At 37.8% G+C, this 288358-nt stretch overlaps 13 protein-coding genes and 1 long non-coding RNA gene across 22 annotated transcripts; 9 read left to right on the top strand and 5 right to left on the bottom strand.

The window, feature by feature from the left end:
* Positions 1–67851: 67851 nt before the first annotated feature.
* On the bottom strand, positions 67852–71099 carry eef1akmt2 (EEF1A lysine methyltransferase 2). Its single transcript, XM_027172086.2, has 6 exons — positions 70946–71099; positions 70362–70427; positions 70005–70119; positions 69808–69915; positions 68619–68835; positions 67852–68053 (listed from the first exon to the last, which is right to left on the bottom strand). The coding sequence occupies exons 1-6, from the start codon at positions 71059–71061 to the stop codon at positions 67956–67958; spliced, it is 720 nt and encodes a 239-aa protein (XP_027027887.1). The 5' UTR covers positions 71062–71099; the 3' UTR covers positions 67852–67955.
* A 3368-nt stretch (positions 71100–74467) lies between these two features.
* abraxas2 (abraxas 2, BRISC complex subunit) lies at positions 74468–93031 on the top strand. 2 transcript variants are annotated; one of them, XM_027172781.2, is made up of 10 exons: positions 74468–74619; positions 77383–77473; positions 79767–79803; positions 80547–80613; positions 80872–81062; positions 81174–81296; positions 82073–82157; positions 82761–82878; positions 83016–83377; positions 92586–93031. In XM_027172781.2, the coding sequence occupies exons 1-10, from the start codon at positions 74548–74550 to the stop codon at positions 92592–92594; spliced, it is 1155 nt and encodes a 384-aa protein (XP_027028582.1). In that variant the 5' UTR covers positions 74468–74547; the 3' UTR covers positions 92595–93031. The 2 variants fall into 2 exon arrangements, with proteins under 2 accessions (XP_027028582.1, XP_027028581.1); XM_027172780.2 differs by lacking the exon at positions 92586–93031 and having other exon boundaries at positions 83016–84309.
* On the bottom strand, positions 90844–124365 carry arhgap5 (Rho GTPase activating protein 5). The gene is made up of 7 exons (XM_027172778.2): positions 124072–124365; positions 117135–121014; positions 116565–116715; positions 100295–100372; positions 98554–98685; positions 96185–96290; positions 90844–92930 (listed from the first exon to the last, which is right to left on the bottom strand). The coding sequence occupies exons 2-7, from the start codon at positions 120834–120836 to the stop codon at positions 92591–92593; spliced, it is 4509 nt and encodes a 1502-aa protein (XP_027028579.1). The 5' UTR covers positions 120837–121014; positions 124072–124365; the 3' UTR covers positions 90844–92590.
* A 9327-nt stretch (positions 124366–133692) lies between these two features.
* nubpl (nucleotide binding protein-like) lies at positions 133693–145208 on the bottom strand. The gene is made up of 11 exons (XM_027172867.2): positions 145069–145208; positions 142582–142726; positions 141247–141281; positions 141054–141144; positions 139818–139857; positions 139643–139733; positions 138865–138958; positions 137951–138036; positions 136621–136741; positions 135269–135351; positions 133693–133831 (listed from the first exon to the last, which is right to left on the bottom strand). The coding sequence occupies exons 1-11, from the start codon at positions 145162–145164 to the stop codon at positions 133769–133771; spliced, it is 945 nt and encodes a 314-aa protein (XP_027028668.1). The 5' UTR covers positions 145165–145208; the 3' UTR covers positions 133693–133768.
* Positions 145209–145396: 188 nt separating this feature from the next.
* On the top strand, positions 145397–147047 carry LOC113659818 (D-aminoacyl-tRNA deacylase 2-like). Its single transcript, XM_027172868.2, has 3 exons — positions 145397–145595; positions 146430–146499; positions 146646–147047. Exons 1-3 carry the CDS (start codon positions 145413–145415, stop codon positions 146969–146971), a joined length of 579 nt encoding a protein of 192 aa, XP_027028669.2. The 5' UTR covers positions 145397–145412; the 3' UTR covers positions 146972–147047.
* A 557-nt stretch (positions 147048–147604) lies between these two features.
* Positions 147605–160809, top strand: dtd2 (D-aminoacyl-tRNA deacylase 2). Of its 2 annotated transcripts, XM_027172860.2 has the most exons (14): positions 147605–147763; positions 147917–147996; positions 149374–149492; positions 149589–149889; positions 149987–150179; positions 150655–150958; positions 151978–152281; positions 152820–153006; positions 153810–154008; positions 155551–155854; positions 156276–156452; positions 157241–157409; positions 157518–157587; positions 160331–160809. In XM_027172860.2, exons 3-14 carry the CDS (start codon positions 149375–149377, stop codon positions 160654–160656), a joined length of 2652 nt encoding a protein of 883 aa, XP_027028661.2. In that variant the 5' UTR covers positions 147605–147763; positions 147917–147996; position 149374; the 3' UTR covers positions 160657–160809. The 2 variants fall into 2 exon arrangements, with proteins under 2 accessions (XP_027028661.2, XP_047677786.1); XM_047821830.1 differs by lacking the exons at positions 147605–147763; positions 147917–147996; positions 149374–149492; ... (3 more) ...; positions 151978–152281; positions 152820–153006 and having other exon boundaries at positions 153951–154086.
* Positions 160810–161840: 1031 nt separating this feature from the next.
* pomt2 (protein-O-mannosyltransferase 2) lies at positions 161841–175709 on the top strand. 2 transcript variants are annotated; one of them, XM_047821399.1, is made up of 21 exons: positions 161841–162426; positions 162516–162600; positions 163521–163625; positions 163783–163891; positions 164001–164109; positions 165193–165352; positions 165436–165542; positions 165650–165732; positions 167447–167556; positions 168265–168328; positions 168430–168490; positions 169350–169428; positions 169649–169800; positions 170168–170259; positions 170359–170435; positions 170839–170910; positions 171023–171082; positions 172252–172357; positions 172811–172951; positions 174026–174137; positions 175084–175709. In XM_047821399.1, exons 1-21 carry the CDS (start codon positions 162143–162145, stop codon positions 175187–175189), a joined length of 2274 nt encoding a protein of 757 aa, XP_047677355.1. In that variant the 5' UTR covers positions 161841–162142; the 3' UTR covers positions 175190–175709. The 2 variants fall into 2 exon arrangements, with proteins under 2 accessions (XP_047677355.1, XP_027028125.1); XM_027172324.2 differs by having other exon boundaries at positions 168265–168331.
* Positions 175710–176669: 960 nt separating this feature from the next.
* On the top strand, positions 176670–189400 carry lin52 (lin-52 DREAM MuvB core complex component). The gene is made up of 6 exons (XM_027172328.2): positions 176670–176750; positions 178008–178082; positions 178220–178257; positions 178352–178418; positions 178561–178644; positions 188541–189400. Exons 1-6 carry the CDS (start codon positions 176732–176734, stop codon positions 188594–188596), a joined length of 339 nt encoding a protein of 112 aa, XP_027028129.1. The 5' UTR covers positions 176670–176731; the 3' UTR covers positions 188597–189400.
* A 1585-nt stretch (positions 189401–190985) lies between these two features.
* On the top strand, positions 190986–202682 carry vsx2 (visual system homeobox 2). Of its 2 annotated transcripts, XM_027172326.2 has the most exons (6): positions 190986–191413; positions 195272–195804; positions 196206–196290; positions 197352–197475; positions 199922–200102; positions 201786–202682. In XM_027172326.2, exons 2-6 carry the CDS (start codon positions 195408–195410, stop codon positions 202130–202132), a joined length of 1134 nt encoding a protein of 377 aa, XP_027028127.1. In that variant the 5' UTR covers positions 190986–191413; positions 195272–195407; the 3' UTR covers positions 202133–202682. The 2 variants fall into 2 exon arrangements, with proteins under 2 accessions (XP_027028127.1, XP_027028128.1); XM_027172327.2 differs by having other exon boundaries at positions 191000–195804; positions 201825–202682.
* A 4100-nt stretch (positions 202683–206782) lies between these two features.
* Positions 206783–216004, top strand: znf839 (zinc finger protein 839). Its single transcript, XM_027172618.2, has 7 exons — positions 206783–207972; positions 209185–210102; positions 210255–210443; positions 210686–210778; positions 212325–212471; positions 213279–213395; positions 214608–216004. The coding sequence occupies exons 1-7, from the start codon at positions 207094–207096 to the stop codon at positions 215286–215288; spliced, it is 3024 nt and encodes a 1007-aa protein (XP_027028419.1). The 5' UTR covers positions 206783–207093; the 3' UTR covers positions 215289–216004.
* A 4819-nt stretch (positions 216005–220823) lies between these two features.
* On the top strand, positions 220824–231023 carry dhx32b (DEAH (Asp-Glu-Ala-His) box polypeptide 32b). The gene is made up of 11 exons (XM_027172097.2): positions 220824–221267; positions 221566–221759; positions 222499–222877; positions 223358–223591; positions 223665–223758; positions 223835–223984; positions 224933–225124; positions 226876–227016; positions 227655–227845; positions 228375–228565; positions 230374–231023. Exons 1-11 carry the CDS (start codon positions 221043–221045, stop codon positions 230552–230554), a joined length of 2172 nt encoding a protein of 723 aa, XP_027027898.1. The 5' UTR covers positions 220824–221042; the 3' UTR covers positions 230555–231023.
* A 7931-nt stretch (positions 231024–238954) lies between these two features.
* Positions 238955–242243, bottom strand: klf11b (Kruppel-like factor 11b). The gene is made up of 4 exons (XM_027172726.2): positions 242065–242243; positions 240959–241216; positions 239738–240581; positions 238955–239626 (listed from the first exon to the last, which is right to left on the bottom strand). Exons 1-4 carry the CDS (start codon positions 242104–242106, stop codon positions 239349–239351), a joined length of 1422 nt encoding a protein of 473 aa, XP_027028527.2. The 5' UTR covers positions 242107–242243; the 3' UTR covers positions 238955–239348.
* An 8060-nt stretch (positions 242244–250303) lies between these two features.
* grhl1 (grainyhead-like transcription factor 1) lies at positions 250304–287934 on the bottom strand. 5 transcript variants are annotated; one of them, XM_027172465.2, is made up of 17 exons: positions 287275–287934; positions 284788–284847; positions 267582–267696; positions 265059–265245; positions 264478–264551; positions 264024–264393; positions 263444–263526; positions 263032–263188; positions 262830–262941; positions 261623–261717; positions 256476–256713; positions 256161–256288; positions 254633–254661; positions 254140–254231; positions 253171–253256; positions 252094–252158; positions 250304–251978 (listed from the first exon to the last, which is right to left on the bottom strand). In XM_027172465.2, exons 3-17 carry the CDS (start codon positions 267599–267601, stop codon positions 251864–251866), a joined length of 1851 nt encoding a protein of 616 aa, XP_027028266.1. In that variant the 5' UTR covers positions 267602–267696; positions 284788–284847; positions 287275–287934; the 3' UTR covers positions 250304–251863. The 5 variants fall into 5 exon arrangements, with proteins under 5 accessions (XP_027028266.1, XP_027028269.1, XP_027028265.1 ...); XM_027172468.2 differs by having other exon boundaries at positions 264024–264390; positions 287275–287933; XM_027172464.2 differs by lacking the exons at positions 267582–267696; positions 287275–287934 and having other exon boundaries at positions 264024–264390; positions 284788–284849.
* LOC113659580 lies at positions 256669–263045 on the top strand. The gene is made up of 4 exons (XR_003444651.2): positions 256669–256809; positions 257169–257217; positions 261336–261390; positions 262765–263045. It is a non-coding gene; the product is annotated as an uncharacterized LOC113659580 (long non-coding RNA).
* Positions 287935–288358: the final 424 nt, after the last annotated feature.

Below are 288358 nucleotides of genomic sequence, written 5' to 3'. Positions count from 1 at the left end.
CCTTTGCAGGTTCAGCAGAACCCTTGGTTTGAACAGTAACAATGAAAAGGAGATGCTAGAAATATTTGTACATTTAAAGCTACTGAAGCTTTACTGTCCACATATTCATGAAATTCCTCACCAATTTACACAATGGCATGTACACAAATACCCAGACAAAATGATCTCTGCAATAACAAGGGTTTAGGGATCATTAGACACAGATAGTGGCTGCACAAATGGCAATACTTTAATTGTTTTCTGTGCTACTTATGGCAACATTGACCCCAATTTTTCCCAAGAGAAGCAATGACATTTGAGTGTGGTGTCCAGACAGAGCAAATCAACCATCTACTTGTAACAAATTGTAACAAACTTTTGGTGGTATTCAACGAGGCAAACAGGATGCAATATTACATGATGTATTTTAGTGTAAAATTATCTGTTTAGAAAATGATGCTTTTGAATATAAAAATAGAATCTTAAAAAATTCGTACAATATATCGGCTGATAGATTTTGGTTTTGTTAAATTAACCCACATGCCACAAGCAGGTAATACAAAGTACTGCTATGATGCATGGTTGCAGTTTAAAGTTCATTTAATATGACTGGATTGATATAGTTGGATATATTTATATAGTTTTTTTGTTGTTGCTACCTTTAGTCAGAGGTGGGAGTAAGTCACACATGTGCAAGTCACAAGAAAATCTCAAGTCATGAATATCAAGTCAAAGTCAAGTCGAGACTTTTTTTAATATTTGTCAAGCGAGTCTCAAGTCTCAAATTTGCGACTTAAGTTTGTCTCGAGTCAAATAAAGTCTTTCGTCTCTGAATCGTTTAACTCAAGTCCGAGTCAAATCCCAAGTCATGAATGTCAAGTCAAAGTCGAGTCTTTTTTTAATATTTGTCAAGCAAGTCTCAAGTCTCAAATTTGCGACTCGAGTCTGACTCGAGTCAAGTCATATGACTCGAGTCCCCCATCTCTGCCTTTAGTATCCCCTAAAACAATCCTCAGAAATGGGAACAATCAGAACTATGGAATTGATGTGTTACATCTGTACATTCTCTATCATAAATGTACAGAATTATGATTTCCCTTCACTACCATTAAGCGGCCTAACCCAAATCTGTTCCGAAACAATAATGCTCCTGTGCTCAATGCAAGACCTTGTAGACATGATTTGCCATGTTGGTGTAGAAGAGCTCAACTGGTCTGCACAAAGCCCTGACCTCAACCCCAATGACCAGCATTGGGATGAATTAGAACACCAGGAGCCTAGATTTGTGAAATGAGCACGTATGCCCACAGCCACACTCCAAGAATAAACTGAAGAAACTTGCTTACTGTAACGACTACTTTTGTATGTTAAGAAACTTTCCACTTTTTATCATTTTAAATAAACCTTTGATTCCCTTTTTCATCAAGCATTTAACCATGTGAACAGAATAAACCCCAAATTCTGTGAAACTGTTGTTGACTCGCAAAGCTTTGCATAGCATATGGTTGTCATATGGGAAATATAATAAATTAAAAAACACTCTATATGAAGCGACAGGTATCAAATTAGGGTTGTTGTTTTTTCTTCACCAAAAACATGACAGAGATGAAACCACAAAAAAGGGTCTTTGGAAGTTGTAAGTAAGCTTGTATTTTGTCTTTTTGTGAGAGACTTCCCCTGCAGTTTGCGTTTCATCCAAACCACTCTACGGACGATGCCATTGCCACAACCCTTCATTTAGCCCTTACCCACCTGGACAATAAAGACACTTACATATGATTGCTGTTCATAGAATTCAGTTCAGCATTGAACACAATCATCCCTCAGCACCTGATTGAGAAGCTGAGCCTGCTGGGACTGAACACCTTCCTCTGCAGCTGAGGGGCTCCATGCTCAGCCCACTGCTGTTCACTTTGCTGACTCACGACTGTGTTTAGCAATGCAAGTTCACTTATCTCACGACTGTGGTGGGTCTCATCAGCAAGAACGACGAGTCAGTATACAAAGAGGAGGTGCAACATCTGACTGCCTGGTGTGGAGACAACAACCTGTCTCTGAATGTTAATAGAACTAAAGAGATGGCTGTTGACTTCAGGAGAGCACAGAGTGACTATTTTCCATTGAACATCGACAGATCCTCTGTAGAGATCGTCAAGAGAATCAAAAATCGTCAGGAGCTCCTTGGTGTTTATCTGGTGGAGAACCTCAACACCAGCCCCATCAACATGGTTTGCACAGCAGGTCTACTTCTTATAAAGGCTCAGGAAAACACATCTCACTCCACCTATCCTGTCTATGTTTTACCATTGCATCATTGTCTGTTTTGGGAATTGCACCATCTCAGATCCCAAGACCCTGTAGCGAATAGTGAGGAGAAGATCATTAGGGTCTCTCTGCCCTATTTCACGGACATTTACACCACATGATGCATCCGCAAAGCCAACAGAATTGAGGAAGACCAAACACACCCCTCACACACCCCTCCTGCTGTCTGGAAAATGGTACCGAAGCATTCGAGTCCTCACAACCAGACTGTGTAACAGTTCCACAAGCCATCAAACTCCTCAATAACCAAACTAAACTATACCAAGCACAACACACACAACACACTGCACTGATCTGCACCAAATACACGTTCTTCCAATATACATCTATGTATATATGCCTATTGCATGAGTGGTGAGATCCATGTAGTTTTTTATCCATTTATAGTTACATTTAATGTTGTCTAATATCTGTGAGGTGCGTTTGTTCAAGTTACTGTATGTTGTAGTTTTCTCTCACTGGCCTCTATTTTCTCTCTCTCTCTTAAAGTTAATGTTATATGGTGGTATGATAAAGTGCAAAGACCACTCTCCAATTCTAAAAAAGAAAAAAAAAGCTCACTATAAAGCACTGTCATTCAAGACTCCTTCCATAAATGTCAAATAAATGTCTCCTTACAGAAAAGTTCACCATATCAACGAAGAGAGGTTTTTCTTTGTTATAAACAACATGCTTTTAAAAGGGTCTATTGTCAGATATAGATGTATGTAGAGCTACTGTCAAAGAAAGTTGATCAGCATTATAACTAATCAGATTTGATGCTGTGGTATACAATAAAAATATTCTGGTAGGAAGAAATGTAAATGGGAGACATTTCTGCCGGTGTCTGCTGTGAAAGTAGGGAAAAACTTTAGTATTTAGGCAGAACATATTAGAAACAAACTCTCACAGTTTCCACTGCTGGAGCAAGTGGCTATAATATTTCCAGTTCAGTTCCACACATCCTCTATCCTGTGGCGTGTCCTACACTAAGCTTGAGTATGTTAAACATGGGGTGTCTCTGTGCCTCTCTGCTTGGCACAAACTGTTGTACTGAGGTTTGTTGAGAAGACAGATCCTTTTATCAGAGGATACACTGGGCTTGATTTTCCCGACAGAGAGCTGCATGCAGCTGTCAAAGGTACTCTTGTTACACCGGGGAGCAAGCAACAGAAAATTATTCAATCTTATTTTGTTTGTAATGCAGTTCTATGCTGCTAGAGCAATTACAGATTGGATACCTGTATCCTCAGAGGTGGTTGAATATGTTCTATTAGGGTTTTTTTTTTTACTGTCCATATATATGTTGCAAAGAGAACATTCTCAGAGGAAATGCTGTAAAAAAAATAAATAAAAAAAAACAGATGAAATTATAGCCTGATGAACACCAGCAGATCCATCTCAAACCACCTCATTAATCATTTACTGTTAGATGTCAATACTGGCGCAAGCAACCTGTCAATTAAAATTGTGAGTATTTAGGTAAATGTACTAATCACAGCCATCCCATGCTGCTTTTGAGTGTCTGATACAGACTGATACCACCAAAAGCAAACTTATTGTTATGTAATATAAGCTTGTTATCCTGCTGACAGGTGTGAACAAATGTAATTATATGCATTTCAATTAGATTTGAAGTGTCAGGTTATGGTTATGGTTTCATTGAATGAGTCTAGTCGACCAGTAGCGGCCTGGCCCAGCCACTGTGTACAGAGGGTAGTGATTAATGATGTGATGATGAATGCTATTTTAATGACGCCAAGATCCTTCTGCTTATGTGTCATTAGTAATTTGCTCATCACGGGTGTGAATCCTCCTTGCTTTTTTCAGCCGACAGGAATGAAAGGAGAATACATGATTTTTTAATGATCCTTGTGACTGTAGTTGATTGGGACGTAGATGGAGTGGAGTTCTCTCTAACATTATGATGCAAATGGAGCTGCTTTCTGAAGCTTTCTCTGGATGGTTTATTCATGTATTTAGTTTCCAAATGGCTTTTTCCACACTGATTAGTGCCACAAATGATAGAATCAAAAAATATATTATGAGGCTTTTTTACTGACCTATTAAGTGACTTTTGAGACTAGATAACCTTTATTTTATTATAGTATAAATTATGTTTTCCTATTATATTCTACATCAGTTTCATGCTCATGAAAATTGCTGGGTGGAAAATAGCCCAATTTGGATGAACCAACACTGCATGGCTTGTTTTATAACCCAGATGTTAGGATGTTGACCCAGCATACTGCGTCGATTTCTAACCCAACATGTAGGTAGAAATGACTTCACTGTCAGACTCTAGACTCCTAGGATTTATGGTTGCATTGTGTATGTGAACACCATTTTTCCAGCACAAGAGAAGCTTGAGACAGCTCTTTTTCTCTTCAGCAAAAAAAAGCAGAAAGTGTATAAGCAGCCTCACTCAACTAAAGCATGTTAATATCACAACCATGTACATTTTGAAAGCATGAACAATACATGCAAGATTCAAATTAACTTTACTCATGAGCTAGCCAATATTCCAGGATAATGTTACAGAGAAAAAGGGTATGTTAATTCCAAACTAGGTACAGTAAAACTAACACTGATTGTTATGTTGTAAGCCAAAATGAGGAAACTAAACTGTAAATATAATAAGGTTAAGTAAAATATTAAAAAAGTAGTTTATTGTATTTATTACAAGAATCATATTTCCACTGTATTTTTCGTTAAAAAAAAAGTTCAAATAAAATGTAATAGGCAGAAAGTAAGCAGAATTGAAAGAATAGTTTTTAATTAACATCTATTTTATTTCTCTAATTAATCAAATGCGTTCTTATGGTTTTATGACTTCACTATTAATTAGTCTTACATTTCACCTGCAGTGACTAAACAAATTATTCTTTTAAAATAGCTAGGGATGTATCGATCCGATATTTTGGATCGGTATCGGCGCCGATCCAAGCATTTTGAGTGGATCGGGTATCGGTATTGCGTGACCGATCCAAATCCGATATCCGTGGTCATGGGTATCGTACTTTTCAGATCGCCGCCAGTCGAATCCATTCCGCTTAAGGAATGCCCTAATAAATTAAACTCCATTCCACGTTTTACCTACAGCATTGACTACGCTCCTGCTTCCTGAGATCCATGGGCGTCGGGACCATTATATGTGTGTGGGACAGGACACGCCCACTTTTTATTTACTTCCGACGCCCATACCCGTGGTGGTTGAATAATGTCAATTAACTAACTATTGCTTGAACTTATAAGAAAAATACACTTATATATTAAATTGTAAATAAATATAATAAATGTAAATAAATATAATAAATTTTATAGGAAATATGTTGCACAACCGCCTGTGAGAGATAGGAGTCAAGTTTAGCAGGCGTCCTTTCCATTTACCTCAGCGCGTAAAACATGTCGCTCAATTGGGTGCAAAGTTTACTGTTTAATACATTTTGCATTGTGTTTCAAGAGTCCTAATTTAAGATTCACTTTAAAATATTGTCTTTTCTTCAGAAAATAATTTAATTTAATAATTGCAGTATATTTGGTTTAGATTGTTATACCAGTTAAAAGTATTGTTTGATTCTGCATTAATACTTTTTTAAGGTTTCTTGTGTTTTCATTTTTCATACAGTAAATCTTAATAACTAAACGAGTTGTATACATTCTTTAGTTTTAAAGGTAGAAAAGAACACAGGTATCGGATCGGTATCGGCCGATACTGGCAAACTCTGGTATCGGATCGGAAGAGAAAAAGTGGTATCGGTACATCCCTAAAAATAACTACTGGTTAATTATTGATGATAGCAGCATTTTTCAAACACAGCAAAATGTTCCTTATCTTTCTAACATTGGCTAAAAAAGTTATGGTTGCATAGTGTATGCATAAATATAATGTCATCAACTAACTTCAGGCTAAAAACACAATTCTGATTTATTTTACTTAGACTAGTTGTGCTTGCTACTATAGTAGAAAATTCCAGAAAATCATGTCTGTTGCCCCATGCCTGTTCCTTTTCAGCTTCACATCCCCAGCCCAGCATGCTAGGTTGCCCATTATCAACCCAATTTGTGTCACACTAACCAAACTTCCTGACCCACTAAGCTAAATCCAGCAACTGTGTTGTAAAATATTACAGGTTAACAATATGGTGTGTGTCTCAAAGTTGTATTTTATGAGAACATCATTGTGACTATCAATCGAATATAATGCAATATCTATGTACAATAATATCTATGTGTGATGACGGAGCCTGCACTGATGCTTTACAGGTGCATTTTTTCACGCTACTACCGCTGGTGTGCTAAAAGGGCGGTGCCATTCCATCACCACTGTTGCTTTGGACAGCAGGGAAGAATGTGGCTGTGATGAGTGGAGGCAAAAGCCAATCAGCGTCCACAGCATCTGCACCCTCCAAGGGAAGCAGAGAATGCAGCATGGGGCTCAGCGTAACAGCAGGAGTAAGGGGAGAGTAATGCTCAGACTAATGTGCATTTTTCCTCCTACAAAGAAAGACCTCTGGACACAGAGGATGTGATGCCTTGAGCCCAGATACCTGTGGCCATCGAGGAGCTGCCCATGACAGCACCACACCAGGACTCTCACTGAACTGAGTCACTTCTTTGAAGATTTCTGCTTTATATAGTAGAGCCCTGTAAATAAATCTGCACCACAAATTGAACTGTCCTGACTCCTTGTGTGTCGTGTACACCAGTTCTAGTAAAAGCATTTACTATGTTACTATGTTGCACACATTCTACAGTCTCATCTGTAAATCTGCTGATCTGCTCACAAATCTATTTTCTACAGTAATCTACTTCAAAGCCACTACTGGACCTCTGGGTCCTTAATCTTAGCCTTTATGGATTTTGCCACTTAGCTTGTGTTCTTCCTCCCTTTAAGTTGTAAAGTAAATTAATTTCACAATAATAGTTTAGTTGACAACCTTGAAGAACTGTTATGTGCCGCATACAGTAACTGGATGGCTGGATGTGACTGGATGCGACATAACTGGATGTGGTTGCAAAATGCTCTCGTAATACACATTGATATTCAAATCATTTCTGAGGCTGTGGCTCATCAAGCCAACTGTGGCTTTTTGCACAATGTATAGGTTTTAAAAGACACTATAAAGCAGTGGAAATGGTGAACCAAAGATTTATCAAAAAGCTTGAGGCAAAACAGGAAAAGCAAGTTCAGTAATGGAGCGAGAAATGTCTTTATAAAAAAAGTCCCTGCTGAAAAATATATTGCACACCAGCCTGGATTCTGAACTGGTTAAGCTAAACTATAGCAGCCTGCTTTAACTGGACTGAGCTGTTTGAACTGGTATTCCTGGATCGTAAGATTGGTTAAGAATGGGTAAGATGTATGAAGCCGGACAAATCATATACAAATCATTTACAAACATATACAATATATACAAATCGTAGAATAATCATAAACTGATAGACAGAGAGATATATAGTAAGTGTTAAAATTTCTTGGATTACCCTGTATTGATATCTGTCATTGCTTGTGTTAAGCCTATACTGGGAGTAAATGTTATAGTCAAACTTCAAGAGCTAACCTTCTGCATGGCCTACTGTATATCCATCACAGTCTGGGCCTATATATTGTCACTTGCTATGTTACTGCTTGGTAGGGTTGGGATTCTATTGGGCATGTTTTCCTCACCGCTTGTCAAGTAGATAATGTAATTCCAGACTCAGAGCCATTCTTAGTGCACAGTGCATTCAAATTAAAACTGCTAATCCCTCTGATCTGATTAACAAATTACATTACATTGGAAATGTAGAAATGAAAGGTAGGAGGCAGAGCAGCATCTTCAGTAGAGAAGAGGAAACTTCCAAAGCTGATTGGTGTAGAAGGTGTATAAATCCGGAGTCCCCTCCTAAAAACTCCCTGAATCCACATTTGAGTTGGTGTAGTCCATCACAGAACAATTACATTATAATCTATCGGATATATCTGAAGCTTTTAGTAGAATATGGCAATTCATAGTGAGTCAATAAGTAAATAAAGGAAGACATTTCTGCTCTTATATTGAAGCATTCTCTACTTATCTACAATCTACATGTCTTATTTTCAGTGATCACCTTTATTCTGTGATATCCACGGGACTCACTGAATGCTTGGATGAATATGAAAATCATGTAATTGATATGCTATTCCTTTCCCAGTCAACAGATCTTAGTCCGACTATTATAGGCAATTTTGGACAATTTTTTAGACCACTTTTTCCAACACCATCATTAAAACAACAGCTAGGGTTGCCTTAACAGCCATATCTGTCGGAAGGATGGTGTTCATCATCCCTGTAAAGTTCCAGAGACATGTAGGATCTGTGATTCATTGAAAGGTAGCCCAACACTTTACCTCTCAACAAGCATGACAATTACAGCTCAATAGGTGAATCAACAGCTCTCTGTATGAGTACTTTATCACTCAAATTATGGACTGTTGCTTCGATAAAATCATATGAGAGTATACTTGTCCTATATTTTCAGTGTTCCATTTAGTATATACAGCTGCAGTTATGCTGATAGAGTCATAAGACATTTTTATGTCTTTGGGTATATATGACATAAATGTGACTTCACATTCCGAGGCAAATTTTAACATGAAAATGTAACACATCATTAATGTCTGTAACTGAGAATTTATAGAACTTAAAGCAATTTTTGGAATTTTAAATCCAATAATCATCTGTCAACTGCATTGAAATAGCATATTTAATTATGGCATGAGCATGAGAAATTATTTGAAAAATTTATCTCAGAAACAATGGGAAACGTGTTGAGTACGATAGCATAGAATAGCTATAGGATAAGCCTTCGGTCACTTGTCCTATTTTTATTTATCTAAGCTTATTGTTTATCCAGGCTTATGTAAGTGTGATTAAATACACCTCTCCTCTGATATGATGCAGTTTATGTTGTGTGTCACTAGATATACAAAATTGGTGCTTAAATTATTTTCCCTGGTGGCAATGGTACTGTTATTTGAACTGTAATAGAATATTCATGCACACTTTGAGTGAAATTAAAATTAACGCATACTGACCTCCATTTTACAGGACAGTTATGTTATCAATGCTGACTTTATGTTGACAGACAGCCCAATAACCTGGTTTAGAGACACTTTAAAACCACTGCACAGTTTGATACTTGAACACAGCATGGCCTAAAAGATCCAGAAGATCCACACATCATAAAAGACCCACTGTAATGAGTATAAACTGTGTTTCAGTAATAATATTAAGATATTAAAAAAAAAAAAAAAATGGCCTGACTATAATCTCAGTACTGGTGACCCTACCTCCCCTCCACTGCCCACACACTGGTCTGTAATCGTGATGTTTGTTGCAGCTCAGTCAGTGTTTTTAAAAAGTTTGGAAGCCGATTTAATGGTGCACTAGCGGAACCTTTTAGCTTTCAGCTAAAGAGATGTTTTTAGCAATAAAGTTTTAATCTGTTCTTTAAATAAGTATTATATAAAAATTTAGTGAAATATGAGTAAAAAGTTTAAATAGTTTCTTCTCAGTGCAACATGGGCCATGTGGCCATTGATTGACATTTTTGGCACACACAGTATCTTGTATTGGGTTTTTTTTTTTTTCATTTGTTTCTCTCGCAGGCATGTTCGGTAGAATTGATTAAATGCATACTCCTTAATGCAAAAAAGAAATAAGGAATAGTTCTGTCTTGATTTGCTTTATTTTGAACAGAAATGACAGCTCGGTGGTTTTCCTTGGTTTACATTTTCAATAAATATGTTTAAAACAAACATCTGACAGAAGTTACTATACATTTATATAAAAAAAAATGAAGCTTTTTTTTTTTGACTGTTCTCCAGAATTTGGATTTGCAGCTGTCTCTCTTTATCTAAATCTATCTGTCACTTTATTCTTAACTATAAGCCTTTCCTATTAGTCTCACAATCTATTTCTCTTTCTCTGTCTCTTTTTCTCTATCTGTTTTCCTGTCTGTCATTTTTAAGTCTGTGGGCCCTTGAAACCAGATTGTTGGCCCAGTGGACAAAATTGCATTGGCATAAAAACATTTTGCTATTTTGACTATTGGCAGAAAGTTGTCAGAAATGGATTTAACAGTGGCTTACGATTTGATAATAATCAAATAGTTGGCCCAATGTTGTCTCTATGAGCAGGTTTCAAATTCAGCCCAAAAGATATACCCACATTTGCCATCCTGAAACTGGTGTTAGACTGCAATTCTGTTTATATTTAGCAAACGCAACACGATTTCAATTAAATATAGAAGCATGATGCTGGATGCTTTTCTTCAAAAGATTCACTCACCTCGTTTCCGGTAAAAGATGATTCTTGGCTAATGCTCTGTCTCACACACACACCTCATTACCACTTCATCCTACATGCATAGAGAGATTCCAGCAGAAACCTCCTAGCACAGCAATTCTAATGAGTTATACCATATGGACATGTACTTGATTTAACTAATGATGGTCTACAAATAGGTACAGTATCAAGATTTTGAAAAGGGAATGAGCCAAGATGCACATACATAAACTCCAAGTCACAATGGAATGATTTAGAAAGGGAATAAAGTGTGGAAAGTGCGTGATTCAATATATAACAAGGGATTTTCAAAGCTAACTCACCACTACAGCAGAGCAATACTAACTTTTTGTTTACTGGGGTGCAGCACATGTATTCTAGAGAAACATTTTATACAGTAATAAAGATGATACCAAAATACTACTCAATAAACAAACTCAAAAAAAAAAACAGGTTCAAATCAGGCTAATGACAAACAGGGCAAATTTGGTTAGCCAAAATCACAGAATTGATAGACAAAAACAGGATTAAAAAACAGATAAGCAAACATGATAACAAGGTGACTGTGTATAGTCAGAATACTAAGCTGAGTTTGTGTAATTGAACATACAGTAGGCATGTTAAAAGTCTAGTAACTGAACAACAATGTGTGAGTATGTTATGGGAAGTAGAGTCTTGTTTGTGAGCAACAGTTCAGGATTGGATTTGGAGTTTGAGGGTTTGGTTATCCTGACAAGATAGCCTTTAATTAGGCACAAATTGACTGAGTAAAAAAATGAGTCATCTTTTTCAGTTTTCCCTGAAATGAGAAAAGAATATTAAAAATAATTTGAAATCTTAATTAAAATAATGTTGCACTGCAGCGTTTCCGGAGCAGGTGCTAATTTACATATCCACAACCACCGGTGGAAGCCTTGTTAGGATGGTGGTGTTAAAGTTAAATTTTGTGTTTTGTGTTAGCACAAAAACATATTATGTGTTTAATCTAAAATAGCAATTTTGAGTTCATGGGCATTTAAAAAATACCCATTAGCAACCACTTCATTTGCAGTTACAAATCGTAATTAGCAACTGCTGCATCTTTGTAAATTCATATCACTCTTTTGTAATTTCTTTTAAGGTAAACTTCATACAGCCATTTCAACAACTTCATATTAAGAGTTATGCTAAAACCTACAGCAGGTATTGTCAGTTTTGGTATAGAAGATCAGGACTGGAATGAGGCTTTGTGCACAGGCCGGGTGGAGGATAAGCAAAAGTGAATGTACAAGGAACGCTGGACCTTACTTGACAGAGCTACTTAAAATGGCACTGCTAGATTTAATATTTTTGTCATACATAGAGAGTTGGCTTTAGTGGTATTTACTTTAGCACCTACCAAATAACAAGAAGATGGAAAACATATCATAAAACAGTAAGAACAAACATAACACAACCATAAAAGCAGAGACTAAAACATGAACAATAAAACACCAAGTGGGAGTATTAAATGCTTTTAAATGCAATAAGGCACTCTGGAAAAAGAAGGGGGGGATAAAAACCATACAGCGTCAGAATAAAGTGCAACCAAATCTCAAATATCACTAAACAACTTTATAAAAGTTTTCCTTTCTGACAGAGACCGTGTATTGATTTTAAAAAAGGCTTTATAAAACTCATCTTCTTGCCTGGACACATCATAATTGTAAGTATTTCCAGTTAAAGACTTTAATACAATAATAACATTAATAGTCAGAGGAGGATGGATGCTGTTGATTTTACAAATGTGGCTCACTGGCGGCTTGGTTTTAGACACCGTCAATGCCAGCTTGTTAATGTTACACCAGCTAAGACTCTCATTTCTTTCTGATGAATCATTATTGCATAAAATAAAACCTACAATGATTGTGTAATCAGCATTCCAGCATACTTTTAACCAAATCACTGGGCCAAAAAATTAAAATACAAGAAGTAGAACATGAATGTTTCCGATCAGACCATGGTTGTTGTTTCAACAGCCTTATTAATTGTGGACAAAACAGGACAAAGAGCAAAACTATGTTCGGGAAACAACAAAGGGTCAAGCGATGAGCGAAACGTAAACATAGGTAGACAAGATAATAAATGTGAGCTAACCAGATCAAACCATGTAAGCAAGCAATCAATCAAAACTGACTTAATCAGGAAGTATTAATATAGTGATTCTTGTTTTTTTTGTTATGTTTGATGTGATGTGTTTAGTGATATTAGCACCATAGAACAATAGATAGTATTTCCCTGTCAGACCCAGGGTCCTGGCTGGTGTCCACCTGGTTGTCTGTTTTCCTCCCATCTCAAAAAAAGTGTCAGCAGCTTGACTGGCCAAATTGCAGGTGGTAAGGTGAGGTATTTTATTGCCATTGTAAATATAAAATACAACAAAATTTACTGTGGAAGCTCCCAGAGGGCAACTAGGTCTACCATGACACTCTAAAAGGAACTTAAATTAAGCAGTTACAAGAAGATAAATAAATAAATAAATAGATAGATAGATAGATAGATAGATAGATAGATAGATAGATAGATAGATAGATAGATAGATAGATAGATAGATAGATAGATAGATAGATAGATAGATAGACGGACGGACGGACGGATAGATAGATAAATAAAGCACACTGTAAAATATATACAATTTGCACATATTAAAGTGTATATATTGCACATAGTATAAAACCATTAGAGACATATTGCACAATGTATAAAGTGACAAAGTGAACTGTAGTGTATAGAAAGTGTAATGTAATGCATATAGCAGCAAAGAGCTAGGCGTTAAATGGTCCTTAGTCCAAAGGATTGGGGAATTATTGGGGGGAATATGGGGTACAGCTACAGGTTTGGGAAAGAATCTGTATATTGGTCTTAGGTGTGAAGAAGTGTGCAAGTCTGTGAGATGGCATCCTGTGTGATGGCCTGCTCTCCTAGGGTACATTCTTGCCTCATGCCCAGTTACTGAAAATGAGTTTAAGTGTTGTGAAAATGTGAACAAAGCAGGAACCTTGTAAGTGGTACCAGGGTGAAGTGGTAGGATTAGTGGGAACTGATTGGAAAGTTGACCAGGTCCATTTCTGGTGCCACTCCTGGGCCTCTGAGCTACAGTATAACTGAGATAAATGTAAGTCACTCTGTTTAAGGGTGTCTGCCAAATGCTTTAATGTAAATGCAAATGTAAACCTGAAAACTTGCTCACCATGGGTATAAAGATTAAAAATTCTGCTCACTGTTCACAAATTCACATATACATACCTGTACAATTCCCTGCCCTCTGTTACTATAGAAACTGTTCAAAAAAGTTGAAGTGTAAGAATAAGCAATTTAACAATTATGATTTCATTCTAGCATTTCATCTGAAGTGGTTTTCTCTTTGAATCATCAGGTCTAGATTAGGTCTAGAACATTTTTACATACCGTTTAATGTACTAGAATATTATAATAGATTTTGTATATATGCCCTAAATATTTATTGAGACTACACAAGAAGAGGTGATATAGTATTGAATATACTAGCATACATATTTTTTCAAAGTTTCCTATAAACTGTGCACGAACTCTGTGTGTGTGTGTGTGTGTGTGTGTGTGTGTGTGTGTGTGTGTGTGTGTGTGTGTGTGTGTGTGTGTGTGTGTGTGTGTGTGTGTGTGTGTGTGTGTGTGTGTGTGTGTGTGTGTGTGTGTGTTTTGAAAGCAGAGAGTGGGCCGCCTCTCTGTTTGCCTCTCGCCTCTCCTGTAATCTGCAACCGAGAGTTAATTAGCACCAGAGCACCTCCTCGTTATTAGTGCTCTGCAATTACAATCAGCGCATTGTCACACCGATCACAGAAGAGAACAGACAGCACATTAACCTCTGTGCTAGCCTGCACTCATCCACTTGATATTTTTTACACAAAGTGCAGGCCTACTGTATGTTCAATACAGCAATGCGATGACGATGCCCAAATGCTCTCTAAGACTCATTTCACTTAGGCATACAGTAAGTGGCATCTTGCTAAACGTGTTTGAATTTGAGGGTGAAAGAAACCACTGCTTTAAATTCAATTCAATTAAATTTTATTGAAAAGTGCTTTTAACAATAGACATTGATAGCTTCATCTGATAAAAATCAAGCAAAAAAATGATAAAGTTTAAAATTGAAATTTATATTAATCCCTAATGAGCAAGCCAGAGACAATGTTGGCAAGCGTGAGACAATATGAGAAAGAAACTTCGAGAGGAAGCAGAGTGAAACGGGATAGTGTGAATAAACACATTTTCCCCATATACACTTTTATATAATCAAGTTGAATTGTGTGACCAAGAACTATTGACAAACTAATAAATCTGAGCATCAGCGTAATTTCTGAATTATTTCCAAATTAAAATGATGAATTTCTTTTTGAAAAAAGTAAATAACTGCCAGGTATGAGATCTGTGGCTTCGCTAGCCAGTTCAGTTATTTTGTTCAGTCTGTCTTCATTTTTAAAATTGTTCTACTGCAAAGCACCGCAAGCAGGTCTACCCAAAACCGCAATTCATCCTCTACAAAGGATCCAAAATGACGCTCCCTTCACTGGATTCTGGTAGCCGCACGCATCAGATTCAAAACACTGATGCTTGCCTACAAAGCCAAAAATGCACCAGCTTCCTCTTACCTCGAAGCTCTTATCAATCCTTGCACTGCATCTCGCACTCTCAGAGCTACCAGCACTGCTCTACTGCTCCCACCATCTCTCAGGGGAAGAGGTGCAGTAGGTACTTTATACGGCAAGACTTTTTTCTGTTCTGGAAACGAGGTGGTGGAATGAACTTCTCCTCGATGTCTGAACAGCTGAGTCACTGGCTATCTTCATACAAGGTGAAGGCCTACCTCTTCCTGAAACACTTAAACTAGCACTTTTGTTGTACTGTATATGCATATTTAAAAACAAAAAAATCATTGAACAAAGTTTTAGGTTAAAGGTATCAGTCTGTAACCTATTGAACCAGTGTAAATGTATTAACTTAAAGACTTAAATCATATTATCATATTCTCTAACATTTCCTTATTTCTTTTTATTTCTATACATCCTTTTTTTAAGCTTTCTTTTAGATTTTTTTATTAATATGCAGTCTCGCGAGATTGGCCGAGTTTTCATTTCACTACAAGTTGTATACTGTATATAACTGTTTACTTGACAAATACAAATACTGAATCTGTCTCTCAAGCGCTCCAGTCCAAATGGAAATGTAGTCTTGTACCATATTTACATCATTTTATAGAGATACGATGCTTGTAATTTCTGTATTCATAATTGTTCTCATGAATGTGAGTGAGCCTGAGCTTGGGTTAGCTCTGTGTGGGATTCCTCTGGGTTCTAAGATTTCCATGACAACAAGTATTTGGATTTAGCAACCAGAAATTGCCCCTATGTGTGAAGGAGTGTGTATTCCCACCTCTTGCTCAGTTGTCCTGGAATAGAATCCAGATCCACTGTGACCACATGTCATGACTCAGCCCGGACTTTGGCCACGTGCAGTTTGTTTATGTTCCTCGTCACGTGTCTGCCCCGCCTTCGTCTGCTCCTCCCTGTCTACACACCTGTTTCCTATTGTGATCACTGTGTCTATTTAACTGTGCCGCGTTGCCTTGTGCATCGCGGAATCTACTGTTTTCCTGTCCTGTCTTCAGTCCCTGTCCTGTTTCGTGTTCCCTTTGTTATTAAACCCTGTTTGTTTTGCTATCCTGCGTTTGGGTCCGCTTCCTTACCCCGCGTCGTGACACCATGGATGTTAGTGACAAATGAATATTCTAAGCTTTGTGTGGAAGCTCTTTCTTTGAACCCTACCAATCATTTAAATACTTACTTAGGAAGCAGTTCGTTTGGAATGACTGACAGGGAAAAGAAAATAAAGAGAGATTTTTTTTATCACATAACCAAAACCGTTCCACACTGCTCAGTCATACTGTAATATTCACACACAACTAAACAATTCAACAGTGAAACTATCCAAGCTGCTGATACCAAGTTCTGAGAAGATTTCATTTCAATCACAGGCAATGTGAATTGTTATTTCTGTCACATGACCACCTAGACACTTTGATGCTGACAGTTACACAGAGCGACTTCACAATGTCCTTAACATTTAGAAACGTTCATTAATCAAGGACCATCAAGTATGAAGATCTGTGGACATGTACAGTAATTATAATTTACATTTATGGCATTTGGCAGACAGCCTTATCCAGAGAAACTTAGATACTTTTTCATTTAATTATAGCAATTGAAGGTTAAGTGCCCAGCAGTGACAGCTAGGATTTACAGTAAGCTCACAACCTTCTGATTGTTAGTCCAACACCGTAACCATTAAGCTACCACATCCCTTCAAGTGTAATTACACTTTCCTTTCTTGCTATTTCCAGTTTTTATAGCTAAATGAGGCGGTCCAACCAGTTCCAGCTTTTTTCAACTGCTAACATGCATTGTTTAAAATTGAAGTCACATCTGCATAACTCCTCACAGTCAGCGAAACAGATGTCAATGCAGACCAAACTGTGAATCATTTTTTCATTGCTTTCACACAAAATGCATTCAATCTTCCAAAATGCATGAACTCTCTTGTCATTCACGCTCTACCACCTGCAAAAAATGTAGGTTTGCGGCACAGGCTAACACGCTGCTTTCAGAATTGTTAAAAAAACACAGAATGATGGCAAAATCCAAACAGAATGATGGCAATTTTTATGCAGTTTGTCAGTAACCATACTGACATGTATAGAAAATGTTTGCATAATATTTACAATAAAACGAATGAATAATCATTTCGAACACAGCGAACTGTAATTTCGGCTGAAAGCTTACTCGGCTGTCTTGTTTATAGTCTCGTTACCACCTTTTAATAAAAAGGGCTGGCTTTGGAATGATTTTGTTAGAAAACATAGGTAAAGGAAGACAGGATGATGTAGAATGAAGAGGAATGGAGAGAGGGATAATGATGTATTTTTAGAAATATATAGGGAAAATAATGGGACATGGATACAATGCAGCATTTCTGCTCCGTTCTTGTCACAACAAATATACTTTAGTACAGTTAATAAAGTGAAAAGTTATTGTTATTCTATAATATAATACTGATTTATGGAATAAATTATTTCAAATTCAAAGAAAAGCTTTTCTTTTCTGTAATGTTTTGTGTTGTGTTTCCTGCGTAAGAATTGTTCCCAGTATTGTTTTATGCTCAAATATAGTAAAGCTTATATTGAGACATGGATGAAGTGTTTTAGTGGTTTGAGTGAGTTTTACAGATGAAATGACCCGTTTGGCCAAGATTCATTTTGATAATTCAGACTGTATATAAAAGTGGCATTAGAATGGAGCAATGCTTGTTAGAATTTTTTATTTTTTTTTTTCAAATGTAATTACAGTAAACCAGTTAAAAAATGAGAGCTAGGTAATGATTGCCTTTAGAAGAGTCACTTAAGAAAAAAACTGGTTTGTCTTGTTACTGTGAAACAACATAAGTGATCTGCTTGGAAGACTTCCACATGGTGAAAAACCTGAAGCAACAGCTTTACCTATGTTACAGGTGCCAACACTGGAGTTTTCTTCCATAAATGCTAAATGAATCCTCTTCTTACAGAAAGTATTACTAAAGCAGCATCCTTCCAACCATCCATCTTCTGTACTGTTTATCATACACAGAATCACACTGAACCTTGAAGTCTATCCCATGAGACTCTGGGCACAAAGCAGGGGACACATTGGAAGGTCACTAATCACAGGGCCCAATCATACACACACACACACACACACACACACACACACACTCACACACACACTCACACACTTATTCACACACTACAGATGATTTAGAGATGCCAGACAGCTTACAACACATGTCTTTAGACAGGGGAGGAAGCCAGAGTACCCAATGGAAACCAGGGAAGGTTTCCACACACAGACAGGAATCAACCTCACAACCCAGTTTTTCTAAAAATTTCTTAAGTATTTAGTATGTCACTCTTTTTCTTTAATGACAATGAGCTGCTATAGACCTGATAATCCTGATGATGTTAGATGAAATCATTCAGACATAGTCTTTTTCAGTAAAGACAAGGTTGAAGGAATATATATATATATATATATATATATATATATATATATATATATATATATATATATATATATATATATATATATATATATATATATGTTTATACATCTTTAATTATACATACAAACATGTATTATTACTTCTTTTCCTTTCATTGTTTAAAAATTTTCAGATATTTTTTTACATTTTAAATGAAACTAAATTCCCACACATTCACTGTGGTCTTAAACTTTGCCCGCACTGTATATGCTTTTTCCTGGTCAGCTTATCCCATCAACCTTGCGCACACACACATATTCACACACTCATTCCCACCTTGGAGCAGATTAAAGTAGCAAATCCACCTAGCAGCATGATTTTGGTAGGTAGGGGAAAAACAAGATAACCTCAAAGCTCAAGCAGACACAGAGAGACAGTGAAAATATAGAAAATGAATCCACACCTTCTGAACAATTGATAAAGGGACAGCACTTTGGTATAAGATGAAGGGGAAAACAACATAAATCACTTGGCTTGCTTCTTTTGTTGTAACTGACCTGAGGACTGTAAATACGGTGATTCTTCTGTGTCAAGCAGAGTTCATCGGGCTGCAAGATACTCTGCTATATCATGAGTAATTATCACAGATTAAAGTCAGGATGTGTGTGTGTGTAAATCTTCTGTTTGGTGTGTAAGAGAGAGAAAGATGAGATTTTGCTCCTTAGAGACTAATGTATGGTGGGCTGAAATAGGCTGTAGACCTGAATATCTCAATTTGGCTGGTCAAATGTGTCAGTATGAGCAAGAATCACACCCTGGAAAAGTGATATTCGGTGTTACTACAACGTTAATGCAGTGAGTTAAGAGGCATGAGATGTCCTGCTCGACTAAACTTGCTTGGTTCGGGTGTAGCTTTTAATTCACATTCTGTAAGACAGCTAGGCAAGCTTTCGATCTTCACCCTCAGTCATCGGCAAAATGTGTAAAATTTCATCCTTCGTTGTGAGTTAAAATATATTTCCTTAAGAATTTACTGTTGCACTTGCATTTCTGATATGTTTAGATTTTTTTTGTTTGATATCAACTAAAATTAATTATGATTTTAACAGAGGTTACCAAGTCTATGAGAAAAAGCCACTCAACACTGTTCTCAGTGTTTGATTGGAAAAAAAAAGACATTTCAACCATCCTAAATCTATTTAACAGACCATAAAATGCTTATTAATCAGCTGAGCATAGTTTAAAGGGTTCATAATTTGAACATATTTTATCTTGATGCTTTCATTTAAATGATGTATAAAACTGAATATATGGCTTAGGTGATTCATAATAATTATAATCCAGGGCAATAATGCGGCCCACGGCCACTTTTATGACCTAAAATCTATAGTAATGATTTTGCTTAAAGGGAAATGTCTTGGGACTGCTTTCCAACACTCCATGCAGTATCAGTTTGTTTTTAAATGTATTCTGTATCCTGACCTGTTTATTGTCTATTTTGATGCTGTGACTTTGCTTCAGGATCTCTGGTTTGCGCCAACTTCCAACAAAATGCTGGTAGATGGATTGGTTACACTAAATTACAACTAGAGGGTGTGAACATGTGACCAGGACCAGTTTTTCTGATACAGTATAGGCTTTGAATTCAATGTGACCCTGAGTAAGATAAACTGGTAACGCAGCCTTTTTGAATTCATTTATATTCATTATTTTAATAGTAAGATCCAATAACAATGTATGTCTCAGTTGTGGGTAAAAAAAACAACAATATTTAATCGATAAGACAGATTAATAACTAATAATATTATAAATATGTAATGTGTTGTAAGAATGTGTAATTGTATTACACATTAATTAATTATATTTATTATTATTATTATTATTATTATTATTATTATTATTATTATTATTATTATTTAATCATTATTATCAATATCATAATCAGAATGGAATTAAACATTTGACTTTTGCTCATACATGAAGTTCATTCATTCATTTTCTACCGCTTATCCAAACTATCTCAGGCATCATCGGGCATCAAGGCAGGATACACCCTGGACGGAGTGCCAACCCATCACAGGGAACACACACACTCTCATTCACTCACACACTCACACAATTTTCCAGAGATGCCAATCAACCTACCATGCATGTCTTTGGACCGGGGGAGGAAACCGGAGGAAACCCCCGAGGCACGGGGAGAACATGCAAACTCCACACACACAAGGCAGAGGCGGGAATCAAACCCCCAACCCCCAAAAGTAGTAGTAGTAGTAGTAGTAGTAGTAGTAGTAGTAGTAGTAGTAGTAGTAGTGGACATTGCAGCAAAACATCATTTCCTTCCTCCAAATGAGGGAAAACATTTCAAGTTCAAATCTAAGTGGGAATTTTAAAAAAGGAATTTTAGGAAGCTTTGTCACATTTGTGGATTTCTGTCCAAATATGGAAAAAAATATGCAGTACATTTGATAAAATACCTTGAAACCCTTAGTGTAAGTTATTTATTTTTTTTACATTTCAAAGAATTACAAGTGATAAATTCGAACAGATTCTTCAGTTCTGTTAAAGATTAGAGAGAGCTACGATTAGATAAACGCCACAGCTGCTATTTTTGTCTAGTAAAAATGTTTTCTTGTGCTCAGCGTAGAAGCGGTGTCATACAGTAAACAACCAACATCTGCTTGCTGAGTCAACACATCATCAGTGATTTATGAAAAAAATATATATTTTGGGAGAAATTCCAGCACTTGCTCTCAGTAGATGTGACCTACAGTGCTGATTTACTAAAACAAAGCTATGGACTGTACAGTGACGTGAGCCAAATCACATGCTCATTACTGTAAACAGTGTGAAGTGTGTATTAGAGGTCTCTTGGTGATGGCAGGATGCTATCGGGCCATCTGCAGGCTGACTGTGATCTCCTTCTGGGCCTGTTTAGATGGATTGGCTTTGACTCGGGCGGAGAACGCAGCTTCTCTCTTTTATAATGCTGTGCCATAATCAGTAACAAACTATGTGTACTCTCATTACAGTACTCGAGTACATGGTTCACTGCAATAGCACTTCTTTTAAGTGTAATTTAACCAGAGTACATTTTCTTGTAGTTGTTATTTTTAATGCTATATTGCATTTAATCCCTGAAGACTGTAAAGGACAATATATATGTGCACCTTTGACACTTTTACACCTTATACAGTATGTGCCAATCAAAATAAAGCAGTCTCCTGCCAAAGGTCTACTTTCAGGTGCCAAATTCCTATTCAACAGTAGCAATGCATAAAATCATTTAGACAGTAGGCCTAATTGCCATTATCATTTGGCAGAATTTATTTTGTATCTCCAGTTTTTAAATGAAACCATATAATAATGATCTAATGCATTTTGATGTCCTACAATACAAAAGCTGTGTATTAAAATGATGTTATTTTATTCCGCTCGTCTGCAGGAGAGCACATGGCCGTAGGGTGAAACAAGGGAATAATGCACGGTTGATGGAAAGAATAAAAGGGCACCGCAACCAAAGGGGAAAAAGAGCAGCTTCTGTCTACATGATTATGTTGACATGTTATGTTCTTTATTTTTCAGGAAGCTACAACAGTGACACTCTTCCTCCACTGTGAGCCTCACACCGAAGAGTCCTGGGCCTCACATAACAGCTGCACCTTTCTGCCAGGCCTAAGCGCTATGGCCAGTCCAGGTCGACCATCATGCTTCACTCTGACACATCCCTCACAGCTCTCATCTGAATGCAGTGTCTAATGCACCTACTGCTCTCTCTCCCTCCTTCCCCTCAAGTAAGAAAATCAAAGCTTCCTTAACCATCATCCCTTCTCCAGTCTGTGTTCTTCCTATCGCTGGTGAAGTTGCTACACTAACCACATCTTTTGCTGTATTTTAAGCTCCGTATTAAAATCATAACGTCGTAATATCATAAAATGAAATCCTACCATCGAATAGCCGTTCGCTAAGCTACCCAAAGAGCTGTTACCATTTGCTCAAGTTTGCTCAGGAACTTTTAATCAAGTCAGTTTGTACTGGACTCCTTTCACCACTAGCCGTAATCCGTAATTTGCCCTTTTGCTACATATACAGTCAGTGACAGAATTATATAGGAATTTTCAAGGACAAGAGGATTGTCTCTGTTAGCGACAGAATGGGCAGCAGTAGCTAAAGTATTCTTGTTCATATTTGAGCCTTATTTGTTGAATGTGACATTACATAAAGGCATTAAAGGTCGGATATGCCAAGACTACTGTATCTATCAGAATGAATAATAGCATGCACTGCAGTGTACAATGAGTCAGTGTACCCATCAAGTTCTTTTCCCAATATGTAACTATGTTCTTGGTCAGTTTTATTGTAACTGTAGACAACTGAATTAACAAAGGGAAGCTGAACCCATGCATATACTGTCAAAGATACCGGTCGATATTCTGTTGCTAATGAGGATATTTTTCTTCAGCCTCTGTGCAGATTTGCAATTAAGTTGCATAACTTGAGCCATTGTGCCGGTGTTTTTGGTCATTTTATTGATGTATATTGACCATGAGTGCTGTGAGTGGTACTCTAAATCTAGTTTAGTTTCTTTTTGAGGTTTTATGCAGTGTCTCAGCATGCTCTATAATATACGTTATGTATTGTATTAAATTGCACCTTTTAGGCTAATACATTGGTCAGATATATTAAATAAAACAAAGTCAACCCACTGAAAATGAACAAATAATAAAACGACCAAAAAAAAGCAAGCAACTTAAAATGAAAGCTGCCAATGAAAAATAAAAAGTGAGTGATTTCTCTCTGCTTTAAATTATAAAAGGTTAAAGTAGCTAATGGTCTATGAGAGTGAGAGAGAGAAAAAGCAATGTCACGTTGCTGAGATTATACATTTTCATTGTGATATATACATGTATATATAGCTTGTACCTTTGTATTATGATTTTTAGAGTATACAGAGTCACATCAGTTCTTGCTGGTCCATGTTGCACTTGTTTGTTTTCCAGGCTAAGAGACTCAATCCAGACATCTTGCATATGGGTTTGGACTGAGTGTTTTGCTTCAGACTATTATAATCCTATGGGACCTGGCTGGCTAATTGGCTGGAGGCGGAGGTGGAGTGTTTGTGTAATTGAGTTTATAGTATCAAGAGGAATCCAGAATACATCTACTGTCCATAAAGCTTGTTAGTGAATGATATGTCTAAGTGGTTTACAGAAACGGGGAATTTTCACCCCAAACCAGCAATTAGCTTACAAGGCTCTAGTGCTAATCCAGCAAAAATTTTGGTGGTTAAGGGATTATCATACTGAAGCAGAATCATTTAATGGCATCTGTAATGACACGTTAAATATATTGACATGTTAATGACACATTAATTATAAATGACATGTTAAGCTTGGAAAGATGAAGTTACACCACAGAAATCATACCCAAATTTCTCTTTATTCAAATATATGCAGTATTTTAATACTAGAATTTTCATAATGCAACTTTATTTGTTGTACTTAGTTAAAATATTAAAAGGCAGCCTTTTAATATTACAAAATTATTGATGTCTTTATCTATAATAAGAATCAACTAAATTGCAGGATAGAGGAGCATGTAAGCTTCATGTAAAGGATTTCAAGGAAATACCTGAGTATTTTTTACCAATAGCAAGATTTAGTTTGAAAATACATTCTAGTATTCTAAATGGCTTGTAGGTGTGCCCAAGTGTATGAACGTATGTATACATGGTGCCCTGAGATGTGATGTGTTAGGCTGATGATACACAGTAGCACAATGGATAGTGTTGCCACCTCAGCTTCAGGGTCCATCTGGGATTCTCCAGTTTGTCTAGTTTCCTCCCACCTCTGAAAAACATGTCAGTATCTACAGTAGACTGACTAAATTAAGTGTGGCCGAATGTGTGAGTGTATGTTTACATGGTGCCCTTAGAAGGGTTGTTTCCCATCCAGGGTGTTCCCAGCTTAGCCTCCAGGTTCACCATAACTCAGGATAAAAGGATAAAGTGGTTTCCGAGGTTGACTGAATAAATTTGATTAATTTAAACTTAATGCACTAATACAATTTCAAGCATATTTAAAAGCATTCTTATAAATCTATCTTTTACCACCATTCTTCTTCTTTTTCTTCTTCTTTTTCTTCTTCTTCTTCTTCTTCTTCTTCTTCTTCTTCTTCTTCTTCTTCTTCTTCTTCTATTTTCTACACTGCAAAAATAGCTCTTCATCGTTTGCCAAGCTTCCACCTCACCTCCTCCCACACTATCTTCAGGCCCATCTTCTTCCTCCATGTCACCTTTCTCCAGTTTCTCCTGAGATGCAGCCGTCTTTATAGAGGTTGCTTGATTCCTTTAATTTCTTTTTCGAGGCAAACGTCTGCTTGTTGACGACTCCACCAAACCTGTCTCGGTGCTCCTTGTACAGAATGTCCCAAAATAAATGCAATAAAAGCAGCACTATTTCAACAAGGGCCATGTTCAATTTCTGCCACACTTCAAACTGGATTGTATTTGGCCCCTTTATTTAGTTTTTCTGGTGTTGTTCTCTCAGCTCGTTGACTCAGCTCCACACTTCAGGGTACATTTCCCTAGTGCTTACTCTATTAGAGTAAACCTGCTGGGCTCACTGCCTGCCTTCAGTAATGTCGATTGCCTCAATTCTACCGTTATCTGATTTTGGGTCTTGTTTTATCCACTTCAGCCATGCAAAGCTCGGTGTTAGCTTTTCTTGCCACATTTTGTTCTTCCTCTGATGTAGATCATCTTCTCAAATCTCTGCAAGCTGTCTGGTTATTAGCATATTTAACAAATATACTGTTTAGTTACAGGATTACTGAACAACTCGCAAAATCTTCTTTGTATTTATTTCTTCAGTGATATCCTGTAAGACATAAAAGAAAACAATCAGATGGATGTGTATATAAAAAAAAAATACTGTACATCACTGCTGATGAATACATTATGCCGTATTTATCTTGCATACCGCTGTACTTCTCTCTCTCCAACAGTCTTACGGATAAACGGGGGTCCATGGTATGAAAATAACTAGGAACCACAGGCATTATTTACATCAGAGCTAGATTTTTGTCACGGCATCAGGGGCAGTGTCACTGGCCCTAGTGAAAATTTAATCAGTCCATTAAATGCCCATTTCCTGTTGCGCATCACCTTTAAAGATCACACAGGAAGATTTAAGTAGATGCTTCTCAGTATCTATTAAAAATCTGAAGTTGCCATCGTCATCTGCTGGTGCATCTGCTAGTCTTCTTGCCTTCTTGCCAGCTCCTGATAACTGAAGAATTCATTATTTAAAAGCTTGTTTAGGTTTGTAATTCCAGACATATTAAATTTAACAAAAAGCTGCATCATTTAACTGTTGTCAGTATAAGATCTTGAATCATAAGAATAATAGACTAATAATAATAGAAAAAATCAATTAAGAAAAATTTTATCTCACTCCTTTTATGCATGTTTGTTTAACAGTAAAAACGCAGGAAATATTCATCAGATATGAAAAACAGAACATTTTATACTTTATTTTTTACTGTATTTAGGACATATTTTACTATTTTACTTCAGGGCCCAAATTTACATTGGATATCAAGTCACAGCAGAACACCACACTAAAGTTGTTCTTCATATAGGACAAAGAAATCCATATTAATTTTGCATTTTAAAGTTATTGACTATTGATCCTAATAAAAATGATCAAGTTCATAAGCCTAATATGGAAGGATAGTCATTTAATTCATCTAGCTGGAGAACTCAATATTCATTTACTTTAATGTGTGTTACCATCTGCTGCTTTATGTCCTTTTTGACATTCTCTGTATTCTCTGTAAATCTGTTGTGATTAGAGATTTCCACTGATTTGTAATAGATTGGCCACGGAGTTCTCTGGTCATGTCATTTGCAGTGAATAAAACAAAATCCTCTGCGACTGCTTTTTGTTTTTTTTACAATGAGCCAATTTGTACAATGCACAAAGTTCTTGCTCCTGAACGTTGCACATACTGTATGTGATGTTTCCAGATTTCACTGCTTTGTTAGGAAAAACTAAACAGACATTTCCTGGTGGTTTGGATGTCTCTAAACACATTTCGAATTTTAATATGCTTTTCATTCTTTCCCGAAGCCAATAAATCACTACAATAAACCATGAAGTCTAAACAAAACATGCTTGTTTTCTGTGCAGGTGAAGTCATGATTAATGTAACAGTATTATTTACCCTGCCTAGTTGTTTCCATTCTTTACAAGGAAGATTCAGTCTATCTATCAACGTTAGTACCAACTGTTTACAGATGAATTTGTAGAATTTGACTGGATACACAATGTCACGTCGACAGACCTCACAAATTTCACAGACTGTCATCATTCTTCTGATTCTTTTAGCCTGTGTTTGATTAGTGTGTTCTGTTCAGCACTGTTCAAAAGCACCTTGGTTTCAGGTCAATTTTTGCAAAAGTATACGTTCACGTTCACTAGTGTCCCCGATTTTAACAAGCCTGTCTTTCTGTTTTAGGTTTTCCGTTTTTTGACTGGCGTATTTTTTGCTCCTGGGGAAGGTTTTTTTTTTTTTTTTTTTTTTTTTGCCTAGACCAAGGGTCGGCAACCTTAAACACTCCAAGAGCCATTTGGAACCGTTTCCCACAGAAAAGAAAAACACAGGGAGCCACAAAACCCTTTTGACATCTAAAATGAAGATAACACTGTGTATATATATATATTTTACCTTTATGGAAAGTATAGAAAAAAACTGTAGTGTGTTGCATTTATGAAATCAATGTACTGCTACAGAGTAAACAAAATTTTATTTCTGCAAGCAAACAAAAATATTTTGAACAGTTTGAACTAACCTTAAGAAAAAAGACGCTGGGTTGAAGGTTACTTTCAAATAAAATGTTCAACGTCTAATTGAGTCTTGTTTTTTTGTGTGAAATGTTTCAAATAAAAATGACCTGCATTTGCATCTGCACAACCAGTTAAAAAAAACACTGCTCTAAAGTATAGGGCTATATAAGAATTATGAATAAATATTCATCACATCTCATAGGTGATGTGAACCTTTCTCTTTAGCAGGATAATGGGATAATGTTAGATCATTTCTCTTCACACATATCAGATATGAGGTGGTGCAGATTGCACTTTCTTGGTATGTGTTATCAAAGTTTTGTATGACCTCACAATAATCACGATGGCCTGGGAAATGAAATGTTAAACGTAATAAGGCTCCTGCTACACACTTCAGAGACTATATGCTATAATGTTACCGTCTGTTATATATTATATACATTATATACGTGGTGCAGTGGGTGTGAATTATTTATTTTTTTTTGGTGTTCCAGGAAAGTGTGTTTCACTTGAGACCATCATATACACTGGATTTTTTATGATATCACTTAAAATGTCTTTGTGATAAACTTACAAAAACCTATTCTGTAGTGAAAACCCATTTATTCTTATCAAAAGCCAGCTGTTCATATTGTTGGTGTGTCCAAATTCCCTTATTATAGCTTTATTGGTCTACTGAAGCTCATTCCTGACAGTCCTTCCCTTGTGTGTCATCGGATCCCAGCAACCGATTCACACTGCAGCTTGTTTTCTACTCTGCAACATCACCCCTCGCCAAAGACACAAAAAACACACCCATCCCCTACCTACCTGAAGGCACTTATCAAACTCATGCTCAGCACCATGTTCCTTTCAAGCCTCCAGCATGGCTCACCATTTCTGCAGATATAAGGACATGCATCAACACTCTTCTCTGTTTTAAAAGCCTTTTTTTAGTGGAATAGACTTCCTCAGGCTAAACATGCTGAGTTACCGGCTGTCTTCAAAAAAAGACAGAAGACCCACCTCTTCACTCAATACACTTAAATGAGCAGTAATTTAAAAACAGAACTGCTGTAACCAAATGATGTTAATGTAAATGTCTGTGTCCCATCCCATAATCCCATAATCCCATCTAACAGAATACAATTTGTCAGTCGAGCTCAATTACATTTTTGGCACTTAGCACATGCTCTTATCCAAAGTGACTTACATTTTTATCTCAGTTTATACAACTGAGGGTTAAGGGCCTTGCTCAGAGACCCAGCAGGGGCAGCTTCGTGGACCTGGGATTCAAATTCACAACCTTCCGAGCATTAGTCCAACACTTTACAGACTAGTCTACACATCCCCACTTAAGGTCAGCTCAACTTACAAGTGACAAAATTAAAAAAATTTTTTTACTGCCATACATTATTCTCATCCTACAATACAGTTACTTGGAAATATGCAACACTGTAGAAAAAAAAAGTTTAAAAATGTATTTAGGTAATCTATAAGTGTGTCTACTTCTGTCTATAACTCTACTGATATGTGATTAACAATGTTTGTATAAGTTCATCGAATAAGGTGAATAATTGTGCAATATGGAAAATATGCTCTGTATTGAGAAAGTCATGCAGGAATTTTGTATGTATGTTTTAGAGATATAACCAAATACAATATTAGTAATGAATAGATGAGTTGTAAGACAAATACAAACTGTATCTGTATTTGAAACCATTTCTAAACTCGAGTTACAGTATATAGCCTACGTTGAGGAAATGCCAGGGTCAAAATTCACAGACCATTTCGACATTGATGACAAAAGCCCAGTCCAGTTTAAGCCTTTGGGTTTATATCCAAAAACAAATAAACATATTTGGAGTATAAAGAAGACACAGGCACGGATAATGTATATGTGTTACACTAGCCTCTGTATATACTTGCATATGTGAGTGCTTTTTCTCATCTCCAGCCTCAACAGCAAGGACAGCATCAACCTATAAGCTCACTAGGGCTGGAGATTGGGTTTCTCCTACAGTATACGCCTACACAACATGGACTCATGTATATACCATTCAGCTGTACAGTGAAATAGTGTATATGGATATAATATATGTCTCTGCTGTCAAGGAGTAGCACAGTAAGGCAACTTGGTTAGATGGCAGGATCGATAACAATGGTGACTGAAGAAGGGTCAATCAAAGTTCACCTTCCTTTGCATTTTACATCAGGTGGAAATATATAGGCTTGTGTCCCATCGACGTTCTGGCAGTGCTGATCCACTCATCTGACAACAGCACCGTAATTAGACTAAAGTTCAACTAAATGTACACAATGCACCAAAAACATGATTAAACCCAATTGCTCATTTATAAATACTAATAAGGGCTTCTTTTTTTTTACACTCAGAATAGTTCTCTCATTTCATGGTTTACACTCATCATACTTTACCTGTATGAGCATCACTGCATCAGTGAGGAAAAAGAAAAGGACAGGTCTTCTATTACAGCTAAATAATCTTTTTCATCCTTAGGTTTGTCCTGTAGTTGATTGGTCATTTATTGATTTCGCACAGATCCTTAAATGCCTTTATTATTTCTTACTGCTCACCAATTTGTTCTGAACAGACTTTTCTGACCAAAGCTGTAAAAATAATACTCTTTCCGCTTGATGCCAGATAATGGGTTTTCCATTTCCATTACCAACTAATGTTTACACAACATGCAAAAAAGGCATAAAAGCAGTGCTAACTCTGCTTCTGAGCAGGCATTCATAACCCCTGGTAAAGATTAGTGCTAACCCCGATTCTAAATTACGAGTGTGAAATGTTCCTCTAAAAAAAAAGCAGGAGAGCGATGATAACCCAGGGTTAAGAGCGGCATGAAAAGCCCTATAGAGAAAAGCTGTTCATGAGTTCAACTGGTTTTTAAGAGGGAAATTCCTAAAGTGGCTAAAAAAAAAAGGTCTGACAGCCAAAAAACCCACTCCAATCCAATTAAAAACTCTCCCAGATCCAGATTTATTTGCAGAGGCTGAAATTAAGAATAGTTATGGTGTGCAATTGAAAAAAAAATCAACGCTGACGATAACAAAATGCTCCCTGATATTTGAAGGTGCTTTAGTCAAAATTGGCCCAGATTAGATGTCTAGTCAGTGAAATTGAACAACACTTGAAGGATATTTCAAAACTCAAAACTTTGCCTCCAGAATCAGTATTTGCCAGCAAATCAGATTTAGACTTAACTTTAGCAAGAACTGTCATGACATCAAGTTCAAGCAATGAGGAAGGATAATAAACTGACTCTTGTGTCTCCTGGCTGGTTGAAGGAGTAAACCTGATTTTGCCCACTCAATATTAATTGTACAAAATTCTACCACTGTACACATGTGCAATTCAACTCAGCTCATGTTTAAGTGTGTCTTCACTGTTCGGATTTATTCTTAGCTGCACAGAAGCTTGATGCAGGTATAGTATGCAGTACTTCCTACTGTAAATTTCTAGGAAGACGCTTCATCCAAAGGTTTGTCTTAATTAGTTCTCTATCTGATTCATAATGTTGTAATGAGTCTTTCTATGTTTTCCTTTGTTTCTGTCTGCTGTCATTCCCTGTTGTTAATTGTTGGCCCCGCCCACTTGTTTGTTACCATGGACATTAATTGCACTCAATCTCTTCCCCAGGTGTTTTGTCTTAGTCTTTGATTGTCTCTGCCTTGTGATTGGTTCTTGTTCACTATATCTACTCTGTTTGTTCACTTCCCTGGTGTTAGTCGTTGTTGGTGTAGTGTGTTGTCTGCCTCTGCCTCTGCCTCTGCCTCTGTCCTGCTCTGTTTTTTTTTGCCTGCTTATCTGTTGCTTGTTTTTTGTCATTAAATCTCAGACTGCATTTGGATCCTCATTCGCCTCTTTGCCTCACCGTGTCTAATCATGACAAATGTAAAGACGGTCTTTTTTTTAATTCAGAACATTTCAAAGCAGTACACAGATTGTGTTTACATTGTCCATATCTGTCCTGAGGGAATGGCACTAATTATAAATCAAGCCTTATTCCCTTATACTTGTAATACTTTTCTCCATTTGAATAAACGGGGGAAAAAAAGTTTTTTTTTGTTTTTTTTTAACTGGGGAATTATTTTTCTTTTCAAACAGACCGAATTTACTGTTAAGGGTGCGTCTATAAAAAGATGATCAGGAGAACCATATTAACACCAACAAGCAGACAGCTACAGACAGTTAGGGAGAAAACCAGAGTACTGTAGAGAAAACCTCCAAAACATGATGAGAAGACGCAAACTCTATACACTCAGGGCAGAGATGTCAGCCAGAAATATTAACCTCTTTTAACACATTCTACATCATTTCCAGGTTATTTGTACTAGCAATTTTTACACTTATAAAATATCTGTAACACAAATAAGCAGGGCAAATAAAGTATACAGTACAGATATATTTAACTTTATCTTTTAATTAACCTGTCATAACCTTTTGATTGTTTATGGAAGAGATCTATTTTCTTCAAAGGTTAGAGTATCCTGTCTCTGATTTGTTTGTCCTTGGCTATATGATCATTTTTGAATTTTTCTTGCAAAGGGAATCCTGGCAGATGAAAAATTACTAGACAAACAATAAATCAAGTCAGGAGGAATGTGCACAAGCCAAAAGCATGGGTACTTTAACAGCAACAGAAACATGATTAAGTGTAGCAGTCAATACTTGGAAACACTTTCTTTGTGCTGTTCAGGCTTCAACACTGAGGACCATCTGTCGGGTTTCAGCATGCAAGTACACCCACAAACAGACTTACATCCAAGGATAGTTTTATAAGTTCCACTGATGTAAAAGCTTGTTATCTCCTTAACACACATACAAAATGCAAAATGACTGTCTGATGGTGTGTGCGTGCAAGTGTGTTAGAAATGAGACAGAGAACAAACAGGATACTGTATGTGTCAGTTCTGTTTTTATGGCAGACAGGAGGCAGATCAATGGGGATTTTTTTTGTTCCGATCTATTGTGCATCATCCGCAGGTTACACAAAGATATTGCCAAGCATCATGTTGTAGATTTCATACCTCTAATGATGTAGAGGCGAGGGTGGCAAGGACAAACTTCCTGAAACGAGGAAGAATGAGGAAGAAAACTTGAGAGGAACAGCCTCCAATGGAAACCCATCACTGGAGAGTAAGATTATATTTCATTAGAATTTATACTTGTAGGAATTAAAAGCAAACACAACAGTCGTGATTGCACTCTTTAAACAGAAACCCTCTCCATTTGACTATGTTTGAATCATGCCACTAACTGTGTTTACAGTGAAACCGCAAGTATCTTATCTTTCATAAATCTGGCACAAAAGGCCATATGTCACATTTTCTGTCAGAATAACAACACCTTTCCTTTCCAGAAATACAGTAGACTTTTAATAGCTCCTTATTTCAGTATTCTCATAAATCAGCCAAGTTAATCTCACTCAAGCTGAAGAAGAGAGTGATGAGAGAAGAAAGAAGCTGAAGAAGAGCAAGAGATGAGAGAAGAGAGAGATGAGAGAAACTGGAGAAGAGAGAAAGAGATGAGAGAAGAGAGCAAGAAAAGAGAAGTTATAGGATAGAGAGAGATTAGAGAAGAAATAGGTGAGAAAAGGGAGAAAGTGGAGGAGAGAGAGATGAGAGAAGAGAGAGGGGGATGAGAGAAGAGGGAAGCTGAAGAAGAGAGAGATGAGGGAAGAAAGAAGCTGGAAAAGAGAGAAAGATAAAAGAGCCTGGAGACGAGATAAAGATGAGAGTAGAGAGCAAGAAGAGGGAAGCTGAAGAATAGAAAGGGAAGAGAGAAACTGGAGAAGAGAGTGAGAAAAGAAAAGAGAAAATCTGGAAAGGAAAGAGCAAAGCTGAAGATAAGAGACGAGAGAGAAAAGAGAGAAGCATGAGAAGATGGATGAGAAAATTGGAGAAGAAAGATGTGACACAGTGTGATTTTTTAAAGTAACATACCCTAATTGCCTTCCTTTATACTAAATGAACCATGAACAGACGCTTGTACTATAAAACGTCTAAAGCTTTACACGATGATCATGATCAAATTTGAGAGAAGCATTTGTTTTTAGACGAATGCGGTGACATTTCCTTTCAAATAACCATAGCAACAAACCCACTTACTTGTCTAATAGTTATATACGAAGAGCATAAGCACTGTTTAAACAAGTGCTTATTCCATTTAACTTTTAATATTAATGTTTTTCTAGTGTTTAAAAGAATGACAGACTGATTGAAATGCACCACTGAAATAAAATGTTTGCTTTTATTTCAGATTTTAGCCTGCAATTATACGTTCAACAGCTGCAATAAAACCCAGCATGTATAGATGTCATCGAATGAGTGATTCATTTTATATATATATATGTATATATATATATATATATGTGTATATATATATATCAGACAAAAATATCAGTATTATATCCATTTTTTGTGAAAATCTCTGAGTTTGTTGACAAAAATTATTCTTTTATTGCATGTCGATGGAATCCTTGACCAATGTTCTGCTTCCTGATGCACTTAAGATTTAAACTAAATGCTAAATGTGCACAATAATGTATCATAATATATATTCAGGACTGTGGTATTTGAAAGACTGTTGCTGTCCTACTGGAACAATAAAACTGATGCCAGAGTAAAGTTTTTGGTTGATAGAATCATGCTGTTAACAATAAATTACAGTATTTTAGAAACTACAATCTGGATTACACAAAACATGCCAAGAACAATTTTTTCCTGTATCACATTAACAGACAGACAAATAACCTGAAGCGCAGAGTATTTAGATTTTTGGTTTCACTTTTGTTTGTAGGTGACTGTGTATGAAATAAATCAGTGTTAGATAAGTGTCTTTGGTTTTACTTTTTTTTTCTTTCTTTTTTTTAGCACCATCATTGTCCAGCCCCGGACTTTATCGGTGTCCCAAAAATTGTCTATTATTGAAGAAACTAAATATGCACAAAGTATTATTGTCAGACTATTATTATTATTGCACCGACCCAGTTGGTTCTCCTTTCCCTCGCTGTTAGCTTGGTAAACTACCCTTTGCTGACCATGAGTCATCCGAGGTCGTAACATAGACACTGAGCATTTTATTATGACTGCACCTACATTAAATCAATTACCTGATCAGGCAATTGGCAGATGTGTAGTGCAAGTCATGCAGACATAAGGCAGCAGCTTCGGGTAATTTCACATCAACCATTAGAATGGGAAAAAAATGATCTTAGTCACTGTGATCGTGGCAGGGTTGTTGGTGACCAAAGGGCATTTTTACATAGGGATTTTCACATAGAATAGTCTATAAAAAATTCTGTGAGCAGAAGGTGTGCAAGCTGAAATGTCTTGATCATAATAAAAGAGACCAGATGAAAATGGCCAGACTGATCTGAGCTGAGGAATATACTGTAGTTTATACAGTAGTAACTCAAATACGCACTCTTTACAACAGGGCTGAGCAGAAATGCATGCCAGTATGCACAAAACTAAACATCACACCTTGAGGTTGGTAAGCTACGACAACAGATGATCAAATCAGGGTCCAGTTCTTAGCCAAGAACAAGAATCTGAGCTTCACCCAATCTGTGCCCATGATAGCATCAGATTCCTGTTCTTGGCTGAAATGAGTGGAACCCTGCTGTTGTAGCTCATCCACCTCAACGTTTGATGTTTTGTGTACTGTATGCTGAAAAGCTTTTCTGCTCGAGAGTTGTAAAGAGTGCGTATTTTACTTACTGTATCCTTCCTTGCAGGTCAAACAAATCTGCCCACTCACCTTCTTACTAAAAAGACCTTTCCACCCATAGAACTGTCTTTTTTGTTTGTTTCATTGTTTGTTTTTTGCATCATCTTTGTAAACTCTAGAGACTGTTATGTGTGAAAATCTTAGAAATTCAGCAGTTTCTCATCCCAGCCCATCTGGCACCAACATCCATACCACGATTATTCACAGAGATCACAATGTTCCCCATGCTGATGTTTGATGTGAAAGTTAACTAAAGCTGCTAGCCCATATCTGCGTGAATTTTTGTATCGTGCGGCTGTCCCGTGATTGATTGATTATATAATTGCATGAATGAGCAGATGTGCAGGTGTTCCTAATAGTAAGAGTGTTTGGTGAATGTAACTATCCAGTAAGTTTTCTGTTTTTTTTTTTTTGTTTGTTTGTTTTCTTTGCTCTAGGTTTTGCACATATTCACTGTGAAATGAGAACCATGCATCAGCTCTTGGCTGACTGAGCTGCTTCTTTGAGGCCTCAATGTCCATAAACACCACAGTGATCAATACAGTGATGTAGCACTTACGAGCCTAACCATACTTTACTATTAATGCACTGTCAATCTGCCACAGGCATGAGTTATAGAAGAAGCTGTAGATCAGTTAGGAAGGCAGAAATAAGAGCTTTAATTCTCTAACTGTGGACCACCTGTCCCATCCTTTACTACTGTTTTAATCTTGATGGATAAATACAATTGAAACCATCATCCTGCCACACCTAGAGAGGAATTAGACACATAAATAAGTACGTATAAGGCAGGAATTTGTGTGTAGTCAAATACATCTAAAATTTCTAGTTATTAGATTATTCTAAAACAAATATAAGATTATTAAGCCTTTTTTTTTTTTTTTTACAAATGCTATGTTTACAATTGCCATAAAATCAGACCACTTCAGCTTCCATGTAGTAAGAATACCCACTTATGGGCTTAATATTCTATAATCTAATAATAAAAAAAATATATAAAAAAAAATTTTCTATGAAAGATATGCTTACATTTTTCGTCTCTGTCTTGTCTGTTTAAGAGGAACTACAAATGACACATCGAATATGGTTCCTGTGCCACAAGCATCTTTTGTCAAGTCAAGTCAAGTCAAGTCAAGTCAAGTCAAGAAGCTTTTATTGTCATTTCAACCATATATAGCTGTTGCAGTACATACTGTAGCGAAATGAGACAACGTTTCTCCAGGATCATGGTGCTACATAAAACAAAGACAGGGCTAAGCACTTGTAAGTAGTCTTAGCCACATAAAGTGCAACTGTGCAACCTGGTGCAAACAGTGCAGGACAAGACAGACAAGACAGACAAGACAGTGCATCAAATTTTATTTTATTTTGCATCAAATAACTAGAAACAAAAAAGAAGTTGATGGTTGAACCTAATGCTGATTATACTATAATGCCGAATGATAAAGCTGATTTAAATACAGCAGTTAGATTTCAAGTTACATCTTAGAAACTAGAGATAAATCAAGTCATGAAGATATTATTGTCTTTTTAACCCTATACAGCTGATGCAGTACACAGTGATATGAAACAACATACATGGTGCTACATAAAACACAGAGCTACATAAAACAACACAGAATTAAGAACATTAGAACATGCTCCATAAGTCACTTGTGTGCTAAGCTGAGCATTCTAAATAAGGTATTAAAACGGATCAGACACAAGACACATAAAATTAGTTAGTGTAAATTGCATTTAAACATATGACCCAGAATTACAAGAATGACAAGAATGGCAATACATAATACACAAAGACATTTTTTAATCATTTTTATTTAACTTTCATGTTCTTTCTTTTAGCAGAAACATTGTTCTTCCTAAAAATGAGCAAAATAATAAAAGTATCAATAACTAGGTTTTAGCAATTTTAAAGTTGGTTGGTTAAAAAATTGTAATAGGAAATACTACATAAACCTGACTATATTCTTTTTTTTTTCTTGCTAAGATTTATATTTTTGGAGTGCAGTGCTATTTTACAGCTATATAAATAATATTTTTGTGAAAATAATTGTAACGTAATATTACTTGAGAATTTTTAATCTATAGCCACGTTTGTCTTTTTCTATTTCTAAAGAAAACTCGACCCCTAATCAGAACGATCACCGTGTGATATGACTGATCTGACCTTGATCGCTTCAAACCTTTTAAGTCACACAGTTGATTTCCATATTGCACATTGCTGCTTAAAGTGCAGAATCTCTATGGAGACGGTTGCCTGGGCGATTCTGGAGCATTTTCTACCTCTTTGAGAAATATCCTTTAATAGCAACAAAGGATTAGAAACCAAATATCTCAGATAAAGAAGATCTTGAGAGATTTAACCGACTCTCTCAGTCGTCTTCATTTCTGAACATTGTGTTGCCGTTACCTGTGTTGCCTTTTTTGGGGGAGGTGAGAGAAAACTAGAGAGCATGGAAGAAACCCACACAGACTTGGAAAGAAAAAAGAAATACTGTAAGAAACCGCACACAAACTGCAAGCTGAGCTCAGGATCGAACCAGGAGTTAGTCTGTGGAGTCTGTGGAGTTACCTGCTGTACCACAGTTCCTCCCTGACCCAGTTATTCTGAAAAGGAAATTTTTCAAATCTACAACCTATTAACATATTTTCTCTTTTTTTTTTCCTATCTCATTACTTGGTATAATAGCATAAATAGCTCCAATCACCATTACACAATATCTGTCTTTTATGTGCTTAACTTGCACTGATGATTGATGATGCAGTTTCAGTCTAATCAGGGGCCTCATTAGAACATGTCACTTATTATTCAACCGCAGCTCCTACACAGCAAGAGACGCAAATGTTATTATACTCGAGCTAGACTTTCATAGAGAGTGCAAATGACACTGTAGGACGTACCTTCTAACTTGACAAATAAATAACTTTAAAGTGCATCTGAAGGGCTTGGAATCATTAGGTTTATACCTTTTCCTACGGCAAAATTATAACAAGCTGTGTTGGAACTGCTATCGTAAAGCAGCAGTCACTCATTGCCTAATGGGTTGCACAACTACTGCGATATCACAAGCAGATGCCTGTCTGCAGAGCGATGCATTAACATTACCAATTAATATCCTATTATTTATCCTTCATTTTAGAGAAACTAACATAATTTGAAATGCCTCAAGAGATGCACTGTAGAGTTTTCCTGTCCATCTCTGTGGAATGATAAGATCCTTGTTTGTGTCAACATTTTTTAGGCACCACTGAAGCACATCTTCTCATTCTTTTCAAAATGGTCTCCGGAGATGCTGTCTCATGGAATTTAATCATATATCTTAGTTCCCATGCCAATATTTTCGGTTGTCCTTCAGTCTTTCCTTGAGAAAAGACTGAACAGTAACATGCAGCTTGTATGTACTAAGTTGATAAGAAGACCACTATACATTCAAATTAAGTTTTTAAAGGCCACAGAGAATTCTTGCTGATCTTGCCTATGTGATTGAGACCCACTGGGTCATTTATCATTCTCTTGTACAGTGATAGATGCACAACAGAAATCTGTAATTCTTATTTCTTGAAAGGGAACAGGGACTGGATCATCCTCTGAGACCAACTCACAGCAGCCTGACCCAAAAAGAAGCTGTTTCATGTGCTATCTTCAAACAGCAGGGGTCATGGGTTTGTGTGTGTGTGTGTGTGTGTGTGTGTGTGTGTGTGTGTGTGTGTGTGTGTGTGTGTGTGTGTGTGTGTGTGTGTGTGTAGAGTACTGTAAATCAGCTCCTACTTCTGGGCAGAGGGAAATGAAGAGTATTGATCCAGGAGACACTTCCCAATCTGGTAACCAGCCAGCACGCATACACACGAACACATACACGCACACATGCACACACACACACACACACACACACACACACACACACACACACACACACACACACACACACACGCGCGCACACACACACACACACACACACACACACACACACACACACACGTACACACACGTACACACACATACACACATAATTATTAATTTTGAAGGATATTCTCTGAATCTGTATCTTTCTGTTCATTGTTAAAAATCCAATCTGTTCACTGTGAAAGAGAAGTAAAGTTATTTTTATTATTTTTTATGGTGCTTAGTACATCTCTCTAGCAGTCTATCTCCAAATTCATTTAACTTCCTTTTCATTTATGTTTCCTTTTCATTTTGTATGCAGCAATAAGTTCTCGGTAACTGAATTTTGAATGCATTGTTTTATTTATTTCTGGAATGTCAGTGGATGGCTAAGATTGGAATGAAGCTAAAAAAAGATTGTAAATAAAGTGTTGGACTGTATTAATGCATATAGAATATTATGTAATAATCATGTAGGACTGTACATTTATTGCTCTTTTACATTATTATATGCTCTTGGGTATATAATAAGGGTAAAACAAATTATACCCTCGGTGTGCAGGATAGCCTTGGACTTGCCAGGGGCAAATTCTAAGCAGGTCGGGGGTGAACAATAGGGCCTGCAAATCTTTTTTGAGAGAGGTCAAGGTTAAGAGCAGAGCTATCTTCAGGGTCAGAAACTTCTCAGAAGCTGACACCATGGGCTCAAAGGGAGCTTCCAGCATCCTCTTCAGGACCACAGACAGGTGCCAGGAAGGAAGGTGCAGCTGAAAGGGGAAGCATTCCTGAAAAGGACTCTCCTAGGAACCCCAGCCTTCGGGCATCAGGATTCTGTCTTAGCCCGCCTTCCCTGACCCTCTTGCCTGACGGGTCTGGGCCTGGGCACGCTGACCGGCCTCCCTAGTGTTAGACGGTGGCACGGGCCACCACACTTGCTCTTCTCACTGCTCTGACTGAGCTAGGAGGGAGTTGGGTGCAACTGGAAGATAGCCAAGGCTGCTTGCCACGGCAAGGGATAAACTTCCTGAACTCCAGGTGCCTGTCGACAACAGTACTCACTGCATCGCCGAACAAGCCCTGAGGTGAAATTGGGGTGTCCAGGAGAAAGGACTTATACTTGTCTTTAATTTCCATTAAGTTGAGCCACAAGTGCCTCCCCGTGACAAACAGTGCAGCCATTGAACGGCCTATGCCTGAGTGTCCAACCCCTCACCATCGTCGAGCTCTTTCAGCAGGTCAGCCAGGTAGGCCTGCAAAACTGCCATGGTGTGCAGAGCTGCTTGAGACCCGCTTGGCCTGCTGCCATATAGGCCTTACCCACAAAGGCTGAAGTAGCACTACAAGGCTTGGATGGAAGCGCAGGCTTCCTCCATGCAGGCGATGTAAGAGAGATAGATCTCTTAGCATCTCTTCAATCCCAGGCATCGCCGCATACTCATGATTTTCAAGCCCTATAATATCTTAAAAATTCATACATGGCCAGGAAAAAAAGACGTGCTAAAAAGGGATTTCCCAAGACCTCTGCATGGAGGTCTGGGGAAAATGGCAGCCGCCTGCATGGAGGTCGCCTGCGGCCTAAAGTCAGAAAGCGCTCGCCTTGCTTAGAACGTCCTCTAACTTCCTCTTCAGGCCAATTTAATTTCAATTTAGACAGTGACAGTGTGTGTCACCACCTTGAGGAATCCCTCGCAATGCACTCAGCCGGCTCCCTCGAAAGTCGATTAGGCATGCTCCTCCCCCAAACAAACAACGCAAAGAGTGTGTGTCGTCCCCCGTGATTTTTTGTTGTTGTTTTTTTGTTGTTTTTGCATTTTTCACAGAATGCTTCCTGAAGACAAAGAAGCTGAAATAATGTGACGTAGATGCCCTTATATGGATTTAATGGCGCGTAATTACTTTGTCACATGTCCTTCCCGAGCTATTAAATTGGCGTGTGTGCACACAGAGCTTCAGACACTTCCTCACAGAAGTATTCCCATAGCATCAGCACTGATGCAGCATCAAGTTACCTCAAAAGGGAACTAGGAACCTGGAAACTGGCACGGCAGAGATAAACACTGAACAGATGAGAAAAATGAGGACTCCGTGAACCGAAACACATCGTGGAGGAAATAAATAGGCATGTTAATAAGTCAATTATAAGCAGGTGAGTAGCGACGAGAACACACGTGACACACAACACACTGCCGGAATGCTCCTAATGTTTCAGCAGAGAATGTCCAAGCAAAGTAAAATCACAATAAATGTACCAAGTAGTTGAACAGAGCATGTCGACCAGATTTTTCCAGAGTAAATAAAATAAAGCAAAATAAAATTAAACATTTAGAAACACAAAAAAACATTTATTAAAGCATGAATTACTATCCATTGGCTTTAAAAAAAATTTGCTTTAGTTAAAATACTAAGCTTAACAACACCGCTTATCCAAACTTTTATCCGTGCTTTTTTTTTTCCAACATGTTGCAGTATGTTTGGCCTGTAGTCAAGAGACTCTGTACAGAACTACCAAAGATATAGCATATAAGATACCTATAATTGAAATCTATATGCTATGTTTTTAAGTTTAATAATGTCTTACTCTGTCCACAAAATTATGAATTTAGCCTTTCTACTGTTGCCATGGTAATTCACTTCAAACTGAATTTGTGTCATCAAGCTAATTCTAATGAACTGAATTAAAATATTAGAACAAAAGTAAATGGAACCTAAATGATAAGCTATCTGAGTTAAAAAGAAAAAAAAGAAAAAGGAAATTCTTCTTAATAGATATACTAACTTTTGTGGCATGCTGTGTTCAGTACAAAAAGTGAATGCCGACTGATGCCATATAACTCAGGTAGCGAAAGTATTTTGCGCATTCTAGATTAAATTTTTTTGCCTGAACAAACTTCAGATAAATTTTTCTGTTCGATATATAAATAAAAACAAAAAAAATCTTATTTAAGGTAAAGAATGGTTGAAGTGAAATGAGTGGAAGCCAAAGAAGCAGGACAGATGAACAAGTTTGATAAACTTTGCTGTTCCAAACAAACAAATTTGTTCTGCAAAGTGAATCCATCTATTACAACAGGATATCAAACTCAAGTGCTTAATGGATGTTGAACATTGTGTGTGACTGATCTTTCCTGCAGAATGTATGAGCAGGTAGTGAGTGTGAGATAAAAACATAGTGCACAGTGGATGATGGGGCTTTCAGGACAGTTTAAGACCACTTTAGATGAGCTGCTAGGATGGTGAGAGCCACGACTGCTCATGCCCAACAGCTATGGATTATGAATAGGGTTGATTTAATCATTAGAGTTCCAGCTTCCTTGGCTTCCTTTTGAAATTAATAATTATACATAATTACTTATAATAAAGTGCTTCCTCTTTCAGTATGCCAAATAATCCTTCACTTTCATCCTTTAGTTATGTAAATGTCTAAAAATAAGATAATTAAAAATTGTTGCTTATTGTTACTGGAGCACCACTCCTGATGATTACTTTATGAACAACTGTATAGTCTTATTTACAGTAGCTGAATAATTTTATATAGTAATAACATTTATTGAGTCTTAAAATATAGATTATATACGCCTATATACAGCAAGATAAAAAAAAAAACTAGTCATTTTGAGACAAAGGTGGTCAGAGAGACCGGAACATCCTTGAGGTAGAGAACCATTTTCTCTAATGCTATGTTCACATACTGTATACAGCTATTTTCTTCCCATCAAAGTCACTAGTAGTTAGTCATAATACTGGTTGCCATAGTAATAACCTCTAACAGTAAGTGGTGCAACTAACATCTAAAAATTTCTTGATACTAAAATGAACCAATTACATGTTCTTGTGTCAGGACCCTGGCAGAGGTGGCTTGGAGACAGACCCATACGCAGGCTAGCTTCAAATGAAAGGGGTTTAATACAATAGGAAGACAAACATAAACCACAACACACAGGGAATACACAATATATCAATGAAGCCGTGCTGCCTAATGCAACGCGGCTCACATATATAGTGACACGGACAATCACACACAAAGGGAAACAGGTGTGATGACCGGGGAGGAGCAGACGTGGACGGGGCAATCACGTGACACAAACAAACAACAAACGCACATGGCACCAAGTCTGCGCTGATCCGTAACGGATCCGCGCTAATCCCTAACAGAACCCCCCCCTTAAGGCGCGGCTCCCGAAGCGCCAAACCCCGGCAAGGGGAGCCAAGGCACACGGCGAGGCACGTGGGGGGAGCAGGGCACACGACGGTGCAGCCGGAAAGGGCTGAGCGACGTCCGCAGCCGAGCAGGAGGGCCGAGGCGACGTTCGCTTCCGAGCTGAAGGGCCGAGCGACGTCCACAGGAGAGCTGAAGGGCCGAGCGACGTCCACCGCCGAGCTGAAGGGCCGAGCGACGTCCACCGCCGAGCTGAAGGGCCGAGCATCTTCCCCCGACGCACCGCAGCCAAACCCGCACCTCGGCGAGCTGAGGAAAGGGGCGGGAGGGCGGGAAGGCGCCCCCGCCTCGGGCCTGCAGCACCCCCCGCTGAAGTGGTGAAGCGACGTCCTCCTCGGAACGGAACCGGAAGTGGACGGGCGTCCTTCACCCGCGAGGTGCGATGTCCCCGGAAGGACTGGCGGAACAGTCCAGGGGGAAAAGAAAAAAAAAGGCCGGTCCGAGCTGGAAGCTATCCTGCTGGGTCTGCATGGTCGAGGCGGCTTCATTCTGTCAACGACCCTGGCAGAGGTGGCTTGGAGACAGACCCGTACACAGGATAGCTTCAAATGAAAGGGGTTTAATACAATAGGAAGACAAACATAAACCACAACACAGGGGAGGAGCAGACGTGGACGGGGCAATCACGTGACACAAACAAACAACAACGCACATGGCACCAAGTCTGCGCTGATCCGTAACGGATCCGCTCTAATCCCTAACATCTTGCAGATAAAATGAAGCATTCTTAAGTAGAAAGTGCTCTTTGATTCATTCTGTCTTCATTCCCATTGGTCATTATTGCTCCAAGTTGCTCCATATTCTTTAAACCTTTCGTACATTTGCCACATTGCTGGACATGCCCTCATCTAGCCACCAACGGTTGCTGTTGCTTATGTCCACGCAAGTCACCAGCTCTGATTAAGAATCTTCATTTGCTTTGTCACTGTAAGTTGCCGCATGTGTGAACGCCCTATAAGTCTATATAAGTCTAAGTATAAACTACTATTGTAGTATTTTATCATTTGTAATTAGCAGAAGATGTGAATGTTAATCATGCATTAAGCTCTAATGTAGTTAAGCTACCTGCATTTTTTATAATGACCTTAACCCATATTTCATTTGATTATGCCTATTCGGGAATTTCTTTTATTTAGAGAACCAAGTAAATTATTTGGTGATTACTATAAATTATTCGGTAAGTATTATATATTATTCAGTAACTACAGTGAAACTAATAAAAGAGGTTGCAAACGTGTCAATGAGACGTAAGTGAGTTATAGGGTAAACTATAAAAACCTTACATTTATTATTAAAAGACAATGAGTGGAGATTTATTTTGATCCAGAGCATCTTATATGGTTAAGTGTCAGGTGACAGTTGCAGGTTAATTCTCTTTATTAAGCCAAAATGCAAACCAATCCAAAAAATAAGGTAGACTTATTGTTAGTAAGGAGGCAGAAGTCAGGTGTTGTACGAACAATGATACTTGGGCAAGAGACAAAGAGGTTAACCAGAAACTAGAAACATACTGTAGTTGGGTAGTTAACATAGTATACCTGTATTAAGGCATGGTATCTACATGTATAGGACACTGAGCATACAGTGTTTACTGAGTTAGTTTTTGTCTGAGACTGAGTTCAGGTGTATGTGATAAGGTGTTATTGTGATAAAATAATACAAATTAGAATTTATTAATCACAAAGAAAATTTTAGATATTGCTTCTGATTAAGAGAAATAGATATAAATGAAATATTCTATTATACAAAATATTAACAAAAGTACAAAGAAGGACAAATTGGTGCTAGAGAACATATTGCATATACAATGATATCACACATGGTATTATGTTAACATGTATATTGTAATTATTGTGAGATTGGAATAGTGCATATAATGGTACAGTGATACTGTCAGTGTTCATTGTGTCAGCTCTGTTCCCTACTGAAGGGGAAGGACTTATACAGTTTGATGGGCACCGGTAGGAAAGGACGCCAGTGGCGTTCTGTGGTTTTCTTCGGTGGTCTCAGTTTATGGTGGAGCTCTAGTTTGAGAGTTGTAGTCAGTGACCATGTTTTAAGGCTGCTCTGTAGTTTGAGAGTATAAAATGAAACGTGTATATTTCACACGTTTCATTTTAAATGGTCTGTTGACGCAATCATCTGTAAATAAAGGTTATACACCACCCCACATACCCCCACCTCATCCTCATCTTTTTCTTAAACCAGTGTAGCATAATCATCCATTTAAGCATCTTTGTATCTTTTAGAACAACGTTTGGTGTTCTGTAGTAAGCTGCTTGTAGGAGGAGGAGTGAAGTCTTCATGGAGCCAGAACACTCTCTGACTAATAAAACCGATTTAACACATGCAGGTATTTTGACACGATATAGATTGCAGTCTAAAATTGTTTTAGACATTATTCTCCTCTATTCAGTTAAACAGCATTTCAGAAGCACGTCCATGTACAAAAACTCATGTCTTAGTAATTTTACAGACTTACCACAAGAGAAATGCACCCTCCAGCAGTAATTAAGGAATTTTAGTGTTATGAAATGTTCTGTCATCCTGCCTTTTTTTTTGTTCATGAAAGAGCTGCCCACTGTGTGTAGTTCAGTTCTACCTGATCAAACAGAGGGCTCAAAACAATTAAAAGCTGTGTAGATTACAATGAGGCAAAACTATGGGAGATTTTTTTTCTTTTTTACACTTGTACTCCTACCATTTTATTACCTCTTTTCAGTTAAGGTTTTATCCCTTGAGATCAAACATCACACTTAGCAATATTTCTGCATTTGTTCTCTCTGGAACCAAGGAGTTAGTATGATCTCGGCCAGGCATTGCCCAAAATATGAAGTCCAATTATCTCCATGGTCATGAACCTCCTTCATATTAGTAATTACTGGCACTGTTGAGGACACTCCTATGTGTAACCACAAATTTGCTGTATACAAACAATTCTTCGAAGAACGGAAAAAATGTAAACGTAGGGTCTGCTGCTATTATACATCAGCTCACTGAGATATCTTATGTTTACTTACATAAACAATCGATATGACAGATACAAACACAGCAAATACAAGCTTGCCGATGATGAAGTTATATTTAAATTATAATAAATTTAAACCTCTCATCATGAATGACTTGAGTGTACATACAGTTCTAATAAGATTACAAATGTCTGCCACTAAAACATGCATTTTAAATGAATAAGCCTTTCATATAGAGCTGAATAAGATTGAAAACCTGAAATAATCTCTGTGCAATAGAGAAGCAAAATTGATGTTAATTGAGAATATCTTTAAATACACTTCCGTTATTTCTCACTGTATTGTTATATAATTGCTGGCAAATGTAAGAACCAAAAGAAATTATTCAGCTTATCGAGTTAATAGGTCCGCTTGTTCTCAAGGTGATCCTAGATGAGTCACTCACCATTATATAAGGCATGGAAACTGATGGAGCTTGCTGTTATATGAAAAAAGAATAATGTGTGGTGTGATGAATTATTAGTATTCTTTATAATTAAATACAAATTTTAAAAAATAAGGGTTTTAATAAAAAAAATAATAAAAAATAATAATAATAATAATAATAATAATAATAATAATAATAATAATAATAATAATAATAATAATAATAATAAAAACATTCCAAAGAATGACAAAACTTTTTTTTTTAACAAAAAAATACAATTTATAAATAAAATTTTCTCTCACTGAGGGCATCTCACAAAAGGTAGCAAATGATCTTCTCAGATCATCATTAGAAGTACCGGTGCCAAATCAGACTGTGATGGCATACCATCAGCATAATTGATGATATAAGAGGATTTCAAACCAAGAAAAGCACCTGATTCCCACTGCAAAACATGGAGGTGAATCTAGTGCAATGACTCTGGTGGAAACTGGTGACTTCATGGATACAGCTACAGCAAATATTCAGCCTTAACCCTGCTTCCCTCAGCCAGTAGGTTTAGACTTGTCAGTGAAAGATTTTTCAACAAGACAATGAGCCAAACATGCTTCCAAATCAACACGGAAATGCTTAAATGCTGCTGAAGATGGCCACACATGAACATCCAAAAGACACACAAGATTACTGTGAATTGTACCACTTATAAACCACGATGGAAAATTTGGACTGCAGGAACACTTTTGCTACGACACAGGACTACAATTCCTATGAAAGTTTTAGTACTGCTATTACAACAAAGAGTTTTGCACTCAAGGCTGTGAACTCTCAGTGAACAACTGATAACTACTAAAAAATACTTCATTTTAAAACCATATAATACAGAGTAAATGATTTCTGTCACTCGGTCTTGTGCTACCCAGATGAGGATAGTTTTCCTTTTAAGTCTGTTTCTTCTTAAGGTTCCTTCCTTTTCTTGCTACCATTGCCTCTGGCTAGCTCATTAGGGATAAATTTGTTCATTTAAAATGCATGTCCTGAATATATCTGTCTGTAAAGCTGCTTTGTGACACTGTCCATTGTTCAAAGAGCTATACGAATAAACTAGAATCAAACTGAATTCTGAACTTAACTCGACTAAAGAAGTCCATATACATTTACCGAACAATGTAAAGGAGCTTAAAATCTCCTAAAAACTCCTACCATGTAAGATATTACAGGAAGAGACTTTTTACTGTTATTCACTCCAAGGCAAGCATCACAAATAAGCATTTGCTTGTTTTATTTCTTTAACCACACAAAGGTTTTATAGTTTACACTCGTTACCCTCATTGAGTAATGCCATCAATCCGAATTTAACTACTATTAGCATTACGCTATTATTTAATGAAACATTATAAAAGCACGTTAAGACTATTATTGATTATCTTATTCGATTTATTTGTTGACATCAAACACATTAAACCTTTTTGTCCTTCTTGTTTCTGTTATCCCTTTGCAGTGAATTCAATGAAAAGAGCCTGGATATTTACCCATTACAAAGTTATCAAATCAGCAGTTAAACAAATCAGCAATTGAACCATTTATGTAGTCAGGTCTGAAGAAGAGGAGAGAGGTGTACAAAGGATTCTCCATAACAGTTGAAATTATCCCCTCTACTGCAATGCTTAAGCCAGCCATGTCAGCTAATCAATAGGATTTGGGCTTATAATTCCCCTCTACTGAAGTAGTCTCCATGGGAAAGGTAAAGCAGACTCTAACTACTGATAATACACATTTTGCTTGAATGTGTATAGGTAAAAAAAATACCATTATGCTTTCTTATCTACCCTGTTGTGAATTCGATATAGTTCACCCACATAAGTAGACCAATCAGCCATAACATTAAAACCACCTGCCTAATAGTGTGTAGGTCCTCCTTGATTTGTCAAGGCATGAATGCACTAAAACCTCTGAAGATGTACTGTGGTATCTGACATCACGACATTAGAAGAAAGTCCTGTATGTTAGAAGGTGATATCATGGATCAGACTTGTTTATCCAGCACATCCACAATGTTTAGGTGGTACATATCAAAGGAACATCCACATAAATGCCATGACCCATGGTTCCTCAGTGGAACATTGCCCAGCGCATCACACTTAACCAGCCTTAACCAGCTTGCCTTCTTCACATTCTGTTGCCATCTGTTCCGCAGATACACACATACACACATGCATATACTGTATACCTGGCCATCTCCATGATTCATCAGGCCAGGCCACCTTCTTCTGACAGGTCTGCAGCTATGCAACCCTCATACACAACCTGCCGTGATGCACTGTGTGTTCTGACACCATTCTGTCATAGCAAGCAAAAACTTTTTTTAGCAATTTGTGCTACAGTAAAAAAAAAATGCTAACCTTCACTCCCCACACACATCATTGGGCTCTGCCCAACTATGACCCTGTACATATGTATCCTTCCTTGAACCTCTTTTAGTAGGTAATAACTACTGCATATGGGAACACCCCCCAAGACCTATTGTTTTGAAGATGTTCTGACCCAGTCATCTAGCTGGCCCTTGACAAAGTCGCTTCCGCACATCAACTTTGAGACCTAAATGATCACTTAATTTAGGTAGGGATGTGGTAGCCTACTGTTTAAGGTGGTTCATGAGTTCGATTAACAGGTCCACCAAGCTGCCACTGCAGGGCCCCTGAGCAAGGCCCTTAACCCTCAATTGCTCAGTTGTATAAATTGTAAGTCACTCTGGATAAGTGTGTCTGCTAAATGCTGTAAATGTAATCTATTCTGCTCCTTAATAGGTACAACTTTAACAAGATAATCAATGTTATTCACTTTACCTGTCAGCGATGACTGATTGCTGTAGATATACAGATGTACGCTTTAAAATGTATTATTCAGTGCTTCAGTCATATATATTATGTCAGAATCGGAAGGCAAACCATTTATTTAAGTATTTAAATGTGTACAGTTTTTCTACTGCATCTTTTTGAACTGCTGAATATGTCAGCTCAATATGCCATCACTAAGAACCACTTTTATGACACATTTATGTCTATATAAAGAAATAAAAGGCTTCAACTTCCAAACATCATTTAGTACTGAGATGAAATAGGCAACCCTTCTATTTTAGAAAAAGCACAGCCTAATATGTTCTGATAGACTGAGCCCATGATGGCAGAGGTGCTGCTAAGTAACAGCAATCAAATCTAAAAGCACTTTTTCACATCTTACCATGAATCCTGTTTTTTTTCTCATTCATACAATCCATCAATGCTTTAACATTTGACCCTTATGATAGCGTGTCTAAACCTACCAATTCAGTCAGGTACACAAGAAAATCTATAAGGCTTTCTCTGCTGATAAAAGAGGCAATGATTCAATTCAGATCAGCTTCACAGAAACATGGATAGCGTGGTAGTAGGAGAGGTAGTAACTGAGAACTGTTTTTAATGCTGTTTACTTAATACAGCGCAAACAATAATACATCAGAGTCATGGAAGATCTGGAGGATGTGATGCCCGCATCCAGGCACAGGAAGGAAGCAAACAAAGAAAGAAAGAAAGAAAGAAAGAAAGAAAGAAAGAAAGAAAGAAAGAAAGAAAGAAAGAAAGAAAGAAAGAAAGAAAGAAAGAAAAAGAAAAAAAAAGATGGCATATCCCAACCTGCAACATGTCCGCCAAAACAATAGAGGGAGCCCTCACAAGAGATTTGATCTGTCTCCAGGTCAAGGCCACATAAAAACCACGAGCATAGCAGCAGTCAGTGTGAAGTATTGTTAGTTTACTACATACTGAGCCGTTCTCATTGTGTTTCCTCGTTTCTGATTTTCACTTTGATTTTGGATTCGTTTTGCCAGTTTGACTGCCTGTTTGGTTTTTGACTTGTTTTTGGCTGGTTTCTTGTGTACAGTTTGGATTAGGATTTGGATTTGTTTGCTGTGCTTCTCTAAAATCCTGCTCATGGATTGTATATCCTCTCCCTCAGGAAAGGAGGGAAAGAGGGAGGAAGAATGGAAGCATACATTTTTTTTTTCTTTCTTCTGCTTCCTGTTCGGGGTCGCAACAGCGAATCAAATGGTCCGCATATTAGATTTGGCACGGGTTTATTTTATTTAAGCTGGATGCCCTTCCTGACAGAGACCTCCCTTTTTATCTGGGCTTGGCACTGACACTGAGAGTTAACTCTTCAGTGGCCGGGTTAGCTCCCTGCCCTGCAAAATCCCTATTAAATCCCTAATCATCAAAACTCTATTTTATTACAGACACTTTCACAAAAAAAAAAAAACACTATTGATTAACATTCTCCCTCTGCTGGGAAAAAGAAAGCTTGTTCTAAGTCACTCATGGCCATGCAATTCATGATTGAAGTTTTAAAGATCATCCTGTGCTCCTGGCTATACAAATAATTTTTCATCAGCTGCTCAAGCCACTGTAAATAAAATATCTCCTCTTGTTATTGATTAGTCTGGTGCATTACCTTTGGGAAACTTTGCCTCACTCGGACAGAATCCCCAACCTTAGGGAAAAACTAAAGCTCTGGTAACCTTTCTACCATAGAACAGGGCAAGACAGGTTGAGATTAGGTTTAATGGTGGCGCTTCACATGAAACTTTGTCTAAATGCCTAAACATTGCACATTAGCTACCTATTTATAAATGTTAACAGTGAACGGGGGCACAGCATGTCTCAAGAAAAGGCTCAAGTCCAATCCAAATATCCAATCCAAATTGGTAAATGCCATATAGTATACACAGACCATATAGAATAGAAGCTGAGAGTGACGGATTTTCCTAACAGGAGAAAAAAGAGAGACAATGCAGCCTTCAAACTCATTTCAGACCTCAGGAACATTTCACAGGCAAAATTATTGTGTAAACTAATATTGCTTATAATACTAAAACAGCAACCAAATGACCTGTTTAAGACCTGTGTCTCAATACCTTACCAGAATGCCATTAATTCATCTGGATACAGCGCCAGTGCAGGATTGATATTAAGGGTGAAACCATTATATAGCATAGGACCATCATGTAATCTAAGGCATGCATTGTGCAGCTTTAACGCAGTATTACAGATGGTTTAAGATGTCTTTTAACCCATTTTATGCATGGTGTCCACTTTTACAATTTGGGTAAAATATATTTTAGGAAAGTTTCAGCTAAATTTAAATAATTTATTCAAAACTTCTGTAACTCTCTTGACAATTTGTCATCTCAATGTAACTTACTTTTATTTTATGTTAGTAAAAATAAATGTGGTTGTAAAATGGACAATTATAAAATGTAAAAATGTGTCAGTCTCACCTTAGATTTAAAAACTCTTGTTTTATTTATTTTTTTTTTTATAAAATGTTTTTTTTTTATGGATGTCGGGTGGGAGGATTTATTAAATCTCTTTTCGTAACATAACTGTGTAAAATTTCTTCACGTTTCATATTTCCAAAATTGGGGAAATTGTAGTTAAAGAAGTTACAAGAAAGAGAGAATATCTAAAGAAACTGGGTATGTGTATGAATACTTTCTCAGCATACTATTTACCTTGTGCCACAGAAATGTCCTTCTTGACCAGTGCCATGCAGAAGAACACATTCAGTGCTATGAGCTGCAAATCAGTAATCGGTTCAATCCAAGGGTTAGCTATCATGGCCTGTCACATGCCTGCCAGTGGGGCATGCAATCTGGTAGAGGCTAATTCAGATTAATTTTGGGATGCAGCCGAAGCCAGAACTGAACAGCTTGGTTCAATTGTTGGTTCACTGTCAGAATGAGAAATGGCTGCAAATGGCTCCAAGACGTGGCTGCAAACATAAATCAAGTGATCCTTGAACAAGAATCTGAAAGGGAATTCATTTATGGGTTATGAGAACTTAACCTATGGACTATGAGAACAAGATTCTGGTTGCAGTTGCATGATCCATTATTTTCACTGACACAAGCCTGTCTGCTTGCCTAGACATTGACCCTTTTTTTTGCACAAACTGTCTTTATTGGAAACCAGATAACTTTGTTGCTAACCAGTGAGAGTGTGCATTATGATGGAAAAAGACACAACTGCACTAGCAGTATGAAATCACAGGTCCACCAGTGGGAAATTAGAGAATGTTGAAAGTTGACATGGAAAAATGGTTTACGAAGGAAAAACTGGCCCAGAGGCAAGAAAGATGGGTTAGCAGAGAAACACGGCTTCAACCAATCTGTCTAATGTAGTATGCTAGCCACAGGTTAGGTGTGGGAAAATAAGCACAGATATCAAGAGAGAGCATAAGTCCAGCTAGCATAACAAGCTCAACATTGGACAGAAATGGAATAATATATTTAAGAAGACTTCTCAACTATGTTAGGAAAGCTTTGACACAGGCCTGCTAGTCAAAAATGCATCAAAGCTTAATTCAACAAGGACTAAATAGAGGCGATAATATTGGGCTCTAAAGATGAAAGGCATAAAATGAATGCCTTGCTCAAATATATATAAGGCTTTCAATGCCATAAAGCTAGTGGCTAAGATTATAGTCTAAAACATGAATTTTAGAAGTATTAGACGTTATGCTTGTATCACTGCAAAAACTTAATTTCATTTCAATTCATTCATTTGTCCACATAAAGGCATTTAAATAATTTAACTAGCTCATTGGCAGCATGGAGTCACTTTGGGTAGTTAGGGTTAAGGTTAGGGTTAGGGTTGAGGTTTCAAAGCTCCAGAGATCAGGTTACTGTCTATGTGGAATTCCTCATGTTCTCTTTATTTTTTGATAGATTTTTACTAGGTTCTCTGAGTTTCCTTACACTGTCTGCAACCATGCAGGTATGTGGATTTGCTATTAAATTTCCCCTACAGTAGGTGTTTAGGAGTAGGTGAACGTGTTTAAGTTTTCATGGTGCCTTATAATGGGCCGGTGTCTCCTCTGAGGTCAATTCTTACCCCTTTTGCCCAGTGTTCCTAAGACTGGCTCAAGATCCATCACAACTCTGACCAGGATAAAGTGACTAACGAAGATGAATGAAGACTACTGCTAAAATATTAACCATTATCTCTAATATTCAGATTGGTATACAATTGTTACTTCTTTTTTAGAAATCACTAGACATGTTTGATGGAAAATTTAAAGTTTGGTAGGCATCTCAGATAATTTGAGTATTAACATTTATGATTTTTAACTGCAGACTTAAGTTTGTGTTCATGTTCATGTTCATGTTCACCACTGCCTTTCTTGCCGGTAACCACCACCCAGGACAAGCTTCAGAAGTCGAACTGCACAGCAAGTGGAGCAGTCCATAGCATTACGGCATGCTTCCTCGTTGTTCTGTGTTTTCATGTGTTTTGTTTTGAGTCATATTCTGTTTCCACCCATGTCATATGACTTTATGAGTCTCACCTGTTTTCAGTTTGACCTTTTATTACTTTGCCTATTTAAACACTCTCTGTACTGTACCACCTGCTACCAGACCTTTGTTTCTTGTATGCTATCTTGGTTGTGACCTTACTCCATCTATTTTCTCAGTCTTGTCTGTCCCTGTTGGGACAGTTCATAAATCCCCTGACCTGTGTCTGTTTTTCAATTAAGTCAAGTTTTAAATATAGACAATGAGTTCCTGCACTTGTGTCCACACCTGTAGCCTAACACTTTTAAAATCCCTAAGCAATTAGTGATCATTTTATTATTATTCTTTTTTCTTTAGCTTTAAGCCCTCTTATTTGGTGCAGTGGGTGGATTTACTGCCTTGTTGCTCCAGGGTTCCCAGTTTGATTTTGAGCTCATGTTACCATCTGTGGAGTTTTGCATGTTCTTCCCATGTTCATGTGGGTTTCCTCTGGGTTCTTCAAAAGAAGAACATGCAAAAAAACAAAACAAAACAAAAGAACAAAAAAAGCATGCAACTGGCTATGTTTAACATGCCTATAGTTCTGTTCCATGCATAAGTATGGTGAATTGTTTCAATTTTGTAAAACATTTCTGCTTTCCTTATTAAACCAGTCTATTACCAGTTTCTAATTACATAAGTGGTTTCTTTCATTTCCAGTGTGATGCACAGTATTGATTTTGCCCAAAGGCTTGTAATATTGATTTGACTGAACACAAAACACCATAATTGTTTGTTTTTTCTTTCATACACATTTAATGACTTCCTGTGTTTGTTTATATTACTCCAGAGGCATATTCCGAAGTTACATTTGTGTTTCTGTGCAGATTGTGCAGAGTGTTTTGGTACTTTGGCTTAGAAATCCAGAAAAAGAAAATAATTTCAAGTACTGAAGGAAATTAGAATTGAAAAATGAAGTCACTCTCCTATCAGCTATTGATAATCTGTTGAGATCAGGAATATGCTGGTTAAAAAGATTTAAGTTTAGTGCAGTACACTGATTATCAGTTGTGAAGACAAGAAAAAGCATGGACTGCTGCTTAAGTAAAGGCTTGTATGGCTCAGACTGGGTGTCTCTCAACATTAGATGCAAACCACATGCACCGTTTTGGCCTAATGTTTGGTTCAATGCTTTGCAAATACACATTAAGCTCAGCCTTTATGTTTGCAAGACAATTATGTGGTAATAACAGTTTTTAGAAAATGATAACATCATTGGGTTCTATCTCATGGCAAGTGTTTGGAATATAAAATAAAATAATGTACTGATGAGCTTTTCAGGTATCCTGTATGTGATATCACCCCTTTTCTACTTTCTCAGGCATATTTCTTCCTCCTTTCCTCTTAATTTTACAATTGCAATGACCTAGTGATAATATACCAATCGCAAACAAACAGCACAGTGCCCATCTCCCGCATAGCAATAACTTACTAGGGATTCATTGCCCTTGTCACTCATAGTGAATACATGCATAATAAATCAATGGTGTGATGAGGCTTGTCTCCTTCAGATCTGCTCATTTGGCAGACTCTTTTATCCCAAGCAACTTCCATGTGAGGCAAACTCTAATCCGCTCGGATACAGCTGGGCTGTTGAGGGTTACAGGCTCAAGGGCCTAAAAGTACATTTCTGCCAGTCTCTGGATGTTAAAAAACTTTGTGTTCACTAGTGCACAACTTAACTGATGAACTACTGCTTCCTCATTAAAGGAAAACTACATTAAATCTTCAATCAGAGTAATACTCTATGTGGTCTTACAGCGTTTCTAATAACTTTTATCTTAGACAACATGAATATAACTTAATGTGTATGCCCAATTAGGCAGAAGCCATGAACAAAATAAATGATTATAAGAGGGCTAGATCACTGCATCCTTTTGTATTCCGTTGTGTGTCTTTACTTAATTAAGACTTACAGCTTCACTGAACTTGAACACTGAAATTTAAGTCTGCTAGTAACTGAATTTCTATATACACTATATTCAGGGAAAAGGGGACTACTGAGTACACAGTAACCTGGTTAATGCTCTATCTCTCTATGAGTAGCCAGTGCAAGGGGTCATACCACAAATCAATGATGTGTAGTTTATGTGGGATTTAAAAAGTGATAGAAGGTTAAAACTGTATTCAACACATGTTTCATGTGATATTTCAAATCTAAATATGAACGTAAGCGGTGAACTTCTCTGTGTTTATAAGTACATTGTACATCTAAGTACAATGCTGTATCTTTTGTATATTGCCAAACATATCGTATGTCATGCTGTCGATCCTAAACACAAAGCATATTTATCAAATAGGGTGTGTTACTGATGAGTATGATCATGAAAAATAATATTTAACTGTATTCTTTTTAAAAAGGGTATTTTATTAAAAACTATAAAGCTCTACACTGTTATTTAAATTTTAAGTATAAGGGACCAAGCCCTTAAAGGTTATAGGTAATATATTGTTATTCTCCAATTGGCACACTAAAAGGGTATAAGCAAAATTTTGACCAAACTGTACCAAGTTCTGCCAATGCTGTAGTGCCAGCACCTTGTTGTTAATTAAATTTGCATATTTGCTACTCCTCCTCCAAATAATTGACAGCTGTCTAAACGATAAAGCAACAGACAACAGCACAGGTCACATAACGTACTCTTACCTAAAGTTATGGCTTTTCTTTCCTGTGATTGCGTAGACAAAAATTGTAGGGCATCTGTAAAAGAGTGGCTCACTGAGTATGGATGATTGCCTGGCCCTCAAAAATTCTGCTTACAGCTTTAATTATTATTATTATTATTATTATTATTATTATTATTATTATTATTATTATTATTTTTATTATTATTATTATTATTATTATTATTATTATTATTATTATTATTATTATTTTTATTATTATTATTATTATTATTAATGGTGCTTGCAAAGCAACATTCTTGTTATTATGCCAGACAAAACTTCGGAGCGTAACTTGTTCCGCAGCTTTTGTCCTAGACCCATGAATGAGGTGTCAAATTGACCGGCTTATTGAGGAGAGGTGTGCTATGACTTTTATAAGTGATCGAAATTCCGAAATTCACGGTACGGAAGCTCAAAGTGGCTTTTTTTCCCCATAAACTTCCATTATAAATTTTGGAGGTTTATAACTCGACAAGTTTTCAAGCGATTTACACCAAACTCAACCAGCTCCTTTAGGTCCTTACCCCATCGGGTATTCACGTGACGTCAAGTGTAGCCCCGCCCCCAAAATAAGCAAAATCAAAAAGTTAACACAACATGGTCATGTCATATATCAAAACACTCAGCATGATGAGAGGAACTTACCGCATATTATTATTATTATTATTATTATTATTATTATTATTATTATTATTATTATAAGCAGTAGTTGTAGTAATAATATGCAGCAGCAGGATTATGAAAAGGCAATATGTACTGTACCTTTTGCAAAATATATAGAAATATATATTTTGTGTGCTTAAATTTATATACTCCAACAGTTTTGTACAAGTAAGTCTTTACATTTCAGGATGTTAGTTTGAAACATAAAGAACTAACATAACTGTTAACAGCTTTTTATTTGACAAAATCATGCAAATCAATTTGACTGATGCTCAAGCAGAGACATGTAGACTGTAGCTGTGTGTATTGCAGCTCTGTAAAGTCGAAAATGTAATTTCAACCTAAATTGATTTTTCCTTATTTTGAGACATGACCCAGATACACACCCCTCCTGGCGGGGTGGGGTGGGGTGGGGTTGATGGGTTTCTTGCAGATACTTTCGAATGTATACACTCTTCGCATGTTCTACACATTAATGTTTATCCTGCTTAGGTGTTCCAACAGGCTGACATCAACATAAATCTAATACTTTCCAAAAGTAGCAAAGATTATTCTAGGATCAGAATGTCAAAAACTGTACCACATAGGAAGTTTTACCCAAGTTTCTGAAGAGCATCACATTATATCTATTCCGCCTTGTGCAGTTTTCTCAAGCTCTTTGTGCCCATGATATTGTATTTCAGGCTGCGATCAGAAGATAAGACTCTTTACTCAGAGAGCGTATAACAAAAAAGGCTAGATCTTTTTGGGCCAATAGTATTAAAAATTTTAAATTGTGCTTTATGGTCAGTAAAGGTTTTATGAGAATTCACTAAAGGCCATGCAATTAACAGTGTGAATATACATGCAAATAAGATTTCAGTGAGATGGCTCAATTTGAGCTCTCCTTATTGAAACTGGGATAACTGAATAACTACAGAATCAGAATAATCTTTGCAGAAGATTTGCATTATCCAAATTGCACAGTGGAGTTCTCAGTTTACACACTAAGGTCCAGGTGAACACTATTACCAAAGAAAGTAGTGGTATATTGAAAAATTGAGGAAATATTGCAGGATACGTTCTTTTTGTAATGTAGTTATCCAACTAAATATGAGTTCTTTAGTCAAAATAAGCAAATAGCATGTTATAAATAGATACAAAGAACGATATATATATATATATATATATATATATATATATATATATATATATATATATATATTTTTTTTTTTTTTTTTTTTTTTTTTTATTTTTTTTCACAAATGGTTTATCTAGAGCACCTTGCACCTATTATTAGTAGTAGCAGCTGTAGCAGTATTGATGCTGGTGTCTTCAGGATACAATGTGTTACTCAACTCTAATAGTTTCATTGACAAGCTATTGATAGGTGGCAGGTTTCAGTCCTCCCATCGAATATCTCCACTGTCACAGCTGTTCACAGGGCACTTGGGAAAAACAAAGATCACTTTCATAGATCTGCAATGCAATAGAAGCACCCTCCACCACCACCACCACCACCACCACCACCAGCACCCTCCACCATTTAGAACACACCGTTTAGGACACACCCACATTTACTTCAAATACAAATACAAATACAAAAGTGACGTGACATACGGCTAAGTACGGTGATCCATACTCAGAATTCGTTCTCTGCATTTGACCCATCCAAAGTGCACACACACAGCAGTGAACGCACACACACACAGCAGTGAACACACACACCGTGAACACACACCCAGAGCAGTAGGCAGCCATTTATGCTGCAGCGCCCAGTGCTTTTACTGCACACACCTATTTCCTATAAAGCCAAATTATAGAAAGTGTTCCACTTAAGAGAGAGATATTATATTGATCTAAATATTGGCCCTGATCTAAACTGTCTATTATAGGAACATTAAGGAATTTGCTTATTGCAATAATAACATTTTTAGGCTGACTTTACAGCTAATTAGAAATTACAGTTGATAGATAGATAGATAGATAGATAGATAGATAGATAGATAGATAGATAGATAGATAGATAGATAGATAGATAGATAGATAGATAGATAGATAGAGAGAAAGATAGATAGATAGATAGACAGATAGATAGATAGATAGATAGATAGATAGATAGATAGATAGATAGATAGATAGATAGATAGATAGATAGATAGATAGATAGATAGATAGATAGATAGATAGATAGATAGATAGATAGATAGATAAGAATACAGATGTGAACATATCCTTATTTTATGTCAGATTTGAGAGTTTTGGATGTCTTTGAATCAGTTAAATTTTAAGTTCAGGAGGCTGATTTCTGTAATTAAGACTAAGCTCCCTCTAAGCTGCTAAACTGCCATGTACCTTGGTGTTGCTGTTAGTAATGAGATTACTTTACATGCTTAGAGAGATAGGCAAGAGGAACACTGGCATGATTTACATGCTTGCAGGATCAATTAGAGGACTCCCTTTAGCAGCCAATTACTCATCAGAGACATAACCTCCACAGCAGAAGTGAATCTGAGGCACTGAATCACCAGCAAAGATAAGGAAAGACCTCAGGAATGGATTTGATGAACCAAAGGGCAGCAGTGCTACAGGAGGAAGTATGATGACCATGCTCACTCTGGAAACTTTTTTGCAAAAGTAGAGTTGTGCCAAGTATACAATGTTTTTCAATTAATTTAGTTAACATTCCTATGCAATGCAAGCTAAGGAAGAATATAGATATTGGGCTTTTCACACAAAATTTCCAACACTGGCAGTTCTCAATTAGATTTCAGTTAAAGACTTTCCAGTCACCAGAGCCTGAATACTCTCACCCATTAATTACTAATAGTTTTACTTTCTTATATATTGAAACTTTGTCAATACTAGCATAAAATGCATAAAACACAAATATGCCAAGGTCAGCGAAAAAATCAAATAGTCAGCACTTGGATGTATGGCTACTAAACATATAATGAAACACTTAATCACTGTATGTGTAATCTCCCGTAGATGATATTACACACACATTTTCTTCACAGACACAATGTCACAGTTTAATAAGCTTTACATTTATATTTACATTTGAAAAGCAAGTTTTCAAAAAAGCAATAAGATATAAAATATTGTTCATTTATCCATAATGATTTATTCTTATTTACTGTATTTGTTTGTTTGATTAATTGGTTGGTTGGATGGTCGGTTGGTTGGTTGGTTGGTTGTTTTTTGGTTCAATGTTCAATGTAACCTTGTTCAGAGTTCAGACCTAATCAATCACCAAGCAATTTGTGCTTTTACAACCCCCATTTCAAAGTTTAATCCTCTTTAATTGCAAAACCAATCCAATTATTTGACTCACTTCCATCTCTTTCCCCTTCACATTTCAATTCTCTTACCAGATACTTTGTCTAGTGAAAAACAGATCATATGGTTGGTGAATGAGATAGTTAGGTTTTGCGCCCTTCAGTGTTATAATGCATGATTGTATATATGCTGTGAGGAGCAGACAGAATATGAAATGTGTGTCTTTGTTTTTCATTTCATTTTCCTGCTGGCAGGGGACAGTGTAATAACATAAGTCACGTAGAGGAATTCCTCCAACTTTAAGGCGGTGCTGCGTTATGGCCCAAAGCCACCCTATTATTGCTTTTTTCCCTGTTGCTGTGTGTTGGTGTGGTAGCAATCCCCTCGATGCTCGATCACTGTCTTATCAGGTGCTGCTGTCTAACTGCATCTTAAAAAATGACCTAGGGATTGAGAGAAACGAGAGAGGTGATAGTAATCCTCCTCCATTTAAGTTGTCAGTGGTGAAACAATCCATTACCTTTGAGACATTTCTACAACAATGTAAACCTTTAAAAAGTCAAGCATATATCATCACTTGTAGCATGTTTTTTTTTAACTCACCCATTAAAAAAAGCATTAGGGTCAATGCATTCAGTCTAGTCCGGTGTGGCAGAATTCTATATCAGCTATTTGATGAGTATGATCGATTTAAGTGTCTTATCATTGTCATAAATACAGTATATGTATGTATATGAAGACCTGACCATGGTACCCATGAATGACTCATCCTTAAACATGTGAAGCACACAATTGTCTAGAATATCTTTATATGCTGAATTAACTGTGTGCCAGGCATTCTTACACTACAGCAAGTGCTCTTGTGGCTTAACGAGCACAGAGCTAAACAGTCATATCCCAAAATTTAGTGGAAAGCTGTCCCAGAAGAGTGGAGGCTGTTACTGCAGCAAAGAGATGATCAACTCCATGTTAATACCCACAGTGATGGAATGGGATGTTCAACAAGCATATATGAGTGTGTTATTATACAGTGTCATAAATACAGTGTCGTAATATATTCTGAACACATAAATAATGAAGATATACTGAACAAACATTGAGAAGGTAAGAAATATTTGATATGTGCAGTATAGGTTATATTTCAAATACTGGTGTTATGCCCGGTTATATGATATTGTCTGTGTCAAAAATTGTTGGGAAAACCAAGGTTAACACATTCCATGATCAGTGTTGTGAGATTGTTTGATATGATTAGACACAGTGCTTGAGGCTGCCATCATTGCAGTAGGACTTTGGGAGCCATACTGATCACACAATGATTAAACAAGGGAGTTTAAAATGATGCAACTGCTTCAATTTTATACTGTGCAAGCTGCTTGGATTGTAAAAAAAATATATTTTTATGTTTTTTTGATCTTTATCTCTCTCTCTCTCTCTATCTTTCTCTTTCTCTCTCTCTCTCTCTCTCTCTCTCTCTCTCTCTCTCTCTCTCTCACTCAATTAACTAGAGCATCTAAGCCTTTGACACTGTAATAGTTAGCCTCTCTGGAATCAATGTCATTTACTTAATAAGCTTTTTTATGTAAGATAGTTTATTATAATTCAGCTATACACTGATAAGCCATAACATTAAAATCACAGACAGCTGACGTGAATAACATTGACATTAACATCTCATTACAATGCCACTGTGGGATATAGGGTCAAACAGATAACATCAAGGGTGGGATATATTAGGCAACAAGTAAACAGTCAGTTTTTTAAAGTTGATGTGTTGAAAGCAGAAAGAATTAACATCATCTTCAAAACAAACAGGGTTGTTCCTGGTATTAAGTGGTTCGTACCTACCAAAGTTGTCCTAGGAAGGACAAACGGTGAAGCAGCAAGAAGGCTCATTAATTCAAATGGGGAGCAAAGTCTAGCCTGCCTGGTATCATCCCACAGACCAGCTGCTGTAGAACAAATTGCTGAAAAAGGTCATTCTGGCTATGACAGAAAGCTGTCAGATCACACAGTGTATCACAGCTTGCTGCATATGCAGCTACATAACTGTAGAACAGCCATAGAGTCCAATCTTACTCCTGTGCACTGCTAAAAGTGCCTACAATAAGCATCAAAACTGGACCATGGTGCAATGGAGGAAGGTGGCCTATCCAACATCAATGAGGTGTTGACTTGTCCAAGTTCCCCAAATCTCAAACCAATTTATAATCTATGGGATATGCTGGAAAAAAAAAACAAGTCCAATCCATGAATGTCACCTTAGAACCTACAGGACTACTGCCAGATACCACAGCACACCTTCTGCGGTCTTGTGGAGTCCATGCCTTTGCAGGCCAGAGGTGTTTTGGTGGCACTATTGGGATCTACACGATATTGGGCAGGTTGTTTTCATGTTTTCTGAGGGGTGTATATTTCTAAATAAGAAAGGGTGAGTGAGAAATGTAACAGTGAGAAATTCTAGAGTATCCATATTGATAAATGTTCAATCAAATGAAGCCACATTCAACACATAAATTGCAATATTTCTGCTAAGGAAATAACAGCATAAGCAAAAATAATGAGATAACTTTTCATTCCTTTAACACAAGCCTTTTGCACAACACTTTAGCTTCACGGCAATGCTCCAAAGCTCCAAAGACTTGAAAATAAAAATAATAATCTTCTACTAAATGTGTCTTATGAACTCTTGATCAAGATCATAAACAGTCTAGTGACTAGATGAAAACATTGCAAAACATTGACACATTTTAACACTTAGAGCTGACTTATTTCACACATACAGTATCTCTATCTGCTTACAATTTCAGCATCTAGCTGAGAAGTTTGCTTTCTAAAGAGTGAAACAGTGGTCCATTGTTTCCTCCTCCCCAAAAATATGCCAGTAGGTACATTTGCCATGCAAATTGCCCCCTAGGTGTGAATGAGTGTGTGCATGTTGTCCTGCCATGGACTGGTGTCCCCAAAAAGGGTGTATTATTATTTTGTCCTCAGTGATCCTGGGATAGGCTCCAAATCTAACACAACATGACATGACCAGGATAAAGAGATAACTGAAGATAAATAAAGAAGAAAATGAATGAAGAAAAATGAAGAAGTGTAATACTCTATACACCAAGACATATAGACTTACAGTATGTATATAACTAATTAAACAGCTATATTTCAAATCAATGGTTTTTTGCTCCAACACTAAGAAAGGTAAATTTGTATGAATGTAACTATGTTTTATCAAATGATGCCAGATGTCAGAAACATATATCAGCAAAGAAATGCACTAAAGTTTCATTTATTTCATTTATAGAATGAAGCAAGGCTGACTAAATCTCCTAAAGTAGTGGTGTTCCACAAGGTACTGTTTTAGGCCCACTGTTTTGTTTTTTTCTTTACATATGCTATATCTGGGTAAAATAGCTTCCTCAGATTTCTAAAGGGGTTTATGCCCTCCGAAACGGTTTCGAGACGGATATAAATCCGATCGCTCAAACCACTTCAGGAGGTGGTCTGGGACGCATTTCAGATGAAACTGGACAGGTGTAAATGCATGTGGTTGTTCAAGCCACATACGTCAGCGCTATACTCCTCCCAAACGGAAGTACATCACTCGCAGATGACTCACGAGTCGTGCATCGCGCCAGAAGCAAATATGTTTTCCCACCAGTGCTGGCTCCGATCTTTCACCCAGGTGTCTCATTGGGTCTTAAAATGCACTGCTGCTGCCAGCAAAAATGCAGAAAACAGTAAACGCATACACCAAAGCGAAGCGTGTTCCATTTCAATTACCCCGGAAATGAGGTGAAATATATTTGCATATTGGGTGGGAGTAGAAAGATCAGATTGATATCCGATTCGCCAAGACGCATTTATTTGGCCTAATGTAAATGTAACAGTTCTAACAAATCAGATAGCTATCGGATCAGAGACAACACATGAAGTGACCAGGTGTAAAAAGGCCCTAAGAGGGGCCAGATTAATAAAGTTGAGGAATTATCTAACCACATTACAGTAGCTAAAAGTAAACTTTCTAATTACATAGTAATTCTGGTAACTCTGGTAATGATTATATCACTTCTGTTTTATCTTGTACAGAAGTAAAATACCTTATTGTGATTATTGATGCTTTCTTTCATCTCAGAAATATTGCTAAGATAAAATAAGATTACCAGAAAATGCAGATTGCCATGATGCAGAAAAATAAGTCCATGCTTTTGTTACTTCTAGGTTGGATTATTGTTATGACTGAATGTTCCTCTTTGAATGTCCAGAATGCAGCTTTTAGAGTCCTTACTAGAACCAAAAGAAATGGCCACGTCAGCCCCATTTTATTCCAAATCAAATTTTGCAGTGATGACAAATTAACACTATCGACCAATAAAGCAAACTTTTGGTCTGCCACGCCAACTCTGATCAAAAAGCACAGGCTATTTGTTGGTACCTCAAGTAGTAAAGACAGGAGGTAGAGCAGGAGGTAGAGTTTTTACTTACAAAGCCTTGCAGTTATGGAACAGCCTTCCAATAAGTGCTCGGGGCTCAGACACAGTCCCTGTGTTTAATTTTAAGCTGAAGACATATTTTCTTCATCAAGTACCTACTGGCCTTTTTTGGGTAGTTTTTCTTAGGTAAAGGAAGAGACCTGGAGGGATCACAGGCAGTGTATTGGTGAACTGGACGTTTGAATTTGCCCTCCATCACTTATCACAAACGCTTATCATCACTTATCATGACACTTATCCAAACTTCTTGGGTCACAGGGAGCCTGTGCCTATATCAGGCATCATCGGGCATCAATGCAGGATACACCCTGGACGGAGTGCCAACCCATCGCAGGGCACACACACACTCTCATTCACTCACGCAATCACACACTACGGACAATTTTCCAGAGATGCCAATTAACCTACCATGCATGTCTTTGGCCCGGGGAAGGAAACCGGAGTACCCGGAGGAAACCCCCGAGGCACGGGGAGAACATGCAAACTCCACACACACAAGGCAGAGGCAGGAATCGAACCCCGACCCTGGAGGTGTGAGGCAAACATGCTAACCACTAAGCCACCGTGCCCCCTTGGCCTCCATCAAAAAAATAGATAAAAAAATAAAATAGATCTCATGTTAAACCTAGAATGAATAAACTGGTTAAACAATTGCATTTTTTGACCATATAAAGTACACAGTTATAGAAGGGAATTATTTTGATTTATTTTTATATATATATATATATATATAATCATAGTAGCCAGTATTAGGATTCCCTGGTGGACCAGCGGCAAGATCCTGCACTCTCGACATGGGCCACAGTGCTGTCCCAAGTCTGAATAAAATGGGAGGACTGTGTCAGAAAGGGCATCTGATGTAAAACCTGTGCCCATTCAAAAGATGTGGAATGGATGATTCACTGCGGCAGCCCTGAACAGGGAGCAGCTGTAAGAACATTAGCTGATGTCACCCAGACGAGGATGGGCTTCTTGTTGAGTCAGGCTTCTCTCAAGGCTTTGTCTTCTGTCATCTCAAGGAGTTTTTTTATGCCAGTCACCTCTGGCTTACTTATTATTGCTAAATTTATGAATTTTTAAAATGTATATCCTGAATTTATGTGCTTCTCTATAACGTCTTTGTATCAATGTCCATTGTTAAAAGCACTATATAAAAAATTAATTGAACTGAACCTAGAGCAATGTTATGTTGTGATTATTCTGAATCCGAAATGAAATAAGGTTTGTATATTTTGCAATCATTTCAAGAAAATTTCATGCTGCTGATAATACTGTAATGACACCAAAATAAGAAATGAAAAACCTTATAGCTAATAGATAAGAGACATATGACAGAATAGGAAATATTACAGAAAAAAGATGTCAGCTTCATTAAGACTTCACTAGGACTACGGTGAAATATTAAAATGATAATGAAAAGTGAAATGTCCCAGAACAGTGACTGCAGTGATATTAGAGTCTCTTCCTGAGCTTCTATGCATTATTAAAGAAAGAAAAGCCTTTCTGATGATCCACTGATCCAGGCTGGAGTGACAGTCTGATCTAAGTACGAGCTTTTACTGGGCTTCTGCAGGTTACATGAAGAGACAGGACCTTATACGCTATGCTATATACATATAAATTAACCTCATGTCCAATTGAATGACAGACCGTTCTCAGTGACAATGACATGACGGTAGTGTCGTAGTGTGATTCGTAGCATTATGAGGGTTTTGAAAACATCAATATTCAGCTAACATCAGTTCTAATGGAATGGCAGGGTGATTGCCAGTAAGTGGATATTTTATATAAAACATAGCATTACACACACTAGATCAGTGTCAATGCAGTGACAAAAATACTATCAAATTATATCATGTATATACACACAAATTGCCTAGGGTCCTGCAGTTATATAAAAAAATAAACAAGAAATGTGTCACCGAGCCACATTACCAAACTGAAGATCATGTGGTTATTTCACTTACAACCACACCATACAACCATGTTAAAAAGAACAATCTGTAATGAACATCCAGAAAACAAATTTCTTTTATCACATAATAAACAGCATGGTCATCCCTCACCAGTTTCTCTTATTTATCTCCCTTAGTAAGTTAATAAGACCAAAAAAAAATGGTGAAATGAATGAATAATGAAATCCTAAGCCTTCCTTCCAAAAGCGTTCCTGTGTTGGTTTCACTGTATCAGAAAGGAGATCATAGTAGAATGAGCATATTCATATAAACCAGTGCTTTAAAATAAATCTACTTTTAGAGCCATTTTGCTATGGAAAAGAATCAGCACCAGCAAACAATATCAATAATTCGAGAAAGCTGCTTTATTAAAACACATTCATTGCACAAACTATGGCTGAGACTTTAAAATGTCTGATTTTGTCTCACTTTATTGATGAATTAAGTAAATTCATTAGTTATAATCAAACCATTACACCAAGTTACTTTCATAACAGGAATTTACAACCAAAGTTTATGGCAGTAAGTTAATGAATGGCGCCCTCTGGTGGTACTGCTTATGTATTACTACTCTATGTAGCTGCTCAAAACCAGGGTATAGAGTAGTCATAATATCTCATAATTTAATTCATATTTAGAATAACACATGTAAATATTATTAGAAGGATTGATTTGTTGAGTGGCTATAAAACAAAACGGACTCGTTTAAAATACTTTTTGGTTTTTATGTATATGTAGAAGACAGAAGGAAAGTCAGTAAAGCATTTACAAATTTACAAACGGCTACCGAAGCCACATTAAAACAAAGTCTGACATCAGCTGAGTCTTTTGAGGACCAAAGCTGTGACGCTGTTCCCAGTCACACCACCAAACTGGAAACGTGGTGTAGGCAGCTCTTGTAGTAGCTCGAAATCTGCAAGATACACACTGATGATGAATATTGTGAGATACATTTTTTTTGCCACATTTCAGACATTTTTACATGAATATAATTACTCCTAGAATATAAAATACGAGGCTTATAATAGTTCCTTAAGATCAAGAACACACGGTTCTCAACGCACAATTAGGGGATTTAAATTGCATGTGTGTTCATTAAATACGAGTAGATTCGTGATAATACTGGATCTGAAACAGCTATAGTTAGAATGTTATGCTATACCATTATGTACAATAATATCACAGAAAAAGTAAAAAGTGCAATCTGTACGTATGCAGGGTCGAAACCGATGTTTACACCCTCGTGATCAGTTTAATATAACCGATAGCAATTTGGCCAAATAATTTAATATCTGCACTCCCACTGCAGTGTTATATTACATATCATTCCCTAAAAAGGTGAAGTTGCAAGAAGATACCCCAATATACGGTAATCAGCTTTTAGACTGTTTCGATTTTTTTACTTTAGTGGATAATGCCTTTCTTTTTTTGGCAAACATCTAATTACTCTACTTTTAAGTTCACTTTAGTTTCTGTACCTGGGCTGAAGATCTGCAGGAGCTGCTCTTTGGTCCAGTTACAAGAAGTGATGATAAAATGTCCCTGTGGCTTTAGAGCTGCTTTCAGTGAGGACATGTACTGGAGTTTTGCAATTTCTCGGCCTTCTGGGTTTAAGCTAATGGCATCAAAAGTTCCCTTGTCTATACACAAGTCAAATCCTTTCAGCTCAGGGCTGGGGTTCAGAAAATCCTGCTCCTATAATAATATAAAAGAGCATACTCAGAGCATATTTATGGTCATTTAAAAAAAAAAAAAAAACAAGTGCAGAAATGTTTGTATTGAAGTCTAGTTAACCCCTGGTTAATGATGTAAAAAAAAAATACTATTAGGTATTGATTTAATCTGCATTGAATTTAATGTATAATAAAAATTTTTTAAAAAGTCACAAGGAAAACTATCTTTGCAGTCATTTTGGTGAAATATATTTATGCTGCTTTTTTTAAGTAGATATGTGAATGTATTTTAATAAAGTCTAAAAGTATTTTGATACAAAATAATAACTATGATTCAGTCAAAGTGATACTTAATGAGGTTTACGCAAGACGTCACGCTTACACTGTGCATTGAATCCCCACTGCACTCTGCACTTTTTGTTATTACTCTGTACCCTTTCTTGTATCCCTACTGTATTTTACATGTACAGAGCAGCTACACCTCATTCCAGATTTGGTCCCATTTTGTTGTTCCACTATTCTAGGAATCCTTTCTACTAGATGTTAGTGTGTGGCTGTGGGGATTTGTGCTCATTCAGCTACAAGAGTACTAGTGAGCTCAGGCCCTGCTGACAGGTAAATGGGGAATCTGTGCAGGTTACTTGAGTTCTTCCACACCAACCCTGGCAAACCATGTGTTCCTGGACCCAGTTTCATACACAGGGACATTGTCATGCTGGAACTTATTTTTGCCTCTTCCTTCCAGTGAAGGGAAATTGTAATTCTGCATCTTACAAAAACATTTAATACAACTGTGTGCTTCCAACATTGAGGCAATAGTTTGAAGAAGAACCACAAATAGGCGTAATGGTGATTTGTCCACAAACCTTTGGCAGACTAAACCTAAATATACAGAATAGAATGTAGAAAATGTGTCTAAAAATTACTGTCACTTTTTGTTGTCACTAAAATAAATACTGAAAGTGTTTGAAAGAAAACAATGAAGACCTCTTACCTGAACGTTAATGTTTGTTAAACCCTCTTCTGCGAGGATATTTGTTGTGAGTTCTACTGAGGCACTGGAATAATCTAATCCAGTAAGGTTCAGAAATCCATGCTTGGCCTTAACAGAAAGCATTAAAATGAAATAATAGTAAATAAAAAAAATTTGATTTTATTCATAATTCATTGTACTGGTATATTGCAACATACCAGTTCTACAAGGAAGACACCGTTTCCAGTGCCGATGTCCAGTATGGAAGCAGTTTCAGGTATATTCTGTTTCTCCATCCACTGGATTACACGGTTCATACTTTCCTCTCCAAACCTGAGGACAGAAAAAAATCAAAGCATTGGACTATTGTATTGGATTATTAAGAAAGTGTGAATGTTACAAACGATTGCACTTCTAGTCTATTCTAAACCCCACAGCTGGCACAAAATGGACTCACAGTACATTTGAACAGAAATAACTACCAGACACACCAGCCATGATTATTATCTACAAGATTTAAAAACTCAACCCAAGTCCAATCCATGAAGGAATATCACATATAATAAAGACTTTACCATATTTCTCCAACATCTCCAATGTCTCTGTAGGTCTGGAGTTCCCTGCTGTAAGCATTATCCCAGCTAGACAGAGAAAAACAAATGCTCAGTACTTTATAGCTATATTCTATAGTAGTAGGAAGAAGAGGACGAGGAGGAAGAAGAAAACTCACCTTGTTGATTCTGACTTACACAAGTGAATCAAAACTTTCAATACTTATACATAAATTTCACAGACTGACATTGAGAAACATTCTGCAGGTTACAGTTTCAACCTCACAGTGCAAACCTCAATTAGATTTAAGAGTCGTTTTCTAAGAATCGATTCAATTAAAACCGTTTAGATTCAGCTGTAAAATGAATCAATAATCGGTTATTAATAAAGAAAGGTCTGTTTAAACTATCTACATCACCAAGACTTCACTGACAAGGACGTTACAAAAGCACCAAAGCTAATGTATAAATAAGACACATATGAGATCACATAACTTATTATAAGTATTCACATAGTGTTTATGAGCAACCACAAAGTTACACAACAGAAGTGTTAAAGTTCACATTTTAGAGAGTCCGAGAGACGAGAATACTCAGAAAATGCTCACTATTCTTTTGTTCCGAGTATCGATGGAGCAAAATCCTCTCCAGAATCAGTGCGTGATCCTAAAGAGGTCTCCTGAACATGTGAGGTCTCTGAAGCCATTGCTGAAACTTTAAACATGGCGCCTGGAATGAACCATTTTCATAATAAAAGTAGCGCGTGCACATCATATACTGTAAAAGTCCTTCTATTTACACACTGATCTTCACCAAAGAGTCAACAGTAAACATCAGTAAGAGAATTTATTTTGAATTAAGCTACTTTGTGCACGTATGAACAATCTTATTTTAAAATGAAAATATACATGAACAGTTATGTTTTTCCCAATTAAACAATTAAAATAACTATTTAAATAAATTAGAAAATAACTTTAACTATTTTAATTTAGATTCATTAATCTATTAGTTTTTACTTTCACCAACATCTTTAACTCTCTCTCTCTCTCTCTCTCTCTCTCTCTCTCTCTCTCTCTCTCTCTCTCTCTCTCTCTCTCTGTATATATACATTAATATATATTGTATATACATTACTTTTTGCCCCAAGATCACATCAATATGAATATCAGAAAGAGGAGCTCATATCATGACAAACTCATATCGCTTCCCAGGAGTAATGAGCATCCCAAGAGCATCTGGTTCCCTTTGGTTAGTTCAGGAACCATTTCCTAACATTCTGGGAACGTTTGTTTTTGATCATCTTTGATCTTTGTTCCTGAAACACAGAGGACTTTTAATCACAATGTTCTTTTATGGTGATGTGACAACCGACAAGTATTTCAGCAAATACGTGGCTTTTATTCAATGTTAGGTTTTTTTTGTTTGTTTTCTTTTGTAACTTTGTAACGTAAGTACTTCTTTTTTTTAATTAATGCCATAAACCAACAATACAATGAGATATATTTTTTAAAGTACAAATACACAGCAACTAAAATAAAAGAAATAACAACAACTATGGCAGAGGACAAGAACTATTATTATAACAAACAAAAGGAAAAGGCTGCTACCCTATACATCATATCTGCTTACAATATTATAAGCTCGAATTGTCTTTTTGCTTCGACAATTACACAAAACAGAACAATAAAGCTTGAAATCATTTTTAAAGCAAAGAAAATTTGGTTTGGAGTCAGACCATTTCATTTTATGAATGTGAAATTTTCCCACTAATATTAACAATTGTATGAAATATGCCTTCTCTATTTCAATCCCATGATCATTGAAGTGTATCATTATATCGAGTCCACTCTCGATATTCAATGTTCCACTGTAATTCAATGTTACATTTTTTCTTAATTAAATTCTCCACCTCAATCCAAAATATTTTTTATGCAATGGAAAAAAATAAGAAAAATAGATTCCTTTTCACCTTTGCAGAAATTACAGGAGTAATCGATATCTAATTAAAACATTCCAGCACATGTTTTACTGGGTATATTCTATGCATTATTTTTAAAAGAATTCTTTTACTTTAGAATTTATCCACTGTTCGCCAAAAGCTTTACGCCAATTCACCTCCCCAAACACAGAAGACCAGAAAACATGAGCTGGAGGATAAACAATATTATTAAGTATATTTCTAATATAGTTATTTGAGACTCTATTTTGTAAAATATTTGTATCACCAATAAATATTTTACCCTTGATATCTGTAAAATTAAAATCTTCCTCCTGTAATGCATTCCTCAGAAGAATCAATACTTTTTTGGGGAATTGCATCCATTACAACAGCAAATTCTTTAGGTCTAACTGGTATTTAAAATTTATTCAAAAATTCTCTATGTCAATAAATTTCCATCATTATTTAAAAGCTGACTAACTAATATAATATTGTTTTCAACCCAGTATTAAAAAAAGGGAGAGATTTATTTTTGTATAGGATGTCTTTGTTGTTCCAAATATAATATCTCCTAGGTGAAAAGTTATGCTTATAGGTCAGTGTCCATGCCATGAGAGCTTGTTTATGAAATTTTGCTAGCTTAACCGGTATTTTTTTGATTGAATAATTACACTTTAATAAAAATGAGAGGTCACCCAATTGCTTGAATACATAGTTGGGAAAGGAGTTCCAAATACTGTCTTTATCTTTTAAATATTGAACAAGCCAATTTATTTTAAATACATTGTTTAAAGCATCATAACACTTCTAAACCACCATGATCTTTGGAATTGCATAAAATTTCTTTTCTCGGATAATGAGGCTTGTTTTTCCAAATCAAATCAAAAAGCATTTTATCTAATTGTTTGGTAACTTTAGGGGGATTGTCTAATGATAATGACACATATACTGACCTGGAGATCCCTTCGGCTTTTGACAAAATCACCCGCCCCTGAATTGACAAATCCCTTTGTAACCACATATTAAACTTATTCGTTTTGTTAATAATTGGATTAAAGTTTGAACTATTATGCAGATATTCATCTTTACATATAACAACTCCCAGATATGTTATTTGATTTGCAATTAGAATATTACAAAGATTAGGTAAATGACGAGGAAACAGAACTGACTTATTCACATTCACGTTATTCACATTCATTCTTAGCCCTGATACATCTGAAAAATATTTTATGCATTTCACTGTTTTAATGATTTCATTCCTATCTTTCACAAACAAGGCAGTGTCATCTGCAAATTGACACAACTTAAATGTTTTTCCTAATGTTGTAATTAGCTGAAAATGTCCTCTCTTTTTTGATGTGAAAGGCCATTATTTGTGTTGCTAATAAAAACAAAAAGGGTGAGATCGGACATCCCTGTCTAATCCCTCTATTTATTTCAAATCTTCTAGATGCCCCACTTGCTAATTTTACAGAACTGGTACATCCTTTGTATAGAGTTTTAATAGCTTTTTGAAAATAACTGCCAAACCAAAAAAAAGTCAATTGCTTTAAATAAAAAGTTGTTCTCTATGGTATCAAATGCCTTGTGAAAATCAATAAAAAAGATAAAACTATCAACTAAGACATATTCATTGTAGTCTATCATATCTAGGATCAATCTAATATTATTACTAATGTGCCTTTCTTGAATAAATCCAGTCTGTTCCTCATCTATAATATTTTCCGATCCTTTTTTTTAGTCTGTTGGCAAAAATTAAAGCAAATAGTTTGGCATCATTATTTAATAGACTGATGGGTCTCCAATTTTCTGGTTTTGGAATTAATGTAATAACACCTTGTCTTAAAGAAGCGGGCAATTCCACCTTTTCAACAGATTCTATGAAGACAACTAACAAAAAGGGAGCTAATTTATCTCTAAATATTTTATAGAGCTCACTAACAAGTCCATCATTACCTGGAGAACGATTATCTTTGAGGCTGCAAATACACTCTTTAACTTCCTCTAATCTTAAATCACCATCACAAAACATCATCACAACACCAAATCATCATCAATAACTTTGGCCTTGTCTATAACACTATCCAGAAAGTCATTCAGATCAGAAGATACAACATTGGAAGCATATACAGGTCTTTATAAAACTGAGTAAGTACTTCTTGCTGTTATAACAGGAACTTTCCGTCATTGACGAACTGACGTCATTCCAAAACATCTGTGAGAAACGCGTGCGCGAGGGATTGTGGGAGAGGCGGGTATGTTTCCATCATGGCGGCGTCGATTTCGGGTTATACTTTTAGTTCTGTGTGTTATCACAGCGCCAACAGCAACTCAGACCATGTAAGTACACAGCGCGTTTAGAGCACAACCTGGTCTCTTAACCGTACTGTAAAATACAGGAGCTTTAGCAGCACGTTATTAGCCGGAGTGCCATCTTCCTGCTGTGGCAGCTAAACGCTAGCTAGCTAGCTAGCTAACGAGCTAACTCTCCTGCTGGTGCTTATGATAGGCGATGACAGCAGGCTAGTAGCTTCTCCTGCCTGTTGTTTTTAGTATCACCTTCCATGTCTTACAGTCACATGTCCTATTAAATCATTGTAGAATTGTGTAATATGTGTCATGTGAACTGGTAACTTAGTACCATGTAACTCTGTGTATACTGATTGTACTTGACTAGCCTGCTAACTTATAGACACGTATATTTATTATCCTAATGGTTTCTTTTATTAGAAGTTTAATAAGACTTTTGGTTTCTCTCTGTCTTAAAGATCGGTTTGTTCTCATGTCTGTGCGTCGTTGTTGTTTTATGACAAGTCATATACGATTCACAAGAATACAGGTTCAGAAGTTGTGTAACTAAAAACACAAGGAAGTGAAGTAAACTCAACTCATGACTTTGTCTCAAAACAGCTTTACAGAACATAAACATGAAACAAAGGGTTATTATAAAGAATAAGATAAAGATTAATAGAATACAAAAACTCAAGATTAATATTACACATATTTAAACGTGTTTGTATTTATCCACAATGAGCAAGTTTGAGGTGACTCAGGTGACTGTGGGAAGGGAAAACTCCCTTTAATGATAAAGGAAGGAACCTTTGAGAGGAACCAGACTCAAAGGGGAACCTCATCCTCATTTGGGTTAACAACCATTTTGATTAAATCGCGTAATATTCATGCCTTAGAAAGTATTTATGCCGATCGTATACTTTTCTGATCACCCACTTGACTTTTCAGTTCTCTTTTCCATTCCAGTAGTTGATATCGGTCTTGTTCTTAAAGCGAGGATTTAATCGTTGATCTGAATTAGGAGCGTACAACATAATACAGACGTCTGTTGTGAAAGAAATACAAGTTTTCTGAATTCATGCCTACTTGTGGTGTCAATTCCTATATTGTATATTTATATTCTCTGAATAGTGCTCCATAATTCCATAGAACAACCACAGCGTTTATTTCAGCTTAAGATGTGAACCAACCACTAAAACCAGCAGGTGCTTGTCAGTGGTGTATGTGAAGCAGAAATGTAAATATTTTTAATACTATGTTTCTTTAGGTTGCCAATGTAATGCTGGGTCAAGATAATATTTCAGAAGCTAGAAGTCAGCTCTCTCTCTCTCTCTCTCTCTCTCTCTCTCTCTCTCTCTCTCTCTCTCTCTCCTTCACTGCTGCACTGTATGGTGCTCCTTTTAAAATTAAAAACAGTTTAGTTATCTATGAGACAGTTAATGTTTATAAAACTGTAAATAAGTCAGAGACTGTGGTTTGGCAGGAAGTAGAACAGACTTACTCGTCTGAAAAAATGTCTGAAGTTAGCCCTGTTTCTAGTCCTGAACAAACAGAGTGACTATATAGCGTTGATCCTAAACTGTTTATTGTGGTTAATATGGAGTGCAATATGAAGGATTATTCATATTATAAATAAATTATTTATTTCAATAATTAGTGTATTTATATTACTTTAAATGCAGAAATCTACATTTGAATATAATTTGGAACTTGAACTGAAAGCTGACTTTTGTGGTTGGCAGATGAGTAATGTGCAGGAAACCAAAGGAAGTTAAGCTACCTGTTTCCTTGGAATTAAACAATAGAATTAACATTGACTGAAGGGTTAAGCATAGTGCTTCCTGGTCCATTGCATACTGACCATTTCAGACTACAGTTGTACGGATGTGGTGGCTCAATAATTAAGGTGTTGTATTACTGATCATAAGGTTGTGAGTTTAAATCCCAGGTCCACCAAGGTGCCACTGATGTGCAAGGCCAAGCAAAGCTGTGTAAAATAAGATCAAATTTAAGTCACTTTGTATCAGGGCATCTGCCAGATGCCATAAATGTAAATTGGAAACTGAATGCTACCTCTATAATGAGTCATTTTTGCTTTCCAAATAACTCCCAAGTAACCTGCAGGGAAAAGCAGTCAAACACTGACATCTCCTTTCTGCTTTAAGTCCTGTTTAAAAATTCTAATTAAAAACTCCATTATTATGTGTGTCTACCTAGGATTTTTTAAGTTAGTAAGAAAACCACCAAGCTGATGGTCTTTCAGCACCGAGAGTTGTTCAAGAAAGCCTAAAATAGTAATTTAACGTCAAAGCTGTCAGAAGGGATTTGACACAAATATTCCGGACTCATAAATCATTTGTCGCCACAGATTGACACAACACTACCTTAGGCATGAGCTAATTTGTCCAAGCAATCTAGGCTTCCTGACAGGTGGGCATTTAGCTGCCTTTTTTCTTTTTACAGATGCTTAAACACACACTTGTGTTAATGGCTCCCTGTGGTGGGAAAAGGGAAAAAATACTTTTCAACATTTCAGTGTGCAGTTAGAAACCTGCTGAAACACGTGCTTGTGATTCCAGTTGTCCTGGTAGGTCGGCTTGCTAATGTTACGATCGCTAGGAATTTTTTACATTCGCTATTGTTCAGATTTAATTTTATTTTCCTTTAATTGTCAGTCTAGCAGTAAGCTGCCTGACCGTCACCAGCTGAACCTCCTACACTCCTACACATGTCAGATGATGTTTACCGCTCCGCCCACAATGGCCTAATGCAATTTCACATTCCTTTCTACTTTTTTGTTTCTTTTTGCAGGAGGGATTTCTGTTGGGAGAAGTGAGACAAGAGGAGACTTTAAGCATAAGTGACTCTCATATTAGTACGTCAGAATTCCTGCACATAGTAGGTAAATCATTGCCCTCTTACCTTTTTACTATCCAGATTACCATCTGTTATTATTATTATAAAATTTTGTAGACTGCAAGAACAACGAACATAAAGAGGTACAATCTTTTTGCTAAGGCTACATTCCCATTACTTTTTGCTTGATTGGATTTTTCCTCAAATGTGAGTTTCTCATTTTTATTAAGTGACCTGTCACTGACATAAACAGGCCTCAGCCCATGTTATATACCTTTTATGCACATTATCAGCTTATGACCCGAGCAACAAAAAGGTCATAGCTGCAAGACTGTCTTTGTAGTAACAATAAAATATAAAAATAAATGTGTGTCTGTCTGTGTGTGTGTGTCTGTGTGTGTGTGTGTCTGTGTGTGTGTCTGTCTGTGTGTGTGTCTGTCTGTGTGTGTGTCTGTCTGTGTGTGTGTCTGTCTGTGTGTGTGTCTGTCTGTGTGTGTGTCTGTCTGTGTGTGTGTCTGTCTGTGTGTGTGTCTGTCTGTGTGTGTGTCTGTCTGTGTGTGTGTCTGTCTGTGTGTGTGTCTGTCTGTGTGTGTGTCTGTCTGTGTGTGTGTCTGTGTGTATCTCAAACTTCCAACACAATCGAGACAGTTTCTCTGGAGGAGAAGGAGCAGGAGGAGAGATTTTACTGAGAGATCGTGTAGAGAAGAGCCAGCAGTGCTGTGAGGGAGATGCATATAAACACAGTATTTAAAAAAACAAAATTGAATTGAATTCCAGTCACTACAGTTGCAGGTCTATGTATTTGTATCTGCTTCATATTTGTTTAGCAGATCCTCAAATGAGCAGGCACATGAGCAGGGTGTGTTTCTGTACGCCATTAAACTGTCAAACATTTAGTTTTCCAATTTTTTTTTTTTATTACAACAGAACTGGGTGTGTATGTTTGTAAAGACACCAACTGCTCACTGACGGTCACGATTAAATCAGCCTCTCTCTATCTCTCGCTCTGTTTCTCTCTCTCTCTCTCTTTCTCTCTCTCACACACACACACACACACACACAGAGCAGATTCTTACAGTTTTTTTCAGCATGGCCTTTGAGCTAAATTAGGACGCTAACTACATTTTAAACATTTTTTCTTACAATAAAGAAACTAGAAAGAAACCACAGTGTCCTTTGTTTGAGAAATTGCAGAACAGAGGTCCAAAGCTTTCTAAGCTTAAGCGTCATTTACCCATTTATTGTAAACAGAACATTGCAACTTCTTAAGCACACAAACCTAATCTGGCAAGTCCTTAATATGTGCCATTATTACAATAATCTATATAAAAGTATAACATCATGACTGTCACTAGAGAATATATGGAATGCAGTGCTTTTGTTTTGGAAGTTGGAGACGTAACCAGACTTGTTTGTATGGATTTGTTTGGTCTTTGTATTCTGTTACCGCATAGTTCACGATCAAAGAAAAACATTTCCTGAGCCCCAAATGTGGTGCAGAGCTAATTAGGGGAAAAAACTTGATTTGTTTTGGGTCTGTTGAGATATCTCTGATAAAATGATATCTGAGTCACATAACGTGTTTATATGGATAAAAGTGCCTGTAACATAACCACCACATGTGGTTCTTTGCCGAAACTTTGCCACAGTATGAAATAAGAAGCAACCAATTATGTAGAATGTCTTTGTTTTTTTGCCTCTTCCCAGAAGAGTGGAGCTTATTTTAACAGCAAACAGACTATTTTAACTTTAACAGACTAAACTTTGGCTTGGGAGAATTCCGGTGATCACGGTGTCTACCGTCAGTCCGTCTGAATTCTCCTAAGCCAAAGTTTAGTGTGTTAAAGTTAAAATACTGAAATGCGCCTGTTTTTTTAATAAAAAAAAAAAACTGAACGCGACCTTTACATTGAGTCATTTTTACTTTCCATAATAACCTCCAGATAGCCTGCAGAAAAACACTCAAACACAGATGTCATCTCCTTTCTTATTTAAGCTGCTTATAAGTCTTATTTAAAAATTCCAATGAAAAACTGTATGTACTAGTGCGAACATAGGATTTTTTTTTAATTGTGTGGTAGATTATTAAGTGTTTTTTTCCCAGGAGAGTTGAGCTTATTATAACAGCAAAGTTGGTTTAAATCTGGAACGAGACATTTCAAGCTCATAGGTGTGATGTCAGGTGTCCCACATATACGTTCGTGTTTAGTCTTAACTTTGTTAGGGTTTACATTCTATTCATACTGTGGGTATAATGGGAGTATGAAATGAATCTTGGTTTTATATCATAATATAAACTTAGTTACTAACCTAGTTTTATATTTCTTCTTGCTTTTCAGAGGTCCATAATCATGAACCATGTGCACAACTCTTTAGGTAAGGTTTAAACCAGCAATATTCAGTTAATATTCCATTTTAATCAGGTGACAAATTAAAGGAGATACTCTGGTATTATGACGAGTAGCGTAAGGCAGATGATGCAGGATGACAATTAAGCAATGGTCATCCTGCCCTGAGCTGAGATTGTTAAATATGCCGAGCAAAGCCTGTTGAAGCTGATTTCGGATCGAAATAGCAAGAGGAAAAGATACTAAAGTTACTTTAAATGGTGATTTAAATATTAGTCCAGTTTCAGAGAATGTTTATCCGGCCATTTCAGTAGCAACAGTCACTAAGGTGACATTAGTTTCTCTGTTGATTTATTCAGCTATGGAACACCCCATAAATAAAGAAATAACAAACTTATTTCTTTGATATATTCTATGAAAATCCACCATAAAGTGTTTCAGTAAGGTTCTGGGCCAAAGAAATAAGATGGAGAGATGGACATAATTCTTCTCATTTTTAGTTGGTGTTTTAATGATGATGATGAGGTTAAGGGTGGTGGTAAAGAGTAAAAACACATCAGTTCAAAATCCACAACAGCCATAACATATGACTTACTGCAAACTAATATCGATTGTGCTCCTACTTTAAGCCAAAACGCAAATGTATTTCTTCCGCCTGTGTAAGTTTACTGTGTCGGCTTTCAGTTAATGCCATATTAGTGTCACATAACACATTGTACGTTCTCTGTCCTTGGTGTTTGGTGCAAACAGATCCCCTTCTGTATGTTTCAGCTTTTATGACTACGCAGGTAAAGTCAATGAAGAAAATCTCAACCGAATCCTCAAAGACAGAAGAAAAGTAAGCTGTGCTGATGAATGAACGGATGTTTTATCACTTCTCTATTTGACTCACTTTCTCCAGGTCTATAATCGATTTAACTTTTCACCGTGTTTAGATAATTGTCTCTCTCACTAATGTGCATGTTTGCTGCATCGAACTTATTAAAACTCGGATGTTTTCAAAGACGACAGGGTTTTTTTTTGTTTGTTTGTTTGTTTGTTTTTTCCTCTCTGAATGCCTCTGTTGTATAAGTGCCCTTTCATATTTGCCCTACAGAATGTTATTGGCTGGTACCGGTTCCGCAGGAACTCGCAGCAGCAGATGTCGTTCAGGGAACAGGTGATCCATAAGCAGCTCACGCACATACTGGGCATCCCAGATCTCGTCTTCCTTCTCTTTAGCTTCATCTCGACAGCCAACAGTTCAACACATGCACTAGAGTATGTTCTCTTCAGGCCCAACAGAAGGTAAGGCTACACTCCACACTTCTCTGGCTTGATCCACAGCAATGCCTGCACGCCCACACAGTGATTAATAGTGTCTGATGGTTTTTTTTTTCGTGGCTTTCTGACTTTCAGCAGGTATAATCAGCGGATATCTTTGAGCATCCCAAACCTGGGCAACACCAGTCAGCAGGAGTATAAAGTGTCTTCTGTCCCCAACACATCCAAGAACTATGCCAGTGTTATTAAAGAACATGGGTGAGAGTGTCTGCTGCTTTGTATTCAGAATGCAAGGGGTTGTACCATGTATGCACGGATACAAAGAGAAATCTGCCCGCTGAAAATGCTCGTTCAATGAACGGAAGGGGATTTAATTTTCAAGCAACTAAAGTACAAAGGTCTTCAAATGATGTTCGACAGAAAACAAAAAAATGCAGGGCTGATGTCACATCTATCGTTAAGATGCAATGGATGGAAGTATTATCATTATTTCCTGTTGCATAAGTACCAGGCAAAAGTCGTTTATTACCGAGGCGGTACAAAGGCACTGTATATTTACAAACATTCCTTTAAATCAGACGATTTAAAAGTTTAGACAAATCGTTGTATACTAGGAAAGAAAGCAACATATTACAAACATAACGTGGTCTGCTGGGATCTGCATGTAAAAGAGAAAAGCGTATGTGACAAAGTCTTTAGATGAACTGTGGCAGATTGGCTGGTACTGGGTTGCCAAATCAAATAATGCTAAAAATGTTCCATTTAACAAGCTAGTGGCAGTTTGCAGTTTGCAAAGTTTAGTCAGCATAATGTCTCTTATTACTCACAAACGACAGACTAGCGGCTAGAAAGCTAGTGCACACTGAGCCAGTATTTTATCCTCAAACACGTCGGCCGCTCACAACCGCCTGGTTTTGGTCCACAGAAGAAATTCACCAAAGTCTAAATCTGGTGTAACAGTGTCATGGTGGGGCCTGGAAAGTGTGTGTTAATTGTGTATTTTGATTTATTTTTCATTTGAATTGCATTTTTAGAGCTGAGTTTTTCGACAAGGATGGAGTGATGAAAGATATTCGAGCCATTTTCCAGGTGTACAGTGCCCTTCAGGAGAAGGTGCAGGTAAGTTAAAACATAACGCACAGACAAATAGCACATGTCGATTACTTCCCCAGACTTGTACGCAACATGTTTATGTATAAGTGCCTTCATATTTTGTCATTTATGGTGGAATAGCTGGCCATTCTGCAACACACTTGCACTTGACCAGTTGATGGACAACCTTATGGTTAAAAAAAAAATGGTATTTTATCAGGGACATAAGATTGAGCGGTCAATGAACAGGACCTTTAAGGTTAAACTTCTAATCCTAACAATCCTTTTAAATACCTACAATTCTAAATGTTTCTGATCATTTATAAAGAACAAATCAGTGGATTATGTAGGAACTGGATCCACAAAAGCGTGCGTATAATACAGTCATCTGCTTTTGATCAAATCCCTTTTAGTTCACTTCAGAGTTTAGCCCTGTGCTGCATTTGTAAGTAATGAATCAGAAATTATAAATAACCTGGCCTAATATTTCTAATAAAACAACTCATGTCCATGTCTTCTAGGTACAGTTCATTTCTCTAAGTGTCATGGTGTTATTTATTCTTTGGCTTGTACGCCGTCGGATCATGTGCGTGTGATACAGTTCCGTAACACTGCTCGGTCTGTTACTAGGCTGTTTGTGCGGAGGTGGATCAAAGTGAACGAGTGAAGGAGAAAATCCAGGAGGAAGTTAAGAAGCTGAAAGAGGAGATTGCTCTCAGAAAATGTAGCACTGCTGCAGAGGAGAGGAGTATGGAGCATTTTTGCAGTCATTTGATTGATTTACGATAGGATACACCAGTTATTATATTTTTACTTATTCAGAGTTTTTTTTTTTTCTTTATTCACTATTTCCATCATCATTGATGTCGTCCTTTGCCTTCTTAGGAAATCAGGAGACTCAGAATTCTGATGTCCACTCGCTGCAGGACGAATCAGTTCTGTCTGATTCATCTCCTCCCTCGCTGACACGCGTGGCTCTCCAGAGCCCTCCACTAGAGCCGAGCCTGGATTGGCATGCAAACTCTGAGCCTGTGGCACTTTACACCAGTGAGCTGGCACCCGACCCACCCAGTGCCATCCTGCTGCCCCGCCCCCAGGCAGTGGGCTCGCCTGGACATCCCTCACCTAGTCCAGGCATAGGCATGGGCAATGGAGACGGCTCCAGCTCCGACTCTCTAAACCGGCACACCATTGGCCAGGAAGATCATGATGACGATGATGAGGACAGTAGTGAATATGAGAACTTGGTTAGTGAGCAGTTTCAATCCCCTCATTTGACTGAATCTTTAGGACGGCCGGCCACACTCTGGCCTGACGGTGACGCTCATAGCTCTAGTGGTTCGTCCTGATCCAGCACCCAAATCAGGGGAGAAAACAGACAGAGCTAGGCATTATAAGAAATGAGAGGCGGAAGGAGAGGCCCGGGAGAGAATGGCAGGTGACCGCTGTATCTCGCTGCAGGACGGCAGCAGGGAAAAATCCCTTATTTTACACCTGCCATTTTGACCAAGTGAACTCTCTCTCTCTCTCTCTCTCTCTCTCTCTTTCTCTCTTTCTCTCTCTCGCTCTTTCTCACTCTCTCTCTTTCTCTCGCTCATTCTCTCTCGCTCTCTCGTTCTCTGCCTCTTTCTCTGCCCCTTTCTCTCACACATCCCAACTCTACCTGAGAGGAGAGATGTCATTCCACTCATCAATTACTTTTAAGCACTGCTACCGACATAGATCACGCGATTAATAGCATTTACCACTTGCACTACTTCTGGCCTTCTCTCAATCCCCATTCAAGTAGAAAAAGCAAAGGGAAAGATGTCTTTTGCGGCCTTCAATCTCATCTCCGTGTGAGCTTTATTGCCACTGACAATTGTTTTTCAGATGGACTTTAAACGAATCTGACTGCTTTTATCCACTCATGAAAACTGAACTTTTGCTCTACATTAACAGTTGTTGGCCTCTTCATGGAAACTACCAAAAAAAAAAGGATACTTTGGCCATTTATGTTATTTTGATTAGGGGTGCTTCTAATACTTTTACAAATACAGATTAGTAATACCATTTGATTTGAATTGATTTAAAAAAGTCTCCCTTAACGAACAGCTCTTTTGTGTTCATCTGCACTTTTCCTTGTACTTTATAAGAATCCTTTCACTCATATGGTCGGAGTAAACGTCTCTCTTCCATACCACAGAACTCCAGCTTGTCGTGTGTTAAACCGAAGAGGGCGAATACGAAGCCTTCACAAACCTTTCAATCTCAGGATTCATTTACAGCAGCTTGCTTAATTTCATCTCAGTCTCTGCCTTCATGGCTTTGGTGCAAATACAAAAACTGGATTTGTCACAGCAGTGGAGTGGTACATGTTGGTACCAGGTTGGTAATCAGTGATCAGAACGTTGAACTTAACTCAGATTTACTTGCTTACTACAAAACAAATACCACATCAACATTGTTTTTGCATTTATCATGCGAAAACAGAATTTATAAATTTATATATATATATATATATATATATATATATATATATATATATATATATATATATATATAATTTTTATTTATTTATTTTTTCCCTGCAAAGTTGAACTTTAAGCTTATGATTTGCTTCGCCCAACTAGATCTAACAGAAAAGTGGTCTGTCTTAAAGGTGCATTCGTTCCAATCTTCGGAAATAGTACATTTTATTTCTCTTAAGTCTCCACAATAAGGAATTGCCTATAATGGATTGTGTATGGAGTTCGCCTTGTGACATGTGACATCGGAAACAATTCATCTGCTTCACTCTTATCTATAGCCATGTCACCAGAATCTTCTTGATTATCTTGAGGTAATATTTTACACTTCAGGTGAAATTGGAGTTGCTCAACCTTTTATCTCTTCCAGTGTTAAGCAGAACAAAGGCACATAACTGGTTTATTTCTACAATATGCATTTAATCAATATATACAAATAGTTTCCTTTTTTTTTCTTTTTTTTTTTTTGGTCTTATGTATAACCTTGCAAACGACTGTAAGCTTTTACCATGCAGTCCTGGTTGTGGTACATGTTTTAGATGTGAAGGTAAAACCCAGTAACACTTAATGAAGTTACGGTTATCCTGTTAATAGACATCTATTTAATTCACGACTGACATTGAGAACTGCAGCACTGTATTATGATGATTTAGCAATATTGTTGTAAGTGTGTGGGAAATTGAAGGCTAGACACAACACGTATACATTATTATACACCTACAGTATATAACGTATAAGGCTTGTATATGTTTGATTTGTATACAAGTCTTATACCATAGTCAGAACTGTGAAGAATGTTCCAGAATAATAAAAAACTTATAAACACATACAAGAGCTTTAGGTTTCACCTTTTACATTTCTTGGATCCATATTTTAAAGGCTGCTGGTTGTCTTCAAGTGTCTCGATGTCCTCTAGGCTCAGATAAATGTCGGGTTAACAAAAAAAAAATTGGATTGCTTGGATTCTGCGTCTTTTTATAACCATTTAAGAAATGTTTAAAATTTGGTGTTTCACTATAGAACCATTCAAAATAACTCCAAAAGCTTTGATATGTCACTGATAAGTACCGTCATAGTAAAAGTTTTTTTTTGTTTGTTTGTTTGTTTGTTTTTTAACAAGCTAATCTTTCTGCCTTGACAGTTTACACAAAAAAAAACAACGTTTTTTGCATGTTACCTATGTGAACAGATCTCTGTCCTATAATAACCCTCACACACATTTTAATAATAAGGAGCATCACATATATTCATAGATGTGTTATGAACAACAGACCAAAAAAAAAACACAAAAAAAGACTTTTCTTGCAGTGGGGAAAACAATCTGTAGCTGTGGTTACAGAGAAGACCAGAGGAATGGGCACATGGCCAAGCACTACACAAGTATATATGAATACGATCTTTTGTTTTGCTTGGCTTTATTTTACATCAGTGTAACCTTTTTTTAAGCTGTGTGAACAAAAGAATGGATATAGAACCAACACAATATCCCACAGGTTAGAATACATGAGTTTCGTGGTGTGACACCATTTGGCTGCATTATTTCCTTCCGCATTCCCATTCCAAATAACCACCAGAGCAAATAATTTCTGTGCTGTATGCTGAGCCGAACAAGAAAAGAGCTAAGTATCCTTTCTTTCAAAGCTCTTCTCATCCTATTTGCCTCAGCCCCTGTATATTTTATACATTACTAGCACCTATAATGTAGATTGATATGGGACTGTTGCATCTGGTATCTTAGATATAGTCTTTGGGTACGTTTGATACAAAGCATTTTTTTCCCCTTTTCTCATTAAGTGGTACTGTCCACTCATTATCCATGTATCGTTTTGTCAGTTCTGTAGTTCGGTAGTCTCTCCACGTATTCCACTTTTCCCAGCATCAAGTCTGTCCATACAGTATGTGTAGGTTGGCTAATTTCTTATCCTTCTGCTGCCATTCTTCAGACTAGCCAGCTAACATAGTATTTTTTTACCTGTGCCACGTCACACACTTTGATTCTAAATGTAATACTAAGCTCTAGAGTTGGAGTTGTTATTCCTCTTTGCACAAACAACACCTTATTCTTTCTATTTCGGTTGAATTACTTCTATTTCTTTTTGTTTCTGCTATACACTGAATGGTTAGTGTTAAGAGGCAGGCTGATACAAGACTGACTGTGACCTCCCCCATGCAAAATGTGCAACATTGCACACTTGACTGTTTTATATGAATCTGTAGTCTGAACATACATCTATTCCTTGATTGCAAACTTGCAGTGCTTTTCTTGCTGTACCCCAATGCACACTACCATTTAGAAGCCTAGAAGAAGCGTTTATTATCGCCACATGTACATTACAGCGGAATTCTTGTCAAAGCATGAAGAATTCTGTGCTTCTTCTACCTCGGCATCAGTCTGCAAGGCTCTGCACAGTTACAAACAAGTGAGGTATGAAAAACAAGATGTGAACAATAGCATTTCCTTAGAGGAAAAACTTGGATGATTTAATCGAAGAGGTGGAAGATTTACTTGCCTGAGCAGAGAAGGTGCTGGCAGACCTGGCAGACAGGACCGGCAGATGATGAATTCCGAGGGGAATAACAATGTTCTCTGCCAGAATGGTGACATGGATAAGACAACTCAGGAAAAAAAGATGAGCTGTATTTGCTTGAGCAGACAAAGCAGTAGCGGAGCAGGTGGAAGTGGATCTTGGGATGATGCTGTAATTGTTGATGATGATAAAGGATGAAGTTAATACTGGCAGTTGAATGAACTTCTATAACAAACACTCGAAAATGTAGCACTTATTGCTAAAGGTTATAAAAATAATGCTTGATGTCTCATCTAATAAGTGTAGATGAGGAAGCCAGCAAAAGATCCGATATAGACAAAAATATTTTGCATATTTATTATTTTTGGGCAAGATATATGGAAACCAAATAAGACGGTAAGAAACGAGTATTAGTCATGCAAAGCACCACTTTGTAAAGATCCCACTGTCTGGACTGAACACTATGTCAATATGATGTCAACTGGATGACATAATTCTTTCATATTCATGCAAATGACACAAGGGTCTCATTGAAAGATTTTATCTCCAGGATATTCAAGTAAACTTCACAATAATTGGTACAAAATAGCAGAATTGGATGCAGTGTGTGTTTGCAGACTGTTTTAAGAACTGCCTTTTTGTTTTGTTTTGTTTTTTTAACTTTAAATATAGTAAAATTGTCATCACCTAATTGTACTGTTTTTGATGGTTTTCTCTTTTTAATGGAGCACAGAAACATTTTTTAAAGGATATATGTACACCATCGTCTTCTAATCTCTGTTCTTTTTGCACAAATGTACTTTGCCTCTTTTAGTGGAGATTTATTGAAAGAGCTTCAAATAATACTTAGTTTTGGGATGGCAAAGTGGCGCCAGTGGTAGTGTTGCCATTTCATAGCATCAAGCCATTGCCCAAAGATTAACCCAAGCTTAACTGCAAAGTTTCATTTGTTTTGTGTGTTTGTGTAGATTTCAGGCAAAGATGTCGGGTAATGAGGCCTGTGGCGCAGTCAGCGTTCCCATTCATCCCAGTGGGTTTGAGGTCAGGGCTATGTGCAGGCCACTCGAGTTTGTCTCCAACCTTGACAAACCATGTCTTAATTGAGCTCTCTGTCATGCTGGAACAGTTTTTTGCCCCTTAGGCCACGTTCACACTGCAGATATTTTGCTCAGATATGAGTTTTGTTTGGCTGTTCACATTACCTTTTAAAATGTGGCCTATATCAGATACCAGTGTGAACTGTTTGCTGTTTCGAACTGACCCGCATGCACAAATGAACAATAACAATGACGTCACACGCAGCACGCCGTCGCGCTAAAAAGTTGGCGAGGTTATGGAGGAAGTATTGTATCATCTGGTTCAAGCAAACATATCATGTAATGTTATAATGTGATGTATTCAATGCAAACTTTATGAGCTGGTTCATGTAACCACTTTATATAACACTCTTAACACACACACGTTCCAGTCACGTTTGTGTCACGTTTTCGCCCGCGCAAAAAAAAAAAGGTTTCGCCGGCGCATAATTGTGACGAATGTCGATGTAGATTGACGTAAAAGTCACATCAAATCCGCTTTGGTTGTTCACACTGTGGGCCACATTGGAAAAAATCAGATTTGGGTCTGATTCAGGACCACCTATGGAAGTGGCCCAGATCTGATTTGAAAACATCAGATCTGGGCCAGATTTGAGTGTTCACACTACTCCTGAAGAAGTCCTGGTCCAAATGGGATTTGGGCCACTTTTACCTGCAGTGTGAACATGGCCTTAATTCCTGTGAAGGGAAACTGTAAAGCAGTGTACAAAGACATTATAAGCAATTGTGTGCTTCCTACTTTATGGAACCAGTTTGGATGGGTGCGATCGCCAGTTGTCCACAAACCTTTTCCCATATATTGTACGAGTATGTTGTCTCAATTACAGGAACAGATTTGATGGTAGAAAGTCCTGCAGGTGTTCCGTTTAGTCACAGGAGTACCATGGGAAGAGACCTGGAGCTGTGCTTTCCTCGTGTGTCAGACTGAAACCTTTTTAGCCTGGTGTGGGAGGAACATTCATGGATGTGGATGGTGGTGTGGAGGCGTTCCAATCTTTTAAACCCACTGAAATGTTCAGTATCTGAACAAAAAGCTTCAGTTACAGGATTCAGTTCAAGCACACAACTCTGCATTATACGCTCAAAAATCAACACAGTGATTTGTATTCCTGTGGTATGACACAAAGCGTACACAATCTTCTAATATTGCATTGGAAACGCAACAGCTTCAAGAGTACTGGATGGTGATAGGCTTTCATTTGGGAGTTAGTGCGGTTGCACATAAGTTTCTGTTCAAACTGTATTTAATCCAAAGACAGAGATGAAGCTCTTTTGTTCTGGCACATTGAAGACACATTTTAGGTCCTATAGACAACCTGATGGTCAACTCAGCCATGTGTCTAGTTAATGGTGACATCAAACAACTGTTTAGTAGTAGCCTTTATTTGTCACATATACATTACAGCACAGTGAAATTCTTTCTTCACATACCCCAACTTTGAAGGTTGGGGTCAGAACACAAGGTCGGTCATGATACAGCTCCATTGGAGCAGAAAGGGTTAAGGGCCTTTCTCAAGGGCCCAACAGTGGCAGCTTGGCAGTGCTGAGGCTTGAACCCTGATCCTCCTGAGCCTTAACCAGGAGATATTCTGGGGAAAGCACATAAAATAAAAGTTCTGTTTTTTTTTTTTCTTTACATTTTCACAAATCAAACTGCACAATAATATTTACTTCCAAGTGAAGAGAGCACATCCATGGAAAAACATGTTAAAGGCACAATGAGGTCTGTTTCAAGAAGCAGTCATAGTCACAAGAGGGCTCCAACCACAACAGTAAAAAAGGTTTTCAGGTCACGTCAGACTAAACAGCGCTAAGCGGAAATGCCAATAGTTAAGTGAGAAACTGCTTATACTCTACAGAAGCATCTCTAAAGTGAAGTAAAGCAGCGAGTTTGGAGTCTATCCTCAGCAGGGGGCAAGAAATTCTATCAGGATTAAAGGGGTTAGTGCAAAAAAAAAAAGAATCCTTCAACTGAAATGTGCTTATATCATGTTTTTTTTTTTCTTCTTCTTGTGCCAGAGGATTGAAGCACAAATCAGCTTCAGTGAAAAAAAATGACTGCTGCAGAATCTCCTCTCAACCACCATGTTCCCCGAAATGAAAGAGCTGAATCTACAGCAGCATCAGGGTTTTACTTTACATCGTATACACACCAGGACCACCGGTTTAATTGCATGAATGAACAGCTGAAGTGAACAATTCAAGATTGGTGAAGGGTGAAAAAAATGGTCATTATTATTATTATTATTATTATTATTTAAGTCTTCAGTCACTGGTTTTGGTGAGTCTGTCTGTCCACTGTAGCGTGAGATTCCTGTAGCTGATGAGAGGGGGAAAAAATCAGTATTAAAATTCTTTTAACAAGCTTTAAATTTATCCCTAATAAGCAGAGCGGAGGCAGCAGTAGCAGTGCTGTTGGAGCCCATCTGCCTTCAGACTTGGTTGAGTTGCTTTTCTGCTCACCACAGCTGTAAAGAGTGATTATTCGGGGCACCAAGCAGTATTAGGGCTGATTATTCAATCTCAGAAATAATATCCATTGTGACTGAAGGTACGGAGATGAGAAGATACTGAGATCAACTTGATTTGTCAAAATCATTTATTTACTATAATACATAGCAATGATGTTAATTTTTTTTTTTAGTTTGTACAACAGGTTTGTATGAGGCAGGTCATATGAACAAAAAAAAAACGTTGCTTCTTCTACACAAATGGGATCCTAGCAGCAATGTGCTTCCCCCAAACCTATTGAGCCCTTTTCCTGTTATGTTGATTTGACTGAGATTAAATTTATTTTCTTTTTCGTCTTCTTACAAAGTTTCTTGAGAAACTATTTCACTATTTCTCCGACCGCCTTCTTCTCGTCCGAGCTTCCTCGTTACCGATCTCAGAAATCTACCCATCCCTGTGTTCGAGCTAGTTTCCACATGAAGACTAAACTTTCTAAGCAGCATCTTGTTACAGCGAAACAGAATTCAGTACCATCTACAACAAAAAAGGAAAGAAAAAAAAAAAAAGGAAAAGAAAATGGGGGGAAAAAAAACAAACAAAAAAAAACTTTTCTTTTTTTTTTTAAGGATCGGGAATATTAAGTACAGTCGATTCATCTAAGTCCAAATTTTAGTACAGCAAACCACAAAGAAATCTGATTATAAGTTGTACAAGATTATACAGAGCTCCAGTACCCCATGATTTATCAGCAAATTGTGCTGATATATAGAGAGTCTATTTATATATATATATTTTTTTTTTCTAGATTTATATTTATATTCTTATATATATATATATTTTCTCTATTTAGAGAAACAATTAAAAACTAAATATGATATTAAAAATGAACCTATGTTATGATAAAAATGAGCAGATATAATTTTCCCCGTTTTATCGCCCATGTTCCCTAAAATAAGATCGCTTTAAAAAAAAAAAAAAAAAAACCTCTTGCATAAAAACAGTGAAGGTTGTAGTCCTTTTTTTCTTCTTCTATCTTTCTGTAATTACATGTGACAAATGACATGCAAATTTAGTTAAGGAACATTAATGCATGTTGGTGTGCAAAAACAAGATTTTGAGACAAAGAAGAAAAAACAACAGCATGGAAACCAATAAAAAAAAAAAGGGAAAAAAATAAAGTCTAAAAAGGGATTTAAGTAGGAGCGAGGAGTCAGGCCACGCTCCAACACCCGCTGTACTCAGAGTTTCCAGTGGAGTTTTTCCCTTTGGTGGCTGTCAGAATTTGAGGAGCGAGACTTTTCCTGCTGGTGTCCATCCCAGGCTGCTGTGCACCTGTTTGTATGGGTGTGTGTTAGAAATGTTACGATTCTCATCCCAACAGTCCAATGGGCTCAGGACTCCATTCACCACATCCGTTTTCATGATCTTTTAGAAACAGGTTTCTACAAAAGAAGTCTTTTTTTTGTTGTTGTTTTAGAGAAAGCGAAAAAAGAAAAACAAACAAACAAAAAAAACAAGCAGACAAAAAACTGACACGGGATAAAGCCATTAAAATAGATTGTGCATGTAGTGTACACAGAATGGTTCAATTGTCTTTACCAAAAAAAGAAAGAAAAAAAAAAGAAAAATAGTAGTATAAATATATCTTCCTTATATTTGCAGTCATGCTAGTCTGGCCAGCCTGGCTCACCACATTTCATCAACACCACATCAGTCGTTTACTTTTTTTTTCCCCCTCGTCACAGAAATGTAAATTCATTTGGTTTTTTTTTTTTTGTTTAAGAAAATGCATATCTGTGACCTGTAATGAGAATTCATCATCTTGATACAAAAATGATTTTATTTTTTTTTTCCCTTTCCCATTTTGAAAAGGTGGGTTAAATGAGGGGTTCCGAGGGCAGCGGGTGTTGAATCTGCTGCGGTTGCATTGGTGGAGGAAGCTGTAAAGCCAGCAGTGACTCCACCATGCCGTGTCCGGTGTGTCCCATGTGCCCGGCGTGTGGGGGCGACGTCCCGGCGCCGCCGCAATGTGCCGTGATTTCGCCGCCGTAGAAGAAGTAGTTGCACTGCTGGATGAAGTTCTCTATGACCGACTGGTTGAGTTTGGTGGTGGACAGCGTGTCCTTGTTCTCGAAATCGGGCCTCATGAGCGTCGGCCAGAAGCAGATGGACAGATTGTCTGCCGTCATCAGCGTCGTCTTGCTCTGCTGGCTCACCCTAAGAGACGCAAAGTGACACGGTTTCCTCAGCATAGGTGAAAATATGAACTGCATGTAATGCTGCAAAATGAGTCGATTGAATAAAGCTTTGATCCGGTATTTGGGGCGTCATATTCATTTAGTAATTATATCAGTTCATTTAGGCAAAAACAGGAAAAGTCTTGGTAAATAGATTTAATATTTTTTCATTCTTGAGCCTTTAACTGCAAAAGTCAGATTAAAAATGTTCATATTATATAATCAATCCACAGACACTGAAATGTTTTTTTTTTTTTTTTTTAGAAAAAAGATTTTATGAGAAATGTAGATGTTTTTGGGTTAATGTTAGAGATGCACGATTCAATCGATGGACTACAAAATAAATCCTGGTGTCAAATATTTATTTCGATAAGTTTCGATCATTGAAATGTGAAGAGCAGTTACAGCAGTCATTGTGTTACTGAAGTTAAAGTTTACTGTCTGTCTGTCTACATTAAACATGACTGTAGTTGAGCATTTCATCTGATAATCCATTGCACTGTGGAGCAGAAATTCAGAGGTAACTGGACGATGAAACGTCACCCTTATCCACGATCAGAGCAAATTAAACAGTCGGTCAGCAAATATAGAAGTTGTAGACAGCCATTAAAATAATCATTAACGCTTCTTTGACTGAGGAATAAACCATTACCACAGAGCTTCTGTGTGATAAAAAGGCGACAGTGTAAAGCTGGTATTGAAAAGGCCTGCTAGTCGGAGTGCTAGTCGTCGCTATTCACAATGCAATTACTAAACTTTTTCAGGGGAAGAAAAAAAAAAAGTTTCTGTTTTTTATAGGTCTCTATTGCTTTAGATTTATTCAAGTCACCAAACTGCTTTCATTATGTGGCCAAGTTAGACGCTGGAGTCATAAGATAAACCCTTGGTACGTTAATAAAAGGGTTTTATGAATAGTAATACTTATTTAAAAAATAGGATTAACTTTTATCTTTAAGCAGGTGAGCAGTGAATTAGACACGCAAAGCTAATTAACAACATAAATCGCTGGCCAAGTTACAGCAGGGGGCATACAATGTACAAGCTGAAAAAAACTCTAATTCTGTGTGTGTGTCTGCGTGTGTGTGCGTGCATGTATATATGTATGTCTGAGTGTGTGTGTGCATGTATATCTGAGTGTGTGTGTGCATGTATATATGTATGTCAGAGTGTGTGTGCGTGCATGTATATATGTATGTCTGAGTGTGTGTGTGCATGTATATATGTATGTCAGAGTGTGTGTGTGTGTGCATGTATATATGTATGTCTGAGTGTGTGTGCGTGCATGTATATATGTATGTCTGAGTGTGTGTGTGCATGTATATCTGAGTGTGTGTGTGCATGTATATATGTATGTCAGAGTGTGTGTGCGTGCATGTATATATGTATGTCTGAGTGTGTGTGCGTGCATGTATATATGTATGTCTGAGTGTGTGTGCGTGCATGTATGTATGTATGTCTGAGTGTGTGTGTGCATGTATATATGTATGTCAGAGTGTGTGTGTGTGCATGTATATATGTATGTCTGAGTGTGTGTGTGCATGTATATATGTATGTCAGAGTGTGTGTGCGTGCATGTATATATGTATGTCTGAGTGTGTGTGTGCATGTATATCTGAGTGTGTGTGTGTGTGTGTGTGTGTGTGTGTGTGTGTGCATGCGTGCGTGCATGTATATATGTATGTCAGAGTGTGTGTGCGTGCATGTATATATGTATGTCTGAGTGTGTGTGCGTGCATGTATATATGTATGTCTGAGTGTGTGTGCGTGCATGTATGTATGTATGTCTGAGTGTGTGTGTGCATGTATATATGTATGTCAGAGTGTGTGTGTGTGCATGTATATATGTATGTCTGAGTGTGTGTGTGCATGTATATATGTATGTCAGAGTGTGTGTGCGTGCATGTATATATGTACGTCTGTGTGTGTGTGCGTGCATGTATGTCTGAGTGTGTGTGCGTGCATGTATGTATGTATGTCTGAGTGTATGTGTGTGTGTGTGTGTGTGTGTGTGTGTGTGTGTGTGTGTGTGTGTGTGCGTGCATGTATATATGTATGTCTGAGTGTGTGTGCGTGCATGTATGTATGTATGTCTGAGTGTGTGTGCGTGCATGCATGTATGTATGTCTGAGTGTGTGTGTGTGTGCGCGTGCATGTATGTATGTATGTCTGAGTGTGTGTGCGTGCATGCATGTATGTATGTCTGAGTGTGTGTGTGTGTGTGTGCGTGCGTGCGTGCATGTATATATGTATGTCTGAGTGTGTGTGCGTGCATGTATATATGTATGTCTGAGTGTGTGTGCGTGTATGACTGAGGGTGAGAGTGTGTGTGTATGACTGAGGGTGAGAGTGTGTGTGTATGACTGAGGGTGAGAGTGTGTGTGTATGAGGGTGAGAGTGTGTGTATGACTGAGGGTGAGTGTGTGTGTGTGTATGACTGAGGGTGAGAGTGTGTGTGTATGACTGAGGGTGAGAGTGTATGTGTGTATGACTGAGGGTGAGAGAGTGTGTGTGTATGACTGAGGGTGAGAGAGTGTGTGTATGACTGAGGGTGAGAGTGTGTGTGTATGACTGAGGGTGAGAGTGTGTGTGTGTATGACTGAGGGTGAGTGTGTGTGTGTGTATGACTGAGGGTGAGAGTGTGTGTGTGTGTGTATGACTGAGGGTGAGAGTGTGTGTGTGTGTATGACTGAGGGTGAGAGTGTGTGTGTGTATGACTGAGGGTGAGAGTGTGTGTGTATGACTGAGGGTGAGAGTGTGTGTGTGTATGACTGAGGGTGAGTGTGTGTGTATGACTGAGGGTGAGAGTGTGTGTATGACAGAGGGTGAGAGTGTGTGTGTATGACTGAGGGTGAGAGTGTGTGTGTATGACTGAGGGTGAGAGTGTGTGTGTATGACTGAGGGTGAGAGTGTGTGTGTATGACTGAGGGTGAGAGTGTGTGTGTATGACTGAGGGTGAGAGTGTGTGTGTATGACCGAGGGTGAGAGTGTGTGTGTATGACTGAGGGTGAGAGTGTGTGTGTGTGCGCGTGTGTGAGTGTTTTTGAGACCAAATGTCCACACAAGGACAAGAGTATCAGTTGAGAGTTTGTGGAGCCTAAAGTTTCCTATATGCTGACAGGTTAATGGGTTAATAATGAGGGATAGATATTCCTCACAAGTATCCTCGATTGAACGTGTGTGTGTTTGTTCCTTAACTCCGCACAACCACCAGCCTGAGAAACAGAAGGTTTTTACCTGTTGAGGTGAGTGATCAGATATTTGAAAACTTCATAGTTCACAGACGGAAATTTCCGCACAATGTCCTTCAGCACTTGCAGTCTTTCAGTATGGTCCATAATTTCTGCAAGGAGGGAAGCACATGTAACATGCATCAGACTGACAGGTACCTTGAGCTCATTCATTTCGCAAAGGATTGTGTCCTGAAACATCCGTTCTGAAATTTGCCTTCTAGCCACTGGTGTTTAATAACGTCTCTCAAGCGGCTCGATCGTGCCTTCGTGCTGAGGCCGGCGTGAGACTCGTCACAACACATCTGCGAGGTCTGACGCTGACGTCACCCAGTAAAAATGTTTGCTCTGAGCACACTGCACAATGGCTGAGTGAGAAGAGAGGACTGGAAATCTGGCAGTGGCTCAAGGAATAAGACGGTAAAACGAAAGAGAGAGAGAGAGAGAGAGAGAGAGAGAGAGAGAGAGAGAGAGAGAGAGAGAGAGAGAGAGAGCGAGAGAGAGCGCAATGCAGCATGGAGACATTATCCTACTGCTGAGTGCCTACAGAGGGATCAAGAACACGTCATAGCAGACTCCAGATTGGATCCCCCACGGCTTGGGGCAAAAAAAAAAAAAAAAAAGAAACCCTACAGCATCAACGTGAATAAATGCATTTAAAATTCTAATCAGCAGCCTGCTTGAAGATGGGTTTAGAGAGCGATGATGGGATTTATTTCCTGCACAGATTTCTTTGTTCCAGTAAAATCAAGAGCCTAGAGATACAAAACGGGTTCTTCCCGGTTGTCTCATCATCATCATCGAGACGTTTGCATTGATTTACTTATTTTATTTATTTACTCAGCAGAAGCTTTAAGTCAAAGTGGCTTATAATTGAGCTGGAGACAGAGAAGGGTCAAAAGCCTTGCTCGAGGACCTGCCAGTGACAGCTTAGTGAAAATCAGGATTTAAACTCATCACCTTCCTGTGAAAGCGAGCTGTGATGTCGCCGAAACACGCAAACACAAACGATTCAGATCTCTTCTTGTCTTTTCGACACTGTGTTGAGATTGCAGCTCTAAACATATTCGGTGACAAAATGGACAGCCATGGAAACCTCCGCTGATGTTTGTTTTCTTCCTGATTACAGAGATGAACTTCTGCTCCTCGGATGACACGGGCAGCATTTGGTCCTTTGCTTTTGCCTCGTGTTATGAGTCACGTGACTAGCCGCATGACATCAGCATGACGGACAGCGTAATAATAATGAGTCGTTACACGTTCGCAGCTGTGTACTATAGTGTCTAAGTGTGTGTTTAAGATCTTGGGAATGAACAGTCTATATAGTGTAAGGCAGCAGAAACAGGACACCAGTTTAAACCCAGACGAGTGAGCGCGTCTAAAACGCATCATTATCTGCTGTTACGTAAAGTGGAATTAGGAAAAGTGATTGCATTAAAAGCACCGCTAACAAGTACCTGTTAGCTTTACTGGGTGATTAACAACCTATTTGAGCCCCATTTATATGCAAAAGTAGCTCTACTGGACTGGATGTACACTTACAGTTATAATTTGTACTAATAGTGTCACAATTCGGGGAATATGATTAATCCGGGGAGAATTTGGACGACTCTGTGAGGTCATCACAGATCTACTAGGTCTAACGTACCTGCCCCTAAACCTGAATAACTGAAGATGATTTTGTTTATTGTTGAGATTAATACCAATCTCTCAAACCTCAGAACCTCCACGACATCCAAATATTTACTTTAAGCGGATGGAATAATTTTTTTTTTCTCCATTCACAATCAAAGTATTGGGTTTGATTATTATAACTTGCTTTTGACTGAGACACAACAATACAAACATATTTTCCTTCATTTCTGTTTTTTTTTTTTTTTCTTCCCCCACCAATCCCGTGCCATCCCGGCAGCTGGTGTGAGTCTGGGTTTTATAGTTAAGCCACGTTTATATGGAAGAAGCTTGTAAATAGTTTAATATTCCGGCGCAGCCTTGAAAACGTGTGGCGGATGAGAGTGAGAGCTGGGAGGGAAAGAGTAGTAAACCCGGTGAGAAACAGGTTGCCATGGCAACCCGGCTGTAAACAGCATCACACACGGGGGCGGGAGGCAGGGCAACGCAATCGGTTATCATGGCTTTTATTTATTTTTATGCAAAAGGATATCATTAGTCGTTTTTATATCTCAGCCAGCTCTAGTGGACTGTATAAAAAGTAGGGAAGAAATTCGCAGCGTTTCCCAGTGGCTCATTCTTTGATCCTGCAGATTTCTCCACAATTTATACACTGTACATTTTTTTTTTAACCAAGCCATCCGAGACTGCTAATGATCTCGTATCTCTGACAGAGGAACGTCTTCAGAAGAAAAATATACTCACTGGCGGCTTCAACGAGCTCTGGATGGAGACTGTAGGGGATGAGAGGGTCTGGTAGATCTGCGAAAAATGCTTTCAGTGCTCCGGCTACGGCGTTAACGGCGATATCCATGGCCAAGAAATCCACACTGTGGTCTATAAAGAGAAACAACAAAGATGTTTGAGTGAGGATGGCGAAGCAAGGTCAAACCTACATCTTAATATCTCTGTCATATGTTTAAGCAGTGGTGCACAAAGACAGAACGAGTCAATCGAGTGCAGGAAGGAACTGTTTGAGGGGCATTATTTGCCCTCAGGTGTTGATTTTCAGGGACATTTGTTATCTGTAAAAGGCTTTTTTTTTTTTTAATTGATTTGTATATTTTTCACAGTCAGCAAATGACGTGTACGTGTGTGTGTGTGTGTGTGTGTGTGGAATGACTATATATCATGAGCTGAAAGACTTTTTTTGGCAGATGATCACAAATGGCTTTCGGTGGCACGATCAGGGCTTGGGCAGAAAATGGGGTCATAAAAACACATTCCTTGAGGTGAGCTTGAGACGATAATCTTTTTTCTTCCTAAAAAGTTTACATTTCGCAAACTCGTAGCTGTCCTTAGAGCTTTACGCTATGCAACACTGTCCTCCTGTCTCAACTTGTGACCACAGACCAAACAACTGGATTCTTATGAATTGAGAATTTTGTCTGAAAGAGCAAATCGAGATGAAAAACGTGCACCGGTATAAACCTTGCTAAACAACTTGAAGATAAAATTAAGACTTAAACACGAAAGGAACCAAATAATAATAATAATAATCAGCTATTATCACTGCTCGTTCTATATCTTTTAATTTACAATTTCAAATACAAAATTCTTGTTACAATTTTAATACTAAAACTTATATTTAATTTTAGATTAAATTTACATTTAAATAATTTAAAAATACAATTGAAACATACAAATATTAATAAATAAATGGGGGGAAAAAATCTTTTTCATTTAAAATACAAAAAGGATGACACACATGCTCTTCCCTGTCAATCACAATGACACTAATCAATGACTGGAAAGTTATGAGCTCAAATCCCAGTAGCACCAATCTGCCACAGCAGGGCCCTTGAGCAAGGCCCTTAGCCCTTAAATGCTTAGTTGTGTGAATAATAAAAGCCAATGTAAGTTACTCTGGGTAATGTGGTCTTCCGAATGCCATAAACGTGAATGTATGTAAATGAAAGGGCTTTCCTCTGTGATAGCACTTATCTCTGACTGTTACAGTGCCTTATGAGGCAGCAGCAGCTTGATTTAAAAAAAAAAAAAAGTCTTTATATTACTTGGAGGAAGCACAAGTTAGCCGGATTAACAAATGCCCAAACTGTCAAGTAAATGCAAGAGAAAAAATATGGCAAGGAAAAAGACAGAACACTGAAACCGTCCCATTTATAGACTCTACCCCTTTCATACATTAACATAATTACTCTCATCTTATTATCTACTGAGGTCTCTCTCATGTGTGTTTGACTAACAGGCCATTAGATGAATAAAAAGCTTTGCTTTTCTGTCTGGTGAAGTCATTAGGCCAGTAGAGCGGTGAGGGATGAGAGAAATGATTTTGCTACAGAAATGAAAGAAGATGGAAGCTGACATCTTAAAGAGAGATTAATTATTAACCAGCTTACCAACAAGGTGTTTCTCAGCAATCACATAATTATTTCAGATTTGTGCGAATGACTATTATCTGGTGGCACAGTTCCTGATTAAGTACCTTGGTCAAACTGTTTCTGAATGTTGTCCTGATCGGTCTTGTTGCCACTCACACGATACAGGCCTTCTGTGGTGAGCCCTGGAAAAGAAGGAAACAAACAAACAAATGAAGGAAATTTCCAATGGAACAAATCTGTTAGTAGTTAAAGAGCTTTAACAGGGAAGAGAAAGTACCACATGAAAAAAAAAAGCAGCGCAGTGATTACTCGTAAGGATGATGCACATGATGGAACATTGTGAATGGGAATGCAAAAGGAACATGGCAGTAAAAAGTTGCATGAGGTGAAATCAGGCTAGGTTTTAATTGTCTATTTGTAGCCCGTGTGTCATTGTAAGCACAACAGCGTTGACTGTTCCAGCCTCCTTTTAAAAACTGTCCTACATAGTGAGGCCCAATTTAGCTCCATATCAGTGGTATACAGGAGGTCAGATGGTTAGTTGTATAATTTATCATGTCGTAGGCCTGTTCCATTTCTGGCCAGACTGAGCTTCTGTATTGTTTTATACAACAGTGGAATATTTCCTGTACATGATCATTAGTGACAAAGGTTTCAAAAAAGACAAATGTTTCATTCACTTTGCATCAATCCTTGTTGTTATTTGTTCTTTCAGCTCCTCCCTGTTCAAGGTCGCCACGGCGGATCATCTGGTCCGCATATTTGCTTTGGCACAGGTTTTACACCGGATGCCTTTCCTGACGCAACCCTCCCATTTTATCCGAGTACTGAGAATTAATCCCTCAGTGTCTGGATTAGAATCCAACCCAGGCCATGGCAACGAGAGCACAAGATCCTGCTGCTGGACCACCAGGGGACACTTTGTATAAATCCGAAGAAAACGACAGTATATTATTTCACCCACTGCCCTGTCAGGATTTAGAGCGTAAACAGTCACTGATTGCACATATTCCTCTTGTTAAGTCTTTGTATTACATTCATTAATTACAACAATGAAACGTATTCACTCGGATCCACATTTCCACATCTCAAGGCTGATCTAATCACTCAGCATTTCTGGTGTTACATACAATTACTCATATATCCTGATTAGCGTTTAATCTTACAACGTTGATGAAAGGCAAAAAATGTTCAGAGATGTCTAGAGAAAGGTGCAGTCACTTGGTTATATCCAGCAAAACTGTAAAACTGAACTATTGTGCATTCCTAGGATGCTCTCACATGTCAGAGCCAGTACTACAGTTTAAGGTGAGGCACGATGTTGCGTATAAACAAGCAGGCCTGTTAAACTAAGGACAGAAGCAGGAAGTTGAAGCAATCTGACATACTATTCTTAGACAGGAGCCGAACAAGATGAACCACTTTCAATTACATGAGCGGTTATACGGCTTTCCTTCCTTGATCTCGGTCATTTGAGTGAAGTACTGCTCATGGCGTCATGTGGGCCAGATTGAATTTGGCAATTATCTATTGTCATGCGTTCTGCATTGTAGATAACCAGTGACTCGAATCAACTCAGGTTCTATCACAGCCAAGCAATCGTTACCCTTAAAAAGATAAGTTAGAGAGCAGCTAATCAATATCCGCCTACAAGATTTAATCTGGGGACTTGGAAGGAAGTTTTAGGTAGTAAGTAAGTAAGTAAGTAAGTAAGTAAGTAAATAAATAAATAAATAAATACAAGGAAATCAAATAACTATATTGGAAAATGTACAAATTATTATGTAGACTAATTAATGAGCTGCTGAACATGTTATTTTTCTGTTACTTGTCATTTGAAACTGAAGAGCGGATTTATAAAATCATAAGGCCAAAGCTGTTTGAGCTTAGAGAACTACTCAATTTGTGTTTTACAACCAGGTCAAGAATACAATCTCAACAACTCTGTATTCTTGAATTATAAACACAGATGAAGTAACTTTATAGTTGTTTTGGTTGAGACACAGTGAACAAATTCTGTTGCTTAGACAGAAACTCACATCCCGAAGGTTAATTTAAGTCAATGTGGAAACTGTCCCTGTGTGTGTGTGTGTGTGTGTGGCGAGTTGCTGATGCATATTAAATACGTGCTTAGATACCAATTAAACTCAAGACCACACGGTCGAGGATGACTCGAGGTATGCGTCCGAAATTGTGTACTGTGACGATACTGACTGTAATGGATTCGGTACCTGCCATAATTTATCCAAATACGAGTTAATTCCATATGACAGGGATCTCATATAACTAGCTGAGTAAATGTCATGACTAAAGTTAATGTATTGGTTAAACCCAGAATACAGCATTGATCAGAGTATTAGAACCACGTGCCCAGGAGCATCACATGGTCTAAATCCCTCAGGACTGCAGCACTAACTAAACCTGGTGTGTGCAGCAGTCTGGATGAATGTCTGCAGGGTATACAACGTTTCACTCACGCTTTGTCAGCAGCATGTATTTTGCTGTGTTTAAGCTTTTTTTGGCACTGCTACTGTTCACCATTGTTTGGCTGCGGAAGTGCTGTGGCTTGACTGACGGGCGACCTTGCTGTTTTCATCACACTTTATATTCACTCCCTGCAGCAAAGTGTACACGTGTTCAGTGGCCTTGCTTCTACAGACCGAGTTGCCTCCAGGGCTGTCATGGTAGGTGCAATACCTACACACCGAGGATGATGAGAAATTGTTTGGTAATGTTAGTGAGGTTTGGATAGGATAGGGGTGGTTTTGCTTGGGGATGAGCTAGAGTTGTAAATGGATCACCTAACAGTGTCACACCTTGCTTTGAGCTGAGCAAAGCTAAAGCCAGCCAAAACGCTCTATATCCTGGGTATCCTGTGTTCTCCAAGTATCCAACTACAGGCTTCTGAGCTTGTGTACAATATACTGTAGCATCTTGTCCCTTGATCACCGACTATGGATAGCATCGCTTGTAGGTTTAGAGGGGTGCAGCATAGTTGAGTTTAGGACTAAAGGGTAACGTATTATGAGATGTACACAATTGGGTTTTGTCAATCTGAAAGCTGCAGTCACCTGAAAGTTCGTGTTTTCGGAAATCTTGGTAGATGGAATCTACTGGCGAATTCCTGATACCATCGGCAGGTCTCCCAAGTGAAGCATATTTCTGAGAATGTTATTTCTTTATTTATTGCTTTCTATTATGCCATTTTTCCAAACAGAAAAAAAAAATTAACAGTGGGTTTTGTGCACAGTGGTTGTTTAAGGCTTGATGTTTTGTGCAGGCTGAGATGCTTGTCTGTTCACCACAGTTGAAAGGGATCGAGTTGCATTTATATTTATGGCATTTGGCAGACGCCCTTATCCAGAGCGAAACTTTGAAGTCTTTATCAATGAATACTTTAACAATGGTTCACTAGCTTACAGATAACGGTCTAAACCACTGTTGTTGTTTAAAAAAAAATACACACAAAACAAACAGGGAAAATAAGTGCTAGTTTAAGTGTTTCTGGAAGAGGTAGATCTTCACCCATCGTTTGAAGATAGCCAGTGACTCAGCTGTTTCGGACATCTAGGGGAAGTTCATTCTACCACCTCCACAACAGAAGAGAGTCTTGATGCATAGCTGACTCTTACCCTGAGAGATGGTGGGACCAGTCGAGCAGTGCGAGGGGTGACAGTCGCAACATGCAACTCACAACAATATAGAGTTACTACAGACTTCCCGTCAGCTTAGACAAGAATGGTCATTTTCCTCTGATATCACTCATCAACAAGGTGTTTCTGCCGCCAGATCCTCCGCTCACAGGATATTTTAGTGTTGTGTGTGAGCAACAGCAACCCATTTGGTACCAACATCCATGCCATGGTTAAAGTTATAGATCAGACTTTTCCTTTCATTCTGATGTTTGATGTGAATGATAACTGAAGCTCTTGATCTGTACCTGCATGATTTTATGCACTGCGCTTTGGCCACACAATTGGCTGATTAGATAACTGCGTTTATCTGCAGCAAATATCATCTTTAGACCAATCAGAATGAAGAATCCTTTGACGCTGAGGTATAAAAGCTCTTTTTGAGTGTAAAGTACATCTTACTCACTCACAGTTAAAACTGCTGCAATATTTGAGTAGACCAGAACTTACAAAACTGCTCATGTTCCACTGCTTTGCTACTGTACAGTTACTGCAGTAAGGTGATGCCCATTTAATCTCTTGTGAGGAAGAACAACTAGCCCACCATAGCGCAATATATCAATAATCTTATACATACATGTTTACATACTTAATATTTGCTTTAGGCAACCTGTAACATATTCAAACATAAATTCTGTAAGCATCTGAACTGAGATGTATGTGAACAAACATCCTGATCATCGTGTTAAGGAGTGTCACATTTAGTACCTTTACATCACCGTCGTCATGGTCGCAGTACCTGTTATGGCACACACACACACACACACACACACACACACACACACACAAACACACACACACACAAACACACAAACACACACACTTCCCTACACTAACACTGCAGCTGTGCTGTGGCTTGAAATGTCTTTTGTGTTGACGATGACCTGCCAATTAAACGGCAGGATGATGTAACTCAGTCAAATGCTGAGAGGAAGGTTGAGGTCAAGCATGTCATGAAAACAGAGTGGCAGGAAGCAGTGGTGAGGGAAGTGATGTTAATTTACATGTGCCTCAGCAGGATGTACTGCGCTCCCTCAGAGCCCTCTCATCAGACCCATCTGCAGCTCTTCACCAAAAGATTATCATCATGCTTTGCCCCCGCGTACAATAAAAGCCTGTCCGTGTGCAGGAAGCAGAAGACATTACTCAAATCTATGCACATGAAGGCAGAGCAAGATTGCATTGATGTGCACATGCATGGTTTTAAATGGCCTCTGCACTCTCCCTCCTTAGATACTGTTACCAGCTTAATAAAGCAGCCGGTCTATTTTATCCCCACTGTGATGCTAGAACTTAAAAGCCTTAAGCTTTTCCGAATAAGTTTTCTTAGCAGTAATGGACACTTGATTGATGATTCAATGCAAATCACGAGACAGAGCTTCTTCTAGTGCAAAGCTTTAGATCTGAATCCAGTTCCTTACAGTGTTATCAGCGTATCATTTGTTAAGCCAGATTAATTAAATCTTACAATGAATCTTAAAGCTTAACCCAGACGTTCCATGTGGGATGCTTGCATTGTTGTTGTGAAAATTAAAAAAGGTCAATATTTTTTCCTTTTCTGGGAGGTCCATCAAGCTGAACTGCAGAGAAAACCGGAAAAGGACATCTGATTAAACACAGTAAGCGGGCACGTGAAGTCGCCTAAAACAGCCTGCAGTGCGCTCCAAACTGCTACAACAGAGTTACAGCAAGTACATTATTACTAGAGGTGTAAAGACACAGCACAGGGTATCGTATTGCATTGTTTCATTTGATACAAGGTTCCACATTCAGCTGACTGCATAATGCAGTAGGTTACTCATCATGCTTATATTACCTGAGGTGAAAATGATTTGCTACTTAATCGAGCCCACACTCACAGTCCTGATAAAGGAGCTTGATTCAGGAGAGGTTACAGTACAGAGCACACTCCTCCTAAGCATGCTGTTTCCACAAGCCAGTGTGCTAACACGTTTATGTACTGGTTGAGAAAAACAGCATTAGATACAGACTGTTCCAGAGAGCCTTCAGCCGGCGGGTCAGTTATGATGCCGACGGGCAGCAAGTGGTGGAGCGGAACGTTTCTGAGTCTCTAAAGACACCATCACTAATACTGTGCCAGATACATACAGGCACACACACACACACACACACAGGCGCGCATACACACACACGGGCGCGTACACACACAGGCGCGCACACACACACAGGCGCGCACACACACACAGGCACGCGCACAGGCACACGCACACGCAGACACAGGCACACGCAGACACAGGCACGCGCACACGCAGACACAGGCAGACACAGGCACACGCAGACACAGGCACACGCAGGCACACGTAGACGCAGACACAGGCACACGCAGACACAGGCACACGCAGACACAGGCACACGCAGACGCAGGCACACGCAGACGCAGGCACACGCACACGCAGGCACACGCAGACACAGGCACACGCAGGCACACCCAGGCACACGCAGGCACACGCAGACACAGGCACACGCAGACACAGGCACACGCAGACACAGGCACACGCAGACACAGGCACACGCAGGCGCAGGCACACGCAGGCGCAGGCACACGCAGGCACACGCAACTGCACCAGCAACAACCATGACTGGATAAATAGAGGTTTTTCTCATGCTTCACATCAGTGGTAATAAGCACAGTGTGGTGTTCTGCGCCCATAGCCTTCACAGCTTTGGCCTTTTTTAGTTTACCAGCTTCTTGTTGATATCAAACTTTCACAAAATTTGACGGCGTGCACTTCTGTGATGTTTAGGGTTTTTCGAGGTGATATCTGCTATATCGGTTTCTGATTGAGTTTCTGTTACAACGCATCTAACCGTACTACTAAAAACCCCACATTGTTTCACACCGTACATGTTTAGCGCCGCAACGCAGAGATAGCACTGTTTTTGCTTTAGACCAGGGTTTCATAACCCCAGATAAAAAGCTGTGCTAACCCCAGTACTAAATTACAAGAGTAAAAACGTTGCTCTATCAGGGGTTAAGCAATGGGGCAGTGGTGGCTCAAGTGGTTAAGGCTTTGGGTTGTTTATTAGAAGGTCTAGGGTTCAAGCCTCAACACTGCCAAGCTGCCACTGTTGGGCAATTGAGCAAGGTCCTTAACCCTCCCTACTCCAGTGGTGCTGTATCATAGCTGCCCTTGTGCAGAATTCCACTGTGCTGTAATGTATATGTGGCGATAATAAATTCTTCTATTCCCCCCAATTTCATTTCCTATTCAGTGAATTCTGCACTGAATAAGTACTGTATGGAGACACACCCGCATCATACTGAAATAGACTGGCATGTATTGTTACACCCCTAATTATTACTCGAGTAAGCTTTCTGTCGAATCACAGCGGCGACACAAATCTCGAGCGTGACTCACATCACAGGCTCTTCCGCACACCGTGTCAGTACGAGCGGAATGCTCTAAAAGCTTTTTAATAGAAATCGCTACGACACTCGTTTCTGTCAGAACGGAGCATCCAGGTTTCAGACGAACAGCCGTTTCTGTAAACGGTGCTGTGCTTGTTTGTGCAGGATCGCACTGCGCTGAGATAAAGGTCACATGAAGAGCGTAACCTTTTATAACTAGGTCTGCTTCCCATGTGGCCGTGGCTCCTTGACGTGGAGGATATGCATACATAAAACCAAAAGAATTGCTACTTGAGCTTGTATATGAGAGCAAAGAGCAGATAATTCAATACAGTGATCATCGCCAGAGCAGCTTCAGGAGCTATTCGGTAAAATATAAATATTCAATCAAATTCAGTTTATAAAAACCTGAACATCTCTACAAAACATGCTTAACTTCAAATGTTGCATGTGAGGTGTTGTCCATGATGGTACATTTGTTTGATTCCTTATAGCATTGTTTTCCTAAGTAAATGTTGTCCGTACTGTCCATAAATGTCCATAATATCCACATGATATAAAGAATTACAACCGATAGACTGGACCAAACTTGATACTACAAGCACTATATAAATTCTCCCTGACTCAAACACACAAGCGTCACAATTTAAAAAAATATTCCTGAAACAATAACCAATGGCAGGAACAGGGTATGCAACAAGTCTGGATCTTTCCCCCCTCACTTAGCTTATATATTACACAGTATGGCTCATAAGCAGGATTGCATAGTTTTATCGAAATCTAAACACAACTAGCGCCAAGTACATCACAGCTTTGTGAGACGATCGTGTGGTGCCAAAAGCTGCAAACGACACCCGCGAGAAAGGCCTGTTCACCTCGTCTGAGCAAGACACAAGAACTGGAGGAAGCATCTGGAACCACTCACACACATGTACTGTAGAGAGTACTGTAACATTTCCCCAGACCGAGTGTTTCTTCATCTCTAACGCAGCAGTTTAACATGCAGGGAGGAGGATGCAGCAGAGTTAGTAAACACTTCAGAGAATGTACAATGTGCAAGAGTACCGTCCACCGTACACCATCTTTCAGGAGTAACTAATGAAGTAATTAAATCCCGAATTCAAATGTCCGGTCCAGCCAAACCGATGCTTCTGGAAATGAGGCATTCATCATTTTGTTGAGGAAATGTATCACAATCCAGCAAACCATTTATCACACAACATCACAGACAATGGCGTATGCAGAAAAAAAATTGATTTATGTGCATGCATTATTTATTTTTTAATGCATTTTTTTAATGCTTTATTTTTCAAGTTGCAACAAAAACCACGGCTGTGATTATTCAAGAACTGCCTCTACAAGCAGAACATCTCCACCCACTAAATGGTCAGCTTTCGATCAAATGTTCTGAGATGATATTAGTACAGAAAGCTAAAAAAACACAGCATGGCTGTAATGGAATTAAGCGAAATGGGCAGGTATGCTGGAGATAAAAAAACGAAAAAAAAAACAAGATCATCTGCAGAGACTATCATCACATATCAGATACTAATATTATTAATAATAGTGACATGCTTATCGTGTTTGAGAACCTACATTCCTCACGTAGGATCTCACCGTTATCAGATGTTTAGAGAAGACGATATGTTTGTTATTTTCGAGAAGACGTTATGCGTTAACTTTTCAAATAACGTAAATTACTGGACAGTAGTTTCAGTTGTAAAGCTCGTACGGTGCGTGATTAATAATAAGCTGGAGATTTCTGGGAGGACATGTTTATTTTGTGTGTTTGGATGGAATCTCTGGTATCGGCTGTCGACTAGGTTTCCTCCGGTCTTTAGCACGGAGTTGTCGTCAGTGACTCGGTCAGGCTGACAAGCTGTGTTGTGTGTCTACTTACTTTGAGGGTCTAATGTAAGTACCAGGAACTAAATTGTTTCACAGACGGTCTACGTCGTTAACATAATCACGAGTGGATAAAAGTTATGATGTGTGGTTCTTTATTAAAGTACGTAAAAACTGGCAAGATGCTGTAGAGAATTATTAAATAAAGCACTTTGGGACATGCAAAATGGAATTACTGTAAAATATTCAGGGTCGTAATAAACCTCTGTTTCTGTACCGGTGCTGATTTTCCACTAACAGCACTTTCGGTCATGTTTTATTCCTGACTTATTTTATACATGAAAATAATGGAAAAGCTCTTTCATGTTAATGTGTAGTGACTGATTTAGCATACTAGGCTTTTAGGCTTCGAGTCACAAAACTACAAAGTGTGCTGATGTGCAAAGACAGCAAACAGTGTCCAAGCAAAATGGCCCGTGCTCTCTGGGTGGGAGGACGAATCCTTGGTTATCTCGTGTCACGTTTCGCATTGCATCACCAATTAATCCTGGCTATTAATAACCTGACATTTCACACTGTACAGCTCTAACCTTCTTATTTGCATATTTATGCTATCAACTATGACTGAATAAAAAAAATAGCAGCTTGTCTGACACTTGGTGTGTTACACTGCCCTGTGATGCAGCAGGAGCAGCAGTTCACAAAGATCACAACTCTTAAAGGAAGCAGCTCTTAAGGCTTCTGTTAGCTGTTGAATCATTCTGCGTTGCCATCGTTTTTTGAAATAGCACTTGTATTTTTCTGAGTCAAACCAATCTATGAAGTATATAATTAGAGCTTAACAGCTTTAACTCTGTTCTCAGAAGCATTAAGAGTAAAAGCACAGGTGCATTATGATAAAGGAGGTATGGTTATGTTTTAAACAGCAAAAAAAAAACTCCAAAAAAAACTCCAAAAAAAAAAAAGATTAAAAACTACGATAAATTTATGAATGAAAAGAAAACACCTCCTAGACTGCCATCCATCCATGTTCTTAGATTAAAAAAAAAAAAACACACAAAGTATAAAATGACTCGGAATCACTGCACAGATACTGACAGATCAGCATGACTACATAGTAATGAAAATTTATGTGGTATGCATCTTGGATGTCGAGATGCTTTTTTGTGTTCAGAGGTGTCAAAGGCCAAGTTTCTATTGCACAAGATAAACCACGCTGCACGTCTGAATGGGTCACTTGTTTAAAAATGACATTTTATTGCACATATTCATCACACAACTTCAACGTACCTAAACAGATTTGAAGGTAGCCAATGTTACCAGAGCAGTGGTTGGGTGCGACAAACTGAACTCCGGCACGAAATTGCTTATTTGAGAAATTTAAGCGGGTCAGAATATAAGCAGAATCATCAAGTTCTGGAACACGACATTAATATGTTTCCTGCGGTTCGTATAAATCAAAGCGGATGACACAAAGGAGGGGGTGTGTGTGTGTGTGTGTGTGTGTGTGTGTGTGTGTGTGTGTGTGTGTGTGTGTGTGTGTGTGTGTGTCTCAGAATGTGCTCTCTGTTCATGATAAAATCTCTGGCAGGATAAAAGCTGATTGCTTCCATCCAAAGTGGGGACAAACTCAAAGACAAGTTGGTTGACAAGGTTAGTCAGTGCTGTCGTGAGAAAAATGTGCGCGTTTCTTTGACGTAATGACGCACTTCTTTAAAACGGGACTTGCTGTCTTTTAGCAACTTGACAATAACAAGCAGCTCCAACTGTGTTTTAGCGCTCAGGCCTTGACAGCAGGTTTAGTCATGAGGAGACGACAGATAAAAGACAGCTCTGAGTGCTTTTACATAAGCGCTACAGACTGGTAGCGTGAATAGACTGAGTTTTGTGTGTGTGTGTGTGTGTGTGTGTGTGTGTGTGTATGTGGTTAGTAAAGCCCCAACAAAATTGCTAGCAAAAGGGTTTAGCAGAAGTGAAGAGCCTTATCTTCTGCCTGCAGCTTCACTCTCTTCTTAGAACGGTAACTCATTAACATAAAGATTTAGTGCACCACACATGCACACACGGACCTCCTGCTATGTTGACACAGGTGACATTCGATGCAGTAAAAGACAATTATCTAGATTGCTTGTGTGGGTGAAACACACGCCCTTCTGCAAAAGCACTTCGGACAACATGAGCCTGGCTCTGTGCTTAAACCGACAGTGTGTGTGGCATGGGGGCGGTGAAGTGCAGGGCGGTGAGGCGTGGTTCGGTGCTCGGCTCACACGGGGGAAGTACGGCGGCCCAGGACATCTGCACATCACTCCAGCTCATCTCTAATTCATAATGAGCAGATGGGTTACGACTAGTTTTTTCAGTATACGACGGAGTGGATAAAATGTCTCGCCTGGGAAGAGACATGGCTTTAGGGAACAATAATGACAGTGATAGCATTATTTTACTGTGCTGGACTGTGAGCTTATAACTGGATTAAAGAATAAAAAGCGGGTGGCTAAAGTTTCATTTCAGACCTACGAATACAGAATATATACATATTTGTAGTCAGAGGTAAATCTGAACCGTCACACGAGTGATTCTTTAGATAAAGTAAATAATGAAAAAACTGATCGTCATCACAGCAGCAAACTAGAATGAGCTCTCGGGAGTTTTTCAGCTGTCAGTCACTTTAAGGACAATAGGATTTGGACACAAAATTGAAAGCACACAAAGGTTCGAGAATGTTTCTGAATGCTCTAATATTACAAATTTCCCTTCACAGGAACCAAGAGACCCAAACCTGTTCCTACATGTCAATTCTCCTGCTCTTGCCTGATATACAAATGCCCAGTTCAACCAACAAGACTGGTCATTGTGTTGTCGAGTCGATTTATCTTTTGTCGTAGTTCTCGGCATGAATACGTTCTGTTTCTCCACATCGTACGAGCCTGCCATGGCTTGTGAAGCCTTCTTTCACAGGCTCGTTTGTGCGAGCGCCGATGCTGATGTCCACTCCGATGTCTACGCTCTGGACTAAGTACACTTCTCGGATGTGCGGCGACAGCCTGTCACAAGTGATTTGTTCCGACAACTCCTTCCCATGTATTACACAGACAACAGAATGCCATTGGGAATGCTAAGACTTTGTGGTGGTGTTTTTTTTTTTTTCGCTAAGCATTCTCAAAGGACCTGGTACATGTGTCAAAAAAGCTCTGCTTGGCTGAACAGGAGACAACAGCAGACATGAGAAAACATGGCCTAAAACACTGAGTAACCGCAGAGAGGAAATAACACATCCGTTTTTCAACCCGACGACAAGAGGGCTGTGATTAGCGGAACAATTTTATCATCCTATATATTCCTCTCAAACTGGACATGATTTTACACTTTACAGATATTACAGATGTGAGATGACACACAGAAGTCTAGATGCTGAAAAAAAGCAAAGTCTATTAAGCAAAGCAAGGGTATAAAATAAAAAATATATTGCAGCAGACCTAATAAATGTATAATTTTATTTTTTTTAACATCGGGTCTCCTGGAGCAGGCCCTCTGTACTGTGTTGTGGTTTTCTGCAGACAATCTGATGCACTGAAGTAAATTATTTACCTGAAGGCGCTTCATTGACAAGAGAGTTTTCACAGAATTTCATCAGCTTTTTATTTAATTTACCCTTCCTGGAATGTTCAAAGACGATCAGACAAAGAACTGTGTGTGAGAGTGTGTGTGTGTATTCTCTGCGTACTTCTAAACAAATCTGTCTCATCTGTTCAGAGCCTACGGTGCTAGTGAAGTGGTGAGGGGAAGCACCACTACTATACAAACAGAACCACTTCAAACTCCAACTGACGTGTTTTATTCATAGCTATGAACTAATCGCTCCTGTTTAAGCATTAAAACTGTATTCGTGTTATGAGGGTGACCCTTCAAAACATGTCTGAACATGGCTACACTAGAACTTCAGTGCAACAGACAAAAGCATATGGTCCATGAGATGCTGCTGCATGAGACACACAAACACACACACACCAAAAAAAAACCCTAATTCCAGCTGTTCCTCCATGGAGCGTTTTTGTTACACAGGGGTACTTTAGTTCTGGCTCCGGCTTTTGGAAAATTGCTAGAAAAACTAATTTACCGGCGCTCATTAACGTTCGATCTTTTTTAGGTGGCAGAAATAGGGAGCAGTCCAAGCCATTTTACCGGACAACACAAAACCTTTGTGTCATCATGACAACAGCAGAGAACAGCTGACAAAGAGCCAGGTGGAAAAGCAGGATGCCCCAAACAGCCGAGTCCAATCTAGTCCACAGATTGGTGTCTAGGTGTCTGCTGGCTAACCCTATGTTCGCACCTCGCAGTGACAAATCGACCTCATTTGCACGGAGAGCTTGCAACTTGCGGTGGGGATCAGATGTGGGCGTGTCCAGTGATGCAGTGTTGAAAAAAGTGGAACGTTATGTAAATAATGAGCGACTCATCGACCAATGGGAGCAAAGACAGTAGAGCGCGTGATTCATGGCTAAGAGTGTGTGCTTCTTCATCTTGTACGATATGATGCATATATATTTTAGTATATTTATTTACACCTATTATATCAGTGGCAAGAAAACTGATTTGGAACATTAGTTGCTCCACCCACTGAGACCTTATAACTATGGTAACCAATAGCCTCCTGATGACTTCATAGTACAGCAACATGCGTAACCTCAAAAAATCAGCGGTTGAGTCTGACGGCGGATTTATCTAGTGAAACTCCTTTACATGATCGTCATCATCGCTTATCCTTCACTTATAACGTCTGCATTATTCTGACGTTTTGAGGTGAAGAGAAAACTTGTAAGGAAGATTTAAGAAGTCCTCGCCAGTTTAAAGCATGCATTTTATGGCAAAACGACACTGAAAGCCTTATTTCAAATGCCTCATTTAGTGGCTTTTACACCATGAAGATCACACTTTCTGGTTTAAAATGCTTTTAACAACATAAATATTCATTAGAAATGACAGAAACTGCAGCACTCAAGGAGAACTCCAAACATCGGAGAACAAAAAGCAGCACATTTACATTCGAGAAAACGCTCGAGTACACTCGGACGTCTAATTAAAGGACCGAGCTACTTTAGTTAGTCACGCTCTGCAATTTGCCTCTCAACTTAAGTCACTTCCTGGGTTTTCAGCGCTTGCTGCTGAATGCGAATGTTCAGCATGCAAATACAGATTTCATATAAAAACCATATTTAATACTAGACTTGGGAGATTGTGTGTTATATCCGATCGTCCTATCATGCTTCATAATCATCACCAACTGTGAGGTCGGGGGGTCGTACATATTTTGCAAGCGAGGTTATTCATGGCTTTATCAGAGTTGCGAGTACATTAAGGAAGCAGAGTCGCATTGAAAGAAGTCACACTGTACGGTTGTTATACAGGGCATAATACAAGCTAAAAGAGAACATATTATGAGATAAAGCACAATTTATTTCCATCTATCTATAAGCTGCAAGCGCCACGTTTCCCCACAGACGTTTCGTAAATCGCCCAGCCTTGGCATGATGCATGTTTCATCCATCAGCCATGGCATGACGGACGGAATCTATCGCAAATCCTGATACCATCAATCATCCCAAGCCTAATCGATAATGAATAACATTTTACAAATAGAATAACCTCACTGAGAAAGTTGAAAGCTGAAAGTAGTGGCTTATCGCTGCTATAGAGGCGATAAGCAAGTCTTCAAAACATTAAGAAAAAGTCCATTTAAAAAATGTTCTAGTCAAAAATCCGCTAATATTCAAGTCTATAGCTCACAAAATGGAAGTCGGAGAGACGAGCCAAAGCATGCAGCATGTTCAGACTGGTAAAAGGCTAGCTGTGATGGACAAAAAGGCACAAGCATTTCCTCCAGGTTTTAAAAACACAGCAAAGAATGTGAGCAACTAAGCCTGCGCGTGTGTAGGAGCTTGATGACCCCTTTCATCCACAAAATGCACTGAAAAGGCTTTTAAATAAAGACCTCGAGTACTGAGATACAGCCAAAGGCGTACTAAGCCTTCACTGCAACTACACAAGTCAATAACCGACCTAACAACACGACAATGTCCGAATGTGGTTCTGGGTCACTGTATAGCACTTTTGTACAAGACTGCGATACTACATTCGCACAAACGAGCTGGTTCTGAAACGCGATTTTCTGTCCTCAGATTTCTGAAGACGCAGTGATGCTGTGATGATCTGAACATGTTTGAAGACAGGATGTCGGAGATGCAACGCTGCACAGCTGCATAGCTACAAACAGCAAAGCCATTAGATTAACTACATTTCCCTGTGCAGCCGTTTATGTTAAATCAAGCAGCTTGTTAAATTAAACTATATTATAGTGATGACTCCAGGGGTAAATGCAGGAGAAGAGTCCCATCTGTGAGGAGGTGTATATCTGAGCAGCACTTATGAGGCTCTTGGCTTAGCATGCTGCTGTTGTGCTGTGTCATCAACACACACACACACTCGCCGTTGCAGGCCTAAAAGCCTCGGCAGACTGAACGCAGAAACGACTTCGGTGAGGGTTACGCCAAGACAAATTCACCTTCGCAAGCTTCGAATTTTTTATACTGTCCACAGTTTTGTAGCATTAGCAGCTCGTAGAGTAACAGGTCGATTACAAAAAAAAAGTTTACCTCTTTCTACCGATACACCATGAATTCAACTTTTCAGACATTTTCAAACAGTAAAAACAAATGAATTATTTGACCGCCGCACGATATAAAATGAGTCACGACATACACAGATCTCTTTACCTCTGTTGGGATAACCTTACACAGGATTCACGTAGTTGAAAATCACACCTTCAAATCTGATATGCTTATGAAAAAGCACCGACTCGGAGAAAAAGTGTTTGATGTTACACCGTTTACTTAGACGACATACACATGGGTTTTTCTGAAACTTTTATACGAGTACATTTGCCCTAATAGGATATGTTCAAACAGAAATACGTGTGAACAAATACAAATCCTTAAAGCCATGCGAGTCATTAACCGCCTCTGTAGAGTGTGACGTGTGAAAGCATTTCTAACATATAACACACCCAAAACAGGCACAGATTCCATTTCCATCTGCTAAAGTTGCATCCCTATGGCTGCCGACTGGGGTCAAAGCAGGCTTACAAAACACTGAAAGTTGCCAAAGCCCACACAATCTGACATTCTCTGAAGTCCTGCCGCATGTATTAGCCTGAATCAAATCTTACAATTTACACCATCACTCAAGGTCTAGCTATAGATCCAAAACAATCAACATCCACTGAAGAAAATATCCACCAAGCACTTGACCTCCTGCACACACGACTGAAATAATCTTATTGGTCCCTACACAAACGGTGATTTACAGTGTGACCTTCGGCAGTAAACTGGCTCGACTAAACCGCATCACAAAACATCTGGTTTTTTATTTTCGATTTTTTAGAGCAGTAACCGAATCCGTAAGACTTACCTGTAAGTTCAATGTAGTCCACACACTTCTCAATAAACAGAGGGATAGGCCTGTCGTGGCTGACCAGGTTCTGTAGAGGAACGCCAAAATAGTTGCTTTCCCAATTTCTTCGAGTTGGCGGATACAACGGCTTGGGAACTTTTGCTTTAACCTATAAAAAAAGAAATGATAAAACGGTAGACGTTACACATGCCATAAACAAAAATAAATACAAGAAAACTCTACCATGATTCCTTACGTGATTAATCATTAAAACATTCGAAATAATTCTGAACTACTAATTGTTTTGATGAATGAATTTTAAACTGAAATCTTCAGTAACAGTTTTATCCAGGTGAGGGTTGGGGTGAATCCTGTGTCTATCCAGGGAATACTGGGAGAAAGGATACTGTCCGGATAGAACACCGGTCCTCTGGCACCATGTATACACACACGGAGAACTCAAGAGAAACCAAGGTGAGACCGACCATGTGAAACTCTGCAGTTAGTAACCGAGGAGGCAGTGACAATACCTGCTGCATCAGTGTGCAACTCATCAATTGCAATGTATTCAGAAATATGCCGGCTTACCTTTTTTGGTTCCTTGTTTTTTGTTGCTTTCTTTTTCTTCAACTTCTTGTCATCTTGCTCTGGGTCTGAAGTGATGGCTGGATTGTCTATCCCTCCTTTCCATGGATCCACAGGTGAAAGTAAAGGGTCTTCTTCACTTCCACGGTTACCCCTGCCTTTTTTCTTCTTCTGCACTGCCGGCCCCGACTCGTCGTCACTGACATCAGAGTGCACTCGCCTATGGTACGCCTTTGTCTTGCTGAAAAGGATCTTCGATCGATGTTTGTATTTGGACGGTCGCCTGCTACCCTGTGATTTCAACGTGCGATCAAAACCATTCTCCTCGTCACCAAAAAAAGCATGATGGCCGCCAAATGAGTTACGCATTCTGCTATGATCCTCTGGAACAGCATAAATGTCATCGTTGAAGCCTTTCGATTTGTGGAGCGTGTCAGCTGGATCTGCGTAATTGTCGGCCACCTCGATGTCATCATGGACCGTAAGTGGGCCTCGTGTTCTTCTGCTGGCCCTCATTCCAGCCTCGATGGTCTTCAAAAGGTTGGGATCCAGCTTCTTAACATTAGGCTTGTTTAGCACAGGTTTAGGTCTCACTGGGGGAGGCACTTTGTGGTTGCGTTCATGATCACCTACAGGTGTGCTATGGACAGGGTACTCGTTCCCTTCCAAGTCAGTCTTATACTTTCTTTCACTCGAGGTGGGTAGCAGCTGTACGTCATCCCCTATAGGGCTATAAGGTGGCGGTCCCTCAGCATCGTCTTCAGAATCAGGATAATAAGAGTAGGCTGGTAAATGGTTGTGAGGTGACTGGGGAAAAACGTCTTCAGAGGTACCATGGTCCCTTGTATTCTCAAACATGAAGGAGCTCTCGATACTATTCTTCTTCTCAAGGACTTCGTTAAAAAATGGTGTGAAGACTTCCGTTTGCCTGTGGTACTGAGACAACGAGTAGAGAGCTGTAAATTTGGCCGTGATTTCTGTAGCAATGCGTTCCCCCTCGGTCATCAGCTCTTTAATGGCCTCGTTCTCAAAGAAATCTGCCTGGCTGTCCGTGATGGCCACCATTTGGACTGGAATGACATCTTGGACCTCTGCCAAGAATGCCCGCAGCATAGCCATGGAAGCCTTTCGTTTTGCTGAGTAGATCAGTATGTATCCATGCACCAATTCATCCTTTCGGATTCCAATCGAGGAGTGGTAAGAGAGGACAGTGACTTGTATGCGTCTGCGACTGTCACCAATGATTTTGTCAAGGTACAAGGTGTTGCTCTGACCAGGCTGGCCAGCACTACAGGAATGTGAATCCAGAAAAGGTGACAGAATAAGATCCACGCTGAATGGATCTCCGCACATGGCACACATAACTATCCGCAAATCTGTTTCAGACAAATCCTTGATGGACGGCACAGGATTCATCAAATCAAAATTGTGCTTTAGGCCTTCTAGTACTGCTCTGAGCGCTTGTTTTATTTGAGACTCGTTAAACTTTCGGGGAAAGGTCCCAGGGGGCATGTCAATGAATGTGCACTGTAGCTTATTAGCAAGCTGTTGGCCCTGATGCCTTAAAATAGGCATGTTTTTGCAAATGCTGTCTCGCTGACTCGCTAAGATTAGAATAAATGGCAATGGCTGAGCAAATCTGTCTCTTCTGCTTTGAGAAATCTCCACTCGGATTCGGTTTATGCGATCGCCAATGTAATTTAGGGATTCTATTGAGCTGAAGACACAGAAGAATCCATGAGGTTTAAAATTTGATAACCAGGAATGGTTCAAAACCATGGGAGAACTTGCTTCAATAGGTAAAAGGTCTAATTCATAGATCTTACCATCGAGGGTATACTCATCATCTGTGGACTGAGATTTTATTTCATTAGCAAGTTCTTGAGCTAGCCCTTCACGGCCAAGGAGACACAAGTTCACTTTGTCGAGAATCGAGCTGTTATAGTACAGATTGGTGCGACCGTGGTCCAACTGAACCAGCCTATTTGCAAGCACCTGCTCGACCTTCAGATCCACACAGCTCGTGCCACTCAGACAAGTCTCTTTGGTGGGATGATAAACAAACCCGATGTGCTTCAATAAAAGGGACTCCCTATCTGGGGCAAGTTTCTGTAGAGCTCTGTATCTGGGTTCCTCATTCAATACAGTGTGGATTTCACTCATTTTATCATAACTAGGGGTGGCATTCAAATCCAAGTCATAAAACAGCTCAGCGTGCTCAAAAAGCATTTCCTGGAACTCCTCTTTGGCGACCTCAACAATTTCCTGCTGATGGAGTGCATACACATCCCTGCGATCAGCTTCTGTGATATACTTGTATGCATCATCCTCCATGACAAAACACATGATTTCTTCCCAAGGTTGGCCAGGACTTATGAAATGTACTCGATCCAGCGTCTTCTTGAATTTTTCCTTCATTTCCAGTCGTCTCTTTTCAGATATCAAATGTTGGACATGGTTTTGGTAGATCCGCTCGCCTTCTGCAGTTTTAAGGATGTCAAAGGGGACTCTTCTGTCATCTGTTTTGTTAACATGGTCTGTCTCATCCCATGGGGTTTGCTCCAGCACGACAAAGTAGTACTGAAACTCATTCTTGCTTTTTAACATGTTCTGAGCATCCGTCCAGCTCAGGTTCTCAATCTCTTCCAAGTTGTTGAGCATCTTGTTCAAAATTTTTGGCAAACTGGAGAGATAATCGTCTCTTCTCTTCTTGATATGCTCTTGTCTCAGCTGTTCAATATGCTTCGAAAAGGTGTTCCTGGCCTTCCGACTACCTTCCAAATTAATGTATTCCTCATAGTCTGGGAAGTTTTTCAAGGAGTTGCTCATGACTTTCCAGTTCGTGTGATAATCTCGGACAGACTGCACAATAAGCTTTTCAAACTTGACCGTGACTGTGGCTACTAATTGTCTTTGAGCTTTGTAAGCCTCCAGGTAAGGGATAATTTTGGGTTTACCTCGTGTTTTGTCCATTTGCTGGGTTAACGCATTAAAACAGAGCTCCACGTTGACAGACAATAGAGCCGACGTCTCAACCACCAGAAGATTCTTTTTGCTAGCGGCAAACGTCTGGACATCCCGTAAGTATTGCTCTACGCACGAATCGCATTTTGTCGCAGCAATGATAATGGGTTTTTTTGACTTGCCAATTTGCGAGTGAAGGCTATTGATAAATTTCATCTGATCATCAAATTTTCTGTTGCATCCTTTACTTACGTCTATGCACAGGACAAAACCGTCAATATTTAGCTTCCCATCAGGCATCTGCTTCTGATCAAAATCCTGCTCCAAGCCAAGCTGATCTGTGCAAATATACATCAGTTTCTCAGCAGACTGCAGCTTTGTAGTCGCAGCCCGCTTAGTGTAGGGTTGCAAATTTGTGCTCCGGTGAGGCAGAAAGGTCTGGTCGTCAATAAATTCAGTCTGTTCAATGACTTGAATTCGACAGTCGAGGCCATCATCTCCTCTGTGTAACACTTCCCCCCAGTAAAGGAAGTGATCATTGTTCACCACACGACCTCCAAAGTCGATTGTGCTCAACACAGAAGTGTGCTCTGAGTAGTAGCTATCTGCGCTGGGATGCACATATCTGTTGCATAGGCAGGACTTGCCCACCCCACAGTTGCCCTTTTCTTTCTCGGTGCCTGAGAGCCCAACTACACTGATAGTGTATGTCGGTGGACGGGGCTCTTTGTTCTTGGCCATTATACAGCCCCTCTCATTGCCTTGTTACCCTCAGCAAAGTCCGTCAGCGAGGCAAGGATAAAGTTCCATTGGCTACTGCTGATGCATTTCCATTTCTCGTTAGGAACAGATGTGGATATTCCTTTCTGCTGGATCGCTGGTTTTGGAGCAGCTGCGCTTCTCCTCGGGCATCACCTACCTGCAGTGCATAAATGAACATCACCAGATTACCAAATTTAACAGTTGCATTATTGTCAGTGAAGGCACTAATTCACATGCAAATCATAGAGTCAGACCATATGTACATACAGTCCAATGCAAACAAAGAAAGGAACAAAAAGCTAGTAAAACTGGCATTACAAAAACAATGTAATAGCAACACTCAGCAGGCTTAGACACACTAAATATTACGTTGCCATACCTTAGAAAGTAAATAGTGAATAAAGGTGTGTTTTTATAAACGTGCCACTGTTGTACTCTGAAGTCAACTGATTGAATGTACTGGAGTTGCGTAATGCACATGAGGCTTTTTTTGGCCTCTTTCATCACTGACCTGGTTTCACACAAAAGGACAGGTGCTAGCTGCATGTTTTTATCCAAACACTTTTTTGAATGCATTTGTAAACAGAGTTTGTACAAACTTTTCTAAGGTTGAGTGTACAAGCAGAGTTGTGACTAAAGGTTAGGTGTTTGTGCTACACAGTATTTCAAAGTGTTTTAATTTTCGTGTGGCTTCTTTCACTACCCATGACACAAACCAAATGCATATATTCTACGAAATATCCAGACACACCGTGCACTCATTCGTGGAAAGAGGCCCCTGGAAACATGATCCAACTGAGCTCAGTACAATGCAATTCACCATCAATCCACTGACTTCTCTGTGGGGCTGCGATTATAAACTGGTAAACCAAGATATGGCTGCATACTAGATACTACTGGGTACTAATAAAATACCTACAAATTCGTCCAAGGTTAGTGGAGCCCAATCGGTGGAACCCTAAGATGTATGTTAATAAAAACTACATCAAGAGCAAAAGTAGGAAATTTTCTTTGGCAGTTGACTGATGTGTAATCAGTATGGTAAGAATAGCACTCATAGAGCTTTGTGTACAAAGCTTACCACATAGCATGACAGATGCAGTTACACATTTCCTATGGCTGAATCTCATACGGTGTGTTCAGGTTTAGAGTGTATTTCATTACCAGTACACTATGACTCCAGTATATTATGCCCTATATAGTGAGCAAAGTGTGAATAAGATGCTGTAGTTCGTTCAACCTGAAGACAGCAGCTCACGCGGTACATCGATGGTGCAGTGGGAAAGTGACATGTTATTTACTCTACTATAACTTTATAATAAACCAGGAGGCATTTAACAAAACTATCCACCTTGAAAGACTAGCATGTTAATTTTAAAGGTAATATACTCATCAGGGTTGCCCTAGGTGTTGACTATGGTTTTTTTTAGTTCTTTCTTCTACATAGTTCATGGTTCATTTGCACTTTGGTTCAGAGTATATTACTCTGTATGTTACAATGTAGTATATTACTTATTACACTATATTACCCAAAACGAATGCCAGTTGGAATTAGGATTTGCATCATCTCCACCTCATGTGACAGATGCAACATCAATTTAGTCCTGCAGTCTGTCCAGCCTGATCACCTCCTCTCCTGTACACTCTGTTTAGGTTGAAATGGATCCAGAGCTTCAACATTCTCAGCATCAATACCATTTGCTTTTAGCTGTGTTACTAACTACCGGTGTTGAATACTTTTTCACATAACTCAGCGCAATGACTTTGTACAGCAGCACTGCCTTCTGTGTCCGGAGTTTGCCGTGTCCGCTCCTTATAACCTGGTTAATAGGACATTGAAGGTTGACGGCACTAGTGAGAACGAGACGGATTTAAAACAAAAAAAAAACTTGCAGTTTTATTAGGAGCTAAAAGCAAAACCAGGCTGTTATCTGTTTACCTTTTTGTTTTGTTTTTTTTTTTGTCCACCTGTGACATCAGACAGCCACAAATCAGCAAACTTCTTCCAGGAAAAATTCTCACACGACTATTTCAACATTTTTAAAAGAAATTTGATGTTTTCAGGTTGGTGTTTTCCTTTGCTGTGTGTGTTTGACCTCCAGTAAAGAACATTGCTCTGGGTTGATGAGCTCAGTATGGAATGGGATTAGTCACAGAACCATCTATCAGATGGAGTCATCGAGTTATCAACGATAGAATTTGTTCCAATCATTTGAGTACTGTGTATTCGTAAAGCAGGAAACTTAGTCAGTGAATTCTTTGGTGTTTAGGTTTGAAGGTAATTCCAGGTCTGGGTACAATGTGTGTGTGTGAGTCGCTGTGTTTTGACACGGGGTTTAGTTTTGAGTTCATACACACAGTTGAGGCGTGAAACCGCAGCTGGCCAAACGCTGCTATTTGAGGTTTGCCGCTAATCAAGCACTTTATACACCTTGGTTACTAGCTGAGTTCGAGTCTCATGGGCATAGTTAGGGACTGTGCCAATGAGTGATCGTCATTGAGAGCGTATGTCTATGGAAGGTAAACCGAGTGTGTTGTTAAGAGGTCCACGCCTGCTAACTTCCAGAAAGAGGACTTTTATTCAGCCACAGGGAATGTTTAATAATTAAAAAAAAACACTCAAAAAACTTCACGTTTCGTTACACGACAACACTGGGATGGGAGAAATTCCCTTTTAAAACGAAACATTTTACGTCAGTCGAATTACTGAGAGAAATACCACCGTTTTTGAGCAAATACACAGGACTGACTCCTAGCATTCGTTAGCTTAGCTTAGCCTCCAGGTTTAGCTGAGGTTGTGTTCAATACGGATACGCGGTTAAGGCGGACCTCGTTGTACGAATACACGAGCTATGAAAATAAGCTTGTTTCATGGCGGTTCGTTAACAATGGTCAGAGTATTAAGGTTTATCGAGGACCCAGGCCTTGTCCGAACAACGCTTCCTGGGGGAGAGGGGGAGAGAGAGAGAGAGAGAGAGAGAGAGAGAGAGAGAGAGAGAGAGAGAGAGAGAATCACTCCTGCTAGCTTCGCCCTGGCTAAGTGTTGGTGTTACACTGCGCTGTTTTAACCCACGTAGCGCGGACCATCTGTACAAATCCCAACGGCTCACAGTTCAAACACAACACTATTAACTTAATTCTCTACTCGAACAAAACAAACACAGATAGCACACGGAAAGAGTCCAGAGACACTCTTCCAAAAGCTTTCTCCTACCTAACATGGTCGCTCCCATCTCCCGACTCCACAGAGGAAGGAGGTGGCATTCCCGAAGATTTCCCTTTATTCCCAGTAATTCCCTCTTCGAGTGAGATTCGGGATATTCCAGAGGTTAAAATGGAAGGAACAGTACGCGCTAAATTTCACGACTGGTTTGAATTTATTGATACAGATTTTTTGGTATGCGCGTAATCCGAGCCTGATTCCCTCCTCTCTCATTCCAGTCGGTAATGGCGACCGATGAATCTCTCTCTCTCTCACTCACTCACTCACTCACTCTCTCTCTCTCTCTCTCTCTCACACACACACACACACACACACACACACTCTCTCTCTCTCTCACTCTCTCTCTCTCTCTCTCTCTCTCTCTCTCTCACACACACACACACACACACACACACACACACATACTCGCACACAAATCTCACAGTAACTTTTTCAGTGTGGCGCGTTTACAGTCTTACCTTAAATTACAATACAATTAAAAATTTAATATTTTATCATATATTGTATAATATTTATAATATATAATCTCCATCTGATATACTACAAATGTAGTAGTACCTGTAGTAATAATAATAATAATAATAATAATAATAATAATAATAATAATAATAATAATAATGTGTGGCATTTGATTGCACATTCTAAATAACAATAAAGATAAGTTGTAGTTGTAGAAAAAATATAAAATAACAATTATAAATTATTATTACAATGACAATAATAATAATAATTATTATTATTATTAGTAGTAGTAGTAGTAGTATTACTATTATTAGTAGTAGTATAACTATAATAATAATAATAATAATAATAATAATAATAATAATAATAATAATAATAATAATAATAATAATAATTAGAAACAGAACAGAAAAAAGGAACAGAAAAAAGGAAATAATAATAATAATAATAATAATAATAATAATAATTATTATTATTATTATTATTATTATTATTATTATTATTATTATTATTATTTTCTTTAATTTTTTTATTGTCTTTAATCCCAAACATTTAATTAATTGCATGTAGTATAATGTGATTTCAAATATAATTTTCACATTTTACTTAGAAAACAGATATGCTCCTATTGCTTTGTATTCGTATTATATTTGTATACTTGACACTGTTCAAGGTGGCCAAAAGCCTGAAGGTGAAATTGATCCTAATCAGTCAAAAAGGAAAATGTGTCTCCTGCGATACAAAGCTAAAGCACATGTTACTATAATTAATACATGTAAATACATAAAAATTAATCCAAGCAAACGTCTTACTTAAATATTATTTACAGTTTTTCAGCCAGGTGGCTGACCACAGAAAATATCTCTAACCACTCAGGAACACATGAACTGTTCATAGGAACTCTTACGTTTAGTTTCACATCCAGACATTATGTTCATTTTGTGAGATATTAGCTGACATAAACTTGCAGGATGCACTGGAGTGTTCATGTCATGTTTTTGTTAAAGCATGTGTTACTAAATTTATCGGTGGAAGCCACAGTCCCATTGTCCCTTAAGCTTATTTGGGTGTGGGCTCAGCTGTCTCACTGCCATTCAAATGCAGTACACAACAGCCTGAGCAGAACACGACACCCTGTCCTGTTTACACTATGCACTTCTATCTGCAAGTTTCCACTTGGCCATTTCCCTTTTTATCATCACAATCCTGTTTTAATTTCACTGTCATGTACAAATATCAGATTTCATGGTTACCAGATCTCACAGTTTTCTATGAATGAGACATGACCATTCTTATATTCTGTAGTGTCATTTGGAATTTCGCCATCAGTCATTACAACAAGGAATCTGTCATTACAAACAGGTATCTGTTAGTCCTAAGTACAATTTAGTATTATTTTCTCTGTCTGTATGTCAGTTACTTTAAGAGGCATTGGGTTCTTCAGAATAAAGAGTATCCTGTTTTATGTATTTGGCACTGCTGTCCTTTCTGTCAGCTAGTATGCAGTTTACAGAACATTTTATCATCTTCAGCTGCACTTTCTTCTTCATTCTGCTGCTAATTTGAGTTATGGTGAACCATATGCCTGTAAATGCGAGGATATTATAGTGCACTAGTGAATCACGTCAAACACAGCGAACAAAATATGTGAATAGACATACTGTAGATGAGATGCACAATGTGCAGCTTATCAAACAGGCACACCTCATTCAAACCCTTATCACTGACCTTAGAACAATATGCAATCTGGGGATTCCCTTTGCCATAAATCAGCATTGAAACTGTTCTGCTATCAGTAAAAATATTTGATTATATTTAAGGTAAACAGAAAAATCATTAAAAGACTGAAAGTTTTTTTTTTGTAATTGAGAAAGGAAAATGACATTGCTTGTGCAATAGAGGCTACTTTCTTTTGTCACACTCCCTTTAATGTAAGTGCATGTAATGGAAGGACACAAGTATGTCGACACCTGTCACACCAATATGTGGAACTTCCCCACACATTTGCCACAAACCCTGAAGCACACAACTGTATAGAATGTCTTTGTATGCTGTAGGTTTATAATTTCTCTTCACTGGCACCATGAGTCCCAAACATGTTGTACAATGACAATGCCCCTGTGCACAAAGTAAGTTCGATGCCATTTTGAAGAATAAATAGTGCTACACTTCTATAATACATACACTAGACAGTAGAGTACATAGTTTATACTGTAAAGTGTGTAGAATGTCATTTAGAACACAACTATTGTTTGTCAAGATTGGAATGGATGAGCTCGAGTGGCCTGTACAGAACCCTGAGCTTAACACCAATGAACACTTATGGGATGAATTGGAATGATGACTGTAGCCCAGGCCTCCTTGCCTGACATCATTAAAATGGCCTCGCTAACACTCTTGCAGCTGATCCCCACAGCCACTTTCCAAAATCTAGTGGAAAGCCTTCCTAAAAGAGCCGAGGCTTTTATAGGTGTAAAGGGGGGGACAAGCACATATGGGAGTGATGTTCAGGTATCCACCAACTATTTGCTGTATGATCTAATTCATAAGATTACCCTAAACAATCAATAATGCGTGATGTGTCTTAATAGGTTTGCAAAATATTACAATCACAGTTCTTATACACTATAAATATTTTGTAACTTCACACTTTCTTATTTATATCATTTACTGAGCTGAGTCACACATGTTTCTGCAGAGAACTTCCCAGTGCATGGAGTTGATGAGACAAGGCTTTGGTCATGACATGAAAATGCTTGCAACATTAATTAACAGATTCAGTGTCAATTATGTGGTGTTGGACCTATCTCTAACGAACCTGTACTTGCTTGTGCTTATTATAAAAGCTGGCAGACTTTATATGAGTCTGTGCCTCTTTTTAACCTCCCCTCATGCTCCTTTCTGCACACCATGATTTATCTCTCTATACAGCCAAATTTCCTGATCCTGCTTTTTTCCCCAATGCTGATTCATGGTCAGCTGTAGTGGAAAATCATATTGAGAACCCGTGGATTATAGATACTTTTTGCTGGACCAGTGTAATTATCCCTAAGAACACATTGCCTGGCAATTTTCAAATCTTTAAAATTGCCAATTATTTAACTGAGGCCATCTTTCTGGACTTAAGGTCAGTTCAGTGTTCATCTACATCAACTCTAATCAAGTGTTGCTGACTGCTTTTGCTGACCTAATGGAAATCCGTAATCAGAGTTCAATGTATATTATGGTTAGGAGAAGGAAAGGAAGGGGTGGGGGTGTTTGGGGTTGGGGTTTAAACTGGTCTTCTAACCCACCTACCCCCATGCATGCTTACATCTCTCCCTCCAGTCCCTGATCATGCAGGGCAATTGGAACCAGCTGCTGCTATTTATCCTAGGCAGCACCACAGCTGCACTGCCATGAGGCCAGGGACAGGGAGTTGAGGGCTACATACTAAACCATACACTACTCTGGCAAATCATACAATGTAAGATGTACACTTCTACCAGCATACTAACACTACAGTATCAGTCCAGACATAGCCTGTGTCATCACTCATCCTTTCTGACATTTATTAAGCTCAATCAGATCATTTGTTCAGCTTTGCTGATGTGCATGAAGATTCACTTCCAGGTTCACCAGTTTTGGGGAAAGGCTGTGGATCTCCATCTGATTTTTAAAGAAATTTACAGCCCCTTACAATTCTCTTGACGAATCCATTTTGCTGTTTGGAATGCAGGAAGTGGCTTTCATAACAATGGCAATTTTTTTTTTTTTGTCTGCAGTTCATCTAAACAGAGACACAAAACAAAGCCTAATTCAAGTTAAAATGAATTCAGAAAGATAAATGCTAACTGGCTGATTCAGAGTTTTGCAGAGCACATGGCCTTGTGCTTTGGAAATCTGCTATTAAACATTCATAAGAATTTATTTTAAGCATGCTATTAGCATATTCTCAACACCACAGCTCCAGCAGTCAAACTCCAACCAAGCTCACTCAATAATAAATGCTTATCTGCTAAATAACACATATAGATGCCATTTTAGTTTCATTCTGAGAAACCGGGAGTTCCAGCAATTCAGATTTGATTCCTATTCATTTATTTGCTTTGCAACATGTCCAACTTACAGCAGTAGTTTATTTACTCAATGGCATTTCCTACTGAGAAGCTGAGAAGCGTCTCACACACACTAAGGATTGCTTTATTGACAATGCAGTAAAAAACAATGACTCATTTGTGGCTCATGTCACTATCCTGACATACACTCTGTGCTCATTTTTTATGTACTAACAAACAAAATGTGTTATAGCTCTCACTTTGCTTCAAATTTATTTAACATAATCGCCCTCTGGCCTGTCTTGTGCAACCTAACCCCCTGATGTAATTATTGATTTTTCCCCCCACAGCCTCCGGAAGCAGGAACACACTCTCTCTCTCTCTCTCTCTCTCTCTCTCTCTCTCTCTCTCTCTCTCTCTCTCTCTCTCTCTCTCTGTCTATTATAAGCTTTACTTACTTTCCTGGGCAAAAGCTTTTGTCCTTAGCTGAGTCATGTCACGTTTAAAAAAAAATCCTTAACCGTGAAGGAACATAATTGCTTAGAAGTGAGCATTTTAATTAGGGACTCTAACTACACAAGGTAAACACACCATGACCTTATGGGAGACCCTTTCTGAGTTACTTTCTGTTTAATGGCTCATAAGACCTTTCATAGTGAGCACAAACTAAACTATATATCATAACATACACTTACACCTATACAAGTAACCTAGGCAAACATTTCCTAAACTTCAGAACATTCATGCCTAGACATGTCCAGACATGAGTGCTACATGAGAGTGGAAACAGTGGTGATGAGTTGTCAAAAATTACAAACATATACGTTTATCAGACACCCTTATCCAGAGTGACTTACATTTTTATTTCAATTTATACAACTGAGCAATTGAGGGTTAAGGGCCATGATCTGGGGCCCAGCAGTGGCAGCTTGATGGACCTGGGGTTTGAACCCATGACCTTCCGATCAGTAGTCCAACCACTGAGATACCACATCCCGTATACAGAAATTATATCTACTCCTTTAGTGACACTGATGAATGGGGATAGAGATTCAAACTGCATACAGTATGTAAAGCCACAGCAGTAACTGTAATGTAAAAAAAATACAATATGCTTTGTGTATTCGAATCTTGTTTGTAAGGCATATTGTCATATTGTACTACAGTCAAATCCTTCCACGGCTGTTTGTGCGGCTGATGTTTCTAGCTTTAAATAGAAGTTCTGTTTTAAACCTTTTCTGAAGAGTGGAATAAAGAGATTGTATAAAGAACAGTGACACAGTGATAAAAGATACTTAAAGGCCTACATCATTTCTTCTAGACTAATTTATTTGCTTTAAACTTTGATGAACATCAGCCAATCATTTGTCGGCACAGAGTTTGAGTGTCAATAGAAAAAAGCCTCTTTAAACAAAATTGACTATCCTGTTATGACGAGTCTTTCTGTTTGTATAAATTCCGAAATTTTAAGGACAAACGATGGTATTTATGTATTGTATTTGTGCACTTATATGATTGTTTTCTAAAGGATAGAAGGAATAGCTTCTATTGATACAGGCCTTAATTTCCTCCCAAGTGCAGTGCCATAGTAAATTTCAGGTCAGTAAAACAGGGCAGGAAATTATATTTAATGTACATAAATTAATGACTTAAGTATGTTAATTTACCCATTTCTGTAATCTGCTGTTTTATTCTGACCGGCGTAATAGAAATCGACATTAGGCTGATTTTGAAAACAGAGAGTTTATATAATGTATAAAGAAATAAATTATTTTATTGCTGCAATGATGGGAAAGGGGAGGGGTGTGAGCGGTTACAATGTATTCAATGGATACAATGTACCAAAGAGGTTACAATGTATCCACAATATTCTGTGTCATTAAAAGACAGAACATGAAATGTAGAATTCATGAGTGGTTACAGAGACATGCACACAGCCCTATCTGTAACATAATTGTGATAATGATATTATATACAAAATATGAATCACAAAAGTTTTACATGCACGGATACCCTGAAAAGAAAGGTGATAAAACTGTACTTCAGTTCAATTCATTTTATTTGTATAGCACTTTTAACAATTTCCCATTGTCTCAAAGCAGCTTTGCAGAAGTATGGAAACAGAAGCGAGAGAAAAATATACAACAATAATAATAATAATAATAATAATAATAATAATAATAATAATAATAATAATAAATAAGGATAAAAATAAATAAATGAATATATACAATTAAAGTTTCAAATTAATTTAAAAAAGATTAACTTAAACTTCATGATACTATACATTTAATCCCTATCCCCAATGAGCAAGCCGGAGGCGACGGTGGCAAGGAAAAACTCCCTGAGAGGATATGAGGTCGAAACCTTGAGAGGAACACAGGCTCAGAAAGCAACCTATTCCTCATTTGGGTGACACTCTACAGTAAATAGTGTAAATGTAAATAATGTCATTTCTACAACAGTTTATAACAGAGCAGCCGAAATCTCCTGAGGAACTAACTGGTCATCGTTAACTCTGAGTTCAGCGCAGACCTGATTGGTGATAAAGACCAGACCATACAGCTGACTGACACAACATTGGTTCAAATGAAGGCATGACAGTCTCCAGGCGGCTTCATACACAACAATCCCATGAGACACTGGCTGTAAGGAGGATGTTTTGTGCAATTTTCCTGTAAACAGTTGAAGTCCCTAATGGCGAACATTTTGAAAGGCTTTTGTTTACAGACATTTCCATCTGAATTACAAAAAACATTATCTATTTATGCTTTGTAGTGTTTCGGGTTTTCCAAAGTTAAATACTAAATTAAACACATTTTTTTAAAAACACTAAAATATTAGTGTATTATACGTACGATGGTAAGTCAAAAAAGCAATGCAAGTATATCAATAATTCCTGTTATATTTTTATTCAGTTTTAGGTCATGTTGCACTTTTAAGGTTTTCATTTGACTCGCCCTCATATCATAAACCTCACATACCTGTACAGTATGTCTATTAAAATATTTAATTCTTTTAACATATTTTATTCTTTTAACTTAATTCTTATTTAAGTCATTATTTTTTCTCTTGGAAATTATTTTTACTGGTCTGAGTCCATCTTTCAGATCTCCTCTTCTAATATAGATGCTGTACTACCCTCAGGTATTAAATAAGCAACATGAATGACTGGCATAACCTTAACATCATCTAGTCCCCGATGTTCATTAGGTTTACAAAGGTCACATAATTCAAAGGAACGCAACCAACACCCAGCACATATCGGCACTACACAAGCCTACATAAAAATTCATTATGTAGCTGTAGCTTCAAGGCTGTTCTTACAGGAACAGTGAACTGCGATAAATAAGAAAGCAAACATATTTGACCCGATGAGTCACAGACTGCTTTGTTGGCTGTTAGAGGGAGTGAACAAGCTGAGTCACAGCAGCCAGGAAACAATACAAGAAGTCAGTATGTTTTTCTATTCCTTAGAAGACTTTCTCATGTGACTTCCCTTTCAAATGCTAATGTCAGATGCTACCCTTAATCAATATCATTGCAGTTTTAGTCTTGTAAATTTACATTTACAGCATTTGGCAGACGCCCTTATCCAGAGCAACATACATAAGTGCTTAAATCTCTAACACTGAATACATTAATGCTGGTTCACTAGGTTACATACTTAAGATGTAAATGGACCACTCTGACTTCACTCTTGTGTAAAAAAAAATAAACACAAAATATTTTTTAAACCTTATAGATTTAATTTAATGTAGTCTTAATTTTCAGTTAGGAACTAAGGGCATGTAAATAAAATAGTTTTTTTCTTTTTAATTTCTAACTGGTAAAAAAATAAATAATTATGTTTTGATACAAAGAAAAACTCCACACCATTCTTACACCCGCAAATTGGAATTGTGAATTTTTTAGCTATCACATTCGAGATTTGTATATTAGTATATAGTATTTGGACACATGATCACTTCACTCATATGAGGTTCTTCCCTAAACTGTTGTCACAAATTTGGAAACACACAATTGTGTAGAATGCCTGTGTGTTTCCTTTCACTAAAACTAAGAGGCCCCGTAACATGTTTTAGCATGACAATGCACGTGTGCATTAAGCGAAGGTTTGTGTCGAAGCACTTGAGGGACCTGTACAGAATCCCTGGCATTAACACCACTAAACACTGCAGCCTCTTTACCTGACATTAGTGCATGGCCTCATGAAAACTCTTGTGGCTGAATGATCCCAAATTCCCACAGCCACACTTGAATATCTAGTGAAAGCCTTCCCAGAAGAGTGGATATTAAAATAGCAAAGAGGAATGAAATCTACATTGTGATAGTCAACAAGCACATATTGATGTGCTTTCCCAGCTGTCCACATACTTGTGGCTATATGGTGTATTTAGTGTTATTAGATGCACTGGAGCGTTGCATGATGTCCACCCTTTGTTCCTTCCATCCATCAATTCATTCATCCATTTGCTGATTTAATTATCCTACTTAGGGTTGTGTGGTGCCTGGACCCTGCGGCACAAAGCAGGAGACACCCTGTATGGAGTGCCAGAACATCGCAGGGAATGATCACATGCACTCATTCACACCTTGTGAACAATTAAGTGCCATCAATCAGCTTACCACATTTTCACACAGGTTGAGGAAACCAGAGAACCCGTAAATAACTCACTCAGGGGAGGACAGGGAGAACATGAAGGAGAACATGTGGAGGCAGGAATCAAATCCCCAAACCTGAAGGTGCACTGTAAATGTATTAACCACTAACTATACACTAACTCATGTATAAAAATACATTATTATTGTTATCTCAGACTTCTTTGTCTCCCTTTTGCTCCTTTTCTTCTCAGGCTTTATTTTCCTGAAATACACCCTTTCCCCCACGCTGTGCCAGACTTCTCTAGAAGCTGGACTGATAAATATTTTGTAGTGTATGCAATAAATTCAGTAGTACATTTCACCATGTCAACCTTTCAAAATGGAAACCTAATCCCCTCCAAATAATTATGCATTATTTATTAACTAAATAAACAAGAAAAAAAAAAAAAAAGAAAAATAGGCTCTTAAAATGTAATCTACTACAAAGCCTAATAAACACAAACTAAGCTCATGAGTAAAATATTTATTGTAATTTCTCAATACTAGTGACTAATAAATAAATAGCAATTCAGTGTTGAAGTTGTTCAGCTGGACTCCTCGGCGAGGCGACGCACCACTGCAGATGCGACTCTTCTGTATGCTTCAGCCTGCACATAATCAAGCAGAAACAGAATGTGATCACGAAGGAAAGTCTAATCAACCAACACAATGTTATTACATTTATATTAGGATATAATTCCTGTGAAGAAATGTCTGAAAAACGGTCTAATAGATTTGGATCGGGTGTTTATCATCAGCGATCATTAGAAGGCTTCAAGCAGAATGGAATTAGTGTTGGGTCTGTGACCTATTATTCATTAGGAGCCTTCGGATACTACAAACTGCTGTATAAAGGACATTATGTACATTTACATTATTTACTGTCTAGTGTTCACCCAAATGAGAATGGGTTTCCTTCTTAGTCTGGTTCCTCTCAAGGTTTCTTCCTCATATCATCTCAGGGAGTTTTTCCCCCACCCACTGTTGCTTCCTGATTGCTCATTAGAGATAAATGTTAAAGATATATAGTAAGTTCATTTTAAAATTAATTTGAATTGAATATATACAGGGGTTGGACAGTGGAACTAAAAGACTGGCCAATATGGAGTTAAAGGTTTCACAGCTACAGGATCGCGGCTTGCGGGCGGTTCTTCACCGATTTCACATTCCATACTTAGGAGTAGACTGTAAAAGTTGGAATAGCAGAGCGATAGCACAGCTCTACATAAAATACTGCAAACTACACAACATAATAAAAGACATATCAAAGTTCAAGAGAGCTAATTGTTCGTGTGTTGCTCGTTGGTGCAACTGTGAACAGGACAGCAGGTGTTTGTGTTGTATCGAGATCCAAAATATATCTAGGGTAATAAAACCATTAAGCACGAACCACATGCATGAAAGTAACTGTCGACACAAGAGGAAGTTGGATGTCTCTCTTGGTTCTAGGTTCTTTGCTAGTGGCCCAAAGCATTACTAGCAAATAACCTAAAAAAGTTCTAGAAATGATATAGTAACCCCATACAGCATAAAAATAGAAAAGGTTTTCAAATCCATGATGTGACTCTGGTCATCATTATAGTACATACACAATATTGCCAAAGGTTTGTGGACACCTGACTATAGGTGCTAATTTTTTGAACATCCCATGCTACATTTAATCCCCCTTTGCTGTTATAATAAGCTTTACTCTTCTCACTTTGGGAAGGTTTTCCACTAAATTTTGAAGTCTCACTGTGTGGATTTGTGTTCATTCAGCCATAAAAGAATAAGTGAGGTCAGGTCATGATGTCATGCAAGAAAGCCAAGCACATAGTCAGCAATCCAATTTATCCCAAAAATATTCATTGGGGTTGAGGTCAGAGCTATGTGCAGGACACTCAAGTTCTACTACATCTTCTACATCTTCATAGAGCTCCTTAGAGAAGAATGTTGAACCTACAGTATACAATGATGATTATATTCTATACAATTGTGTGCTTGCAGTTTGGGGAAGACCCACATACAGTATGGGTGTGGTGATCATTTCATCATGATGCAATCACCTCAGGACTGTCAGGAGAGGACACAACCACGGGCTGACCCTTGTCTGATGTCTCTCTGATATTCAGATGAAGTGGAATGTCACCTGTAATAGAGGCAGAGCAAACATATAACCTAAGATCTCATATACAGGCTCAAACAAACATTCTACTTTGACTTCTTACCATACAACTTGCATTACACGTCAAATAAGAAGCAGCCAAAGGAGCCTTTATTTTGTCACATATACATTACAGCACAGTGAATGTTTTTCTTCACATATCTTAACTTTGGAGGTTTGGTTCAGAGAGCAAGGTCAGCAATGATACAGCGCAACAGGACGGGAGAGCGATAAAGGCCTTGCTTAGGGGCACAACAGCGGCAGCTTGGCGCCAGATGATTGGGCTTGAACCCCAATCTTCAAATTCACTTGAGCTGACATGCCCTGTATAAACTGTCCACATCTCCACATTCATTCCACTTCAAATGACTATCAAATGAAGGTACTATTAAATCACTTTTTTTCCTGGAGTGACTGTTCTATGCATTATGAGCTTAGACATTTAATGAAGTGTAAAAGCTAGAACAGATCTCACTTTCAGGTTTCACACTGCCGTGAATGCCAGACAGAATGCCTTCTATAAATACTGAGTGAAAATGATCAGTCATTGTCATTATTATTATTATTATTATAAAAAAAATGCACAGCTTTGACTGAAAAGCTGTACCATAATGGTTTGTGAGTGTCAAGCAAAATAAATAGAACACTGATTACACAAAAAAATCTTTAAAAAAATAATAAAGATATAAAGGATGACAGTTTATTTAAAAAAATCTGTTACCAAATATACTCATATAATTATCTATATGATGTGATCTACTTGCTCTAATCCCAGCATCAAGCAATAAAATCAACTGCAATTTCTCCATGGCAGGAATGCCTCTTGAAAATATCAAGTGATATTTAAAAATATATATAAAAAAAAGTCACAGCACCTTATGTTTTGTTACTGGCTCTGACTTTCACACACATCAGTGTTTTCTTTAGAAATCAATGTGTAGCTTGTTACTGGCTTATTTGTCATTAATTATTTCTGTTAAAAAAACCCTAACATTAAAATTTTCCCCTAAAAGGTCATTATGACTCGTGAATTCCGTGTGTTAGGGCCGAGCTGTGAAAAAAAACTTTCATTCTAATGCCCCATCAACATGGTACAGCTTATAGGAACGGGACAAACATTTCGTGCTCATGTCACGGGCTGAATTTATGGCATTCGGTACGATTTATCGCTTAAAGGAATTCAAGTTCGTTGTTAATCATTTTTTTGAGTGATTTCACTCATATTCTAGGTGTTATTTGGTAAACAAATCTTACCAAGAACTTCAACTCCAAGAGTGCATGCCAGTTCTGTCACTCCATCTGTGCCAAAGATGTGTGTCTGGTGGTTGCACTTAGGACAGTGAAAAACACTCATGTTTTGAACCAAACCCAGGACCTACCAAAGAAAAAAAGAAGTTTTATATATGATGAAATAAACTTTGTTTCTGTTAAAAGAAATATGATTGACTAGGATTCCTGTGGTTCCTGTGGTTCTATGAATCCTGTATAAATCACCTAAACGCCCTCTTGTGTGCAGGCGGCGGTCAGACCTTTCAACAAAGTCATTAAGTAACCGCATGATGCGGCATTTGCTGTAAATATATCTCTGAATGAAATCTTTCCATGAATTTAAAAAAAAATTAAAATAAAATAAAATAATAATAAAAAACATTTTAGCTTTAAATAAATGTTATAATTCTAACTTCACTTCCCTTTCATGATGACTGACTGGTAACTGGTATTAATAGTATACCTGTGTCATGCTCATGTAGATGGTGAAAAACCTTGATTTTGTTTCCAAATCATAAATCCACCCTTTGCCATATGTAGATTTTTCTATCAAACTGCCAAGAACACACTAAGTGATTCAGGACACAAGGAGATGGTTCTTTTTGTCGTATTATGTACAGTATAATCCAATGCAGGTAATGCGACTCTGTAAGCTTTAACAGAATACGGCGAATATACAGTAAATCACACAACCTAAGCTAATCTAAAAGATATTTGTAAGATGTCTTGTCCACCTGAGTGTCATCAGTCTTGAAAAAGTTTTCTCATCCAGCATCAGTGCACGGTAGCTCTGCTGCCTTTCTTTTGCATCAACCAGGTATTTAAAATGCGCTTCTTCTTGATGGAATTTTTAGTGTTAACACTGGTCACATTAATGATGCTACAAAACAGCGTACAATAATGCCTAAGTGTGAGATTCTTAACGAACTTCTTGTGTTCTGAGGGAAATGACTGATATGAGCGAAAGCCCTAAATATATACTCTTACTCCCCTGATCATTTGCTCCATCATCTTTGTCCTGGTGTTCTGCTACCTCATGTTTTTTAAATTAAGCACTAGATTGTGTTAGAAAATAAAAGAATATCTCCAAAGCTTGGACTAACCACCTCTGATCTTATTTAATCTCTTCTGCCTCGGTGTGTGTATTTTTTTTGGATTCATTACTTATTAGGATTTAGAATCTAGCCTGAAACATAGTTCAGTCTTTTGCGAACATATTTCTCCTGTACAGACAGAAACATCTGGAGTTCATGGCCGAATGCGAGGGATACGTTTGGTTACTACACGTGTTTAACAGATGCTTTTAGAGTCTCACCGGCACGTTAACCTTACGGAACATCTCAGCACCTCTGCGTGCATCTATCAGCGCGATGTCCTGCGGAGTGGACACGATCACAGCACCTGTAATATGAAGCACACTTCCAGTAAAATAAACTAAAAAGAGATTTAGGGAGCGAAACCCTTTTCGACATCCTTAAATAAAAGTGACAGCGGAATATAGATGCTGAAGTTTTACTGCATTCCAGCTCTTACTGCGCTCCTGTGACGGGTTTTAAGTCGGTCAGAAATCATAGTAAGGTCATTTCGTCCAGCTGCTCAGAATTTTTGGAACACTTAAAGCTACACAGAGCTGAAGGAAAACATTTGTGCAATGCAGGTAACAAGGTTAAAATCATAAATTTGCTTATGTTTAAATACACACACAGGAATAGTCTTAAATATTACATTTTTAAGGTATTGAATGTTTACTTCTTTTTACTTTGTTGTAATATTCTAAAACTTTATTAACAAACAAACAAAAAAAACAAACAAAACCACACACAGATTTTCAATGTGGTCTCAGGCTTTTGGACCCCACTGTATTTGTGCACTATAGAGAAAACCCTTCACGTGGTAACTTTTAAACATTTGCTTTATTGAACATATCCTCTATTAAGCACATCAACATCAATCCCTGAAAATTTCACAAAAAGCATCACAAATATTGTGACAACAGGTGTCTGATTTCAAAGTGAACTGATTAGACATAAGATCAGACTATCCAACAACGTAACCAGGGTCTGATATTCCAATATATTCAAATAGATCTATGGCTTGTTAAACTACATTATAAGCATATAAACCCAAATTTGACCAAAACCCAAAGTCCGACTTTTTTTTCCCCAAAACACTAAATACCAAGATACAAACAACTGAACATACAATAAACAATTATTCTTATTTATTTACCTGCTATCGGGATGTTCTGTGTGATGGAAAGTTGTACATCCCCTGTTCCAGGTGGCATGTCAATCACTAAGTAATCCAAAGAGCCCCAGTCTACCTGGAGAAATAAAATAAAATAAAATAAAATAAAATAAAATAAAGAGGTTTCAACAATGATATTCAAATAAAAAGGATGTGTGATTTGCTGTCAATTTGTTTTGATTCAATTTCATATGTATAGTGCATTTGACAAAGCTGCTTTGCATAAATATAAACATTAAGAATAAAATTTAGACTTTCGATTAAATTCATGTTTAGAATTAGATTTTTAATTTATATTTATCCCTAATGAGCAACAATTGGAGGTAACAATTGGAGGTCCCCTGAGATGAGGAAAAAACTTGAGAAACCAGACACAAAAGGGAAATCTGTGAACATCTGGGTGACAGAGATTTGCAGAGGTGACAACATTGCTAACAATGCAGTTTACAGAGTGAAATAACTGAATATTACCACAAATTTCCCAGTGTATGTTGTTATTTTTGTTTTTTAACAAAAAGTTTACAGTTGATTTCTACCAAGTCACCAGTTTGTTGCAATTTCATGGGTCAAATTTCAGCTACACGTGATTATTGAGCGTTATTCTGTTATTCTGAATGTTCCTTTACGAGAACAAACACAAAAAACTTGCTTTCAGGTTCCTCCAGTTTCACCATAACAGGCTTTCTGAAATCGTTTACCTGCTTGTTAAACTGATAAGCTAAATAACGTAGCCTAGAAATTCAGGAAGTCTTGCCCGCACCTGTCTCAGAAGCTTCTCAATAGCTGACATGACCATCAGACCCCTCCACACAATAGGTGCAGCATCTTCAACCAGAAAGCCCATGGACATACTGAGGAAATCAGAGCAGATGTACAGTGAGACTGACTCATGCTGAACAGTAATTTACATATTATTAATCTATTCATACACTTACCAAGGGATCCCGAAGTTCTTCAGGGGTCTCATTAAGTTGTCTGCAAATGTAATGAAAAGGCTGATTTATATGTAAATATATATACGAACACCTGCTTAACACAGTGCTGAGGCTCGCAAACAAATATGTCCCTGTGGTACTATTCTCTTTCAGCATCTCTGTAGTCTTTATGGCTTTATATACTCTCGCTGACCACTTGCTTGGTTCGGTTTATTAGTGCTCCTGTGCACCGGCAAAATATGTGTTCACAGAACCACATTAATCATGCAGATACGGCTCAGAGATTCACTTACAGATTCAGAACGGGGATTAAATGTGATCTCAGAGACTTTGAGTGTGGCATGGTTGTCAATTGTTAGTGCCGGATGAGCCAGTTTGAGGATTTCCACAAAAAAAAAAAAATCTAGTGAGCAGCAATTTGTCGGATGGAAATGCCATGTAATTAAGACAGGTCAGATGAGAATATCCAGCCTTGTTCGAACGGACAGGAAAGTCCAGTAACTCTTTTGAAAACTGGACAAAAAAGCGACCTGGGCCCGAATTCATAAAGAGTCTAAGAATGCTCTCACAGGAAAATACAAAACCTTTTATCTTAGAAAGGAGGCGGGGCTTAGCATGTTACTAGATATGACACGTTATTTCGAAGACTGTGATTGGTTGTCCGATTAAAAATATAAAAAATCTAAATCTAGACCCTTCACTTTGTCTTCATGTCAAATCAAATCAAATCTTATTTGTCACATACACATACATACAGAGTACGACATGCTGTGAAATGCTTTTTGCATCTGTCTGGTATTCAAACATAAGGAATGCAATTATGGATAATAAAAAAAATACATCCAAAACCAAAAGGAGTTTGATAAATAAAGTATAAACTATATAAAAAAAATACGATTACGTTGGTGACCGATCAAATTTTCCGCTAACATCTGTATGTTGCAAATGTAATAATTTAAATAAGATAAACAAATGATATCGTTTCTGCCTCTAAGGTGTTTCGGCTGTTTTGGAGATACAGCATGTTGGCATGATAGCATGGAAGAGCTCTTTTAAAAGTTAAGACGCTTTATGGATAACTTCATTGTGAATTTAGTCACTAGGATCAACTCTATGCACAAAGAATTTCATGAATACGGGCCTTAAACTTTCCCAATCAATCTGTGTACGAGTATTAGTGTTCCTAATAAAGTGATCAGCGAGTCTATGTATCAAAGGGCACCTGATACCACCTACTGTCTGTTAATTCTGGGTTTCCTCTGAGGTTCATCAGCTTTGGGACTGAGGGGCCGTAGACATCAGCATCTAAAAGACCCACGGTCGCAGTCTAAAGAACAAACACACAGAGGTAAAATACACTGAATAAAAACTCTTTCAGTATTATTTGAATTATATTTTTATATGGAGGATGCAGGAAGATGTAAAGTACCTGATCGTTAGCCATGAGTCCGAGAGCAAGGTTTACTGTAAAGAAAAGAGTAAATATAATCAAAACAATACGAGTAGTTGTTTTGTGTGGGCTTTGATCGATATTATCACAAAAGATTATAAAGCCATTATATCAGATCAGGTAGTTAAATTCTGTTGCTTGTGATTTATATCGAGTACGCTGGCCCGGATAGCTCTGGATCACAACGACCAACATTCCACTGTGATTTAAAAGAGAAAGAATTTTAGCTGATCAATTCAAAAATAGATTCCTCAAATGCTGCTATGGAACTTTTTATATTTCATTTTCCTCATTACATTCATTTCTTTAGAGAATTTATACATTTTATTTATTTGTTTTTAAGACTTGTCAAACCTGTATTACATTTTTAAGACTTGTCAAACCTGTATTAATTTACATTTTTTTATTTAAATAGTGCAAAACAAATTGCTTTTTGGTGTGTCTAAAACGCCAAATTTTTTTGTTTTGCACTGTTTATAACCCAGAAATAAAATGAAAAATGCCATTTTTCTAGTCACCATATACCTTCATTCAAAATATTCTGAGAATCGTGAAGCATTTATCAGCAATCGATTCAAATCATGACCGCAGTGTTCTGTTAAAGCCCACGTTGTCACCGTATTAAAGCTTTTTTAATTTTATAATCCTCCATCAAATGATATACAGCTCCATATTACAACACCTGTGTTCATTATTCATTGTGTGTTCATTCAGAAATAAATACAGCTCCTCAATATACAAGTGTCCTATTTATCTCTTGCACTTTCATGTTGAATTTCAGATCTGTTCTTATGAAGCTGTCTTTTTTTAATACCACATCAAAGTTCGAAGGTTTCGCAGGGCCGCATCTCATCAGATAAACAGCCACAGCCACATGAAAACGCGAGACAAAACAGTGAAAATGATAGTAATCTTTGTAGGTTTATATGCAGGCGCTACTAGCTCTGTGGTAATAAGTGACTTTTAGTGACTCAGTACAACAACACTGAAGTGAATAAAGAGGGAGAGGGGGAAAAAAAAACAAGAACAAAAGAACAAAATGTGTCGGATTGGATCTTGGCAGGAAAGAATCTGTAATCTTGTGAACTGTTTACTTTAAGTGAAGATAATAACTAGTGTCATTTGGTGCAGAGGCAATGCTACATTTACACTGACATTTTGTATCTGACTGATTACATGCCAGGGCTGTAACAAACAATTACAACAAAACAAAAAGCTCAAAACCTTCAGAAATAATAATAATAATAAAGTACATAAAATAATTGAGGATTGAAAGGAACATGTAAATGCTATGAAAGCCATGGTCAAGGGTACCTGCTGTGGTAGATTTTCCAACGCCTCCTTTTCCTGAAGCAACAACGATGACCTCTTTAACCCCGGTTATGGGCTTTTGCTTTGGAAGGCCACGTGCCATGTGAGCCCTCTGCCTCTCCTGCTGTTTTTCTCCAGCAGCTGAACTCTAATCATTAAAGAAACACAAGTCACAATACATCTAGTAACTCAAGCTAACTAGATTTAACAGTGATCTAAGACTAACTGTGGCGAGTGCATATACTGTATCTTACCAGTCTGTAAAATGCATGCAAAATATAAGGGCTTGAGTGAAAATAGTAAATAATAAAAGTACATTATTTTAACCAGTAACAAATGTTGAAGGTGGATTTTTAGTGTAAAAGGTGGATTTTTTTTATAGTGATTATAGATATTATACTTCCCATACATCTTTGTAGTTGGTAAACGAATAAAACAAAAGTTTTAAAATGTTGTTTCTGGCATGATTGTTGTTTATGAATGATTATAATCGATAAATTGCTCATCATCGTGCTGGAAAATGCTACTCAAAAACATATCAGCTTCTACTTCAAAAGAAAAATGAGAGGTATTTCGCAACCACAAGGAATTTAACAAATCTCAAATATTTATTCATGCAATATTGAATTGAGTAAAAAGGAAGGTGGATAATATCAGCTGACAAATCCACCGGCTCGACCAGCAGGTTCTTTATCAGCTGATCAGATCAAGCTGAGATGAACTGACTATTTAATTAAGTCATTGTTTACAATTCTCAGTGTAGGTTTCTCTCTATGTTCCTGTTTTTCTCAATCAAGAAGCAGCAGTAGTTTAAAAATTATTGGTGTTTTTTTTATTACTATTATTCTTTAATCATGCTTCCCCACTCATCTCCTCCTTCTGAAGACATGAGCAAGAGATTAAAGTCCAAACTGCATTAGAGAGACAAATGCAGACAGGACAAAATCAGCACCAAGTAATAAGACATTTTTGTTTGCTTAACTAAGCTTCATTTGTAAAATAACGCTCATGTGTATTCAAGCCCTTGGATTTCTTTGTCTGTGTATTTTTTGTCCTGCATGTTGTTACATAGTTCTGGAGAAAAGACAAGCTTAATAGTAGAATGACAATAAACAACATATTTGCCTTATTTTTGGGTTTTTGGGTTTGTGGACATGGTGCATTTAAGCTGCAGTCTTACAGTACATCAGGAGCTACAACAGAACAGCTTCATTTCTAGGATATTGTCATGTGAAAGCCTTGAAAGAATTTCTACCTTCTTACAGATGACAGATTATAGGGTTGTAAGGTTGTAAGATGGATTTATTTATTTTATGGGATATAGATAGAGCTGTGCAAAGATGGGTGCTGTGATCATTTCCTGGATTAAAAAACATGTTAAAATATCTTTTAGGGTTTTTTTTTTAAATCAGACAGATCTCAGTATATTTTTTTTTTTGGAAACTATAAGCTGCACCAGTGTAAATATTACCAGTTATTGGGGGGGGGGGGGGGGACATGCCCCACACCCAAATGGGTGTCACCCCTGTTTTGATAGCTCCGCCCCACACATACATATGTAACCCAGGCAACTATTATGGCAGAACCTGCTGGGGCAGATGGCCGAGGGGATATTTTTATCAATAAATGAACTCAATGAGTAATACTATCTTCTTTCGGCTTTTCCCTTCATGGGTCACCACAGCTAATCATCTCTCTCCACCTATCCCTATCTTCTGCATCCTTAACACTTGCACCCACTATCTTCATATCCTCATTAATTACATCCATATACCTCCTCTTTGGCCTTCCTCTTTGCCTCCTGCCTGGCAGCTCCATGTCCAACATTCTCCTACCAATATACTCACTCTCCCTCCTCCGAACATGTCCAAACCATCTTAATCTGGCCTCACTAACTTTGTCCCCCAAATGTCCAACATGAGCTGTCCCTCTGATGTACTCGTTCCTAATCCTGTCCTATCTTTTCACTCCCAATGAGAACCTCAACATCTTCAGCTCGGCTACCTCTAGCTCTGACTCGTGTCTCTTCTTCAGCGACACTGTCTCTAAACCATACAGCATGGCCGGTCTCACCCAATGAGTAATACTATGGTAATACAAATGTTTTTGTAGTACTGTTGTACTGTGAAAGGTAGTGTGTTGTACTGTGGAAGGTTTGGCTCCATTTCACGCGGAAGACGACGTTCAACACCTAGAACCCGAGGCAGAGGTAACGGCAGGTATCCGCCATGTCAATCTTTCTATCGCCTTCTAATGTCACACATGCGCACTGAACAATATCTCCGTCCATATTGACAAGACACGCCCCTTTCTGCTCATTGGCTACACGTTTGTTTTGTTTGTCGGCCGACTCAGTTTTCTGAAGCGTTTCTCAAACAACGTGCACCCCACCTTTAACTAGTTTACTCTATTACTGCCATGCATGACTTTAAACATGTATAAACACAGAGCACAGCTGACACACAGCTGGGACTTCAGCACTTCACTTACCTTTGATTTACAGCAGATGACATTACTACGTGACCAGATCACTGAGTTCTGCTTCAACACGTGACTGAATCTTCTGCAACACTGATGAAATGTCATTTTGTTTGTTTATTTATTTACAGAATAGAAGCTCGGCAGCTAAATGCTGTTCATTTCAGTCATTTTTAACAAGCGTGCATGGCCTTGTTTAACCTTTCACTGTCAGAAAGAAGAGCCTCATGTGAAAGTTACAAGGTTTAAACTGGAACACGAGCTCAAACCAAATAAACTAAACTCACAGCTCTGAGACGCCAAAGCGCATGTTGATGACGTAATGCGGAAGTGAAAGCTATTAGAATTCAGTTCTCATGTGTCTCAGTGTAGATGTTTTTTTCCTGGTGATTATCGGATTCGTTGATGCAGATTTTTTTAATGTCTGGACGATGGCGAACGGACCTACAGTAAAAGCCCGAGTGCTTCTTCAGCAGTGTTTATATGCAAAACTTCAAGTGAAACCTGCAGATGAGGAATCTGAGGTGGAATGGGCTGAGGTGTGTGTGTGTGTGTGTGTGTGTGTGTGTGTGTGTGTGTGTGTGTGTGTGTGTGTGTGTGCGTGCGCCTGTCTGTCTGTGTGTGTGTGTGTGTGTGTGTGTGTGTGTGTGTGCGCGCCTGTCTGTCTGTCTGTCTGTCTGTGTGTGTGTGTGCGCGTGCGCCTGTCTGTCTGTCTGTCTGTCTGTCTGTCTGTGTGTGTGTGTGTGTGTGTGTGTGTGTGTGTGTGTGTGTGTGCGCGCGCGCCTGTCTGTCTGTCTGTCTGTGTGTGTGTGTGTGTGTGCGCGCGCGCCTGTCTGTCTGTCTGTCTGTCTGTGTGTGTGTGTGTGTGTGTGTGTGTCAGTCTGTCTGTATGTGTGTGTGTGTGTGTCTGTCTGTCTGTCTGTCTGTGTGTCTGTGTTTACATCTCTCTCTCCCTCCCCCCCTCTCTGTGTCTCTGTGTCTCTGTATTCCTGAACTCATTAATGCTGAATGAACATAAATCTCCACAGCCACATTCCAATATCTAGTGGAGTGGAGGTTATTATTATTATTAACAGTAAAGAAGTAGTAGCTCAGTGGTTAAGACATCAAGTGTCCATAAATGTAAGGCCATATAGTGTATGTCAGGGATATTTGACGTAATTATACCAAGTAGTTGGAGTTTAAAGCTTTCAAATTTTCAGATAATAAAGTGGATGTGAGTGGGGGAAAACAATTAAATAAATACTTTACTGTTAGGTTTTGACATTTTTATTACTACTGTTTAAAGCAAGTCATGCTATATAAAAAAGAAATGATCTACATGAGCAAAATTTTTGTCCTAAATTATTTAGATGTTTCATATATTTGCACAGATTAATCGTGGAATGGTCATCTATATTTGCTTCTTCAAAGGTGCAGCTGAAGATATGATCCCCAAAATGGGTATTGTGTTGTCTTTTGCTTGAATGATTACACTAAAATGTAATAATTATCAATTATTACAGATTTAAATACAATTATTATTAATATTTTTTATTATTATTACAAAAAAGTATTTTTTTAATCTAGTCTTTTCCTGCTCTTCAAAGTGAACACCCTCCTGAACGTAAAGCTGTGCGAGACTGAATCTGGGAAATACACCTCTGTTGTTGATTTGCCTGGCAGCATCCTTATTGTACCTCAAGCAACATTGGGAGGCAAAGCGAAGGGAAAGAGCATGCAGTACCACAACAACATCGGTAAAGAGGATGGCCAGAAGCTCTATGCCAGTTTTGTCAGTCACTGTGAAAAGGAGCTGAGCTCAGCCTCCAAGTGTGCAGAAGCCGGTGCAGAAGTCAAACACGGGACGTATGGCAACAGACAAGTCCTGAAACTGGATACAAATGGACCGTATACTCATTTAATGGAGTTTTAAAAACTGTATTCTAAATTGTAAAAGTGGGGGAAATTTTGTCATTAATAAATCTAGAAATTGTTTATCTTTCGCTACAGTTGTGATCGACGTGTTGTTTTTGTGCCTTGTCACAGCAAAAAAAACAAAAAAAAAAACAGTCCATCCTTCCACAACATCCATGCCACAGTTAGTCACCAAGATCAATTTTTCCCCATTCTGATTTTTAACATGAACATTAACAGAAGCCTTTGAAGTGAAATGAAAGTAGCAGTGTGGTGTCGCTGCTACACGACAGGCTGATTTGTCAGTTGTCTAAATTGTATCGTATATTATTTTATAATCATATTATAAATGTCGATTATGGGCTTCTCTAATAAAAGGTTTGGATAAGCAAAAATAAAAAAAATAAAAAAATTAATTGCTGTATGTGCAATTTATGAGCAGAACCATAGAAGCAGTTGTGCTACAAATATTTAAGGGATTTAAGCTCAGGTATTTGTTTATGTTTATGCTGTTTATGTTTATAGATATTTAATTAATCATGTGTCAATTACCAGACTGCTTAGTGCTAAAGGAAAAACAAATTCCTTTTTAAATAAAACACTTAAACCTAATGCATTTTAGTCGAAAGAATGGGCTCTGAAAATGATGTCTCTTATTTTGACGCACAGGAACCGGAAGTTACGTCTGAGCATTCATGCTCCGGAAAATTCCGCCGTCGATATTTATTGCTGCACACTTTAGGATACTGCATGACTACTTTTCTGTTTTACTACCTATTCTAGCTTGATAAACATCAGATATAATCATCAGGTAATTGTCATTGATATGAAATGTCTTTTGAAATATGTAAATGTTCAAATATGAAGGATTTGGGAAGCTTTTTTTCCGCCCAGGTGGTGATGTGTAAAATTTCGTGGTCCCTTAAGAAGTGGCTCCTGTCAATGTGTTTACTTTTATAAACAGGACTCGGTGCTCACTGCTGCTGGTGGAAGAGGCGCGTGTGCTGGAGACAGTGATGCTAAATCTTACAGCAGTAGGTTAAAGTGAGTGTGTGGTTCATCTCCATTCCATTCAATTCAATTTAATTTATTTCTATAGTTCTTCTAACAATTCCCCATTGTCTCAAAGCAGCTTTACAGAAGCGTGGAAACAGAAGAGAGAGAAAGAAGAAGAAATAAGGATCAAAATAAATAAATGAATATATACAATTAAAGTTTAAAAGTAATTAATAAACAAAAATGATACTATATATTTATCCCCATCCCTAATGAGCAAGGAACAACTCCCTGAGAGGATATGAGGTCGAAACCTTGAGAGGAACACAGGCTCAGAAGGGAACCTCATCCTCATTTGGGTGACACTCTATAGTAAATAGTGTAAACGTAAATAATGTCCTTTCTACAACAGTATATAATAGAGCAGCCGAAAGCACCCGAGGAGCTAATAGGTCATCGTAAGCTCTGAGTTCAGCGCAGACCTCATTGCTTATAGAGACCAGACCATACAGCTGACTGACAACTGAGTGACTCCATGACTACTGGATACATCATTCCTTAAGATTATTTACTCTGCATTACTTCAGTGAGCTCATAGATGTGATATGTAATCACTGCAAAAGCCAACATTAACCCACTAATAATTAAAGTTAACAATTTGGTACAGCTTAATAAAATATCTACTAATAACATGACCTCTGTATTCTGCTTGGACTTTTTTTGACACCTAAAAATTTTCGAGATGGCTAAATATTTCAACATTTGATTATCACATCTATATGTGTAACTTCTACAAAGTGTTACAAAAAGTACAACAGAAAAATAAACAGTAAATAACATTTAGACACAGATGAAGATTTAAGACTAATCCCAATGAAGTCCGTTACGTGTCCGAGACTATCAGAGATCACAGATGTGTTTTAGCAGGTTACAAAAAATTATTGTTTATTACTTTATAATCATATAATAAAAGTTGATTATACAGTTCCTTAATAAAAGGGTTTGAATTAGAAAAAAGTAAGGCAGCGTTTTCATGAGATTTTTTTTGTGAGCTTTTCTATTTTTTATAATTATATATATTTATATATTGCCCCAATAGGTTAAATACATACATTATTTAGAGTGTGTTTTCACCTGAGCAAATATGAGCTATTAACCATTAATGATGAACATATAGGACCACTAAAATAGGTGCAAATCCTTTTTTTTTTGGCCTAAGGGTTACATTATAGATGCACCTTTTTTCCACTTGAAATCTGTGAATGTGTGAATTATTTACTCAGATTTATATTTAGACAAAAAAAAAAAAAAAAGCTTTTCTTCTAATGCACCCTAGTTTCGCCAAGGATCTTTGAATCCTAACACAGAAAATGGCAGATTTATATGCACTGGGAATTGTGTAAATATCTTTTTTCTTGTCTATAGGATGAGCTTTCAGCGGTTTGATGATGTGGAGAAGTATCTTCGATTTGGGACATACGGCAAACATGATAAAGCTTCTAAAGGTGTAATTAGGAGATGTAGCAAGAAGTTCAATTGGAGAGGTGAGCAATCCAGAATTTACAGAACACATCTTTATCAGCTATCATTGCTTCGAGAGAACTTTTTGTTTGTTTGTTTGTTTGTTTGTTTTTATTTAGATGGTGCGCTCTGGTATATAGACGGCAAGCGTCAGCGTAAGGTGCTCCGCAGCGAAGAGGATGTGAGAGCTGTTCTGTTGGAGCATCACAACAACTCAAAGCACGCAGGACGATCCCGGTGTCTGAAAGCCGTGTCAGAACTGTATTACTGGCGCTCGATAACCAAAGACATCGGAGACTGGATAGACAATTGTAAAGATTGCTCACATCCGTCCAACCCGGTGGCATGCTTTCAGTGCATCGTCCCAGGGTGTGAAAGCTCCGTGCTGGCTGATAATGAACGAGGCATCACGTTTCACCGGTATGTGCTGCACAGACTTTGGAGTTGGATTTTAGCACTTGAATATTTCCTGGATTTAAGAGATTTAGGAAAAAGAAATGTTCTGGTTTGTTAATAGGTTCCCTTTCAGCGATGTGGAGAGACTCAGCCACTGGATTAAGTTCTGTCAAAGAGACCGCTGGTCTCTCCACAGCAGGTCAGCTATCTGCTCCAGACACTTCACAAAGGACTGTTTTGATCGAAGCAGCGAGGTTGTCTACCTTAAACCTGATGCTGTGCCCACGATTGAAATTTTTGTAACTCCACAGAAGGTAAATGACACATTTGGTAAATTTACAGCATTTGGCAGACGCCGTTATCCAGAGAGATTTACAAAAGTTCCAAAAGTCTCTATCCTTAACCACACTGCAGTTGTAGAGTATTTAATTATGAAGTGTAAAAACTACAGGGAAAGTTCTGTGGAAAACTACAAGTTATAAACTGTAGATACAGGAATAAAAAAGAGTAAGGCACACAAGGCAAGAGAAGCTTCATATATACAAAAAAGTATACAAATTGGAATATTCAATATTCAATGGAATATGCAGAAATCCGAATTTAAGGCTGTTTCTTAGACGTAAAAAGTGTGAGTGATTGTTGGGGATGTGATGTGAACAAGTGTCTGATGACTGATGAGAAGTGTAGTGTTAATTCCAACACAATTATCTTGATTATTTACATATGAGGCGATTATATTAACCACCAGTGTTTACAGAAATGGTGTTTTTTTTTTCCCTATCAAAACAGGACAACAGTGAATACTTTGATGCTCTCCACATGGAATCTGGAGATGAAGCAAAGTTTGTAGATCAGTCTGTAGACGAGGACGATGTCCATGTGGAGCATCCTTATTCCAGAGATTCCTCCATGCAGCGCAGCATGAGGGGAAGTGTAGTGAAGAGCAAAGTAAGCCTTCTGAGCTCCAAGTCTGAGCCTTATTTCAGAAGATATGATGCATTGGAGAAGTACCTCCGTACGGGAGTGTACAGCAGTACGCCCTACTGCACTAGGTACATGGTCAGGAGATGTGCCAAACGCTTTTGTCTTCAAGGTGAGCGCTCACGTGTGCATAACATTAAAGGGTGGAAGTGTTATGGTAGCTAAAGGGCTACAATGGCTGAGTTACGTTCAAGAATGATTCGGCTCATTATTTCAATGCTTGTTCTATTTATTGAATAAAATACGTGATCTGACACCAACTGGCATTGTGTGAAAATGAAATACAACCTTAAAGACTCAACACAACCGGTTATTAAGTTTAGGGGGCAATTACATTTGCATATACAGTATGTGATAGGTAGTAAGTGTTGCAAAAGCTTCTCCTTACATAAATGAAAGAAACATTTAAAAACTGTGCTTTCTGGTTTCTCATGCTACCCTGGTAAATAAAATTGGGGGCACATACTTTTTTCTCAGCCGAGCTGAGGCTGATGGTGAAGGCGAATGGTGAATTTCATTCGCTTCATTTGCTGTATGACGAACATTGCATGTGTGCATAAGATATGAAACAGAATCAGAATGAGTATTTTTTCCCCCACTGGAAATATTTAGAATATCATTTTCTCAGTCCTAACAATGAGCTTCTACAAGCTCCTACAAATACATTTATATGGAGTGAAGTGACATACGGCTAAGTAAGGTGGCACATACTCAGAATCTGTTCTCTGCATTTAACCCATCCAAAGTGCACACACACTGTGAACACACACACAACGTGAACACACACACAACGTGAACACACACACACCGTGAACACACACACATCGTGAACACACACACACCGTGAACACACACCCAGAGCAGTGGGCAGCCATTTATGCTGCGGCGCCCGGGGAGCAGTTGGGGGGGTTCGGTGCCTTGCTCAAGGGCACCTCGGTCGTGGCCGGCCCGAGACTCGAACCCACAACCTTCGGGTAATGAGTCAGACTCTCTAACCATTAGGCTACGACTGCCCAAAAATAAATATTTACACGCAACCCTAGTAAATTATTCAAATTATTCCAAGTTATCTGATTCCGATATCGTCACTCAAAATAATTGATTCTTTTCTTCACTGTTCTTTATTTTAAGACGGTGTCCTGTACTATCGGCACGGTTCCAAGCGCAGGAAAGTTCTCCGAAACAGAGAGGAGGTAGTTGAGGTGCTTAAGGAGCACCATGACAAACGAGGACACTTTGGTATGAGCAGATGTTTGAGCTCCGTATCAGAGCTTTATTACTGGGGCACAATGACCAGAGACATAGAGGAGTGGATTGGAAACTGCCAATTTTGCATGAAGATGGACGAATCAACACAAAAATACAGGTGTTCTGTTTACAGCTGCAATAACTACAATGGGCCTTTGGAGAGGACTCTGGGTCTGACGTTTCACCGGTGAGCAACAGCTCTGGATTTGCAAAATGTTATATTATACTGTATATTTAGATGTTTCACACGTTTGCATGATTGTTGTGGTCCGAATTCAAATTTGATTGTCTCTTCAGTGCCTCTTAGGGTTTGGGCTGGATTCAAACTCTCTTCATTTTATCTTACGTCATCTTACACTATCACATACAGTATGTGCATGGAGAGCACAACGCAACACAACATGTTTATTATTTTTATTTTACAGTCATTCTGGTGCTGTTATGTGCAGTATCTATATGCGCACCAGATGATTATTGGCTCCCTTTTGATGCTGGTTCCTCTCAGGTTTTCTTCTTCGTGTTATCTCAGGGAGTTTTTGGGTATTCATCAGAAAAGCATGTAAACACATATAGGTCTCCACTCTATCAACCACTGTACTGAAAACTTCTTCAAGCAAATGAACAAAAGGATAACATCGAAGAGGCTTCAGCTGAAACCATTAGGAACTGCTTGTTATTGTTCTTCATTATCACATAACTTTTTATCCTGTGCTGTATTTCTACAGATTCCCGTTCGATAATCCTGAGCGTCTTAACCAGTGGATCAGAAGCCTGCGCAGGTTGAACTGGCGGCCCCGGCCCAGGTCTGTCGTGTGTTCTACTCACTTCACAGAGGACTGCTTTGAGCACTCAGAAGGCTCGGTTTGTCTCAAACCTTATGCAGTTCCCACCCTGCTCCTCTGTACCTCACAGGTAGTTTACGCTACTAAGTCTGATTTACATGATATACTTCTAACTGTAAACTGGAGGATGAGAGAAATCTAACTGAACAAATTATAGTTCCAGATTGTGACACTGTTCACGCTCTTGGACGTTCGATTAGAAATCGAAATCCAAAAGAACTTAAATGCTTCTATTACCCCATACATGAATTAGACACCATCCCAAAATTTGTCTTCCAAAACCATATCCATTTCGTGTAACGTTCAGCTGTTGTGTAGCCATCTTATGCTACGTTCACACATACAGTGATACGCGGTGACAGGGACTTCCAGTGACGTGAGCAACAGCAAACTTTGGTGAATAAAAGTGAACTTTATGAAAATACGGAGTGAAGTCGTGCAGTGATCGGAGTGACGACAGTAGAGCGCACGTTATTCGTGCCAAAGAGCACACGGTGCTTCTGAATTTTAGATGCAAACACAAAATCTTCCTCTGGAATGATTCATTTCCAGCTCAGTGGTTAAGGTGTTGGGCTACTGATCGGAAGGTCCTGGGTTTGAACCCCAGGTCCTCCAAGCTGCCACTGCTGGGCCCCTGAGCCCCTGGCCCTTAACCCTCAGTTGTAAGTCACTCTGGATAAGGGTGTCTGTTAAATGCCGTAAAGGAAAATAAACATTATTACTATGGCAACCAGTACAAGGACCGACTACCAACGACTTCATAGTACAATGACTAGAGACTTGCAGCGATACAATCACTGTATGTGTGAACATTTCTTTACTTTCCATTATATCATTTATGAGTTGATTGAGTACACAGTTGTTTCTTCACAGGATAAGGAAGATTTTTCTCAAGGTATGACTGAAGGAGGCGGTTCTTCAGAAGTGACCGATGGCTCAAGTACCCAGCATGCTTTTTTCTCAAAATATGATGCAGTTGAGAAATATCTGAAAGGGAAAGGCTATCCACCTGGACTCACCTCTGTGGAGAAAAACACCTTCAGGAGACTCTGCTCAAGATTCGCCATCCATGGTGACGACTCGATAGTACTGATCAGAATAAGCTGTTTTCTTGATGTTTAGTCAACAAACTGAATTTGGAGGGAAAAAAGTGAGACTAAGCTCTAAATATTTCTTATCCAGATGTCAAATCCTAACATAAATCTAAAACGTTATAATCATGATTACTTTTCCTGATAAAGCATTTCTTGATAAAGCAGAACTATTCATATACTGTATGTAATAATATAAGAGCTATTAAGGGCTATAAAGAAGAATATTATATTATATATATTAATCCTCCATTAACACAACATGTTAAATACATGATAGATAAATTATTACTCCTATTCATACATTATTTGCTAGAACTGGGCACTGACATGTTTTCGAGATAAAGTAAAAAGTCTTTTTGATTAAAATGAATTAACCAATGGGGAGCACGGTGGCTTAGTGGTTAGCACGTTCGCCTCACACCTCCAGGGTTGGGGGTTCGATTCCCACCTCTGCCTTGTGTGTGTGGAGTTTGCATGTTCTCCCGTGCCTCGGGGGTTTCCTCTGGGTACTCCGGTTTCCTCCCCTGGTCCAAAGACATGCATGGTAGGTTGATTGGCATCTCTGGAAAATTGTCCGTAGTGTGTGAGTGAATGAGTGTGTGTGTGCCCTGCGATGGGTTGGCACTCCGTCCAGGGTGTATCCTGCCTTGATGCCCGATGACGCCCGAGAAGTTCGGATAAGCGGTAGAAAATGAATGAATGAATGAATTAACCAATGAGTTTGTAATACAACTCACTAAAGGTTCATATTCTATTGTATTGCCTTTGTTGTAAATCTATGTGGATGATCAAAACACTGCATTTAATCAACCAAAGACAGCCTGGGCACTCCAAAGTATAAACATAGATCGAAAACAGTCTTAAAATACTATTTAAAAAAAAAACCTTTTACATACTGTACATGCAAAGGACATTTGCAGGACCATCTTGTTTAAATCTGAAATAAGAGAAAAACTGAAAAAAATAAACAATTGCAAAAAAATGATTATCATATATCGCCTTAATCTCCCTTAATTCCTTAATCTTGGATGAGACTAAAATAATCCATTAAAGCAAGCTTAAATTTTCCTAACTTATTTACATGCTATAGCCACTAGACAGGTTATTATCCTTATCTGTATCCAACAGTAAGGATCGACCTGACGCATGCAAGATTTCAGTATTTTTATTGTGTACACAGTTATATACATTATGCAACTTGATATCATGAAATGAAACCACTCCTCCTAGACTGTGCATATAAATAAACTAATTTAAACACCTAAATGAAAAGAAAATTAATTCTCCCTATATGTTACTACATGTCACATATGTTTACATGTTACATGTAGTAGCATGATGTACAATTATGTTACATGTAGTAAAGGTCCAAAATGTGCAAACATTACAGCGATATGTTAATAATATTGATATGTAATACAAATCGTGTCAAATGTAGGCACTGGTCTTAAGAGGACCCTGTTCTTCTCTTGTTCTGGAAGGTTACTGTAGTGCTAATAGATCACTTCCATCCATTTCAGATGGCTTCCTGTTCTATTTGTCGGGCAGAGGCACCCAGAAACACGGGAGGCGCAGGGTGGTGAGGAGCAGAGAGGAGGTGCACTCAACTCTCACCATCTACCACAATGACATGAACCATCTAGAGCTAGAGAAATGCTTGAAGCTCATCTCTCAGCACTTCTTCTGGGGCTCCATGAGGGCAGATGTTGGTCTGTGGATTCAGCGCTGCCTCCCGTGTTCCAGCTCTGACAAAGAACATGGCGTAGATTGCAGTGTCTCTACCGTGCATCCAGAGCCTTTAGAGAAAATTCTGGATACAAACAGGTAGCCAACATAATATGTTCAATGATATTTCAAACTTCAGCACCAGCAAATTTGTGCCCAGATGGAGTTATTGAAAATGTAGTAAGTGAGAATATGTATTGTTGTTTCTGTTTTTCAATCCCTTCAGGATTTTGAGATTTTGATCGCAGAAATAAACACAAAGTCAAAATGTATGTGATAATAAGTTTCCCACAGAAAAACACTGAAATTCTTTTCACAATTAAAACAAATTTCACAAATCACAAAACTTAACACAAAATCCTGTACTTTATTATATTATTTTATATTGTTGTTGTTATTATTGCAGTATCAGTATTGTTACTCTTATGACTTTTTATTAGGTCGTGATGCTGTTAAAATTGCATGCATGAATTTTCTGTCTGACATTATTGCTCTGTTGCATTTCCTCTCTTTGATTTAGTCAAGCACTGATAAATGGTGTTCTGACAACTGAAAAAGACCTACAGCTGTCAATCACAGAGTTGGCTATTCCGCAGTGTCTAATCATCACCACGCCTGAGATCCTTACTCCAACTCAACCTCACAGCACCTCTGCTGCTGATGAAACAATCCTTGGATTAACTGACTCTGTAACAAGGTACACATTCTGCATAACATTCCATAACATTCTAAAACCATTATATTCTAAGACCATAACATTGTAAGTTCATAAATTTTTGACACCGTAACATTCTAAGACCATAAAATTCTAAGACTGTAACATTCTGACACTGTAACATTTACACATTGTATGCACATTGGCGCGAGAGCACATATATAGAGCCAAAGATAGAGTTAGTTGGAAACGGATGATTCACTTGTGACCCCTAACGGGAAAAGCCGAAAGATTCTGCAGTTGTAACATTCAGACATTGTAACATTCTGACACTGTAACATTTTGACTCTGTAACATTTTGACTCTGTAACATTCGGCACTGTAACACACTGACACTGTAACACACTGATACAGTAACACACTGACACTGTAACATACTGACACAGTAACACACTGACACTGTAACACACTGACACAGTAACTCACTGACACTGTAACACTCTGACATTATAACATTCTGACACTGTACCACTCTGACACTGTATCACACTGACACTGTGACACTTGCTTTCTGACACTGCATCAATCTGACACTGTGACACTCTGACATTATGACATTCTGACACTTTAACACTGACACTATAACATTCTGACACTGTAACACTCTGACATTATAACATTCTGACACTGTAACATATCACCATAACATGCAGAGTGATTATGTAGACATTTTATCATTTGGTTGAAAATTTGAAATGCATTCAGATGCATAATGATTGGACATGTTTCTGGCAGAAAAACCCAGAAATTGATCTGTTTCACTCTTTTAGTTTCAGTGGAATACTCAGCGGTGCCATTGGTTCTTATCAGCTGCTTGAGGGTTCAGCACTTGAGCAGAGAAAGAACAGCATGAGTGCCAGGACTGTGGTTCAACAGTGCACTCATGCCTTACTACAGGTTAAGCCTCAGACATGTGATGCAGACTCTGAATGGGTCGAGGTATTTTATTTTTTTATTTGCTTTAATAGCTTTTCACATTCGGTTTCTACATACACTTGTACAGTACATGTTAAGATTGGTGATGATGGGCTGATCTCCTCATTACAGATTCGTGATGGAATTGTCATCTACGTATGCTTTTATAAAGGTGCTACTGAGAAAATCATTCCTAAAATGGGTAAGTATAGTGACATTAATGACAGTATTACTTATACTTAATATACTAATATACTTAATATACTTCATAAAAAATGGCTTGGTGCATTTTTTAAGCACAATCATTGGCCCTCATTTGTCAACCCAAAAGGTTCAGAAATGCTGGTTTTATTAAGATGGACATGGCTTAGTGGTTGAAACTCTGGGATTTAGGGTTCGATTCCTACCTCCCTGTCATGTGTATGGGGTTTGTTCTCTCTGTGATTTGAAGTCTTCCTCGCCAGTCCAAAGATGCGCGTTATAGACACTGGTATCTCTGAATTGTCTATAGTCGGTGAATAGATGTGTGTGTGAGAGATTCTGCAATGTGTGGTCGGCGCTCTGTCCATGATGTTCCCCCACCTTGTGCCTCGAGTACCCTGGGATAGACTCCAGACTTGCCATGACCCTGTGATGGATAAGCAGTACAGTAGATGGATGGATGGCAAATATTAGTGTGCATCTGTTCATTTGCATTTAAAGATGCTCATTAAATGTCAACTGCACAGACGGTTTGACAAATGAATAGTTCTTCAAATAACGTTTATGCTGATCAACATTCTAGAAAATATCAATAATATTTTATTTTATTTACATTTGAAAAATTATTAATCTGCTTTTCTGTCATAATGTTATCGAATATTAACTCCTTTAAAATATTAATAATCATTTTAATACATAATAAAATTTTATGTAAGTATAATACAAATATTAGATTGTTATTATTAATATATTGTTAATAGTAAGTAATTAAATCATATTATTATGATTATAATATCTTCTAGTAAATATTACTGTGTAAACACTTTAGAGTTCAGAAAATGCTGACATTTGTATAATAAATTAAAAAAAAGTATTATTTTGAGCTTCCAGATGATTGGGAAACAGCAGAAGTGATCAGGGAGCCAGGTAGGAGGGCGCTTGGTGTGTCATCTGGAAGGAGAAAGAAGATAAGGAAACATGGTGGTGGAACGAGGAAGCACAAGACAGCATTCAGAGGAAGAGGCTAGCTCAAAACTAGTGGGCTGTAGAAAGGATTAAAGGAAATTGACAGTATTACAAGGAATCGCAGCACAGAGTGAAGAGGGACGTGTCGAAGGCCAAACAGAAAACATATGATGAGTTGTATGCCAGATTAGACAAACAGAAAACATATGATGAGTTGTATGCCAGATTAGACACAATGGAAGGTGAGACGGACTTGTACAGATTAGCAAGACAGAAAGATAGAGATGGGAAAGATGTGCGACAGACAAGGGTGATTAAAGATGCTAAGGTGCTAACAGGCAAGGAGAGTGTGCAGAGAAGATAGAAGGAATATTTTGAGGAGTTGATGAATAAGTATAATGAGAAGGAAAGACGGTAGGAAGAGGTGAATATTGTAGAGCAGGAAATAGCAAAGATCGGAAAGGATGAGGTAAGGAAGGCTCTGAGACGAATCAAGAGAGAGAAGGCTGGTGTTCCAGATGACATACCTGTGAAGGTGTGGAAGTGTCTAGGAGAGACAGCAGTGGAGTTTTTATAATGTTCAACAGGTGGAGGAGAAGTGTTCTAGTGCTGATCTTTAAGAACAAGGGTGATGTGCAGAATTGTAGCAAATACAGAGGTATAAAGTTGATGAGCCACAGCTATGGGAAAGAGTAGCAGAAGCCAGGCTAAGAAAGGAAGTGGATATTTCTGAGAAGCTGTATGGCTTCATGCCCAGAAAGAGCACTACTGATGCAATTTTTGCTCTTAGAATGTTAATGGAGAAGTTCAGAGATGGCCAGAAGGAGCTGCACTGTGTCTGTGTGGATTTAGAGACAGTGTCAGAGAGAGGAGTTATGGTACTGTATGAGGATGTCAGGAGTATGTCAGAGTAGTTCAGGATATGTTTGAGAGGAGTATGATAGCAGTGAGATGTGCTGTAGGTCAAACAGAGGAGTTCAAGGTGGAGGTGGGGCTACATCAAGGATAGGCTTTGAGTCCCTTCTTGTTTGCTATGGTGATGGACAGGTTGACAGAGGAAGTCAGACAGTAATCTCCATGGACATTGATGTTTGCAGATGACACTGTGTCAGGAATGTTGTGTGACAGAAAAGTGTCAGCAGGAATCAAAGGAAAGGTGTACAAGGCAGTGGTAAGGCCAGCAATGCTGTATGGGTCGCAGTGAGGAAAAGACATGAGGCAGAGATGGAGGTAGCAGAGATGGACAGGATTTAGAAAGACCACATCAGAGGGACAGCTCAGGTTAGCTGTTTTAAAGTCAGAGAAGTTAGATTGTGATGGTTTGGACATGTACATAGGAGGGAGATGGTTATATTGGTAGAAGGATGTTGGAGATGGAGCTGCCTGGTAAAAGGTCAAGAGGAAGGAAAAAGAGGAGATATATGGGTGCAAGAGTAAAGGATGCTGAGGGTAGAGTTAGGTGGAAACAGATGATTTGTGTGGCAAGCCCCTGAGGGGAAAATCCAGAATTACAAGAAGAAGATTATTTTCACACTGGCATTAAAGCAATAGTAAGAGTTTAGTGGTACAAAGGTGGTAAGAAGATATTACTTATTTTAAACAGTGTTCATTTTGTTCATATCCAGAGTGTACTTTTAAAGGTTATTGTTTATCAACCTTTTAGAGTACAGTATGGTATTGATGGTTCATACTGAATCTTGCCACTATGTGATATGTGGAATGTGTAATTAGGTCATAAGCTGGCATCCAGAATGTTTAATGTAATGTTTTCTTCACAGTAAACACCTTGCTCAATGCAGCGTTCATTCCTGTGAGTACAGGCAGGCATGTATCCATCATGGAGCTTCCAGGAAGTGTGATGATCATTCCCCAAGACACCATGACTGGTGTAGTTAAAGGCAGCAGTGTGCAGCACCATGATGCCATTGAAAGCTGGAAAGGCCTTCATTTCTATGAACAATTCGTCACTCAGTGTGAGAATGAGTTGGCTGCATCAGCGAAGTGCACCGAGGCTGAAGTGGTCGTCAGGCATGGAGTTTATGGAAGCATGCAAACTTTATACCTTAACAGCAATGCACCTCTCACTCATGTACTCGAGTTTTAATCGAGAGTTCACATTTCAAAAGCTTTCTTAACATGTTCATACAGAATTTGGAGTTTTATCTGTTACTACTGGTTATTTTGAAATGTTTAACTGAGGTACAGTATATTTTGACATGTTTACTTAACCTGAAAATAAATTGTTTACATAGACAGATTTAAGCAGTCACAATCAGAATTTTCTGGTTTATGTTCATTTTCCAAATTTTTACCATTTTTCTGTAGCAGTGACTTTATATAAATTATTATTTTATTATTAAAATGTTATTAAATAATTAATATGGGATTAAAGTGCAGACAATCATCTTTCCATTTACCTTTAATTTAAGGGTATTTATATCCAAATCAGGAAAAGGATGTAGTACTGTAAATACATCGAAAGAAAGAAAAAAGAAAGAAAGAAACCTAAATTAATTCGGTGCACTAAAATCAATTGTGATTTAAATACTCTGAAACCATACAGTTATGTAAGCTCAGGCAATGTTTTGCGGTGACATCCGTAGTATCCTGAGCAGTTCCTTCCGGTCTCCATTTCTCCTCTTCTATCATTCTGGTAGAAGTTGATCTTTGTTTTTGTTTTTTTATTTGGTCCTCCTATTTTGTGAAGCTTAGCCTATCTATGTACCCAATAGTTGACTGGTGATTTCACTCTGATAGCTTTCTCTCTCTGATGAGTTTGTTTTGATATTTCAGATTTATAATGGCTTTTGCTCACAGCAATAGATTCTGATGCAAATCAACTCCCAACCTGCTTAGGAAAAAATAAAAAGTGCTGTAATTATTGCACCCTTAATTCTGGAGTTTTAGATGTATATAACCTTAAAATCAATCCAAGCATTTTGTCTTGAATTCAAGTCTGTTGTCTTTAAACTTAATTAAACTTGATTTAACAACTGAAATAAAAATAACATTGTCCATGTCCACAGGATTCTGGCTGTAACCCATTACCATTACCACCCCCCCCCCCCCCCCCCAAAAAAAAAAAAAACACTCACACGGAGTGTCTTAGCTGTTAATCTTTAGAATATTGACCTGATGTATGAGCAATACTGTGCTTGCAATGTCTCCAAATGTTTCAATGATTTAAATAGTAAATGTATGGATTGATAATAAGGAATTGACTGATGATAACTTTCTCGCTAATTCCATAGTTGGCCGCCAGGTGGCGATGTTAATGTCCAGGTTACGGAGCTGTATCACTCGCAGAAGAAGAACTTGTAGTAGAAGTTAAACACGAATCCTCCTGGATAGTAAACACAACTGGACAAGCAGTACACAGCAGGTTTCGGCTGTGCACACGCATTTCTGCCATGTTTATTGCTCGTATGCTTTATTCGACTGTCTACTGGAGCTTTAATTGAGATGAAATGGGATTAACACTTAATTTTGTGGCAGCTCCAGCACTACAAAGCTGACTGGGTTCACCTACCGCCAGTTATTCGTTTCTTTAACATTAATACCTCTCTGCATCCTTTCCATTTCTCCACCTGATGGAAGAAAGTTTCAGGGAAGATCAGAATGGCGTTCGGAGCGTTGTACGGAACCGGAGTTCGTGCACGCGCACGGAGAAGGCGCGCGCCCGTGGCACACCTGAACGCGCGCACGTTCACGCTTCAGACTCCCACAGACGGTCCTGTTTAAACGGATCGTCTCCAAGTTTGTCCATGAGCCGTTATAACCGTAGTGATGTCTGGTCAGTGTGTCCTGTCCTCACAGTGCTGCTTCTGTCCGTGTGCACCCGCTTCTACAAGCTCCCTGAGCCGCCGCACGTGTGGTAAGGAACAGGAAATTATTACTATTTAAGAATGTGCGTTTTTTATTTTATTTAATTTAGATCAGAACTAATTTGTGGCTCGTTTACAGCTGGGATGAGACCCACTTTGGGAAGATGGGAAGCTATTATATTAACCGCACCTTTTTCTTTGATGTTCATCCTCCACTTGGAAAGGTACAGTGTACTGAGTTTTACCTGTCTGTAAACTTCACACACCTTCATGTACATTTCATCTCACTCACTATTTTAACATGTCTGTCAGAATCAGGTTTAATGGCCAAGTGTGTTGACACACACAAGGAACTGGGTTCTGTTTGTGACTCTCAAAAGACAGACATAAATAACACTATACTACACAAGATAATACAGAAAAGACCCTACAGACTAGACAGGACAAGACACTACAGACAAGACAAGACCCTACAGACTGGACAGGACAAGACACTACAGACAAGACACTACAGACTGGACAAGACCCTACAGACTGGACAGGACAAGACACTACAGACAAGACAAGACCCTACAGACTGGACAGGACAAGACACTACAGACTGGACAAGACCCTACAGACTGGACAGGACAAGACACTACAGACTAGACAAGACAATACAGACTGAAATAACTTAAATCAAGCTCCACTACATCCTTTGTGTTAAATATCACACTCTTACTTAAGAGACTGGGAACAGCAAAAATTCAAAAGCAGTCGATTTTTTTCTTTCCAAATGTAACCCAGATCATTAATAATACATTGGATTATTAACATATTGAGTGGTCCACAGATTAAAAAACATCCAACCCTTATTCCTGTATTTTCCTGTACTGAGGTCCTGATGCTGATGAAAGACTAGAGGAGGAAGTAGGAAGCAGATATATAATATAGGATTCAGTACGTAGTAGTTGTAGTAATATTATCACCATACACACACGCACAATCATTCCTACTGTGAATGAAATCACCTGCCTTAACTGTTCATCTATTTAATTAATAATATTTAACAATCCTATGAGTGTAAACATAAGTGTGTACAATGGGCTAGTTCAGGAACAGGACGGTTTGGGTTAATAACTATATTTTTGTTTTCTGAGATCAGATGCTGATTGGCCTAGCAGGATACCTGACAGGTTACGACGGCACCTTTCCTTTCATTAAACCAGGGGACAAATATGAGCATCACAACTATTTGGGGATGAGAGGGGTAAATATTGTCTTATCATTAATGTGTCTAATGGTTTAAAGTTATTTACTATGAATAATAAGTGAGTCTGTACATGTGAAGACTTGGATTAGGTTATAGTTGTATGATGTGATCTTTTGTGGTGTTCAGTCACTGCTTGACTCCCTTGTTCGTTCAGTTCTGCGCAGCTCTCGGCTCCTGTCTGCCTCCTTTTGCTTTCTTGGTGGTCTGGGAGCTGTCTCGTTCTACTACAGCTGCTCTCATTGCGGCTTACCTTCTCATCTTCGGTACGCATGATGAAGTGATGGATGCAGTGTAAATTTATCTAAAACAAACACGTACCAAAAAATACTGTGTAACATTTCAATATTAGAATTTGTGACCGCTTTCCTTTAGACACTGGATGCATCACCCTCTCGCAGTACATCCTGCTCGATCCCATCCTCATGTTCTTTATTATGGGAGCTGTTCTGAGCATGGTCAAATTCAAACAGGAAAGAAACAGGTAGGCCTACACCCAATAAGCCTTGAAGTTTGGTTCATTTCTCATTGTATTGTTTTCAAATTTGGGTTGTTACCCAGTTGCAAAGTTGCTTTTTTTGAAGAGATAACGATAGCCAGGTAATGGCTAACCAGTTGCATTAACATTTTATTTTAGTCTTGGTTACTGTAGCATGTTTTGGAGGGTTCGCGGAAAGAGGAAAATGAAGGCAGGCTTTGAAATCACAACCTCATTTTCCTTTTAACTTTATTGCTCACTTTTCAGCACCAACGTGTAAAATATATATGCACACGCACAGATCTGTGTTTAACTCTTTCTAGTCTCAACTTCTTTATCCCTGATGCATCTCACTGTAACAGAACAGTCATTAAAAATCATATTTTAAAAATCAGTCATTAAGTCAATAAAAATCAGCACAGGGTTGTGTTCCTTACCACTCCTGTCCCTCGTCTCCACCCTCCAATCGCAAACCAACGCTTGACTCTGCCTCATTTCTGGACTTAACTGAATGCATGTTTCAGCGTTCACATTTGATAGTTTCTTTTAATGTAAACTATATTTTAGCTAGCTAGCTAGAGTTAGTGGACTAGCTTATACCTTTTGGCCAACAAATTTACACCTGCCTTCAACCTCTTGTCAACTAATATTACTAATATAATAATATACTAATAAATAATATGTCATATTCTACCAAAAATGTTTTAGATTTAAATGTTTTATTTATTTGTTTGTTTATTTGTTTGTTCTTGATTACATCCCTGATTGTGTAATATCAAGATTAATTAAAACTTTTATTTATTTATATTTATGTAATTTTAAATATAATATATATTTATTTTAAAATGACTAATGTTAGAACTGTAATGTGGATCAGGACTGAATAATAGTTTTATATAAATTATGAGATAGAAATATAGTTATGCACATTAATCGTTTTGTATAAAATTACCAGCATTTGGAGACTAAAAAAAGCCATTCTTCCTCTCCAGGTCCTGTACAGACCGTGTATGCCTCATTTTGCTCATAATATTTTCCTTTCTGAAAATTCCACTCTGAAATGTTACCATATTTTGTATCGTGCTCTAGACCCTTCAGCTGGTCCTGGTGGCTGTGGCTGCTTCTGACAGGAGTGAACCTCGCTGGCTCTCTAGGGGTGAAGTTTGTAGGGCTGTTTGTCATCCTACTAGTGGGCATCAATACTGCTTGGGACCTCTGGAAACTGCTGGGAGATATTAGTCTCTCTCTGGTATGGACAAGGACAATGTTTATGATTAGACATGTTGAAATGATCATCCTTGGAGTTTACATCCAGTCCTCATTTCTCATCAGGTGGATTTTGCCAAGCACTTGGCTTCTAGAGTGTTTGGGTTGATCATGATTCCCTTGTTCCTGTACACTACAATATTTGCTGTTCATTTTGTCATCTTAAATAGAAGGTATGCAAACATCAGTGTTTTGCTTTAGTCATTTTTTTTTTATAAAACTGACAGAGAATTTCAAATGCAAAAACTAAATCAAAGCTCCTGTTTCTTATCTCACGCAGTGGTCCAGGAGACGGTTTCTTCAGCTCAGCTTTTCAGTCTCGCCTGACTGGAAACAACCTGCATAACGCCACCATGCCAGAATGTGAGTGTATTTGTCAGCTTTTTGTCCATAAGCTTCAATCAGTCATGTGTCGCATACTGATTCTCATCTCTTAACTCGAGATGCCAAACAGTGTCTAAATCCTAATAAAGTTTAGGGTCCGTGAAGGTCATTCATTGCCTTCAATCAAAACACTTTAGTTCTGAAAATGCTGTTTATATAAGGACTGATGGCAAAGTTGTTTTGGACCAACTACATATTATGGCAAAGACAATATTCCAATATGTTTATATCCCAAATACATCATCTACCCATTTATATAAAGTCACATCCCATATTTCATGTCCCAATACCGGCACATTTCAGATGTATCATATCCCGAGTATATCATATATCCCTATCTCTATATAATCACATCCCAATACTACCATATACCCATATAGCTATGCATCCAGACTCTTCTCTGTTCTTGCACTGAGGTGGTTGTCAGAACAGCTGAGTAACTGGCTGTCTTCAAATGACCGTTAAGGACCTGAACTGCTGTTCATCCCAGGTGATTCATCCCCATCTTGCTATATCCTTGCTCAACGATCTGATCTCTCCTTCAGCCACAGCTCACAACATTGGGGTAACCATGGACAATCAACTGTCCTTTTCCTCTCATGGTGCTAATGTCAGTTTCTTCTCTACGACATTAGAAGGACTCGGCCATTTTTGTCCACACAGGCTGCCCGGTACTTGTCATTTCTAGACTGGATTACAGTAACGCACTGCTGGCAGGTCTACCTATATGCAATCCAAAATGCAGCTGCACGTCTTGTTTTCAACCTGCCAAATTTCTCGCATACCACCCCGTTGCTGCGATCCCTCCACTGATGGTTCAAAACACTGATGCTGGCCTACAAAGCCAGCATCAGTGTTTCAAAACGGATTCAGAACACTGATGCTGGCCTACAAAGCCAAAAATGGACCAGCTTCCTCTTACCTCAAAGCCCTCATCACCCCTCACACTGCACCCCGCAACCTCCGATCTACCAGCACTGCTCGGCTGGTTCCACCATCTCTCAGGGTAAGAGGTAAGTATACTACAAGACTCTTCTCTGTTCTGGCACCGAGGTGGTGGAATGAACTTCCCCTAGAGGTCCTGACAGCTGAGTCTCTGGCTATTTTCAAGCGGTGGACTTATTCAGGAAACACTTCAACTAACACTTCTTTCTTTATCTTTTGCATTTAAAGCAAACAAACAAACAAACAAAAAAACCTTTGACACTTTTTCATTGTAACTTTGAACAAATGTTTTAAACTCATGGTATCTTAAGTATGTAACCTTGTGAACCCCAGCATTAATGTATTCAATGCTAGAGATTTAAGCACTTATGTACGTCGCTCTGGATAAGAGCGTCTGCTAAATGCTGTAAATGTAAATGTAGTCTGTGAAAAAATTTAATGTCCGCAACACTTTTTTTTCCACTTTAGCAGTTTCTTTTGTCCTGCACCTGCCAGAAGGTGGGATGTGCACACAATTACTTATTTAACAACATTCTTAGTCTGTGACCTTAGTCTATGACTTAAGGAACATTAAACAAATGGTTTTAAAAAATTGTTTGTAATATCCAGTGAGATACTTGCAATAAATAACCACAGTATTTTATCATTATATTTGATTTCATAACTTTATATTGCCCAGTCCTACTTCCATGCTTTATTACCCCTTATACTCAGGAAATTACATCCTTTTTGTTCTTCCTACAAACAGACTTAGCATATGGCTCAGCAATAACAGTGAAGAACCTGCGAATAGCTGGAGGATATCTTCATTCCCACTGGCACCTGTATCCAGAGGGGGTCGGAGCCCAACAGCAACAGGTCAGACGATACTGCCTCACACAGCTTTTAATTATACACTCTCATAAATGCCTTTTAATATTGATTACTTTTCAGTATTGAATGTAGAAGCACTTGAAGTATATTTGTTCGTATAATGTAGGACTATAAGAAATACTTTGAAATTATAACTGACAACTCAATTATTAAAGAATTTTATTATTATTATTATTATTACATTGAGATATTAAAGCCTAAATTTTGTTTTTGTTAATGGGTGATTAACGTAGCTGTAACAAATGAAAGTTAATTCTTAAATGAAAATTTTAGTTACTATTTATTTATTTTACTGAATTAAATATTTTCAATCTCTCGAACTTGTTTCCCTGTAAGACACGGTAATGTTACAGATACTAGAGTATTTTGCTGGAGTTCAGGAAAAGCCAAGCATTTAAAATATTTTTTACATAAAGTTTAATCATTTATGTTATACAGATATATTAAAAAAGGAAATCATTCAATTAATTTTTCATTAAAAAGTCCGAATTTTAGGATTATAACGATTATTATGAGGTTTACTCGTATAACACTTACACGTAGCATTTGTAAACCCATAACCAAACCGATTCCTTACACATTCACACTGTTTTCTATCTATATTGGTAGCTAGCTCCTTTTATAAAATCAGTATTTTTGCATTATTATTAAGACTAGCTAATAATACGCAGTCTTGCATTTCTGCTTTAATAGGTCACAGCTTATCTGCACAAAGACTTTAATAATCTGTGGCTCGTCAAGAGACCTGATGATGATGATGGTGAGGGGAAATCTGGATGTTCCTACGATCTTTTTTCTGACACCAGTTGCATGTGGTTGTGGAGATTGTGGGTTTTTTTTATTTCCTCCACACTTTAGATCCCTCAGTGAGTCCCGAGCTCATCCGACACGGTGACATCATTCGGTTGGAGCACAAAGAGTGAGTATGTTCATGAAGTGTCTCTTTATTGACTTGTGGATGTGGAAATTCTTATACATATTTGGAACTCGCCATTACAATTATGTCACTATTATATTTTTGGCTTTTAGAGTGCTAAAAGTTTTATTTCTTTTTTTTATGCCTGAAATAACTTTTTGATCATGACAAGCTCAAAATGTGTTCATGTTTTGTTCAATGACATAAAATACATCAGTAATATGATTTTTTTTTGTGTGTGTGTCTTTTACATGTCTTTAAAAAAGTCAGTAGAGGAGAGCTTTTAGTATTTTTATCTGATTTATCTCTATATAACTCCGTTCAGAACATGAGGAATTTTGGACAATAAATGTCATCCACATATGTTTAAGTTGTTTATGGTAAATATAAATATTGGAGGGATGTAATTGCTAGTTCTGATTATTTGGGGTGAGCGAGCCAATACCCGTGACCATCACAGACCCCAATCTCCTATGGAAATGATGTCCTTACTTGATACAGATAGGCTGTGCGAGTAAACAGTGTGTGCTAGAAAGAAATCAGCCACATCCTCCACTTCATACCATACTCTGTATTTTGATTGATGATTGGCTACTGCTGCAGTAATCAAGCTTACAGGAGGCAAAAACTCTTTTTATTTATTTATATTAATTATTTGTATTTTTTTCTCAAAATAAAATGAGGTATTAGCCCTTATAACATTCAGCCCTGATTGTGTGGTCGAGCTGTTGTTGCCTTGAGGAGCAGCATCGCAATCCTATGGCATATTGTTTTTTTCTAATGGATATAACAAGCCAAACAAAAAACCTCCAGCGATATATCCAAACCACAAGAATGATTCTAAACCGTTTTTTTCTGCCAGGACCTCACGCAACCTGCACAGTCACTTTCATGAAGCACCACTGACTAAGAAGCACCTTCAAGTCACAGGCTATGGCATTGTGAGTATCATGCTGTATTTCTGTGTCCACCAAAGATCATCAAAAAAAAAGGCTTATATCGCTAACTGTGCAATGAAAGGATGCAAATAACACAACGGTAATTGGTTCGCAGATTCCATTTTCTTCGGGCCACATTACCACGATTCACTTTAATAGATACCTGTGCAGAAGGAATATCACTAGAGATCCTAAACATAACCTGCTCTCTTTGTTTTTCTAGAATGGTACAGGCGATCCCAATGATCTCTGGCAGGTGGAGGTGTGTGGAGGAAAGAAAGGTGACCCGGTGAAGGTGTTGCGTAGTAAAGTGCGCTTCCTGCATCGTTCAACTGGCTGTGTGCTCTATTCCTCAGGGAAGATGCTCCCGAAGTGGTAAGAACCTCTCAGACCGCGGTGACGTGTCCTTTATGCCCCAAACATTTGTACGTCTGGGTGTAAATTGACTGTGATGTGAAACTGCAGTGCTGTACTTCAAGCTGATTGGTGGATCAAATCAGTGCATTCAAAAGCATCTGCGAAAAAGCCGTTCACTGTAATTTCATGTAAACCCCATGTAAAGCTGGGAAATATTACATCTATATCATGATCAATATCAAATTTTGTAACAATACTGCAGGGATTGCTTTAGCTGAGGTAATTCTATTAGTCCAGGAACAACATGAAGATAGATGGGTAAAAATCTATGAAGAATTATGTATTAAATAATAAGATTTATTACAAATCTCTCACATTTTTAAAGGGGCTGGGAGCAGGCAGAGGTGACATGTAGTCCATACTTAAAGGAAACTCCAAACTCCCAGTGGAACATTGAAGATCACATCAACCCCAAATGTAAGTCATAGCAGCTCCACCCTGTCGATATGATGACTGTTTTTCATTTATTTTTTATTTTAGACTTTCAGCATAAAGTATGATTTCGTGTCTCCATAGTGCCCAACATCAGTTTGTGTGTGCTAAAGCCTTCCTTCCTGGAGATCCTACTTGAATCTCATGTTGTGATGATTAGGGTAAGCTCTATTGAAAAACTCTATCGAAATAGAAAAATCTCTTTCAGTATGTGTACATGCAACCAAATAATCTGTCGGTAATCGGGTTGAGTTCGATCTGAATGATCTGAATTAAAAGATTTGGTAGGTCTGAAATAATATGGCGATTAGGGCGAAAAAATCTGTATATTTTTTTCTCAATTAGATTAAAAAACATATTGTGCAGTGGTGCAAACGCAAAAAGCCAGACACTCTTCGCTTGTGCAGGTGTCATGTTTGGACAATATACAGTATATAATGCACAAGTAAACCAAGTATTTGAATTGGATTGCACCGTTTACAGGACTGATCAATGGAAGCATGTAAACATACCTATTGACACCAAGAAACATCCTGATGCACATTGCTTGCTCTTGAACAACAGGGAAACAGTGGCCTAAAACCTAAAGACAATGAAGTTAACTCCAAACCCTGGCACTGGCCTATCAACTATCAGGTGACCTTCTTGTGTTACACAAAAATTTACAATACTTTTCAAAGCAAGATAAATAATACTAGTCATTTGAATTAATCTATTAAGAAATAATTCTTGTCACTTCTATGTGTAGGGCTTGAGATTTTCTGGAGTGAATGAAACAGAGTATCGCGTGTATCTTTTAGGGAACCCTGTGAGTATCCACTTTCCCTATCTCTCTCTCTTCTATTCTTCTGTTGTTGAAGACAGTGAAACCTGTATATAAATTTGTTTAGCTGTGAAAAGAACCCTGTATCCCGAATCCTCTGGAGGACCTTTTCATAACTACATTATTAGTTGCTATTAATTATCAAAGCTATCAGTCTGTCTGTATGCTCAGTGGAATTAAATGGGTTTAATCCAATCATCAATAATTCAAATACAAGTCAGCCTATAAATAATAAAAAATAAAGCCTATAAATAATAAATAATGGCAACCAAAAGGCCTACTGTGTTCTGGTGGTAAAAGGTTCAGGGATAACATGCTCTGGTACAGTAAAGAGCCACGAATATTACCATGGATGTGTCTCAATCAGCTCCCTAGTTCCCTAGGTTATGAAAAGGTGTATTATGTACACAAGTTAGGGAAAGTTGTAAAGACTCTGGAACATTGGTGACTCATTAGTGATTTGACTCTTCGGTGACACGACTATATACTCAAGCTGTAAAACTTCACCAATGGCATTTATCAACAAAACAGCAGGTACGATTTCTTTGACCTTTTTATGTAGTTTAAAGCACATTATGAAAAATAGCTAGTATATTTATTTTAAATCATTTAACACTCATGTCAGAAGACTCAAGTTAGGTGTATATAGAAGGTCATATAAAGCATGTATATAGTTATAAATAAACAAATAATATGTTTATAGTTGAAGTTGAATCCGTCTGCCAGATTTCCTTTTCTAGCTGAGAGGCTTCATTCATGTACGACTTTTTGTTGCAGTGCATTGTGGGATTATTTTACGGAGCAAATGTTCTGGTGCATCTGAAGGATTTTGCAATTGCAACAGTTATTAAATAGCAATTGTTAAAAATGTTAAAATGCTAAACTCCATGATCAGTGCGCTTAGTAGTGAACTAAGGAGCTGATTGAGATGCACATACTGTACATCATTTATTTTACAGGTAATATTCCAAATTTCTAAATAATAGGCAGTTTTCTGAAACTGAGATAGAGAGAGGCATTATACACATTTCATTCATACATGGATGAGTTTTTGGAGAACAGTAACTGAACAATATTATATAAGTTATATAAGTTATTCCAAAGGCTTCAGGAAAGGTGTATGACTCTGCTGCACTTGTCTGTCTGCTCTTCAGGTTATCTGGTGGCTGAATCTGTTCACTCTGGCTCTATTTCTTGTCATGGTGTGTCTGTTTTCTCTGGCCATACAGAGAGGAGCTAAACTCGAGGGAGGGAGGAAAGGTGAGCAAGAAATACTTCTGTTCAGTGGTTGTGGAATATATTACCTTCTGTAGACAAATGAAAGTTAAACTCAAAGTGAAGCATCTTGACTTCCGAGTAATCAATTGATTTTTGTCACAAGTTTTTGGCTAAAGGGTTACATGTGATGATATAGTTTACTGCACAGGGTTAGCGATTGGTTACTGGTAAACAAAAAACTGCATGATTATTGGTTAAACAGGAAATATATGAATGATATATGATTACAGGAGGTACAATGCTAAATTGCTGAGCTGTAAAAGATGTAGGTACACAGACCATGTCAATGTGGCCTTGCGTCTAACACGGCATGACTGTCACTTTAACTTTCGGTATCTTAAAGCAGCATAACTCCCAGGAACCTAGTTACAGTATGTGAACTATCTATATTATCTGATGATCTTTTATTGCTTTCCTGCCGTTCTGTTTGTTCAGCACGCTGCCAGGTTCTTCTAGAAGGTGGTGGAATGCTGTTCTTGGGCTGGGTGCTGCACTACATGCCCTTCTACATCATGGGGCGAATTCTCTACTACCACCACTACTTTCCTGCCATGCTCTTCAGCAGTATGCTTACAGGTAGGGAGAAACAAAAAACACTAAACTGGAACCATCTTCTTCTGGGAAAACTGTAATGTGATTGTTGGTGTGGTGATGAGGAGGAAAATATTTAGTTTTGCTTACTTTAAGAACATACAACTTTACTCAACACAAAATTACAGCCAGAGACGGCCAGAGATTACAATCTCACAACCTTTAGATCAGTTGTCCAACCCGTTAAACACTGAGCTACCATTTCACGTAGAGAGTTAGAGATAGACTTGTGGACCTGTGACCAGAGTTTAGTCCAGAGTTTGATCCAGTTGAATTCCTGATTCAGCTCCTCCTGTTGTTTTTAATATTTTTTCACTCTTCTAGGAAGAAATTACACTAGATGTTGTAGTGTGGTTGTGGGGAATTGCCCATTCAGCCACAAGAGAATTATTGATAAGATACCAATGCCATATGCTTCCTCTGACACAAGGGAACTGCATCTTTTTAACTGCTGCTTAAAGGGGGCAGAGTAACCAAGAACAATGCCCCTGTCTGCTTCCTTCTGCCCCCTTCTATGTGCATGAGCACAGAAAATGTATATGATTGACTAGTGTGACTGTAATTCATAGGGAGAGAGTGTAAAATATTTTGCTACCTTCCTTCATTGAGAGTATGGCCGATTTTGCTCCATAGATGGCTCAAGTCAAGTCAAGAAGCTTTCATTGTCATTAAAGCCATATATAGCTGTTGCAGCACACAGTGAAATGAGACATTTCTCCAGGATCATGGTGCTACATAAAACAAAGACAGAGCTAAGGACTTAAATACTGTATGTTCAATCAACGTTGCTTGTGCAGAAATACTGGAGTGAACACATTAGTATTATAGCACCAGTTACATGAGGTATTATAAAGTATTGTGCAAAACAGCAATCAACTGAAATGTGGCTGTGGCATCATCAGGATTTTAACTCGCTGACATTAACAGAACTTTGCTGTTGGTGGTCTTTGGTCTGGATAGCACTACATCAACCATCAGTGTGTGCGAAACAAGCACGGTGTGAAGCAAAACCGCCATTCAGACAGCTTGGTGACTTAACCTTTTTTCTTTTCTTTAAAGGAATAACACTGGATGCACTTTTGCAGAATGCTGATTTCCTGTTTTGTCTAGCTGTATCAAAGTGCATTTTAAGAGCAGGTCACATGGTGATACTGTTTGGACTCCTCTACAGGTGAGATCTATCTATCTATCTCTATCTCTATCTCTCTCTCTCTCCCTCCCTCCAGTAGAATGTAGTAATTTTCTTAAGCCGCCTTAACTCATGGCTGTTAAAGATCATACAAAACACTAACATTAGGGCTTTTATAATCTCTTTCCATAACTCTTATGTGCAGGTATTTAAAATAATATAGATGTTCAAGATCCCGTGGAAGTAATAATAAAGAGAGAGAAAAGCTCTATATAATCATGGCATCCTTTATGGCATACAACCATTCACTTCTTTTTATTGATGAGTCGCTACATGATTAATTATAAAACTGAATAAGGTACATTACCAGTCAAAAGTTTGACTGAAAAAAAAAATATATATTAAATTTAGTATCTCAAGTGTAAATTACTGTTTTTTTCCTGTGTTGTGTAGAGACATTGTTCTGAGAGGACTTAAAAAAAGAAATATATGGTTAGCAGTCTGTACAACTCACGTTATAATTTTTCTCCAGATTTTTTGAACTCACTATTTTTATATGGAGTTATTTTACTCATTCAATCTTGTTTTTAAAGCCTAGATGTAGGAAAGTGTTTTTACTGTTAACCTAAAACTATTATAACAATAAACAAATCTCAGGTAAGCAAACATGGGTACAGGTCTGACAAATGGATTAAAGACTGTGGAAAACATTTTAACACAATGTAGCACTGATGCAACACTAACGAGACAAAAACTAAGCTATAAACTATGCTATAACAATAAATCCTCTATGTATAATTATACTATAAGAATAATCACTGATCTACACCAATCAGCCAGAGCATTAAAAACCACCTGCCTGATATTGTGTAGCTTCATCTCGTGTCGCCAAAAGGGCTCTGACCCATAGAGTCATGGATTGCATGAGACCTCCAAAGATGAGTGGTGGTATTACATGTCTGTGATCATTTATCTCTCTTCCCTGCAGCTTTTACCTGTTCCACCCTCTGTCCTACGGCATGAAGGGACCGCTTGCTCATGATCCTGCCTCCTCCATGGCGGGACTCAGATGGTTGGACTCCTGGGAATTTTAAAGTGTTTTGACATAATACATGGTGCAGGAAAAACAGATGATCTATGAACTGGTTCAGAGACTAGAGAGCTGCTGAAACAGTGACATTTCTTTTTACAAGATCGTAATTAAATATGCTAGATTTGATAACTTATAAGTGATGACATTCGAATGTCCTCAGTATTGTAAAGCATTAATTATTTAATTGTTCGTGTTTGTAGGCTTGTCGGATATACATTACAACTATAAACTACTCCAGGTTTCAGTGAAATAAACAATCACACAAAGTGCCTTTTAGGTCATAAATATATTAGAAGTAGCGACCTTTCACTGATATAGTGGATTAGAGCTGAAAGGAAGTTTCTTGGAGTTCTGGAAATCTCACTTTCTTGTTTTGGGGGATTTCTACATTATGGTCAAAGTTTTTCAAGTATTTGTTTGCAGTATCTGATAGTAGCTGTCAATATCCAGTCTGTGAAATTGTCCAGATTGGATTGTCCAGCAGATCATTTTAACGTAAATATTAAATATTTTTTAGAAAACTTTTCTGTGCAGGTTGTTTTCTTGCTTTGTTCTTGAACATAATGTAATTATTATTTTTGGTGAGTATTTAAATGTATTAACAATTGTAGCCATAAAGGAAGTGGAAGAAGCCAATATATAAACGGATGCAGGTGAGGATCAGATGCACAAAGTCTTCTAAAATAAAAACTCTTTGATATTGGGAAAACTTTCTGGTTGTTACAAACCACAACCAGCCGTGTCTCTTTCCATAAATTCTTTGACAAAACATCATCCGTAGCCACAATTCTGTATTTCTTTACCAAATAACAGCACATTGTAAAATGCTAAAAAGATTTAAATTATATAGATAATTCACCACACAAGTGCTTGTAAATCCAACACTAATTAGACAAAAACTAATCTATACTATAACAATAAACCATCTATCTATAACTATACTATAAGAATAATTGCTGATCTACATCAATAAGCCAGCACATTAAAACTTTAAAAAAAATTACAAAACTAAAATTAAGTGTTACTATAAAAACTAGTTAGAAACATGCAATTACAGAACAATAATCGGCACCCCTCAACCAATCAGATTTGATAATAAAACGGCACTTTGGTATAACAGGACATTTTCCCCTTAGGTTACCTTTTTTTCCACTTAAAATCAATTCAATTCAAGTTTATTTGTATAGCGCTTTTTACAATAGACATTGTCTCAAAGCAGCTTTAGAGAACATAAACATAGAGAAGACGGTAGACATAATTAATGATAAAGGAAATGACGAATAATAAAAGAAATAAGAATTAACAGAATAAAAATTCTAGGTTATTATTAGATGTATAATAAATTATTATTAGATGTATTAGATGTATAATAAAAGCAATACCAGGTCTCAGAAATGTTCAACAATCCCCCGTGTAGTTCTTCTCTTATGCAGTGCAAACTTCATTTCCCATCAGACTCCTAATAAGGCGGAGCTTTATCTCCGTCACCCCTGAACATCTCGTCAACCATTGGCTCTCGGACGTCACGTGATTCGATGTAAAAATGGCGTCTCCGAATGGAGGTAAAATTTAATTCCTCTCAACCGACTAATTTGTCTGCTGTCGATGTTTAAATGTCATGAGAAGGGTTCAGTACGTGTAGTGGTGTGTGTGAGAATTCATGCGCCTTCTTTCTTTGTGAATAATGAATTTAACAGTTTCACACTAACGCTATATTTACTTTTCAAATCGCCAGCTAGCGCCTGTTTATCGGTCTCTAGTAGCCTCCTGTTAGCAGACTAGACGATAACCTATGTATTTATGCTAGCTAGTTAGCAGGCTAGTCAGCTGGTAGTGCAGATATCTAACTGACATGAAGGACCAAGAGATCCGCCTGCTATATAACCAGACTCTGTTGTGTTCAGTATTAACACCGATAACTAACTACATATCAGGATTATGCTCGCTATTTAAACAGTATTATGGTAGTCGACATGGCTAGCTACCAAAGGTGTGTATATATATATATATATATATATATATATATATATATATATATATATATATATATATATATATATATATATAGATAGATAGATAGATAGATAGATAGTTTCAACAATGATTGTTGTCAAGGGAAAAGTAGCTAATGCAGGCTTTAAAATCGCCAGGTGACGCAACGGGCTAATTTGCATAGTCATTTAAGCGTCTGGATCATTTGCATATCAAAAGGTGTTATGCAGGGAAGTAAGAATTTCTGAATATAGAACAAAAGATAATGCAGTATAACTTCGTGTGTGTATCTTATCTTTATATATATATATATATATATATATATATATATATATATATATATATATATATATATATATATAAAATAAAATAAAATATCTTTGGTCACAGAACTACAAACCAAATGTTTGTATTTCCAAAGTAGTCAAACCATTCAAACATACTATTTATGTAATTTCTTTAAAACACTCTAAGCTTAAAAAGCAGTGGTTAGTGAGTAGTTGGGAAGTAAACATGAAGGAAATTAATGAAATGACTTCATGTTATTATTTAATGTCCCCAAGAACAGAGTTTAAAATGAAGACTGTGGGTGGAACAAACAGTGGTGGTCAGGGATTGGTTGTTGGAAAACAATGGTTATTAGTGATTGGTTGGACAGAACATGAGCTTGTGCAAGCTCAGCTCAGTCAGGGGTTTACATAACTGGTGGTGAGATGACTGGACCTGCAATAATAATAATAATAGTGAATCCTTTACTATATTTTACGCTTCCATGATATTGACATTGCACTGATAAATTAATTAAAAGTTTCTGCTCTTTGTCGAAGCTGAAGACTTTGAGTCGTCATTGCTGAGTTTTGAAAAGCTTGATCGAGCTTCACCTGACCTCTGGCCAGAGAAATGTAAGTTTTATATTATAATGTTAAAGAATATATATATTTTTTAATATCTAATATTTTTTACAAAGTGTGTGATGGATAGAATGCATCGTTACACTGTTTTCTCTTATTTAATATTTGTCTTGTTTTTTTTTAAACAGTGCCAGGGGTTTCAGAATTTGCTGCCTCATTTAAAAACGTAAGTATTGTACACATCATATGTTCATTATCTTGAACTCATTTGGTGTGATCAGGAGAAGAATAATTTTATCTTATTTTTTTTTATTTTCCAGCCAATAACGGATTCTCCACCTAAGTGGATGGCAGAATTGGAGTCAGAAGACATAGAAATGTTAAAAGGTTTTGTTGTGTGCATGCTTAACCAAACTTCAAATACATGTTAAAACTCTGACTGTGATCTTGTAATAATTAGATCATCATTTGGTTGTTCAGAGCAGTTTATTTTCCATTTAACTAAGCTACTCTTTTGTTATTGTCACAGAGCTGGGAAGTCTGACCACAGCTAACCTGATGGAAAAAGTTAAAGGGCTGCAGAATTTGGCATATCAGTTGGGCTTGGAAGAATGTAAGTAAAACTATAAGCCACAGTGTGCCTCAAGAGCTGATGGCACTTTAAATCCCAATCATGTTAAACACGTCTGTAATGTAAAGCTTGAGCTCCATAGAAATCCACTGAAAGTTGTGCACATTCTTTGAAACGTCCTAATATCTGAGCTGTAATGACTGTGAAACCTGTAGCCACATAGCAAAATAATGATACTTGGATTTCACCTGAAATAGGAAGTTTATTTCATTATATGTTAATGTCCTGCTTTATATCTCATGCTGAATTTTTTTTCAGTGTGATAATTGATCAGTGTGATAATTACAACTGGACCAAACTTCTGCTGTCCGCTTCATGTTTTATTGACATGGTTGTGTATTTTTGGCAAAAGTTTATAGGTAAAAATGAAGTGCATCTCCACTTGATGTGGATTGAATGCTTGCGTATTATGCTAGTGGCTCTTTTGTCCTCTAGGTGGTGCTGTTAAACTAAAATTAAAAAAGTAAAAATATTACTTCACTGTTACTCAGAATGTGACCTGTCCAATCCTACAGACCCTACAGTATAGACAGTGTATGTTCATTATGGCATTATTCTTGATGGACATCATTTATAATTTATGAATGACAGCTTCTCTGCTGCAGTACGATGCTTATTTATCAGTCGAATGTTAAGGTAAAATGTTTATAGATCTATAGCTATGCTCTATCTCTCAAATCTCTGAAATCCTGATGCTTCAAAGGAATAGAAAATTAAATGAACCCAGGAAAATGTGGAGTAAATCTAAATAAGTAAACAAATAGCATTTGACCTGCTTTATATACATCTAAGTTTAAAGAAAATGCTCTTAAATTGTGTGTGTGTGTGCTGGGTGGGGTGGGGGTGGGGGTTACGGAGGAAGAGACTTCCTGAGCTTTTGCTGTGTTAAAATAGTTGTATAGATGTATTAGACTTTGTAGATGTCAGTTGTTCAGTTTGGTATTTGTTGGTAACTGTTTACTAAGTGGCTGTCAGAATGCTTTCAGAAGTCATATGCAGATCGAGCAGGTGTGTGGATGCTTGAGCTGGTCGAACATGATCAGTGACGGGTTACTGATTTCCTCAACATGTAAAATGATCCTGATAATTTTTATAGACAGAATTAGCATAGATGCCCGTCTGAACCACGGCCATCTCTATAGAACAGTCAGAATTCGTCTGCATTTGTGCATTCAGGGATTAGATAATGTTTGATGGTTTTGATATTACAGAATGAGTTTAATTTGTGGACAATTTCCGATTCAGATGCATTAAGGCGCATCGTTCAGGTGTAGCCTGAGCTTCCCAAATGCAGCATTTGGTGGAAGATTCCTATTCATTTAATATGTGATGCATCTGAAGGATTTGAGCGAGGATACATAGCGTTGAAAGCTCAGTGTTGATCTGAGGGCATAAAGAGGTAGACCTTCAAGTGAGCTCAGTGCTGTTTTGTAAAATTCCATCTGATGGCTATGATTAGAGTATGCCCATTCATTTGGGGATTATGCCTAATCTAAATATCATGGTAATTGTAATTCTGGGTGCATGGTGGTAATAAAATTATGTTAGTTCAGTTGTATAATTGTTATTGTTTACGCTTAACAAGCTACTGGCAGCTAGCTAGTGGACCTTTATATGATCATCAGCCATCCTGCAATTTTCTCAGATGTATATATGTAGTTTGTATGTCAGTAGAAGCCATCAACTGTGTCATAAATTGTTTGTTTTATTTTAGTTTTTTTGTAAATATGTAAAAATGGCATTCATTAATATTGAAAATAAAAAAAAGAATATAAATTATATAAAATAAAAAAAGTTACTCAGTCTTAGATTTTGCTTCTCAGCATATAAACATACCCCTCATGTTGTCTGTTGATCTCAGCCTGGTGGGATTTAAAGCTCATCATATCGACACTTCATGTCCATAAACCACTCCACTACCTGCCCTGAGCTCTATAGCACCCTGTGTAGTGTTGCTGGAATAACAAGTCGCATATAAACCCTTCATGTTCACTAAAACACAGCACTATACCCTACTCACTGCCCAATGAGAGTGCCCATGATTATAATCATCGAACTAGGGCATGAGACTGGACACCACAGCTGTAGACCTTTCTCACAAACACTGTGTCGTCATATCTGCGGATAAACACTAACGTTCTCCGCTTAGGTACCTGAACAGTTTCATTTTCTATTCCGGATGTTACCGCAAGCAGCAAATAGCTAGTTCCATTTAGTTAGCTGCTTGTTTGAGATGATTGCCTGCTGCTAATAAACACAAGATCAGGAAATTAGTACGTGCAGGGCACAGGAACGTTTGAGTTTGAGTTTCTCAAAAACATTTTGTCAGACAACAGAAGTTTGAACTGTCCACTAAGATTGAGAGGGTATAGCTCCATATTTTTGCCATTTATCGCTAGTGCTTTTTGAGTAGCCCGGTTCTTTGAAATGCTGTCTACAGATACACTTTGTGCCTCTTAGAATGCTCTCTCTCATCCCAGCAAATGGCACAAAGCAATTTTCTGCTCAAAAGCACATCAGCGGTACAGTTGTTTGCTTGAAATATTTGTGCATTTAGTGACGGTGCAGGAATAGTGAGCTGTATTTATATCTCAGTGGAAGTTTTGCAACACTACTACTTTGTACTGTAAATGCAGAAATTTGAGGAAAAAAGAGAGATGTACAGTATGTAGTGGAAGTGGTCACATGTATACATCTGCTAATACAGTAGAAGGGTTTCTTTCTTTTCATTCATTTCTGTCCTGTTAAAATAATAAAGATGGCAATAACCCTGTGAAAAACTATTGAAGCTTTACACAATCTTTTTCTCATTCTCCCAGCAGTTTCAGGCAAGTTTCCATATATATATATATAGACAGAGCACTTGTGGGCTGTTGGTCCACTTTAAATAAATAAAATTTGTCCTAGAAACAAATTACAGCCAGTTTTTTTTAAGTTAAGAAATTATTAAGCTTTTATTGAAACTAATGTCTTTTATTGTTTATGAACAAAAAGCACATGCTGGATGCAATCCATTGCTAACAATTACTTTGGCAGGATGAGTATTTTATTGTGAAAGAGCTCTAATAATTATTTGGATATTTTTGGATCTGTTATTATATCTCGTATTAATCTCAACCACTTTGTATCAGTTGTAATTTGCATATCCCCAATAATGTACATGAAGTCCACTTGATTGTCCACCTTCAGCAAGTACAAAATTGTGATTATTATTTTTGTTCCCAGCGACTTCAACCAGCAATGACCTTTAACGTGGTGCGATTTAATTTTCTTCATTTTCGCAGCTGTCGTGAAAGCCTTGTAAATCTCAGTTACTTTTTCTTCATGTTTCTTTCACTCAGCGGCGTCTTTAAATTGAGCCAGGGAAGGGCGGAGTAGGACATGTGGGGCGGGGGGCTTGTGCCAGGACGATTTACTGTGCCACGCTGGCCATTAAAGTCCTGAGCTGGTTAATGGGGATGCGTAATCAGGCAGTGAAAACTCACCCTTGAAGCCTCTGGCTGGAGGACACACAAGTGGCTTAGATTTAATGGAGTTGCAGACCTTTAAAGTGAAATGTTTCAGAAGTGCTGATTTTGCATTTTTGATTTCTTCCTTGTCCTGGCTAACATGCTTTTAAGAAGAATTTAATAATTGCTATTTAGATTGCTAATTTGGTTCACTAGACATTTTTTTGAATATTTTTTAGTAAATAATTGTTAGTAATTTAAAAAAAAAAAAAAGGATATGGTAAGGACAATACAGCACAAGCAAGTATAATTGTGCCTCGTTGTACGACGCGTGCAAACATGTGGTCATATTTTTGTAAGCATGAGAATGAGGCGTGTGCCAGATCCACCTCCTTGGGGACCCACACCCCTCCTCTGTTAACCGTGTGACGCCGAGTAGCAGTGGTCTCTGAGGAGCTGACGCGTGCCCAGCCTTCCTTCCCCCTTCCAGTCCCCATCTGCTCCAGGCCATGATAAATACTGCTGTCTGAGCGTGCTCATCAGGACCCTCCAGTCCCACAGGGACACTCACTACACTGATAAGTGCTGTTATTGAAGGTAATTGAAAAGAGAGTGGCCCTTTGGGAGAGATAGGTCTCAGGCAACGCTGATGATACTACTAATGCCTGCTGTTACAAATGGTGGCGTGATGTAACATGTTTGTTTCCTCTTGACAGACGTTCGGGAGGCCGGATCTTAATTTAGGAAAATGTCTTTTAAATACTCTGCTATGGAATTTTGGGAAGTCTTTTACTCCGCTTTGTTACGATTTATGAAGAAGGCATGAATATAATGTGTTCCTTTTTTCAGATAAGATTGTCTTCTTTCCATGAGTAATGGTCCATTCCGATGCAATGTGATGAAATTGTGTTAGTTCCGAAGCAAGCAAAGGCTGAGGGCAAATAAAGTCTTTGAATCAAAGTCAGATAAACCGTATTAGTTCACTAAAGAAATCTGCTAAATCCTTAAAAAGAAACACACTCGACACTAAAACCAGCATCTTGTAGCTGCTCTGCTATCAGGAGTGAAGCTGAAGGGTCACACCTGTCCAACACTAATAGCCCCAGCGTTCAATGCCCCCTCCTTCAGATCAATCTCAGCTCTATTAAGTGCACCGTAGCACTGTAATGATTGGACGGACGCTACGGCATCGTAGTAATGGGCTTCCATCAATCCTTCAGAGACACCTGACCGCAGGGCCAGCAGTTATGAAGTGTTGTCAGAATGACAGGCTGTGCTGGGTGAAAGCTCTCCTCTATCTATCCACTCCCCCTTCCTCCTCTGCTCTCTCTGGCCTTTTCATGCCACTTGTCCGTATCGTGCAGATAACAAAATGCAGAAAGGGCTGATGTCACAGCCTCTGCTCAGTGTGTCAAGCTGAAGCAAACCTGATCTAGGCAAATAGGGAAAAGCCAGTGTGTTTAGCTTTGAATGATGCTTATCTCTGACTAATCTAGAGTTGCACACATGATGACAGAAGCATGGCCCAACTTCATATAGTCCAATAATGATTTTCTAGTGCCTTGGTACATTTTACCTTCGTGCATAGCATATACAGTAGCTGACTTACAGCTACAGCTAAACTGGCTCAAGAGAGAGGAAGAGGAAACGCAAGCAGCTGCCTCACCCTCTCCCTCCTTCATCCTCCCCACTGCCTCCATCAACAGATCGGAAATGACACCTCATTTCCATAGGTGCATTAGGAATTCATTGGATTTTCTTTCCCAGCTAATCATAGTGTCTGTGCAAAAACCTTTTAAGGTTTTTAATGAATGAATTTTGACTGATTGCCTATTAATAAGGAGACCTCATGGACAGGGATTGGGTGTGGGTGTGTGTGTGTGTGAGAGAGAGAGAGAGAGAGAGAGAGAGAGAGAGAGAGAGAGAGTGTGTGTGTGTGTGTGGGAGAGGGAGAGATAGACAGGGGAAAAAGAGACAGAAGGGGTGTGTGAGAGAGGGAGAGAGAGACTGTGTGTGTGTGCACATGCCTGCCTGTGTGTAATGATTCGTGGTGTAGAGAACAGGCGGGAGGGGTGAGGAGCTCTCGGCTGGGACATTAAGAGGAAGCGGTGGCTCCCTTGGGAAATCACTCTCCATGTCTGCATCTTAAATATCCCTGTGAAGTATCAATAAGTGGGTAATTGAATTTTGAGCCCAAACATGAGCGTCAGGTGTATGTATTTCGAAGCGGGGGACATGTGGGTGTGGGTTAATGTGCATGCATGTGTGTGTGTGTGTGTCCGTGTGTGTGTGTCCTCAGCGTTCCGCCTTTCTCCCATGGGAATCAGGCAGTGAATATGGATGTTAAATCTATTAAATAAAGATTACGCCTTGTAATAGCCGAGTGGCAGTTTGAGATGTGCAACAGGGGTGCAATTGGTGTGTTTGACTCTTAATGAAAGTGATTTGGGGCAATCTGATCTAAACAGGATTTTCAGCTCAGTCCAGGGACTCATTTTCTCTTCTGGGTTTAAAAGGATCCATCTTGTTGCTATTGCAATCCTCGCATTAATCAGCCAAAGCTCATAAGATGGAAGAAAGGAGTATCCATGTCACACCCTGCTGTTTACGCAGGCATCCTCAAAAGGATTGGAACGATCTCGATTCTGCTTATGTCACATTTGTTAGTTTATTTTCCACTCCGAACTTACAAGATATAGACAAAAATACTCATTGTGGAAAATGAACAGTGCTCGGTTCATGGTGAAAAGGAAGCTAATGTTGCAGTGCACTTTCCATTGTTGTCCACATTAGTGTCTCTCTCTCTCTCTCTCTCTCTCTCTCTCACTCTCTCTCTCTATATGTGTGTTTAGATAGATAGATAGATAGATAGATAGATAGATAGATAGATAGATAGATAGATAGATAGATAGATAGATGCACAAACAAAATTTCATTTGAATTATGTAGATATAAAAGTATATGCTCAATCATGTGGACAACTACTTATCTATTTATTATTTTTAAACATGGTGTGTGTAGATGGCCTCAGAAATCTGCCTTAGCTCTGATTACCGTTAAATAGAAGCGCTGAAATCCACAGTATGTAATTTCCAATGGATTTTGAGTCAAAGAAGTTGCTGATTAACTAAGTACAGAATTAGTAATTGACCTTTCTAATCAACTAAACAAATCTCTAACTCCTGCTAATCAGTATTGATTGTGTGTGTGTGTGTGTGTGTGTGTGTGTGTGTGTGTGTGTGTGTGTGTGTGTGTGTGTGTGTGCTCTCATGTGTGCTGCACTTGCGTATGGGCACGTGCCAAAAGAAGAAGGTGGCTAGCTTGCTGGACCCTCTTTTAATCTAACCCACTCAATGCAAATCATTTCCTTTCTGCTCTGACGGGACCGGAGGATAAATGGAAATCTAATTAATGAGTGGATCAGAGGGTTGCTCTCTGGTGGCAAGGTCTCCAGGGAGAGAGCTGAGCCAGATAGGCTTCTGTATTGTTTTGGACAGAAAATGAGTGAGAGATTGTAAGGGTCCAAAAGAGCTAAGGATGAAATTGTTAGTTTAGCAATGATGAGGGCTTTCCCCTATTTGAGACCTCTCCACAAACCACTGGCCCATTTAATAAGCTGTTGACTGGACCATCATGGACACTTTAATGGGGATTAAGATACACAGCGACTTGGGGGAAAATGACACGACTAATCTCTGCTGATTATGAATTTGTCTATATCTATAAATGGATTTATTACTGTTTGGCTCTTAGGTAACACAGTGAGCTGATTTCTTAATATTCTAAAATGGGGGGGGGCTTTTTTTAATCGTGTTACATTGGTGAAATCCATTGTAAACCATTATCAAATTTGTTACAATTGTTGGTTAAATGATGTTCAAAACAAACTGTAGTCCTAGCTGCTTGTTCAAATGTTTGGTTAAGAGCTTGTTTTGATTATGGTTATGTTATAGTTTGGTGTTGCTAGAGCACCAAGCTCATGAGTACAAGCTCATAGCCGTGTTCTTATAAGTGGGTGGGATTGATGACGCTTCACGTTCTTATTTAAGGAAATGAATCAACTTCTTGGTTATTTGAATATCTTTTGTGAATGTTGACTGTATGTTGATGAGATGGATATTAGAGTTAACATGTCAGCTAAATCCTAGTTATCCTTTTATCTGTTTTATCTTAAGAATTATTTCTTACATATTGCAAAAATTGTACTCCAATTCTTGATTGCAAATATACATTGACTCCCTCTCAGGTCGTCTGCCATTTCAGATCCAACAGATTTGCATCACCTTCACTGGCCACATTTATAAACCCCGTCTTTTTCTCTTAAGCTGTAATTGCAGGTCAAATTACTTCCTTTTATTCCTTCTCATTTTGATGGTTTCATTCATGACTGCAGCCCTGTTTGACCAGCCTTGCTTCTGATTACTTTGTTTTGTGTTATTTGAAGAGACAGTACCAAGCAAAGTTAATCAGTCTGCATCCAATTACCATCATGTTTAACCCAATGATTGACAATTCAGGGTGTCGCTACTGACACAAACTCCCTGCATTATTATTCCACGTGGGCCACTTAATCTAAATGACAATTTGCTACACTATACTATTAGCCAAAATCTGGCACGTCACCTTTACTCTCAATGCTGTGTTACTGTGCATCAGTCCTTCTGTCACAACAGAGCTGTTAAATCACCTTCACCTTTGAGTAGTGCCAAATATAAGTCTCGTATCTGTATATGCTTTTGGCCTTCTCTGGAGTATATACTGACTATCCTTCATGTTTGAGCAAATGCAAATCCCATTTCAGTACAAGGTGACATGGTATAGGGTGATGCATTTACATTTATTCATTTAGAAGACGCTTTTATTAAAACAAGATTTACAAATGTGCAAATACAAGCTGAGGACAATATTTTTTTTTATGCTAACCCACTTCATAAAGTGCGGAGAGTAGAGATGTAAGAGCTAGGGGAAGTGCAAGGTGCTAGTTGGCTGTTAGTTACGTCTTTAGATTTTGAAGACGGTGCCAATACAGGGTGGCAGTAAAATACTATCACACAAAACAGTACTAATACAATATTGTTTCAGTGCACTGTTAAAATTTAGTCAAGGAAAAAATTATGGTCCATCTGGTCTGTTGGTGTATTTTCTATATAAAGGAGTGAACAAACATTATGGGTTTATTTATTAAAAAGTATCATAGCTTGATACACAGTTATTGACTTCTGATTGCCACAAACCTATTGGGATGGCAGTGTCAGATCTCCACTTCATTGCAGTGTGCTTATTGGGAATCAGTATCAGTAAGTTACCCAATAAACAAATCTCAGGATCCACTGGGGAGACGATTCTGTGTACAGTATATCACATATAATGCGGCACACTTTTTGTCAGAACACACAAAACATTGGGGCCAGCACAGGTGGAGTGTAAAGACATTCTTTCATCTGTAGCACATCTGAAGCGAATGGGGGAAATATTTTTTGTTGAACTGATGCAAGAAACTTATGAGACGTGATTCTTGTTGCATTTCCTTTAAATTTCTTCACCGATATTAATACCCAGGTCCTGTTCCCACCTGTTTTTACATTGGTCTAATTCGAGTAGCAGTTTTTGTCGTAAGAGAAGCGTACGTTCTACACATTGCCTTTAGATTGGTGTGTTTGACTTTTGTTTAACTGTAAACTACATGTTCTACTTTGACACTGCCAGAAACACCAATTGCATGTGAATGAGTTTCAGTAACACACTGCATGACTGTCTCTCAGAACTGAATGTTTAAGAAAAAGCCTCTTAAATATGGGTATGGTTCATTAAATTGCTGCAGGTTTGGCCTGATTTGAGAGGTTTTAGTTTAGAACTTTTTACATCTGTGTTGCATTGTGTATCATTGCTAAACTAATGCTGCTGGAGGTGCCTTTGGTAGGCAAGTTATAGAGTTCCAGCCTCAAGTAAAGGTTACCAGACTTTAATAGGCCGGCCCCAAGCCCTACAAGATATAGACAATTTATTGAATTTTGAGTACAGAGATTTGACTCAAATCTCTGTACTTTATAGAGAGATTGCTTATTCAGTAAAAATCAGTTATAATTGCTACAGATGTCCTTACTTGAACATCTGACAGAAATGTTCCAGTGTCCACAAACGTTTGGTCATGGCCCAGAAAAATGATCTTGTCTGAATAGTGCTTTAGACTTCCTGAGCCGCCCAGGGAGTTGATGCTCTCAGTGATTATTACATAAAACAAAGCAGCTGGAGTTATCTGGTAGCGGCAGCCTGTTTATTTGTTTGTTTTTTTCCCCTCAAGAAAATGACACTATTTCTGCGATTGCATCTATTCTTCACAGTTTTTAGCTCTAACTGGCATTGTGGTGCTCTGACTGACTTAATTTGATTTATTTATTTAAATTTAATTTCTCTTTCAATTCTTTCCAGCCAGAGAAATGACGAGAGGGAAATTCCTTAACATCCTGGAGAGGCCGAAAAAATGAAGACAGAGAGGTCCTGATTGTGTTTGGACCTATAATCAAGAGACTTTGTAGCAAAATAACAGTGCCAAGTTCTGTGACCTGTAAAAGCTTAGCTGGATAAATTTATTTATATACAGAGTTACCAGTTTATTAGGAAAAAATGCTGGTGTCGACCATAATATCAGGCAATCCTACCATTTTAGGTACCATTTAACTGCCACCTGCCCATTCGACTGGGAAAAACCACAATAGGACCACCGCTGGCTAGGTTCCATTCAACATGGGAAACATTTTCAGCACAGCACTGACACTGAGCTTGTAGTAGGGTTGTGTGTGTGTGTGTGTGTGTGTGTGTGTGTGTGTGTGTGTGTGTGTGTGTGTGTGTGTGTGTGTGTGCTGGTGTGTAAAAGGTCTAGCAGTAATTCTGGGGTTTTTCAATATCACTGCTGGAATAAGACAAAAAAAAGATAAACAAAACAATTCTATAACTGTATGCTTACAACCAGCTAGTGGCCTGTAAAAACAAAGTGTTTAAATACACAATCAGTACAGGTACTGCCTGGCACTCGTACCAACACAACACATGCTGACATGTGTCTGCCCATGTTCTATCTGGTCTTACAGAGGTTCTTTACTATTGGTGGATGAGGTTTAGCAACAGATAAGATATAATTATTTACCCAGGTAGTGACCTTATGGTAGGTGTACCTGATAAAATGGCTGAGTAACAGGCATGGTGAACTGATGCAAGTTCCTGTACATGTATTATGTGTAATATATTTTTTGATTGTTGTTTTTTTTCTTTAATTAAATGTCTTGTTTGTTTGTCTGTTCTACATTTAATTCTAAACTAAATTACTCTTGTTTTATTTCTAGTTAAACACTATTTGTTAATAAAAATAAAAGTTCTTTAATTATTCAGTTCAAAACTGTTTAAACATTTGCTATAACTGCCATAGCTTGTTTTTTACTGCCATTTATTCTGTTATTTTCAAAATGTTATAATAATAAGATGTACTAAAATATCCGGTGACCCTCCTAAAAAAATAACTTTCTCAAAACTAGGGCAGTTTAAGCAGCACCGTCAAAACATTTTTAATTGGGGCAATAACTTCATGCCTCTGTCGCTCCACAGAGTTGTCCCATTAGGATCCACACTAGTGTAAGGCCATTTCTCCTGTTTAATGTGAATTGGAAGTTTTGAGGCCCCCGACACAAAACATTGAGTAAAAATAATATTACTCATTGTCATCTATGTTAATGAGATTTGACATAATTACTAGGGCCATTTCTTTTCTAATTAGCACACTTCCAGGGACAGTGGAGCGAGTGGTCTCATGGAAAAGGAAATCAGACAGGCATGCTGAATGCGAAACAATGAATGCTTCGGCCAGTGTAATTAGGTGAGACAATGGGCAGGGTTGCTATTGGCTGTAGATGTCGAAGAGGCTTCAGCTATGGTTGGGGTCCTCCTGCTCCTTCCAACTTGAATAACTGAGCCTCTTCCCCTCCCTAATACACCCCTGATCCTTTGCATTTGAGTCTGTTGCTACTGACAGAACCACCATCTAACTAGGGCTTTTTATTCAGACTTATCTAACAACTTTTTCTTTTTTCCTGTCACTTTTTCAATATTTTTGTTAAGCTCTAATCTAAATAGTTAAATGATCCTTTTCCCCCTGACATTTAAGGTACTTGAAATGCAATTAGTGACCACTTCAATAGGAACACCTGCTAATTCACGCAGTCACCCAGTCATAATAATGCATAAAATCCTACAGATACAGGTCAAAAGCTTCAAGGGAAATATGATGTATGTGATGATGTCATTGTTGTCTGTGTTAGGTGGGTTGTGTATTTCAGAAACTGCTGATCTGGGATTTACACAACAATCTCTAGACTTTAAAAAGAACTTCTGATTCAAGGTTTGAGTATTTTCTCTCACCATGGTTGTAAAGAGTTATATAATAACTATAATGTAATAGTTTATAGTTATTTGAATAGAATTTTGTTTCCCGTACTATTTTGTGTAAACTTATCTGTGAAAATAGTTTATGATATTCTCAAACCTTGCCAAACAACCATGCCAAAGTCACAGATCACATTTTCTTTCCTCCTTCTGAGAGCTCTTGGCCAGTACATGCGTGATTTTATACATTGTGATAAAGACATGGATGTACATATGGTTGGTGGTTATGTTTAGTTATTTATTTTTTCTAACAGTGTTGTCATGCCAGACTTATTAATGATAAATTAATAAATTCTATTAAATTCATTCTAAACCATTTTTGTTATAGTAAGTGTCTGAGTGAGAGATTTGCACTTGTTGATTTTAATTTCACTGTCACACCAGCAGATGCAATGAGCCATGTGTGTAAAGCACTGAGACACCACGCCAAGTATGCTGTGGTTCACACAGTGGCCTCCGGCACTAGTAGCCAGCTATCAACAGGGTGTTGTTCAGACAGCCGCTTTAAAATCGGACTCGTTCCCCACAGAGTGGTTGTCTCCTGAAGGGGGGGAAAACCCAGAAATCCCAACAGAGCAACAAATCCGCTGCCCTGACCTCGCTGAGCCCCGGTGCCCTGACAAACGTCAATCCAATGTGCCCTCAGGCCTTTAATTAGCTGTCAATTAGTGCAAATTAATCAACTCCTTGCCTAATTAAGCAATGCCGACAGGCAGCTTCCAAAAATGCCATTGTGGAAGCACCATGAGAAAACTGAAGCTAGCAAACTCTCTGCTTTGTGGGGTCATAATACCCCTGATAGCACACATAGGGGAAGGGGGGGAGCTCTTCGCTGAGTATTTGTTTTTTTCCTACCGACTCAGCACAAGGTATCTGCTGCTCTATCTATTGTCAGATAAGACTGTATAAGGCACTAAAGGTGCCAACTTTTGGTTATTGGTTGTAAGGACCTCTAGGATACCTATAAGCACTTTAACATGAAGACTCCGCTGTGAGACTTTTTAATCAATTATCCATTGTCGAACAATTTTCAGAATCTCACCTAGAGAGAGAGCTGTGCTCGAAGTGAAATCTTTTCAACAATCTTATTCTTTTACAGTGTACTATGTCTTTTGCCAGGGAACAGAGTATAAAAGTATAAAATACATCCTTTAAAACAATTCATCACTTCTAATAGGCCTGTGGGCCAAATGTAGACAAATGGCTTAGAGACCCAATCTCTCATTTAGATTGCCTGACATGAGCATATCAGGCTCTAGCAATCTGTGTATAGGGGTTGGGCTAATGCAGCGCTCTGTCCCTAACCACAGCCCACATCAAGCTTGTTACCTTCTAGTGACCTTCCCCATGAGTGAACATTCTTTCCCTACTCAGAAAGAAAAATAGCTGTCAACTGTTTCAAAATATGCTCGTAAACATGATTGGTATGCGATGCGTTGTCTGCTACTGCTGAGGATTATTCCAACAGTCAAAGTCTGCATTCATGTGCTATGGACAAGGCTCGTTTTGCTTGTCTTCATATTTTATCCATATTCCCAGCAGAGGCTTGTGCACTTGTGCAATGTGGAATAAATTTTAATTATTGTCTCAACATTTAATGATTGGCCTTACAAAAACCTTTGCATGTGCAGCTCAAAAATAAACTTCATGCTGCAGTGCTTTATGAACAGGCAAAACATTGGGAACAAAACTAGCAAATTATGCAACAGCTGTTTGCCTTTTAATCTGCAAGCCATCAGATCTTGCAGCCTTTGATAGGCTACCCTATCTTCACGAATGACTGAACTAAATCTTTCCATAATCTGCAGTTTTATCAGTCTGTCCTCTTATGCATGCAAATCAGGAAGTGCCCATTTCCCAGTGTGGATGGTTTATCAAAAGCTGTGAGGCTTTTTCACCCATTTACAATAAGCAGTAAAGCCCAGCCCAGATTAGGACAGAAGTGTGTCTGTAATTGACAGCAGCCTGAATTAATATATAGCTTTAACTCGACTAGATGGTGTGTCATTAGCATATCAGCAGAACATTGATTTCTTCATTATCTTCAATAACATTTCTATTTAAAAGCTTCTAATTAGTTGACACGGTCCCCATGTAATTATAGATTTAACATCTTGCTTGTTCTTTTTTTTAAGCCTAATTAATAGCCAGACACGTGAAATTTACACACACTGTTTTTAGTCATGTCGTGGACTTCATTTGTAGTACATATGTTTTCATGTTCATGTAATGCTTTAGATATAGCGAGTGGGGTCATTTACCCTAAATGATTTTCTAAAACGTATCAATCTTTTTTTTTTTGCGTTAATGGATCGTAATATTTTATACTGGTTTTATCTGTACATGCATACTGTAAATGTTTATTTGCACTTTTTAATAAGTTAATTTGACTGATTTCCAACAGTTTTTAACTTACGACACAAACACTATATTTTTTGTAATTTTATATATATATAATCTTCTTATAAACTACCCCATCAATTCATGTGTTTACACCTACTTTTTAATTACTGTAGAATTAAATGGCCACCTCTACTAATTATCCTGGCGCCATGCCAGTAAAGAATTAGCATGGCCTGCTAATGTCCCATATGGTCAAAAATCACAGCTTTTCTGTGGTGTTTTCCCTTTTAAGCTGATTAGCTCCAGATTTTTATACATTATCTTTATTTGTAACTAATAAACAGAATACCTTATACAAAATGTCATTGGTTTGGTTCTTCACCTGCACACGCCATTTTTTTATTATTAGGCGGGAAAGCGCCTTGGCTCAACTCTCGCGGGATTTTACGCGACTTGAGCGCTTGGACACGCTCAGCCACGCGTCTTTCGCATTGCTCCTCCGCCGTCACACACGACTCCTGACATTTATTTATGCATCAGCACATGGCACTTTGATAAGATTCATGTTATCTCGGTCTCCATCAACGTCTCGCTGCTCATTTCCATAAATTATCTTCTAGTAATTATCTGGCCAGATGTCCAAATTGTGCCACAAATGATCTCCAAAAGAAACAAATCTAACTGTAAATTTGATAATAGCTGATTAGACAGTAAGGGCTATTTGATTACAAACAAACAAACAAACAAACAAACAAATAAATAAATAAATAAATATTTTGTAGCTCAAACGTGTACCGCCATCTGTAGGTTCACTGGGTTTATCTGCTTCACCTCCCTTTTATGTGATTATTTTTATTTTATATTATGTGGTTAATTTATGTCCGACAAAAAAATACAATTTTGTTTTTATAATATACGTTTTTTTTATATTTCCTAATCACTGGAATAAGATAACTCTTTAGAATGCATACTCAAAAAAATACGAGTGCACCAAATAGGCTATATTTAGGAGAAAACCCACCTCTTTTAATTGTTCTTATGTGATCATAAGTAATTCAGTGTCAATCTTGATGTTCAAATGCAGCAGGTCTGCCTGCAAATTGCAGCAAATTAAGATGATGTATTTATAGTATAGAAAAATCCCAGCCAATTGATGTGATTACAGCTGTATCAAAGAAGGGTTACAGAGAGATGAGCCAAGTGCTGAAATGAGATTAGGTTTTTCAATAGATTTATTGTTTTGTTTTTTTCTCATTTTAAGTAGGGTGTCCTTAAACTCCAAACCTATAAAGCTTCTAATCGGCTCTAATAGCTTTAACAATCGTAAGTAAAACAGATAACTTCTGGGTTTCAACCTGGTTTCGTTTTCGCAAAATTAATCCAGTGGGTTAATCCGAGCCCCCAGAGCTGCTTTTAATCCAACAGGACTCATTGTGACATTTCGAAAACGTCTCCTGAACTGCTTTAATAATCCCGAACAGGGTTTATTTATATCATCGACCTAAAATAAAGCAACACACTGTTTAAGCCAGTAGTAATCTGCATGACATAATGTGCCAGGCATGTGGTGTTCCCGTGTTGTTAAATGGAATATGAATAGAACATCGTCAGTATGTCTTATGTCTTACTCCAGATAACGTGACTTTCAGACCCTAAATGATTTTGTGGCATCTTTATTCATTTCTCAAATAACCATACGTACTTGTTTTCGGACTCTTTTATCTTATATTTTGAGCATATTTTTATTTTTAAAATGTATTTATTTATTTAATCATACATAGATACATACATGCATACATACATACATACATACATACATACATACATACATACATGCATGCATGCATGCATACATACATACATACATACATACATACACAGTACTTTTTTAAATTGACATCAAGCTGAGGCAGGTGACACGTTCCCTGGTCTTTGTCCTGGTATCAGGATCAAGATAATTAAAATGATTTCGATTAATAATAATATGAATAGAAACATGAAATAAAATGTTTTTGATTTTCCAAATGGGGCAGAGCGATATCTAAATTTGAAAAATGTTATTATTATTATTATTATTAGTAGTAGTAGTAGTAGTAGTAGTAGTAGTAGTAGTAGTTTTTTGTTGTTATTATTGTTGTTATTATTGATAGTGTTGTTGTTGTTGTTGTTGTTGTTGTTGTTGTGGTTATTGTTTTTATTGTTGCTGGGTATTAAAAGTCTTTGGGATAAAATTCTGCCAGTGGGCACGAGCGAACACTGTCGAGTATTTTTCTAAGATTTCATTAGGAATGTAAACCCATTAAACCAAATCACATTTCGACAAACAGATAAAATGCACACTGAGCGCGGGAGACTTGGTGAAATTGTGAGCTTCTTGCTCGCAGGTGATTGGCTGCCGACATCGGGCCCTTGTAGGGATGGACCTTTTGGATAAAAGGAGAATTTCTGGGGGGATCGCGTGTATTTGCACTGGTGGATTCCTGTGCACAAGGGAAGCGGGGGACTATTCTCAAAGGCACCATGACGGGGAAGGAAGGGGCTGTGTTATCGGAGAGTTTGAACAAACCGAAATTAGTTGAAAACGGAGGGAATAGCAACCCGCACAAGAGCATTACATCACACGCACCCAGGTGCACGGGCTTCGGCATCCAGGAAATTTTGGGCTTGAATAAGGAGGCGTCCTCGGCGCCTCGGAGCGCGCTGGACTCCATTCCCGGGGGTGCGCACTTGCTGGCCGCACGCTCCATGCTTGGCCCCGCCGCCGTCGGGGTCGGTATGGGATTCATCGGCCCTGGGGGTATTCCGTCCTTCTACAGGCAGCCCTCCTTTCTGGAGGTCCTGTCAGACGCACAAAACGTCCAATTTCAACCTCTCAGCAAGACAGCACCTCAGGAGGCCGGACAGTCTGCAAGCTCAGGTACGAGACTTATCATCCCCACACTCACACAAAAATCACGGGTCTCGTGGGGTACATGCTGCAACCTGGAGTACGGATTTGTGGGGAATCTTTAAATGGTGCAAGAGAAATTTGACCTCCCCATGTTTTTGTAATCACATTTTCTATTCTTTCCTCCATTTCCTTCTTATTTTTTGCTTTATTATTATTATTATTATTATTATTATTATTATTCAGTATAATTTAATATTTAAATGAATGCCATTCTCGACATCAGCAAGAACATGGAGTCATGGATTTATTTGAGGTAATTGATGTTGATAAGTTCAATAGGCCAGAAAAACCCCAATCCACAGAGGCGCTTATTGTGAAACTTCAAGTTGCTGCTTTGGCCGCAAACAATATATTTCTGATTTTTCTAGACTCAGAGGATGTTTCTTCGAGTGAACGAAAAACATCCAAGTCTTCCCTGGGCCAGAGCAAGAAGAGAAAGAAAAGGCGACATAGGTAATTATTCTTAGAGAAATTCTAAGGAAATTAGAGAAATGTCCCCATTGTGAGACGAATAAATGTATATCTGATCTTATTCTGATTTTTTTTCCACACACATATTTATATATATATTACAGAACCATGTATAGAAATAGAAATCTTCACTAAGTAAATGAATTACGCTAAATGTACCATAATGTAAACATTTAATACGGATTTATTATTCAAATTTAAATATAAAATGAATGATTTAAATGTAAAACAAATGTAATAACGAAGAGTATAATATTTACAATATAATACTATATTGTATTTACAATATTACATTTACAATGATATATTTTCAATTCAGAATTGGAGTATTATATTTATTGACACTGATTAGAATTTGGAAAAAGTAAATATATACAATATACATGAGTAGTAACTATACTACAATAATGATTATAGTAAAAATTATTATACTACTATTATTGTTGCTATTTTATAGTAGTTGTAGATCTATAGTATTTGGATTTAATTGAGTAACTAACGGAATAAAAGAAAACGTCAGTATAAATTGCAGTTAGTAAAAGTCTATAGAGTCTATAGAGCAGGATTTTAGGCAGCTTCAAGGGTAAATAAATGCTCGAGGTAACTTGTTAGGTAAAAGGTGATTTTAACATTTAAATGTTAATTTCTATACTGTTATAAGGCTTGTTCGATTATTTATAATAATGAAGGGTTCGTGTCTGTTGTGGTAGAAATCTGCATTAGATGTTTACTTTCAGAATTTACTTACAGCATTTTCAGACCTTCACACTGAAATAGGCTACAGCGTCCAAATGATTCATGCTTTATTATATTTATAACTATAAATATACATCCCGAAATGCTACAGAGGAAAAGGTTATCATTTAGCCTGTAGGCCTAAAAAGATTCTCAACAAGCATTTCAACACTGTTGTTATACAGGCCTAAAGCCTTTGTTTTACAATACTAATTTAGATTTATTTAAAATAGGAGAATAATTATTTAGGATGTGTTTTTGGAATATTTTTCATTTCAGCTGAGTGTAGGATATTTCTTGTTATATAGGACAATATTCACATCTTATCAACTGGAGGAACTGGAGAAAGCTTTTAATGAAGCTCACTATCCCGATGTGTACGCCAGAGAGATGCTGGCTATGAAGACTGAACTACCAGAAGACAGAATACAGGTCATATTACACTATATTACAGTGCATTATTATATACCATTATGTAATTTTCATTAATCGGTGTTTATGTAATTCTGTATTTTTTGTAAAAGAAGACGGGAAATGGTATTTTCCTATTATATACGTGAATGTAATTATTCAACAACAACAACAACAACAACAACAACAACAATAATAATAATAATAATAATAATAATAATAATAATAATAATAATAATAATAGTACAATTAAAGAATACTGAGAATTCTGTATGAATATTTTTATAATACATAGTGGGCATCTACCATTACTTAGATTCCCAAAAGAAATTTTAAGATGAAAACCTTTCATAAGCTTGTCGATTATAGACGCCACACAATTCATTTTAATTAGGTATATATATTAATATATTAAGTTATAAGTATATATATAATTTCAACCTGTTGCCAGTCCGTGTTGATATAATGTTTCACGCATAATCCTCTTTATTTTTGACCAATCATTTTAAATTCTCTATATGTCCGAAATTGTAATTCGTTTCGATTTAATTGATTTGTCGGTAAAGGGAGTAAAATACTTCCTATGCTGTTATTTGGTTGGTCTTGTATGATCTGGTCTGGATTAAGATATTTTTTTTTTTTTCTATATGGCTATTTAATACGACTCACTGAATGTTTTCAATAACATCACCAGCTTTACATAAAGAACAATTAAATGTGTAAATGGAAAACATATTCATCAGTAGACGGTTATGCTTCATTGTAAAAAAAAATACTAATCATAATATTATATACATTCAGTGAGTCTTTAAATTCAAATAATTCAAAAAAGAATTCAAATAATTCACACTTGATCATCCCTTGCTAGCAATTCTGCAGTGTGTTTATTGCGTTTACTGCTATTCTCTTCATAAAAATTGCACTCAAGTACAATGAAATAAATTCAAATGTGTCACTCAATGTAAAATAAAGTAAATCAAATAAAATGGAATTATATCTGTCGCAGAGTTTCTTTGGCTTTCTACATATAAATAAAATAAGGACATCCCTGTATTCTGCTCTGTTGCATGTATAATATTGGCAGCATCGCTGTTTTAAAACAGTGCATTTAAAAAAAAATATTTCATTTGCAATAATAAATGATGAGATTTTGAGAAAATGAGAAAAAAAAATTCTTATAATAATTCTTCTTATTTTTTCTTTCATAGCTCCAGAAAAATGCTCGACCTCTTTTTATACAGTGTGTGTGAGCTTAAAGAAGCCAGTTTGCTTTGTCTGTAGTGCAGAGTGATCATTACACACTGTCAGCTCTCCAGAGCCTCTGGTTTTGGCTCAGCTTTAGGTCCATCAGGTGGAAATGTATCAATCAACACCTAACGACCCTTTAAAGCAAAGCTTGCCGTTTTGCAATGCTATCTGGACACATCATTTCTCATCGGTCTCATGATGAACGTGAGACAATTTTGCTCTCGGATCGTGAGCGCTAACGACCTAATCAAGCAATCAAGGCGGAAGGAGATTGCAGGGTGACCCGAGCCATCCATCTGCCGATGCGCCTTTTTAATCTCGTACTCATTATGGCTTCCTCTCGATGAATAAATAATACGGAAATAAATAAATAAGAGCTGCTTGCAGTCCTAAGTAAGATTAACATCTAATTTTCTCATCTGGTGTAATTAGTTAAATCAGACGAGCCCGTTAAGTTGTGAGGGAGCGGAGGCGCGGCGCAGGACGCCGCAGGTTCAGATGAAATAACTCCATTGAATTTATTAGCGCGGGTCAATGGCGCTGCTCCCATGGGCGCTGCTCGTTTAATTTCCCGTGATATTTGCCCGCCTGTCCACCATCGATTGGGCCTGAAATTAACTTATTTTTCAATCAGCCTCGGCGTGCCCTAGGGGTCGCTTCTCCTCGCTGTCTCCGCCCGCTTTTCTTTGCCACGACCGATAACCAATTTCACTTGCATGAAATGAGAGCCATCAAGACGAGCACGTAAAAAATTCGAAAATGGTTGGATAATTTCTTATCCAAAGGGCCTATGAAGGCCTGTAGAATGTGCCCCGCCCCTTTTGTGCCCGAGGGCGGGGCCAGATGTTAGTCAAATTGAAGGAATAACCTGCATTATCTGAATAATCTGAATAATCTACATTAGCAGTATTTTAGGGATCTGAAAACAGTTGAGTGTTTGTTGCTTGTCCCACCCAGTATGGCTGTATTGGAGAAAAAAAAAATATATATATATATATATATATATATATATATATATATATATATATATATATATATATATATATATATATATATATATATTTTAGATATCTTACCACCAGCAATGAATTCCTTTTATATCTTGATCATAGAAGCAACTGAATGAATGGTTATTTAGGTTAAAACTCATCGTCCAGCCATACACAATATGTTATTGTTCTGCGGTGCGGTTTAACATTCAGATTTAACCCATCCGCAGGTCTGGTTCCAGAATCGTCGAGCCAAATGGAGAAAGAGGGAGAAGTGTTGGGGACGTAGCAGTGTGATGGCTGAATATGGGCTATATGGAGCCATGGTGCGTCACTCCATTCCTCTTCCAGAGTCCATACTGAAGTCTGCAAAGGACGGAATTATGGATTCCTGTGCCCCCTGGTTACTAGGTATGTATATAATCTATGTAAAAAAGTTTAATAAATACATAGAACTATCACATGTGGATTAAGTGTTTGAATCCTGGTGATGATATAGCCAAGATGCTATGGCTCTGGCCTCTAAGTGGGAAAGATTGCATTACTCTCTTCCCACATGGATTAAGCATGGAAGAAGGTGTTTCATAGTGTGTATAGACTGAAAAGCCTGAGTAGTGTTATTAAACTGAGATATTTATTTATCAGAAGTACATTTTGAGACATGGATGTTCCTGATTTGGGGATAAATCTGGAAACCTCAAGAAGAATTTGTATGTTTATTACTAGGCTTGGTTCCTTATGTTTATTACTATCATTCCTATGTGTATTACTAGGCTTGAAGTGGTTTTGAAAACTTGAGAAGTCTGTTCTTTTATTGTCATTTTTATATTCATTCATTCATTCATTCATTCATTCATTCATTCATTCATTCATTCATTCATTCATTCATTCATTCATCTTCAGTAAACACTTTTCCTGGTTTCAATGGACCCAGGACCACAGGGCAGTAAAACACTACTGTGGTTTGTTCAAATTAAGCAGTTGACTTCTTTCTTTGACCCTTACACTCAATAAATAAATAATGAATGGGGTTTTTAATGAACAAACAGCTGATCATTTATATGGAGTTCTATGCAAATGGAAACCCTCAGATAATTCTCAAAATCATACTCTTAATACAAATAAAACCTCGGCAAGCGTTAGGGTAATAGTTAGCATATTTATTAATTAGTTGTTAGACTGCTATCTTAAGGGTTTCTTGTGTATTCATTTTGATAAATGTTAAATTTGCTACTCCAAAGTATTCACTTAAATAAATGTTCATACTCATGATGGAATTATTTACATCATGTCAAAACATTTTTCCCATTTTTTCCCCTACTGGTATCTATAAACAGAAAAAGAAAGTTACCTGTATGTGTAGAATGTTAGCAGTATTTTTTATTTATGTTTTATTTATTTTTATTGCTACAATGCCAAAGTGAGGAAGTAAAGCTTTTAACAATTTTTTTTATATGAATTCAGATTAAGATTAAAGTTCTCTCTGTGAAGTATCATGGCAGAACTGCTGAGATTTGCATAATGCACAACGTTTTCAAATATTTAAAGCAGTGCCTTGCTTTATCACCTGCATACTGCTGCACTGAGTTGTTTTATTTCCCTGCTTTTTAGGAAACTTTGTTGTATAGAAAATTATGTATACAGAGTCTCTAACATTACAGTGATTGTTATTGAATATAATTTGGCTGTATGTTTAACAGTTCAGAATGACACAATATTTGGAGATAACCAAAAGTAGTTTTCAACTTAAAGGGAACACAAATTGTCAGGGAATGTGAACAGTCATATGGATCAAGAGTATATAGTTATTATATAGTTATATATTCCCATGAATTTAGCATTTAGACATGCAAATTAATCCTATTCGATGGTAATAACGTTATTTCAAAACAAACAGTTACACGTATTTATTTGGCAGGTGGTTGCCAAAGGTTAGAACAGGATACAAGCATGTATACATATGCCAGGAGCCAAGAACTTCCACTGACCAACCAGAACCATGAAAAGAAAGAGACATAACTACACTAATAGTTTGCCAGTTCTAATCGCTAGTCTCTTGTCGTTTACCAGTTCAAATGTCTTTCCAATCCCCAGGCACTTCTCTAAATCCGAATCCCTCATCGTTCTTTGCAGGGATGCACAAAAAATCACTGGAGGCAGCGTCAGGCACACCAAGCCAGAAGCCAGACATACCTCAGCATCCAAACAATGCCAGCGCTGATGATACTGATGCTGAGGAGAGGAGGAGCGACTCGCCCATGTCTAAAGAGGAACTGAGGGAGAACAGCATTGCTGCTCTCAGGGCTAAAGCACAGGAGCACAGTGCCAAAGTGCTGGGGACAGTGTCTAGCAAAAGACTCGAGCATAAAACACAGGGAGAAATGGAGGAGAAGGCCAGCATGGAACACTCAGACTCCCAAGAAGAGAAAGAGAGCTCATAGATATGCACTTATAACCGTTGGTCAAACAGCATTGTGTCTTTCTGTAGCTTTCCATTAAACAAATCCTGATGATCTCTTCTGTATTTGATCAGAACCACAGGCCAGGAGTGGATCTCCTCTAACCTAGCTAGTGCTATTTTCCTATTCTTACTTAGCGCTTCAGATGATAAGTTCAGACGTTGGTCGGAAAATACAGAAAGCATGACGCATCAATGTTTATTTTTTATTTTCTAAGACCTACTTGCCACTAAGTGTCATTTGGTTCTATATACAGTATATGCTAGTACAAGAAACAACTGTAGCTACAATCTGGTAACGTTTGGTGATATTAATGGTGGCTTGGCAAGGACGACATGCTCTTCAAACCTAATGAACAATGTTATTTTTTATTTCTACTTTGAAAACAACCATTTGAAACATTTTACTTTCAGTCTGTACACTATGCTTCTTTTTTAAAGGCACTCAGTGGTTGGTTCCTAAGTTGTATTAGAATGTGACGTTGTACATATTGTAAATAAAGATAGCTTGCTACAGTATTGTTTGAAATACACTTTAATGTACTGTAGTCTTATAATATATGGGGTTATGTTCTGAATAAAATGTTGATCAGATTATTTAAAAAAAAAACATCTCAAATGATGACATATGACTTTTTTATGGAAACAATGATAAAACAAACAAAAAAAATTCTTTAAAAAATGTTTTTAAAGATCTAGTTATTTTTTGAAAAACTAAAAACGATTCAATTTCAATTTAAAGGGACTGCTTCCACCTGAGCCTCACTTAGGTAATCATCTATTAAAGATCATGACAAATGTAGCATGCAAAAAAACCTAATAACTCTTTTACCCTTATTAACACTTTTGTTTCTTTTAGGTTCTTGGATTGAAATTTAATGCAGCTGTTGTGGATAGTAAATAACATTAGATAAAGAAAGGGAGCATAACACTGTTTTAAAGGAGTTATGTTCTACTTGGCTTTTTCAGTGCCACGACTGAACTGATGTGTCCTTTTCCTCTATAGAATGAGTGGCTGTGTGTGTCACCGATATATAGTATAATCTGCCACATTCCCAGGGTCTCAATCTAGCTAGAAAAAAGCAGGAAAAGTATATGGCATACGTATGGGCGAGGAACATGAACCCAGCCTTGGATCTGGTTCTCTCAGTCAAAATTACAGGCAGCAGTGCTCATGTTCACTCTAGATCTTATTATGATTATTTCTATTATACTTCATGTGTTTTATTCCCCATGTAACCTTGTAAATATGTAATTATTGTTTATTCCTCAGTAAATACATGTATTAGTTGAAATGGAAATGTCTGTTAAATTGTTAACTGTGATATCTTTCGCTCTCTCACTCTCAACTCTCACACACACAAACACACACCTGGGCAGCTGATCCTATCCTGCCCTTATTATTGAAAGCTGTCAACAGATTATTGATACACACTGTTAATTCAGTCCTCATTTAATTTAATTTACTTAGTGTCCATGTAATTAATTAGTTGCCATCTGCGGTGATTAAGCCTGGCTTATAAATTTAACAAAATATCTCAATCCCATGTTTCGGCTGTTACTATTTATGATGTACGATGATACCGGTTTGAAAACTACAGTACCCCATCACTTACTGTTTAGGACAGGAACAAAACAACACTATTTTTTTAAAACATTGCTATTGTATTAGCTGTTGTAATGTAGTGCGAATGCAATCGGCACTAACTGACACTTGCAGCTATGTGTCACAAAATCGTCGTTACTTAATGCTGATTGTCTTGATGTCATCCTGCAGTATTTTAGAAGAATTCATTGGCCTGCTTTCCGTTATTTAAAAATTTAAACAATGTCCCAAAACTGGTGGTGGAATTTACAATTTATAATCAAATCTCAGTGTCACTGAAGCTTTATTAAAAGCTTAATAAATTATTGCATTTTTTTCAGTTTCTGCTTAAAGAATATTCAGCTAACTGATCACCTTTCTGTCAAAGTTTTTTTGATGAACTTCAAACACATGGTGGTTTGGCTCCAGAAAACAACATTAATATCTGCTATCGCTAGTTTTGGTATGAGGTGAAAAAGTAAAACTAAAAACTAAGTTAGACCAGTCAGTTGTTTCCATGGAGTTTTTCAATTATTTTGTCATTTTTTCTGTACTTGTAGTGTTGATCTGTTACCGTTAACCTTTACAATTAGCATTATTTCTCCCCTCCTAACTGCCACATGGATACCTCATTGTGTTGAACTCCTGTGGTGATATAAGTATTTGCAATAAATACTGTCTTCCTTTTATTCTCTTCTCCCATTGTGAGTGTGCTTTTTTCTACAGCATATTGCTGTTTGTTTTATTTATTTTACAGTAAGTTGGGACTCCTGATTTAATTTTTAAATTATAAAATTTAGACCCCAATCAACAACTTTTAGGCAGACATGACGCGGGTGAAATCGAAGATCGATATACAATATAAAGGCTCATACTTCACAAAAGAGTCCTCTTTACAGTTCAATGGTCAGTTATCATTTTAATCCCATTATTAGAGGAGCGTGAGGATCAAATGTCTAAAGCTGCAAGTAGGAAGCTCTCCCATGTTTATAGTGACATATCACCTGAGCCGGCTTTTAAACTCCATTTTCAGCAATGCCCTGAGTGGAATTGGATGTTGAAATTCAACCCATATGTTGCACACTTTCAGAGTATGCAGCATGGTTTGCTATGTCACAGTGCAAGGCTTTGATTGACAGCTTTCACTGGGGATCTGGGATGTCCTCATCTCGCCTGTGGCCGAGCACTTTGGCATGTGTTTGGCTAATATGATGAGTCACATGCAGGTTAAGCAATGCCGAATGCCAGATACACTCAACCCAAGTACTGTGTGCAGATACATAAATGACTCCTGATGAGCATTTATTACAAGTTTACTGTGTGAGCAAGAGCACTGGATACCTGGGCCTGGTTGGACGGCAGATTTGTCTCTTGTGAGCATTGCAAAGTGAACTAAATTTGGGGACCTAAGAGTGGCACATGAATGGACCATCACCATGGTGATTCTCCTACAGTAGGCTTGCTAAACCTATGTGCGTCTCAGTCTGGTTGATGTTACTGCCCAATTGAGTCATAATCCTGGTGTTAACCATCAACTCATGTGCTCATCTGCAGTAGACACACCATTATGACTGAATGTATGTCCAGGGGAGTGGCATCTGACCCATTTCTGGAGAACATTTGGTGATGTGCAGATGGATTATTTTGCCACTGCTGAGACAGCTGGCAAGAGCCTGGTTCCCAGTACTGCTTTCAATAGTTGCCCAAATTCCCTGGTGGCTTTGTCGCTGAACAGCTTTGTTGTCTTAAATGGACTGTAAAATCTGGCACCCACAGTAAAGTTACCCACGTCAGTGATGCTGAATCTAATGACTACAATCTAGCATTCTAGGAAACAATGCATAAAATAAGAGCCTTCTGCAAATTGGCTAAAGTCAATGGTATCCTCACTCATCATCTGTTTAAGGGGAAAAGTAATGTTAAGACTAACCTGCAAAGTACCAAATGCTTAGCATACCTGTTGTAATTTTTTAAAAGCAAACTTTATTAAGAAAATGAAATGCTTCAGCACACAAGTTATTCAGGACAATCGAGTACTTTTTGTGTACAGTTTGGAGAAGGACCACATATGGGTGTGATGGTCAAATGCCCATGTACTATTGACCACACAGTGTATTGTTTACCAACAAGGTGATGTGTGGTGTAGTTTTACCACCCCAGAAACTAATAAAAATAAAAAATAAAAATTTCTGAGAATTTTTTTTGTTTCTTTATCTATTTTTAATTCATGTTTTCCCTGATTTTTCTTATTCTAACTTGTCCTCAAACTCAACTAACCATCTGCTTCAAAACACATTAACAGGCAAAAAAGTTGTGTCAGCATACTGCCATCTGCTGGACACAAGTTGGTATAACAATGTCTCTCTACATCAGCTAAACTACCATATGAAATATAAACATGTATATAAACATGTCGCATAACAGAACAACACCATTAAACATATTAATACATAAATAAATAAAACAACATGACACAAATAAGTCTTCTGACCATAATGTTGTATATTAAGGCTCTGGTGTTTATTCACTACATTACCCATAATAAATAAAAATAATGAAGAAGGATGTTCCGGTGTGTTACGTAGAATGTAAAAGAAGTCCCGAGTAAACAAGTTAAAAATCCATGTGTTTGTGTGTCGTTTGCTTGAATTAGTCATAATACCCCTTTCAGGAGACAATTGGTCCGTTAAGATGAGATATTTTTATTGGCTACCGAAATGTCGGTATATATATATATACCGACATAAATATATATAAATATATTTATATATAATAAATATTAATTCAGATTGCAGGTCGAAACAAAAATGATTTTTAAAACAACGAAGTAAATTTTTCTTAGTTAGGAGTAAAATGACAGACTTATACGATATCCTCATAAAAGTACAAATAACCCAAAAAAGGTACGTGTAAAATAATAATAATAATAATAATGATTTAATAAATTTATATATTAACTTTATATTTAAAGCATATCGTTCTTTAGTACTAAACCATCACAAGGGAATTATGCCCAGCTGTGTCTTATAAGTTTAATACAACGTGAATGTGAACACACAGGTGACAAGAGGCAAATTATGCCACGTTAAAGATTCCGGAAACGGAAATGACGCCATTTGTTATTATCCACCGCCCACCCCCTCGCCATTGTAGCATGGATGCGAGTGTCTATTGCCTAGTTACTGTTACAAACCTATACAGATTTGTTCCATTTGCTGGGCAAAACATTTTGGTCAAATCTATGACTTGTGCACAGCTTAAAGTTTAAACTGTAGCAGGCTGTGGCTTCGTGTTCTCCATTCGAGAGCTTTTACGTGGACGTTTTGATTCGGACTGTTTCTGCTACATCCATAATCAAAATGGCGGACAACGAAGACGAGAGTAACACGAACTGTCCCGAGGTTAGTCCTGTAAGTGTGAGCGGGTCTCAAAAGGACGTATCGGACACCACTAGCTCTCAAATTCAGTGTGAAAACGGAGCCGGCAGTGTTCAATTCGTGGTAAGCGCTGAAGGCGGCGGTGAACGAGGCCTGTCGCGGTTAGTAACCGTACAGAATGAACCGAGCGCGGACGCCAAAGCTGCTGACGGATCTTCAGAATCGATTGGAGACATATTGAGCGGCGAGGTGCTAACATCGTACGTGCAAGCGTGTGATAACGCAGACGACACCGTGGCGACAGAGTGCACGACAATCAGCAGCGATTTCCTGAGTGCTCTCGGGCCCGCGACTACCATCATCTACGTGCAGCCTGACGGGAGTTTCGTGGAGAGCTCTGGGCTTTCTGTAGAGGAGCAGCAGCAGCTCCTGGAGCAGCTTTCCAAACAGCAGCTCGTTCAGGTCACCGGAAACGAAGCGACTCGTCTGATCGAGCAGAGTCAGACACTGACCCCGGCACCAGCACCCAAACCTGCCCAGAGCACCAAACCTGCAGTAATATCTAGTGTTGACGTGCAACAGGTTATAGATCACGTTAACAAGTCGCAGGTCCGCGCACAAGCTGAGCTGAACCGCTCCCACACAGCAGCGACCCCTAAACTCCTACAGAGGAGCGTCCAAGCACAGACTCCCTCGTATATAACTCTAGAGGCTGGAAATGTCATTTCAGGACAGCTGACTGCTACGTTACAGCCCCAGCCGTTTACCATTGTGCAGAACGCATCACAGCAGCTGCAGAGTGTCGCCAAACAAGTGGCACTGCATCAGTCACAAAACGGAGCACAGCCTATTCCTCAAAAGGTAAGGGGCCTGTACAGCATGCACTACACACCCTCTACTGCACTCAAAGGTCTCTGAAAAAGCAAAGGACCCAAAGTGCCCAGTGCATTAATCCTTCATGGAGGCCAAAAGATGTTTAGAAATGTACGTTTATTCATTTATCTTTGGAAAATGTTTTATCTTGGTCAGGGTCATATCGAACGTATCGACAGAGACGGTTTAGAGAACACGATGAATGTGACACCAGTCCATTGCAGGGCACCATACACACACATTTACAGGAGCCAGTACCCCTGCTACCATGTTTTTTTTTTTGGGAGGTAATTTGTGTATCCAGTCAGACAATAACCCCAACTGGGAACTTGCACTTCCTGCTGAGTCACCATGCTGCCCCACATATGTAAAGTACATAAATCCTCTCCCTCCCATAAAGGAAGGAAACGGAGTGCAGTGTAACGTTGCAGCGGTTAAGGATTAATGGTCCTCTTCAATAGCCAATTAGTAATAATCATGGCAGTGCAAAGACTTGATCCTTCAGATCAGCAGATCTGAGCCTTATGTTATAGCGCATATTGTCATGTACTGTAGTTTAGAAATGACATCAGAATTATGTCAAAAAGACAGATGCAGAAATTATTTTTTTATGTTTATCGTCACTCACTCAGATGCATGATGTTTTTTTTTTAGTTTTCCAGATTTAAATGATGTATCAGTAGTCTAGTAGTAGTCTAGTATTTTAAGGTGACTGGAAGAAGCTCCTTGGCTGCAGGGTAAAACACCTTCCAAATTTATCTTCAAATCCATGCACCTAGTGTTCAAACCCAGACATGTTGGTTAAGCGTTCTGTATAAACAGTTGGCTTGATTCTCTGGTCAAAGCTTCACAAATTCTTTAGACCTACTTGACTGAATCCATGTGCATGTAAGGTTTTGTTAAGTAACTCTTACTTAGTAAAATGCTCTTGTGAGCTATGTGTGAAAGAACATTTTGCTCCACTGTGCAGATTATTGTCATGGCTGTGAGTACGTAAATTCATACAGAATTCACAGAAGTCTGTGTCCAATACTTGCTGTGTATTAAAAAGTTAGATACATTTCCTAGTGTTAGGTTTAACGGAAAAAAGACTTGTTCAACCAATTATGAACCATGAATCAGTGTAGACTTATGGTCTCCATTTTAATTTTTAACTGTATAATTACAATCATTTTAAAATATTTGTCTTTGAATCTCCAGCTAGCTGAACCCATCCATATTCAAGTGCAAGCTCCACCAAAACAGGACATTAAACAACATCAGGCCGCTCCCATCACCATCCTCCAGTCGCAGAGCTTGCCAGTAAGCCAGTCTGTGGTGAAAGTCTCCACTGTTGGCACAGTCAGTACTCCTCAGATTATCCACATCACACCTGTGCCTGGCCAGCAGCAATATTTCTTACAGAATCCAGGAGAACCACCTATTCAACTTCTCCTTCAGAAACCAGCACCCGTGGTTAGCAGCATTTCGGTTCCGATTGTGCATAAAGTCCAAGCTCCTGCCTCTTCCTCTAACTCTACCACTGCTGGAAAGAGTCCTGCAGCCAAGCCAGCTGCAGTCTCCATCCACCCCACCTTGATTTTAACCCCTTCCACTAGCGTTTCATCTACAACCACCAAAATATTAACGCCGCCCTCTAAGGCCACAACAGTGGTAACCAAGGTTTCAGCTCCAGCCGTTGAAAAAGAGAAACCCAAAGCGAAGAGTCGCCAGAAAAAGCCTTTGAAAATCCAGACACGCTCTGGTCGAGTGTCTCGGCCACCAAAGCATAAAGTAAAGGACTACAAGTTCATCAAAACCGAGGACTTGGCAGAGAGTCATCAGTCAGATTCTGATGACTATTCTGAGATCAGCGTGGAAGACGAAGAGGGAATCGAGGGCAAGAAGAAGACGGATGTTGATGGTTTGTCCCTCCGCAGCAAAGCTTTTAAATGTGAAACATGCGAGAAGTCCTACATAGGCTTTGCTGGTTTGAACAGACACTATAAACTTAAGCCAACTCACGACAAAAGTCACACATCAACTCCAGTTGCGAAAGAAGACTCCAAACCCACAGAAGAGCAAACACCGACTGAAGCAGCTAAGACGAATCCTGCAAAGGAAGCCACGACTCAAAAGGTTAAGATGTCCCTTCTTCACATGTGCATACAGCTAGAAGAAACTTTATTTTCCCTTTAGATTTGCTAAATATCTTTTTTGTAAGAAACTCAGACACAGCACAGCAATAAACATGGTAAATTCATGACCTGTTTCTGTTGAAATGTAAACAGGTGCAAGCAGATTCTACAAGACAGATTGTTCCACGACGGCCTGGGAGACCTAAGGGGTCAGGGAAATCCACTCTTCCCAAAAGGCTGGGAAGGAAACCGAAGAGAGGAAGACCGGGTCGACCACCTAAACAGCAAACAGCACTTACTTTGGAGCAGCAGGCACAGAGACAGAGAAGTCGACTCACAGAGGTAGCGCTCACTAAACTGGAATCTTGCATAACATCCTTAACACTATTAACTGACAGTCGTAGATTTACTTCACTGGCTAATTGGTTCACAGCCATTTTTAAGGCTTATAATAGCTGTATGGATGTTGATGAATGTGCTACAAATCACAGTTGCTTAGAGTCAGTGGGCAAGGTCCAAAATCCTAAGGATAGAAATATTGAGCGCTGATAATATCCGATCTAATATCCGATCACTCTCAACAGTTTATACAGCAGTACGACGATGAAGACCTGATGGAGATTGTTCTTCCACGCCTGGCGAAGGTCATGACTGTATGGGAATTTGTGCTAATGAAGGTAAAGAATTTGCATGACTTTACACTTTACATAACAGATTTACACTCTACATTTAGATTAAACCAAAAAACGAGAAATTGAGCATTCAAGCTGCTGTGTGTAATCTCACAATTATAGCACGCCATTATTTTTACGACTGTTGTGGTTAAAAATGCTTCATATTTTATCTCCGTGCTTTTATTGTGGAAAACGAGCAATAAATAGCAAAATTGCAAGCACCGGTTTCTTTTAAACTACTATTAGGTGAAAACACACATGTAATTACTTTCTACGATACCCGCACTCCTATTGGGCACACACATTCAGGAGGACTTTGGCTGAATTGTGGAAACCTTTGCATAAATTTGTGTGCTTGCCAAACCCCTGTAGGGACTGACTAGCTACTGTATAACACAGGGGTCAGCAACCCGCGGCTCCGGAGCCGCAAGTGGCTCTTTCATCCCTCTGCTGCGGCTCCCTGTAGATTTGGAAAATAAATATTTAATTTAAATGTATTTTATTTTAGTTAGTTTTTTTTTTTAAATGTAATTCTAAATTCTAAGATCGTGATGCTCTTGTAACATTAAAATAAACCGTGTTGAATTTTTTTGTCGCTCAAAATATGCGTCATAACTGCCGACTCGCGAAATCCGACACAGAAGCAGACGCAGTTTTGGTTTGCTGCAGCTGGCAAGTTACAATTTTGATGTCATGCAGGCTGTTAAGTGTCACGCATTGAGAGTGACAGTCACGCATTTGGGACTTTTGTCACGCTCTCCTGCCACACATCGTATTTCTCACGCAGAAAAACTTTTGGACTATTTGTCATATATTTAATAAGCCGCAGCGCCCAAAATGTATCAGTCCGCACCGCTGTCTCTATAGAACCGAGCAGGAATCGAGCGCGTCGAGCCTGACGCTTATCAGCCAATCAAAAAAAGGCTACACAATAGCCAATCAGAAAATAGCACTATCTGAAAAAGATTTAACCCAACAACCAATGAAAAAAATTGGCGTTGGGGATGTTGGGAGATGTCACGCTTGCCTGTCTTCAAAACTTGAGAGCCCTGGTCATGAATACGAAGAGGACTCAATTAGACATTGAACATTTAAAGTAACCTTCAACCCAGTGTCTTTTTTCTTAAGGTTAATTCAAACTGTTGAAAATATTTTTGTTTGCTTGCAGAGATAAAGTTGCGTTTACTTGTTAGCAGTTCATTGATTTCATAAATGAACACACTGCAGTTTTTTCTATCCTTTCCATAAAGGTAAAAAAAAAAAAGATATATGCAGCGTTCTCTTCATTTTAAATGTTAAAAGGGTTTTGTGGCTCCTTGTGTTTTTTTTCCTGTGTGAAACGGGTCCGAATGGCTTTTTGAGTGTTTAAGGTTGCCGACCCCTGGTATAACAGGTGACCGCTTTCATTCTTAAGATTCAAAACCTTTTGCTCAGTTTCTGCATTTTGAACAAGTAGTAAAATTTGCAATAGGATTAAGTTCAATGTAGTTGAGTAGTAAACTGTGCGGGTGGTGTTAGATGTTTAATTTGACATTTTCTTTACCTGAAGGTAGAAAATGGCCATTTGTCCAAGCAGCAGTTCCCCAGTGTATATCATGAATTTGAGCAGCTCCACAGCCAGGTGAAGAAGATGGCACAGGAGCACTTTAGTATTTCACCAGCTTCCCGAGCAGCTATAGAGGTCACCAATATGGATGTAAGTAACTCGTTATAAAACACTTTCATTTTCATTTTACTGTCAGAAAACCTTTTCAGTTAGTCTGTGATTGTTTTATGTTTTGCCACCATGAGCACAATGATCTTTCTTGTAGGGACCTGTTTTTTTTTTTTTTTTTTTAATAAACATACAGACCTTTTATTGGATAACCTGTCGTTATCAAATTTATACTTTTCATCTCACTGCATCTCACTGAGTGTCTGAAAGAGGTCATAAATTGTATGAAGAGAAAACAGACTTTTTTTTCTCTGCCCTTCTATACACATGACCAGTTTATCAAATGACCTCTGAGTGCTTTCTGAGTATGGAGAGATGTCACAAAGGATGTTAAACAAGTTGAGAAGTATCTATGAATCTTCGGTCACCTTCTGTCCCTTTTGTAAAGCATTACATCACTCCGGTTAGAGCCCGTGTGCACTGTCCCATACAGGATCCAATGTTGGGTTTAAAGCACTTAAAGGACTGGTCCCTTCATATATTCTGGACCTCCTCTCTTAATACTCAGCTCCAAAAACTCTAAAAGCTTGGTTGAGGCCTTAGCATGACATGCTTCTGTATTGTTTGCACCAAGGCTGTAGAATATTCTACCCCTAGATGTCACTTGGCTTTTTTCGAATTAAATCTAAATTCATCTTTTAGTAATTGTATTTATATTCTTATGGGAATTACTTCCACATTTCTTCCCACGATTTTCTTCCTATTACTTTGCGCAACTGTTTTTGAATTGTTACAGTTAAACATTGTTACGTTACTAGATAAATAAAAATGACTTCTGTCTCTCTGAAGGTCTTAAAATCGCTGGGTTTTACTGATCCATCCAGTGCATCAACACCCCTGAACTCGTCGAATGGACAACAGTGTACGATACGAAATCAAGCTGCAAAGAGTCCACGGAATATCGAGGTGAATCTTTGGTTTTATTTTCTGATACACATCACCATTGAAGATGGAACTGCTTTTTGTTCAGCAAATTATTGTATTGTTACAGCTGCATACTGTATATACAGTCTGTATTGCTTTCAGTGCCATATGTCTTTCAGTGCTTTCATGCCGCTTGTTTTTTTTGTGTAAATCTATGGGAATTCGAATCACATGATCAGTTAGGTTGCAAACTGGGAGACAAGCAGATAAAACAAACAGAATCTTGTTAGTGAGGGAAATGTAATGAGTTTTCTGAAATGATGATTGCTGTGCTACCACAAATATCTTTATTTAAGCTTTGTTACTGATGATCAAGCTAACCAATAGCTAGGTGATATTAGTTAGGACTGGTCAGAGTATTGTAACGCTTACAGTGTGCATGTCCCCTTTATCATGAAAGGTGTGGCCTTTTTTTTTCCCCCCTCTTTTCCTAGAACAAATATAGAACGTGTGAAAATACCTTTTCGTCTTAACTTCATACGGATTACAAAATACTTTACTATACTATGCCAAACAACACTACGTTATTCTGCACTATATTATATTATGTTATAAATTATACTATACTAAATTATAGCATACCTAAAATGTAGAAGCTGATGTAATTTACTACCAAAAATAGAAATATGGATCGTATAGGGATGCAATATTACCAGCAGTAAATTAATAATCTAGTGGAGTAGTGTTTTTTTTTTTTTTTTTTAAACCATAGTCTTTATCCTCACTTACAAACTAATTGATTTGTACAGTAAAACCTGCAGATGTACTTTAGAAGGCCAATGGATTCAAGAATAAATAGAATAAGGTCATTCTTAACTAAATGTTTGTCACCAGGAAATACATACACCATTACGTTAAAACACTCAAGTGAAGAAAAAAGTATGTAGACATCATAAAGTAGCAGGGTTTTTTTATTTATTTATTTTTGGACCGAAAACAGACTGATTCTTATTTTAGCAGCTGATTGACTCTATTTTTCCACTGAATAACTGAAAAACTGAGCACTCAGACCTGTAACCTGCTCATCCTGGGTTCCTGGGCTACTGATTTGTCTACTCCTCAATTTCCAAATCAATGAATAGATTTTCTTCTTTAGGCTTATGTCCTCTCTTAGAAACTATATAAATGGATACCAAATATATAGTTATGTCTTTCGCCCTTATGTGAAATCTCACAGATTGTTCTGATTTCTAGAATACCAGGACGTTGCCTCCAGCAAAGAGGTTTAAAATGGAAAACTGCTGTGGAGAAAACAACGATTCTGTGGTTAATCAGAACGGTATTGAGAAGCGCACGGCTAATGAGGGCTCCATGCTGCTCCGGGAACCACAGGTGGTCCTGACCCGTTTAGAGAACTTGGCGAACACTGATGCAGAGCCTGCAACAAGGACAGAAGAAGCAGCTATGGACACAGGAGAATGCCCTCTTGATCCTGAAGCTGGCAAACCTCAATATGACCCTGACGGAGAGCTTTCAGAAGTTCTCAACAGTGAGAGCAGTGGGAGCATGGACATCGCAGATCAGGTGAAACAGCTGGAACAAGTGCTGAGCTCAGAAACAACAGATAAGGAAATCACGCTGAATGATGAAAACGGTAACCCTTCACAAACCGAAGGTTTGGCCGAGGCAGAATCTTTAGTAGAAACTGTTGTCAGCGAGGTGGTGATGCAGTCTGTTGAGGCTCAGGAAGGAACCCCGGTATTTATTCAAACAGCAGAGGGCCTCGTTCGACAGAGTGCTGAGGAACTTGCTTCTAAGGGAATAGTGATTGTGAATGGGCCTGATGGCAGTACAGTGCACATCGAGGCTCCAGAAGGAGTTCCTTTAGAGACTGTCCATGCTCTATTAGGCATCGAAACTGAGAGAAAGACTTGAGAGTGGTAAAAGTCCAGCGTCTGAAACATTTTTGACATTTCTCAACCATTTCAAGACAACTCTTATCAGCATGACCCCCCCGGAACCTTTTATTGCAGATTTTTGTATATTTGTAAAAACAAAGTATTATTATCGTTGTTCCAGATTTTGTGCATTGTTTTCGATCCAGTCTTTTGTTTGTAAAATGTAAGCGTTTGGTTATATAGACCTTATGCCTTCACATTTCGATGCCAACATTACGTGTCTTCACTTACTAGTACAACCATGGCAGGACTCGGTAGTTTATATACTGTATACTATGAAGAAATGTACAGTACAACAGTGTGAAATACTTAATTATTAGTTTACATTGCTTTAAGCAACAAGGAACTGTTCTTTGTATGTGTATTGGTTTTAAACTGCTCGAGGATGATTAATGGACTTCAAAATGTGCATTTAGTTCTTTCTGATGGGAAAAGTAATTAAATTGTCCAGAACGAAGCGAAAAGTTAACAAGTGGAAAAACATGTCCTAAGTGTGTAAAATCCCAGGTTATCTTTTTGTTCCATCGTTACATGTTGTATAGTAGTTTGTCCAGTTCAATAGTTGTTTAAAAAGCACTATTTTATTACTTTTTATATAATCTTTGGACATACTGTGTTTTTTCAGACATCTCAACATTTGTAATACGAAGAGGATACATAAACAGATGACATTAAACCAATATTTGTGATTGAGCTTTGCGAAACGGGGCTTTGTATTCTATAACTGACCGGTGTTTAAAAGCAATGACTTTTTTGTTTTTGGGCCTTTTACTGGTAGCTGATTCCACTTTAACCTCCTATAAGCTGTTTTCGTGCCCCAAATGCAACAAATTTCAAACCAGTGAAATTTTTTTTTTTTTAAATACTTTGTAGGTGTGTTCTCTAATGTATTCAATGTTGGTAATTTACAGTTCAATTCAGATTTATTTGTATAGCACTTTTAACAATGGATGTTGTCGCAAAGCAGCTTTAAAATAATCTAAAAAAATCAGAATAAAAATGAGATTTAAAAAATATATTTATCCCTAATGAGCAAGAGGTGATGGTGACCCGTCCTCATCCGGATGATACTGGAGAGTGATTAACAGATTTGTAATGATAAACTCTTCATTTACCACCATGATCGTGTAGAGCTTTAGTGAGGCCACAATCTCTTTCTGTGCCTATTGTGGTTAAAAAGTCTAAACCATCTAGCCAAGATGTCTTTGCTCTTTATCAATACAAATTAGCGTCTTACCTGAACAGTAAACTTTTTCTCCTAACAAGTTTATTACATGCACATTATAACAAAAATGTTATAACAGATATGACAATAAAGAACAGGAAATCCATTAAATGTTAAAAATAACACATTTGTAGCTCAAGTGATTTTGACTCCATTTTACAGAAGTACATTAACTCAAAATGAGTGTCAAAAACCAACACAGTGGAAATTTTTTCAGAATTCAGAAATCTTTCAAATTCATTTAATGATAGGTGCAGTTTGCATTTCTTTGTCTGTTGTCAAAAACATTACCTTACATTGGAGCTCACGTTAACAAAGCTACAATTATTTTGGACAAATGGCTTTTCCATTGACATGCTCGGGAAAGTGTACTGTAGATTATAGTTTTGCACACAGATTTTTGCAGAAACTTAAAAAGTGAAAGTGACGTACAGCTAAGTATGGTGACCCATACTCAGAATTCGTTCTTTGCATTTGACCCATCCAAAGTGCGCACACACAGCAGTGAACATACACACACCGTGAACACACACCCGGAGCAGCGGGCAGCCATTTATGCTGCGGCGCCCGGGGAGCCTTGCTAAAGGGCACCTCAGTCGTGGCCGGCCCAAGTCTCGAACCCACAACCTTAGGATTACGAGTCAGACTCTCTTAACAATTAGGCCATGACTTGCCCCAAGATATGACATGAAAAAAAACAGATTTTTGCAGAGGACAGGATAGATAATAAATCAATGCAAAAATCTGATTTGCTTTCTAGAGCCAATCTTCCTCATAGCTTATTGTATGCAATTTAATTTAGGTAACACAATTTTTATACATCTCTTTGGCTCAGACATTTCTATTTAAAAGCAAAAGATGTATACAAAATGCTACAACAGAATTTCAGCTGTTATTTCCTGATATTTATATCTTGATACATGTTTTTTTTTTCCAAATTATTGGAATACGTGTGACAGATTTCTGTTAATAACATTGATAGCTCTGAATATTTAACTGTTGGGTTGACAACGGTGGAAAGTAGGGTAGATGTAGAGTGGCAGGACAGGCTGGGATGAGGGCTAAATTTGGGGTAGTAGGATGGGGTGAGAAGAGGTGGTAGGTGTGGGATAGCAGAACAGGATGAGGTGGGTTTTTGTAGCAGGCAGCAGGTAGAAAATTGCTTGAAGCTGAAACCAGAGTAAGAAAGAGTTAAGCCTTATTGTTCAATTGTATTGAAACGCAAATTCAATTGTATTAAAGCCCACGGATCAGGCCAAAACAGATGCATAAATGTAAATGTGCAATTCCCTATCTTAAAGATTTCTGACATTGTGGAGCATTAAACAAACTGTCCAAGATTATAAAGATCTAATATCTTTATTATGTATAAGGTTTTTGAAATTCTTTAAAAAGGATTTGTATGGAGTGAAAATTACATTTTGTGTTGTGCTGAATTTTAATGGAAAAAATGATAGATATATAGGGTTTAAATTATGGGGAAACAAGATGAGATAAAAAATAGACCATGTTCTAAAACACGTTCAAGCATCACATTTAAATCTCCTGATAAGATGCTTACTGTCTCAGGTGTTGAGCCACTTTTCAAATAGCCGAATACAAGAAGCTCATGAAAGATGTCCAGAAAGTAATGGTGGACCTGCACAGAGGAGAAAAGTTATAAAAAGAAATTAGCTTAACATATTGGACTCCTATTTTCTATAACTTCAAAATCTGTCGTGTTACATAAGCTGTTAAATAAGCTTACGTAAACCCGCTTTAATCGATTCCTGATTAGACGGATTCCTCAGGAACCGAATCAGAGCCTCGTAGGCCTGCTGCACAGAACCTGCATCCTGTTAACACAAAAAGATCTCTGTAACACTCTGGCTAGTTTTCCACATGGCTACTCATTTTAATCCCAAGAAACAGTATGTAAGCTTAAGAATATTCTAAGTACTTCAATAAAGATACACAGATGATGTACTTCATGGCTAAATTTCCAACTACTGCATATCCCAGAGCTAACTCCATCATGTACATTTTATTTGAATATTTATCTTAAGAATGTCCTTAATTTGTACCAGGCTGTGACTTTTATAAAACACAAAATTAACTACTGATATTAATTATTAGTTCCCTTAATTATTCATGACCACGTTCTCTTTTTTTTAACAACTACATAATTTCATCATTCTAAAGTCACCTGGTTGTTAAGTGCTGCCAGACGCATGACAATCTTCTTTCCCACAATGAACAAGAAGTTCTGGTTGTGGATGCTGGCAAGCGGAGTCTGAATATAAGACAGCACACAATATAAGTTAAAGCAGAATGGACTAAAGTAGACTTCAGCTGAGTGATAACAGCAGATGAACAAAGGTTTTACTCACGGCAAACACCACACGGAGAGCACGCAGCTTCATGCCGATGTCAGTCACCCCTTTGTCTCTAAGATGTTCACTAAGAAAAAAGAGATGCAAATGCTTATACTGTAGGTTATTAAACATACATCTACACTGTTACACCATTAAACTGTAAAGAGGATTGTACCTAATAAAGGGCACCTCCATCTCCTCTGGGGTGAAGCTCTCCTCACTCTCCTGCAAGACAAATTAGCAATGAATCATTAAAAAGCACACAGTAAATGTTTACAGCCTCAAATTCAGAGCAAAATCAGCAAATGTACATACACATCAGGTCTGAAACTTAGAATTACCTCATAGTCCTGATGTCTCTCTGAGTCACTGTGGGGGGAGTGAACATGCTCCTGCTCCCACCTTCAGCCATATGCAGGTACGTGCAGACCACCTTTTTGAAGGTGTGATGTTAAATTACAAAAATAAAAACAAACACAAATTAAAACTACAGACACATAAATGTATAACAAACAAAATTCCAAGAGTTACTATCTACAATATTGGCTTCATGACACCGCAATAAATTTACCATGTAATCCTTAAGTGGCTCGTTGGCTGACGTCTCCCTGAACTTTGTAACCTTCCCAGATTCTCCCTTGAGAGAACAATTTATTGTGAACACAATTACACACTGCACTAAGTGCTTTCTATCAGAACAGTCTCGTAATAATACATCGAACCTTCTCTTGCTTTCATTACTGTAAAAACAACCCTGTGATAAGCTTTAGGAAATAAATAAAAGTTTGGTGACCAGAAGGACAGGTGATGTTTAGCAGGCAGCAGTGTTGTGTTCACAATGTTGTGAAGCCACAACGAATAATCCATTACCTGAATGTCAGTAAAATTGTCCTCAGAGATGGTATGATATGGGAATCCCTGCAAATGACAATTATATAAAACTCTAAATCTACAACCGCATTTCTCTTCTAAAAATTTTCACATCTTTACATCAGACTAATAAATACTGTGATTACCTCGAGTTACCTCGGAGGGCAGCAGAGACAGGACTGGCTCAACGGCCTCACACACACACACACACACACACACACACACACACACACACACACACACACACACACACACACACACACACACACACACACACAACACTTAGACAAAAGCAGCCTACACTTTTCAAATGTAATTAAAATACTTTGCTAAGCATGATTTAGTGTAAAAAAAAAAAAAAAAGCAGCCAAAGTTTTTGAGTGACCTTATAATGCGGTAAATTAAACAAAAACTTCAACAGTTATTCACCAGGTGTAAAAAAAAAATAAAATAAACAAACTGTGATACTACCGATAAAACACTAGGAATACTACAGTAAAAATCTTGACAAAGAGAAAGTGAAGCACAAATAATGTAGCTAGCTAATTGGAAAGTATAAAAACAGGTGAGCAGAGTCAATGTGGGAAATGAAGCAAAAAACAAAAAACAAAAATATAAACACAAAAACTGTTGACTTGTAACTGGGCAAACATGAAATGAAAGAATAAGAAGAATTTAATTATTTTAATTTTATTCTCGCTAGCTTTCTAACCAAACGACCCACAGGCAAATGTGACATTATTATAGACTACTCAAAACACCACCAAAACATGGATCTATTCTCAAAGCAACCACTAAATCACAAATAAATATGACATTTAAACATTTTTGTTGCATGAGGATTGCTGACAGGAGAACCCAGAACAGTGTCAGAGTGTCATTTATTTTATATGTATATATTCTACCTATTTTGTATTTTGAGACGTGATTTACTGCTATAATAGTCGGAATAATTGGGAAATCCAGGAAGGTCGTATATCCAGTAAAGATTTAAAACTTCTGATGTCGCCATTCTGATCTATTAGAAGAAGAAAGAGGGTGAAGAGGTCACGTGACCGAGTCTGTGCGCTTCATCGGGTCTCAGCAGACATCTGTTGAGGTGGCGAGCTTCAGGGTTTGCGCGTGTTTTCGGCGGGTTATTATAATACATATAATATATAATATATTAGTTGAAATAGAACTCATGGTTATTTTATAGTTGGTAATTAGTGTTGACCTTCTTATGTCTGTTTTGCTGGTTTTTAAACCATAACGGAGCTTGAAGAAATTAAAGGCGCGGGATATGGAGATAACTGCAGACAGAGCTGTAAATCAAGACTGGGGATGTAATGAGATTCTTCAGTTCAACCAGTTTGACGGTCTTCCTTTTTCCTCACGGTATTATACACTGCTAAAGGAGAGAAAAGCTCTTCCAGTTTGGGGAGAGAAATGTGAGTTCATGGACTATATCACTAATAACCAACTTGTGATTATCAGTGGTACAGCAAAAACTGGGCAAAGTACTCAGGTAAGTCTTTCCATGTTTATATATATATATATATATATATATATATATATATATATATATATATATATATATATATATATTCTCTAACTTAAAATGAACCTGTAGCCTACATCTATGACAGTCTTGAGCATGTAGTCTTTAGTATTTTCTGGCAAATTATCAGCTGATATCTAAAAAAATCAGGGACTCAGAAAACTATCAGTACTGTCAAATCTAATTTTACTGAAATGCACCACGTGATTCTTATTTAGTAAATCAAACTAAGAAGTTCGTGTGTGTCTATATCCACCTTTTGCAGATCCCACAGTGGTGTGCAGAGTTCTGCTTGTCTGTGCAGTACCGGCACGGCATGGTGGTGTGCACTCAGATCCACAGGCAGACCACAGTGGATCTCGCCCTCCGTGTGGCAGATGAAATGGACGTGAACATCGGCCATGAAGTGGGATACGTCATCCCTTTCCAGAACTGCTGCGCTGCTGACACGGTGCTTAGGTACTTCACATTATTTTACTATATGCGTTTTTTTTGTTTTTGGCCTAAAATGTTTTTGCTGATGTTTCTTTTGTATTCAGTTCACTTCCCCCTGCACATATTCATCAGCATCCCCTTCCCCCCCTGCACACGTCCTTTCATAGTCGTCTGCCTTGCTAAGAAAAGATAACAAAAGGCCCACAGAATTAATTTTGGGGTCCCCTTCCACAGCTGCCATGCCCCCACACAATACATATGCTCCGGCGGTGCCTTTAGAGTGGTTGTTAGTCAGTCTTGCAAACAATGACTATGATTTGAACAGCTGAGAGGAGCAGACTTAATGAAAACACTGACCTCAGTCATTACCTGAGTAAATGACCATCAGAGAATGCCCGGTCTGCTTCATTAGACTTGTTTTCATGTCAAGTGCTTGGTGGGCCAGATACTTTTCATTTGTTACTTTGTCTGATTTTAGTTTTTGTTTGTATGTTAGTTATAGTTTAGGGCTTGTGTAAAGACACATGAAAGACTTCCATTGTGTCTTTATGTGTATGACTTGCTAAGATTGATGTTGATGTGCTCAAGCTCCTTTTGAGAATAGGTTAAATTTGAATACATCTGCACTGAAATAACGAAAAGAAGACCAATTAAATTGTATCACAGTGTGGATACACACCGGCATAGCGTCTATCATAACATCAATGTCACTAATTATCTGTGTTTTTATTGTATGTTAAAATTGGTAATTAATCCCTTTTAGGTACTGTACTGATGACATGCTGCTTTGTGAGATGATGTCAGACCCTCTGCTGGAGCAGTATGGTGTGGTTTTGATCGATCAGGTTCAGGAGCGCACGGTCAGCACAGACCTCCTGCTCGGCCTGCTCAAAGATGTGCTGTTGGCACGGCCTGAGCTCCGTCTGGTCATCCTTACTGCACCTCAGTCCTCTGACAAGCTGCTACACCATTACAGAAACGTGCCCTTGATCCAGCTTGAGGCAGAACAACCAACTGAAATAGTGTATGGCACCGGGAGGGAAGGTGTGAAAGACTATTTGTACGCCTCTCTACAGTTGGTTATGGAAATCCATCAGTCTCAAGAGCATGGAGATATTGTAGTGTTTTTGGCTACTGAGCAAGTAAGATGATATTTATTTACTTATGAAATTTATTTAGTAGACCCAGTAGTGATTAAAAAAGCTTGTGTGTCTACAATTGGATAAATAATAAGCCTTGCCTTATCTGCAAAATGTTAAGAAGCTTCAAAAATAAAAAGATTTTTTTATGTAGTACTGCACTGAATAAGTTATTTCCTATAACTGACGTTAACGAATAGTCCACAAGACACAGTAATACCTTTTTATACAACTGAACCAGTTAAAAGGTTTCCATACGCTTAATTTTTACTACTGTGTGCACTCATCAACTGTCTGATGTCTTATGAGTCTCTTATTTATCCTGAGTAGAATCTGCAAAACAAAAACGAGTTGAGAAGAATGTGTTTTATATATTTGCTTTTCTAGGTTTCTTGGCATCTATTCAAATGAGTACAAGTGCAAATGGTAATATTTTAATATATCAGTGTCTCCTTACATAATCATTCTTTCTCTTTCTTGAAGGAGATTGAATGTGCTCATGCCATCTTGAAGCGGGAAGGGGCCAGGGTAGCTTCTTCACAAGGGGAGCTCATGCCCTTGTCGGTCTGTCCAGAGCAGAAGGACAATCTGCCTGTGCTTACAGAGGAGGAGTGCAGGTGCAGGAGAGTCTACCTCACTTGCGGTCCAACTGAAGATCTATTCTGGGCCATGTATTCCATTTGCTTCATCATTGATGCTGGAGTACAAAAAAGATATGTATGTGCTAATTTCACAGTTAAATTGTTGACTGCATATTGATTGGATTGATATTTGATTGATTCTTTCACAGGTCTATAACCCTAGAATCAGAGCTAGTTCTACTGTTATTCAACCAATTAGCAAAAGCCAAGCCGAATGCCGCAAACAGCTGATTGGTCCAACAGGTAAGTAAGTGAATAAAACAAATTTATTCAACAGTTTATTCTCATTCCTGTTTAATATGAGCGGTGCAACTTGTAGGGAAGTGTTTCCGTTTGTACCTGGAGAATACGCCACTTCCAACTGAGAATGTGCCTCACATCCTGGAGTCTGACATCACTTCCACTGTGCTTTTCCTTAAGAGGATGGAAATCGCTGGGTTGGGTCACTGTGATTTCATCGATAGACCAGGTGAGACACACTCTCAGCCATACACACTTACAAACATGCCATATCTGCAAATCCCATGATGCAGCCATAGATCAAGTATATTCTTTCTACAAAGTTTCCATCATCTGTGGTATTTATTATTATGACCTGTTGCTGACCTGTATATTAACAGTATATTAACAGTAAATATATGTACTGGCCTGTATTTATGTTAATTTTGTGACACTTCTATTGAGTAAACACATAAGAGAGAGATACGTGGAAATTGCGTGGAAATCTATATATATACACTATATTATCAGTTCTAAACATCCATGCTTTATTGATTATGTTAGCACAGAGCTATCCTGTCTACTGAGGTACGTTTTTTATGTTTGTCAGAAAATGTATGTATGTCTTAGCCTGATATTTATTAGTGCAGAGGATACTTTGTTAGGACGTATGGTGTTTATTCACTGAGAAAAATCTGCTTCTGTCAGAGTTTAACAAGAATAAGCTGATTTCTTTCCTCTGCATGTGCTAGCTAGGGTCAGCCAGGTTCCTCTTGGCCCACAGGTCAAGCACAGAGGCCACCGGCCATATTACTGGATGTCTAGCTGAACCATGAACGCTCTCACTGCCCTCTTTGTTTAAAAGATGACCCACTTCTGTATGCCTGGAGCTGAACATCCACGTGCACATCATTAGTAAAAAAGAGACAGGAGAAAGTCTGTTCAAAAAGTATGCAGTTACGATGGACTGCAAGCCTAGGAGGTGTTGAGATTCAATTTAACACATTGTATGAAAACTGCAGTCATTGTACTGTATCTAATATGAGGTCTCTTTCATTCTCATTGTCAGACACCATGCAAAAGATTTGTTCACGGAATACTTTTCCATAAAGAAGTTGTGCCACTGTTTAAGGATTTTGTAGGATTATAGGCTAACATGGATAGAATTGCTTATAGAACATATTTGATCCACTTGCAGACCCTGAGGGCCTCATGCAGGCTTTAGAAGAGCTGGACTACTTAGCGGCTCTGGATAACGATGGCAATCTGTCAGAGATTGGAATAATAATGTCTGAAATTCCTCTGGAGCCCCAGATGGCTAAGACTCTTCTAGCTTCCTGTGAATTTGACTGCGTGAGTGAGGTGCTCACCATTGCTGCCATGCTAACAGGTAATTTCCTCTTTTTTTAATCTGTGAAATGAGGCCCAATGACTACATCCCTTACTTATTTCCACTACCTGTTTATTATTTCTTATTGTCACTGGGTTTCATTAGACAACATACAGTAAATCCTTTGTATTATTGTAAAGCATTTATATCATAGCATAAAACAGATGCTTGTCATATTTTGTCAGTCTTTTGTCTCTGTAACGAACAGGATATGAGATTCTATGTGATTTTGTCTTGTTATTAATAAAAATCCAATACTTAATACAAAATGAGCATCCAAATGGGGCACAAAAGTTCAAAAACAGTCCAGTCAAAAGAGCAAATCCAAAGACTAGTTCTCAGAATTTGGCAAGACTTCACAATTGCTGAGAGCTTATCTATGTCAGGGAACCGAGAGTGTCTTCAAGGACAAAAATACCCAAATGTAGGGATAATATAGAAGGGGAAAAACTAAATGGCTAGAAACAGAAACAACAATACATGGGAACACAAAAAACAGGAAAACAGGACCATAAACACAACAAACGAGACAAGGACTCAGCAAAAACAAAAAAATACAGATGCAAGACAATCGGTATAAATAAGTGCGTAGAAGTCACGGGAAGGAGACATCTGCTGGTATGCCAAGCTTATATGGATTTTAAAAAAGCGAGATAATCAATGACTGGGTGGCCCTGAAAGTTTTTATTCCCCATTTGTCAATGCTAACAATTTTTTTAGTTATTAAATAACATGTATGTTTTTCTTCATTTATATTAATGCTTTACTTTCTGAAACATTCCAAAAATCAATGAATTCATTATTATTAATGATGTTCAAAATAAACAGCTATTCTGCAACACAATAAGCTTTGGTCACATAACAAGAAATGGTTAAGGTATCTTATGGATTAAGCAATTCAAAATACAAGTGTTATAGGAATAAATTATTATTGGTTATTGGTTTAAATCCAGTGTGTGCATATATCAAAGGTTTTAAAATGACTTGACATTTTGGAACTGAAGCTATATTTTATAATGCTAACTGAACTCCTATGCCATATGAGCCGATACACAACTGCGTCACAGGGCAGCATAACATACTCAGAAGAATGCTTTATCTGTCCTATTCTGTATACTTGAGCTCACAGACTCCTGTGATTGACACTGTGAGTGTTAAGGAGAATGAGTATGCGATCCCTTCCACCGTGAGAACATTGGCCATAGACTTTGTGATGTTCAGAGCTAGTGCATTAATGCATTCATATGAGTGTAATTTATTTAATGCATTCATCTATGTAATTTCTTTGGAGCTATGAATAGCTCGTATACAAAGGTAAGATCAAATAAATTAGAGACTTGGAGAGTTAATATTGACAAAAAATTTGCAAATAATCTTTCTGATATTCTGATGTATTTAATTCCCTTGTCTGTAATGCAGCACAACTCTTTATTATTGTAATAGTCATATATTTTTATCTTTTTTGCTGAACTAAAAGCTGAAAATTTTGTAGTGATATAAACAAAAATCATTTCATATCTTTAAACACACACACAACCCCCCCCCCCCCACACACACACACAAGCATCATATAATATTTGAACCCCCCACCACCATCCCACCGCAATTAACTTGTGTAACACGTTCATCCTAATGCTTCCATCTCAGTTACAAAAGGCTAATTTTTGAGCTGTATTCATGTATATCTGATATGATAGTGCTTAATAAACGCCATTCTGTATCTTTTATCTTTCTCTTTGTGTATCTCTCAGCTCCAAGCTGTTTCTTGGTCCCTACTGTGGAGTTCAAACAGCAGGCTTTCAAGTGCCATCAGAGTTTCTATCACACTGAAGGAGACCACTTCACCCTCATCAATCTGTACAATGCCTACAAACAGAGCCAGCATAGCTCGTGTAAGTCATGGATCAGAACAGCAAAATGCCAATATGTATTCAAACCTACAGACTATATCAGCTAGTAGAAGCACAAGTAGCACTGTGTTCTAGGTCACAATCTTGACATAACTAAAATTTACAAGACTTTATATAATGAACAAATTAAGTAATTTCCTGTAATCGCTTAGTCCAGGGGTGGTCAGTCTTCCACAGTATGGGTGCAGTCTTAGTTGACCTAATACTAATACCTAAATACTAGGAGGTGTGGATTTCTGGATTCATTAATGAGTAAAGTAAGGCCATTGATTTACATCCTGGGATCATGAATAAGCCAAAACACACTTTGAATCGGACTTAGACAATTAAATCTTATACCATGTAATCATGGAACAAATATCCCATAGTTTGCTGCCATTCGATCAGAAATGTACCTTGTCATTTTAGAGAGAAAGCAAAAAGTATAAACTCCTCTGTTCTGAACCCTTTCCCATTCTAAGGAATATTGCAAAGCATCCTGACTGTTATGAAGTGCTGACACTCAAGACTCCTCATAAATGTTAAATAAAAATCACCACATCATCGATTGTAACTTTTGTCTTTGTTAAACATGTAAGCAGCCTCATGAGTTCACTTTTGGAGTTTGATTCGTCCCCTAGATCGCGGCACAGAGCGCTGGTGTAATGAGCATTTCCTGAGTTTAAGTGCTCTTCAGATGGCTGATGCAGTTCGAACAGAGCTCACTGAGATTCTGAAACGGTTAGAGCTGCCAGTGTCTTCTCCAGCCTTTGGCTCCAAGACAAACGTCATGAACATCAAAAAGGCTCTGCTATCTGGCTTCTTCATGCAGGTACAGCCATTAATATAATAATAATAATAATAATAATAATAATAATAATAATAATAATAAGGCAGACAGTTGTTTGTTTAGATAAACAGGTTATAACAGGCTAGAAGGTGAGTTCTGTTCGGTTCTGCTTGGAGCTGGGGGAAGTCTGGGTCGTTCTCAGATGTCACAGTTGATGTCACAGTTGATGTCACTGTGGATGTTAATCTACTTAAATAATAAAATGAGTATATTAATATTAGTACATATTAGTACAAGATACGTATACTTAGTCACAACTGTTACTCAGAAAACATAAATTAATTCACCCCTCATTTCATTGAATTCATTTCGGCTGCAATAATTTTTGTTTTCATTTAGTTATTAATACATTTTTAATATGTTTTAATGATTTTTTTTGAATAATTTGCTTTGAATTTAGCTGCATGCTTGTTTTTGATGCTGAACTTTACTTTCCAAATAAACCAGTAACCTAATGTAACCTAACCACATTTAAAGCATTATGTTTTGTACTTGCTCTCTGATATCTCAGGTGGCCAGGGACATCAGTGGGACAGGGAATTACTTCATACTTACTCACAAGCATGTCGCTGAGATTTATCCTCTCTCTGTCTATGGAATCGAGTCATCCAAGCCAAAACTTCCTGAGTGGGTTGTATATCACAAGCATACGCTGTCTGAGAATAACTGCATCAGAACCGTGACCCAGATTTCAGCAGACGAGTAAGTGCAGCTTCTAAAGCTTTAATCCTGTTTTTTTGTTTAATAGAACAGATATTAGTAAAATAGTCAGCATTTATACATGTGGCGATTGCTGTTGTGTCAATAAACTCTTTCATTTTCCAAACCTTTAAGACCTTTACTCACTTTATTCCAAGCCAGTACTTGCAACGTAGTTCGTGCAACAATCAGATTTGCTCCTTATAGCCATTTTTTTTTGCAGTTTTCATAGCATTGTGACATTGACAACTGAAATGATGTTTCATTTCTTACTGTATTCAAAACATTAGAGAAACTCTTAACGTACATAACACACTTTTCCTAACCCCACTGCAACAGCTATGAATGAAAAGAAAAAGTCTCCTTTTTATACAGTTGAAGTGTAGTGTATAAATTGTATATAAGGTAAAAGGAGGTAAAGGAAATGAAGTAAAAAGGAAATTTCATCAAAATGAAAACAGGGTATGTTTTAGTGTCTAGTTCTTTAAATACTAGTGGTCCAAGAGTACATGTGCAGAGTCTTCTCAAAACTTTCATTTCCTTACATTAATACTAAAATAGTGATTTAAATGTTTTTAAGTGTGTACTGACTTTTGTGCAATAAAATTATAATCCTATGTAGTGTCAACAGACTTTTCTTCCATGTCTTTGGTAAACGAAAACAGGCAAATCCCTGACACACCCAGTAACGCTGTTATTTGTGGGCCAATTAAATTCCAGGGTTTACTGTTGCGCTAAGAGGCGCGACCAATCAGATTTTAAAAACGACACCCGCCCCCGCTTTAAATTCAGGAACAGCGACCCACTGTGGACAAAACCGTCCTGTGCTTTTAAGAATAATGTAAGAATTTGAAAAGTATAGAAAAACATTTTATTACATTATGTATTGTATTGTCGAAAAAAATAATATAATATAATATGATATGATATGATATGATATGATATGATATGATACGATACGATACGATATAAGTGATTAGCACGTTCGCCTCACACCTCCAGGGTCGGGGTTCGATTCCCGCCTCCGCCTTGTGTGTGTGGAGTTTGCATGTTCTCCCCCTGCCTCAGGGTTTCCTCCGGGTACTCCGGTTTCCTCCCCCAGTCCAAAGACATACATTGATTAGGTTGATTGGCATCTCTGGAAAATTGTCCGTAGTGTGTGAATGTTTGAGTGAATGAGAGTGTGTGTGCCCTGTGATGGGTTGGCACTCTGTCCAGGGTGTATCCTGCCTCGATGCCCGATGACGCCTGAGATAGGCACAGGCTCCCTGTGACCCGAGAAGTTCGGATAAGCGGTAGAAAGTGAGTGAGTGAGTAATGAGCAAGCCAGAGGTAAGGGTGGCAAGCAAATCTCCCTGAGATGATGTGAGGAAGAAACCTTGAGCAGAACCAGACTCAAACCCATCATCATCTGGGAGACAGTGAATAGTGCTGCTGTCAGTAATGTCAGTTTTGCAAATGTCAGTAATTTCCTGCCTCTACCCTGTATATGTGCACAATTTGCATATTCTCTTCATGCTCTTGGGGTTTCCTCTGGCTACCAGTTTCCTGGCCCAGAGACATGTGTGGTAGTTCGACTGGCATCTCTAAGTGTTCTGTGTGAGCGTGTGCGTGTGAGAACTCCTTCGAACATGTGTAGGAAAACCGTTACAGGATGAACCAAAGTAAAATCTAGAGAAAAATGTGTTGACATAGTGAAGAAAGAACAGTTTTCAGGGAGTTGCATCGTCAAGCAATTATCTTATATACTGTAGATAACATTATCTCATCATTACTAAGTTTTTTTCTGACTGTCCTTGTTTCTTGACCAGGTTCATCCAGATGACCCCTCAATATTTCTTTTACAACCTGCCCTCTAGTGAGAGTAAAGACATACTTCAGCATGTTATAATGCATGGCTCAGCAGCACCAGGGGAAGGCAAGAATAAAGCACAAACCTTCAACAACAGCACCAGTGAGGAACAGTCCTACGAGCGCTGTGTCATACAGTGAGCAGGGTGTATCACACCATAGCCTCAAAAACAGGGTAAAAAACATACAGGGTTTAAATCACTTGTGTAGTGATGCAACAGTATATGGCTGAACTCAAGATAGTTTGAAGTAATAATATATGAATGTCTAGAATCAGCATCTTAGTTTAAAGTAATGCTGTGAGATTAACTGATAAGTATAAACATGTATTTAAATACTGCTATGCAGTGCTTGCAGCAGATAGCTGTATGTGTAACTAGTGACTGGAATGAGATCTAGTAAAGCTTGCGATTATGCTTTTTGAATAAAAACTACAATGTTGTTCTTGTCAACAGTATTAGATACAGGGTTTATTGTCAATGACACTAAAAATGGAGATTCAATTAATATGTATGTCTCATGTTCTGTGAACCAATTCATTTATGTATTTATCTGCTCAGCTAATAATGTTGTTTAATTGCACTGTAATAATAAACCACTTTATACCACAGTGCTGTCGAGTTCTCAGTTCTTATCAGAATGTGTTGATTAATATTTCATTACAGCAATCATTCAAAGAAGGTTATATAATATAAGAGATTAAGAATATGATACCAGGGTCCCTGTGTCGATCTTGCCTTGAGTTACTGTCTGTGCTGTTTCACATAGTAACTCTGTTTGCATGGGTTTCCTCCCACTGTGTAGAAACAAGCAGATAGGCAGACTGGCTATGCTGAAATTCCCTATATATGTTAATCAGTTTAATTATATATGTGTGTGATGTCCTGCAATGGACCGCACCCAGTGTTCCAGGTTCTCCAGGATGATAATCCTATCTAACTTCTTTCACACTATTAAGCTTAACTATAAGCAGATAGAAAGTATGATGTGTATCTGTTTAATTACATATTGTGGTGTAAAACCAAGAATGTAGTAATGTAATTTTAAATAACGTTGATTACTGGCCAATAACGTGTCCTGGTGTGTTTTATTTTTTATTAGAACAGTATGAAAGTGCCAGTTTACAAATGTTCATAATGTATACATTCATTTTACAGATTGCATTAATTCAAGAGGACTAAACTCACTTCAAAGTTTAAACATTGGATACAAGGTTTGGAGTCTTGATCCAGAAGGGATTTGGTTCTGCAGATAGCAAGTGAGAGGGAAAAAGCTGGCACACGTTTGCTAACGTGCTTAATACTGCAAAAGTCCCTTAACTCAAAGAGTTTGTACTATGCAAATAGAAGCTGCAGTTTAATATTTTAGATTTGGTTATTTTTGGTGTTTTAATAGAGTGAAAATATTTTCACAGAACGTTATGGGAAAACACTGCAAAGTTTTCTTTTTTCTTCATTGCGTTGTCTGAGTTCTAGTGTTGTGTAACTATAATGTTGTGCACAGCTGCTCACACGCACACCCACCCACACACACCCCCCCCCCCCCCCCCACACACACACACACACGGATCCTAATCACAAGCACGCATCCAGATGGCTGAGTGGGGAGGCTAGAAAAGAAAAGTCGTTTCTGAGTGTACATCATATGTGCACATTTTCTTGGATGTTTGTTGTTTGAATATCTTAACAACTTCGGTGTAAGTCTGCGTTCAGCTATGTGACAATTCTCTTGAATCCTGTACTGAATATGAATCCGTATGGAGCGGTTAAAGTGTAACTGTCCGTGTTGGTGGCCAGACTAAAGGATGACAGCAATGCTATACTCTGTGGTTTAACTGTTACAGTAGATGCGGTGATGGGGATCTCTGGGAGCAGAGGGAAAAAAGTGACACCTGCGTCCGAGGGAGAGCCAAGATCTCAAACACTCAAATGTCAAACTTCCAGTGTTAGTGTTTTTCGGAAAAACACTCATAAGGATCGTTTAAGCAATAACCAAGTCACACAGTTTTCAGTGGATGATAGCAACCTGGCGGAGGATGTGGACAGGAAGAAGAGAGCTTTCCAGAAAAGTCCATTGTACTTGTGTGAAAACTACACCTTCTGTTACGACCAAAGACATCAACATGACACAGACACCGAGAGCACACACACTGTTGATAATATTGTTCCCACTGATCTACTCAAGCCTGGCACATTTGAAGACAAATGGGATACCTGTGCATTCAATAAACTAAGCAAACCCCAGAAACAGGTACGTCGTAAACTTTTATTTATTTGTTTATATAATGTTGCACTAAAACAAATATATAAAATAAGATAAATTGATAAATAGATGTATTTCACAATTTACTGTTAACTTACTGTACTTAAAGCAAATAGCTAGACAGGAAGCTAGAGACTCCGTCTTAGAAGGACAAACAGCATTGTAAATATTCATGAAAAAGTGGAAAACAGTGATACTTTGTGAACAGGGAAAGCAGAGACAGGGATACTTTGTGAACAGGGAAAGCAGAGACAGGGATACTTTGTGAACAGGGAAAGCAGAGACAGGGATACTTTGGGGACAGGGAAAGCAGAGACAGGGATACTTTGGGGACAGGGAAAGCAGAGACAGGGATACTTTGTGAACAGGGAAAGCAGAGACAGGGATACTTTGTGAACAGGGAAAGGAGAGACAGGGATACTTTGTGAACAGGGAAAGCAGAGACAGGGATACTTCGGGGACATGGAAAGCAGAGACAGGGATACTTTGTGAACAGGGAAAGCAGAGACAGGGATACTTTGGGGACATGGAAAGCAGAGACAGGGATACTTTGGGGACATGGAAATCAGAGACAGGGATACTTTGTGAACAGGGAAAGCAGAGACAGTGATACTTTGTGAACAGGGAAAGCAGAGACAGGGATACTTTGGGGACAGGGAAAGCAGAGACAGGGATACTTTGGGGACAGGGAAAGCAGAGACAGGGATACTTTGGGGACAGGGAAAGCAGAGACAGGGATACTTTGGGAACAGGGAAAGCAGAGACAGGGATACTTTGGGAACAGAGAAAGCAGAGACAGGGATACTTTGGGGACATGGAAAGCAGAGACAGGGATACTTTGGGGACAGAGAAAGCAGAGACAGGGATACTTTGGGGACATGGAAAGCAGAGACAGGGATACTTTGCGTTGTCTGTAACCCTTGAAGGTGAAACTTGCAACTTGAAAGTCACAGCGGTTGTTGAAAGATGAAAGAATTCTAATTTCCCTAAAGTTCCCAAAAGATGTATATGTGCAATTTTCAAGGATGAGAATTAATTAAATAAAAGGCACTTAATTTTGTTGGCTTTAATATGTGCCTTTTGGCTGGAAGTTTAGATATAATGTTCCTTTGGATTGTAATTACAGTTTAGAATAATAACAAAGTTTTCTAGGTTGTGTATCTTTAACATACACACTGAAGATAGAAAAGGTGTAAGCATGAATTTCCATGTTTCTGAGAGTGCGTAGTATTTATGCCTGGGGTATCCAGTCTGGGGCATCTTCAGTCCTGTGAAGATGCAGGTTTTCATTTCAAGTAGGAGTCACACCTGATTTCACCTGCTTAATGAGATGATCTTGGCTTTCACTAGACTTAGTTGTGGCTTTTGCTGAGTCAAAATGAAAAGCTGCACCCAGACCATTTCTTTCCTGATAAGATCGGACACCCCTGATCTTTGCTGTAGAAAGAACGCCTGCTCCTACATCTGCCCTTGAACATCCATTATAAGCATTCGGTCAACAGAATTTGAAATACTTGTCTGTTGCAAATTCAGGTATCCTGGAATGAATTTAGAAAATATTAAAACAATACTGGAGTAGTATTCCTTAAACTCTTTCTAACTTGATTCCTTTCTGTCGACAGGAAGGAACTTGACATCAGAAGTTTTCAATCAGTATAAACTAATAATTGTGTTACCCAAAAACAAATAGCCTGTTATGAGATTAGTCAGGACACTGAGGGAAAGGGGAGGGGGTGGGAGCCCCATGCTGGGCAAATAATTTACACATCTCCTCATTAACACATTTAAAAAATAAAAAAGTGGATGGCACAACTACAGTTTTTTTAAGTAGTAAACACTGTATTTAAATCTAGTATTCTAGGTAAAAAAAAAAAAAAAAGGAATACATATAAAAAACCTCAAATTCTAGCCCAGAGTGTCTACATTTACTATGAGCCATTAATTCTCAGACATCAGTTTTCTGCACTCTTTACTAGTTAAATGTTTAAAGCAGTATAAACATTTGTATATATTTGTGTAACGTTTTCTCTACAGACTGCAGTGAAAGCACAGCGAGCAGATCCATTGTACACAAAGACACCACAGTAAGTAGCTTACATTCCCTTAAATTATTGATCTGTCTCACACACACACACACACACACACACACACACACACACACACACACACACACACACACACACACACACACACACACACACACACACACAAATACACACATTACCTTTGACAACAGCCTGCTCTTTGGATTATGATGCCTCAGTTTTGACATGGTCAGACCATGCTTGATTTACCTAATTTGCTGATATACAATACCACCTTTCGGAAAAGATTAAAGGTTTTTATAAAATATAAAGGATGCTCAGAACCTGCAAGCTTTACTTGGTGATTTGGTCTGGTGGAGCTTTATTAACATTTATTCTAGCAGCCAGACTGGGGATCCATCCATCTCCATGAATGACCTTAAGGAACGTTGTGAGTTTGACCACTAAGCTGCATCCACTGGGTCTTAACCCTCAGTTGTAGAAATGTGGTAAATGTACATTACTCTGAATAAGGGTGTTCTGCCTAAATGTTTTGGCCTAAATGTAAATACATCCTGTCTTCTTTTACATGATCTGAACTATTCTCTACTGAAATATCCTCTGAGAGTCTGTCTGTTTCTTCCTCTACAGTGTTCCTGGCATTTGTGATGACATGTTCCTGGCTTTGCCTGTGGCGTACGATGCTACAGAAGAAGACTTGATGAGTGCAATAGAAAGAGAGTTTGGCTAGTATGATTACAATGCAGTTTATCTTGGATGCAAAATATTAATACAAAATACAGATGCCTATATTACATAACTCTTGCAGTCTATAAACCCTGCATTTAAATTTACATTCTATGTTTGCCAAAATGCTGTTTTGTACTTATTTTATTTGTATCGGGTGGTTTTGCATAGTGCTTATATTTCATTTGGATTCAAAGACATAAATCAGATTAAATATTTTTGTGTTTTTACGTTACACACAGAAGGAAGGATTTAGAATTTTTGTGGTTAAAAAAAACAACAACAAAAGAAAAAACGGGAAAAATGTGTAGGGATGTATGTTTAAGTTTGTGTTGCTCTTCACCCCTCAGTATGGAATGTATTTTAACACGATTTGGGATGGAAATCCTACAAGAAGACTTATCTCTACTGAATACTAGCTTATGTTAACAAAATTCCTTCTTTCTTTTTTACTTTTTCTTTTTTTCTTTCTTTCTTTCTTTCTTTCTTTCTTTCTTTCTTTCTTTCTTTCTTTCTTTCTTTCTTTCTTTCTTTCTTCCTTTCTTTTTTCCTTCTTTTCCTTTTTCTTTCTTTCTTTCTTTCTTTCTTTCTTTTTTCCTTCTTTTCCTTTTTCTTTCTTTCTTTCTTTCTTTCTTTCTTTCTTTCTTTCTTTCTTTCTTTCCTTCCTTTCTTTCTTTTTAACCTTTCTTTCTTTCTTTCTTTCTTTCTTTCTTTCTTTCTTTCTTTCTTTCTTTCTTTCTTTCTTTCTTTCTTTCTTTCTTTCTTTCTAACAATTTCTTTGTTGCCAAGGCCATTTTAGATCAAATTAGCCATTTCATTTTAGCTTTCTTTCCCTTCATTTTTGTTGGGTTCCCTAAACATGTATCTTGACTATTCAGTTTATTATTGTAAGACAGAAAATTTAGTGTTTAAAATGTAATTAATACAAAATTACAAATAATTAATTGATTAATTAATTAGTCAATCAATCAATCAATCAATCAATCAATCAATCAATCAATTGATTTATTAATTTATTGATTGATTAATTACTTAATCAATTACTTGCATAAATGCATAAAAGCACTGTTTTACTTACACACATACTCTCACACACAGGCACTTAGACCAGGCCTGTAGATTAAGAATGCAACATACAGTATAACTTTCTTTCTTTTTAAATGATTTGATCTTCTGATTGTGACAGTAACAGTTAAAGTGTAAAAAAAAATATTTTACTGCTTTGTTCAGAATGATTTTGTTTCTCAACTTCATTAGCCCTCAATGAGCTGGCCAAAGAGAATTTTTATATGTACAGATTTTATTTAATATTTTCCAAATTATATTATCATTCATTCATTTTCTACCGCTTATCCGAACTTCTCGGGTCACGGGTAGCCTGTGCCTATCCCAGGCATCATCGGGCATCAGGCAGGATACACCCTGGACGGAGTGCCAACCCATCACAGGGCACACACACACTCCCATTCACACACACTCACTACGGACAATTTTCCATAGATGCCAATCAACCTACCATGCATGTCTTTGGACTGGGGGAGGAAACCGGAGTACCCGGAGGAAACCCCCGAGGCACAGGGAGAACATGCAAACTCCACACACACAAGGCGGAGGCGGGAATCGAACTCCCAACCCTGGAGGTGTGATGCAAACGTGCTACCCACTAAGCCACCGTGCCCCCTATATTATATTATATTATATTATATTATATTATATTATATTATATTATATTATATTATATTTATATTATATTATATTATATTATATTATTTTTCGACAATACAATACATAATGTAATAAAATGTTTTCTATACTTTTCAAATTCTTACATTATTCTTAAAAGCACAGGACGGTTTTGTCCACAGTGGGTCGCTGTTCCTGAATTTAAAGCGGGGGCGGGTGTCGTTTTTAAAATCTGATTGGTCGCGCCTCTTAGCGCAACAGTAAACCCTGGAATTTAATTGGCCCACAAATAACAGCGTTACTGGGTGTGTCAGGGATTTGCCTGTTTTCGTTTACCAAAGACATGGAAGAAAAGTCTGTTGACACTACATAGGATTATAATTTTATTTATACCTAATTATAATAATATTTAATAATACTATTTTGTTATTAAATATTATGATTAAATATTATTTAATAACAATATTCAAGAATAATAAAATATTATTAGTAAATGTAATTGACTAATAATATTTAATAATAAGCTATTGATATTAAATATTAATAGGAAATATTATTAGTAAATAATATTTACTAATAATATTTTATTATTACAATTATTTAATACAATACCAATAATATTTAATAATAAACTATTAATATTACATATTATACTTATTGATTAATTATTATTAATTATTATTTAAATTAGAACAATATTTAATAATAAAAATATTTTAGATATTTTAATTTATTTATTCTAATTATAATTATATTTTTATTAGCTTTCTTTTATTTATTAAAACAGATATCACAACACATTTAAACCAGTTGAAATCATTTCTTTAAAAGTTTATTATATATGCAAATAAAGGATTGTCTCATTAAACATGCATATATCTGTATACAAATTTGCATTCATTTACTGAAACGTTTTCTGGAAATCCCTTTATAATGTTATAATCTAGATTATATTATAGATACTATGCACTGTTATGAAAATTTCTTCATGCAATTTTAAAACTCTAAATTTTAAAAATCTAAAGTAAAATATATTCTCAACATATATTCAAAATAATATTTTTATTAGATTTGGGATAAGAATACATGGCATCTACAGAGACTTTTTTTGCACAGAGAAATTTTGAGAAAATGCAACATGTTTTACTGTTTACACTCTGTGTGGTTTATAAGATTAATAAAGGAAAATGAACATATGTTTCAGGAGAAAAAGCTTTACGGGGTTGTAAAACCTTTTTTTTCCAACGTACTAATTTCCAGCTATAATGAAGTGAAATTAACATAATTTCTATTGACATTTAATATTTTTATTCCTACAGTTCAAAAGCTGATCAATATCGATAGGATCAAACTTATAATTCCTGTCTGTGGTCTTAACCATCCAATTTATGTGTTTTTTATGTCTGAGTTGTGTTGTCTTACCACTATTTAAAAAATTCATTTAGAATCTAGAATATTTTGTAAGATTGTAACTCTAAATACAATCCAGTGTGGTGTTTTCTTTTTTTTTGCCATCTGTGAGCAAAGTCTTTAAACTGTATTTGTACTGAATGTGATACAACAGATCTTCAGTGCCAGACTTCACAGAGCATGCAGGAAATGCTCCAGATCAGTGTCAGCAAAACTGAACAGGAAACAACATGACTGAAGAGAAGGGTGGGCATCAAAGATTAACCATTCAACACCTTGTCATCACTATGAATGTCTTTTTTAAGCTTACTTCCTGTTTGAATGAGAACTGTATTTTTCCCTTTCTTTGGGTTTCTCTGTCATTTGTTTGACTGCCAGCACAATACTCAGATAAATAACCACAAAAGGAGAATGGTAATTTATCACTGTTTACTGAAAATGAGTATTAAATAATGAAAATAATATCATTAGCACAGTTCAGATAATTATCCATAAGAAGATCCATGAGTTTTCATAATTTTCCTGTATTTAAGATTTAAGGAATTGGCTATTTATTTCCAACAGAATACAATTGTATATATACATAAACATTTAATTAAGACAAACATCGTACAAAGACTTTGGCAAAAAAGAGTGCATGAATGATTATAACAAGTGAGTAAACAAAACATTGTGTTCATTACAAAGTGTACAAAAAGAGCAGAACAGAAAACAAAGAGAGAGTCCAGTGCATGTCTATGTTTATCCATGAGAATTAGCAGCTTTATAGTTTCAAAAAAGAGTCTCTGTATGACTTGCTCCAATCGGATTTAATTTGAGGCCGGTAACAACATGCTGATTGGTAGAGCCTTGGCTGTCGTTATCTTGTTGAGATTTCGAACCTCTGTTTGCCAGGAGGGGATCTTCTTGGTGGTCATGTGACGGCGAGCGTGTTTAGTAAGGTGGTCACTGCGCATGAAGCGTCTGTCGCAAACAGGACAGACAAATTTTTTCTCACCGGTGTGTGTTCGCCGGTGACGAGAGAGTTCATCAGAACGTGCAAATTTTTTGTCACAGCCCTCCCAGTTACAGCTGAATGGCTTCTCACCTGCAGGCACAGACAAAAAATATGATATGATATGAAAGGCTACATGCTTTTTGACCCCTATATAAACAAAAAGGATACTTGAGTAAACCAGAAGACCTGATTACACCTTACCTGTGTGAGTTCTAAGGTGTGCCTTGAGGTGAGAGCTCTTGAAATAGGTCTTCCTGCAGCCAGGGAAGCTGCAGACATAGTTGCGCCTACGGGAGAACTCTGATTGCGTGGCACAACTCTGCCCTGAGGGTAGGTATATTGGTGCTGGTGCCAGAGGCAGCAGTTTAGTGTTGCCCACGGTCACAACGGCCTGCTGTGGGCATTGTGGTGTCTGAGCCACCGATGCTTGAGGCATCACCAGCATCACAGTACCTTGTGGAACTGACGAACCAACAAAAATTGGCTGTGGCAGGAAAGACTTTGGACTCTGGATAAACGCTGTTGATATAAGTCCTGGTTGAGCCACTGGGAACATCTGGCATATAATGGGTGGAGTGGCCGTGGGAAGTGGTGAACTGGAAGTGTATTTGAAAGGGAACTTGTCACTAGAGGATCGGTTGCTGCTGTTCTGAGACGTTTCTGATGAGGTGCTGGATGTATGGGACTGGCATGGCGAAGAGGCTGATAAGGGAAACTCTGACTGTGTTGGCTGTTTTGGTGGCTGAATGTTTGTGGTGGCTGACTGATGACGTTGGATAGCGTATGGAATGTTCTGGTAAACTGAACTGTCAGCTGTATGCCGGATTACGCTAGTAGCCATGGCTCTGCCTGGTTGGGAGGAAGGTTTCTCATTTGGAGGAAACCACATGGGAGGTGACATCTCAGCACAAGAGGTCACAGAAGGTTGCTGGTGACTGGGACTGACAACACTGGTGCAAGTTTTTTTCAGAGGGCAGGATGACGTGGCCACTGGGGTGTGAGCAGTGGTCTCAACAAAACTGGGGCTGTGTGGCGGCGTCATACACTGTGGAAAGGGAAAGATGCAATATATTATCTACATGTTACAAGCGACAAGGTCTTCAAAATGAACACGCATGAAACCCTGGTACACTGCTTTCTAACAAAAAATATTTTTAGTGCACATGTTTTATCTTGAATCAGCCAAGTAATTAATTAGTTACTCAGGCTGAAGTCCATCCAACTTATCTAAAGCATGCCACATGTCTAGGCTACCATAAAACTATCTCACGGAGTTTAAGCAAACAAATCAGCACTGTAAAGATCCCTACTTGACATATCAGGGGTCCATGTGTTATTCTCTCACCTCTGGTGGGAAAGTTAACTATTTTTAACAAGGCTCATAAATGCTTATAACTAACTGTGTCTGTTGAGTTTCCTTACCAAAGTGGAGAGTGAAACAAAGTCTCCAGGGGTCTCTGGGGGTTCAGGGTGCAGGAGGGAGTCACAGGAATCAGAGGCCGGGGTCAGAGGACGAGGTTTCAAGCTGCTGGGTCTTTGGGTTGACTGAAACCATGAACTCATGCAGACAAGGGCTTCTGCCGCCTCCAGATCATTGGACTCTGGTACGCTGCATAATGACTGCTCACTGTCGTGCCTTTTCCTTGCCATATATGGTCTTTGAGTGTCCACCTGAGTTCCCTGAGAAGAAGAATACCTAATATAAGTATTGGCATAAGCTTAAATAGGACTTTCCGGATGTTTAGGTAAGAAAACAGCTTGAAAAAAAAAGCCCTTTGTGCTTCAGGAAGCAAACTATTCCCAATGTGTAAAACAGTGATTCACACCATACCCCTCCCATTTCTTTTTCTCTCTCTCTCTCTCTCTCTCTCTCTCTCTCTCTCTCTCTCATCTCTTTCTCTCTGTGTGTCTCTCTATCTATCTCTCTTTCTTTCTCTCTCTCTCTCTCTCCTTTCTCTCTGTCTGTCTCTCTTTCCTTTCTCTTTGTGTGTCTCTCTCTCTCTTGCTCTCTCTCCTTTCTCTCTCTTTCCTTACTCTTTGTGTCTCTCTCCTTTCTCTCTGTCTCTCTCTTTACTTTCTCTCTGTGTCTCTCTATCTCTATTTCTTTCTTTCTCTCTCTCTTTCCTTTCTATCTGTCTCTCTCTCGTTTCTCTGTGTCTCTCTATCTCTATCACTCTTTTTTATCTCTCTCCTTTCTCTGTCTCTCTCTCTCTCTTTCTTTCTCTCTCTCTCAGACAATAAACAGCAGAGATGTTTACAGACATGTTGACTTTAGTAGAGATTTCAGATTTTTTAGAAAGCTACCATTTAAAGAACATGTGAGGAACCTTTTGCGTGTGTGGTCTTAAAATTCATACACAAAATAAAATGTAGCCGGCTGGAAAATATACAAAGTGACGCTAACATTAAGTTTATATTGACAAATAGAAATCTAAAGTCTGCTCGTTATGTGAATCAACAACAACTCCCCCTATAGTAGGAATGATAACGTTAGTAAGAGGTAAACAAATGTGTTTATTTGTTCTTACCTGAGAAATTTCTTCCATATTCGGAAATAGTCGCGTTGACATGTCTTCAAAAATATATATATACACGAAAGAAAACACAGAACAAAGGAGTCCGTCAGACTAACGCCCGTGTAGTGACGACTGAGACCGGAATTTAATTCCTTTTACCACTCAGCTCTGGCCTCAGCTGAGTAAAACAAGTCATGGGGGAAAAAATAGAAAAACAAAATTCACAACAGACTGGCGGGTGGTAACATGCAACCAATGGAATACGAGCATGTGTAGCCGTTCGACCAATGGCGTACGAAAGGACGCGTGATCGGCGCATGTCAGAGCCGTGATTGGAGGAAGTAGGGTGCGCGGCTGTGGGTGGGCGTGTCGGGGGAGTCAGCAGTGTCAGAGCAAACTCGGTGAACCGCGTGCAGGGAAACTGGACGAAAGGTCACAAGCCATGAGTAAAACGTTATAGTAGTGAGTAATTATAGTAATACCGCTCGGTTGGCTCTGTTGGGTCAGCTGTAACTGGAAAAGTACTGCTTATACATGGCTCCTGTTTGAATTATTTTATTACGACAACTATTGGGGCATAATGATGCTGAAATAATGCAGAAATAATAATAAACAACAACAACAACAACAACAACAACAACAATAATAATATAATAATGCTTCTTTAGTTCACTGTTGGAACAACACCGTGACTCAAACTACATTATTCTGCATATTAAGCATATCACTACTCTTATTAAGGTATATAGGTGGCTTGGTGTATTAAATATTAGTTTGTTTTAATATTAAGAGCACCATTATTGTTCATCACATAGCACTTTATACTTTATACTATCAGGGTCGAAATATATCTAAGGAACGCTAGGCAGGAGAATTTACCCCTATGGGGTTTTGCAAGTCCATGCACACACATTTAGAATTAGATACAAGTTAGCATAAGCCAGCTCACGTTTTTTTTTTGGGGGGGATCTGGGAGGAAACCAGGCAACCCAGAGGAAACCATGCTGACACTGAGAGAGCAGGTGAAACTCAACAGCAACCCAAACTCAGGATCGAAGGCAAGCATAATATTGTGCTGCTCTAGAAATGATCTAAGCAATGCATTAGCAATCTGAATGGAACAGGAATTAGTAACACCGTTCCATAAGCAAATAATTTATTGATATTATTGATTAATAATGACACAAAACAGCCCTAAGTTGCAGATTACTCATGAACCACATTTACAGTACACATGCTCATTTAAGCATATTTGGGGACATTTATTGACAAATTAGACATAATTTGCACCATACCTTGAACTCAGACCCACACAAACATTTATGTGACCAACATGAATAGATATATCCAGTCTTGAGCCGACGTAACTCCTTAACTATGCCTTTAGGGCTTCTCAGTTTAGTTGGCTTTCAGTCACAATTTAGGACACGGAGCTTGTACATATGATAAAGCTAGGAGATTACATGGAGTGCCTGGAAATAATACATTTCATGGTCATAGATTGAGTAGCATATTCTTCATTACATATTGTAGTACCCAGTGAGGTAAAAAGTAATATGTTACTTTTATCATACTGTAAATGATCACATGATTAGAGTAATTATTGCAATGTACTATAAGTTTAGTATTTCTAAAGCTCCCAGTTCTGTCAGTAGGAATAATATTGACATGTCACACTCAAGCATCAGTATAGTCATGGTTATGAAGTAACATAAAACATGACCGGAGTGAGAAAAGAGAATTAATGATGGGAAGTTTATTTTATGTTTATTTTACTTTAAAAGTATATTCTGAATGAAGTAAATTCTTATTCCCCTTATGTTACTTATACTACAGCGGTTTGACAACAATTATAAAATGAAATACATTTATTATTTATTAAAGAGTGACACATCCTTCTTTTTAGCTGTTTATAGTAAGGTTTATTCTTGTGAAATAATTATTCTTATTCTATGAAGCAAGTAAGGCATCCTCAATAATGGCACTGGGAATGACTCTACTAGTACGTAAGACACACAAGAAAAAAAAGACACACAAAGGCTCCAATATGGTGAAATGAATGAGCCCTGGACCTAATGTACCTTTGCTGCTTCCTGTAAATTAAAATTAGCAGATTGATCATTTGTCTTTCTATAAAACTTGTATTTGATTCATCAAAATCTTTTAATACAGAAATCATTTATTCTTATTGCACAGAATAGTGCTTATGGGGATGAAACACAAAATGAATACAGAGGAAGAACTAAGACAAAGGAAACTCAAAGCAGACCTGGACACTGGTGGGTAATGTACCTGGGTTTCTGACAAAATTCCTGGGTTTTCCAAAAGAAGAAAAGGTAACCAGAAGAAAAGGTTCTTAAAGTAAAATTAAAATTTAATTGAGTTGTTAATTCTCACTGGAACTGAAAGATCCAAAGCTGTTCTAGCATGACAATGTCCCTGTGCACAAAGCCAGCTCCATTAAGACTGTTTACAAAGTTTAGTTTGGAAGAAATCTGCCCTGTGCACCAGTTGTCCAGGCCTTCAGGTCTTCAGTTCCACCAACTTACCAATGCTCTTCTGGCTGAATTACATAAACTCCTATAGAATTACTTTTAAAAGTGGAAAGTCTTTCCAGAAGAGTGGAGGTTATTATTACAGCAGAGGAGGTGGGGGTAGAAGGTAATGTTCATGAAGCACATTTGGAACAGTTTGAACCATTGAATTTCCGAGATATTGCACTATTTATCAGAAATCATTTGCAGAACATAGATCCCATTTAACACTTTCTGGATCATGGTACTAGTATAATACTGTGCATGTATGCATCTGGAGAAATGTTTAACTTGTTGGTTTGGGAATGAATGGAGGGGATGGAATTTTTTGTCATTTAGATATTGTGGAATTTTTGACACTTTCAGTGCTTGTGCTAATGAATTTGAATTTCCAATTTATGCTGGTTTTACTCTATTTTCCATTCTCAGAGACGTTAATATTTACCATAGCTTTGTTTTTTTGTACCTTTCTTCTGAGCTCTTGCCATGGCAATACAACACCTGAAAGCTTTTGCTTTCTCAATTAAAGCAGCAGATCCGAGGGTAAAAATAAAAGTCACCTGGCAGAAAAGGCAGTTCACAGAAGCACATGGACTGTGAAACATTTGCACACAACTCTGTTTTAAACCTTTGAATGCATGCTAAATATGTATTTTATTCATTATGCTGTTTATTATCATTTTTTAAATTATTCTTATTATTTATGCTGTTAGTATGTTGCCATCTCCTCCACCAAGACACGCTTTTCCCCCACTGCTTTTGTCAAAACAAATCTGGTTATGTTCTCTGCCTGCTGGGATTTTGCTGTTAGCAATGACCAAATTAAACAGAGTTGCATCAGCTACTACTCCTCTGCCACCTGTAATTAAAATGGGCTATGGTCACTTTGAAAGAAAAAAACAAACAAACAAAAAAATCCCCTATCATCCTGTTTTTGGTTTTCTACTTCCTGGATGTGCCTGAGTCAGCCCACTGAGGAGGTGTGGAGGTCATTAGGAGGACAAGCCTCTTCCTGAGTCACGTAACCACACCGATGCAGAGCAGGCACATTGCCAATTGTGTAGGAATGAGGGGGAAAATATATGACATGCATGTGATGTGTGGGCAAAGGTAGTGATATAAGTGGGACAAGAGGAGCATGGAGACTGGAGGAAAGGTTACGTAGGCCACATCACACCCAATCCCACCCCCCAGAATAGTGCACTTCTGTTCTGTGTAGCTACTGAGGGGACTGTGGAAATGTGAGGTGCACTATTCCTGGTAGGGTTAAGTATAGACTAGCATACTGCTTGTGGCTCAGTGGCGGCCAAACTCAGTGGAAAGTCTCAATTGGTGTTAGTCGCAACAGCAGTCGTGATGACACGTTGATACACTGATACTCCTGCATTTGAGCCTTCTCTTATGGGTGCATATATGGGTGAAAGGGCAAGGTGATTTGTTTTGTTGAAGTCTGAACGTCAGCAGGTCTGGTCCTACTGTGTGAGACACACGTAGGCATGCAGCAAAACCTGTATGGTTTAAAACTTTATATGTACATTACACAACTTTTTTGAAAAGGGCCACCTTGATTTGCACTTATTAATTTCTTGGTGTTTAAAACTCCAAATTCCAAAAGAATTATGCTCAAAACTGAGCAATTCATTTCTTTAATCCTTTTGAACAACTAAACAATCAGGTTTCAAGGTGAGGCACTGTTTACACATAGTAGCTTTATTAGAAGGTTCAACACTCGGTTATATTTAGCTTTCCTTACGTATGTGTTTTTGTAGCAGAGAGGCAGGTAAATCTGTAAAAAAAAAAAAAATCTCCTGAGTACATATCAGGGAAAATCTCACATTTTTTCACTTGATAACCAAAGTAATTGTGAGTAAATCATTTTAGGTGACAATATGTCTGAAAAAACATGTCTGTGAAATTCATGTGTTTTTTATTGGTCTTTAACTTATTTTTGATTTTATAGTTTTATGCATGACAAGCAGCCATGTATCCTTTTTGTACTTATAGACTCTACTCTTTTTCAGCCTTAAATACAGTGACTTTGAATCATAAGAATCTTCTGCTGTTTTCATGAGGGCAGTCAATAATGGTATTGTCTCTGTCTGGTAGCCTATTGGTTGAGGTGTTGCACTACTGATCAGAAGGTCATGAGTTCAAATCCCAGGTTCACCAAGCTGCCACTGATGGGCCTCTGAGCAAGGCCCTTAACCCTTAATTGTATAAATTGTAAGTCATTCTGGATATGGGAGTCTTGTAAATGTAACATTAACAGAACACTCCATTCAAACACCTCTAAAGCCTGACAATGGCTGCAAAAGAATGCTCATGTTACCATCTTTGAACAGTATCTGAATGAAAAAAATTCCTCTTCTTATTATTGTTTAATATATTGTTCTTTTCTATTTTAAGAACCCATGTTTATAGCCATATTGTTGTCTCAGGAACAAATCAATGATGAGCTTCCATGAAAGCTTTTGGATTGAATTACTCTGCAAGAGCACTGGTATCTGAAAAACTCATACTTGCAAGTGAACTCTCGATGTTCACGTATCATGACATATCATTTATGGGCACGTCACAGCAAGTTAATCAAACTCCAATCATCATCCGTTATACAACTGCACCCTTGTCACAGAACACAGAACGACAGTGCAGTCTTGTTGCATTCTAATGTGTAAATTATTTGCTGCACATTCAGATTTCAACGTTTTTTTTCAGTGTACTTGACAGAAATCCTTGTGTATTGTTATAAACAAATATTTCAAATGCATTCAAGTTTACAACTACACTGTCTGTTATGCTCCTTTAATAATACAGAATTTTATTCATAGCATGCTTATAAAACAAAATACGCTACTGAATATAATATTACTTATAAAATCTAAGAATGAATCAGTATGATGCAAGCCATAACATGGCCTAAACAGGCCTGTCTGACTCACAGACTGATCCCCTTCATTGAAATGCGCATGTGCTGAAGTCAGGACACCTAAACACAAACAGCAGGACACACCTAAAACACAGACAAGCAGTACTTCTGTAAACTGAGAGAAGAGGAGAATTAAAGACAAATTCATTTGCATGCAGACATTTTTTCTGCCTTTTGTATTTGTATTAAGTAGTTGATATAGCAGATGTATAGACAATGGAAATGACAATGGAAATAAATTTCTTTTGTCTTCTTGAATATTGACACACTGCTGCGCTCCCAAAAAAACAACAACAAAAGAAAAAAACTGGCATGCCTAAGTTTAAGAGGCTGGACAAAAATGATTATAATACGTTACACTTTACAACCAAAAATAATTCAGTTTGTTATTTCAAAAATAAATAAATGCAAAAACATGTAAAAATGAACACCTCTCAATACTACCGACAGTTAATTTATCACCTTCAGATCAGATTAGGCCCATCTGATCACCAGACCATAAATTCAATCCCAGTACTGCCAGGTTGCTGGGCCCTTGAGCAAGGCCCTTAACCATCCACTATTCTTTTGTATAAATGAGATAAAAGTAAGTCTGCTGCAAAATGCTGTAAATGTTCAAATGGAAATCAGTTCCATGACATCCTAAACAAAGGCTGTTGGTTTACAGTAAAAAATAACACTATTGTGGTGGGCACAAAAGCATCACAGAACACACAACATGTCAACACTTGAGTTAGATGGGTTACAAGAACAGAAGACTTCTTTCAGTTAACAACAGGAATCTGAGGCCAGCTGAAACAGAGCAGGAAATGGAGATACAGGTCATTATTAAGTAGCTATATTGATGGTCATGTGCTGTCTCTTTTTTTGATGATTAGCACCCAGACATTTATTGATTGCATATTTAATCAACCCTCTCTTCCATGGGACAATATTTGGTAGAGCCATCTTTGGCTGTCATTACAGCAGCAGGTCTCCTGGTATAAGTCTTTGTCAGATTTTCACATCTGGATTCTGATATTTTACCAATTAAAATAATCTTGCATTTTTAAGCATTTCAAGCCTTTTTGTAGTTTAAATGAGGTTTCACTTTGAATGTGTATTGAGCTTAAGAACTGAGTGTCTCCCAAATGGCTGGGATACACCTTGTTGTCTAGCCAGATATCTTTAAACTTTAATCATGGTCTCGTACAGCTTGGCTTGGTATTGTTACAATTGTTATCAACCAAATGGTCACTTTAAATGGTAATCGCGTTCACGTAGACCCTTTGTTAGTGGCGATCCTTGATGTCCTGCTGCCGCTCCCATACTAACGATTGAATCAAGTTTATTCATTTAGAGTTCTAAACATATTACCTTATGATACGTACAGTAAGCCTTTTTAGGAATGAGCTCTTTTCGATGTGTATCTTGGAGTGGAATCTTGGTGCATTTATCTGTAATTTCTCATTTTTTTTCTTAATTCCTCTCTTTCACTTTTACAGATGCTTTCAGTGTTTGTTTAAGCAGAGTCTACAAATCATGTCAGTCAGATTTGTTGCTGCTTGTTCCATTCTCTTTGTCACCAGGTAGATTTATATGTAATGTTATATGTCTTTCTATCCTCTCTATATATAACTATATATAATTGAAGTGTTACATCACAGATAATTAAAGGTGTGTCACCTTTCTGACAGGTAGAGAACAAAGCAATCGAAGCAAATGCCCTATTGTTAAGACCATTATCCCATCAGAAAATTTGGTGTGAAGTACCTTTTTGTTTGGTTCATAGACATGTAATGCATTTAAAGAACAGGAAGTGAGTATGTACAAGGAAAGCCTGGGAACAGCTGTGTCCTCAAAATCCCTTCTTTCTTCACATCCCTTCACTCCAATATGCACAAAGCTTCATAATGTACTTATAAGTGAGGTAAAGCACTACACTTATCAAGGAATAATAGAGTACATGTAAAAAAGCAAAATCCCAGCAGCTATGTTACAGTGTTAGGGCACTTCCACATGTCTGTTATTTCTTCTATTAAATGTTAAATACATAAAAAAAACTTTATCTGCCCATGTTGAGGTTTTAGTAATATGCTAAACCAGATGACCAAAAGAGACGAGAAGATACAAGATTTACTGTACAAGATTGTAGAGAAATAAATAGACAGTGAAACAGTAACAAAAAAGGGCGAGAGGAAAAAGGGAGTAAACAGAAAGCAGATGGCTAACCACAGTGAGCTGTGGCGTCCAGGCATCGGCTGCCTGGTTAAAGTCTAACCAGATCTCTCTTCCACTTATCTGCAGCACACTGCTCCTAGCGTGCTTGTAAACATTAGAAACTCGCCTCCTACACACACCTCAATCTCAGCCTTCTCAAGAGACTTCCATCTTGTTTTACAATCAAGGATAAGTCAACATGCCTCTTTGAGTCATGCTGTTGCATTACAATGCACTTGGGTCTATTGTTTAATAATATAAGGAGCTAGACTCTGCTTGGATGTGGTCTCGAACCTCTTTGATTTGTCCTAGAAGTGCTTTTTATATTATAACAATTCTAAATTTAATGCTGTCCAAAACAGAAATGCAAATGTGCAAGCCTTATGTGTCATGTTTTTTTTAAGACACTGTGAGTCTATAGATCAGTATAGGGTTGTGGAACGCAGGGGTATTTGAGGACACGGATTCTCTGAGTCGCTCCATTTCCACGCCTACATCCTGTCCTCCAGACAGATGGGTCATTGGATCACAGACCCTGTTGCCAGGACGACTGCTTTGGCTGCAGCCAATAGAAAACCACACGACAAATGGCTAATCACAACAGCCAAGCAAAGCTGGCTTTTATTGTGACTAAAAGAAAATGTGTGCACATAATAACAGCTAAAGAAATACAGCAAAGAATATTTTTGAATCTTTTCTACTCTGATATACATTGCCAGATGACCCTAACATCAAGTCTAAGATGTAGCTGTAAGGATCAACAAATAGCACTGTAGGAGCTGACAGAAATACAAATTTACCCTGTGCATAAATACATCATAGTTTTATAGTGTTGATTTCATATAAAAAGCATTTAACATGTAACAGTATATAACAGCAATGCACATTTTTCAAAAAAATATAAAAAAAATACCCCACCCATAATACAATAAATATATAGATAAGTACTTTAATAAAAAAAAAAAAAGTCAGTAGATAAAAACCCTGATGCTATAGAGTCTGTAGTTTAAAAAAAAACCACTCCAAATAGAATGATCGTGAAAGACAAAAATTAAGACCAAATTTAAGAGGAAGCAATGATCTGTGGACACTGAATAAAACTACTGATAATCTAAATGTAATACTATTGACTTGGCACGCTGTATCAAGAAACTCTTGCATGTCATGTCTTGCATGGTAGTTCAGGTTCTGTATGAGTAATTTATCCTGCAGTGTTGGAAAAGTTTATTATTGTTGGGATGTATTAGAAACTTATTATCAGGGAAAGCTCTTTAGATCGGAAAAAAATATCACAAAATTATTATTTTTTTCATTAAAATCAATAGTGTCTGACTAGTGTCTTGTTGAATTTAGTTTATTTATTAGGATTCGTCGTCTAGCAAAAATCTGCTTGGACTCTACATGGAATTCATGTTCCTCTGCTTGTTTTTGGATTCCTCAAAACAAAAAAAACAAAAAACAAAAAAAATCCTCAATTGAATGCAGAACAAGAACTTTCTGCTGCAGAATGACAGAATTTACTTTAAGGACATATTAATTGTGTATCACATTTGTATATAGAAACATAATATGCATTTATTCACACATACGCACACAAGCAACACTGGTGACACAGATCCTCATCGAGCTGTTCAGCAAAGGGTTATGCTGTACACACTAAATACTGCTCAGTGTTTATGTATAATTACAGAAACCAGTGAGAATGCCCTAGAATCCCTCTAACAGCAACAATACCCCATTTACTGCCTGAATTCAGCTCTCACCTTTAAATATCAGGATCTCCAGTGCAGTTGGTTTTAAAGCTCTGTAACACCAATTAAATATTAGGATATCTTTCTTTTGAGTAAATCTTTCTCAGATTCTCAGACTATTAAAGACAGAATATTTGCTTTTTTGTACATTCCAAAAATAGAACATATGGCTCAAAACTTCAGGATATATATATATCAAAGCATGTACATTTTCATACACTTTACATACACTTCTCATGTCATAGATGCACACACAAAATAGGATTTGAGGAGAAAATCCTAGGTTTAGCTACATGTAGGAAACCACAGATTAGAAGTGCATGAAAGGCCTGAGGTACCTCCAAGGCCATGGACACAGACATAGATGCATGTAAACAGTCCATATTTGGGGAAGATGGCTTTTAAATCTCAGTGAGAGTGAGCTTCACCATTCCACCTATTTCCTCCATCTGGATCTGAAAGGTGTCTTCGTTGGAGTAATGCTTGATAATATTATCGTCCATGTTGACCAGGATTCTGTTAAAATGACACAATTCGTTTTTTTAGCAACTCACAGTGCAATGCTGAAATTGTCATGGGTTAGACTAAGCTAACTCTTACCCTTACCTAAGTGCAAAAGAAAAAAGCTTACCCTTTTTTGCACTTCTTATATACCTTTCCTAGCTTCTCAAGAGGAACCTCATACTTCTCTGAAATCTGAAAGACAGAAAAAGCGAATTTACCACAAGAAATAATCTATAAAACGTATTGCTGTTCCTTAAAAAGGAAAAGCTGAAAACACTTGGGTAAATTATATGACCCCTCTGCAGTGATTGTAACATTTGTAAGTGGAAGCACATGGGTGAGTTGCCAAGTCGTATCATAGGTTGACTTATTTTAAAGGAAGCTTAGTGTAGTGAATTCACCACTCCTCCCACCCTGCCTGCAACCCACCTGTCATTCTACTCTCCACATTCCTATAGCCCATTCCAGTGTTATGTGCGTCTACAATATCGTCATTCACTAACACACACACACACACACACTATATTTATACACACGCACACAAACAAATGGAAGTATGCCGTTCCTCACAGTTCTAAATGTTCCCGTCTGCATGCTTTACTGGCAAGCCCTTGTCTGTGATACCAGCCATCTGTGTGCCCTGTTACCCAGATTCATTCTGCTAACAGTGGTAAACATCATACACACATTTCCTATACGCTGGACTTTACATAAGCCATGCTATGGCACTTTTACTATGTTTGGCCTGTTGTTGAGTCACGGCATTGCGATTTGAGGAACTGCTCTAAGATCGCACATATCCTTTGGTTGTTAGATTCTGATATTCACGAGGGCAGTGACATGCTAAGACCTCACCTTTGGGCCCAACAGGTTGATTATTAAAGCATTCATGAATATGTTTTGATAATACCCATCCTTATACTTGCCTGGGTTATGGGATTACTCCTACTGTATTGTGGGCTATACTATACTATATTTAATTATGGCATTAAATGGATTACATAATAACAAAAACTAGTCCATGCATCTAATTTATATGATGTATTATTGTTTGCATCAGACACAGATATTGTTTCAGAATACGGATCCTGAATTATCCCAGAAAAAAAATACCCCTTTATTGCTTTCACAGTCATTCATGGTACTGTGACTATCTGGGCGGCTAAGTGACAAATTTAGGAAGCACTGCAGTAAGAGAACTCACCGCTTCCACCAGTCCTTTCAGTGTTGGAGTCTTTAGCATGAGGGCATCGAAGACCTCCTCGCTCTCTTTCCGCACATACAGCAATACTGGAAGGGCCAGATCAAAGTGGTCAATTGTGGTCTCTCAAACATACAGGTATACAGACATACACATATGCATGCTTTCTCTGGGCTTTTCAAAATGGAGATCAGAGCAACCAAAGAAAAGGAAAAACAACAAACCTATTTCTAAATAGTCAACATCATCTATTTTGCTATGGCCAAAGCTTCATGTGGCTTGGGGAGAGCAATTGATCTGTTCTGTATGTCCTTGGCTCTAGTGACTTTGCACCTCACATACTGTTCCTTTCAATTAGGGATGTTGCCCAAACCACAAGACTCACATCAAGTTCCTAGAGCATTATGCAGAGTTACGGAGTGTGCGGTATGTTTGAGTGAACAAAGTAGAGGACGCAGTATGAAGCACAGTGCACAGTGCAGTGTATTAGAGCAGGGAAGTACACACAACCATGTTGATTTTGGTGTAAAGCCAGTCCAAACACACATATTCACCTGCACACCATGCCACAGCTTCTTGAATGCTAACCGACCGTTTTAATGTAGGTCATAGGTTGTAGGAAACACAAATATGTTTGCTAATGTGTACTTAACATCCCACCACTGTTCTGCACTGAGTGCAAAGAAAAAAAAAGAGAAAAAAGCCCTACATGCTGCCCATAAAAATAATCAAGGTAACTCGGTGCAAGTGTGTGATTGGAGGATGAGACAGGGGTGGTTTTAGGTAATGAAGCACCTTGAAGCAACGTTCCACTGAGACAACACCATGGTGACAAACAGTCTATTACCAAACAAACACACTCCTTTCTGTACACTCTCTACACTCCTCTCTCATGCAAACAAGATTTGGTACAGAAAATTGGTTCACAAACATAAAAAGTAGACAACATCTTATAATAAAAACACTGCACACCTCTTTTTGGTTCATCAACCCTGGCCATCTTATTAGGAGGAGATCCAAACTCATCTTCTAAGTAGGGTAATTTTTTCATTCCTGAGCCTGAGCTGAAAGAAAAAGAGAGAGAAACAGATTAAAAAGTTATGTGTGGTTCTTAGAAAAGTCAATAAGTCATTGACCCAAAATAATACCAGTGCTAATACCAGTAATACTTTTCTGGTGTTTCCTAGAAAAAGAAATTTTATAGCCTGGAATTTTATTCATTCATTGATTCATTCATTCATCTTTAGTAACTGCTTTATCCCATCCAATGTTGAACTAAGTAACACTGGGCAAAGGGCTTGGACGTATCCCAAGTTAGATGCCAGTCTATTGTAGTGCACACACTCAAGTACTCAATCACACCTAAGGGAATTTAGCACAGCTAATCCATCTACTGGCATTTTTTTGGGAGACAGAAAAAATACCATTACCAAACAAATTACCAATATTTCAAATGCAAACCTACCCATCTTCTGCATCTTCAGTTGAGAAGGGCTGAGTAAAAAAAAAACAAAGGAAATATTTAATTACTCAAACTGTTCAGTGCAACAGCCTGGTAACAGACATTATATAAAATTCTATATTTTGCTGACTAGAGCTTATAATCATGCATTTCTCCATTAATGCATTATATTTACACACTTCAACTGTGTAACCCAAGGACAAAACATTCAATAATATGTCAAGAATAAGATAATGAACAACATGTATGCAGCTTGTACAACATGTGAACATGTATGTAGCTTGGCAAATAGATATTTACAGCAAGCTTACCCACAGACTCTCTCCTGAGGCCATGTCCACACTACTATACTCCCCCACATATTTATTCTTAAAGGAATATTGCTTGAGCTGTATGAAAGGGAGCTTGACCTGTGCTGTGATTTCCATAGTGCTTTACTAATAAACTAAAATTGGCTCCTTATTTAGATATAAATTGACATATATGACACTGTCATTTAGGTTATTTTTACATTTTCTCTTTATTGTTTTTCATATTTAGCCAAGAGTCTGATTTCAAGATAATTCACAATGCAGGCTTTTTAAGCCAAAAACATATTGTCCCATTCCCCATCCTTGGTGTGCATGTTCTCCATTATCTACTATGTGACTGAACCCAAAATAGGTTATGTGGATTTGCACTGGAACTGCACCAAAACTGTGTTCAAAAAACAAATGTTTTTCTGTGTAATTCAGGACAGCAAACAGTCAGAAGGTTTATTTTTGGATTTATACTGCCCTAGGGGTCAGCTGGTGTACAGCCTGTAATGAGGTTAAAGGTCTTTCTCAGGGACCGTACTCATCTGTGATCAGTCTACTCAATCCAGTAGAAAGCTATGGACATGAGCCTCCGAAACAGAGTTTAATAAAAGAGTTTATATAGAAATAAATAAAGTAAACAATATTAAACATGTTTAATTAGGATCTGCACAAGCTTTTGGAGTCCTTGTTATATCTATCAGAGTCCAAACTGATAACATCCAAAACTGTGCCATAAAGAGATTTGTTCATTGAGAGAGCATGCAGTTTTCACGTGTTAGCCAAGTACAGCTCTGAGGTCATACTGACCTGACTTCATTTATTATCTCTTGGGATAGGTTGTGGGAAATTGCACTGCTAGTATGTGAAACACTTCCTCTAGAGTTTTTTTTTGTTTTGTTTTTTTTACTGTTTCAGTATAAACAGATGATATGGTAATGTAATGAGTCAGATTCTTATTCTGAGTCTTAAATCTGCTTTCACTGAAACCGATCAGTTGTTTTATTTAGTGGAAACTGTACTTGAACAGCTTCTTCAGTCATTTTCTGTACTTATTTATAGACAGTATATGTATTTATTATTATCTATTCTGCATTGTGAAGCTCAGTGAATGTGTGTGATGTGTGTCTGCTTTGTGTGTGATTAAGATTTTGTGTACTGCTCTCATGATCATATAATCTTATGGCATATGAGTCTTAAAGAACACTACACTGACAATACAGGAATTTACTCACATGGCGCTGGAAATTTGCGAAGTGTATGTCTGGGATGAAGAGGACAGGCTGAGTGTCCAGGTCTGACATCATCTTGAACACAGTGATATCACTACGCTTGTGCATCATAGACATTTTGGCATCCACAACTAGAAAATAATCACATTAATAAACACACATCAGAGTCAAGTAAAAAAAAACAACAACAACAACAATTGTGTTTTATAGCTAACCATTTGCCTGCCCCTCCTAGATTTTGTGCATTATATTATCTGATGATTACTGTTTTTCTCATTAGCAAACATGAAATCATACAGTAATGCAGTTTACACTCACAGGGAGTCAAGTTCACATCAGCTTTGCTCTTCCTGCGTGACTGTTTGCGCTCCTCGTCACGGATCTTCCTCTCTGCCCCCTTGTCACAGAACACCTTGATCTGGCAGTAAGCACGGTGAATAGGCTTGTTGCTTCGGTTGTTGTAGCTGTATGTGTCAATTTGCAGGTTCAGTGGGAGACCCTTCACACCCTTCTGAGAGGAAAAGTCTGTGCTCAGGCAGTTGACTGAGATGAAGATCTAAACAAGATGGAGAAGAAAAGATCCATTAAAAAGACTCCTCCAGCTGTTGAGTTTACAATGGGCTATTTAGAGCACACTTCAAAACCAACAAATGTAATGCAGCCCATCATTTATTCAGTCATTAATGCTTCATATATTGTCATTTACTTTCAATGTTATATACAGGATGTTGTAATGTGTATGTTGCATTCATTATTTATAGCTTTTTGCTAAGTGAGACAGAGTGTGAGTCCTGAAGCAGTTAATTGTTGTATGTCTCCCCCTTTGGGCTCAGATGCAATAACACTTGATTTATCACAGATAAAGAACGTTTATAGTACAATATATTAACTGTAGCACACAGTTCCATATTTAATGCTTTACTCAGACAGACATTATACATTATAATTATAATTATAATAGAAGTTATATTAGTATTATTACTATTCATTTGATATTCCTTTCTATCAAAGGTAAGGTGTACAAGACAGTAGTGAGACCAGCTATCTATGCTGTAAGTAAGTAAGTAAAGTTTATTTATATAGCACCTTTCACAGATAAAATCACAAAGTGCTTTACAAAATATAACAATAAAACTTAAATGTACAATAAAACAATCTTACAAAGTAAAAAAGAGAAATTTTTAGAGACGATAAAACTTCAACTCTAAAATAATAAAACACACTACAACAGAGACGAAACCATAAAAGCCCAGTCAGCTAAAAGCTTGTCTAAATAAGAGTGTCTTCAGTTGCTTTTTAAAGGAATCAGCAGAATCAGCCACACGCAGAGACGGGGGCAACGCGTTCCACAGTCTGGGGGCCACAGACTTAAAAGAAAGATCCCCCTGAGTTTTAAAATGGGTTTTAGGGACCACAACCAGATTTTGACCTGATGACCTCAATGCTCTCGAAGAGCCATAAGGGGTCAACAGGTCAAAAATGTTCCCAGGAGCATTCCCATGAAGGGCTCTATAAGTGAGGACTAAAATTTTAAAATCAATTCTATATTTGATTGGTAACCAGTGAAGAGAGTTTAAAACTGGTGTGATGTGATATCTTCTGCTGGTTCCAGTTAAAAGCCTTGCTGCTGAATTCTGAACAATCTGAAGACGATCTAAAACACTTTTGTTAAGACAAGTAAAAAGTGAATTACAATAGTCCAAACGCGAAGAGATAAAGGCATGTATAATCAAATACATACTCTAAATCTACATTGGACAACATTTTCCTCATTTTAGAAACATTCCGTAAGCTTTTTAACAGCTTTTAACCAACTGTCCTGAATGTTGATCTAAAGACATGGATTTATCAAATACAACACAGAGGTTCCTGAGGCTTGACTGAACAGAAGAGCCCAAAGAACCAAGATGTTGCCTGATCTGTGGAATTTTCTTATCTGGGGCAATGATCAAAGTTTCTGTCTTTTTCGGATTTAGTTGAAGGTAGTTACTGCCTAACCACTCCTTAATACAAGACAGACACTCCAACAGGCTAGACAGCAAGTGAAACTCAGACTCCCTAAAAGAACAGTATAACTGAATATCATCGGCATATAAGTGATAGGACACATGCTTAAAACACTGAATTTTCTGAGCAGGAGGTGTCATATACAGTAAAAACAGCAAAGGACCTAATACTGATCCCTCTCTCTCCACATGAGAGAGGCACAGTGTCAGACATGATCTGATTTATCACAACAGAAAAGGTTCTATCAGTAAGATAAGAAGAAAACCACTGAAGTACAGACCCAGATAAACCAATAACATTTTGCAAACACTTTTGCAAAATTTTATGGTCAACTGTATCAAACGCTGAGGTTAGATCCAGTAGAACCAACACTGTGTACTGGCCCGCGTCTGCTGCCATCAAAATGTCACTTAAGAAGAGCTGCCTTAGTTGAGTGCACTTTGCGGAAACCTGATTGAAACTTGTCCAAGATTTGATGGTAATACAGATAAGTGGAAAGATTAGCTACCACATTTTCTAAAATTTTGGAGATGAACAGCAATTTAGACATGGGCCGGTAGTTTAAAGGGTCAGCAGGATCCAGGTTTGGCTTTTTTAAAGTGGGGTTCACTACAGCTTGTTTAAAAAAGGAGGGAACCTTGCCAGTAGAAAGAGACAAGTATATCATATTTACCAGACAGGGAGCAAGCGTATCAGTAGCGTTTAACAGTAGAGTCGTTGGGACAATGTCAGCGGGGATAGAAGAAGGTTTCATCTTTTTTAATAAAACCTTAATGTCCTGTAGACTGACAGGGGAAAAACGGTCCCAAGAGTGGAGAGGAGAACCTCTATTATAGGTGTGCGAGGAAGGAGAAATACTGTCACTAATGTCCTGCACTTTACTGACAAAGAAATGTAAAAATCTGTTACAGTCAGCTAATGAGTATATAGATACTCTATGTTTATGTTCTGTAAAGCTGCTTTGAGACAATGTCTATTGTAAAAAGCGCTATACAAATAAAAAAAAATAATAAAAAAAAAAAAATTAAAAAAAGATACTTGTGGAGCTGGGGGCGAAACAATATTTTTAATGGTGTCAAACAGGACTTTAGGATTTTTCTTATTTGCAACAATAAGATTTGTGAAATAATCATGGATTATGGCTGTATGGGTTAGAGGAAAAGACAAGAGGCAGGAATGGAGATAGCAGATATGAGGATATTGAGGTTCTCTTTAGGAGTTATGAGGATTTACAGGTTTAGGAACGAGTACATCAGAGGGACAGCTCAGGTTGGCTGTTTTGGGACCAAGGTCAGAGAGGATAGATTGAGATGGTTTGGACATGTACAGAGGAGGGAGATGGTTATATTGGTAGAAGGATGTTGGAGATGGAGCTGCCAGGTAAGAGGTCGGGGGGAAGGAAATAGAGGAGATATATGGGTGTGTTAAAGTACATGAAGTTAATTGGTGTGAGAGTAAAGGACCAAGAGGATAGAGTTTGGTGGAAACAGATGATTCGATGTGGCGACACCTAACGGGAAAAGCCGGAATTACAAGAAGAAGAAAATTTAATGTCCCTTTGGCAAATAAATAATACAACTATATAAAATTATTATTAATAATAATAATAATAATAATAATAATAATAATAATAATAATAATAATAATAATAATAATAATAAATATATATATATCGATGCAGATAAGTAATACAGAACACTAAGCAAGATAAAACAAAGTTTTTCATCAGGTGCTTTAAGATCAGTGAATGCTAATTTTGTACGTGCTGTTTCATAACTGTCCGCTAGGTGGCAGAACAGGCCATAAGTATATTCTTTTTACACGATCAAGTCTGTTTCATACTTGCTTTGTGTTTGTACACCTGGTGAATCACTGAAACACGATTAAGAGCAACATTTCATTATCATTCATCAACATTTTCATTATAACTGTACAAAATGATGTCATAATTCACGTTTCCCGTACTTCTTATCATTTTTATAAGCAAAAAAAGGACTGCAGAATGAATATCTACACTTCTCATTCCATTTTTTTCTCTTCTGTCTTACACACACACACACACACACACACACACACACACACACACACACACACACACACACACACACACACACATACACATAAACACAGATACACACAGACAAGCACAGCAAACAGAGAGCACTCCAGAGTACACGGATGAGTATCCTATGACCGCATGCATACCTTGTGATCTACATCCTGGTATTCAGTACAACACACAGCACATAATGCTGTATTTTACACATGACTCATTAATACATCAGTATGTATTAACTTAAAAAATTAGCTGACAGTAATTTTTTCAGACTATAAAGGAAATTTAGCCACTACCATTTAGGGCTTAAAAAGAAGCTGAACTGGTCAGTGTAGGTGGATTAAAAATGTCAAGCTGCCACTTGATGAGTGACGGGTCTGTACCACACTTGTCCTGATGAACTCGTTAAACTGGATTCCATAAAGTGTCAGTGCTAGGTTTTAGGTCTTGGCTCTTCTATATTTCTTTATGTTTCCTCATTCCTTTTAGGGCAGAGCTGCGTCTCACCCAAACGTCTCCTCTGAGAGCATCACCATAGCATACAATAGGGCTGACAGGTGAAATGGGCTGAGAACTAATTCTTAGTAGCTAACAAACTAACACGCCCACATACACACACTTCTTTACTGTGTTACATACATAAGTATTTACCTTCTTTTTACGCGAAAGGATTTAACTTTATTTATTTTTCATTATTACTTTACTTTAAAACATACGGTGCCGTATTAGTCAAAATGAAAGCACACTTAAAACCCCAAAACAAATGTATGCCATGGAAAGCCCCTGATTAGCACTTCCTTGCTCATATTCATTCCTAATTACACCTTTCAAACCAGTAGAAACAGGGCACATGGTTTGTTTTGCTGAAAGATTGTCCATTGTTTGAGTAATCACAATGTGCCCAACATGGCACTGTCTATTTTGAGTATAAATCTCTTCACAGGCCTACTTTTCTAAAGGTCAGGTTTATTTTAAGAGGTGAGGAGGGTTTGTTAAACACAGTAATATAGCACCAAAATAGTTCAATAAAAGCTCAGTTTTTACTGCACCGTAAAACACACAAACTATTAGCCTGTAACCCGAACTTAACAAACTAATGTCTAATCTTCCTACAGATCTCAAGCTGATGGGCTGCCACATAACTAAAGGACAGAAAAAGCACAGCAACAAGTACATGCACTCTTGCTATACACGTATTACTAACTCTTGATTCAAACTGAATTTTTTTTTAATAATATCTATAGTTAAGTGCTTCTTACTGAAATAACAACTGAGTGATTCTTAAGCAACATCTGGTGGACTTCAAATGAGTTCTTCACTCTAAAGTGAAATTTGATTTTGTTACTTATTGGACTTTTCAACTGAAGCTGAAAGAGTAATGACAATATTTTCCAAAGCCTACCTTTGCCTCTTCATTGATGTCCCATGTGAAAGAGATAGCGTTGTAGGAAATCTCCTCAATGTTGCTGATGGTATTAAAGCTTTCTTTGTAGTCAGCTGTGGACAGGGGAAAATGTTGAGGTTAGCACTAAAGACCGAGGAAAGAAAGGAAAGTTTTAGGTTGTTTGAAAGATGAAAAAGACTTGAAAAGATGCCGAAGGTTTATACAATAAAAAGAACTTGTGTTTGCCCAATTAATATAGGGCAGCTTAAACAGGAACAGCTATGCTTCAAGTGCTGTTGATTTGTTTTTTTACAGACTGAAAAATTTCCCCAAGATCACCAAAATCTGTAGTCTCTGAGACGTCCCATCACTGTAGCTAACACTGTAGTGTTTGACATGTGATTACTAAATGTCATTTGTATCTCGTTTTCCCAGCCTTCTAAGTATATAAAAAAAAACACCAAATGTCCTATTAGATTTAACATCCATTGGTGGGGGAGGCTCGTATTGTTTGGATATCAACAGACTCAGGAGTAATAGATTGTAGTCATCTTTTATTGTGTGTTGAATTGAGTTGGTAGACTAACTTCAAGCTCACTTTTTCCAGGTCAATTCAGACCATTTGCCCTGTTGTATTGTTTACCTGCTACCCCCATTCATCAGAGAACAGTTTGCAGATGGTAAACAAAAAGGATCATTAAGCTCTTTCTACCTCCACCCCCTTTTCTAACCCACCCACTTCCACTGTAATATGGCTCTCATCTTTGATCTATAGAGCATTCTCTGAGACTATTCGGCAGAATCCCCTAAAAGCCTTAGTTAGTATTTGGTCAAGTTTAATTATGTTATTACTCTATAATCACCCTATATGTATAATTTATAGTGTTATATAAGAAACTTGTTTTATGTGTTTTTATGTGCTTAGAAAAATCAACAATATGCTTTATATATATATATATATATATATATATATATATATAATTATAAAAAATTATATATTTTATATATAAAAAAAAATTCTATTGAAACAGGCACAGAGTGAGTTTCTTGGCCCAACCTATTGAAACAATGTTCTTATCTTGTCTTGAATAGAGAATGATGGTCTAAAATGGTGTCTGACAAAGTCTGCATTGTTTTTTTGTTTTGTTTTTGTTTTGCAGCACAGGTGAATAAGCCTGAGTCATGAAGAAAACATGGGCTCTGGGAAATATCTGAAACTCCTCACCGATGTCGATACACCTCTGTTTGGCTGTGTGCTGTCTGGAGTGCCAATACTTCCAGTGCTTGAGCTGGTCATCCCTACATTTCTCCTCACCGAACACTACCATCACGACACTCTGTAAAAACAAATTATGATGAAAGTTCAAGACACACGTCTAACTAACATGTCAAACAAACACACACAAACACACGCACACTCCACATACCCTGACTTTGCAGATGGGGTGGTGAAGGACTTTGCTGTTGTCTGTTTCCTTTAGAGTGATAGGGTAGAACTGGCCCTTATTGAGGTATGTCATTGTGCCATCACCTGACTTCTGCCGGAGGGACTTTGAGGCTTCCAGTGTGTACTCAAAATTATTACTGGTAAACAAAGACAAAACCATTGATCCAATTAAATTAACCAGTTATACCCAAAGCAATTTTAATTCTCTTTACTGTGATATGAAAAGCAATGTGCATACATTTTTTGGTTGAAGGTCTACAGTCACATGAGAACTAAGCTAGTCATTGACTTTTAGGCTTTAATCATAACACTGAAAAAAAATGGTAGGCATCTTATCATCATAATCTCCCAAAGGGGGGGTACTCAGGAGTGAGGCAGTTATGATGGCTTACCCCGACATGGTGTCGAAGGCGGGATAGTCCTCTTGTGCAATAGAGGCCATCCGTAACTGGAGATCCCCTGGGAACGAGAACACCTGTGGAGTACAAAAGAGTGTCCGAGAGGGCCCGGCATCAGCGCAAACAGCCACGCCGTGGCGTTGCTTGCTGCCAGCCAAAGCATGCAACCACAGGGCAAACAAAAAGAGAGCTTCCCCTAAGTTATCTGTGTGTGCAGGGTTTTGTTGGCCATTCTAAAGTAATCCCCCGCCCCTCCATAACATAGGTTTTAATACAGACTAGGATAGATTTAAAAAGAGAGAGAGAGAGAAAGAGAGTCAGAGAGAGAAGGCCCTGGCTTTTGTGCAGCAGGAAAACACAGCACTTTATTGTGCCAGCGAGACAATGGCATAATGACATGCTAGCCGCTCTTCTGGCTATGTTCAAATAACATTTCAAGCATTATTCCGCCTTACACTAGAGTTCGCTGTAAAGGTCATTGGGGTAGGGGGCTTTGTGTGAGAAGAACCATGATGAAGGTAGTGAGGGAAAGAAACAATACATGACTGAAAGTATAATGAGAAGATCAACCTACCTCCTGACCCCCTTCCTTGAAGGTCTCAGGGAAGGTAGAGTCTGGTGTACGGGGCTGTGGGTTGGGGCTGAACTGACTGTGGGCGAGCTGACGATCGAATGCCACTGCATGACCGTCAGGCTCAGAGCAGTGTGGGTTGGGCACGGAGACAGAAAAAGCATGCGGTGGCTCTTCAGTCTTTACAGGGTAACTGGGCATAGCAGCGATAGACACTGTGACTGTGGTGTCCGGTGAGGGGAAGAGTGCCCTCTTGTCCTGCACCAGCTGGTTCCCAGGGAGCACGATGTTCAGCGGGACTCCCTTCAGAACCTGGATCCTGTTCTCAGGTGATGTCATTGAGGCCTCTGGGTGAGGAGCCATGAGGTTCCTGCTGAAGAGGAACGCAGACGTCACGCAACAGCAAAGACAACAAAAGGGTCGTCCATAACCACTACTTTGAACAAGTACACGTCACCTTTTGTTGGGATCCACATCAGAGCCTAGGATGTCAGCCTTTGGCTGGGATATTGTCCTCTTTTCCCGTGGCACCTGGGGAAGGCAAACACAGCCTCTGTTAACCTGAACTACACACAGCTTTATCTTTATAGATGACCTGTTATTTATTGCAGTGGACATACAATACATACAGTGCCAAAGCTTATGTATTACTGAGGATCATTTAATATTAATGTCCAAGCAATTCTTTAAACAGACAAATAATTAAGTTTATTAGTTAGTACACTAATAGATACAGTACATATGTAAGTGCAAACATATATATTTACATAAACTGGCTTTACATTATCATGACGATATTTCAGGACATTGCAGATATCCACAGTTGTCTGACCCTAACATTTCTTCATGTTTCTCCATGCTCAAGTTTCAACATCAGGCATTGTCAAAATCAGTCACTTGCTTCTCACAATGAATGTTGTTCAGGAATTAAGCTTTGACATTTGAGTACTGAAAATTCTCTGTACATAGCTAAGAAAAAGCTGATGATACAATCAATAATCCATAAGTATATTCATAAGACTAGGCCTCTTTCAGTACCTTGTAATAGTCATAAAGAAGGCTTAAAGCAGCAGCACTGTCTTCATCTCCATTGATGCTCATCATAGCTTTGGTGGCAGCTGTAAGAGGGTTCTCCAGAAAGGACTTCCATGCTTCATCGTCACTGGTGAAGTTACGACGTTGGCTGTAGGCTGGATCATTCTGTAGCACGAGCACTGCCCGCTTACTGTGAGGGATAGAGATGGATGAGAGAGAGAAAGAGCACTACTAGTCATCTATGTAGGTATGTACAAAAAGAAACACTTGTGTAGAAATGGGCTTAAGATAAACCAGTCAGACACCTCAGGTGACTGGACTTCAAAAATAAACAACAGATTTGTTTAACTGAAGAGGTTATACCGGCTTGGTTGTGCAACGATGACGAGACAGTGACAAATGAAGGTACATCTTTTTACATAAAGCAGTCAAAGGTCTTCATTATAATGGTGAACCAAGGTAAACCCATCTGAAAGTGGAATAAATCTCAGTCGCTTCCTGTCTGACAAGATGCCCTACTGGCTCTTCCAGTAAGACCAACAAAGATCACAGTTCCTGATTGGGTGGCTGTCAAGAACCTTGACATTACAGAGCATTATACCATCAATCAGTGTAAAGGCCTATTGTTTTAATAAGAAAGAAAAAACCCTCGTCTTACTCTTCAACATCATTGTTCTACATTTGTAGCTATCACTTACCAGGAGACATTTTTTGCCATTGACTAACCTATTTTTTAGTGCATTAAGTGCATTACTAGAAAGAGACCGTGTGTGCCTTTATCTGGGTGTAGTTATTTCTGCATAATGAAGGAAGGAGGTTGCAAATGACCTAACAAGCTTGGAAAGGTAAAGATCTCTTTATACCAAAGTACCAAAGTAGTCTGGGTATGTTTAATAGTTTACTGATAATCGCTCAAATGAAAAAGGCAGAATAAGACTGTATGTTCTTAAAAGACTTCATTGATGACATTCTGAGTGATGAGATTTTGATTCACAAAGCCAATATTATGATGCCATAGAAACACTAGCGCGTCCTCATAGGATAATTGTTGACGCACTACGGATTAGCAGTAATCTGATAACTAATTGTACCATTCTCTAAGCCTCTCCTGCTCCAACCCCGTTTGATTTTAACACTGGAACCTGATAGATCCGTTATCCCGGGACAATACAAACCTGAGTGGGAACGCAATCCCGCTACTAAAAACAATACGGCCGATCATGCGTGAAATTGTTAATGATAGACTTTACACCATATCCTGACTATATCCCCGTGGAGAAATTAAAAAGAAAAAACTTTCCGCTGGGATTTCAAGGTCATACCCTCAAACATTTTATTGCACCTTTGACATTTCATAATAGCATGCAAACAAATGGGATGCAGGTCTGCTACTGCCAGCCAGCATAAATGACTAATTTTCCAGCTGCTATTAATTGTCTTAAATGTGGAAGGAGACAGTTCATGCAATAAGGTCACTCATTTAAAATCAAACACAAACTTACAAGGCTCATTAGTAGTTTTATTTAATACTTCAAATCACATGCACTCAGATATAAGTTGTTTTTGAGTGTCTTTGTTTATAGGTGTACAGAGCAGCAAACACCAACAACCAACAATCTTTCTGATGATCTGCTACTCAATTTTGTTTAGTTTTTTAACAAATTACAAAGGCACAAACTTAAACACAATTTGTTCACTGGAAAAGCAGCCAACGCCTAATGGTGTACGATTTCACTAGAGTCAACAGACTCTCCGTCGATGCACTGAAACCTTAAAAATACAAATGAACCCACATAAGTTAAAAAAAAAAAGCAGCCGCTGTTAAATCACATTCAAATTACATTTCAATAACAAACTTCACTGAATGTCATCAGGCGACAAACTCCTTCCTGTGCGTAAAAACCTGTCAAGATTTAGACCGAGGTGCTTTCAAATCTGTATCAGGGTGCTTGAAATTGTTGTGACACCCACTGAAAAATGTGTTTTATGTAGTTAGTTAGCTAGTTCCGTTCATTTTCCTCTAATAAAGTTGACTAAGGCTAAAAACTAGTGTGCGCAAACAGGACGGTACGAAGCAGCGCGCACGGAGTCCTGGCGCGGCAGGTGCAGTACACCTGTGTGTGTGTGTGTGTGTGTGTGTGTGTGTGTGTGTGTGTGTGTGTGTGTGTGTGTGTGTGTGTGTGTGTGTGTGTGTGTGTCAGCGGCACGGGTCTGAACACGACAGGTGGAACAGAGCCGAAACTCTGTGCGCGGCTCAATCCTACATCTCCAACTCGCGCAACTTCTCACAACAACTCTGGAAGTTTTAAGAGACCCGAAAATAATGACCTCGAATTTGTCTTTCTTTCTGTTCGAAGTAAAGGAAAATGTTTCTTTAAACAAAAAAACAATTCTGTGGAAAATAAATAAATAAATAAAATGTAAAAATACTACATTAGAGTTAAGACGAAGCGTTTGTCTGCACAGCTGCTCCAAATGAGTAGTGTCCTGTAACGGACCTGAGTTATTCACTGTACACACACTTACTTGTCATGCTCCTGTGACATCTCGTTTTGGTCGGACTGGACTTTCTAGTTGGTACTGTATATCCGACCCGTCTTCTTCCAGCAGAGGAACGAGGGAATGAGGGTTACCGTTGCGGCTGTCGGCGAGAGAACGGGTTTTGTTAGCTTTTCTTGCTTTTTGGGATATACTCAAAATTTAGGGCCGGTTTTACCTGTGACAGGGCATCGGATTGGGTTACACCTGAGAGGGCGGGGCCTCATATTAGACTACATTTGGGACTTCTAATTGGCCCATCAGTTTAGTAAACAAAGCAGACCAATCAGCGAGCAGGTGGAATTAGCGGGACCTGGTGGTGCCTGTGATCCACTGATCATCTGACATGTTATAAGGAACATATTCTATACTTAGACATATTTATCCAAATGATAAGATGTTATACAATTATATTACGACTGCAGAATTATTTTTATTTAGACACATGATTTGTTTAAATAATACACGCTATCTCTCTGAAATGCCTGTTATTGCAGTCTAATCTCTGACATGACTAGAGAAATTCTCCCAACCTTCTGGTTGAAGACAGAGATTTCTTGTTCCTGATTTATTCATGCGTTCTCACTTCGTACCATTCGTACCAAAACGTTCAATTCTCATTCATTCTCACCACATGGTACACTTTAAAGGCAGGGGTTCTGTAACCTGCTGTAACCAGAGACCAAGATAACTGTAAAGATCATTTGATGAACCCACTCAGGAAACCATCACGTGAACATAAATTAAATGTGTAGCATTAATAATATCTTTTCAATTTTCATCTATTTCTTAGAACTGTTGCATTTTCCATTAATATACTGTTCAGAGGCAGAATTATAAGGTCTAAGTTTATAGGGTTCACTTCAAGGATCCAGTCAAAAAGGCTAATAATAGTTTTCAATAATAAATATATTGTAATAAACTCAATAATAATTGTAATCACGTTCACAGACCCTGAGTGGGTCAGGACCACCACTACATGTTTTGTATGTAAATATGTATCTTTATATACATGCACATTAAGGACACTAAGGACGACTGTTGTATCTGTAATTAACTTTTAGTGTAATAATCGAAAGGTACACTTCATGCACTTGAGGTGGTTAAAAACCACTTCATTGAGAAGGAAAGGTACAGTTTAGTAACCTTGTTATTTATTTATTTAGTTTGGAGAGTGTACTAATGACCAAATGTGCTCCCACTGCTTATTGTTTAAGAGAATCATTGACTGGTAATTATCAATGAATTACAGTAAAAATTGAAAAACTATTCATTTCCTGCAAGTGTGCAGGTTTCTCATTCTCTCATGCTTGCAGTGCATTTGAAATGGGGAGTCACTTTCTGTTGAAACCACACTCTAAAGAGAAGCTATTATGCAACGAGAAAAGGGAGGGGGTTCTTAATGATACCCAGTGGTGTGAAGGGGGTTTCTTGGAGTACTAGGATCAAATGTAATTCCAGTAGGCTTAATCCACAATCTACTTCTAACATAGTGAAAGAGCCAAGGATCGCATTTTAGAGTGCAGAAATATGCCTGTGCATTACAATGGTTGCATGCAACCATGGGCTTAGAATTATAAGGTTCAATTTATAAGCTTTTCATTATTAAGTTCACATAAAATATAAAAATAAATATATTCTAGCATTACATTATTTCTTTTTGTGTTCCTGTGTGTCATGAAATGTTATTTTATACTATAACAATTCTACTAAGAGGTAGAAGAGAGTTCCCATTCATTAAGATTGTCTACTAACTAGTTACTACTTTTTAGATAATTGAGTAAAAAACTCTTCAGATTCTTGCTCATATTCATGTTCACATTTTTTGTATGGATAGTGTCGATTCCACATTGTAATGAAAATGACATCTGAAACAGACCACTACTGTGATGAATGACATTATTCCAATATAATTATTTTCTTTTATGTCAAATATATGTGGAGCCAAACATCGTTTCAAATACTATTCAATTAAAAATTTACTGTTCAATGTTTGCTGAATGTTCAAAAAACAAAGACAAATGACTTTACTAGAAGTATATGCGATTCATTATATTTCACTTCTTTGGAGTATACAAATAGTTTGATTCCTGGCTAGCAGTGTAGAAGTAAAGCCAAGATTCCTGATAGATATGACAAGAAAAACCAACAATTAAAATAACGCCATTTAACAAAGCAACATAAAAACACTTCTAAAACTGAAAAAGTAACTGAGTGCAATTTCTTACATTTCTCTCCTTGAATGCATTTATTCCACAAAATATGAACAATTAATTAATTCATTATTTTGCTCAAAAATATTATTCAGATTTTGTCAATAATTACAAGTACATTTTTAGCAGAATGTAAAATATACTGAATAATTAGTCAAAAAGTTGTATCCTACACATGTATTTGCAAGACACCACTGAAATGCAGCGATGGTTAATGCAATTGCTCTCTAGTTTCACCTCAGAGATTCATTTGCATATGCTTTGCCTTGAAAATACTAAAGGCTCCAAGATGGCAGATGTGTAAATTCTTGACAGTTAACAACATGCAGGACATTTAGGCCTTCACAATTTCAGGGCAATAGGCAAATTCCACTCTGTGAAAAGTGTTTTTTATCTTAACTGCTGCTTGTAATAGACCAATCATGAAGACTCCTTGCTTCAACAGTGTGCAGGGGAAGTACATCAACAAAGGGTTAGAAAATAAAACTTTAATATGACACACATGTTGACAAAAAATACAAAGAGCATTCCCTTAGATGGTCAAGCGTTTAGAAGTGGTATATACACACACACACACACACACACACACACACACACACACACACACACACACACACACACACACACACACACACACACACACACACACACACACACACACACGCGCGCGTGCACACACACACAGATCATCAGAGGAACACTTGCATGAGCTAGTTCAGTGTTTATATTTGCACTCAAGCTGTCAGATGAGTTCTAACTACAGAAAATAACAAGATTCAATGACATCATTTCTGTGAAGTTTTTTCTCCATTTCTTCCACAAAGAAAACGACTTCAGTGCTTTTCATACATCTGATACTTTAAGTCTGATATTCAACTGCGCCTACCAGTATAAACCAGCATAAACATCTGAACACTAAATCAGTAGCATAACAAGGTTATTCTCTAAAGGATCTAACATGAGACAGAGACTGGATAAAGTACTTCTCACTGCTTGATGAATCCACCAACATATATTTCTTTACACAGAAAAAATGGCAACTGGATCCAAGTTTCATTATATACCAACCCTTACGAAGAACCACAAAGAATAATGAATATAAGAACTGTCAGTTATGAATTTAGAAACATAAACCAACCCACACCCATGAAGTACACCCTGCAAAATTATGCTATTATATACAAACAGACACATGCATTTGAAGAAACACACACACACACACACACACACACACACACACACACACACACACACACACACACACACACACACACACACACACACACACACACACACACACACACACACACACACACACCCTTTTTAAAGCCTGAGGCATCTAAATGGTTAAACCCAATCAAGTAAAATCACACCTCTCAAGAGCCCATTTAAAAAACATTCAAGAGTAAAAGAATCTAAAAAATTACCTGTCTATAATTTTAATGTTTTAGTTCATTAATATTTAATAAAAATCATTATGCTTGTTTTATCACACTGTCCATAATGTCCCCTGACTTGAGCCTGACTTCCCTGTGAGCCAGCATGGAATAAAAATGGATGGACAGATTTTTTTGGTAGATGCCAGGTAGCTCTGTCCAGGTAGATGCAGCTAAGTCAGCTAGGATTTCAGAACAACATGCCTTTTTGATTACTGCAAACATAAGTCTAGCCTAAGCATTAGCAAAATTTGCTTTACATTTTTACACATTATTTATAGCCAATTACCAAGTTTGTGTTGAGAGCATGAGCTATGAAGGTTAAAAAGAAAGCAATTCATGTTACTGTTGGTCCAGTGGAGCTAATATCATAGCTTTTAAATATACAACAGTCAATATATTTAATTTCTTACTACAACATATAATGTGGTGAATTGTGGAGAAACTATTTAAAAAATGAGTTTTTGACAATGTCACAGAAAAAGTGCATTATATACAGCTTGAACAGAAAATTGGAAATGGGTCAAGTGGTACAAATGTGTTTGTATTATCCGATTGCCATTTTTATAGCCACAGCTCTCATGCTCCTTCACATCCTCTAAAATCATCAAATAAATAAATGTTTATGATGCAAAGTTTATGGGGCAGACACAGTGAGCTAACAAATAATGCAAGTCTTATTCAGCTACACTTATTTAACCATTGAATACCTTTCTATTGTTTACAAATCTTCCCTTAATGCACTACACATTACCAGTTTTCTTAGTGGTTGGTCACCACTAAGAAAAAATATCTTGGTTTTAACAAATCTGATTTATTTAAAATTGTTGTTGGTTTTTATTAAACATAAATGTCCACCTTTTATATTAAAATGGTACATTTTACCCCACCTTGAGGCATCTAGATATACCATACCAGCTCGAATTGTGTTCCGTGTCATAAAGATTTTGTACCTTCATTGAGATGAGGCCAACTCTGTGAGGATCCTGAGGCACCTTAAGATGTACCAGCTCAAGTTGGACTCTGCTTCATGAAGTATTCAGACATTCTAATAGGATATGCCAACTGCATGTGGTCTTTAAGGACAACAACCTCCTCATCGATACACAAATGTCAGACTGTATATTTATAATCACTCCCTCCAGTGTCATCTAAATGAGGATGAGGTTCCCATCTGTTTCCTCTCAAGGTTCCTGCCTTTTCCATCTAAGGGTGTTTTTCCTCACCACAGTCACCTCAGTTCACCTCAGGCTTGCTCATTGGGGATAAATACAAACACATTTAAATATAAATGCAATATTAATTTTTGTATTATGTTAATCTTTGTATAATATGAATTTTTTTTAAAATTATGTTTCTTATGTTCTATAAAGCTGCTTTGAGACATTGTCCGTTAACAGCGCTATACAAATAAATTTGAATTGAACTGAATTGAAGTAAATAAGGAAATTTGGTCTCATTAATGTACAGTTGACAGTTATATCAATATAGTAATCACATACTACACTAAAAATATATATACACTGACTTGTAGCAGTCATGATAAAGAAGAAGGAGCTTCCTAAAGTTCCCAACATTATTAAACAACACTTGAATGGAAAATGCTAGAGAGCCATCCTTAAACATCCCTAAGCATCATCGGCAGTATGGTTGGTTCAATAATTTATAATGGAAAAAAACTGTTGATAATGGAAAGTTTATGGAACCACAAATAAACCTCTTCAGACATGTGTGTGAGTCACACTAGATTTCACAACAAGTAACCAGACTAAAACAGCAGATATTTTAAGCAGATATTTAGACAACTCATTATTACTGAAGCCACTTTATGATGAAGTTACTCAAAGTTGATGCGATAACATTTCATTTCCAGAGCTGTCAGTATGTTATGATATGATATGATATTATATATGATCATGTCTGAAATTTTAACAAATTCACTGAATTGAAATTCATAGATCGAAGAATTTTAGCCATCTTTTTCCTATAGGACAAATAAGTTCTTGGCAGTTAACTGTTCTCCTAGGATGTTAGATTCCTATCTGTTTGTTCTGTCTATTTACTCAATAGTGAAGAAAGTCTCTCTCTCTCTCTCTCTCTCTCTCTCTCTCTCTCTCTCTCTCTCTCTCTCTCTCTCTCTCTCTCTCTCTCTCTCTCTCTCTCTCTCTCTCTCTCTAGTTATGGATAGTTCACTCAAAACCACCAGGATGTCAGGGAAATAAACATGCAAATACAGACTTCATTCAAGGCTTGTCTAGGCTTTTTGTGTCTACCTTTGCGGGTGGGCCTCACCTTCATTTTAAGCCCGATGTACAACAAACTTCAGCCACAAGTATCCCTCCAGCACAAACTCATTAACCACACCGCATCCTATTTGCACTATGTAACGGTGGTGTAGCTCCTGCACGCTATTTGACCAGTTATGCCTTCAAGTCAAGAAAGCCAATATATGGGCTAAACATGGAAACACAAGTGGGTCCTGATAACTCAGTGCAAACGTCAATAGAGTAACCGTTTTCCCCTTTGTTGTGTATGCGCTGCTTTGTGTGTGTGTGTGTGTATGTGTGCATGTGTTGTGTTTGTGTATGATCCAGCCTATAGGCTAGTCTCAGAAATGGTTGAAATGAAGAGCATTGTTTTTGGAGAAGCTTTCCTGGGAAGATGTTATCTCTTCGTGTAGCATGCTTACACAGCAAACAGTGCGACAGACCCGTATGCTCACATGCCCTCTTCTCCTCCTGCCTTTAACCATATGGCTAACACCAAGGCGTTCTGGGATTCTGAGAGCTATGACACAGGGTTTGTTGTGAATTAACACACAGCTTGAGAATGACATACACATCAAAAACGAGAGGACAAAGATGGGGGAAGGAAAGATAAAAATTGAGAAGGACAGAGGAAAATAAACAAGGAAAAAAATGATTGACAAAGAATCCAATATAGAGACAAAAATGCAAACAGGCAGAAAGAAGGAAAGAGCAGGAGAGAAATAGAGAAAGGATATACTTAGACAGACTGTTTAACAGTCAGCTGTAAAGAGTGAATGAATATGCTGTGAGTCTGTGTGATGTTCTGTACAACGTGACAGCAGCTTTTGCCAATTGAAACTGGCAAATATTGACAATCTTAATTCACATCACCTCCACTTTTGCTTCTTCTTTTTTTCTACAAGCTGTTGAGCAAATCCAGAGACAATTTTTTGTCTGCCAAAACCTTACAGGCTGAAACATGTTTTTAGCACAGAATAATACACTCTCAAGCTTAGGTGTAAAAACAGGCCATTTGGGTCATTAAAATTAACACTGCAGCATGAATCTAGTTTTATTATAAAATGCCATAATATTCTTTTTTTCTGCCTCCTCTCTTATCAACTGCTGAAAAGCTGAAGGGTATTTAGAGCCATCCCACAGTCACCACTATAAATTGCAAAGTTCAGTATTGTACATTTGAATGCACATGAAGTAATACTACACAAGCCGAAAACTGCTACAGGCCCATATTTCCATGCACAAATGCTGAACTGCAAAAAAAACCACAGCATATCCAAATGTGTTAACCCACTTAACCCACTTACGTCTCTTTTTCATCCTCCCTGTCTCTCTCCCTGTCTCTCTCTCTCTCTCTCTCTCTCTCTCTCTCTCTCTCACACACACACACACACACACACACACACACACACACACACACACACACACACACACACAAAGCATTTCTCTTTATGCTTAACTTGACCTACAGATATTTTTTTTGGAAAAAAAATAACTTTTCCATAACCACCCCAATAATTGATGCGACTGTCTAAGCAGAGCACGAAGAAGCACACTGAAATGAGAACTGAGCAACTTCTTCAACTAGTTATAAACATGTTTGTGCATTTTTTAATTTGTCACACTCAGTGGCAGTTTGCAAGAAGATGCCACAAAAAGTCAGTTTCTGGAATGCTGAAGAACAGAACGCACAGGATTCCTCAGACGTAAAACCTGTGATGAATTTTTTTGTTCCCCATTGACCAACAACATGATGTGTGTAAAGCACAAATTATAAGATACTCTCAGATGTTGAGTTTTGTATCGTGTTGTCCTCTTGTGCTGCATGTTAAGGTGCACTGAAAAGCAGGTGCAGTTTTTCATAGATGAGTATCAGTGAGGAATGTAGATTATATATAGCACATTACAATGTAAGAGAAAATGGATTGAATCTGGTCAATTTATTTTCCGTTTCTATTAAGAATAAACCAAAAGTAATCTAACAAAACCTCTCTTTTTGGCAGATCATTTATATTTTTTTCAGTTTTAAACAATTTTAAACAAGCAACTTTCTTTGACATGACTACAACATCTAAAACTGGCTGATCGATCTTGTATTTGATTCATAAGCCGAATCTTTTGATAGATTTGCCAATATTCAAGATATTTTCACTTTTCTTTTTTGACATCAGTAAAATCATTGATGGAAGAAACATGCACCTGTATTTCCTCGTGTGAGAGCTTCATATTTCCAATGTAACACACACACACACACACACACACACACACACACACACACACACACACACAGACACACGCATGCATGCACAACAGCCTCAATTTTCCTCACAGGACACTAGGTCAACTGTTAACTGTTTTGCTTTCTGTCTCACTCCCAACATTCACCAAGTGACACTTGACGCTTAAAGATTTGCGACCTGATATCAACATGCACGAAAGAAGTACAAGAGCAAGTCAGTACATGCTTAAGGCACACCTCAACACTTCTCTATGAAGATCTCAACAACCCAACCGAAGAAACTGTAACTTGACAAAACCTTTAGCAGGCTGAATGAAGGGACTGGCAGACTGAGATTGGGGCCTGAAGAACAAGAACAAGTTTTAGCCTTGTGCACTAAAGGGAACGTGTTCCTCTGCCTTGCCCGGTTAGGCCTCTTTTACAGCCCAATCAAGTTCTCAGCCACCAGTGATTTATAAAACACACACATGCTACACATGGGGAAAGATAATGTATCAAGTGGCCATACTGGTTTGAAGCCCTATACAGCATGTTTCCTGTGTATTCATTCTCCCACGCATTCGTTCTGTTCCGCCAATGTTCATTACTTATACAGATCTCTGTATTGTTCATATTCACTACCTTCATCAGTGTGGTTATGGTCAGATGTGATCGTGCAGCCGTTATTTTAACCATCTCATTAGTGTCTCTGGTCCTTCAAGTCTACTGTTTTTTTGTGATCAGATGTTTGACAAATAGAACAGAGTATAAGAGAGTGCAGATGTGTTTTAGGTATAGACAAAACAAAGCACACCCATCTCCTGCAGATCAAACACTGCCTCCAGCATCTACAACCCCCACCCCCAGTACTGTGGGGTATTATTCCCCTTATTCTGCTGTCTGTATGTCTAATAGGGCAATTTCTGAATAATGACTTTCCTTTAATTGTTTCCTTTAAATTTTGTCCACAATTAGGCAAGGGGGAAAAACCCCATTGTGATATAGGTTGTGTTGTTTATATTAGAAGATCATTTAATTCAATTCAATTATTTGTCGTATAACGTTTTTAACAATGGAGATTATGACACATTAACTATAGAAAGGATAGAACATTAACTATAGAAGGATAAAAATTTTACATTTAGAATGTTGTCAGTTTATGCCCAATGAGCAAACCAGAGGTGATAGTGGCAAGGAAAAACCTCCTGAGATGACATGAGGAAGAAACTTGAGAGACCCAAAAGGAGAACTTTATATTTAATTCATTCTCATTTTAACACAAATCTAATGTTTTCAGCTGTTCTGCTGGACTCCAGAGCCAAAATGATTAAAGCAGTGTGGAGCACATGCAAATCCCTTGACAGCAGTTAGAACTTTATTTGAATTTAATTTTATATACATAACACCAGGGGGGATAGAGGGGATTTTAGACCAGCCACATTAACTGGCAAGCTTTTGTGCATATTTTCCAAAACTCATTGAACTGTTCAGAGTAAGCAATGAAACTCAATTCACAGCAACAGTGATACTTCTTAAGAAATCTGTGAAAAAACCTAGGGGGTGGGGTTTGTATATCAGTTTGTGCATTAAACTTTCACACATACAATGCAACCTCTTCATTTCTATTTCTAAAAGGTGCACAATAAAAAGTGACAACAAGAACACAAGATACAAAATGGACCCACAGAAGAAATATAGACAATCAAACCTAAAACACACACACACACACACACACACACACACACTCACACACACATGCACGCACACACGCACACACGCACACACACACACACACACACACACACACACACACACACACACACACACACACACACACACACACACACACACACACACACACACACACACACACACACTTACACACAAGACAGCCAGAGAACAAGTGAAGGAGGGAGAAGAAGAATCCCAACAGGTTATGTGCCAAATCATGACAGGTAAGAACATGCAGGAAGAAGTTTCACTTGTACTCAAGCCAACGATTTTGCACTGATCATGTGGGTGTAACAGTACAAAAAAAAAGATGTCAAATAGGTTCCTCAAAGAAAACAAACTATTACACAGAAACCTTATGAATGGTTACTAGCTGCCCATCACTGAGAACTCAGCTAGGAGGTGACAAGATGAGTTTTGGCTTCTTATGTTCATTTAAACGTCAAGTCTCCTTCTGAATGTTAGACATAAAGGTAATGATGCCGCTATAGACGTTTATTGCTTGCAAGTTCATTACAAGTACATTAACATTAAATGTTATTAAGGTCACTAGATTAATGTTAAGTTTACAAACATAATAAAATCCTTTATTATTGGCTGTTGGAGCATTATCTTTTTATACACAAATCAAACAAAAGACACACAAAACATTGAAAGCTGCTGCTTTACTGTTAATCTGCTATTGTACTTGTCTTGTTTAATCTTTAATATATCTGTATCTGTACTTTATCTTTAGAATGAGACCAAAAAACTTATAAAATAGTGGATAAAAATTATATGGAATTTTTCCGGTAGTATGTGGTAGACTACTGGTTAAGGCGTTGGTCTACTGACCAGAAGGTCATGAGTTTGAATCCCAGGTCCACCAAGCTGCCACTGCAAGGCTATTAACCCTCAACTGCTCAGTTGTATAAACTGAATCAAACTGTAAATCACTCTGGATAAGTATGTCTGCTAAATGCCATAAAAGTAGAATAATAAAAGAGTTACAATAAAATTACGATTATTTGTACAGTAGCAAAGGATTAAAAATATTTTTTTTAAATTATGAACTATCTTGTAGTGTTACTAAAAGTAATATATATATATATATATATATATATATATATATATATATATATATATATATATATATATATATACTCCTGTTACTAACACTACAAAATAATTGTTTTGATGATCAAAAAGGTCAGGGATTTAAGCCACAGCACTGACAACCTGCCACTGTTGGACCCTTGAACAAAGCCCTTAACCCCCTCTGATCCAAAGACGGTTACAGTACAGTGAAAGTCTTTTCTTCACATATCCCAGTATAGGAAATGTGAAGAAAAGACTTTCACTGTACTATAATATTTATGTGACAAATAAAAGCTGCAGCTGCTGTTCAGTTAACTCAGCAAAAAAAGTCTTCTCCTTTCTCTCTTCTTAGAAAACACTTCTAGCTATTTGGCTATTCACAATAGTTTACAGCACACTTGTAAAGATGTCTATAACCGACAACACTATTGTTTAGCCATTAAAAGTACAATAAAATCCTACAGCTACACTGCTGTCATTGAATTACAAAGACAAAGAAACATAAAAAGCCTGAAAATAAATAAATAAATATATATATTTTTAAAAATTAAAATTAATTTAAGTGAATTAAAGATTAAAGATAGTTTAATGTAAAGGTTTTAAGGTTTTATTGTTGTTGTTGGTTTTTTTAATGAAAGCATAAAAAACAAGTTTCAGTTGAATCAGATCCAGCTCTTTTCCCCTGAGGCGAGGAACACAGAGGTGACATGTTAGCAGCTCTACAGGCATTAGTGAAAATGTTATGATTCACCAACACAAGGTCTCTTAGTTTTTTGGCACTTAAATCAAGTCAAACCTAAAAAAAAATCACTTTAACCTGAAAATTAACAGGCTTGTTTCTATTGTTTCTATTTTTATTGTTTCTATAGTAAAAGCAATTTCAATTGAATTAAATTGTGTTTCCTGGTGTTTGTGAGCGGATGTTAATTTAACACTTTTAAAAGGAGTCTCCAGTGTCAGAGCTTTGTAAACCCGGTAAAGCTGTGACATAACGGGAAAGGCTTAACAACGGAAAAGCTTTTTGCCTTTTCTGTAACATGACAAGCTGCATTTTTCTCTTTATAACTCCAGAATAAAGAGAAACGGAAAGACTGGTGAAGAAACAACCTTTAATCTGATTTGTTTTGCAGACATTCCATCTGAAACATAATAAAAACTAAGTAAATAAAAATATAATCATATGATTACAAATTTAAAATGGGAAAATTGGTGTGGCGTAAAAGGAATAATAAACTCTGGGACATTCTGTTATTAGAAAACAATTAACTTAGTACTAAAACACTATTGTAATCTTTAATTCATTTTACTATTACAGTACATCTCGTCATGTTTTTTGAACTGCATCACTTTAGAGAATAAATTAAAAAAAAAAACAGTGTTCAAGTCAAAAATAATGTGTAAAATGATAACTCTATGACTATTCAAAAACTAGACAGCTTAATGTGAAGTCTGGGTAGAAATATTGTTATGGTAAGGGTTATACGTACTTACTCACACACTTGGAAATGACACAATTGTGACATTTACAATAATAATATGTAATTACAAAGCTATAGCAAGCACAGCAACAACCAGTTAACAAACACTTTTTAATTAATTTCTGTCATTTTATTCCAGTTCTATGTCACCAATCACAACTCGGACCAAGCCATGGATCTAAATCAAAATTTAAAAAATCATAATACTCGCTGAACATTTTGTGGGCGATGGGAAAAGGACGAGATTGTCAGGTAAGCAGTCACAGGTGTCTATAATCACTGAAAATAACTGGTCTGACTTGTCACATAAAATCCTTACACTACATAAGACAAAGCCCTGCCCAAGATCATATCAGAGGAGCACAAAAGACGTTCTTCTTTCTTCAGATTTGGTCCTGATAGAAAGTCTGGTGAAAAACAGTGAACATATGAATGATTTAGAAACACTGCAGGTTTGTGCTCCTCCTTCTGATATTGTGCTGATATCTGAGATGTTACACACTGATTTATTTTTGAGTCATATCTAGAATAAACAGCTTTGGTTGGGGAACAGAATGTTACTAATGTAGTGTTTATGTGGACATACCTTTAACCTTCCACATTTATATCACTGATCTTGATCATTGTGTAAATGACTTCTTTATATTACAAAAGTAAAGTATGTGTAATCATTTGCAGTGTTACATAGTCACTTACAGAATTATTGGCACCCTTTTTGAGAATGATCAAGAATAACAGTATAAACACAATAAATAAATGATACTCTTGAAATGTACAGTATAGACAGAAATGAGGGACTCGTCACAAACAATTGTACAGAATAGTTTTAGAAAGTGCAATTTTAGTCCTTGTTTAGTTCATGTATTATGTTATATTATAATCATAGCTGTCTGTGATTAACTAAAGGGGAAATACTTTGCAACTCAGTAACAGTAGGAGACATAAGGGTTGATGTTTGCTTTAAGAGATGAAGTTTACAATGTTTTCACAGAATGGTCATTTCATTTCAAATAACCTTTAAATTAAGAGCTGCTTTAAATTAAGAGCTAAGTACTGCCATCTATCGCGTTACATCCTGCTATCATGTTTATCTGTTTCTTAATGAGGCAAAACATAGTTTCACCAAAAAATATTTTAAATGCAATTTGCCAAGCAGCAGTTCAGCCAGCAGAGGGCTGAACCGATAGTAGGTGTGCTCTCAGGCTCTCAGGACCTAATCCTGCCCAGGAACCAGCCAAGCTACTGAGGTGTTTACACTTAATGTCAGTCCCAGGCTCGGATAAAATGTGAGGTAAAACCTGTGCCAAATCAAAAACACAGCTCGGATGATCCACTGTAGTGTCCCAGAAAAGGGAGCAGCTGAAGGACCACACTAACAAGAGTAAAGAGATTAGATGTAGTTAAAGTTATGCGTAGTTTAGTAAATGTGCCCTGGATCCCTGCGCCCCAATGTAGAATAAGGAGCACAGAAACTGGATGAATTTTGCACTATTTCTTGCTTCATATTTAATGTGTTACACTGAACATTTTAACTGCTTTTGCTTTTTTTTTTTTCTCCAAATGATCAAATTTACCTCATGTACAATCTCTTATACTGAAGCATATGTTCAGATGACACTCTGATAGATTTCATTTAAAACCGACCACGATTTTTTTTTACACTGTCCATGACAAATACATCAAACTAAACCAAAGAAACTCTGAAATTTACATAAATAATTTAAAGAGTCTACTTTCCAATCAACTATCAGTTTTTCAGTTTCATAATTAGTAATCAAAATAGAACATCAGAAATTTTATTTAAAATTATATTTAAAAAAAAAGAATGCATAAATAATAGAAGCATTTTTTGCTACAGTATTTGGACGCAAGCTATATAATAAACTGGTCCTTTAGTGCCTATTGTTTATTTTGCTGTATTAATCAAATTGCACTTCTGATAAATAGGCAATGGATGTTTTTATCATGTCTGCAGCCCATGAGTAAATGAAAGTTTTATCATGTCTGTAAAATTCCTTGAAAAATTAAAGCAAATTATCTCCAGATTATCCTGCAGGATTTTAAGTATAATTTCAGAGTACTGATACAGACATGACATCATCTATGTCTTTCTTTGGGAATCCATAGTTAAGTGACGTGACATACGGCTAAGTATGGTGACCCATACTCAGAATTTGTTCTCTGTGTTTAACCCATCCAAAGTGCACACACACAGCAGTGAACACACACCTTGAACACACACCCGGAGCAGTGGGCAGACATTTATGCTGCGGCCCCCGGGGAGCAGTTGGGGGGTTCGGTGCCTTGCTCAAGGGCACCTCAGTTGTGGTATTGCCGGCCCGAGACTCGAACCCACAACCTTAGGGTTAGGAGTCAAACTCTCTAACCATTATGCCACGACTTAACGGGATTGTGTTAGTGCATCCATTCTCTCAGTAGTACTGATACAGGACATGACATCATCTATGTCTTTCTTTGGGAATCCATAGATCTATAAATAATCACACATTTGCTCACTTTTTTGTAGGAAACCTTCATTCTCTCTGCAAAGTCAGTGAATGTAAATAACAAAAGCAAATTAAATAATTGGTAGTAATTAGCATTTGAATGTTTATAATACATGACTGGTTTTTGGTTTTGCTTTAAATTCCTGATATTCAGATATATGAATAAAATATTCGGGAGCTGATTAAAATCTCTGCCAGACATTTGAGTGAGAAACAGAAATGTATCCCACCTTTATTGGTAATAGGTCCAAAAAATTGTATTATTGAATAAATCACTGTATTGTTAAAATTTCACAAATACACACAAATTAATCATTGCTAAATAACCAAAGTCTGACTTTGACCTTGTAAACCATTTGTATACTTGATATAAACTATTATGTTTGTGTTGGAGTAGAAAAGCTATAGAAGGTGATTGAAATAAATGAGTATATACATGAATATACTGTATGCTTTTTTCCCCCAAAGGTCATTTTAGCCTTTTGTGGGTGTGTTCTTTCATTGATTTTATTTATAACCTACAGATGGATGTATTAATCATATTATTACTGCATGTTTAGATTCTGATTAAAATAAAAATTTACAAATGGATCCTTAGTAGTTTATTTGGAGTAGATTACATGTGCTAGATAAGCCTGAATAATCTGTGATGTTCTTAATTGAACGCTGGGGGGCAGCATTAACCTTGGTCAAATCTACACTCCAGCATTATTAGTATTTTTATAGGAAATTAGGCGAAATTACTTATAAAAGAAATACTACGTATAATATTTACCACACAGAGAACTACAATCATAATCATAAAAACATCATAAGCAATAATTTATATTATGCCATTTTTCAAGAACTATTCAATTCATTATTGAATTAATTATTGAATATTTGAAATAAATTCAGTTGCCTATTGTCCATAGCATTAAATTGAATTAAATTAAATTAAATTAAATTAAATTAAATTAAATATTTAAAGCACCTATAAGATTGTGGACATTGACACAATGCAAAATATATACATATTGTGTGTAAATGCACCTTTAATGAGCAAAGATAGAGTGGCAGGAAAAACTCCATAAGATGATGTAAGGAAAAACTTTAAGAGGAACGAGATTGAAAAGGGTAACAACAGATAGTGTGATTATAAATTATATCCTCTCCATAACTGTGTACTATATGTTGTACTATATCAAAAATAAATAAATTGTGTAACCAGGAAATTTGTGTGTGAAAACCTATTCTATTTATTCTAACATGAAGTCTATCTTGTTTATTGTTCACCGATGGAGACTTGAGTGCAGAACTGTTTATTAATTGCAGTCTAAAGCCATCTTCATTGTTTCTAAGTGTTTTTTTCAGGTATATATGTGCTGCCCGTGTGTAGCCATTCTCAGCAGCATTTAGCAAGTGGTGAGAAGAAGTATCCAGAAGTAAAGCAACAAGATGGATCAGTACACTTGTATAACACAGAATCAATTCCACTTAATTGTAGAAAGATAATGCTAGGATATAAGTCAAGTGCAGTACATTCAAAAGTGCTGTAGACATACTTTAACTTGTCATGTTATTTATCATATACCCAAGTAATAATATGATCCAGTAATAAAGAGTAGCCATAATTCAGTACCATGTCGACAAAATAATGATATTGGAAAAAAATTCTCAATATTTACTGGTTTATACAAAGGGTACAAAAGTCAAATAAATTAATAAATAGATTCATCTATTCTTTTTTGTAGCAATTTTTCTACACACCGTTGCAAGCCTTGAGCTTGATGAAGGGGACTTGGGAACAAGGTAGAGGGTAACCTGGACCACGGCCATCCCATTGCAGTAAAGACACAAACTACAGATAATTTAAAGATGCTAATCTGCCTACAATCCTGCCTAGTGTCTGGACGGGGGGTAAACTGTAGTATCTGGATGAACCTCTGTGGTTAAGAGGGAACATTTTGAGGACTGAGGCAGGACAAAATAACAATAACAAATCCCAAAGGTGCTAATGTGCTAACATCTAAACCTATTGCTATTGTGCCTTCACCATAAATAGATACATACATACATACATACATACATACATACATACATACATACATACATACATACATACATACAAATAGATAAATACATACATACAATGTTTTAACAACACACATTGATTACTCTTCATTTAACCAGTCATGTAAATTTGATCATTCTTCTCTCTTGTCTGCAGTACATGTCTGTTCGATCAGCAGAGAGGACACGCTTATAATTTCTTTACTTGCACTTACATGTTTGCTTGTTTTGACTTCCTTAATGGCATTTCCTTGATCGAATCTTAGCTCCTCCCTCTGAGGGCAAAAGAAAAAAGACAAATAAATAGATAGATAAAACAGATAGATGAAAATTACTCTTCAATTCCTTTTAATGTTATTCATGCTTCTGTTTTGTTTAGTAAGTTTTATAATAAAAATGAATCCAGCTCATGTGAATCACAGGTAGTTCTGTTAATATCCTGGCTATAAATCACTAACCCCTTAGATCTCTGGTCATCATTTTAAGAACAAATTCATAGCACATAGCAACATATCAATGTCTTTAATATATAAGATGACAGACTTTTTATGAAACTAAACCATTAGTTTAGTTCCATTAGGATAAAGTATATGCAAACAATATGCATAACATAAAAAAAGAAACAAATTTGAAAAATAGTTTAAAAAATATTTATAGTTTTTCTATTATGGATGTGGCATGTCTTTTGTTCCAGTATTCTATTTATTTGGAATGAATTCTTGATTAAAAATTAGAGAGACAGTAACCACAGTGAAATATGAGTGAAAGTCACAAGTGAAGTAATTTTGTTCCTGTGCTCCTAAATTAATTTTTATTTCTAAGGTTGACATTTGATTGGAATTGCCCTCTAGTTCTCAGTCACACCCTAAAATGTTTGTAAGCCACATTGAAGTCAGTGCTTGTTCCAGCTGGTGTGATAGAGAATGTTTTTAGACAGCCAGGCTGGACTTGCCTAGAACCCCACTGACTCACACTCTATGGACTACACCCAAAGAGCTGTCAGTAACAAAACACGCCCAAAAAGTGCCTCATTTCCTCCAAACCAAATTTGAATTGGAAAGCAAGACTATCAACCAATGGAATGAGTTACTACTCTAAGAATTCATGACAATTATGAATTATGTAATGACAAGGATTTTGGTATTCAAGCATTCAATCATGTTATATATTATTGCTGAGTCATTAGGAATCAAATTGGGAATTAATGTTAAATGTTAAATATGAAGTGAACCCTTGATTTAAAGAACCACTTGCACTCTCATTCTTCATCCTCTAGGCTTTAGTAGTTATTGCTTGTATTATTCTTGTATTATTGATGTATCAGTCATGTATTATTCATGTATTATGACGCTTGTACTCTAGTTGCTCTGTTAGCTTTATCTGTCTTCCTCTGCTTTCAATGCAGTGTGTGTGTGTGTTTGTTTGCTTGTGTGTGTGTGTGTGTGTGTGTGTGTGTGTGTGTGTGTGTGTGTGTGTGTGTGTGTTTTGCAAATCGAGTGGGGGTGAGTTGGATGAGGAGTACAAGCTTATTGTTGTCAAGGAGTTGGTGTTTTACACCTCTCCTCTTATCTCATTTAAACATCTCCTCTTTTGAATTCCATGCCATTTCAGTTACCTCTCCAACCTTAACATTCTTATCTGGTCCACTAGGAGACTTCCTGGAAGAAATGGACACCTCTCCTGGACTCATTCGCCCTGACACACAACAGCTACATCCACACACAAAGGAAGCAATGTCCTGGTTTTCACCTGTCCTTCCCCAACTACAGACATGACTGCTACTCCACTATACTCCACCTCCATTGGCTTCCGGATTCAAAACACTGATGCTTGCCTACAAAGTCTAAAACAGACCAGCTCCCTTTTAACTCAAAGCCCTCCTCACTACTCACACTGCATTCCACACCCTAAGATCTACCAGCACTGCTCATTTGGTTCCATTGTCTCTCAGGTTAAGAGGCAAATATACTGTACTTCAATTCAATTCAATTCAATTCAATTCAATTCAATTCAATTCAATTCAAGTTCATTTGTATAGCGCTTTTTACAATTGACATTGTCTCAAAGCAGCTTTACAGAACATAAACATAGAACAAAAGGTTAATATAAAGATTCATATAAAGATTAATATTTGTATTAGATATATTTAAATGTGTATGTATTTATCCACAATGAGCAAGTCTGAGGTGACTCAGGCAGCAGTGGCTGTAATGAGTCTGTCTGTGTTTTCCTTGTTTCTGTCTGCTGTCATTCCCTGCTGTTAATTGTTGGCCCCGCCCACTTATTTGTTACCATGGACACTAATTGTACGCAATCTTTCCTCCGGGTGTGTTGTCTTTGTCTCTGATTGTCTCTGCTTTGTCATTGGTTCCTGTCACCTATATATTCTCTGTTTGTTCACTTCCCTGGTGCTAGTCGTTTCAATGGTCCTGTTTCCTGTCAGCTCTGTGTTTGGTCTTGTTTTGCCTGCCTGTCTGTGTACCTGTTTTCTTGTTTTTTGTCATTAAATCTCTTTACTGCATTTGGATCCTCATTCGCCTTCGCCTCACCATGACAGAGGCAAGGAAAAACTCCGTTAGAGGGTAAAGGAAGAAACCTTGAGAGGAACCAGCCTCAAAGGGGAACCCATCCTCATATGGGTGACACTGTAGGGTGTGATTATAAATATACATTATTGATGCAAAAGATCACATGGAGTTCACCTCTATAGTATTGCAGAGTCCAACTGGAGCTGGTAGATCTCTAGATGCCTCAGGATTCTCAGAGTCGGCCTCATCTCAGTAAAGGTCCAAAATCTTCATCGCACGGAAGACGATCAGAGCTGATCCAATTTCTGGATGCCTCGGGATGGGTTGAAAGAGAGAAGCATTGGAGAGGGATTTAACATATCTGCTGTTCATAATATTTGCAAGTCTGATGTAATAGTGCTCAATATTATGGGATGTATTGTGTACGCCTGACTAAAGAGAAGTTTTTAATCCACATTTAAACTGGGAAAGTGTGTCTGAGTTTTTGTAGTACGGGCAATATGAATTTCCAAAGGCAAGTTGCTGTCTTATAACACCCTGTGGTCTTTCACTGTTCCTCGAAATGGAAGTTGAATTGTGAGAGTTTCTGTGTACTGGTTTATGGAATGATAAGTAGTATATCTCTCTTATCTGAGGTCACGGGGAGCCTGTGCCTATCAAAAAATTACAGCTCATAAAATCTTTTATTTCTCTAACACACTGAGATCATTTTGACAATTTAGCTATTTCATCTGGTTTTGATGAGATATATAACTGTTTATCGTCAGCATAACAGTGGAAACTAATCCCATGTCTTCTAATGATGTTCCCTAATGGAAGCATGTATATCAAGAAAAGCAGAGGTTCTTGGACTGATCCTTGAGGGACCCCATAATTAACTGGCAATAAACTCAAGGATTCACCATTTAATTTTACAAAATGGTATCGATCAGACAGGTAGGAGCTAAACCAACTTAAAGCCTGTCCATGAATACCTTTGTAATTTTGTAAGCGATTTTGTCGACTGCAGCACTAAGATCAAGTAGAACTACTGTAATAGAGATATCCAATCTTGGTCCGGAGCTAGGAACAAGTCATTTGTAACTTTCACAAGTGCAGTTTCTGTGCTATGATGAGGCCTGAAACCTGACTGAAACTCTTCAAAGATATTGTTCTCCTGTAAGAAGGAGCTCAGTTGAACAGACACAGCCTTTTCTAGTATTTTAGAAGGTGCCATGGTAGTGGAATGAACTTACCCTAGGAGTCCGGACAGCTGAGT

The sequence above is a fragment of the Tachysurus fulvidraco genome, chromosome 12 (assembly GCF_022655615.1).
Source record: "Tachysurus fulvidraco isolate hzauxx_2018 chromosome 12, HZAU_PFXX_2.0, whole genome shotgun sequence".
Classification (NCBI taxonomy): Eukaryota; Metazoa; Chordata; class Actinopteri; order Siluriformes; family Bagridae; genus Tachysurus; species Tachysurus fulvidraco.
Note: the sequence above shows the minus strand (reverse complement) of the source record. Positions and strands in the feature narration are given on the sequence as shown.

Excerpts from the sequence above, each read along its gene's own strand:
- dtd2 (XM_027172860.2), top strand. The coding sequence starts at position 149,375 with ATGAGCTTTCAGCGGTTTGATGATGTGGAGAAGTATCTTCGATTTGGG. Across the intron at positions 149,493-149,588 it reads CAAGAAGTTCAATTGGAGAG|ATGGTGCGCTCTGGTATATA; the intron begins GTGAGCAATCCA and ends GTTTTTATTTAG. Across the intron at positions 153,007-153,809 it reads TGCTCCTCTGTACCTCACAG|GATAAGGAAGATTTTTCTCA; the intron begins GTAGTTTACGCT and ends GTTTCTTCACAG.
- klf11b (XM_027172726.2), bottom strand. The coding sequence starts at position 242,106 with ATGTCAACGCGACTATTTCCGAATATGGAAGAAATTTCTCAG. Across the intron at positions 240,582-240,958 it reads TTGTTTCACTCTCCACTTTG|TGTATGACGCCGCCACACAG; the intron begins GTAAGGAAACTC and ends CCCTTTCCACAG. Across the intron at positions 239,627-239,737 it reads ACACCTTAGAACTCACACAG|GTGAGAAGCCATTCAGCTGT; the intron begins GTAAGGTGTAAT and ends CTGTGCCTGCAG.
- lin52 (XM_027172328.2), top strand. Across the intron at positions 178,083-178,219 it reads TGACCTCTGGCCAGAGAAAT|TGCCAGGGGTTTCAGAATTT; the intron begins GTAAGTTTTATA and ends TTTTTTAAACAG. Across the intron at positions 178,419-178,560 it reads AGACATAGAAATGTTAAAAG|AGCTGGGAAGTCTGACCACA; the intron begins GTTTTGTTGTGT and ends TTATTGTCACAG.
- nubpl (XM_027172867.2), bottom strand. The coding sequence starts at position 145,164 with ATGACATTTCATCAGTGTTGCAGAAGATTCAGTCACGTGTTGAAGCAG. Across the intron at positions 142,727-145,068 it reads TCATCTGCTGTAAATCAAAG|AGTTCAGCTGCTGGAGAAAA; the intron begins GTAAGTGAAGTG and ends TTTAATGATTAG. Across the intron at positions 139,734-139,817 it reads AAGAACTTCGGGATCCCTTG|TATGTCCATGGGCTTTCTGG; the intron begins GTAAGTGTATGA and ends TGATTTCCTCAG.
- arhgap5 (XM_027172778.2), bottom strand. The coding sequence starts at position 120,836 with ATGGCCAAGAACAAAGAGCCCCGTCCACCGACATACACTATCAGTGTA. Across the intron at positions 116,716-117,134 it reads AAAACAAGGAACCAAAAAAG|GTTAAAGCAAAAGTTCCCAA; the intron begins GTAAGCCGGCAT and ends CTTTTTTTATAG. Across the intron at positions 92,931-96,184 it reads CTGATCACTCACCTCAACAG|GGTGAGCCAGCAGAGCAAGA; the intron begins GTAAAAACCTTC and ends TGCGTCTCTTAG.
- vsx2 (XM_027172326.2), top strand. The coding sequence starts at position 195,408 with ATGACGGGGAAGGAAGGGGCTGTGTTATCGGAGAGTTTGAACAAACCG. Across the intron at positions 196,291-197,351 it reads AGAAAGAAAAGGCGACATAG|GACAATATTCACATCTTATC; the intron begins GTAATTATTCTT and ends CTTGTTATATAG. Across the intron at positions 200,103-201,785 it reads CTGTGCCCCCTGGTTACTAG|GCACTTCTCTAAATCCGAAT; the intron begins GTATGTATATAA and ends TCCAATCCCCAG.
- pomt2 (XM_027172324.2), top strand. The coding sequence starts at position 162,143 with ATGGAAGAAAGTTTCAGGGAAGATCAGAATGGCGTTCGGAGCGTTGTA. Across the intron at positions 169,801-170,167 it reads GGGAAGATGCTCCCGAAGTG|GGGCTGGGAGCAGGCAGAGG; the intron begins GTAAGAACCTCT and ends ACATTTTTAAAG. Across the intron at positions 174,138-175,083 it reads CTGTTTGGACTCCTCTACAG|CTTTTACCTGTTCCACCCTC; the intron begins GTGAGATCTATC and ends TCTTCCCTGCAG.
- abraxas2 (XM_027172780.2), top strand. The coding sequence starts at position 74,548 with ATGGCGGCGTCGATTTCGGGTTATACTTTTAGTTCTGTGTGTTATCAC. Across the intron at positions 77,474-79,766 it reads AGAATTCCTGCACATAGTAG|AGGTCCATAATCATGAACCA; the intron begins GTAAATCATTGC and ends CTTGCTTTTCAG. Across the intron at positions 81,297-82,072 it reads AGTGTTATTAAAGAACATGG|AGCTGAGTTTTTCGACAAGG; the intron begins GTGAGAGTGTCT and ends TTGCATTTTTAG.
- LOC113659818 (XM_027172868.2), top strand. The coding sequence starts at position 145,413 with ATGTGTCTCAGTGTAGATGTTTTTTTCCTGGTGATTATCGGATTCGTT. Across the intron at positions 145,596-146,429 it reads CTGAGGTGGAATGGGCTGAG|ATTAATCGTGGAATGGTCAT; the intron begins GTGTGTGTGTGT and ends ATATTTGCACAG. Across the intron at positions 146,500-146,645 it reads AGATATGATCCCCAAAATGG|TGAACACCCTCCTGAACGTA; the intron begins GTATTGTGTTGT and ends TGCTCTTCAAAG.
- znf839 (XM_027172618.2), top strand. The coding sequence starts at position 207,094 with ATGGCGGACAACGAAGACGAGAGTAACACGAACTGTCCCGAGGTTAGT. Across the intron at positions 210,103-210,254 it reads AGGAAGCCACGACTCAAAAG|GTGCAAGCAGATTCTACAAG; the intron begins GTTAAGATGTCC and ends AAATGTAAACAG. Across the intron at positions 212,472-213,278 it reads TAGAGGTCACCAATATGGAT|GTCTTAAAATCGCTGGGTTT; the intron begins GTAAGTAACTCG and ends GTCTCTCTGAAG.
- dhx32b (XM_027172097.2), top strand. The coding sequence starts at position 221,043 with ATGGAGATAACTGCAGACAGAGCTGTAAATCAAGACTGGGGATGTAAT. Across the intron at positions 221,268-221,565 it reads AAACTGGGCAAAGTACTCAG|ATCCCACAGTGGTGTGCAGA; the intron begins GTAAGTCTTTCC and ends CACCTTTTGCAG. Across the intron at positions 223,985-224,932 it reads TGATTTCATCGATAGACCAG|ACCCTGAGGGCCTCATGCAG; the intron begins GTGAGACACACT and ends ATCCACTTGCAG.
- eef1akmt2 (XM_027172086.2), bottom strand. The coding sequence starts at position 71,061 with ATGTTTAAAGTTTCAGCAATGGCTTCAGAGACCTCACATGTTCAGGAG. Across the intron at positions 70,120-70,361 it reads GGAGATGTTGGAGAAATATG|GTTTGGAGAGGAAAGTATGA; the intron begins GTAAAGTCTTTA and ends TTCTGTCCTCAG. Across the intron at positions 68,054-68,618 it reads CCTGCAGATCTTCAGCCCAG|ATTTCGAGCTACTACAAGAG; the intron begins GTACAGAAACTA and ends TGTATCTTGCAG.
- grhl1 (XM_027172463.2), bottom strand. The coding sequence starts at position 284,819 with ATGCCATTAAGGAAGTCAAAACAAGCAAACAT. Across the intron at positions 262,942-263,031 it reads ACCCCATCTGCAAAGTCAGG|AGTGTCGTGATGGTAGTGTT; the intron begins GTATGTGGAGTG and ends TTGTTTTTACAG. Across the intron at positions 261,718-262,829 it reads ACAGAGGTGTATCGACATCG|CTGACTACAAAGAAAGCTTT; the intron begins GTGAGGAGTTTC and ends CCCTGTCCACAG.